The sequence below is a fragment of the Solenopsis invicta genome, chromosome 8 (assembly GCF_016802725.1).
Source record: "Solenopsis invicta isolate M01_SB chromosome 8, UNIL_Sinv_3.0, whole genome shotgun sequence".
NCBI lineage: Eukaryota > Metazoa > Arthropoda > Insecta > Hymenoptera > Formicidae > Solenopsis > Solenopsis invicta.
In genome coordinates this window covers 16696341-16932837 of record NC_052671.1, presented here as the reverse complement: position 1 = coordinate 16932837, position 236497 = coordinate 16696341, and the positions used below count along the sequence as shown (strand labels likewise).

Here is a 236497-nt window from a genome sequence, read left to right as displayed (position 1 = left end):
TAGTGCCATAGTACTTCAAAATACTACTGCGCACTAGTAGTGCTTAATAGTATTTTTTTACAAGGGCTGTGCGAGCGTGTGATGCTTGCGTGCAAAGCCTTCATGCCCCGCTGCCGACCAATGGCGCGCCGTGCTGCCTACTGGTAGTCCGCGGAACTGGCCGAATTTAGACGAGCCACCGTGAACGCCAGGCGAACGCACACACGCGCTAGGCGACGGGGTATGGAGGCTGAAACCGAGACTACCACGGCGATCCTCAGAGAGGTCAGAAAGGCTCTGAGGACCTTCATAGCGCGAGCGGAAGCCGCGACTTGTAGAAGAGACCTTATCAAATTGTGAGGAAGAGGCTCCGCCCGTGGAGCGTCCAGTAACGGAAACGCTGGACTCCCAGTTTCTAAGCAGGGTAGTTGACACCCTGTTCCCCGCCAGGAGGACATACCGGAAAAAACTGGCCTTCTTCCGGATTGGAGAGAGAAACTGGGGATTTCCAACGACAAAATGGCCACGATTTTTGCCCGCATCAAGGGTCGAACTATTGTTCCTGGGTCGGACGGAATCTACGCTAAAGTTTGGGCCCGGGCGGCCTCTATCGTGGGGGAGGCACTTTGTGACGTGTTTACAAAATGCCTCCGGGAAGGAACGTTTCCTAGGAGGTGGAAGAGGGCCAAGTTGTCCTTCTCAAAAAAGAGGGCAAGCCAGCAGAGAGTCCCTCCGCATATAGGCCTTTGTGCATGCTGGATAATGCAAGATATTTGAGCGTATTATCGCAAACCGCATCATCCAGCACCTGTCCCGGGAAGGTCCTAACTTGTCCTCCGGCTAATATGGCTTCCGGGAGGCGAGATTCCCTGTGGACGCAATCCTACAGATGCGATCTTTCTCGGAGTTTATTACGGGGGGCGGGGAGGTGACGTCGGCGATACCCTTGGACATCGCCAACGCCTTTAATAGCATCCCATGGGGCAAGGTGGTAGAGGCGCTTGGTGACTACTATCTCGTGCCTTCCTACCTTGTCTCCATCATACGGGACTACTTCCAGGACAGGAAGCTGAAGTACCGGGACAAAACCGGACTCCAGTTACGGAGAGACATGGTGGCGTTCTGCAGGGCTGCGTTCAGATTCCCCACCCGAGTGCACCCAGGCACCTAAAGAGCGTTCAGATTCCTTTAGAGTGCCCCTACCGGACATTAGGTGGGTCGTTCACTTTATCACTCTGTCTATCCCGAGAGAGTGGAAAAACCACATGGGTCCTTGAGCCGGGTGAAACGGGTGGGTGACGTAAAGGTGCGTTCCAAAATGTATCGCTATAAAAATTTCTATATATTTGTGATAAAGCTCGTATATTTAAAACAAATTTAAAATAAAAAAATTAATTTAATTTAAAATATTATAGTAAATAAAAATTAAAATGTATAAATATAATAAAGAAAAACGTTAATAACCAAGTAAAGTTTAAACGTTTTGTTTATTATTCTGTTTATGTAATTACAGATTAATAAATATTAATCTTTTATTCTATTAATGTAAGGTTTCTTGGTCTACAGTCTCACAAAACCGTTATATAAATATTTATATTTGAGATTAGTATGTTAAAGATTTTTAGTATTATTAAATATTTTCTGATACTAATAAAATATACTGTTTGTTTTCTGTTCCTGAACTCCCTGAATTAGTGTGCACTTAAAGTGAAATAGATATATATTTGAAAGTTAGTAAAAACAAGAAGGAACGTTCCAGTGCAGTCTAGTGCAGGAATAGAAAACAAGCCTATACATATAATAGATGATATGCGCAATATATATCTTCATCTAATTTGTTAAAATAAAAATTTATTTTCATTGTTTAAATTGATTCGTCCTATTCTACTAACATTTAATTTTCATCTACTTTAGTTATATTGATAAAAATATTCATAGTAAAATATTTATGTATTATCTTTATCGTTTATCTTAATTTATTATGTAATTTATTCTGAATCTGAGATATTTATGTTACTATTTCTCAGCGTTATTTGCTAAACACACCCAATGTTTGAGAATGCGTTCAGATTCCATAAACCACTAGGGAGCTTTTCATTAGCTCCGCCCATTTACCCAGTCACCCAGAGATCACTCACCGGGTGGAGAATCTGAACGCAGCCCAGGGGTCATGGTGGAAGGAATAGCATGGTGTGTGCAGTTCGGCTAAACCACGCCAACTTTTGCTCTGCAAGGGCCACAGTTGACCAGACAGCCAACTGTGAAAAGTAAAATTATTTAGTGTCAGCCTGTTGGTATGCTGGATCTACCTTCTTTGTTTTACACATTTTGTTAGTTTCTCTTTTCATCCTTGTATAGTACATATATTTCCATGCTTGATATACATACGTCAGAAGGAAGGTGTGATTTGCATGTAAGTAATATTTTTTAATATTTTACAATTGAACAAGTTTGTTGTTATATCAAAATTAAATATTAAATTGGAAAGACTTAATAATAAGACAAGCAAATACAGTTATTTTTGTTCAGTTAAATTCTGAGCGTCCTCATTATTGTATAGATTTTTAGCAATAAAAAGTAAATAGATAAAAATTAAATAAGTAAATAAATAAATAAAAAATAAAAAAACAATAAAATTAAACCTAAAAAACATATAAAAATATAATAATACGGATACTCTTGTAGTTATTAAAAAAAATATATATATATATTAACAATAGACGCCATAAAGCAAATATGGATGGAGCGCGTGTATAGCAATATAGATATTTTTAGTTTATTTCTGAAAAATGTGTCTTCGAACTATAACTTCACCATACATGTTTGAATTTGTTGTTAAATATGCTATAAGTTTTGATATAAAGTAAATTTTAAATTTTTCAGAAATTTAGAAGAGAAGGAGAATTTCGAGAAAAATAAAATTTAAAAAAATCTAAACAAAGTGTTATAAAATACATAGAAAAAACTTTTATTTGAAACTTTTTTTTTTATTTTTTACCATTTCGACGGTATTATATACTTCAGAAATTAAAAAATCAATTTATTTCAAGAGTGTGTTTTATCCTTTTGACAATCATATGGGCCCGTTGTTATACATATAAAAATACGTGTCCCACATTTTTATCTGTATTACAACATATTAAAGGCTTGTCAATTTCTTGCACACTCTGTGTTTCCTATTTCTTTCACACGTGTTTTTACGATGAAAAGGAAATGGAGGAAACTAACCGAATGAACCGAATCTTCGGTTAAAAATTAGTGTAACACTTCATGTGCATCACTGTTCCCGATAGAAAGAGAAGCAGATACTTGAATAAGTACATGAAACAAGGACAGATGACTCGACATACCAACAGGCTGACGTTAAATAATTTTGCTTTTCACAGGTGGTTGTCTGATCAACTATAACCCACCGATAGACGAAGAGGGCAAATTTTTAGAGAGAGACACGCGCGAACTGCACACCATGTTATCCTTCTACCATGGTCTGTGCTCGGCCCCTTGTTATGAACGTCGCCTACGACGCTGTACTTCTCGAGGCCCTTCCCCCTGGCTGCCATATTGTCTGCTACGCAGATGACATGCTAGTGGTAGCCAGGGGCACTTCCTGGGGAAGAGCCGCCGCAATAAACAGCTAGGCTGTGGCGTATGCCGTTGGCGCCATCAAACGCCTGGGCCTGAGGGTGGCCCCCGATAAAACGGAAGCCGTCTTCTTTCATAACGGCTCTGTTGGGAACCCCCCTCGGGCACCATCCTGGTGGACGGAACTCAAGTCCAGATGGGAGCAACCTTTAAATACTTGGAGTTGCTTCTGGACGGTCGCTGGATCTTTGTTGAGCACTTCGACAAATTGGCCCCGCGATTGCGCAAGAGGGCGGATGCCCTCACGGGGTTGATGCTCAACCTCCGAGGTCCGAGAGACGGTACACCCAAGGACTTTGATTCTGTCCATGGGGAAATTTTTCAAACTGAAAGGTCGCTATCTTTCTACATACTTACAGTTCATGATTAACGTAACAACCAATAAGCTCTAGTTGTTTCATTAATCATGAACTGCGAGTATGTAGAAAGTGGTGACTTCTCAGTTTAGAAAATTTCCCCATGGACAGAATCAAAGTCCTTGGGTGTACAGTGCGTTGCATTAATGCCTGGGGTACCGATTTTAGGGACCACGTTTCTTTCTTGATTATTTTTATGTTCATGACTGAATGCTGCGGTGATCGTTGACAGCAGCATTTGGTCATGAACGTAAAAATAACTAAGAAAGAAACGTGGTCCTTAAAATCGGTACCCCAGGCATCAATGCAACGCACTGTACAAGACGCGCGTACACCCACGGAATTTGATTCTGTCCATGGGGAAATTTTCCAAACTGAGAAGTCACCACTTTCTACATTCTTGCAGTTCATGATTAATGTAACGACTAGAGCTTATTGGTCGTTACGTTAATCATAAACTGTAAGTATGTAGAAAGATAGCGACTTTTTAGTTTGGAAAATTTCCCCATGGACAGAATCAAATTCGGGTGACACTCTTTTATAGCGTTTTTCATTAAGAAAACTAGTGCGCACTGAATGTGCACTTGCTGCAGGTAATTGGGCGTTTCCGTTGGCACCGTCATCGCGCGAACCGAAACGTCCAATTGCCAGCGGCGAGTGCACACTCAGTGCGCACTAGTTTTCCCAATGAAAAATGCTATTAGACACAGCACAATTGGACACCAACCAATCATCTTGACTTATCTAACCAAACCAACGGAAAAACTCTAGGCATCGGCCGCTGTGAGTGGTGGTGTCCAATCGTGAGGTGTCCAATCGTGCGCAACCCATCAAATTCCATGGGTGTACAGTCGTGTTCATTATAGTTGCGACACTTTTTCTTCGATGATTTTTGGAATGTAGCCTTGCTCATCGAGCAGCGAACGTAATTGGTTGGATCCACAAGTAAGAACCAATCATGTTCTCAGCTCTTGTTATAGTTGCGTGTTCAGAGACGCATCTAAGAAAAAGTGTCGCAACTATAATGAATACGACTGTACACCCAAGGACTTTGATTCTGTCCATGGGGAAATTTTCCAATCTAAGAAGTCGCTATCTTTCTACATACTTACAGTTCATGATTAACGTAACAACTAATAAGCTCTGGTCGTTTCATTAATCATAAACTGCGAGTATGTAGAAAGTGGTGACTTCTCAGTTTGGAAAATTTCCCCATGGACAGAATCAAAGTTCTTGGGTGTACACCCACGAAATTTGATTCTGTCCATAGGAAAATTTTCTAAATTGAGAAGTCACCACTTTCTATATACTCGCAGTTTATGATTAATGTAACGACTAGAGCTTATTGGTCGTTACGTTAATCATAAACTGTAAGTATGTAGAAAGATAGCGACTTTTTAGTTTGGAAAATTTTTCCATGAACAGAATCAAATTCCGTGGGTGTACACTAGAGTCCCTAGAAGTAGAGAGTCTGGACATCTGCCCCTAAAATGTCGGTGATGAATATGTCAGTGTATGTACGTGAGCTTTATGTGTGTGTATGTTTATCATTGTGTGCACTTGAACGTGTTGTATGCTGTCATCGCATTGGCTAAAAAGGTTTAAACAGGGATTCGTATTGGTGCTGCCATTTTAGGTGCACAATCACGTGCATCCAATCGCGTGGAACCCCGAGACGTCCAGACTCTCTACTTCTAGGAACTCTAGCGTACACATACGCCGTCATATCCGGAGCTCTCTATGAAGCCTCGGTTTGGTTCAGGAAGGCACTGGCCAGCCGCCGTATATGCGCGAATCTACGCGCAATACAAGTGCGGCTAGCCAGGAGAGTTGTGCGCGCGTTTTGCACCGCTCCCAGCGAGGCAACTCTGGTCCTGGCGAGACTACCTCTGCGGAGTTGACGGCCGATGCCCAGGCATAGTGCTATGCCAGGGCAAAGGCAAAAGCCATCCGCCTAGAGGGGGGAATGACTCTCAGAGTTGCCTTGCTACTAAAGGCCACTTGCACCAACGCCGATTAACTTAATCGTTGATTAGTCTATCGGAATTGACCAATCGTATTTGTCGTTAAGTAAAAACGACAAATGCGATTGGTCAATTCCGATAGACTAATCAACGATTAAGTTAATTGGCGTTGGTGAAAGTGACCCTAAGGGTAAAAGCGCGCCGGCGGGCCATGGACGCTTGGCGATAGAGTCTCGTCAACAACCCGCCGGCGACCGGTACTCGGATCTTGGAGGCCGTCCTACTCCACCTGGATGAGTGGGTAGACCGTCCATGGGGCGGTCTGGCCTTTAGGATGACGCAAATGCTCACCAGACATGGCTGTTTCGATGAGTACCTGTGCAAGATAGACAAAGAGCCAACAGCACACTGCCATCATTGCCATGAAAAACGGGACTCCGCGCAGCATACGCTGGAACATGATGTAAGAAGAAGGGTGAAACAAGTAACCAGATGCGCAGTAGACCATATTCTAGACCAATTAGAACTGGGTCTAAATTTTGAGATTCAATATGGCTACGGCTCCGGTACTGGGACGTATTTATACTTGTATTTATACGTGAATCTGAGATAATCGCTCAATCGGAGAAATTCAAAGCTACTTAAAAAAAGAAGAACGTAAAGATAAGGTTGAGACTTTGTACATTAATGACAATTGTGATAATTGTTATTTCAAATTTTTTAAACTTGGATTAGAAAAAATTTGGAAAGTTTTAAGAATGGAGGGGGAGAAATGACGCTCCTCCTCCCGACAAAAACAAAGAAAAGTGGGAGGTAGAAGAACAAGAGGTGGAAGAAGGAGAGCTCCTTCCCCCCCCCTCCCCCCGGGCCTCCAGACCGGGAGGCCGCCACCGTCGTCGCAGAGGTAGCAACAAAACGCTGCCGCCAGCGAAGCGGTATTATGAATCCGACTAAAAAAATAAAAAATTTAAAATAGCGGACGAAATTATCAAAATCAACTAAATTTACTTAGAATTTGCTATTTAAGGGTTTTTGAGGTCACTGACTATGAATCCGATGTTAAAAATTTACATTTCAAAATGATTGATACAATATGGCAGACGAAATTATCAAAAGCGTTTGAATTTGCTTGAACTTGTTATTCAAGTGTTTTTGATGTCTCTGATTAAAAATTTAATGTCTAAAAAACAAAATTTGAAATGCCAGTTGTAATATTGCAAACTACTGTGACAAACTAATTTTTGAAGTTTCAAGCAAATTTGATTGATTTAAAAAGTTACGTCCGCCATATTGGATCTGCCATTTTGCATTTTTGACATCGGATTCGTAATCAGCGTTCTTGAAAACTCTCCCTAAATAGCAAATTTCAAGCAAATCTAGTTAATTTTGATAATTTTGTCCGCCATATTAGATCCGCCATTTTAAATTTTCAATTTTTGACGTCGAATTTCTAAGCGACCCCAAAAACTCTCAGATATCAAATTTCACAAAATTATATTCACTAGAAAAAAGAGTGACGCAATGGGTTAAACACATATATAGCGTTTTTTGCTGGGAAAACTAGTGCGCACTGAGGCTGGAGTCCCATGGATGCGGAACGTGCGCAATGCGGAATTGGCGGAACGCTCGTGATTGGTCCAATCAGTTTTACGTTCGTTCCGCCGAATTTTATCCGCAAGTTTTTACTTTATGCGCAACGCCCCTGATGTTAAATAGCGCAATGTAATTTGGAGCCGAATGATAGGTGAAATAGGTTCGCGAATAACGTTTTGTTTAGCAATAATAGGTCCAACTAATGCCAATAGTTTTTCAAATAGTTGATGTGGCATTCTAAAATAATCTAGATATTTTTCTGTGTCTTTGGCCACCATTTCCTTAACAAGATTATCACTTGCTCCTTGTTGCAATCTCCTTTCAGCGTTAAATATAGGTCGCACTCAAAATTGTCGTTTTCTTTTATTTTTTTCATTTGTAATTGCAATGTTGTATAATACATATAATTTTGAAATCTTGCGGCGTAGCTCCTGCTTTTTAAATGCACACGTACATTTATTTAAAGAGTTTATTAATAAACCAATAATTAAATGTAACTTTTCCGACTTCATAATTAATAATAATTGTTTTTTACGGAGTGTTAATTGACACGTAGTTATTCGCGGTAGTTATTCGTCAATTGTGACCGGTATATGATGGAGTTTTTCAACTTTGATGTACATGTATCTGCGATTCCGATCCGCAGAAGTTCGAATGCCTATGTCCCATGCTGCGGAAAATGCGGAAGCGTAATCTGCGCGAGCCAATAATATACACTGATTTTGATAGATACAATGGAAAGATCTATGGGAAAAATATTGCGATTGGCAGATGACAATTACGCATCCGCAAGTTCCGCTCCATGGGACATAGGGAAATATAATTCAGCGGAACGTTCTTGACGGAATATTTGTAGGACCAATCACGAGCGTTCCGCCAATTCCGCATTGCGCACGTTCCGCATCCATGGGACTCCAGCCTGAGGGTGCCGTCACATGGGGCGTAACTTGCGTAAGCGTAACTTGCCTCGACTAATGATATCGTTTTACTGGAACATCAGCTTCTGCTTAGTTACTTTACGCTTTTTACGTTATTATCGTTACGTCGAATCCAATTTCCTGCGTAAGAAACGCTGTGTACATGTAGTAATACATGTATTGGTAACACATGTATTACTTAAATAAGCAGAACAAAATTGAAAGATGAATAATGAAATCAGGGTAAATTAAGAAACAGTTTTATATCAAATTTATTATTTATAATAGCTATTCTGTAATAACATTCTGTCATATCCAACCTTCTTGCAATATGTTGATACAAAATTTTAAGGTTATAGTTGTACATTAATAGATATGTCCGTGTTGCTTGAATTTCTTGCATATAAAATGCTTTTTTTTTCTTAAATGCCTAACATATATTTATTTTGTTTTAAATATATAAATTTAAAAAAATTACAAGTAACAGGAATGTATGCTCGCACAGGTTAGATTCGCACATAGATGATTCACACATGCTAGTGTGCAGAGTATAGCCTGTTCTACAATAGCATAAACACAAGACCGTAAGGTTGTAAGGCATGGTTTTAAGAGCTCGTAAGCGAATGAAAAATTTTCATTTCTTACGTTACAACCTTACGGTCTTGTGTTTACTGCTATTGTAGAACAGGCATATCAGTTCCACATGAGACGTACTTTCCGAGACGCGTAAATTACAAAAACCAATCGTAAATTTGTTTAGCATTTCTGTTAGAGAGTACAAGAGAAACTCTAATCAGCAATTGGTTGCATTAGATACGCATTTCTTGAAATTCCGCGAAATACGCTTCATGTGAAAGAAGGCTTTTAAAATGACGTAACGTATTTTAGAAGTTACTAGAATACGCAAATTACGCTACGCAAGTTACGCTACGCAAGTTACGCCCCATGTGACGGCACCCTGAAAGAAGGCTTTTAAAATGGCGTAACGTATTTTAGAAGTTACTAGAATACGCAAATTACGCTATGCAAGTTACGCCCCATGTGACGGCACCCTCAATGCATGAAACGCGCCCTGTATAAATCTAGTAACTTTATTAGCATATTTACGTTAATGCCATCTATGCTGCGGAGATAAATGACATGTCAATCTGCGACTCCGCATTTGTTTAATGGATGGAAGTGGAAGAGGCATTTTAGAGAAACTGAGAAAAAGGCGTCTTGTAAAATGTCCCGTAAGTATTTTATTTTTATATATGTATTTCATATTTACAACAGTTTAATGCACGATTTTGTAATTATTTAAGAGACGTATTTCGATTAAATGGTTACAAAATAATACATTTAGCTTGATTTCCAGTGATAGTTTTCAATTTATGATAACCTAACCTAACCTTACGTTGAGTGCAAAATAATTTATACCTCATGTCTAATGGGGTCTCTCATTTTTTAATGCGTAACACTGTTCCAAATTCATAGTCGTTTTTCATATTTCAAGATCAATCCATCTTTATTTTATGTACTACGTTTATACCATACGCAAGACAAAGACAGATTTGAGATCTGAGAAACGTCTATCAATTTGTATCATTTTGCTTCCTGATATGTACTCATAACATATTCATGACAGTTTTTATTGTTTTTTTTTTTTACAAGATACAGCTGAAATAGCGATGCTGCAACAATTGCTGCAGCAAATGCATGAGCAAATGCAACAGCAGCAGCAGCAGCAGCAGCAAATGCAAAAGCAAATGCAGCAGCAGCAGCAGCAAATGCAGCAGCAGCAGCAGCAAATGCAGCAGCAAGAACTGCTGATCCAAAAATTACAAGAGCGGCAGCCTCGAGAGAAATCGCGAGAGGCGCGGGAGGAACTGCAAGAGTGCGAACAATCAGGACAAGGAGATCCACAATGTGCACAACAAGGGCCACAGCGCAGTACGTAATATATAAATGCAATTACATATATATATTTATAGTATTTTTATTCATAATTTTTAGAACATTCTATATATATTATTTTGTAATTTTTATTTGTAGTATTTTTATAATATCTTTTCTTGTTCCAGGAATTCGACGCGGAACGGGACGCGGTCGCAGCCGAGCGCGGTGGTACGCGCAAAGAAGCCGCACAAGAGGTGGTCTCCCACGGCAATATACTATAATACATCAGTATTATGAATAATACCGATGTATTAGAAATATTATAAATACACACGTATATTCGAAACATGTACATATATGTACATCAGTATTATGCATAATACTGATGTATAGTATTATGTAATAATTAATAAAAATAAAAATTAATAAAAAGTAATATTTTTTATTTAGGGCCCTGATAAGTTTCGGATAGGGTTTTAATACGAACTTTTACGAACAGTTCCGACATCTGTACCCGTTCTAAACCGAATCAAAGTAATCCTTTTTAATCTGTGCATCAATTTCAAGTTCTATCTGAATAAATCCGAAACAGTCTTTTTAATCTTTTTTAATCCCAGGAATCCAATTCGAATAAACCTATCCTGATAATTTTTTTAATCCAAAATCCATGAATCCAATCCAAACAAATTCGAGGCTCATCCGAACAAAGTTTTCAATTCTTAATTTTGAGTTTTTAACGGAATAAACAATCCGGTAACAATTCGAAAAGAATTTTCTTATTATATTTCTCTCTATTTTTTTTTTCTTTCCACCTGAATCCATTTTTGTCCAAAATCTGTATCTGAATCTTTCCAACACTTTCACCAGGGGGGGGGGAGTGGTTTAATTGGACTGTGTTCCAAGTTCCAAATAAGACTTTTTAAATTTTAATAAATACGATTAAGCAGTTTTACGCGTCAAAAACGTTTTTTTTTTTTTTTTTTTTTCAATTTTTGTCTCTCTTTAAGACATTATATTTGTGCAAGGCATTGTTTCTGAACAAGACAATTTGCACATGTTACAAAACAAGTTTGTAAAATATATATATATATATATACAGAGTATCAGATGAAGTTCGCTCGTGGTTTCGTGGATTGATAAAGCAAGTAAAACTGAGCAAAAAAATCCTATAAAATTTTTCAATATTTGCAATAGTTACCGAGATAAAAATTAATAAAGTCGACAAATGATCATGTGTACATTCACCCATGGAATTTGATTTTGTCCATGGGGAAATTTTCTAAACTGAAAAGTCACCATTTTCTACATACTCGCAGTTTATGATTAATGGCCTAGTTTACACCGAGCACTTGATACGCGTACTAACTCGTAACTTTTTATTAAATTATTTTACTTTCGACACCGACGAGAGAAATAGTCTCTCGTCGGTGCTTTCGACAATGCGTGTATACATGATACATATATTTAATTATCTCGATTCATATTGTACCAGCTTAATATAGTATTCTTTAAATTTATTGCCGAAATAACAATAATTTAATAAAAAATTACTAGTAAGTTCATGTATCAAGTACTCGGTGTAAACTAGGCCAATGTAACGACTGGAACTTATTGGTCGTTACGTTAATCATAAACTGTAAGTATGTAGAAAGATAGCACTATTTTACATTATTTTTTAAACAAATCTTTGAATCCGAGTAAATTTCTTTATGCCATTAAAAATTAAAACAGTGCGCGACTAACCGTAGTATCTCGTATACCGCTCGCATAGCTTAAAGCAGATGACACCGTATTTCTCCATACGATGACATTGTATCATACTGTCTCTTTCGACCGAGTGTCAAGTGAGGAAGATGCACGATCGAAGCGCGCTCCACCACCTTCTGCCCACTTCCCGATCTTTTCCGTGCTACCAAAAGCCACGTGCATGCGCGACTTCGTGTGTGTGTAGCAGCCGAGTGCCATTGCGCTGGCCAGTAGACTATGCTGCTACTCTCTCCTTATTGCACCACCCGCCGCGATTGTCAGTAGACGTATTCTGTAACACTTAACGACAGCTAGGGATATCGTTACGTGTCGTTGCGCAGCTTTTCTACTATGTATAATATGTGCGCAACGACGCTGTAACAATACCGAATTGTCGTTATGAAGTTAGAGAATAGGCCAGAATAGGCTTACAGCTTGGTAATCGACGGGCGGTCTTTGCATGCGATGGGCAGGGAAAATACGCATTTATTCAATAAATTTTACTAATTTTTACTTCAATAACTATTGCAAATAATAAAAAATAGTAAAGGACTTTTCTTCTCAGTATGACTTGCTCAATTAACCCACGAGAGCATAAGTATTAGTTTTCTGATACTCTGTATATTTATACATAAGATATATTTTTCTATATTTTTCTTACTCATTACTTCTTAAATTGCGCGTATCTGTCATGCGTTGTTCATGCATGTATGTATGTATACACACATTTGTAATGAAAAAAGATACATTTTCGTATTTAGATATTGTATTAAAAAATTTCATTTTCATAAGAAAACGAGAGAACGAGCAGCTCAGAACGACGATCTAGCACCGCTCGCCGCTCGCGAGTACCCATTGCTACTTCTCCCTCCTTGCCGCGCTGCTCGCAGGCCGCAACTACTGCTGCTTTTCCCTCCTCACCGCACAGCGCCGTGCCTACAGCCGCGGCTGCCTACGTCTCGGCGACTGACGGGCGGTCCTTACGCGCGGTGATACGCGCTTATTTGCAGACTTTATTAATTTTTTTTTCGTTAACTATGGCAAATATTAAAAAATGGTAAAGGACTTTTCTGCTCAGTTTTACTTGATCTATCAATCCACGAAACCACGGGCGGTAGTTACCTGACACCCTGTATATTATGTTCTTGCATAAACAATTTTTTACCTAGTACATACGTGTATTTATTCATTTATTTCATATCATAATATGTTTATTTATTTAACTCATATTTGATATAATAAATGATATTTATTTGATATATTAGCTTTACTAATATATTAATTTAATTAACATGTTTAATACATTTGCTTCCTTAAATAGTGTATATTTGTTTTATTTTATAGATATTAAATTTGCTTATATTTTATACGAAAAATATTTTGTACGAAAAAAATGTAATAAAATGCGGTTACCTGCCTATCGACAGCGAGACTCGCTGAGCGAGATAATTAATCAAGATGGTCCGAAACGCTGAGCGCGAACAGTGTGTGTTATGGCTTTTATCCCCACCAATTGACTACCGCTTGACTACATAAGCAGAAAAAAAATATTTAAAAAATGTTTTTAAAATTATTTAAAAAACTTTTAAAATAATTTTAAAATCATTAAAAAATTTTTTTTCCTAATTATTTTAACATTTAAAAAACGTTTTCTGTAAACTTTGAAAACGTTTCTTTACCGTTTAATAAATATGTTCTTTAAATCCTTAAAAAATGTTTTTATAACATTTAAAAAACATTTTTTATAATTTAAAATAAACATTTTTTTTTTTAATAAAAAAAAGGATCATACTCATTATTTTAATGTTTTTGAAAACGTTTTTAAAAACATTAAAATAATGGGTATAATCTCTTTTTTTTCATTAAAAAAATGTTTATTTTACATTATAAAAAATGTTTTTAAATGTTATAAAAACATTTTTTAAGGATTTGAAGAAAATATTGATTAAACGGTAAAGAAACGTTTTTCAAGGTTTAGAAAAAATGTTTTTGAAACGTTAAAATAATTAAGAAAAAAGTTTTTTTAATGTTTTTAAAATCATTTTAGAAATGTTGTCAGAAACGTTTTTAAAAAGGTTAAAAAAATGGGTGTAGTCTTCTTTTTTTCATTAAAAGAACATTTATTTTAACGTTAAAAAAATGTTTTCTAAATCAAAGATTTTTTTTCTCTGTGAAATTAGATATTAATGGTAGTTTGGATATGAATCGACGCTAAGTGTGCGGTAGTAAATTAATGAATTAAGAAATCGAGTGAGCTTTCAATCGGTTTACTATTTAATGTTCAGTTCAATTTCAAGATGCCCGAGTTACAAGATTTGATGTGTTAAGGCTAAAGAATACTTGGCGAGAGAGAGTGTTTCTTCTCTCGCCCGCTTTATATAAGCTCCGAATGACCGTTTGGTTCGCAAATTTGAAGCTGTTTATTATTTCTCTTGTTTGCGGATCTTTTCTACTTTGTATATCCTTCTGCCGTGTTGCTTGCTATCTAAGCAGCTTTATTTTAACTGACGAATACGTTATTTATTTTCCTGAATAATATTATTTTCGAATTTTTGGTTGGACATGTGGCGAACGGTCGCCACAGGATCCCCTTGCCAGTGAGTCACGTGAGTCACGAAATTACATTTCTTCATCGCGGTCGAGCTAAGAGTCACAAAATTCTAAATACTAATTAATGCTATATAACATACGACAAATAAATAATAAATAACAAATAACAACTCTTACTAATAGCGTTTTTCATTGGGAAAACTAGTGCGCACTGAATGTGCACTTGCTGCAGGTAATTGGGCGTTTCCGTTGGCACCGTCATCGCGCGAACCGAAACGTCCAATTGCCAGCGGCGAGTGCACACTCAGTGCGCACTAGTTTTCCCAATTAAAAACGCTATAATATTTACATTAATTTACTAGCTCGATGCGCGTCCAAAGAAAATACGTCAGAAGTGAAATTGAAATGAATTAAAGCTACACAGAAACCGATTATGTTGTTAAATGAAACTAAAAAAAATTATCTATTATATATGTACTACTGATTATTCATACTAATCGCGTCTCGGGTCTTTTTACAATCCATCTATGAATATCTGACATTTCGTCATATAACACAGAGAATATCCGGTTGACTTTTTTATTGTCAACTTAGGCCTGCCTGGAATATGTCCGGAAATCGTACTCTCCTCCCGGATCTGGTTACTCTAGCTGATTGCTCACGCGGGACCGGCGTGTCGTCTTCCGCGTTCGGAATGCTCCTCGTGTACTCGTCTCGTCTCGGCTTCATGACGGTAGAATTCGGCGTGCCGTCGCTCTGTTTGTCTCTTGCAAGAATGTACGCAGGTTTTAACCTATCGATGGAGAGTATTACCTCTTTGTCGTGCACCCGCACGACGAAAGTTTTCTCTCCTCGCCAGATAATGGTGTATGGCTCGTCATATGGCGCTTGGAGCATTTGGTCCGTCTCGTCTCACAAAAACGCACTCAGCAGTCGCCAAGTCCTTGAATACAAACGGCCGTCGTTCGCCGTGTCTGGTACCTTCCATCGGGCGTAGCTTGCCCAGGCGCTTCCCCAGTCTGCCGACGAAATCCATGGCGTCGTACGCGTTATTTGTCAGCCTTCGCTCCAGGAATTGTTCTGGAAGTCGAAGCGTCTCTCCGTACACCAGCTTGGCAGCTGTCGCTCGTAGGTCCTCTCGTCATGCTGTCCGTATCTCCAACAGGACGGTCGGCAGCACCTCAGTCCATCGGTTGTTTTCCTGGCACTTGATGGCGGCCTTGAGTTGTCTATGGAATCTTTCCACCATGCCATTTGCCTGCGGATGATAAGCAGTCGTTCTCAGATGCGATGTGCCAGTGAGCTCGCTTAGCCGTTGGAAAAGTCGAGACTCAAATTGACGGCCTTGATCTGTCGTAACTCTGAGCGCTGTTCCGAACTTGCAAATCCAATCGTGATAAAATGCTCTTGCTACCGTCTCTGCTTCCTGGTCTCTGAGCGGAAACGCCTCCGGTCAGTGTGTAAATCTGTTCACGCAGGTGAGGCAATATCTCTTGCCTTTGGACACGGGCATCACGATAATGTCCAAGTGGATATGCTCGAACCTGCCCAATGCCGCAAATTTTCCCAAGAGCGCCCTTACATGACGAGTGACTTTAGATTTTTGGCAAGGTACCCTATGATCAGAAAGTACCGGGAATTTTTTATTTAAAAGTACCGCGCATGCGGGAACCGGTTTATTTTTTTTTCTTATGTTGGTACGACCTTAAGACGCACATCTGTCAGGTTTTAGTGCCATCCGATCATTAGTGTCTGCCTGGCGTTTGTTTACATCAGTCAACTTTTTTCATTTTGCCGCATTTTACCATGAATAATTTTGTTGAACAAAGAGTTTGTTTGAAATTTTGTGTTGCGAACGAAATTTCGTGTGCCGATGCACTGAAAATGTTGCAAAAAGCATTTTGCGAATCTGCTCTATCAAAAACAAGAGCATACGAGTGGTATAAAGACTTTAAAAGTGGTCGTACAGTGGTGGAAGATTTCCTTCGTTCCGGACGTCCATCGACGTCGAACACCGATGAAAACGTGAAGAAAGTGAAAGAAATGGTGCTTGAAAATCGTCATACCAGCTTAAGAGAGATGTCTAGTGAACTTGGCATTGCATATGGAACGGCACAGCATATTGTGGTTGATGTTTTGGGTATGAGACGCGTGGCAGCCAGGGGCCGTATTCTGTAACTCTTAACGACAGCTAGGGATATTGTTACGTGTCGTCGCGCAGCTTTTCTACCATGTATAATATCTGCGCAACGACGCTGTAACGATACCGAATTGTCGCTAAGGAGTTACAGAATTCCGCTACAGGCTCGTTCCGAAGGATCTGAATTTCTTGCAAAAACACCACCGAAAGACAGTTGCTGAAGAGATGATTTCTGAAGCCCAAAGTGAGATCCAACCTTCATGAAACGGATAATTACGGGCGACGAGACATGGGTCTATGAATTTGACATGGAAACAAAGCAACAATCGTCCGAGTGGCGCTTCGAAGACAAGCCGAAACCGAAAAAACCGCGTCAAAGCCGCTCAAAAGTGAAGGTGATGTTGACTGTTTACTTCGATTGCCAAGGCGTTGTGCACTATGAGTACCTTCCACCGGGCCAGACAGTCAACAAAGAATATTATTTATCCGTTTTGAAGCGTTTGAGAGATGCTGTACGTCGCAAACGGCCGGAAATGTGGGCCGACAATTCTTGGATTTTGCATGATGATAACGCACCATCGCACCGAGCCCGAATTGTACTGAATTATTTGACCAAACATCAAGTAAATACCATCAAGCAAGCACCGTATTCACCTGATATGGCCCCGTGCGACTTTTTTTTGTTCCCCAAGTTGAAGTTGCCACTTCGTGGAAAGAGATTTCAGTCGATCGAGGAGATCAAAGAGAATGCGACGAGGGAACTAAAGGCCATCCCTTCGTCGGCCTACCAGGGATGCATGGAGGACTGGGTCAAGCGTTGGTACATGTGTGTTGTTTCAGATGGATCATATTTTGAAGGAGATAAAATAAATTTGCCTGAAATTTAACTCTATTTTGTTTTATTTAAAAACCCGGTACTTTCTGATCATAGGGTATACAAGACCGGACCTAGTTCCGACACTTTGTCCTCATTGACGGCCAGACGTAGCGCTCCGCCACGAGTCTGCTTGTCGCCTTCACTCTTGGATGAGCCAACCTGTGAATCAAATCAAACGCTACGCGACGGAAAGGTTTTGTCAAGAATGAGCGCGACGTTCCCGTTGACGTGTCACAGTATATAGCCACGCTGGCTCCCGGGATTTCCACCTTCTCCAGCTTCAAGCTCGATCCCTGTTCTAATAGTTGTCTAAGCTCCTTGTCATTTTTCTGCGACTCCGCTAAAGCCTCGTAGTCCATCGATGACTGCACTTCCTCTATCCTCGACATCGCATCAGCCACGAGATTGTCTTTACCGGACACATGCCGTTATGTCTATCGTAAATTGCTCTATGAAGTCGAGATGCCGAAACTGACGTGGCGTGCTCTTTTCTGGCTTCTGCCGAAAGGCGAAGGTCAACAGCTTGTGGTCGGTATAAACTGCAAACGTCCTCGCCTCAAGCATATGTTGGAAGTACTCGATGAAACAATAAATAGCCAATAGCTCTCTGTCAAAAACACAGACTTTTTTTTTGTTGGGCTAAGTTTTTTCGAGAAAACCTAACGACTCCCAACCGTCATTGCCACGCTGCTGCAAGGTTGCTCCGATTGTGTGTTCGGATGCGTCTGTAAACGGAGCGAGTTCGGCGTTGGTTTTTGGATGCGCGTGGCCTGAGCCAAGCTTTCTTTCGATGCCTTGAACGCTTGCTGTGCTTGTAATGTCTACGCCACCGGAGCTTTGCTTCGCACGTTCCCGTGCAAAAGGTCATTAAGAGGTGCCAAGGTCTCTGCAGCTTTTGGTATAAATCTCCTGTCGAAGTTCACTATTCCGAGGTATCTCCGCAATTCTTTTGCTGTCTTCGGCAACGGATAATCAAGAATGGCCTTGACACGCGCTGGCAACGGTCGTGTCTCTTCTTCGGACACCAAATATCCAAGGAATTCCACTTCTGCTTGGCCAAACACGCACTTTGCAGGATTAATTATTACTCCATATTCCTGCAATTGCTTAAATAAAATCTCTCTAAGGCCCAGTTTCACAACTTTGGGTTTAACCCGAGCTTAGTTGAACTACCGTCAAGTTTAACGCCACGGTTAAACTTCTATCGCGTTTCACAACCAGATTTTAACTCTAGGTTACGTAAACCTATAATCTATGCGAAGAAACTTCAACAGACTTATTTTTCTTCTAGAACAAGTAGTGTGATTGGTTGTTACCGAAGAGTAGGGAATGAGATATTACAGGTTCTACACCAAGGCAAAAAATAATGAACAAATTTAAAAGTTTTAAAGTTTTCTTCTTACATGTTTCCAAATCAGTTTGAACTAAACAATTAAATTCAATTGTTACTGTAAAAATTTACACTTTATTAAGTACATTAAACATTGGAACACTAATTAGAAAAAAATTTCTCATAAAATAAAGAACAACAGATTAAAATGAGAGACAAAATTGAGTTTTGAAAAAAATAAATAAATCTAAAAGACAGCCACTCGAAATAAAAAAAAACTGTTCTTTGGAAAAACACATATATGGTCATCGTAATTATAGTATGTAATCTATAAGTACTAATTTAATAATATTACAAAACTATTTTTACTGTTCTGTTTTATGAGAAATTTCTTCTTTGATTTCTCTTAAGACTGCAGTAACAGATTCCTTGGTTAAGCGAAATCGAGCATAAAAATCAATGTCATCAAATTCTTCAAAATATGACGGTAGTCTTCTAATTATTCTCTGGCGTCGATTTATTATTTGCACAAAATCTTCATCGTCAGATGACGATAACATATATTCTAGAGCCATATCTCGCAACATAACCTTTTTACAATTCCGTGGAGATATCAGCCATAAAGTACAATACTCGAAAGATTACTGAAAGCAGTGGCGCTGCAGTATTAAACCTCGGTTATCTACCTTAAACGCCCAAATTTCGCCGTTCAACTTTAACCGCAGTTTAACAACGTTAACCGAGGTTTAAGACAGTTGTGGGACACGATATTTACCGTAAACCAAGTTTAAAGGTTTAAACTCCGGTTAAACTAAGTTGTGAAACTGGCCCTAAGTGTTTGTGGTGTTCCTCGACCGACGACAATGCGACGAGGATGTCGTCTATATACGCGTAACAAAATTCCGTGCAAGACGCCGTCTATAAATCGTTGAAAGGTTTGCGCCGCATTCCGTAAACCAAAGGACATGTAAAAAACTTGTACATTTCGAATGGCGTTGTTATAGCGGTCTTCGGTATGTCTTCCTCCGTTACTGGGATCTGGTGGTATGCCCTGACGAGATCTACCCACCAAACACAACGTTACATGTAACGTAAATGTTAGTTGTAATTTCCCACTCAACAATATAACTGTTATATAACGAGTGTGTTATATAACAGTTACATTGTTGAGTGGGAAATTACAACTAACATTTACGTTACATATAACGTGGTTTTACTGGCTAGTATTGTAAAAACTCTCTTACCTTGCAAAGTCTGTGTGAAGTCGTGGATATGCCGCACTGGGTAACGATCCGGCACTGTCTGTGCATTAAAGCTTTGTAGTCCCCACAAGGTCGCCATTTTTCTCCTTTCTTTGGAACAAGATGTAAAGGCGCTGACCAACTACTCTTTGATAGCCTGGCAATTCCTGTTCTACCAGTTTACGGAACTCTGCTTTTGCTGTCGCCAACCGCTTCGGTGCAAGTCTTCGAGGCTTGCATACAACAGGCGGTCCTGGCGTTGTCTCGATGTAATGTTGCGTGATGTGCTTCGTCTGGCCGACGTTTCCTCCTGGCTTTGTCACATCGGAAAACCGTGCCAAACATTGATGATATGATGTCGCTGCTGCGACCGTTTTAATGCAAGGCGCATCACAGCAAATGCATCGTCCTGGCACTCTCAAATTCGTGATTTAATCTATTAATCGGGAGTTTTGCAGATCCTCGAGTAGTCCATAAAACAATAAAAAATCTGCGCCGATAATCGGTCTTGACTTGCTGATACGTCAGCAACTACGAAACTTCATGTGAATGCGCGTCGTAGTCCGAAATTCAGCATTAACGTTTTCGTTCCGTACGTATGAATAACCGTTCCATTTGCCGCCGAGAGTTCGTACGTCGATTTCCGTCCATTCTTCGAATCAGTTTTCGTAGGTAGACGCAAAGGTCCGCACCCGTGTCAATTAAAAAATTTATCCTTGTCTTAAGGTCTGTCATAAAGAGGTGGCGCGTTGATTGGTGACTCGAATCGCTCGCCGCCATCAACGATTGAATACCGCGTTCCCTGGGACGGGATCCGATAGCGCACGGTGCGATAGCTCACCAACCAATCATCTTGACTTATCTAACCCAACCAACGGAAAAACTCTAAGCATCGGCCACTATAAGTGGTGGTGGGCTATCGGTCCAGTGCGCTATCGGAATCCGCCTGTTTCTCTGCTGGCTTGACGAGCAGGGCGGCTCGCAACGACAAGCGTTCGGCCCGGATCGCCAATGGTACCAGCACAGTCCATTTGCTGGGTGATCACGGTCATGCAAACGCGGACGCAAACGGGAACGCAAACGATTTTAATACCGATTTCTCCACGCTCTCCGCTCGATTCTCTCTCGCCGATAGCCTCAATTAACTTGCGGAGAGCTGCCATTTGCTCCGCCATTTCTTGTTGCAATGACAATCTTAATTGCGCGAAACGCAACTCTCATTTAGCCTCCGCTGTCGCCGCTTCATCCGCGCGGAAACTGTTCGGCGCCGGAACTTGCGCCGTTTCCGCGATCTGCAACGCGGGCACTCGAGTAGCTTCCGCAATTGCGTCCGCCGTGTCTGCTACTCGGTCCAACGGATTTGCCGCGCCCGTAACCAAATGCGGCTGAAGATTTGTATTTGTTTTTAATTTTTTCATTTTTATTTTATTTTACATTAAGAAAACGGTTTTTTAGCATTCTAAAATAAATATCTTTTTTGTAAAGGTTTGCGACCCTGTCCCTGTCTAAACTTGTGTCATAGACGTTCGACGGATTTCTTGTACCAAGAACGATGTCCAATGTCCAAAAATACACGTCTGATGGACATCCATGTGCAATCTGGGCTCGACGCTTGTCGTTTGTTGCGTCCAGTCTAAACTAAGCTTTAAAATCTGATTGAGAGCATATTTCACACGAAATGCTTTGTAATGAAAGTAAAATCTCCTTGTGCGATTTTTAAAAAATTGTTAAAAAAGCGAAAGCAACACTATGCGAGCAAACTTAGAAAAATTTCTGAATAAAATAGTCGGTTTAAAGTGTCCAAATGCAAACATACCTTGTACGTTGTATAATCGTGAGCTAAAAGGTTGCAACACATTTTCTTCGATTGTTTTTGGAATGTAGACTTGCTCATTGAACGATGTCATTGGTTCTTACCTGTGGATCTAACCAATTAAGCATCGAATTATCTAACCATCGAAGAAAATGTGTTGCAACCTTTTAGCTCACGACTGTACAACATACGTTTTTAAAATGTTCGTATTAAATCCATGGACGTTTGGACCAAACTGAAACCAAAACTGGACGTCCATTGGATGTCGTGTGCTGTCTGGAAATGCTTTAATTTTTCTTCATGTTTTAATTTTAGTTTATAACTTAAATATTTCATGTTTTAAAATAATGGGATAAATCTTACATTGAAGAAATGTTCGTAGTATTAATAAATGACATTCTTTGATTTGAATTTTATTGATACAATGAATTTAAAAAATATTTGATAACAAAATTTATTGTATTAACAAATTTTGTTTTTAGAATACCTTTAATACCTTTAATAATGAACTCGATCATTGAGCTAATAAACAAACTTTATTAACTAACAAAATAATGCTTTAATACGTTCAATGTAATCATTTCTATAGAATTATTATAGTACACATCAGATTAATTTATTGATTCTATGAACATGTTTATTAATAGGATGAAACTTTTCCCTTGATTCATTTAAATATTACATTAAATTATGATTGTAAGCTGACATTATTTGTCATCATTTTAATATCAAAATGTTATTAAAGACATTGTTTTGTTGAAATGACGATAAATAACGCCAACTTACTACCTGGGATACATTCAAGTATATTAAATTAATTAAACAGTGATTGGTTATATTAATAAATCCAATTAAGGTTAATAAAAAAATTTTATTGTAATAATCATAATATTAGTTAAATGTTTATTATATTAATAAATTTTAAGTCAATGATCGTCATTTGTTGATACTAAGAACATTTTTTCAGTATAAATTATATATGTACATGTAAATAAAATATAATTTCAAATTTCTTAAATGTATACATTATTAGTTATTTCAGTTACGGTTAATTAAAATGACATTCATATCCGTAAATAAAAAGTATATGAAATTTCAATACTTATAATTTTTAAGTTGTTATAAACTGAAATCTTATTAACATGTACGTTAATAGTTCTTTTCCGGTTACAGAGAATTTAAATTTCATTCACCAGTGTACATAAAAAAATAATAAAATTTAAGAATATATTTTAAGAGTATGGAATGAAATATACTTTTTTCTAATATGTTGACAAAAAGAAAAACAATGATTTTTACTTTTCCATCTCTTAAGAAAGAATAAGAGATGGGAAAATTAAAAAAATAAAATACATTGCCTATTAGCATTTGGGAAAATTTTAATTTTTGTAAAAATAGTTAACTGTTCTAAACGTTTAATAATTCAAAACGATTACGTGGCCTAAGATACATACTCAAAATTATTTTAAAGAAATGACAAAATGATGTATATTAAACCGTCACTCATCAAAGAACCATGTATTGTAATAAATTTATCTAATCATATTTATATGTGTGAACTACCTTTTGGTTGTCATCAGGATGATTAATCTCAAATGTATTGTAAATTGATTTATAATAACTTAATTTATAAACTTTTAATGTGTAATTTTTGATATTTTTTTATTTCTTATTCATAAATAATTTTAAATTTATAATAGTTTCAATAAGAATATAAAAAATTATTAAGCTAGTATTAGAAGCTAACGTTAATTATTTTAAAGAAAATATTATTTACTTTTAAGAAAAAATGAACTTTCTTTTTTATATTAACCTCTCATGTGAATAAAAATTAGGAAAAGATTTAACAGATGAGCGTTTCTTGAACGGAGGGAAATGTTCAGTAAACGGCATTGGGAAAAACGTTTACTAAACGTTTGAACGTTGGGCAACAAACTCTCTATACAAAGTCTTTTCAGTGTTTATTAGCGTATTCTAAAAAGCGTTGCTTGAGCGTTGCCAAACTTTTATCAAACCTTATATACAGCGTTTAATAAAAGTTCAAAAGCGTTCTAATCCAACAGCGTTTTGTGAGCGTTCTTACAAAGTTTGAAACCGTATAAACTCTTAAAAAAACCCTCAACAAACAGTTGTGAACGCTTTATAAAGATTATTATTTTCGCCAGGGTAAGAATCGAGAAACTCCTCTTTGCACTGAGAATAGAGATCCTCCTTTAAATGTGTTGACTTTCTTTGTTTCGGCGGAATATTTTTGAAATAAACTTTTGTGATTTGCTTGGAATTTATCCCAGTTAGCCTTTAATGCTTCCATGCGACTTTGCATACTGCCGCGATTGATTTTGGCGGAGCCGAATATTCTCAAATTCTCGACCGCCTGCGCCCGCCCGCGAGATTACACCGAATAGTTGCCTTTCGCGCTCGATAACATTATCAAAATTTTCCATCTCGAGATAGTCAATTATATATGAGTTGAGGCTAGCACCAAAGTCACTGTACGCTCGATCACAGTTTAGCGCGTAGAATGCACTCGCTGAAAGGAATAACAAGAGCTCAAGTTCGAATGCCTTGTTATTGCACGAATAAAAGAGAGTCCGCGAATGTGTGGCCGTTAGGAATAACATACAACGAGAAATCACCGCAATTAATGTCAAAAAATCCGGTAGAATTAGACTGCGAATTATGCGCGAGCTTTTTCTTGCATCCGGCTCGAAGGACTATTATGTTTATGTACGTAGAATGAAAACCACGCGAGATAAACTGTGCTATCAAAAGTCGTTTTAGTGAATAATACAAAATAATATAACGAAAAAATTCCGAAAACAAGAATAACTTAAATTTAATGACCTCAAATTATGAATCCGAAGTAATACATTATTAACTAACGTGTATCTTTGTCCAAACACAGACATATTGTTATATAAATAAAAATACGATGGTAAGGCTTACTAACTATAGCATTATCGTCATCTTTTAGAGGGCGAGACACATAAGTTTTATAAGAAATTAATAACTATTAATTTTTGCGACATAATTTATAAATATTCTTCTAGCTTTTAATTAAATATTTACAATTTTATAAAATAAATGAAAAACTATGTGATTTCGTTAAAATATGAAATGTTTTCCTCCAACAAGAAATTAATTTTTATGCAGTATAATTTATATAGCACAATGGTGCAATCAACTGAAGTAATATGAAACTGTTAATCTTTTTGAAATCAATGAAGTTTCTACAAAAATGAAGAAAGATGTGAAAGAAAACAAAACAACAACAAAATTGAAACATGGCTTTATTCTAATATCAGATATATAGAAATAATGAGATATTGTGCGTAAAAGCAAAATAATATAATTTTAATATAATCATAGATTTATGATTTACGCGTAGCACGAGCCTTGATTCTGCAAACACCACTCAGGTTCCAAAGTGTCCGCGAGGATTTTTCGTTCAACGAGCCTCTCGCGATGCCTTAACATTCTCTGTTCAGCGTGATACCACTGAGAATCCGGGTCACTCCACAATCTCTCAGCCATCGCTGCCGATCTTGGCCATAATCTCGAATCGGTATTTGCACTATCCGCCTGTTCGGTCCAAAGCGTTGCTTCTCCGCCTAAAAAAAAAATTACAGAATAAGTTATCAATTAAATTGTAATTATTTAATATATTAGAGAAAAAGAGAATATTATGGCTGTTGTGAACATAATGGCTACCCCCATTATTTCCGTTGTTAGGTGACAAATTCAAATAATTGTTTACGGAATTATATGAAGGTCAGTCAAATGAAAACGAGACAGACTGTATAACGAGCATGGCGCGGACGTTGGTAAGCTTTTTCTGTGTTTATGGACGTGACCACTGTTGGGAATTACGGGAGAACGGCGCGAATGTTCACCGCTGTGTCATTTGATTGTTAGACGTGCTCGAAGTGAGGTCAGCGCGTCGTGTGTGCGTCCGACATCACTATGGAACACGGGAAAGAAGAACAGCGAAGTGTAGTGCGGTTTTTGACTGCGGAAGGGGTGCCAGGAAGTGCAATTCATGCCAAATGTCTGCTGTGTATGGCGAACACAGTATGTCACGTGCGCGTGTGTTTGCGTGGAATAAATGAATTCGAAAAAATCCTACACTTCGAGTTCTGCAGAGTTAAACAATAACATAGGATTATGTTAATACTGGTGTGTTTTTGGAGCGCGCTACGCACACGCTACACAACTTTTGATATTACATAATTTCATTTTCACATCTGTCAATGTAACAGCTGTCAAAATTCAATCAACGCGAAGACAGCTACTCTCGCAACACAAAATAAGCCAAACGAAAGAACCAATCAGTATCGCAGAAAACCGTCAACAACAAAGTTTACACAGCCTTTTTGTGAGAGCATGATTTTTCAAACAAAATTTTTGTATCGAAATATTTTTTCGATAAATCAATTATTATTCTAAACGGCAATGTTCAAAAACATTAGAGATATAATTTTATATTTGTTGTTTAAAGTTAAACAGAGATAAAACAATATTTCTTATGATATATCTATCTCTAAATCTTATAATACATCTATCTCTAAAGTCTTTAAACGCACAGAAACTTTAAATTAGGAAAATTCTAAATGATGGAAAATTTAAAAAATATAATTTTGTAACAAAATATTGTGTTTTTTTAAACTAATCCAATTTGAAAAAAGATATTTTTGGGCCAGTCATTACCACCTTTTTTTTCCACCAATTATGCAATGTGTCACATTTTTATAAATTATGTCCTAAGTAATAAATATGTCATTACTTTAAGTCTAGAATTTGTTAAACAATACTTTGATAAATATAATTGTTCCAATTTCAATATAAAATATTGATTATAAACAAAATTATCCAATAAAATGAAAATGGATGCCATATTACCCTTTTCTCCTTTAATATTATAAATTACAAAAATCCGAACCGGACCAAAATCGAAACCAAAATCGTTAATCGAATTGCAACCGTTATTTTAGTCGAACCAAAATCAAAACCGAGATCGAAATATTTTGCAGGTTAATGGACCAGGAGACCTATTCTCGAAAAATATTGCATACGAAAATACTAGGGAACTTTATAATATTTGTAACGTATACTACTCTGCCTGCACCGGACGAAACAGAGACGTGCTGTTTTGGTCACAAAGTTGCAGAAAATATGATACGTCGTTTGACGCACATCGTTGCGACGTAACTAAATAATTTAAATATTTCAATTAATTAACTGTTTGTTGAATTTTCTTTTGTATTATGACTTATATTTTAAAGATAAATAATATTTCACTTTTTAAAAATGATGTTTTTGATTTAATGTAATTAAATTTAACACGTAATTGTGAAGACGTAGAGTAATGTACAGTTGAGAAATAACTATCGCGATATCCGGTTATCTGGTAAAAATCACTATCCAATGCATCTCTCATAATTATTTCCTTAACCATGCTATTATAGTCACAAATACTTTTTTCTCTGAGTAGTATACAAAACCGTCACTAGATGGCTGTTATGACGTTCTATTTCTCGTAAGAAAGGAAACACGTAAATAGTATAAAATGTTTTAATTTACTATATGATTAAAACTATCCTTTTTAAACTTCCAATATTTGAAACCATATAAACATAATAGATGTAACTATACATAAAAGATAGAATATTATAATACAGAATTACTATAATTTATAGTTCGCACCGAAAACCACTATAAATTACAGCTGAATTATGGTAACTGCAATCATTCTCTTTTCTCAGTGTAAAACTATTATACATTTTATCTAGCAAGTATTTTATGTACATAATGCAGTAAAAACCAATCTTAATTTTTCAAAATTGGTCGATAATTTTCAGGTCACAATTAGTGCATAAGTCACAAAATACACGTCATTACAACGTCGCTGTCACCAGAAATGGGGATGTTAGTTACGTCTCAGCGACGTCTCAATTACGTTTCGAACACCAGTTGAGACGTCGCTGAGACGTAACATGCGACGAGTTAGCACGTCACAGCGACGTGCTTGTTACGTTTGGTGCAAGCAGGGTATAGTATTTTCGTATATTTTCGTATGCGATATTTTTCGAGAATAGGCCCCCAGAACTGTAACTGTACCGAAAACATTTTTCTGGTTTTTTCTGTCTGATTTTAAGTTCAAGTTTTTTTAAACGTTGTAAAATTTTAATTATGAAAAAAGTATGACTTAACCAGAATTGTACAAATTAATAATGGCGGTGTTAGCCACGCAAGTGCGTATTGAACAGCTATTCTTTGGGTTAAAATTTGTGTTATCTCTACTAAAAATGAATAATATCAATGAAGCCCTGGAGGAGCGACTACTGGTCAAAACTAATTGAATTTTTATCAACAAAGATAACACGTTTATAATCTTAAATTCATATTTTTAACGCTCCGTATATACGCATTTGATTTTAAAGAGTAATTTTTCCTCCAATTTTTGACCATAAAATAAATACTAAAGGTTGATATCTTTATAATGGTAAAACTTCATTTTTAAAACCTTAAAAATTATATTTCAATTTTTCCGACTCTTTTATAGCACCAAAAAAGTTTAAAAATTTTAATTAAACTTTTAAGACCGTAATGATATTAATCTAAGTTCTAAATAAATAGCGATATTACAAGAATTACTTTTTTTATTTATTTGCTTTTATGATAATTTGTGTAAGATTAACACTATTTTACCAAAAATTATTAAAAAAACGTTTATTGGCGACGCTGTAAATTGATAAAATGAAACAGCAGCAAAAAAGGAAAGAAATGACCTTGAAGACCCCGAGCCTCCCATTCTAATGATTTATAAATTTTTTGTACAATTTTGTATGAGTTTTGTATAATATTTAACTTATACTTGCATTATTATTTTTATACTTTATAAATTTTATAATATATAGATAATTATATACCGGAACTGTAAACGAAAAAAACCGTAACCCAATCCTTACAGTTATAAGTTCACCGTTCTTGGTAAAAAAAAAATTCAGAACCGAAACTTAAACCAAAAATTGAATGATAGACTCCGACCATAACCGTGCGTGGGGCGAAGAATCGTGCGTGCCTCCTGCAGAAAATACTGATGCTGCTCTATCTCACTTCACTGTGGATCAGGAAACCGTGACAAGCCGCGAAGACGACTGCCAGCCTCAACAAGGACTCTTGGTGTGATAACGCGCTGTGGTGAGACGAAGCACCCTTTTGTAAAGCCACCGATTTTGCTGATTATATGGGTCGCGCGCGGTAAGTGTATGCCGATGTCGCCTTTCAAGCGACCGATCTTTGTGCGATTCGCGAATATTAGTGAGTGCACGTGTCGAGTGCCGCGTATTTGTTTTCGTCGGCGCCGCCCCATCCGATCTCGTCGCGTATATTATTTACGTTTCTTCCGTTAGAGTACCCGCCGACGCCACAGCTAAGTCCCGCGTTACATTCTTGTGCATTACGTCTTATCTTGTCTCTTTGTCCTTGTCTAACGCGTGTGTATATTTTCGATCGCGTATCTTTTTTAAAATCATAGCATATCTTACGCGTAGAATGTGTGTACAAGTATTAGAGCGTGCCGCGTACGAGCGGCGTATATAGTCCGCATATCATTAGAGTTTCGAATCCTGAATCGCAGCCGTTCTGAGTAAGCTCGTATCCAGCAAACATCAAATATCCAACAACCGCGTGGCATGTTTTCCGGCCGTGCTCGTGTATGAAAAACGCAACAGTGTCTCGAAATACTGTCCCATGTAACCTGCTCGTAAATATACTCGTTATTTTCTTTGTTAAGTAATGCGTTCTCTTTAAGCTCCTCGCTCTCTTCTATCTTGTAACCCGCCCTGAACCAGCCTCTCTGCTAATTTCAGAAGCCAATAATTAAACTATAATTTTTTAATCTACTTTGGTTTTTCGTATTAAATTATAGTTTCCAGCCTATGTTTTTGTTACTACTTTAATTGTGGAGAAGGATTTTGAGATCTAAAGCCAATTAAGAGATCGGAGTGTCCAAAAATAATAGTGTATAGAGATCGGTCCAGCATCGCCTTAAGAGTGGCACACTCTCTCGTGCCTGGCGCCCAATTCCGGTAATTAATTTTGCGTGTTTGACGTGAACAATTTTGTCTGCTAATTTCTTTTTATGTAATTAGCGTTACGGGTATGTAACAAAGTTGCACCACGCTCGTGAGTGCGGTTGCAAATTACATATAAAAAATTTTATACCGGGAATTATTATTTAAACTAGCAATTTGGAAAAGAAGATCGTACTAATAAGGATTCCTATCTCTTTAGGAGACCTTTTATGCACAGTTCACATAAAAAATATACTAATAAAATTTTAACAGAAAATTTACCTAAAATAAGATGCTTCTTATTCCCGTATCCTTGCTTCTTGATCATGTCTAATGGAGAATTATCGTAGATCTTTTGCCAACCCTTATACGGCGAGCACCAATTGTTACCCTCACCTACCCAAGCTCCGAATCTACAAAGGAAAAAATAATTAATATTTTATATAAATTTAACAAAATTTAATATGTGTTTATACGGAAAAAAATTTTCTTTTAGAATTCGTCCCCATGATAATTGTAAGCAAGAATTTTATTACAATTTTAACCCTCAGGTAACACACTAGGAGTATGCTCAGGTTGTTTTACAAAAATGCTTGACATTCATAAATCGTTCGTTCCCTCTCTTCTGAATATTTTGAATATATTCAACTTTTCAATTTTTGCACCTATTTAGTTTTTTTCTTAATCTTCTGACGTATTGATTAAAAAAAAATTGTTTAAATTCTATGCATTAGGTACTGAAATATACGCAATTGAAAATGGTCGGGTGACGTACACTCATGTGTGGCAAAATATCGAATTCAACATATATGTGTCAGCTAAAAGTTAATAAAATTGAATCAAAATTTACAAAAAATTTTACTACATTTTATTAAAATTATATTAAATTTTAAAATCACATAAAAAATTTTTTTTGAGTATTAAAAATCCTAACAACGTACTTAATTTTAATTGCTATAAAACTTTTATAGAGCGTTATATCATAATTATAATATAACAAAGTATGTGAAAATAATCCTTTTTACAACTTTAACTGTAAAAGACCCTGCCGTAATTTTTATGAAAATGCGATTCCGGTTAAATTGGCTGAAATTTTGATATGACGTAGGTTTTGACTCACTGACCAAAAGACTCAATGGTCATCAGTTCAAATAATCAATAGTTTGAAATTACAAAAATGTGAATAAAAAGATTCTCAAGAGGATGAAACACATCTCAAGTACCTACTATCATATCATCCGATATCATATCGCCTGACGATGCTAATCAATTTTAGATATTTGAGCCACCATAACTCCAAAACTATTGATTATTTAGCCTGGTGATCTAACAGACTTTTAATCAAAATAAGTCAAAACCACAGTATATCAAAATTTCAGCCAATTTAACCGCATTTCTATTAATAAGAAAAAATTCTTTCTGTGTACAATATATTTAATAACCAAAGATTATTAATATTAATTTTTTTCTATAGATATAGTTAAATACTCAATATGCATTACGGTTTGTAGTTAAAATAGATAAATACGCAGCAATATAATTCATATTTTCTCACCCACAGTCAAGATACAAAGCATCGTAATTCGAGAAAATCATCTTGAAGTCATTTCGCAACAATCTGCCAATAGTTTCATCATTGCCAAGTGTCCAAATCTGAATGATATATTTTGCAGGATCCAAATGTTTAATGTTCTCCTCGCTCGTCAGTCCACTGGTCCATAGGACAACAGGAATATCTTTGTTATTATTAGCAATTTTCAGCTTCTCCAAAGCTTTCTCTTGGAAATAGTCCCACAATAGATAAAAGCTGCTTTCGCTAAGATCCCATCCTTTCTTCAGCATCCAATCAGTGATGATTTTTTGTGATCTCCAGCAGTTGACGTTTACTTCGTCACCGCCCATATGGAAGATATCTGGCTGTTGAAAATCTTCTATCATGTCTTTATAAATTCCCTCAAGGACTTCGTACACCCTGTCGCTAGTAGGATTCAATTGGCCGCATGGCGGTTCTACGCAATAGTCCTTCCAAGGTTCAGCTTTGAAACAAACTGTCGCATTGGCACCAACCTATTCATTAACATATAGGTAATAGTGTAAATTAAAGCAACCATAGTGAAAAATTTTTACCGAAAAATTTATCAAAATCTTATTGAAAATTTAAAGAACAATTTTCACAGAAAATTTTAGTTCAATTTCATAGAATTTCAAATATATTTAATAATTTGACTAAAGACTATTTTTAGCAAAGATGTCAGAAAAATTTCAGTAAATTTTCAAAGATAGGGTCACTGCACCAGTCAATGAACAAATAAAAAATTGAACTAGTCAATGAATATATAAATAAAGTTTTAATATAATTACATTTTTAAATAAAAAATAATATTTTAATAAAATGTTTATAAAAATTAGATCATAAAAAATACAATTAATTTATTATTTCAAAGTCTTATTATATTAATACTTTCCTAAACATAGTCATTTACTGGTGACTGTTTAGCGGTTGGTGCAATGACCCTATTTTAGCAAATTTTCAGAGAAAGATTTTAGTAAATCGAGAGAGAAGTCTAATAATGCGAGTCAAACGCTGCTGTTAGTGCGTATAAAAAATTCGTGTTTATTAGTCTTTTATTTAAAAACTTTTGAACGTTTTGATCCGAGTTTGGGTCATTCTCAGCAATAATTTACAGTAATCACAGCCTTCCCCGCGTGTTCTGATGTGCTGTTTTCAGCCGTCACTAATGGGTAATCCGAGTGATTTTCATGTGAAGCGAGACAAGGGTTTACAAAAGCACGCAAGATTACTTAATAATGTGGATTAGAAAACTTGTCACTAATTTATAATATACAATTATTTCAGATTTTCTTCGAATTAGAGCGTTATAACAGTATTACTTGTTAATATCGTGGTTAAAGCTGTAATGTCACATGTCTTATTTTGTGACACTTATTTGTGTATAAAATCTACGAAAGATCATTAATTTATGTTTCTTTATAAATAAAAGTGCTTTTCATGATCCCCTTGCTATTCTACAAACGCATCCTTTTTTCCCTTTTTAATAAATTGTAAATTTTATATACCCGATAAACTTAAATATGCTTAATAGAATTTTCAACAAAGCGATTCAACCCAGGAGGAAGTTGATGTTATTTTGTTATCATTTTGACGTCAAAATGTCGTCAGAGACTTTATATTGACATTAAACATGACGACAAATAACGTCAGCTGCTACCATGAAAAAACCTTAAACAACATTTGTAGACATTATACCTTTTAACTTTAATAAATGATTGTTAATGTAAATACAGATGTTAACTGCCAAACAAATTGTTTTAAGATATGCGAATAATTAAAAAGAATTAATACAGTTAATTAGAAAGATGCAATGAAACAGTTGGACAAATCTGTTAAATTCTCATTTTTGCACTTATATTGCATATGTATATTTTTATTATTCTTATATTATACACATATTAAGAGAAACATCTTTTATGGACTCATCAAATAAATTGAATAACGTTCCTTTTTGATTAACTGAATAAACTCTGCTAAAACAATTTTAATAAAATTTTGATGAAATTTTGATAAGCTTGAGATTTTATTCAGTTTAATGAAATTTTAATAAATATATCATACAATAGAATTTTAATTATATTTTGCTAAATTTTTTTCTACATTTAATAAAAAACAGAAATTTTAATTAAAATTTAATACAAATGTAATTAAATTTCAACAAAAAGTGATTAATAGGAAAAAAGTTGGTATTATGGACCGTTGGTATTATGATCACACATATTATTTCCATTATTAAGTGAATTTCATTAATTATCATACTTGTGGAATCATTTATCTAGTAGCCTATCGTTATAATTTTTGTTATTTTTGTTATTTAACATCAACGTCAGTTTTTCAACATTTATTCGATGTCAAATCAAGTTATATGTTTCTTTATGTTTCTGATTGAGATATTAATATACTCTCTTTTTATAGTAACAAACATGAGTCTTTTGAAATAATTTTCAATACAAAAAAAATCATACATCAGGTCATGTTTATTCCCTTAAAGAAAAAAGCTATAAGAATGCGAGAAATTACTGGTATATTATTAAAAAACTGTAATTTTTTAATAATATACCAACAATTTTTTTATATTCTTGTAGTATTTTTCCTTAAGGTTATTTGTCATAAATACTTGATGATAACGTAGAAATTATTACTCACCCATTGCCAACCTTCGCCAACGTGCGCAGGTGCATCAAACTCTGGTAGCACTCTGACACCGCGAACCAAGGCATAATCAATGATTTCCTTGATCATTTCAGAAGTATAGATCTTAGTTGGCGTGTAGCTACCGTATTTGACGAAATCGGGCCATGTCTTACTGACGTAGGGGAAGCTCTGGGAATCGGTGATATGCCAGTGGAACGTATTCAATTTGGACATAGCCATACCATCGATTGTCCGCAAAATCGTCTCTTTGTCAACATAGTTTCTGCTAGTGTCCAAAAGGATTCCACGATAGGGATACTTTGGTCCATCTACGATATATATTTCGTTGGGTATTTGAATTTGATTGCGCAAATCGTCAAAGACGATTAATTGACTGAGAGTTTCCAATGCATATCGAGCTCCGAAATATGTTTTTGCCGTGATATAGGCTTCCAGCTGAAAATTATTTTAATACATTTAATAAACTGTGAATATAAGTATTATATTAGAAAAAAATTACTACGCTTACATGTCACCATTAATCGAATTTAATAACATCGGTAGTAGTTATAAAATGACCAATTACAAGTATTTCTTTGAAAAATGGAATGACTGTAATTGGCCAGTCTCATAACTACAAATCCCAATCAGTAGACAACGTTTCTTTAAACGTTTTTTAAATATTTATTCTTTATTATAACGTTTTTTTTAAATATTTAAAAAACATTTAAAAAATTTTGTTTCCTGATTGGAATGTTACTAAACCCGATCAATGTAACGTGTAAACTGTAAACGTATAGTAAATATTTCATTTATCTTTTTATGGATGTTAATTTTTTTCAATATTACTTAGATTTTTGTATTATTTGCGGTTTATCTTATATCACCAAAAAGAGTACAAGAGGGAGATAGAAACAATCTAAAATGCAAAATTGATTACACTTTAGTGTAATAAAAAAAGATATTTAAATATTTATACAATTGTAAGCTGTGGCTAAGTTTTTGTTTTTTTCCGATAGCTATCGCAGTAACTTTACAGCTAAATTAGCTACGGCAGCATTTTAACTTTGTTATTAGTTATTACAGCGATACAGTTAAAACAGCTATTGCTGATCGAATTTAAAATTTTTTTTATTAACTATCACAGTGCTTTTGCAATTAAAGATCCAACAAAGTAACTAGCATTTATTGCCAAATAACTGTATAATTAAGACCCCAGATAGCAATGTATTCCTAACACAAAAAAAGACTCTACAAATTTTTGGTTGTAATCACGTTGCTATAATGGAGACGCTAATCCTTTCGTATGTATAAAACAACTTGAAGAGAATAGGAAGGAAACTGTTTCCCAAGCAACTGAAGGACAAGCGTATGAAAGTTATTAAATATAAAATTTCCAATAACTTCCGTGGCCCAAATTTTTATGTAAGACCATTAGGGTCACATTAGGACCATAATGATCTCATATAGTCACAGTTTCCATATAGGTTCCATGTAAATTCCATGTTGGTCCCCTATGTAGGTCCTATATGGCACCTGGGTCATTTTTCTATGGGAATTTGCGGCAGGATTATTATAAAGTCGCATACGTGATTTGCGTTGCCGAAAATATCGTAAGCAAAATCGGAAGCCGCTTAATAAAGATGATAATTCAGCAACGCGTTTTTATCAAATTGATAACAACATGCGGAAAACTTGCTATCTGGAACTAGCAGGATGTAATACCAACCACATTTTCACTGTCACGAATGTAGCTAGACTGTGTTATTTGAAATTGCAGTTCAGGTATGGTAGAATAGGTGTAGAATATGAAAAGATTTGAAAAAAATAGAGAAAGAAAATATATGCTTCTCGACACATTGGTGTGATATTATGATAAATATAAAATAGAAATGAAATTGAAGACAGAAAGAGAATGTAAAAAAAATACAGAAAAGGTATGTATGTGAGAAAAACAAAGGAGGAATGAAAGCATGGGAATTTGTAAGAAGAAAAAAAGAAAACGTGAGTAAAAATATATGAAAAAGAGATAAGAACAAATTAAAAAAAAGGATTTTAAAAGATGGAGAGGAAGAAATTGTTTGAGAAAAAAAGGAATTAATTTGGAAAGAAAGAAAAAGAGAAAATAAGAGATTAAGAAATAAAGTATAAAAGAAAAAAAAAGAAAAAAAGATTAAACAGTAGGTATGTCAAATGATATGAAAGTATTAAAAGAAAACAATATACATGTATATAAAAAAAAGAAGAAGGAATAAAATATAAAAAAATGTACATATATGTCTCATCAATGTCCCTTCCCTCATACAACTTTTATCTGGAACATTTTTTTCTAAAATGCTTTCTTTTTAATATAATCCATTGTTTCCAGGATATCTTGTATGGTACAAAATCTGAATGTAATATTTTCATATCACGTAAAGTTTTAACATTTTTATCTTAATAACACATGACCACCGGATTAAGATCATGTGATATATTATTAATAAAGCACGATATAATTTAACAATGAAACATGATACTTAAAAGTACATATTTATACATATATGTACTTTTCCTAAATATTGTATATGAATCACAAAACAAATTCGTTTTTATATTTATATTACTAACGGCGATTATAAAATGTGGACGTAAGTTTTACAAAATAATGAAATTATAATAAATTGAAGCTTAGACAGCAAATAACACAATATTTATATATCTTATTATCTTTAATAAATTTTGAGATAAAAGAAATTCTTATTTTTTTAATATTGACTCATGTATAAAATTTCTATGTATCTAAAAAGATATTGAAATACTACGAATAAATTTCAGTTAGGGTTTATAAACCCTAGCCAGTTTAACGAAAATCTATGTAAATTTATTCAGGTCTTACTTCTTGTGTTTTTTTAGCTTTCTTTGTTATAACTTACCTGTCCATCGACCGCAGTTATTTGGAGAGTGTAGCTCTCGTCTGTTTCCAAGGTCAACTTGGCATTACTGAGATTGAATCCTTCCTTAAAGCGTATCACTAACCCGGTTCCGCCAGTTTTTAAAGATACGGGACCACCGAGCTTGTTAGCATTTTTTTTTATACGATTGATATTTCTTTGAAGAAGATTTCCTACCAGCGTCTGAGTGGAAATTTCGGCGAGCTCAATATTGTCAGGATTAAGCTGCACTACGGTCCTACCGATGGACATATGTCCTGTCGGTTTTGGCCATAGAGTACCACCTTGGCCGCAGGACAATTGGCATACACTAAGAGCAGTCGGATTGGTGTCCTGTTCCGTGATTAATACCTTCTTGCACAAGCCGCCATCGCACTTATAGTGCCAAGGAGAACTTTTAAAAAAAGAGATTGAACATTTTTATATGTCTTGAGAAAATCTTGATTTAATCCTAGCCATATCTTAATTTTAAGTATATGTAAAATTAATTATCAAATTTAAAAAATATATAATTAAAGTAGAATTCAATAAAGCTTTTATACATAAAGAATAGAAGGGGATGGTGGAATATCATTTTGTTTTCTTATAATAACTTAATAGATATAAATGTGACAATTCTTATCCCAGTAAACAAGAATGGACTCAAAATATTAAAAAAAAAAAAATGAATAGAAATGGATTCAAAAAATCAAGAACTTGGATTCGGCCATGACCAAATGAATCTATTTTTATCAAATTAAAAATTAAGAATTCCTTGAATCTGTTTTAATCCCTGAAGAGAGATTGAAATTATGGGATTTTTATTTTTTTCCATCCAAAAAAGTTATATGAGTCATATAATCCATTTTAATCCATAAAACGGAATTGAAATAAAATGATTTTTATTTTTTTAATCTGAAAGGAGTTTTTGTAGGTCATCCAATCCATTTTAATTCATGACATAGGATTGAAATGACTTAATTGCTGTCTTTTAATCCAAAATGTACTCAAATGAATTAAAATGGATTACAAATTTTCAATCCATTTTCATTTACTGAGATGGACACAAATTTATTAGCCATAGAGTTCTACCAGTCGTTCCATAAATAGAATTTCGTCGGACGCACATAATTTACTCAAGAAGATAAAAGTATATGCAATGTTTACGAGATAAGAGAGAGGTCATGGCATACTGTCAACTAATGTCATAAAATTCTTTTATTATAAAAAATAATAAATTAATAATCTTTCGTAGATATTACACATTAATAAGCATATATTTTTATTTAAAAAAAATTTTTTTTAATAATTTTTTAAAATTATCTTTTAAAATAATTTGTTTGCTGCACTAGTAAATATTATACGTACCATAAAAAGTTTTAAAATTGCTAATTAAACCCGCGCTGACTCTCACTAGCCTGTTTTAGCTGTTTATTGTGTGTTAAATCTTGAGAGTTTTTTAATAGTTTGTTCTTATTTTAATATTCATTGTATTATACTGATTTGTCTTCAACACTCTTTCGCGTAATACGCGATTAGCGATGCGCATGAGACAAACCCGTTCCAGCGCGGAAAAATCGAGCGCATGAACAAGTATGTATAGCGTGTATATAAAAGGAGTTCATTATTATTTTTCAAAAATGGTACATCGGAAAGACACTTTATTATATATGGTTAGATTTGTATAAAAATATGCTTTAATTCTGTCATTAAAATTTTAAAAAACAAATGTGAAGTAGTAGGAAAAGTATAAAAAAATAATAAAAATTTTTTTTTAATTACTGTTGTAAAATACTTTCGAGCCATTCAACTTTCATTCCAAACATTTTTTTCTATCTCTTGTAGTTTCGACGATAATTGCTTGGAAAGAATAAAACCGATTTTTTTCAAAAGGGTGTTTTACCCCCTACACCTGAAAGCGGGCACAAACAAAAAATATTTTTGTGTTACGGATGAATTCCTCTGTGTACAAAATTTCAGAATTTTTCAAATTTTCAGGTTGATGAACGTTCCTTGTTATGTAGTTACATTATTTGTATAACTATTCTTTGGTGGACAAATTAATTGATAGTATACAAAATAGATTCAACGCTGTAATGAAAGCTCGTGATGGTTTGAATAATTCTAATAATATTAAATATTTTTATATTACAATAGTCTTTTTATTGATTTAAATTTTCGTATATACATACTTTTTCTCGCTTCTGTATATATTATTTTCAATTTTATTAGATTAAAATTTCTCATTATTTTTTAATAATTAATTATTATTATCTACCTTTGCATAATTACAATTTTTTGATGAGTATAAGAATATTTTTATAAATATAATAACTAATATTATTTTTATAAAAGAGACAAGAAAGCAATTATATAAAATATATAAACTCATTAAATTTTTCTATTGGTATGATTAATTAGCTAATATTGATTAATCGTTAACATGAAAAATATTGGATAATTTAATATATGTATACAATTACTGTTTATAAACTAGAAAAAGTGCATTAATTATACTTTCAATATTTACATCAAATAAGTAAATATTTAATACGTAGATATTACTTGTTTAAAATGAATATTATTGATTTGATAACAAGTTATTTAAACACTATTAATAACATTTAAATCAAATAATCTTTTCTCTCTCAGTATAGAATCAATAGAATTAGTATTAGAACATGTATACACAGAGACTATAGCACGTAATTATAGGATATGTTCAAATTATAGGATATAATTTGTTACTTTAATTCTTTAGTCCAATATCATTGGTATTCCTCAATTCATAACCGAGAAACAAAAATCGTATATAGTGATGTGTAAGCATTTAAATCCCGTTGTGAGAGATTTTAATGTAGGTCTTTGAACCGCTAAATGTATGAGAGATTCTAATGTAGGTCTTTAAACCGCTAAGTACAAATCGCTAAAACGTTAAGATCAATCACACATACGTTCTCATTCGGTATTCGTAAAACCGGTATCTGCAAAAAAGTTGTAATATAACATAGTGCAAACATGATTTTGCATATAATTAACTCGTGAAGAACAACTAATGTAAATATAATAATATGCAAGTTTTTTTCTTTATTTTTAAAGACGACATAAATTAACTGTGCGATTGTTAAATTATGATAGAATCCTGAAGTTAAAACCTAGGATTCAATCTAGAATCATACTTCAAAAAATAAATATCGTGTTTTTATATATACAAATACAAAAAAGAAGCATTTTGTCGTATCTGCAATTCTAATAAGGAAAAAGTATTTCCATGAAGGAACGGAAAGTTAGTTTACATTATAAATTTATAATGTGTACATGATTTAACAGAAGACAAAGTAATTCTTATCGATAGGAAAAAAACAGCAGATTATATCTCATTACACTTCACCGTTAGGACGATACCGTCGTGAAAAGACTTTTAAATAGACGTTCACGATACTGCTGTATTGAAACCCGACAAATGTGATAACAGTAACAATTGAATGATTTTACAAATATCTTTGAACTTTGGGGGGAAGACGTCGGTACGATCGATGCGGTCTATTTCTCAATGAATCTACTCACTTGTTGCTTTCACCGTGTACCAGGTATAAATTACCTTTCTATTTAAAACTAACATTCACGCGGCCGGATAGCGATTCAGCGATCTTTTACTTGACTGCTTGAAAAGCAAACGATGTATGCGCTGATTTTCCAGCATATGAAGGAATAAATATCGAAACGACTAAAGAATACACAATAGGATAAGAGCACTTTTGGTACCAAAGATAGAAAAAAACCGACCAGTAATTTTGGTGAAGGATCGAGCAAAACACTTAATACGTAAGTACTTGTGCGAACTAAATTAGTACTTTAAGTACTTTACATAATAGTTTTAATTTAAATATATAAATATTTTAATAAAGAAAATTTAGTTAAAAACTGTTTTTTCCTAGTGTACCCAAATTTAAATTTACCGAAATTATATCGGTTTTGATCCAGCATCGTTTCTAGCTAGGACCAAAACGTGAAAGTGATCTTTACATATTTCTTCGCAAAAATAATAAAAAGATAATCGATGTAAGCTACATTTTCCCTGATTTCACAATATCAAACAGTGAATTCGATAAAATTAAAATAGGATAAATCTTTTGATGTAGTACTCACGTGTATTCCTCAGCTCGATTGGCGCTATATTGGAGCGCGAGAACAACGATCAGTAGCGCGAACATGCCGCTTAAATAAATCACCAGGGCTACTGGCTGTCGAACGCTCGATTGTCGTCCGCAGAATGATTTTATCCTTCTCCCAAAGGTTGCATTCATACTGTTTGCGAAGTAGAGGGGAAAAAGTCGAGTGGGGTGAAACGAAGTCTTTAATATGCAAAAAATAGCATGTGTGTGGAACGCAAATTATTTCATTGTATTACAGTGGGTTTTATTATATAAAAAAATTATATATATATATATATATAAACATAAAAATTACGATTTAATAAGTTAACATAATATTTTTCGAAAATAATTTTTCATGAAATTAATTTAACATGAGTTAATCTTAACATAACTTTTAACGTAAATTAATTTTTTTTAATTAACTTTTTTCAAATTTTTCCACCAGAATTGCGATTTGTTTATGTTTATTTTGGAAACGTTTGGAGCATTTTGTCAACATTTTATTAAAATTTTATGAAAAATTCATTAGTTTTAGTAAAACTTCATTCATTTGTTGTTATATACGAAATATCTGCGAATTTTTAGTACAATTTCATTAAAAGTTTATTACAATTTCAATGAAGTTTCCTGATTTATAGTATATGTATATTAATAATTTTTGTTTAAATTTTTTTCATTAATTTTTCTTGAATCGTTATTGAAACGTCGTCTGTTTCATTATACACAGAAAATAATCTTTTCAACCAAACGTAATTACAATTTCATCAAATTTAATGAACTATTAAGTTTATCGAAATTTCATAAAAATTTTATTAAAACGTTTTATATAAAATTTTATTCAAATATATCCATCTTAAAAATATTGCATCTAGCAAAACTTGATTTCATAATCTGAAACACAACATTGATTTTTCTCCAACTTATATAATAATCCCCTCAAGCACAATGTTTCGTATTTTTACGCATCAACATTATTATCTATGCATCTAAAATCAAATCCCTCTTCTTTTATCTTATTAAATTATTGCATACTATTCACTTGTAATATAATACATGTAACACGTGATATATTGATTATTAAAAATAAATGTCAAATATTCACTCAGCTGTTCGTCATTGACAAAATATTTGTGAGAGACAAATGTATTACCACGATAATTCTTGTACATCTTGAAATTACGCGAATGCAATGTATATAGCTGCAGTTGTTTAACATTCTTAATACATTTTTAGTCTTATTACAATCGTCACTAAGATTAGTTAAAACACTGTCTGTTTTGTGACTAACCATGAAAGTCGCGCACTCGATATCGGTAGATAAAAATTATCGTATCTTGATATACAACGAAGATTTTCCTGATTATGCCCCTCCACTTTCTTTCAAAATTTAGTAATTAGTTTCTAAGTGGTTCTAATATTTCCTAATTTTATTTTTACATATTAATATTGATTGATCTATTTATAACATTTTTGCAAAGTAATTGTAGCAGTCTTTTAAATTCATCATTAACATGTTGATTGTAAAATAATTTCATGTGCACAATGTAAACGTAATATGCAAGTGTTTTAATACAAACAATAGCAGGACGTTATTCAAAAAAATTTACACAAGTGTTGATTTAATTAAAGCAGGTTAGGTGAAAAATACAAAATATAAAATTTTAATACTTTTGTAAATTTAATTTTTAGAAAATTGCATAATTGACACTTATAATACTGTATATACAAGGAAATAATAGTGTTATACACAGGTAGTATATTCTTTAATCGTAGAATGCTATCGTAATTAATATTTATTTATTATATAAATTTAATGATATTTAAAATATTTATAATCTAGACCTGTAAACAAATCTAATTGGATAAAAATAAATAAAAAAAACATAATCAAATTCAATTTACGGATTGTACATCAAATTTATGTACGATAACGTTCTAAGTTTAAAAATTTTTAAGTTATCAAAACAATAAATTATGCATGCGGTATCGTTCGTAAAGACACATTTGTTTGTCAAAATTTGGTCCTTAAAACTAGAACATCCTTATTCATCTCCACGAATCGCTCTGTATTTGGCAAGTTCGTTTGGAAAAACTCGATTCAGCTCCACCAACATGTTTGCTTTGAATTTCCTGTAAGCATCAATTTTTCCTTTCACTTGTTCATTCTTGGTCAAAGCTTTCTCTATGCAGTCTTTGGTATATAATTGTGGATTTCTTCCTTGGTCGATGTAACTGAAATAAGTATTTTTGTGATAATAATTTTGTTAGTAGATGATAATCAACACATATTAATTACAACATTGATGTTTAAAGACTTACTCAAACACTTCCAATGGCACATGGACATCTTGTACCTGAGATTTCAACTTGTCAATTTCTTGCAAGCCATTGACTAAGCCTTGACTATAAAGAAAAAGTCTGTCAATTTCCTAGATATATTTTTAATATTATAATTTTATAACTCGGGCGATATTAATTATTATTATTATTAAGTACCCAAGCATAAGTTATAAAGTTTATTAATTTTTTTTTTTTTTTTGATAAATTAAAATACTCACACAAATAAGTTTTAACAGCACTGTTTATTCAAAATAATTTCTATTTTTTTCAACAACTTTCTGCTGACATTTTAACAGTAAAGAAAAGTATTTTAAATAGATTGTTGCAACTTATTTTTACAAGTGTATTAATTTATCAAAAAAGTCTGAACTTATGCATAGATCTAATACAATCTATGATAATTATTCCAATTTATGATTATTGTTGTCTTAAGCACATAATGGCAGTTGATATTTTGTAGTTTCTTAAATATATAATAAATACTCTTTTTATCATTATTTAAGTAAAAATTTCCATATACACACGATAAAAGTAACAAGCTCGAAAACTGATTATTTAAACATAATGAAAGAAATAAAATTTATAAGGTATTGAACCTATTAATGCCAATCAATGTCCTGAATACTGCCTCCTCCTCCTCCCAATTCTCGATTAATGCTGTAAGCAATATTGCCTTTCTATTTACTGCTATGTATTATACTTATGTTTATATGGTCATAAATTAATATTAAAACATTTTGAATACATAGGAGAGAATGGGGCAAATCAGACCTATTTGCAGTTTTTGCTCTCTATAGGGCACAAACAAAATTGTAAAATTGAAGGTATCATTGGAAAGATAATTTAATTTCCTTTATTTGTTCTTCAGACTACTTTAACGTATTTTTCACTTGTGTTAAACTATAATGAAAAATGCAAAAACGTTTTTTCTAGTCCAATTTGGAACCAATAGTTCCCAATCGGACCACTCCTTGGTCTAAATCAGACCACTACTTGGTCCCCAAATCAGACACTTCTATTTTTACCGACTTTTAGATAGAATTCTTAAAATAGAAAAAAGATAACGATAACAACTTTACAATTAATGCATTATTTCTCAACTGTATTTATTACTGCCAATCAATATCCTAAATACAATCCCCAATTATTGTTGCATTTTGCTAATATTATCTTCCTATTTACCACTCTTGTGCCCAATACTGCCACACATTTACTTATATTTATATAATAGGCTTAGTTTAACATTAAACATTTTTAATACACAACATTCTTAACACATGTTCCCAACATTCTCTACAATTGAAAAAAGCAGCAGTAATTGGGACAGTGGCTACATAAATATGAGATCTTGGTAAAGTGAGTTATAATTTATATTAATTAAAGAAAACTATAAAAAAACTATATTGTGCTTCCAAAGAACATTGCATTTTCCACAATAAAATCATGGAATAGGTAATTAAAAGTCTCTATTAAGAAGGTATATATAATTAGATGTGGCTAAGCTCTGCAAATGCTTTGTGGAGAAATAGAAAGAAATAAAGAAGTCATGTTTATTCCATTCTAAAGATTATATTTTTCTTTGTACAAATATATATCTTTTTGATATTAAAATTTTATTTAAAAAATAATATAAAATGGCGATGCAATTCAAATTATTTTTAAAATACATAACCACTGTATCTTGAAGATGGCTCACATGTAACTGATTAACTTGTAATTTTACACACTTTTAAATAACATTAAAAACTAGTGCTTGACAAAGGATTTTTTTAATGTTTAGTTTTTATCGCCAAAGAAATGTATAGTGAAAAATCGCTATGTTGACTTTGACTAACTCATTTTGTCCTTAATGTTTCGAAATGGTTATGACAAACACAACCATGTCTCAACTTTATAAAACTTGTGTTATATGATATGCTTTCTGATATGATATGTGTGAGCGACAATAGTTTTTAAAACACAGGTATTAAAACATAGTTTAGAAAAACGTAAATAGCAACGTCAATTCGTATTACCTTTTTAAATAAAAGTTACATGTGAAAAAGAAACAAGTCTACAATAAAATAAACACGACTTGTCTATTCTTTTCCTTCTTTCCATGAAAACTTAATGCATCTAAGTGCATATGCTCTCTTGATCTCTTTAATTATTATCAAATTTTAGAAAATGTGCTTCTAAGTACACATAACAAATCATTATTGCTCAATTGTACACAAGTAACTACTGTAAAGTACAAAGTGCATCAACGAATCACACGCTACTACAAGGTTAATTTATAAATGCAACGTCTTTAAGTTTGAATATGCAAACATATCCATATTGCACAAATACTCACATCTTCTGATTCAATACATTTTGCCCTTGGGGTTGAAAGTCGCTCACTATAATGCGTATTTGTCGCACGTTCTCGATAAAGAGTTCTAATTGAGCTTCCAAATTCTCTAAGGCGGACGCCATTTTTGTTTACAATCACTTTTCAGCTTTCGGCATTCTCGTTCTCAACCGTAGACAAGGAACATACAGATGCGCGATCGCTTACTGAGAACCTAAATAGCAATAATAGAAATTAAAGACGATTCATATCTTTACATCCAGCTAATCACAGAGAAATAAATAGCAATTCAAAGAGCATGCGTAGATAATTACAAAATTATCAATTTCCTACTTACCGACATCAAAAAACCGATTTAATAAATAAGAAATGTGACTAAACGACGATTTTCCTTCTCAAAATATATTCTATACATAAAAATATATAAATTTACAAAATTACAAGAAAATAGAAGTTGAAGGCGTTATATTGCATATTTATCTTATTTTGTACCCAGCTATCCGTAGATCTGTTTTTTTTTAACTGAACTGACTGCATATAAGAAGTTCATCTTTTTTGTGAAGGGAATAAACTATAAACTAGTGCAACCAGTTCAACTAAAAAAAAAAAAACCAGGTTTTGTCTTCTAAGCTCTGTGGGAAAGGTAGAGAACATGAAAATTGCAATGGCCGTTTAGAACACGTCGAGCTGACGCAAGCTGACGTGTCGCGGTGTCTTCTTGCATTTGAAGAATTTATCTGAAGTGAAAGATGATTACGTTTAAGCGCGACAAGAAGGAAGAGGAAGACGGTAATAATGAATTAATATTTCTATTGTTTTTAATGCGAGCAAGCTCACGAGTGAAAATTAGAAGTCAGACAGGTTATTGGGTACTCTTTGACATTTATAAGTAAACACATTTTTACAAAAATAATAAGTATTGACAAATATGGCTCAAGATTATGAGATTATATATTTTGTAATAATTTCTCGGGAGTACACATTTTCAAATTACACACATAAATCTAATTAGAATTCAGCACTAATGTTACTGACATACGTCTTTCCTGAGCAAGGTGGCGGGAACCCGTTCCAAAACTTGGAAAAGACCACGGTTCTTCAAGAAGCGCGTACGTTCAACAACACACCGGTAAATCCAAGAAAATGCGCCCACATTCTCACCAAGATCCTGTACCTGCTCAATCAGGGCGAGCAACTGGGCACGACGGAAGCTACGGAGGCTTTCTTCGCTATGACCAAGTTGTTTCAGTCGCGCGACGTTATCTTAAGGCGGTTGGTGTATCTGGGCATCAAGGAACTGAGTTCTTTAGCTGAGGATGTAATTATTGTTACATCCAGTCTTACAAAGGACATGACAGGAAAGGAAGATTTGTACAGGGCTGCTGCCATCCGAGCACTCTGCACGATCACCGATGGCAGCATGTTGGCGGCCATCGAGCGTTACATGAAGCAGGCCATAGTCGATCGCTCACCAGCCGTATCTAGTGCTGCTCTCGTTTCCTCCTTGCATTTGACAAGCGTGTCCAGCGATGTCGCAAGAAGATGGGCAAATGAAGCACAGGAAGCATTAAATTCCAACAATGTGATGGTCCAATATCATGCCCTAGGAGTTTTGTATCAGGCGCGTAAGGCGGATAAACACGCGGTAATCAAGCTAGTTGCCAAACTCATGAAGACAAGCCCGAAAAGCCCTTATGCGGCATGTATGCTGATCAGAATGGCGTACAAATTGTTGGACGAAGTAGATGAAGGCGAGGAGTTGATAGGATTCATCGAGTCTTGTCTACGTCACAAGTCCGAGATGGTGGTATATGAAGCGGCACATGCCTTGGTCAACCTCGGGCGAAGTGGGGCCAGGGAAATCGGACCTGCGATCAGTGTTTTACAACTGTTCTGTGGTTCGCCGAAACCAGCACTACGGTTTGCTGCAGTCAGGACCCTCAACAAGGTTGCGATGTCTCATCCAGCGGCGGTCACAGCTTGCAATCTGGATTTAGAGAATTTGATTACAGATTCAAATAGATCAATTGCCACTCTGGCAATAACCACCCTTTTGAAAACTGGAGCAGAGAGTTCCGTTGATCGTCTGATGAAACAGATCGCCACCTTTGTGTCAGAGATTTCGGACGAATTTAAGGTCGTGGTGGTCCAAGCCATCAGGTAAACTTTATTTTGTGAATTATTGAATAATTTATTTCATTATTTTGTGTGTAAAAGATTCTCCAGCTTAAAGAAATGAATGGAAATTGTTTAATTTTTATTCATATAAATAATAATAATGAATGGAGATTGCTAGTTTCATTTATATCTTGTAACAATATAAGATATAAAACAATATTAATAATTAATAAGTATCTTTTTTATTTAATATCTGTCAAATTTACTTTTATACAAAAATAGTATGATAAACTTCATCTTTTTTATTTCCAAAATATTCTTTAAACTTTATTCCTTTTTATGAATATAATTTTAAACAATTTTTGTTTTATTTACAATCAAATTACTGAAAACTTTCCTATAAGATACAATATTCTCTATTTTAGAAGATATATTTTAAGTTTGAAGAAAATTATGATAACAAAATTTAAAAATATAATATATTAGTCAAATAATGATTCTTAAAATTGCATCATGTTATATTATTCATCATGTTATGTTATGTGAAAAAAGTCAAGAAACTCTTTACGATGTAAGGTTGCCAAAAAAGTTATTTACATACCGCGATATTTTATACTTTATGTGGAAATATATCAGAATAAAGTATAAAATATTTTATAAATTGATAACTCTAATAATTTTATACGTTGAATAATTTATTTGTTTCCCTAACGTTAACGTGTGTATTTTCTTCTAAAATCTCTTTTTCTTCCTTAGAGCTCTGTGTCAAAAGTTTCCTCGCAAGCATGCGGTTTTGATGAATTTCCTCTCTGCTATGTTGAGAGACGAAGGCGGGCTTGAGTACAAAGCGGCGATCGCCGACACTATAATAGCCGTGATGGAAGGAAACGCGGAGGCCAAGGAAGCGGGACTTGCGCATCTCTGCGAATTTATCGAGGATTGCGAACATATCTCCCTTGCTGTTCGTATTTTACATTTACTTGGCCAGGAGGGACCCACATCTAAACAACCGTCGAGATACATCCGCTTCATCTACAATCGCGTTATCCTAGAGAGTGCTAGCGTGCGAGCAGCAGCCGTTACCGCATTGGCACGTTTCGCTGCCGCCTGTCCACCCTTGCTTCCAAACGTGTTGGTGCTGCTGTCACGTTGTCAATTGGATTCAGACGATGAGGTCCGCGACCGTGCAGCTTATTATTGCACTATTTTGCAACAGCAAAACGATCCGACTATATTGCCTTTGGTGCAGCCACCTTTGCTGTCGGTACCGACACTGGAAAGGGCCTTACGAAATTACATGCAGACACCCATGGAAGAATCGTTCGACATTTCTCAGGTATCGTATTCTCTTGGAGTTTCTAAAAAATCGCAAAGGCGAAACAATTATTTACCACACACATGGATCGTGAAGCATCTTGCGAATAAAAGAAGGAAAGCAAAAAAATATTAATAATATTTTCCTAGTGAATTTAACTCGAAAATTTTGGGGAAAAAATGTTTTTTTTTTGCTATATTTTTCCAGATTTTTTCCTTTTAATTGTAAAATGATGATATTCAGTGTTATACTTGGATAACTTCAAATTATCTAGCTAAAGATTAAATTAATTACATGTAAATATATTTTAAGTAAGATACTTTTAAAACTATCTGGATAAAAGATAAAATTATATATTACTTTATTTAAATAATTTAAAAATAATATTGCTGTTAGAGAAAAACAAGGATATAAAATATACTCATATCTCAGATTCGTTATAAAATATATTATGAAAATATATTTATAAAATGTATTTTAAAATATATTTACAAAGTATATTCGCATTTAAATCTTTCCTTCTTAAAAAGAGTTCTTCAAATAATTTAATCTGATCTTTATTTGCATATTGATTTAAATGAAGAGCAAAAAATATTTTTTGCTCTTTTTATTTGGATCAATATGCAAATAAATCGAAGTTAAAAAATAGAGAAGGAATATATAATTTACATTATAATGACTGATAAAATTTTATGTAAAAAAATTTCGAATTTTCAGATTTGGGGTGCAATTTTTATATTGCACAACTGTTTTCTATGCAATCTGTTCACTTGGAAAAATTCTGTTAGAATACATGGTAATTGGAGGTTGATGCTAAGGACAACACTTTTTTTTCATTTTCATTATTGTTTACATTAATTTAAATAATTTTAAAAAGATAACATTTCTTTTATTTAATATAAAGATAGAGATAATATATATTCTAATATATGTATATAAATCTAGATAATAATAAAAACCGCCATATCTACATCTAGATGATTATCTAGATGATTTTATTTAAATAACAGCCATCACTTAATTTATTGTCATATTTATTGTTCTTTATAGATATCTCTAATGGTTTTCTTTATATTTAAGAGCTCTAATAGATAAATTCATTAATAAGTTAGCTATAATTATCAATGTTTTTTTGTAATTTTTGAAAAAATAGAAAAATTTAGGTTGCTTCCATCCTATTTTTTCAAGAAATTAGGAACAGTAATTCTTCATTATCACAGTCATTTTCTTTTTTTAATTTTTTAGAAAAAAATGGAAAAAAACTTGTTTTTTTTAGTTTATTTTTCTAGAAAATTAAACGAATACTATACTCTTCTCTATTTTTAATAATTTTTATTTATATTCTAAGAATGTATAGCGGTTGTAATACAAAAGATCACACTAGTTTATTGCAATTTGAAAAAAAATTGGCGAAAAGTAAGAGCAGAGGTAGCGAAATATGGGAATTGGAATAAGTTTGTACTGTATAAACTAGTGTTCTTTAATATTCTTAGTAATTGGAGGCTTACACATATTTCTTTTTCGGAAAATTTCTGATCAATTTGAAACATAGAAATTTATTTATGTTATTGAATTACAGATACCTCCAGCTCAAACGGTAGAGGAACCGGCTCAAGTGGAGGTGCACACCACTATCAAGCAACCTCGTTTGACCAGAGAAGAAAGCTTTATGGAGAAATTATCGCAGATCCCACATTTAGCCGTGATCATTCGAGACACGTCACTCCTCAAATCTTCACCTGTGTTTGAATTAACAGAATCCGAAACAGAATACAATGTCAAGTGCATCAAACACACATTTCCTGAGTATCTCATTTTGCAGTTTGACTGTGTGAACACACTCTCTGATCAGCTTCTCGAAGATGTGGTAGTGGCCGTTGAGCCTTCCGAAGGGTATAAATATATTTATCGGTTATATATGGTGTTTCGCAATAGATTTGACAAAATTTAAAGGATTCCAGATGTTAAAATGAAAAAAAAATCAAATTTATCAAAATTGCTTAAGGTTTTTTAAATTATATTTGACACGTAAATATTTTTACGCGAATATCCAGAATTATAAAATCAAGAATAACAAATTTCTGTGAAGATTGTTTTTTTCTTACAATGTTTAAATAATTACGTGTTTTAGGCACTTCACGTAAATATTTAGACATTTTTGCAATTTTATTATTTTTGCAATTTTATTAGTTTTATTTGATAATTTAAAATTCTAGAATCACTCCCTAATTTCTCCCACCTACTGCCGTATACTATTTATGTTATTCCTCATATTTTTCTCACATTGTAGTAAACTGTTTATCTTTTTAGTTACTCCATTGTGTGTGTGGTACCATGTCCGCGATTACCTTACAATGAGCCAGGAACCACCTACACAGTATTAAAATATCCAGAAGATGTACACGCAAGTGTCGCCACTATTCCCACGACGCTCCGATTTATGGCAAGGGATTGCGATCCAACGACGGGAATACCAGATGCGGAACAAGGATATCATGACGAATATATGGTAAAAGATCAGTTTGTAATAATGAAAAACTTATATAAATATTTGTGTGAATGATGCATTGACGTAAAATTAATATTTTCTAAAATTTTTGAGATAATACATTTGTTTATAAATATTTATTCATATTATCGAAGTTATTATTCACAAAATTAATGTTATTATGTTTATACATAACGATTTTTTAGTTGGAAGATTTGGAAGTAACTCTAGCCGATCAAGTACGTGGCGTTGGTAATAGAGGCATGGACTTTAATACCGCTTGGGATACATATGCTGCGAAGGGATTTATCAAGTTGGAAGAGACATTTGCCTTGGGAGCATCAGTGACATCTTTAGAAGGAGCGATTCAAAGTCTTACAGGATTTTTAGGCTTAGAAGCTATGGAACGCAGTAATAAAGTACAGAGTGGAGCGGCTGCTCACAATCTACTCCTGAGTGGCGTTTTCCGAGGAGGAAAGGAAGTATTAGCACGTGCTAGATTAGCATTGAGTGGAACACAAGTTACGATGCAGCTGTCTGTTCTCTGTCAAGATCCAGACGTCGCTGATTTAATAGTCTCGTCCGTAGGATAAATATCAAAATAACAAAGTAAGAATTATAAGTTATGTCGCAATATCTCTTAAGAAGAAATATATTCGTTGATCACTGTAAAATAATTTTTATAATATAGGATTACTATTATATATATAAATATTACAGAAATTATGAAAGAATACTGCTTGTATGTCTTTAATACATCATGTGACTTTTCCTTAATATATCATGTTAATAAAGCACATGACTTCCTTAAATGCATTACAATATCATTGAACAACCTTTTAATATTTCAAAAACGAACGCGCAATAATGATATTGTGATATTACAGTTTTGGTCAAATTTGATATTATCATTTAGAGCTCGTCACTGATACAACTGAGAAGATAATATTTCTATATGCAAAATTTATTTTTTCGCTAACATTTGTTCTAGCAGATTTAAACGATTAATATATAAAGCAAACAGGAAAACTGACAACAATTATATTAGACCTCTCTTTCACACATACATATATATATATATATTCCTTTCTGCAATTACAAATTTGTTCGTGCATTTGTACGAGAATTATAAAAGTGTTAAATAGTGTATAAATATATTATCAGATATTTACAGAGTATTTTCATGCACGATGCGATTGCCGTACTTATCACTTGATTATCTGCGAATGTGAAAATTCAATACTGTAAAAAAGTAATCTCACATTTAAAGATGATGAACTCTGGCGAATGTCTTATTATCTTTAATTGCGTTTACATAGCCCGATTTACGCCGAAATTATAACATTGATGTTATAAAATTTGCCAATCACAGTCATGCCACTCTTTAAAAAGAATACTTATAATTGACCAGTTTTATATTAACGATATTATAATTTCAGCATAAATCGGGCTTTGTAAACGTAGTCTTTGATATCAAACGAAATGAATATTTTCTTTCAGACATCCGTCAAATTAGATGACACTATAAGGATAAATTTCCTTTGGTAGTAAATTATTTCGCATGTACGTCAATCGCGATAAGTAAATACTTAAAAAATCTATCATTACATCAGTTCTTTGTACGTTTTATACAATCAATTTGACATATGATCCACTGATCTTATTGATTGTTAAAATGCTCTTAAAGCTGCAAATTACATTGCACTTTATTTTAAGGGGAGATAGTAGTTTTGAAAGAGTTAAAAATAAATTCAGAAAATTAAAAAAATGTAACGAAATAAAAGGTTCTCCTTATTAACCCTTCATTTATATACAAGTGCGAATTTGCATTTTTTATAGCTGCTATTTTTTCAATGCAGCGTTTCAATTTAGTGGATTTTTTTATTAATACAATGATAATTTTCGACATTATACTACTAGAGCAAGATTATTCAACACTTTTTTTTCTTCAAGTTGAAAAAAACATCAAATTAGCTTTATTGTAAATGGAATTATAAACCGCCAAAGTGCATAACGCGAATTCGAACCCTACATGCTACGTAAAGGTCGCGGAAGATGTATATAAGCGAAAGATAAACAATTAAATTTAATAAATAAAATAGTTTTATCTATATTTAAAAAATTATTTATACCAATTTATTATAAACAATAGTTATCCGTGTGAATCATGATTATTAAAACACACTTTATCATGATCATTGTTACACAGAATGTTCTGAAAGCATTTTTGCTTTCAACAAAATGCTCATTCTCAAAGCAAAATGCTTTGAAAATCTTAAAAATGTTATTTATTTTTAAATAAATAATTCTAGCAAAAAAAATATGATTTTTGTCTAAAATTTATATATAGCTTTTATTAACTTTTGTCAATAAAAAATAGAAATTTTTATTAAAAATTAAATTATAAAGAATAAAATTAAGTAATAAAAAGAATGTAAAAAATCGAGTTTTTTTTTAAGTTTAAAACGTACTATCTTCCCTTAAATGCATTAAATAAGTTAGACTAGCTATTTGCGCGATTGACAATGTTATATAAAATAAGGTGGAAATAATAGTTGCTTAAAGATTACTGTAAGCTGCTTCTTATCAGGTCTTGATGTATCATATTAAATATTAGTCGTTAGTATATATATATGTATTCGTAATCTGTTCCCGCCTTGAAAACATTCTAAAAGACGCACTTATTCGTTTTACTGGAATAGTACATACATAAATTCGCGCGATTTTTAATTTCAAAAAGACAATTTCTTATGTTTAGTCGACATTAACGTATTGACCTGTAACTGTAGCGGTTTGATGATACCTTCTTCTACTTGAAAAATCTTCGTTCTCTTCATTCAGTTGAGCCGAACACGTTTCAACACCTGGATGCACCGGAGTTACTACTATCTGCTCGTAATCATAAACTTTTCTCCTATAACGATAAAATACAAATTATATTCTAAAGAAAAATTTTGTATCGTAATTTTTTAAAAACATTCTTCTCTAACTAGATATAATCAATTTTTTTTTTTAAATTAATTATTTAATACTTTTAATCTTATATTGTGCAATTTTTTCTATTTTTGTTGAATTTTATTACATGAATGATTTTGAAGTTGCAAATTTGAAATCAAAATTTATAAAAATATGTAAATATGTAATTAAAATCATACATTTCTCTTGATAGTCACTTTGGTAGTCATATTAGATTTGTCATTAAAAATTTTTCAATTATAAATGCAGATATCAGTGATTTCTCAAAAACATTCAAGAGATTTCAAGACATTATCATTTTCATTTTAGCATGAATTTCTTTGATTGCGAGTATATTAATTTGTCCATCTCATATATGGGACACTATACAACAAAGATTTATAATTTTTAAATGTATAAAGATAATTGCGCGATAATAAATAATGAAATTTACCCCATAATTCGAAGTAATGCAATCCGAAACCATTTGAAAAATTGGAATTCTGCTGAAATTCCAGGTTTTACAGCAGGATTAGCGTGGCCAACATAACTCCAGACGAGAAATACAACGACGATATTTGCGATTGCATATCCCCAGTGTACGAGAAACATTATAAGCAATTTTACAAGACACTGCAATGTAAACATACATGCTTAATATTAATTTTTAATGCATTCAGGAACGGATTTTTTATCTTTTAACATGAAAAAAATGATATTGTATTTCGTAAAAAGTACAGCTCTTCGAATTAATAAATACTTACGCCTAACAGCGAAAACCATCTATTGCATAAAGGACTGTACCAATTTCCTAACTTATTATGTATATGAACTTTTCGCTCTGATGTACTGGAAACACTGGCATTGTCCTCGATGCTCGGCGACGAATCCACATACACATTGTTGTCAGAAATACTGTTGTTTCTCTACATATAAATGTTAATAAACATTAAATTATAATACAAAATCTTCAAATTGTACACGGAAAGAATTTTCTCTTAGAATTAACTCTCAAAATCATGCTAGTTATGAGGCAACATGGTTTCCGAAGAATTTTATTCTCTTTTCAGTAACAGTTTATTAAGTTCCACGACTAGCATGATTTTAAGAGTAAATTCTAATTGTAAAACCGATATTCGTAAATAATTTTCAACCTTTGATTGAAAGAAAAGAATAAATGAATAAATCTGTAATTTATTATGTTTTCAAAGATTGAAAATTATTTACAACTACGAATATTGACCCAAAAGAAAATTCTCTCAGTATATGTTTTGATGCATATGTCTCACCATAAGATTTTTATGCCTTATTCTTTCGGGGAACAGACTGTCTAAATCATTGTCCGTGTCAGTTATGGAGTTGTTTCTACTTGCGGAACCATAATTGCGATCAAATGTTGGAGATTGTGTACGAAACCGTTGTTCACGCGTATGCCGAAGATCAAACGTCTGCGCAAGAGCAAAATATGCATAATCTAAACAGGCGTATGTCAACAGGAATGGCATCGTCACGATTGGTGCGAGTGTATTAATTTGTCCGGTAATGATAAAAGTCAATGTTACTACAGCAACAACCAGCATGGCATATATAGGTACTTTATTTGGTCCCCTCTGAAAACAAAATAATTATTGCTAATAAATCGTAATGATCAAGGTTAAATAGTAATTAGTTTAAAAGTTAATAATAAAGTTAAAAAATTAATAACTTTTAACTAAGTTCATGTTAATAATTTAAGTTTTAATTTTAACTAATTATTTTTGAAAGACGGATTTTACTTCATTAAAATTTTTTATTAAGTTAAAATTTGAATGTAGAAGAAAATAATTATAAAAAATGCATTAACACATAAAAAACAATATTTATTATTTCATATAAACTTAATTTACAAATAAAATATTAATTTGTTTGATCTATATTATAATTGTTTTGAGTAAACTATCTTTAAAAACTTACAATTTTTTAATTTAAAATCAATATTTTAAAAAATTAACTTTAACTTAAGTTAATCTTAATTTAATTGTTAGTTTTTTGTTCATGTAACTTTTAATGTAATTAATTATTTTATAAGCCACTTTTTTTAACTTAATTTAGTTAAAAAAAATACACTAGGCAACAAAATTATCGCAACACTCATTTATATCAAAATTTTGCACAACTTCAAATAATCATAACTTCGTTAAAAATTATCGTATTGGAAAGACTTTTTTCTCATTCTAAAGCTTAAAATCTCTACTTTAAGATGCATTTGATCAATTTTGAATTTCTGCTTTCCTCCTTCCGAGGGTTCTTTAAAAGTAAGGACGTGTTTTGTTTCCAAACATTTGCATAGTTTAACGCACTCCACGGGGTAGGATAAATTTTTTTCGCAAATGTCACGCTGGCCATCGTAAAATTTGGAGTTTTCCCTGCAAATTGAAAAAAATCAGGCTTGTACGATTTTTTTCGAGGAGTTAGGATGTATCAAAGTTATGTATGCATTTTTATCAATTACCGCCAGCATTACCCGGATTTCGATTTGTCTTATTGATGATGAGGCGATCTTCTCTAGCTGACGTTATTCGCCTTCGATCTTGTCCTCTTCTTCAATGAAATTCGCCTGTTTCTTGATGACAAGCCCAAACTCGAGAGATAGAGGATCGATGAACACCTATTCTCCTTGCAACATAACTTTAATCCTTCCAAAGAGCAATGATTCGCGCACATTGAATTTCGTTCAAACTAGGCATTGTTACTTTATCGTTTGCTTCTTGAATGATACAGTAAAGAATAAGTTTACGCTTATATAGAGTTTAAGTGTTCACAGTTTTTGCATGATTCAGATAAACGCTGTGAAATGTAACGATTTACATTGATTCCCATAAAAACAGTAAACACTAAAACTCTATATAAGCGTTAACTTATTCTTTACTGTATCACTCAAGAAGCAAACGATAAAATCATAACAATGCCTAGTTTGAACGAAATTCAATGTGTGCAAATCATTGCTCTTTGGAAGGATTGAATCAAAGTTATGTTGCAAGGAGAATAGGTGTACATCGATCCTCTATCTCTTGAGTTTGGGCTCATTATCAAGAAATAGATGGATTTTGTCGAAGAAGAGGACAAGGTCAAAGACGAATAACGGCAGCTAGAGAAGATCGCCTCATCATCAATGAGACAAATCAAAATCCGGGTAATGCTGGCGGTAACCGACAAAAATGCATACATAACTTTGATACATCCTAACTCCTCGAAAAAAAAAAAAATCATACAAACCTGATTTTTTTTTCAATTTGCAAGGAAAACTCCAAATCTTACGATGGCCAGCGTGACATTTGCGAAAAAAATTCCTACCCCGTGGAGTGCGTTAAACTATGCAAATGTTTGGAAACAAAACACGTCCTTACTTTTAAAAAAACAGCGGAAGGAGGAAAACAGAAATTCAAAATTGACCAAATGCACCTTAAAATAAAGACTTTAAGCTTTAAAATAAGAAAAAAGTCTTTCAAATATGATAATTTTTAACGAAGTTGTGATTTTTTGAAGTTGTGCAAAATTTTGATATAAATGAGTGTTGCAATAATTTTGTTGCCTAGTGTATATTAATTTACCCAATTCTTACAGTATGAAAACGGGACTTTATGACATTAAAACAATGATAAATTTTCTTAATCTTTCCAAGCTGACGATGCAGCGATGGCTCTATTGTTAATTATAATAAATCGTAAATTATTGTTATTAAAATAAATTTAGTATTCATTCTTTTTTATATAAATTGTCATCATGATTCCTCGAAATTAGTTTTTTAATCAACAGAAACTCAGTTAAAAAGCGTTTAATAAAATTAATTTATTAGTCCCACAGACTTAGCGTAATGATGTTGCATAAAGTTTGACATCAGCTCTAAACAGTTGAGTAAAAAATAAAACAAATCCAATACTTTCTCTTTTTCTCTTCGTTTTTTTGTTATACAGAGTGTATCTTAAAAAGCGTCCACTAATTATATATAAAGACATACATACGTCGGTGAACTGCGGTAGTGCGAAGTTGTACAGGCAACTAACAAGCGGCGAGCCGGGCGAGCGCTCACGCACACTACCAGGTGCTTGGTTCAACGACGTATGTCTTTTTAAGGGGTTATCTCTAGTTAGAAAAGTCGAAAAAATCGATTTTTAGGTTTTTGCATATTCTAAAAGTATGCCATCTCAAAAATGTTTTCTGAAAGTTTCATATTAATCAAACGAAAATTGACAAAGTTATGCGAGTTTGAACGTAGGGACCGCTCCGAGAGCGGGTAGCGCGCGGCAGCAAGCAGCGCGCAGCAGCTGCGCGCTCAAGATCGGTCCTTTCTATTGTTCTGCCTGGGTTTATACTCACAATAAACAGGTTACTACACGTCTAGACGAGTTTCTGCTTGTATTCAAACGGCCAACGAGCTCAGTTTGGCAGTTGACTTTAAGCTGAGCAGATCAACTTACTTCGATTTTGCTGTAATTTTCGCGTGTTTTTCACGATGAATCCGAATGAAAAACTCGGACGAAATAAAAGAGAACTGCTAGGAGGAACGCGCAAATCAAGGTCAAAGAAGAGGAAACAATCTTTCAACCCTAAGACAGCGGAGACGAACGAAGCAAGTTTTAGTGCATCTAAAAAAAAATCGAGATGCAAAAAAAAATCGTGGTGCCGCAAGATAATTCTATAGAATATAGAATTATCAATTTTATTTCTGTATTTTCGGCTATCGCAATGCTTGTGAAGTGCAAAAAATGCAATAGTGACATAAAGTTTCAGACAGCCAGTACTCGGGGACTAGGATTTAAAATTGCTGTTTTATGTGATCAGTGTCCGCCACAGGAAATTCCTTCGTGCGCTTTTATAAATCACTCTTACGAAATTAATAGACGTTTTATATTTACGATGAGAGTTCTTGGTTTGGGACTAAAAGGTGCTCAAAAGTTTTGTGGACTCATGGACATGCCGAAGTTTTTCTATTACACCACCTATCATTATCAAGCACATTCATTCGTGCGTCAAAACTGTTCGTGATGTGCTTTTTGAAAACGCTGTTAAAGAAGAAATGGAGCAAACCGTTGGACAAGATAATATAAAACTAACTGTTTCAAGGGACGGAACGTGGAAAAAGCGAGGTTTCACATCTCTGTTTGGTGTCTCTTCTATAATTGGTTATCATAGCGGTAAAGTGCTCGATGTCGTGGTAAAAAGTGCTTATGGTAAAATGCGTATGGTAAAGTGCGAATTTTGGGGTAAAAAACAAGATACTTTTGAATATGAAGAATGGCTCGAAAATCATAAAGCTGAATGCAGGGCGAATCACGTGGAATCAGCCGGTAAAATGGAGGTCGAGGCGATTGTTGAAATGTTCAAGCGTTCCGAAACTCTGCACGGTGTCAAGTACGAGAACTACATCGGAGACGGTGATTCAAAAACATACTCCAGTATTTTAAATGCCGCGCCTTATGAAGACATTACTGTAAATAAAAAAGAATGCATCGGTCACGTCCAAAAAAGAATGGGCACGCGATTACGTGAGTGTAAAAAGAAAAATAAAGGGCTCGGCGGTAAAGGCAAACTAACCGGTAAAATGATCGATAAGTTAACGGTTTGCTATGGTCTAGCTATACGTAGAAATTATGACTCAGCAGAGAATATGAAAACAGCTATTTGGGCTACACATAATCACTACAGTTCAACAAACGAAAATCCGAAACATGACCTCTGCCCAGCGGGAGCGGAATCGTGGTGCGAATGGCAGCGCGCGTACGCAGAGTTACCAAGCAATCAGAAGCAAAAAATAAAAAGTTTTATACACACCTACGACGCTTTGCCGACTGATGTTTTAACGGCTATCGAGCCAATTTACAAGGACTTGAGTAAACAAGAGTTATTAGATCGATGTGTTGGTGCGTACGCAAAATAACAACGAAAGTTATAATCAACTGATTTGGAAAATCAGTCCAAAAATTCTTCCAGGCGGCTTAATACCAATCGAAATAGCTGCATATGTGTCAGCTTGTGTTTTTAATGAAGGCTCAAAAGCTTTGTTACAAATAATGCAAGCGATGGGAGTTTCTACTGGCCCAAATGCCCATGCATTCGTGGCAGACGAAGACGAGGGACGCGTCGCTATTGCCGAGCGCTGCGCACAAGAAAATACACAAGAGGCCAGAAAGCATCGTAGACAGAAGAAAATTGATGCTTTGGAGGTGGCTTCGGCAGCAGAAGGCTTACTTTATGGGCCTGGAATCGATGATTCTGTGTAAGTTAAAAAAATTAAATTTATACTCTACTGATAACTAGACCGCAAACTTTAAACGCGTTTTTCTCGAAATTACATTTTTCTAAAAAATCCCGTGCGGTGTCCACAATATCTCGAGAACCGTTAAAGCAATCGACCTAAACCTTTTTCGTACTTATTCTGTGTATCTAGGGCTTGTTCGTGAACGAAGGGTTTTTTTTTAATGAAAACTTTTTTTTTTATTGAAGAAAAACGAAAAATTAAGAGCCCGAAAAATTACGTTTTTCGTTAAAACGGCCGCCATTTTGTCAAAAATTATTTTTTCAAAAATTCCTTCGTTCACGAACAAGATATATTCATCTAACAGAATCTTTTTGGTTTTTTGATTTCAGATAATCCAGATTCGAGCAGCAGTGGACACCGCAAAACCAGTTTTTTGAAAGGGCCTTCAGGAGGATGGCCGTATCTTTTTTAATTATTATTTTTTATTTAAAAAATTATGTTACATTCATAAAAATATATTCTCTCACATAGACCAACCCAATTTTAAACAAGTCTTATAGTTAACGCAAAAAAAATTCTCAAAAATCACCTATTTTTCGGCTTCCTGACTAGGGATAACCCCTTAAAGGACGACGTTGATTAGATTAGCTTTACTTAATAATTACTGCTTTATTAAGCATTATAGAAAAAAATGGTTCAGGACTTTTCGACTCAGTTTTTAGCAAGGAATAACACTATATAATTAGTACACGCTTTTTAAGATACACCCTGTATAGTATATTTAGAAACTAAATTTAAAAAAAATCAAAATAATTACCCCTCTTTGCAAGCAGCTCATTCCTGGAATAACATTTTGACTAGCGATAGATTGGAGAACACGAGGTGTGCCGTACATGGCACCCAAACAGCTGCTAAACGACGATACGTAGAGACCAGCGAGTAGCAATACCGAGATCGCCGATACCGTTGACGCTATTGTAAAGTTGGTAAGCAAAGCATTTCTGACGCAAGTTGCCGCAAGAGTCAATGAAAAGCATAGATACAAAAATGTTCTGTAACAATTGTTTCAAGTTTTAATATAAAGATCGAAAAGTTTGCGAAGCCAATTTATTTACGATTCATCTTACCCAGTTCCTAATGCCGCTAAAGTACCATTAGGAATGTCGCTAGACGGATGTCTCAAATCTCCACTCATGTTAATTCCAGCTAAAACACCGGTTACTGTTGGAAAAAACACACCAAAGACAGTGAACCAGCTGTACCCATCTTGATAATCGGGCAAGGTGTTGTTTTTCAAATTTCCTGAGAGCCAGCCTTCAAAGCCAGAATCTAAAAGTATAAATGTTAAATTTAATCGCGCATCTATACTCATGTATAAACAGAGTGTTTAATACCCAAATTTCGTACAGAATTCCTTGAAAATTCCCGAATTTTTCAAGAGTTATATCTAAAAGTTTAAAATCCAAGACTAGAAAATTTTTTAATGCATCTTTGGAAATAAAGTGATTTTATTAAACGCTCTTTTTAATGTTTCTTAATCATACAATTAAAAACAACAGCTACTTGAGTTTTGAGTATTAAATTTAAGAGAGTAAAAAGAAATAATATGAATTATTTATATTGTTGAAACACTAGATCATATTATTGAGTTATATGATTCATATTGAAAAGAAAAAATGGATCATGATTACGATTTGTCCGCAATGCATAGAGCATACTAGCTCACCGGAAGTACAGAATTCGAAAGATAATTAAACGCAACATCAATTTAGAAGGATTGTTTTTTTTTGTTGATTTTTTAATCCTTTGGGCTTCAACAGCATATATATGTCCCATCAAGTTTTCCAAGATACCGCATGCAATTTCCATTTTACATCAATAAAAAATTGTCGAAAATAGTTATCAAAAGAAGAAAAAAACTGGGTCCCACAAAATTAATAAAAATTCAGAAGTCATACGAGAATATATGTAAATGCACGTAGATGTGTGCTATATAATAAATTATTGATCGATTGTCGATTTTGCTTTATCATATAAAAAAATAATCAAGAACAATTTTGTCAGAGAGATAGAAATCAAGTTTAAAAGTAAATTCCAAAAGTGTTCCTAAATATAAAAAAAAAATACCATGAAAATCCATGGTTTTTAAGAGTAAAAAAAAAAAATTCCTTGAAAATTCTAGATTTTTCTAAGCAGCAAACATCCAAAGACTCACAAAGATATTCTGCACAATTTTCTCTTAGTAGAATATGCAATTTTATAACACAATTTACTATATCATCTTACCAATATTAGTATGAGTAAAACTTCCAACCATGAAGTCAACTCCAGCAAGGAGCAGGATTAAAAGGAGGATAAATTGCAATTTAACAACCCACTTAACACCTGCTACGTTAATTACGGATAATAGTACAACGGCTGCGCAGGCGAAGCCGCGTTGTGCCCATGCCGAATCCAAACCTACAAGACCAGCCATTGATTCTCCAAAACCTAAAACGTTCAGAGCACAACCCACCGCCTGAAATAAAATCCACAAACCGATTCTTGGAATCGCTGATAAAACGGAAGGATAAGTTTGCTTGTTTTTACCTGCCCGAAACAGTAAAGTAATCCAATGGAGCCACCGAATCTGGAACCTAGTACGTGTGATAACAGGAAGTACACTCCGCCGCTCTCAACTCTACACCGTTCGCATATGCCAACAGCTGACAGTACAGTCACCAATGCAATACACACTGAAATCATTAAAGTACATAAAAATCTTCGCCAATGTCTGTATCTTTTTGATAACATTGATTTATTTAAACAATAACCTTTACTATGACTGGATATTGTATCAACACATTTAAATTGAGAAAATGGCTAACTCGTTGAAAATGCATCTTAGTGCTCGATAATAATTTCCTAGGTGAATTTATATACGAATTGCGCGCGTAGCAATATGGCATGTTTGTCGGATTTTAAAAGCTGGTGAGTAGAGCCAGAAATGTAATATCTCGAAATTAAATTAAAATTTAATAATTTTTTTATACTATCAAGCATCTCTGTGATTCTTCTCTATCCTGAAAATTTTATTTAAGGATTTACTTAAGGATATATCACACGTATTTTCAAAATAATGAAAAAAATGACAAATTGTTCTATATTGAATTTAAATACAAAAAATTTGATGACGATTTTATACCTAAATCAAAAATTATTTTAATAAAAAATAGAAATGCATTCTAATGGAAACGTGATTATGAAATAATGACAAAAATCTAAATTTTTTTTATTTTTATAAATATTTGAAATATTCAATATGATATGTGTAAAGTTTCATTGTGATGAAAAGATTAATTGTTCGATAAATAAATGATATGAAATATCAGAGTGTTTACATAAATTTTGTAAAAAAAACTTCCCTGAGAATTTACAAATTTTCCAGGCACTTTAATCAAAATTCCAAATAAAATTAGAGAATTGTTTAATGCAGCATCAAAATAAATTTATTTTATTATATTTTTTAATGTTTCTTCTACAATCATAAAAAAACCATTCAAGTTTTAAATATTAAATATGAGAAAATGCTAAAAATGAATAATATAAACTAAATATGGCATGTAACGATCTATTTGCAATACACAGATCCAGTTTACTGAAAGCACAGTATTTACATAACAAATGATTAAACACGTAATGTCAATTGAGAACGATGTAATGTTACTAATATTTTTTTAAGAACTCACTAATCAAACAAGAATGTACATGAATGGAGTGTACCATATTTATTGCTAATTGATTTTGTATTACCAAGAAAAATGATCAAAGAATTATATCGAAAAAAGGAAAATAAAATTTAAAAAATTTTCCTGAGTATCAATAAAATCCCATAAAAATTCAAGATTTTCAAAAGTAAGAAATTAATTCCCTAAAAATTCTACATTTTCTTAGTTTTTCAAGTAGCAAACACCCTGGATATTGTGAAAAAATTTTTTACCATACCTATTTGTTAATAGTAATGAATGTATATGCCTGATCATATTACCTGTACAAAAGATGATCAATACTGCGTTCAAAACACCTGCTTGACCAACTATCCAGCCAGACCTCAGAAATACAATTACACCGAATATGTTAATAAGGCAAGATGTGAAAACTCCATCCCAGGTTCCAAACAACACAGGCTGGGAAATGAAGAAGTTTGACTTCCACCAGGGATCTGAACTCTAAGGACATAAAAGACAACTTGTGACATTGTAATGCTATATAATGAGCAGTGTTGCTTTATAACCAGGGTTGGTCGCTCATATATCAGATATAAATAATTTATATTATGTGTATATGAATTATATAAGACTGTGTTTGAAAATACCATTCAAGTGCCTTTATGTATCACTTTATCTTTAACATTCAATAAACAATAAAAATAAAAAAATCCATAGAGCACTTGAATGATGTTTCCAAACGCAGTCTAAATTATGTTTTACATATGTGTAAACAATAGACCTACGGATCAGATTATTCAGATTTCATCTGAAATAATAAAAATTATATTCTATTCTTTAATTTTTATTATATTTTTATTTTATCAATAATAAAGTTAGATATATCAATAAATTTATAATTTAACAATTTTTTTACTGTATTGTGTTATCCAATGCAGTATAACACGTCTTCTGATTTTCTTAGAATTTTATAAATTTATGTATCAATAAATTTATAATTAAAAAATTTTTTTTTGTATTGTGTTAGCCAATGCAGTATAACACTTCTTCTCTGATTTTCTTATAATTTTATAAATTTGTGTATTTTTATGCATAAGACATATTCTAAAAAGAAAAATTGTCATTTAAATACTACTGTTTTCGATTTCAAAGATTTTTGTAATTAAAAATCAGTAATTAAACAAATAATAATTATACACATTTATATCAATTTATAATTTACACTGCTTGCAATATCTACATAAAAGAGATTCATATAAATATAATGTAAGCAATCCATAAATTTAATTTTGAAATGTACAACCTTGTTTACAGTACATATCACATATTTCTTACATATTCCTGCGCGAACAATTCGTTCACACCGGCCTGATACATTTCCGGGTCGAGAACATTATCATCTCTGTTATCCCTTTTCGCAGTTTCTTGGGCCTCCGGATCACGCAAACCGTATCTAGCCCAGTCGACGTCCCTGTGCACCCGAACATCGCCGTTGGGAAGTCGACTGTCTTCGTTCGATTCCATGTTTTCTCCGTGCAAGCTAAATCAATATCAGTTTCCGCTCGTTGATATCAGCCTCATTCACATGACGATCCTTACAAGGCTTCCCTACATTCGCATAATAATGCCATACTTGTCACTGTCAGTCTGAAAATCTTACGGTACTTTCAGCTGGCGATGACGACGCGTACAGGTTAGAATATGAGAGCTACAAGATAATAGAATATCTTTACCGTTGCACAATAAACACAACGAATACCTTGCGCGAAATAGCTATTTCTTTATCTTTTCAAAGCGCTAAGTCCACATTTTTTCGCGATATTTATCACTCACTGGTGACGTATTATCGAACGAGAAGAATCGCCATCTTGATTAATCTTGATGTTTCTGACGCATTCTACGCCACCAATGAGATACTATCGTACTATTTACCTGGTAAAATAATTTAAACGGACTTAAGATAATTCAGGAAAGTGATGTTACCGGCTCGACTTGAATATTAGAACATTTTAATTTTTAATATTATATATTTTCATTTTATCAATACTAAAATTAGATATAGTAAGAATTTTCTTAGCTAATTACTTTTTTTATCACTATGTCTAATCTATAATTTATCACATCCAATTTATAATTTACATCGTCTACATGAAACAAGATTTGGATAAACATAACATAAACAATACGTAAATAATCCATATAGACATAATCTTGAAATTTACAACTTTGAATATTAGTATATTTTAATAATAAAAATAAAATATTACAAAAAAAGCCTTTTCTCTATTACTAGTATCATTAATACGTGTGTGTGTGTGTGTGTGTGTGTGTGCGTATGTGTGTGCGCGCGCGTGTGTATAGCGTGCGCGTATCATATACACACACATTAATATACATATAATTCTTTATTAATAATGATCCTTTTAATCTATTTCCCTTTACTTAATTTGCATTATACATATACATACAACATTCACACAGTCTCTTATTAAAGATAAAAGTGTCTTCAAAGAAACTGCACATTAAAGTATACATTTATTTCTATTAATTGAGATTGTAAACAAGTTATATTCACGGAAATGTATTAATCTAAAAACACATTTATTCGCTGCAGTTACTTTTTGAATTATGGTAAAAAATTTGAAACTGTCTCGGTATTTGTAAGATCAGTGCTGCTAAGAGAAGATATTATTCACACTTCACTTGAAACCGTTAATCTCGCAAAGACGTTCTCCAATGTCATTCATCCACATACTGCCAAAGCGTTTATAAACCAGTCTTTGATATAATATGATGATAATTTCACGACAACTTTCTATCTCTTCCACCAGTTAGTTATATCTCTATTTATTTACATATAAGTTATTTAAGCTCCTCGCCTCCATTTCTCCCCGTTACTAAACTTTGTCATTTCTCGACCGCTGACACCACAGGTACCAATTCCCACGCGACCATTCACGTTCTCTGGTGTCGCAAAGATGCTCTTCTTTATGACACCTTTCTTCGAAGACTGCACAGAACAAAAACATTTGTAATAAAGATGTGCTTTAAATACATGTTATTTTAATAAAACGTACCTTATTAGTAAATGCTAGCCATTTGTTCTTTTCTAATTCGCGTTCCTCCTCCAATTCCTTGAATCGTTGTAATTTCCTTTGTTTCTTCTTTTTAAGATATTCCCTTTGCTTGTTTGGATCCGAACCTGCAACTGCAGCTGCTTGCATTTTCCTGTAAATGAATAAATCTATCTCATCTAGCTAAATAAATAAATTTATATATGTATATGCAGAATAATAATAGAAAAAATATATTAATCCCTATTCTTAGCGTATAATGATAAAAATATAGAATCAATAATGTTTTTTTTATATTGTTATGTTTTTTTATACTACTACTTTTTACTTGATTCTAAATATTAATGTTTTGATGCATATATCAATTACTTATAATCCATTTATAAAAATTGGCACATTTACATTTACACACACACACGCACGCACGCACGCACGCACGCACGCACGCACGCACGCACGCACGCACGCACGCACGCACGCACGCACGCACGCACGCACGCACGCACGCACGCACGCACGCACGCACGCACGCACGCACGCACGCACGCACGCACGCACGCACGCACGCACGCACGCACGCACGCACGCACGCACGCACGCACGCACGCACGCACGCACGCACGCACGCACGCACGCACGCACGCACGCACGCACGCACGCACGCACGCACGCACGCACGCACGCACGCACGCACGCACGCACGCACGCACGCACGCACGCACACACACACACACACACACACATATATAAAATGTGTGTGTGTGTGTGTAAATGTAAATGTGTGTGTGTGTGTGTGTGTGTGTGTGTGTGTGTGTGTGTGTGTGTGTGTGTGTGTGTAATTGTATATGATATTATTATATACAGGGTGTCCTGTAATGCTTCATAAATATTTCAGTGAGCGAAAGAGGATGAAATTTTGAACTAAAAGTTTCTTTGTCAATTTTGGCTCAGATCATTATTTACCGACTTATTAACGGTTAAAGTTGATCAATCAGATTGCGCTCAGCCAAAGCGCCCAGAAGCGTAGCAATTTATTTTTACTCATTTACCTATTTATTTGATTATTCACCTACCTATTTATTGATTTATTTATTTATTAATATAAAGAATTAGAATAACATTTTAATCGGGAGAATGTTTACAATAAGCGAGGAGCCTCACGGCACGCTACGCTTCTGGGCGCTTTGGCTGAGCGGGTTCTGATTTAATCAACTTTAACCGTTAATAAGTCGGTAAATAATGCTCTGAGCCAAAATTGGCAAAGGAACTTTTAGTTCAAAATTTCATCCTCTTTCGCTCCCTGAAATATTTATGAAGCATTACGGTACACCCTGTATAGAATATAATTTAAGGGTTCCTACAAAAACCAAATTCATTTTTTTAATCTGAATTATAGCACCAAATCATTCTCTATTAATAACATTATATTGTAAACAATTTTGTTCCGATAAGAATCAAACAAAAAAATAGAAAATATAAATATAAATAAGTATAAATATAAAATTTCCATAAGAATCAAGCAAATCCAGTTTTTTTATTTTTGTTTTTTAATGATCTTCAAAATATTAATCAAAACCTAAATAATCACAATTTTAATCAAAGCCTAAAAAAAACTTTGTTCTCATACCTTATTACATATCAGAAAAAAAATTTATTGTATTTACATAATGTATAGTTTAAAGATAATTTGTTTTCTAAAAATTTAACTTTTTGGACTTGCTAGATTTTTGTAAGGAATCCTTTAAGTATAATTCTTTAATTCTTTTGCACATATAATTATACTATTAGTTTTCAAAGATGTGATACCAGAGAATCGGGTTTTTCTTATTACCTTTTCCTGGAGCCCAACGATGCACACGGATCGCGTGACATCAAAGAACAAATGAACAATAACGAGCATATTTCAGACGTAATACCGTACCATGACGTCAATTCAGAAAATATGAGACAGAAGAAGGAAAAAATAAATGATTAGTAAATCGTCGTCTTACATCTTTTACATTTCTCATAATGACAGACACGTGCAAAATCATAATATTTTACAATGGTTCACAATGATCACAAACATCGTTATTGTAGACATCAGATTAGATTAAAAGTGACTTACTTTGATTTCTGATCCGCCCAATCTGATGCTGGCCTCTTAGCAACAGATTTCAACTGACTGAGCATAGTTACATCAGTATTTTTGTACTCATTGAATGTTACATTTACTATTCCATCTTCACTTATCGCGTCTATAGTTGCTTCATAATACCTGCAAAATTTTGCAAAATATAATATTAGAAAGTTACATCATTGAGATATTTCATATTAAACCAATTATCATATCTTTTTAAATAAATCATTTTCAATGGCTTGCTTTTTAAATAATTGAGCCATAATTAATATTTTATTTACTCTTCCTTTTTTGCCTGTTTAATGTTTTTTTTAATAGTCAACATTAAATAAAGTTTTTGGTAGTAAAAATTAAAATTTTCTTAAAATAAAGTCCGATGTTAACTATAAAATAAATTTTGAAAATAAAGCAAATTAATAATCTTGCTAAAATCCTTTTTGATTGACCATTGGAGTTTCTTAAATAAAAATAATTTTTCAATAATCTTTCCAAAAATCTTTTTACCATAGGAGCATGATTTACCAACGTACGATACGTATTTCTAACATATATTAGAAATTACAAATGCGTGCTCCTATGGTAAAAAGTGGGAACGTTCATTAATAATCACCCTGTATATAGGTTCTAGCAATATAAGCTCAAATAAAGCTTGCAAAATCTTTTATAAATCGCCGCAATAAATAACAGACTTATTCTTTTATTACTGCATTGGACTGTATTAAAACTTTCTATGATACTTTGGCCAAACTTCAAATATAGAATGTCTCAAAATTGGCGAAACAAAATGTAGTAAAAAAATTCTTAAAAAATTAAAAAAGTTATTTGTAAATTTTTATCTTATTTATTTCAGGCATATAAAAGTTAAAAATTACTATTTACAGATTATGTTTAGATGATCATATATTCAAGATTCGCGCGTACAGTATTAAGAGACCAGTGCAGCAGGATTTTGCAATTTTTAATAATGAGTATCAGTATCGTTTTAATGTCATTAAGTGGATATTATATATGATAAAAAAAGCCGCGCAAAGATAATGTAATCATACTGTTGTTAAAAGTTACAGAATTCTTACTGTAATAGATCAGCTTTAAAATTTTAATATCCAGATTGATAAAAATCATGTTTCTTTTTAAAAGAACAAAGTGCAGTAGAGTCTCTTTAACTTTGACCCTATGGGGTAATAAAAGCGAAATGCCAAAGTTGTAGAATAGTCACCATGTACTTTGTGCGAGCAAAGTACATAGTGATTGGTAAATTTGTGCTGTGGTAAAGATATTCTGTAAAAGGAAAGGAAACAATATTAGTGTTTGTGAAAGTATGTGTGAAGGAATACAAAAATTATAGAGGACCAAAATTAAGAAAATTCTATTCTATTGTTTTTTGTTCAAAACATATTTTAAATAAAAGTACATATTTTAAACACATAAAAATATAAAATAAATATATAATCTACAAATTTTTTATATAATTATGATAATTATATAATTAATAATTATTTCTAAATTTTATTTCATTTCTGTGTTTTAAAAAAATATAAAGAAGTGATCATATATTATATAATCAATGGCTGTATTTAGAAGAAAAAAAGTTTTATATCTATGGTTTTAAAATTTTTCATTTTTAATAAAAATAAATATAAATTTAATGTAATTAAATATTCTGTATACTCTGGTATATAAAGAATATATTATTTAATTCCTAAAAAATTTTATTTGAATATTAAAATCTAAATAATAGAATCAAAAATATAATTATTGTTTACATCTTCGTACGTTTTGAATATTTTTATAAGACTTATATTTAATAAATAACTTTCTCATAATTTTTATTGAAATAAATAGAAATAAATATTATACATAATTAAAAATAAGTATACAAATATTATTTCTCTAAAATCTATATTAAATTTTTTTCTTATAAAAAATATGCTTTAACATTTGTTTCATAATATAAATTTATAAATATAAACATAACAATCTCACTTAGATCTTAAACAAAAACTAATATTTGAAATAAAAATTTTCAGATAACTCTTACTTGATTTTTCGAAAGCTTTTTTGTATTTAAATTCACAAAGAACCAACCAATTTCTATTGGTTTTGATCCTCAATGAAACTGATTGAAATTGCAGTATGTTATAGTTACTAAAATCTCAGGATTTATTAAAAACAAAAACTGATTTAGAATATTACTAAAATAGTAATAAAATATATTTCAAATATAGCAAAAAATGAGTTATTTTTAAGCTTTGTATCCATGAAGACTTTAGATGAGTGAGTTAAAACTATAACATACTACAGTTTCAGCCAATTTCACTAAAGACCAAAAGAAAGGGGTTTTTTTAGGACAGTTTGTATATCTATTTCATTTTAAGTATAATAAATATGTACAGTGCGGTGCATTAATTCAAAGAGCCTAGTAGATGGCTGACTTATCGATGCCACAGTCTAGCATATATTGTATAATGTTAGATTGTGGTGTTAATAAGTCAGCCATCTACTAGGCTCTTTGAATTATTGCACTGCACTGTACCAGTTCGTCTACAAAGAACAGATCTTGTGATTTATCTATTGCAATAATCTAACCAAAAAACTTGTTCTTTTTTCATATTCCAGGACTAAACTTGCATGATTCATCTTTCCTCTTTTTTTCATATTAATGAGAAAAAGAGAAAAGATAAATGCAAGAAATTTAGTCTTGAGATATAAAAAAGAACCAATCTTGAGATTCAATATAGTTGTGAACAATATGTCCAAATGATACTCACTTGCCATCCTCGCTCCAAGGTGCCATACACTGATCGCCGACTTTCCACTTATTGGCCAGAACTGCAAGCAAAATAGGATCTTTAGCATCCATGCCATTGGCTTGTCTTTTTTCCTGTTGTTGTGACTTAATTAAATCATGTGTCAGCTTTATTACTTCCTTCAGATCGAATTTCAGCTTTATCAACTCCTCATTATTCGGATCTGTCGTGAGAGCCGCTTCCACCTGAAATTTATAAAAGCATGTAAGAAGCCCGCCGTGGAGACATAGGTGGGTAAATGAGACCTTTGTGTCCAATCGATCGTGTCACGCGAGGTTAAGAGAGGAAAAACAAGGCTCACCTGCTGAAGTTGCAGCTTGTAATTCTGTAAATCATCCATGATGCCCGGCTTAGAAATGGCTTCTTCAAAACCACAACGCGAGAACTCAGCCTCCTCTTTTTGCTTGACTCAGAATTATCACGAAAATTAAGTGTTACCTCGTAAACACTCGCAATAACTTAACTGAACTTAACTCCAAGTTGACAAGAGCAAGCTCAGCTCAGCTTGGCTCAGCTTCAGCCAACCAAAGCAGTGCTGCCAATGTACCTCGTTGCTGACTTCCTCACTTTTAGCAACGTATGACAAAGGAGAAATTCAGAGAAAATCGGCAAAGGTCGGTTAACAAGAATAAAAAAAGAAAACCGATTATCTACCAAAAAAATTCAGATTTACTGATCAGAAATGTCTAGAACGTATTGACACTGAAAATGCTGAAAAGTATATATATGTTGGAGCATGAGATGCGAACAAACCTAGAGCGTCATTGAAGCAACCAATCGGTTCATTTCAGCAACCAATTTTCTCTTTTCGGAATAACGCTGATTGGTTGCTTCAATGACAGACTATTCCGCAGTTCTTTCCGCACCGTGTGATTTCACCCTAATGATACTTTAATGGGATCGTAAATACGAAAGTCATAAATGGTTATATGTTCTGTGTAAAGATCTAGGCCTCTCTTCCAGCATCCAGCTCTCTGTCCAATATATTTCAACGAAGTATGCTATTAGCGCGCAAATGCGTCTGTTATTATGTAATGCTATTGAAAACGCAAAGTCTCAATAACAAACTAAACAAGAATTCCACGGTGTAAATACATTGTAATTTGTGTGCTATCCTAGGGTTAGGAAGTTTCAATCATGGCATATCCGGTAATTCTGAATAAATTGTAACAATTACATTTGCACGCAGTAACCAGACAATGCACGCTTTATCATTTTGCTTCAATTTATTATAAATATTTCTGAATCACCCGATGCGCGCACATTAAATCAATTACTCCGATTCACGGACAAAAATTGACATTTGATTTAATTATACAGCTTGTTCCGACTGTTTGCGATTTTTTTTAATTGTATTTGTTTTATCTATTGCTTCAAGAGCGCAATGTTTGGCTCTACCGACCCAGAATCGGAGATAAATCCAGAAGTACAACGATGGTTTACCATGGTGGATAAGGACAGAAGTGGACATATAACGGCTTCAGAATTACAGTTAGCATTAGCCAATGGTCAGGGCGGCACCTTTTCTGATACAGCATGTAAATTAATGATTGGTACGTTTGCACATTTTGTATATTTTTGTATATTTACTTGACAAATGAAAGAGAGAACAGTATATCGAGTCTAAATCCTTTGGAGTTGATGGTGGGCCTATTACACTTACAGTTAATTATAAATCTTGAATTATTGTTATTATAAAATAAACTCAAGGCTGTATGTGTTACAATGTATTACATTACATCTTAAGATATTACCAAAAATTTGGGAATTTTACAGATTGTTCTATTAATACATATTACATTACATCTTAAGATATTACCAAAAATTTGGGAATTTTATAGATTGTTCTATTAATACATTAGAATGTTTGTGTTAACTTTGAACATAATTCTCTTATTAGATTGAAAGTTATTTTTGTTTACTTTTTATTCTCAAAATTGTATTTGTATTACTACAAATTTGATGAGGAAGTAGTAAATTAAATCAATTTTTTATGTATATTAATAAAACTATAATAAATATTTATGCAATGGTTTATTTGAACCCACTTACTCATTTAAAAGTTATTTACCTAAAACTTTAATAAAATTAGGATCAAGTAAGATAGAATTGTTAAAATTATGTTTGTAGTACTTACAAATTTGATATGAAAGTATTATTATAAATTACATGTAATTTTTTACATATATTAATAAAACTTCAATAAATATTCATACAAACTTTATATTGATCTATTTACATGATTATTTATACTTCATTAGCTATTATAAATCATATTATTCACTATGTATTTTGTTCTTTGCAGCTGATTTCAGAAAAAAAAGAATATGTAAGATTTTTAATTCTAAGAAGTCTTAATTCTAAGAAGTCTTAATTCTAAGAAGTTTTTAAATTTTAATAACTTTTAGCTGGTATTTAGAGATTGGATATTATAAATAATTTTTCTATTAGCATTTGTATTCCAGAATTGTATATCTTTATTTTTTCAATACCAGTATTCTAAAAATCTTTAAGAAAGATTGGTATTGGACGTTTTACTGATATATCTAATTTTTCGGTAATATTCATATAATAACCATTATATAACGATATATTTTTTATATTTATTGAATATAAAAACTTTTGCACAAATAATTTTTAATTCAAGCCATGTTGAGTGATAATTTGCAAATGTTATTTGTAAATGCATAGGTATAACACATAAAGCATACTTTATAATTAACAAAAGTCATAAATGATAAGAGTCGTCTAATCTCATATTTATCTAAATTAGTCTTTTTAAATGATATTTTGATATCTTTTTACATCATTTTGGCATGGAAAAAATATCAATGAATTTAGTATGTTAATGTTTTTCTAATGTTGTTAAAAAATTTATTTATAATGAAAAAATTTTGCTGATATTTTATTTCTATATATTTATATATTTTATTAGATTTTTGTAATTTTTAAAAGATATACATTAAGAATGTCTTATAAATCAAATCGTTTAATAATAATATAAGGTATAATATTAATTTAATGCCTAAAAAGTATATTGTATAATTATATACATATTATATGTATACCGGTATTTATATCATTGATTTTTATTTCAGTTTTATATAATTACTGATTTTTTAAAATTAATTTTAATGCTGATATTGTATAGTCAAAACATTTTCAATATTTATTTGTTTTTATATAGCTTATGTCATATTGGTTCTTTGAAACCAATATGACATAAGCTATTTAATTAGTGCCCTTAGTTTATAAATTAAATAGATCTCACAAACTCAGCATTAGTAACTGTGTGTTATAAATTGTAATGTTTTTTTCTGAAGGACTAAACTCTCTTCTTTGTAAAAACACCTAAATAATAATAATAATTTGATCTTCTCAACAGGTATGTTTGACAAAGAAAAGAATGGCACCATAAATGTAACAGAATTCCAAGCTCTTTACAATTACATAAATTCTTGGCTCGGCGTATTTCGTGGCTTCGACCACGACAATTCGGGTAGTATACAAGAGAATGAATTAAGCGCGGCTTTAACACAAATGGGGTACAGGCTTAGTCCAGAATTCATTCAATTCCTCATAAAGAAGAGTGATCTTCGTGGTCATCAATCCATCACTGTCGACCAATTTATAGTATTGTGTGTTCAAATACAGAGGTTTACAGGTAACTGTTCAAAGTTATTTATATAGAAAGAATAAAAAAGTTTTATAATAGTGTCGTTTATTGATCTGTTCAAAGATGTTTAACCTTTTTAGTTTACATGACATTTATAGACATTATGCAGGAAATGTCTTCAATGTAGATGACATCTATAAAATTTATCTACACTAGGTGGAGTTAAATGATTTTTTACAAATATTGTTTAAAATGTTCGAAAATTTAATGATTTTCTAGTTTTTAAGATTGATGATTTTGAATTTGTGATCAGAATTTTAAAATTTACTAATATGAATTTAAAATAACGAGACATAACTACTTTTCCCACAATCGTAACTGCAAATACTACAGCTACTCTATTTCTTCAGCAGCAGCGATGGAAGCAAAATGTTATAATTTATAATCATACTGCTGAAATACTTTGAAATGCTTGATTGATTGCGTTCTGCGAATGCTTCAAAGCATTTGTAGTGAGACTTTATCCGTATCCTGTATTAATTACTTTTTTCAAACGTAAATTTAGGATAAAGTTTATCTATTTTAAACCTGTGTATACTTATTCTCTTAATACAGCTAAAAAAAATTAACTGCAATTGATTTATAAAATATTTTGTGATTTTTATAACCGTTTTTCTGAATTTGTATTAATAAACTTTAAAATTTTATAAAATATATACATATACATATATATATATATATATATATATATATATATATATATATATGTATGTATGTATGTATGTATGTATGTATGTATGCATATAAATCAATATATAAAAATGTCTTATACATTTTAAACTCACTTTTGTATTTTGAAGTTTCTGAAAGGGTTAACTGAACATCTATACATGCATAATTTAATATTATAATATTTGTCATAATTTAAACATGTTTGTTTATTAACATATGTTGTGTTACAGAAGCATTTAGGACAAGAGATAAAGATCAAACGGGCACAATCACTATTGGATTTGAAGATTTTCTGGGGGTAGCTCTCAGTTGCAGTATATAACGTCTTCGTATTTTAATATTGTTAATATATTATTTTTTAATGATAGAAAATAATGTAAAATGTAAGTTGTTTTTGTACATGTAGGTACTTGGGCATATAAAAGATCTGTTTATATTTAGAAATTTTAGGGGAAAGGGAAATAAGATAAAGTAGGTAAGAGATGAATTGTTAATGTTTCTAAATTAATAGGAACGGGTCAATACTTTAATTCATTAGAGAATTTAGATAATAATAAATAATCGTAGTTTGATTTCAATCTGTTCACAAAAATGGATAAAACAATAAGAAATGTGTTTAAGCTGCATCTATATGTAATTTTTTAGTGTTTATAAATATTTTCATTTTCTTTATAAAATCATATTATAAAAGCATACAATAACATGTTAATATTTTTCATTTTTTAATATTATTTTTATATTTAATAAATAAATACGACGACTGTGGATAGTTTTTTTTTTTTTTATTTTAACAGCATTTTAATTACATGTAACACAATTTTAATCGTAATATATATCGTAATTTTAATAATTTTATTTTTACAAATTACATAACATATTATTTGTTCCATTTACATTTTATTTTACTACCACTAATAAAATTAAAACAATATTAAGTTTATTATAATAAATTTTTTATTTGTAAGTATATATTTAACTTTACTTGACTGTCATTTTATTTGTATATGGAAGTGAGATGAAATGGAATGTTTTTAAAAAATTTTAAAAAGTGCTAATTTATTCAACAACTTTTACAGATGACAAGCTTTTTAATAAATCTAAAAAAAAGATTATTTTTGAAAAAAGAAAAAAATTATCACAGAAATTAGGAAAAAAGTTGACAAACATCTTATCTCCTTTTCCCTCATATATTTCTTTCACTATTGAGTAAGTTTAGTAAGCTTTATATATACTGAATTACAACGACATTCTTAACGTAAGATAAGTTTGTTAATAAATATAAGAAGCGCTAAAATTATGCTTTCTACCAATTCCGTTATGTATAGTACCTCAAATGACAATGTTTATTTTACATTCATACACATTGTTGACAATACTTGACAAAGTGTTGCAATAAAAATGAATATCACTTGACAATGTGTAATGCAAGATACATTGAACAACACAGCCTATGACTTTGTATATTTAATGTATCATATATGATAAAAGAGAAATGACTGGTGTATATTTTTTTAATTTAAGTAATTATCCATTGTATTATCTATTGTCTGTGACATGTATTTAGTATTATTTCTGTCACTACATAAAGAGTTACTTATTCATAAGATTTATAAATTTATTTTTTTTACAAACTTTTTAAGTGCATGAAATAAATAAGAATTTTTTTATACAGATACTTTGAGACTACTATAGACGCTTCAAATTTACAAGACTACAAAATTATATTACTTCATATAAAACAAGCTCGCGAAAGAATTCAAGAATTTGAACGATTACAAAAAGCACGACATCTTCTGAATGCTATTTCATTAATGAATGATTTACTTGCTGATGGGTCTGAGATAGAAATACTATCGCTTGCTGGAATAATCGTGAAGAGATTAAATAAATTAGGCGTGACAAATATAACGATAGATAAAGAAAACGGTATGTATTCGACATACATTAGTTTTTCTTTTGTATGATATACATGTATTTTCCTTTTAGAATTATGTATTACATTATGTTGCAGAATATTGGTACAAAAATACAAGATTATCAGCTTTGAGACTTACACATAGCGGCATTTATCATTGTTGCACATTTTGCTCTAGTGGTGGAAAAAAGGAAATTACTTGTGGCTGTAGAGGCACCATGCCTGGTAAGAATTTTACAAGTTAAATTTTTAAATAAAATATACATTGAACCAATAAAATAAAAAAATTAATCCATAAAAGCAATATCTGCAATACTAATAGTATAATGTAAAACATTTAAAATACATAAAAAAACAATTTTTAATAATTGTTACTTAAAATTTAGAAATAAATAAAGATTGAGATAAACATAAGAAAAAAATTTTTGTAAAGGTGGATATAAAGGTTGTGGTCATGGACATATTGGACATCCAGGCTTTAACCACTGGTCTTGCTGTGGATCCATATTACGTAATGGTCGTTGTTTAATTATACGAAAAACCACGCATCAACTTATATTATGAATTTTAATAAATTAATAAATATATCTTCTGTGTATAAATATAATTTCAATATTCCACTTAAAAAAATGAAGACATTATTTAGACTTTGTATCTTTAAAAGGAATGAAAATATTATTTCAAGAAATTGAGTATATTTATATGTGTTTAATTAGTTGAAATATATTTGTAATTTTTGAAATAATTAGAGATTAAAAATTTCCACATTCTCATTAAAAGTTAAATAAAATTTTATGTCGAACAAAAATAATAATCTCATATACAATATTTAAGTCTTATTCTGCAACAGCTTATCTGATAATCAAAATTTATAGCTTTAAAATCATCAGAAATGCAGAAATACTTAATAAAATATAACGCTGGTTATTGAGCATCTCTATACGAGAAAAACGAAAAAGTAAGAATAGAAAAAATATGAAATTTATAACATTATGCTTTATACTTACCTTGATTTTATCGCTTTATTTAGATGAAAAGTATCGCACAATATATATAAAAAAACATGAAAAAAAATATTTTATACATGCCATGTATACATACATATAAGTTAATATGCATATATGTATAAATTAAATTATATTTATATGTGCATATTTTTTATGTATAATTTTTTAAAATATATTTACACATACATCAGGATATATACATCAAATCAGGTGCACTTTTCATTTATCATTTATTAATTACAAATGTTTGCAATATATTTAACTAAACTTAGACATAACACGTTTGAAATCATCAGTCGCAATATAACTCGTTCTTGCTTAATATTACATTAATAAAATATATTCAAATTGTACAATAATTTTAATAATTCTAGTCAGTCTATGCATCAAAGTTTTGGAATGTATATTTTGGTAATGCGTACCTCAAATGACAACTTTTCTTTTACTCTTTCCTTATTAATCACATGACAATTGTATCACAATAGGATGTGCTACTAAGAATTTTGTTTTTGCACAGTTTTATACATCGAAATGCATTTTTATTATATAATTAAAATTAACAAATTCTTAAACATTATATAGCAAGTTTTATTACGCATTTGCGTAATGTAATTTATATAATTTCCCGTTTTATAATATAATGCTATAGTTGGATACATACCTGCAAATCTTGGCTATATTGTGTGTTTCTTCAAGATCGTTAGTTGAAAATACATCATGGTTATATTGAATCAATAAATTATTTAGATATACTCTGGCTTTCTGCAACATCATTTCTAAATATGTACCAGCTCTTTTTCCCACTCCAATTGCATCTTCGCTAGCATGACCTCTATGTTGCATACTCCACATACATTCTTTGCATGTTACCTGAAAATTTTGTATTGTTTATTTATAAGTTAGATGATGTAAGTCATTAAATATAATAAATTACAAAAGAATTCATACGACCTCAATTGAAAATATCAATAATTTGAAGTTGATTGCATTTCCTTTGCATCCTTGTACATTTAAATTTAACACATTAAAAAATATCGTGCACGTAAAGTGTTAGGAGGAGCAGATAGAAAAAAATTTAAGGAGTAATTTTAGATGATGAAACAAAAATCAAAAATAACAATTGCAATTAAAGCTTCGTTTTTTAATAAGTGTTTTTATAATCACATGCTTTAGACACATTCTATGTGAATATTTAAATATTTAGAAGTACAAAATTAAAAATAAGAAAAGTTTAATGGATGCTTTGTTTTTTAAATGTAAATTTCATATACTTGGGTACTTTTTACGTATTTAAATATTTGTAATTAAAAAACAAAATCTTATTTGCAATTTTGCCATTCTTAATTATCGTTTCATTTTAACATCTAAAATTATTCTTTAAATTTTTTTTTATTTGCTGCCGAACACTATGTAGAAAGAAGAAATTTTCGTGAACCTGCTGACACGCAATACAATAAAATCTTAAAGCATGCGTCGGATGTATTTGGCATAAAATCGTTCGTCGTACTTTAGTAGCCTCCCACAGTGGCCTCATTAAATGTTTAATTGTTCTCACTTCTGTAATATTTTGTTGTTCATGTTGCCTGCCGCACTCCGAGCAAAAATTACGCAAACACGTTGAACATTGTATGAGTGCCTTAAAAGAATATGTACAGAAGAATCTATAAAATATTTCTGCTTTGCAATAAAATAAAATTCCAAAAGAAAGCATAGTAATATTTAGATCTTTACCGGAACTTCGCTTGTGCAGGTGTCGCAAAGTACTCTATTGACCAGTTTACGTCGCACTGTGTCCATGACCGAACGATGTTGCAAAGGATAGTGTGGCGGCGGTATGGCAGAATTAGCATTTGGCAAATGTGAGTCGCATAATGGACACGTTTCATAAATGTCGGGTTCTGCGTAAACTCGATTATTGTTATGTATTTCGCTCTTCGAAGGCACATTCGGAACTGCAAATATATATACAATTTTATCAATTTGTTTTAACTATAAATCCAAAGTACGATTAAGATATTCTCCTTTTCCTTTTCTATCTACCATTTTTGTATCCCTTTTTAAGATTTTTTTCAAAAAAAATATATATAAAAGTTGTAAATTTGTAACTTGATGTATTTTTCTTGATACTTGATATTTAAATACTCAATACAAATTCATTAGATTTTGGGCTATTAGTTAAATGTATACATATTAAAAGTAATATTGGTTCAATGTTATGATTTAAAAGATAGAAATTATTAGAGGTAAAAAGTTAAACAAATTTTTAATATACACAAATGTACTTCTTTTACAACCACCTTTTGTAAAATTGATTTTTGCAAAATTGGCAAAGTTTTTGAAAAAAAATCGTTTTTATTTTTTCTTTCGAGATATTCTTATTAGAAAAATCGAAATTTGCAATTGTTATTCAATTGCAGATCGGACGACAAGAAAAAATGTTACGAATATTTCCTAAAAATTTTAAGTCGAATTGAAACGAATGGGAACGTCCCATTTGGCCATGTTGTAAATGACCACCGCCATTTACAGCCCAACTTTTCTTTCTTGGAAAACAGCTAATCTGAATATTTTATATTAAATTAGTCAATTAGCGACGTGACAATCGAATATCAGCAGACCAGATTACCAAGTTGTGGTAATAATTTTGAAAAATGTTTCTGAGACCATTTAAAAGTTTACAAATAGTTTATATGTTAAAAACTTTAAATCTTTTACCTTTAATTTCTCAAGGCTTTAACTGTTTAAAGCCTCTAAAAAATATAAAAAAAAATTAATTTTTTGAAACTAAAAAGCGGAGATACCTTAAAAACAGTTACATTACTATCATTAAAAATATTGAATTGCGTTTTTCTTTGTTAAAATCAAACTTTTCCTCTCACTCACGTTTGCTCATTAATTCGTAAACGCAAGCTAAACATATAGGATGTAAGCAAGGAAGGAGTCTCGGTTCTTCCATTCTCTGCCCACATCTGGGACATTGGAAGTCCGCATTGTACGGTAATCTGTATAAAGAATGTATCGTTTCTCTCGGGTCTTCAACTTCGTTACCCATTTTGCTGCGAATGAAAACGGGGGAAGGCTGGGATGGAAAGACATTCGAATTGGACCAAAAAACACGCCTTTTTCGGGAATCTTCATTACTGAAAAAAATCGGAGTCATTTATATATATTGTGAAAATCACAACAATCTTAAAAATTCTATTCAAAGTCAATTATGTGATCAATGTTTCATAAAGTGAATATAATGAGTTATAATTTTAATTTGATTGAAAAAAATTATTTAAGATTTAAATAGTTTAAATGTAATAACAAGCGATGTTGCCATGTTTTCACCAGTGACGTCATATTAAAAAAAAATTGTAATTGTATAATTCATGAGTATGTCATAGTCTTACATAAAAAAATGATACAAATTTAATTTTTTAATTTCAAAATATTTTTTGTAAACTCCATTTTTTAAATGAATATAGTTCTTAAAATTCTTATATTTTGTTTATGATTAAGTTATTTAAATTTAAAAAAAATTTTTTTTTCTAATCAAGCAAAACAGGAACTATGAAAGATGAAAGTATTATCATGTTTTACTAGCAGAAAAACACAAATTAATATGTTCGTAAAGCTCAACAATAATAATTAATAAATGTTTGATATATAGCTACATATTTAATAGCTTCATATGTTAATTTTAATATTTTTCAGAAAAATTAACATTTTTTGTATATGAGAATCAAATTCAATAGTTCAAAAATTACAAAAAATTGCAACTGTAGTGTTGTTTTTACTTGCTACTTCAGAATATGGTTAAAATCATTTTACGCATATTTATTCATTGTCTTTATGCAAAGAAAATTATATGGCCGAGAAATTTAAAAAAAAATTCAGAAATATCTATACATTATACATCTATAAATTAATTATAAACTTATTCTCAAAAGGTGACCAAGTTCTTATGTTATGTGAAAAGATTAAAGAATTTCCTTAAGTGAATCTAAAGATATCGCTCACCGTTTGTTCGTAGATGCTACTGTTATTGGTTCGACGTGAATGAAATTTTCAGTATTTACACCTTTGTTCTTACATTCGACCAAATTTGCATAAATATGATCGCAGCTTCCGAGCTCACTGTTCACTGCAGTCTCGCGACCGCAACAACTTTTTGAAGAACGTTTTGCTGAACAATTTACGAAATCCATTGCCCGCTGAAAATGTGTACGTTATAACAAGAATGTGACACATATAATTTTCTTTGATCAATATCAAAATTGCAATATCTCACCGAGAAATTAAGATACAATTAACGGAAGATACGAAAGAATGAGTCAATGAGCCGCATGAAGTTCTCCTACTACTTAAAACTCGTTCTCGAACAGCGCAGCCGGTTAAAAATAACTTTAAAACATTGGCTATGAGCCAAACGTAAGCCAAGAAACTTGCCTTGAAACACAAAATCTTAGCTACTGGTCGTGAATTTATAGATATCTTTCTAATATTTAGATTGTCAATTCTTAATGAAATGTGGAAAAATCTTTTATTCTTCACAAACATTTTTCTAATGCAGAAAATAGATAAAAAACGCTTAATTTATGCAATAATTTATTGAAAAACTTTCTTTCAATAATAAATTGCTATAATAATAAATTCTAAAAAAATAGGATTTTTTAAAAAGTTTGGGGAACAAAAATTATACTATGTAAACAAAAATGAAAGCAACTTACGCATCAACTTTAAAAAATAATTATCTCTATTGAAATAAAGTAGGTATGTGCGGGGAATTAATAATAAAATATGTATGGATATCAAATTTTATTTAGTATCCATAGAGTGTAAAAATAAGATCGACACTGTATATATTAAAGAGTAAGCGATACATATAAACGACATACAGACTTGATGATACAGTGCTTACTACATATTAATTTTTAATTTAAGTAATTTCTAAGGCCATAATAATACTTAGACAAGCTCTCAAATAGATTGACGTGACGCCGCATTTAATCGTGTCAACGATTGCTGATACAATTAAGATCACGTAATAGGTACAGAATAGAATTGATTAATAATACTTAAGACGAATTAAGTAACGTGACGTAGAATGTGACGTTGTATTAATGTCGCATATCTATAAACAGTACTTAAAGTCTATTTTTTTGAAACATTGTTATCAATACCGATTTTGGAGACGATTGTTTTTAGGTACATAAGTAAACTTATATACACCTTCCTGACTAGCATTTCAAGTTTGGCCAAATTTACATGAATAGCTGTGCGCTATTTATCCTTGCACTGTTACTATTGCATTTCTGAAATGTAAAATTTAGATAAGAAATACCTTGATTGCCTTATTTTAAGGGATTATAGGACCTTAGCAAATAATGTATTTTACAACATCATGTAAAATTTTTATTTAAAGAACTAGATAAAGAAATGTGTATTTCTGCTTTGAAATTTATTTAAACAAATGTAAAATTAGTATAAATATAAAAATAATAATATTCTAAATAAATATATGCATATACCACACGTAGCCACGATTCAGTTTCAATAAATTTAGCTGAAAAGAAAAAATATAGTAGTTTTTTTCTCTACTGTCATTTTAGGATCACAAAAAGAATTTTGAAAATTGCATTTTTCTAAAAAAATTTTTTTGTAACAACTTAAAATAAGTAAAAATCAGAAAGTCTCCGTGATCCGTGATGTTAAATGTTATTAAAAATATTACTTTAAAATTTTAAATTGATCGGATAAACCATGAGTTATCATGGTAACCATTTTAAAGAATGCTTTGAAAAATTGTGTTTAAAGTTTAACAACACTTTTGAATATAATTGTATTTTATTTTTTTTAACAAATATACATATAAAATAGAATTATTGGGTGTACGACTTAGTTCGACCCGTTTTCAAAAGATGGTTCTAGGTGCTATAAATGATTGAACGGCGACAGCTGATTTTTGCTGTATCATGAAGTGTCAACATCTGTCAAATATTGTTTACAAGCCTTTGAGTTTTGCACAAGTTTAATTTTTACTGCGTTGAAAATGTCGAGTTTTGTTCCAAATAAACACCATTTGCAGGAAGTTTTTCTCTGTTTCAATTGGAAGAAAAGTGCAGCTGAAGCGCATCGAATACTTGTGGAAGTGTATGGTGAATCTGCACCATCGGATAAATCTTGCAGAGAATGGTTTTGACGATTTAAAAGTGGTGATTTTAGTGTTGAAGACAAAGAGCGTTCGAGTCAACCGAAAAAGTTTGAAGATGAAGAATTAGAAACATTATTCGATCAAGATTCGTGTCAAACGCAAGAAGAACTCGCAAAAATATTGGAAGTTACTCAACAAGCTATTTCGAAACGACTCAAAACCGCGGGATACATCCAAAAGCAAGGAAATTGGGTCAAATACGAATTGAAACCGAGAGATATCGGATGACGATTTTGCATGTCCGAAATGTTGCTTGAACGGTACAAAAAGAAGTCTTTTCTGCATCGAATCATTAGCGGGGACGAAAAATGGATTCACTACGACAATCCAAAACACAAAAAATCGTATGTAAAGCTCGGCCAACCGGGAACATCAACGCCGAAGCCGAATATCCATGGTGCCAAAGTAATGCTCTGTATTTGGTGAGATCAGAAGGGTGTGATCCACTATGAGCTGCTAAAATCTGGTCAAATCATCACGGGAGACTTCTACAGGCAACAATTGGTCTGTTTAAAGCGGGCTATAGCTGAAAAACGTCCAGAATATGCGACCAGACATGAATCCATAATCTTTCACCATGACAACGCTCGGCCTCATGTTGCTGTTCCGATTAAAAACTATTTGGAAAATAGTGGATGAGAAGTTTTGGCTCATCCGCCTTATAGCCCAGACCTTGTCCCTTCTGACTACCATTTGTTTCAATCGATGCAGAACGCTTTGACTGGAATACGTTTCACTTCAGAACAAGGTATCAAAAATTGACTCGATTCGTTCTTGGCTTCAAAAGATGAACGCTTCTTCCGCGACGGAATCCATAAATTGCCAGAAAGATGAGAAAAAGTAGTGACTAGCGATGGACAATACTTTGAGTAAGGTATTAATTCATTTTATCGTTCAAATAAATGCGTTTTTCAAGTAAAAAAACGGACCGAATTAAGTTGTACACCCAATACATTATATATTTCTTTAAACAAAAATTTTACATGATAAAAAAATATCCTATTTTTCCGATTTGTTAGGATCCTATAACACCTTATTATAACATAAATTTCGAATTTATTGCACTTGTTACCTCATGTCTTCACTCGAGAACCAACTTTGATAAATCCATTCCGAGATTTACCATTTCTTACATGATTACTTATATGACTGCCGCTTTTACTCTTACGATGCTCAAACAGAACATCGTCAGAATCGGTGTCAGATTCCGATAATACCATCTTGTTGTGAGTTGAAACTGTGAAAGGAAGATTATTACAATTTATTACAATAATTATAATAAATTCATAATATATTCAAACATTTTACAAATATTAAAATTTTATGGTTCTTATATTCTTTCATCTGAATTAATATTATTAAGAAAGAAACCTCTACTGTGTAGACAATATTGCACAATGATAATGACAAACAATTCAAGATATTTGATTATCACTGTCATTTGAGATTAGAAGCTGAATAATAAAAGAATTACATACATGCACTGCTATCATCTTCTGGTTCTGGTTGCAGTAAAGAATAACGCGGTGGTTTTTTCTTAGATCGAAGTAAACGCCTTCTACCGGAGCATATCCTTTGACACAAGCAAACAAGACCCCAAATAAATCCAACCCAACATATAACTAATGACAGCAATGCTATTATCACATACAGGATACTCCAATCTGCAAAAGAGATTTATTAAAATGTTGTAACATTGAGTGAAATAGAGTTATAAATGAGAAATGTATGAAAATAATTTGAAAAATATAACGCATGTATGTATTGGAACAATAATAAATGATATATAACGTAATCAACCTGGGAAACGTGCGTGAATTTAACAAACATTAATAAGCGTGTCTCAGTCATTTGAACTGAAATTTATAATATTTACGCACATATGTATATGTATGATAACCAAGTAATAATCAATAAGAAAACTTTCCAATAATTTAAAGAAACAAAAGTTAGTAAAAATAATTTTATTACGCTTTTTCTTTTTTCTTTTTCTTTTTTCTTTTTACTTCTTGTAACTTGTTATTTTTATTAAACTTACTAATTTTACTATACAAATGTACTATATGTACGTGTGTGTAAATTTAATAAAACATGTTAGTATATTTTTAATTACAGATTCTATTTGCTAAAATAGAATATCATTTTTAATTTATTAATAACAATGCAGAAACAAAAAAATTATTTTTGAAATATATTTTAAAAATTTATATATATTATGTTCCTTTAAATTATTAGAATGCTTTTTTATTAATTATTACTTCTTTGTAATACATATACAAATAAAATAAAAGTTTCTGTTCTTTCTCTCTCGGACTTGATGCATATTTAAATTCTTTCTATCATTTCCTACAAAATACTCATCCATAATTGTATATTTTTTCTAATATGTTAAATTAAGAAATACGCAATATTTATATTACAATTGCGGAGAAGATAAAAGATAAGTGAATACGTTAAAGCCATTTAGACCAATCGTTATAAATATATCAACTTTCACATAAGAATAAGTGTATCTACACAATGCATTTCTCTATGCTACATACGAAGAAACATTAAATAAAATTTATATAAAAATATATATATAACAAATATATATAAAAAAAATATATATAACAAATTGAGATAAAAAAATAAAATAAAAAATAAAAAAGTGCAGCAAAATAACCAAAGTACATTGCCAGATTAACACGTAATGGTCACAGAGAGTCCAAAAGACCCCACGCGTCCTTCTTCTAACTTTAAGGGTAGACAGACCATTCGAACAACCTTCTATGAAACTAATTTTTATCTGAAAGTATATTCTCTTAAGGCTCCTGACTCCTCAGCCGAGAACTCCGTGTTGACGGTAGCGACATTTCGTCGCGGACAAAATTAGAACTAATACACGTGAAACGTGACAGATTGACGATGAAATGTTATCGTGCATGTCATTTTGTTATTATGTGTTTCATTGTAAAAACATGACTTGGCTCGTATTTACCAAATTCGTAAAAATGGACCGCGAGTAAAGTTTCTTTGAATTTTATACATAAAAGTACATTTTTCACTCCTTTTAATAGCTATCCGTGTGTTTTCCTGTCTGAATAGACGTCACTTTACGTGCTTTTTACGACTATTTACTGACTGCTAGGCGAAAAAAGGATAGTCGTGACCGATATTTAGAAGTGTTTTAAAGCCATCTGATTAGTCTGTTTTATCCAAATTGGCATTATTTAGAAATGGCACGTCGGACAAAATTATGTGCCCATGTGTTTTCCTGTTTCAATTGCTTCAATTTACATGCTTTTTACAACTATTTACTGATTGTTAGGCGGAAAAAGGATAGTCGTGACCGATATTTAGAAGTGTTTTAAAGTCATCTGCTTAGTTTGTTTTATCCAAATTGGCTTTATTTACAAATGGCATGTCGGACAAAATTACGTGTCATTTCACGCAATTTCTCGCTTCTGACGTCACGACTTCAATATGGCCGCGGCGAGTACTCAGGAGCCTTAAGAATATACTCCTAAATTTTTGTTGAATTATTTCAAAAATTAAAAATTTTATGAATATTTTTGTAAAAAAGTCAAATTTTGCAGTTTTTTCTATTTGAATTTTTTTCACTATGTTAAATTCTAATTTATAAAAAATTATTAAATGATAAAGAATAGACCTCAAAGTATGTCCAGTAAAATTTTTGCGAAATATTAAAAAAGCTGGCAAATGGACGCGTGTTTTTGTGCAGGGGGGGGGGTCTAGTGGACCCTATGTGACCATGTTATTATTTGGAAGTGTGACTATTACGTTAAATAGAAAGGACAATAAAAGTAGGATTTTAGTACATTATAATAATTTTATGAGATTTTATATACATTTACTAGCTCTCCAAATAGCGCGCTGTAACTTTCAATCTTGAAACAGAGTTTTTAAACTGAAATGAATTAGAACTGAATTAAAGCTCCTGTTATTGTCGCGCCCATATTGAAATTGTCATAAGCAAGAAATCGCACCGATTATATGTAAAAATTTCTTGTGTGCCATTTGGAATTAAAGAGAATTTGAATAAATAAAATAAATAAGATTGCTTTAAAACACTTGTAAAAATAGACTTCAACTCTCCTTTTTTCGCTTAACAGTCAATAAATAATCGTAAAAAGCACGTAAAGTCTATTCAAGCAAGAAAACACATGAACAGCTGTTGAAAGAAGTGAAAAATGTGCTTTTAAATATAAAATTCAAAGATAACTTTACTTGCGGTCCATTGTTACGAATTTGATAAATACAAAACAAATCACATTTTTACAATGAAGCTCATAATAACAAAATGATATACAAGATAAAATTTCATCATCAATACGATACTTTTCACACTTATTCTATTTTTTTCCGCAATACTACATCGCCACCGTCAACGCGGACGGTGGTCGACTACTCAGGAATCTTAGAAACTGTTTCAAGACTGAAAGTAATGGTGCGCAATTTGAAGAACTAGAAAATATACATAAAATCACATAATAAGTATTATAAAGCACTAAGATCCTGATCGTTTCTTGGCCCTTCTCTTCATTAATTTTATTGGGAGACTGGAAATTTTGTAACACAAGAGAAAAATTAATTTAACATACCGCAGTTAGAGTCGCCATTACCAAAATATTTTTGTAATAAATTTTGCATCCAAAATGCTTCGCATAAGCATTGTCTCGTCTCTTGATCACATACACCATGACCTAGAATGAAATGTTAAATCTTTTAAATCTTATGAATAGAAACTTACAAATAAATAAAAATTTACTTAATATTTATTTTCTTATACATTTAGTTTGTACACACAATTTTTATGTCAATTTTTACGAAAGTACTTTACATTTCATTTTAATATTTATATTTTTAATATTACATACCTGAACTTCTCAACAGGAAATGGCATTAGGCAAAGATGTGTGATGAGTCCACTCTTGTTTAATTTGTATATGGCGGAACTAGAGCAGGTATTAAGGAACAGGGGGATAGAAGAGATAGTAATAGGAGAAACTAGGATATGGGAGTTAGCGTATGCGGACGACATAGTGTTAATAGCGAAAAATATTACACACCTGAACAATTATTTTGGCATACAACGGTATCTATATTAGCAACTGACAGCTGCAAGAGACCGGAATCTTGTAGTAACTTTTCTTTTAGTCTTTTAACTATTTCTGGACCAGGCAATGTTGTTTTTCCTCCTTTTTTTTCCACATAAAATATCAAAACAGCCTTTCCAGTATGTGGTTCTGCTCTGAAACTTCTCACGATGATCGAAGCTTCATCTCGCAATAACATTTGCAGTTTCACTACCAAAGAATTTTTTTGTGATACAGTTAACATGCTAGCCCCAATATTTAGTGTTAATTCCACCAAATGCAATAATTGTGGATCTGTGAAATAGAAAGAAACATTTTAATTTTTTTAAATCACGTTATAAAATGATATACTTTTTTCGGTACTAACCGGGTTTTACAATTACTGATACCGTATCTTCACTGCTCAGACCTTGATCATCCGTTACTTTCAATCGAAAAACGTAACGACCAGGAATTATATCTGTTAGCTGTTAAAAATATAACGTAAACATATTTAATATACATATGGTATATAATGTTATATAAACAAAGAATACAAACACAGAAAAGTTTCCAAATCAAAAATTTAAAAAATTATTACTTTGATAATACAAAGAATATTCTAATATTTAATAAATCTTTTTTCTGTACAAATTCACCCTAAAATAAAATCAATTGCTGAAAATTGATCCATTTTTGTTCAAATATTTTTATAATTTTTTAAATACTTGATATGTTTTCTAATTTATAAATCGTTAAAAAAAATATAAATTTTCTCTATAAAATTCAATTCTATTTTCTTTTATTGTTGGTAAATAATAAAACAAAAAATAAACCCATTTTCACAAATTAATTTTATCTTTTTCATAGAGTAAATTCAAGCAGTAAAAAAAAAAAAATAATTTATTACATGTAAAGATATTTTCTATGTATTGCCAAAGTTTTACAATTTTTGAAATTTTTGAATTGGGGACTTTTCCTTGTAATAACATTTTAACTTTACCATTAAAACTGGTGATTTATCTGTATTTTGAACTATAGTACCAATCGCAAGACTAGATTGATCTCTGGTCCAGAGCCATTGTCCTATCCTTAAATCATCACTTGATTGTGAACCATTAATGATTAAAGCGCTAATCGGCGCCGTTACAACTTGATCTCCACCGGCATTCGCTTTTGGAGGCGCATTTTTATCTAAGGAATAAATTATTTTTGTAATATACATTGCAATATGCGATTTAAGAGAATACTTACTTTGTGTTACCTTCACGTTGACTGTATCCGAATTCGCGTTCCCATTATCATCAACAACAGTCAATTTAAATGAATAATCACCTTTAGTCAATTTTGTAATATTTGTAATGGATTCGTTAACTGTAGCAAATTCCGCTTTATTAGGTCCGCTGTAACAGGAATGATATATGATAAATTCAAGGAACATGGCATTTACTGCGGGAAGTAATTTAACTGGATACATTGTACCTTACTTGCTCCCAATGATACAAGACAATCTTTATGTCATCCTTACTTCTCGTCCCGTTTAGAACAGCACGAGTTGTAGGTAATGCTATGCTTATATCGTCACCAGCATCGGCTGCAACAAAATTAATCAATTGAGATTACATAGGAAGTAATACACTTTAAGGCTCTTGACTCCTTAGCCGAAAACTCCGCGTTAACGGTAGAGACATTCCGTCGCGGACAAAATTAGAACCAATACATGTGAAACGTGACAGATTGACGATGAGATGTTGTCGTGCATGTCATTTTGTTATTATGTATTTCATTGTGTAAATATGACTTGTCTCGTATTTACCAAATTCGTAAAAATGAACCGCGAGTAAAGGTTCCTTGTATTTTATACATAAAAATATATTTTTCACTCCTTTCAATAGCTATCTGTGTGTTTTCCTGTCTGAATAAGCGTCACTTTACGTGCTTTTTACGACTATTTACTGACTGCTAGGCGAAAAAAGGATAGTTGTGACCGATATTTAGAAGTGTTTTAAAGTCACCTACTTAGTCTGTTTTATCCAAATTGGCTTTATTTACAAATGGCATGTTTGACAAAATTACGTGTCATTTCACGCAATTTCTCGCTTCTGACGTCACGATTTCAATATGGCCGCGGCGAGTACTCAGGAGCCTTAAACTGTTACTGTTTTTACTTGTCGCCTTTGTTTAAAAATTTTTTAAAGATAGTAAATATATATTTTTTAAATTACTTACTAATTATTTATTATTGTTTAAAGATTTTCTATTTTTACTTTATAAAAAATATAAATAATAATAGATTCTTCTGATCTTTGCGCGGTTTATCGGTGACTATGATATTGAATCTCCTATTATGGACTAAAATTAAAAACTAAAATATCATTTTAATCAGAACATTTGTGATTATTAGGACTAGAATTATCTTAATAATATACTTAAATAACAAAAATTGTTGTACCGGTCAAAAGCAGTTGTAAGTGCTCAATAATTTTCTAGATAAATTTATAAACACTTACAAGATTCTCCAAGCTGTGCGTCGCAGATATGTCGGACTTAAAAAACAGCTTTTAAGAAGAATCCAAAAATATAATATCATGAAAATTTAATTACTACTTAATTGAATAATTTTGATGCTTACACGTATTCCCTTTTATTTCAATTTTTTTACAGTTTTCGGGATAAGGAGGAATCGTAGAGATACGTATAAGCATCATAATTATTAAATTGATTAATAATTTATTTTTCATGATATTACGTTACGCTGTGTTTTAAATCCAGCAAATATGTAGTGAGTAGTTTGAGAAATTTTATAAATGTTTATAAATTCACCTAGAAAATTATTGAGCATTAAGAAGATGCTACAGTGACCGAAGAACTTCCTCGACGGCGGCACTGCAGATTATTTTTCGAGGGAGACTAGGCTATCGCTCTTTGTCTAACGCATGGATCTGTCTTTGTTTTTCGATTATTTCGCCATCTGCGAAAAGACCTATTAACTACAGTTGGGCTGTGCTCGCCAACGTTTGCGCTAAGCAAAATTTATACACGTACAGCTGTTTACCTATTAAACTTTTTTGTTAGGTTTTTGATTAGAATGACACACAGTCAGTGTTTGTTAGAGTTTTCTGAAGTCCAGGCTCATTTCATACATACAAGCTACAAAACGTCAGTAAATGACAAAAGTTAATCTTGGTTGACAGATCCACGATACGAAAATATATAAATTTTTAACTTTTTGTTCGATTTTCTCGTAAAATTTACCAGGTCGTACTTTGTTTTGGTGCATACTCTTATTCTACAAAAGGATTTTGTGATCTGTAGAGTCAATTAAAAAATTAATGAACACTGTAATGTGTCGATAATTCTCGTCAATATAGCATCCTCTTAAGAACTTCTTTCAATTAGTATAGCCATTTTTGTTATTTAAATGTATTGATACACTTTCCGGTGGTATTAGGATTTCGTTTATATTATCTTGATAACTTATTTTTTTATATTTTTGAGGAGTCCAAAAATAAAAATAAAAATAGAAAAACTTGTTTGAAAAAAATCAACTTTTATTTATTTATTAAACAAGATGACAAATTCTAATTCTGATAATAGTCGCTAATGTTCTAATTAAAACATTTAAATTTTTAGAGTTTAAATTGTTAGAGAATCTCAAAGATCCAGAATTTTAATTGCAGTCAATAAATCATACAGAATTCAAATTGATCTATTATTATTCATATTTTTTATAAAAAAAAAAATAATCTTCAAGCATAAATAATGAATAATAAATACAAAGTAATTTTAAAAATTACCCATTTACTCCCCCAAAAATTTCTAAAAATCTCTTAAAAAATTAGTTTGATAAAGTAGAAAATATTCAGCGTTAAAAAAAATTTAAAAAAGTTCGATATATTGGTGACAAAATTTACCTTTTGGTGGTTTATTCGTTGGAGGTTTTACAAATACATGTACTTCCGACGTGGAAGATTGCTCAGAATCGTCTGTTACTTTAAGTACAAACGTGTACATTCCTTCCTCTAAGTTTGATAATTGTAAGTAAGGTGTTCTTGTATTCTGCATATCCACTGCTTTATTCTGGTCAGATGGACTCTTTGTCCATTCCCAATTGGCTATTCCTCGATCGTCGGTACTTAAGTTACCGTTAAGCGTTAATGTATTTAGAGGTAGATAAATGATAACATCCTGTCCTGCATTTGCACTTGGGGGATAATCGGTCACTTTAAGGACAGTTATATTGGCACTTGTCGAATTTGTAACATGATTTGAATCTTCAACTGTTAATCTGCAAACAAAGAATATTCTGAGAACATTTCGAGACGAAAATCTTAATATCAAAATATCGAGAGTACAGTAGTTTTTAACCCTTAAACATATTATAGAGTCTGAGAGACTCCATCTGAAATTTCGAACGCACGCTATGTGAAGACAGAATAAGATAGAAGATTCGAACTAGGGGGGGGGGGGAGTTTGAAATCTCCCCTTTCGATTGATATGATTAATTAACTTTATTGGTCAACTAGAGTTCGAATGGCACAGCAAGGCAGCAAAGTTTTGTTAGGGTCTATGAGACCCATATTGTGTGTGAGTGTAACTCACTCTCTCTCTCTCTCTCTTGTGAGTAATTATACAAAACTCTTATATCAACAAAATGGAATAAAATACGTTTGAATAGGTCCGTTTGCGTATGCTACTCACATATACGGTCTAAAGATAGAATACTATTTAGTGCTGTAGAAAAGGGGGCTTCTGCGCGGGATATCCGAAGTATATCATGAAACACATCAATTTTCAATTTTAGACGCCTTAAGTTAATCAAAAATACCTCATATCTGCCTTGTTACATAATAATACTTCTTAAAAAGAAAAACAATGCCATAATTTTGATTAAAGTATGACTCTTTAGCTTTTAAAACGCCGCATTGTAAAGTTAAAAGTTTTTTGTTGCAAAAATATAATTTTTTTTTTTAAATGCTTTGGACAATTTTTTTTTATTTTTGCTTAATGGTTTTTCCTTTATACTTACTTTGCAATAAATCGTTTTTCGGTAATGCCGATTATGTATTCACATTTCTGAGATTCTAAACTTTCATTTAAAAAAAATTGTTGAAAAATATTAATTGGAATCAAAATTATAGCTTCTCAAAGTTGAGTTCGGTCAACCATACCGGAAAACGTGTTAACGTAATTTTCCAGTACGTTTAGGGGTTAAATAAAAAGGGTTTAAAGTTGGCAAATCAAACTATCTGAAAATCGTGCGCTTAGGTATGGCAGATTGCACAGTAGTGTAAATTTTCCTAAATATGATACTCTTTTTTCATATTGATTTTGCATATATCTTGGTACAGTATGCCATCCCTAAGTGCACGAATAAGTCTGCTATTAACGAGTGTCACACAAGTTTTAAGACATCTTGTAAAATACATATATAATTGATATAAATAGAATTTATATGGAAATTGTTCAATATTTGTACCTAAAGAGCGTACAAAGAAATACAAACTTCTCGAGTCTCTGTACATACATAAATATCGTATAGATATCTCTCTACTTACGATGGAGTTACTTACTGAAACTTTGATTGTAAATCGAATAACAGCATAATATTAAATGCACAAACACTATCATATTCATAGCATTTGAACGATACATCGTGTTATTTCATATAACATGATATTTATACAAAATAATTATTGTATTATTCAAAACAATTATCAACAGCGATTTAGAAAATGACAAAATAATTTTTTTTAAGATTATAATTCTTAAAATATTAACTTCAACAAGTGATAAAATATTTTTTCTTAAAAAACACACTCTTAGTATTTAGTATTAGTAATAAACTTAATTACTGATTAAAGAATTTTTTATCAATGTCATTATAAATCTACTTCATTTTTAATTGATAGCACGGCGGTCATAAATCCGAAAATTTGTAAACTGAGATAGTCATAAGTAGAGAGATACATCAGTTGTATAATTTTATTCGTGGCAATATAAAACAGAATACTAACTTGAATGTATAATTGCCGGCAATAAGATTATCTAATTGAAGTGTGGGTGTATCCACAAGGTTAGGCTGATATCCAATTGGACCTTGTTGCAATTCCCAGTGATAAGAGATGACACGATCATCATCCTTGCTATTCGAGCCATCTAAGACCGCGCCCGTATTCGGTAGCTTTACTATTTGCGAGGCGGGAGTAATTATGGCAATTGGTGCTTGGTTGATACGTTTCGCTAAAATAAAAATTCAGATGAAAAAGAACTGATAAAAAGAAAAAAAAAAATGTTTTTAAAGCACTTACGAGGCAAAACGCTGACATTGGCGTAAGCTTCTCCGTAAGCGTTCGGACTGCTTACAGCTACTTTAAATGTGTACAGGCCTTCTGACAAATTACTCAATTTAACAGTAACACGATTCTGATCTGTCATTGTTCCAGTGTGTCCCTCTGGTTGACTGAGCAAACTCCAAGCGTAATTGTAATGCTGATTGCCCCGTTCAGCGGGCACAGTATAGGCGGATAATGTGGCTTCATTTTCTGGTAATCTCACCTCCTTAGAAACTGCCGAGACTAACAGTTGTTTCATAGTCGGCTTAATCGACGTACTAATATCTTTCATAGTTGGAACTTTTGCTTGTTGCGTTACACCGAGCTCAGCGTCTATTTCATCTATCATTATACATGTGCCTACGACAACAGATACAAATCATTAAAAATGTAATCAATTTCAAATCCATTACTTATTTTTCTAAATTACAGAATACGGTACTAAAGAAAATTCTTAAATAATAAAATTTTTAAATATATACAGAATTTGAAAATACAGTGAGTGTAAAATGTATTCATATAAGAAACATTATTTTAAAAAAATTTATTTTAAAAAAATAAACATTAGCAATTTATTAATAACGGCCATAACAAATTGTACATTCCTCAATACTATTTTATCTAAAAAGATATAATAATTAAATTATCTTATTGTAATAATAAACAAAACAATGATGAATAACAAATACTTTTTATACTTACTCTATTTACATATTTATTCAGTCAGTTTGCAAAAACAAATCAGCAAAAATCATTATACATACCAGCAATGTTTCGCTTGAAACCTAAAGGACACTGACAAATTCCAACATCGGGATTCCCATGTTTTACACAAATTTCGTTATCTAGGCAACCTGATTGATCTATACAATTAATTCTGCTTGCTTCATTAAACAGTACTTGATCTTGCTCCGTGCCATCTGTACTTAGTGTTCTAAACATACACAATGCAATAAAAAGAAATCATTTTGTTATTATTCGTTACTTGAAATAGAAAAATTGATTATACACAGAGTTGGGTAAGTTAATATTTTTTTTTAAATTAAATTAAAAGTAAGGACTTATAAAATAAATTTAGTTCAAAATTGTATGAATAAAACCTAAACCGATTATAAATTGTGTTAAAATCAAATTAAGTAGTCAAATTAAAAGTTAATTATAAAAAACTTTATTTACATATTAAATTAGTGTTGTAATTTAAATTAGATTACTATAAAACAATTATAATATAGATCAAATATAGTATTTTATTTGTAAATCAAGTTTATACAAAATAGTTCTCTCTCTCTTTCTATATATATGTATATGAGTAAATTTTTAACTTGAAAAGAAGTTACTAAATCAAAGTTTATGAACTCATATTCTCAAGTAAATTAAAAATATGGACTTATGTATTTTAAAAATAACTAGTTAAAGTTATAAATTTACTTATTTAAAACTAACAAAGTAAAATTAAAAGTTATTCACTATTAACTTTATTATTTAAATAATAAGAAAATATATACTGACAATGTAAAACACAACTAATTAAAAAATTGCCTTATACGATTATTAAAATTGCGCGTCGAATAATATTTCGGTCTTGAAACACAATGGTAATATCAATTTTAAATTGATAATGATTTGAAATTTATTTGGCGTGCAGTTTGATGAGCTTGAAAATGTATTTAAAATTACACAAAAAATATCAGTAAAATATCAATGATAAAGGCGATTTATGAATCAATTGTATTATTTAATTTATTATTTAAATTAGTCACTATCCAACTCTACATAAATAATGCTAGATATGTTTATTTAAATTTCGAATAAAACTCACCCAACATTATTATCATTGACTTGATCCAAGAAATCGCTCCACACTTTGTTACTTTCCACAGGTCTGATCAGTACCATACTCGGTGGATTATCATTCGCCAATTCGGGTCTGTATAATGGCACGCATACTATGGAATTCTCACATTCCACATGATAACATGTATTATTGTGCATAAATGCTACGTTACACAAGGATTTCTTGCAACAGGCCATAACGCAGTCTTGTATGTTGGACAAGCGAATTTGTTGCGTGTAAGTTCCGCCAGTCAAATTTCCACGAGGCAAATAACTTGTGAACACTCGTGGATATAGGTCGGGACATAGCAATTGCACGTTCCACCTGGCATAATCGCCGATGCAGCTTTCGAATAGTAATAAGTATAATCCCAAACGATATACTCCAATCATGTTAGCTGTGCAACGGAAATTTAAAGTAAGTTATGGACGTCTTCTTATTTTAGCTTAAAGACATTAATGATACATTAAAGCATTTTAGAAAATATATATCTTATACAGCATCGATTGCTGCGGAAAATTTTCACAAAAGTTTTAATCTTCCAAATTTCATGTGTAACACTTCTAAAAGGATTCTGCAAAATATATAATATTTTGTAACGTAAATCTTGTTATATGGATTGTTACAAATAGAAATGTTTCTACAACCTATCGTAGAAAATTTTCAATTTTTCAAATTTTAAAATTCAAAAACTGGACCAAATTTTATGTCTGTTAAGTTAGCACCCCCACCACAAAAAACCGAAACGCCACCTATGCCAAAATTAAGTGCTTTTTATGTGCTAATTATGTACCCAATTTGAAATTTTTGTGCTCGAGCGGTTTAGCAGGAAAATGAGATTGAAGGTGGGGGTGCCAGCTTAACGTTAAGCCAGCACCCACTCATATAAATAATTAATAAAATAAAAAAATAAATACACTAGAATTAAGTTCTTTTTATGTGCTTTTCAACGATATATAAATAAATGTTCGTGCTCAATCTCTTCGACCAGAAAATCGTCTCGAAAGTACGAATACTTATTAACGGTACAAGAGTAAACTACCAGAAAGAAAGCAATTCTGAAATTGATTATAGACTTAAAATATTCTGCTATTTATGTGCTTTCGAAATATGCAAAACGAGATTTTTGTGCTCAACCCCTTGATCGAAAAACCGATCTTAAAGTGAGCACCCCACCGTTCAGGTACAAGAGTAAACTACCAGAAAGAAAGCAATTCTGAAATTGATTATAGACTTAAAATATTCTGCTATTTATGTGCTTTCGAAATATGCAAAACGAGATTTTTGTGCTCAACCCCTTGATCGAAAAACCGACTCTGAAGTGAGCACCCCATTGTTCTGGTACAAGAGTAAAGTACCAGAAAGAAAGCAATTATGAAATTGATTAGAAGCCCAAATTATTTTCCTATTTATGTTATACATAACTATAAGAATATCTTGGGCCTATGATCAATTTAACATGTGCGTTTATACTAGTACTTTACTCTTGTACCGAAAAGGTGAAGTGCTCACTTCAGGGTCGGTTTTTTAATCAAGGGGTTAAGCACAAATATCTCGATGTAGATATTTCGAAAGCACATAAATAGTAGAATAACTTGGGCCTATAATGAATTTCATAATTGCTTTCTTTCTGGTAGATTACTCTTGTACCTGAACGGTGGGATGCTCACTTCAGGGTCGGTTTTTCGATCAAGGGGTTGAGCACAAAAATCTCGATGTAGATATTTCAAAAGCACATAAATAGGAGAATAACTTGGGCCTATAATGAATTTCATAATTGTTTTTTTTTTGGTACTCTACTCTTGTACCTGAATGGTGGGGTGCTCACTTCAGGGTCGGTTTTTCGATCAAGGGGTTGAGCACAAAAATCTCGTCTTACATATTTCGAAAGCACATAAATAGCAGAATATTTTAAGCCTATAATCAATTTTGTAATTGCTTTCTTTCTGGTAGTTTACTCTTGTACCTGAACGGTGGGGTGCTCACTTCAGGGTCGGTTTTTCGATCAAGGGGTTGAGCACAAATATCTGATCTTGCATATTTTGAAAGCACATAAACAGGACAATATTTTAAGCCTATAATCAGTTTCAGAATTGCTTTTCTGGTACTTTACTCTTGTACCGTTAATGTGTATTTGTACTTCCGGGACAATTTTCTGGAAGAGATTGAGTACGAACATTTATTTATATATCGATGGAAAGCACATAAAAAGCACTTAATTCTACTGTATTTATTTTTTTATTTTATTAATTATTTATATGAGTGGGTGCTGGCTTAACGTTAAGCTGGCACCCCCACCTTCAATCTTATTTTCCTGCTAAACCGCTTGAGCACAAAAATTTCAAATAGGGTACATAATTAGCACATAAAAAGCACTTAATTTTGGCATAGGTGGCGTTTCGTTCATTTTTTGTGATGGAGGTGCTAACTTAACAGACATAATGAAATTTGTTTCCTTTTCTCACAATATTTGATAATATTCCTAAAAACAATAAATTTGTTGCCAAACATTGGTTTATAACACAATAATAATCACTCAATCTAATCATGTTTCTTTTTGTCATAAAAAACTGTTAAATTTTAATTAGCACTATTAAAATACTCATTTTTCTTTTTCGGGTCATATTGACCCAAACGTAACGTACGCAACAACTAAAAATTTTAGAAAAAGAAACATTTTTTTAAACTTTCTTAATCACAGTACAGTTTTTAAGATATAAAACAAAATTATGAAAGGCTAAACCGCTCACTTATCACATAAAAATGTTACAGAGAAACAAAAATTATATCGGGTCAAATAGATCCGAACAGACCAGCAGGGTTAATACTTGTAATCCTCTCAATGTAATTTTAAGTATTATATCTAAACTTGAAATTACTTCAGAAATAATATTTAAATTTAGTCAGAGAATGACAATCATTAATATTTCAGAAAGATTTCAGAATTTTTTAGTAACCTTTAATTTTTTCAGCAATTTTTCTGCACAGTGCAAGAAATCGCGAACATTTTGCTATTCCAGAGCCATCTAAGAAATGTTGCACACATATTTCACAACTTTTATAAAATGTTTAATTTTTACAGTTGAAATATTTCTGAGACATTTTTAAAAAATTCCAGAATTGTATGGAATAATTATATAATATAAAGCAGTCATGAAATTAATTGTCAAGATTTTAGAATTTATTTTATATTATAAATTCGCCAAATAATATAATTTTTCAGGAAAAACTCGACTAGAAAAATCTTTGTTAATGATGTATTTCAATCAAAAATATTCCTATACAGAGTCGGCGGAAAACCTATTGGGGGTATACCGTATTTACTACCTGGTATTTTTCTGGGTGGTGAATCTAACACCCGAGATTTTCAAACAATTTGATTTGATTATTTTGATGAGAATGCTTCAAGTTAACTTGAAGAACAGTGCTTTGCACATTTATCTTGCACATTTACTCCAAATCGGCCATCTTGATATCAAAAAAGTTATGGATAATTTTATTTCCAAAAATTCGAAGCGAACTGCTGTTTTTGCTTTATCAAAAAATAAATCTTAACTCTTATTGCGTTCAAATGTTCATTTATATATCGTTTGTAAATTGAAGTTATTTTGTAAATAAAAGTTATCAAACCTACAATTGAATCTGTAAGTTGCTCTTATCCATAAACACATCATCCTATAATTAAAAAAAAACTTTTTCTTCTTATCACTTTCACAGATTCTATCCCCTCCCCCCGGAATAAATCTGTTTCGCCGGCTCTGTTCCTATAAACGCGTAATATTATTTAATATTAAGTAATATTCTAGGCACAATCTTAGGATATATTATATATTAAATAATACTAAATAATATTCTTCAATATTAATGTAAATGTTTTCTTATTAAAGTAAAAATTTACATAAAAAATAGAGTATAACATTATTAGTAATTTTATAATATATTTCAAAAAATGTTTATTTTTTCAAATCTCAAAATTACTTACATAAATATTTTTATAATATTCTCTGAATATTAAAGTAATACACCAAGAATATTATGTAAAGAGAGAGTGGACATATAACATTAACATAATATTTTTATGATATTAAAAAATATTAAATAGAGAAAAGGCAGGGGTCATGAGATACGTGTGAGGTGGTGAGATACCATGATATCTTGTATAGTTCATCTATGAGCAAATATTAAAATTACTTCATTACAGTCTATTTAGACATTGTAGGACAATTATATGTCACTAATGTTACTGCGTTTTTATAACAGCTATACTTCAATTTTGCAATTAACAGTGACTACATATATTCTCTGCATAGTCTACATAATTTTGTTCAATATTAACATTTTAACTTTATAGCTTGAAGATCTTGAATGTGGTTTTTAAATAGAATCACTGCACCAGTCACTGAACAATCACCCCCTGTAAATAACTATGTTTAGAAAAGTATTAAAATAATAAGACTTTAAAATAATAAATTGCAAATTAATTGTATTTTTTATGATCTAATTTTTATAAAACATTTTTTAAAATATCATTTTTTATTTAAAAATGTAATTATATTAACATTTTATTTATATGTTCATTGACTAGTTCAATTTTTTATTTGTTCATTGACTGATGCAGTGACCCTAATGCAATTGAATTTAATATGTACCATAATGTGTATATGAATTTGACATAGAACTCATACTTTTTGAGCTGATTTTGTTAACAGATCAGACACTTTTAAATCTTTTGATCAAGTATGCTTTTGATAGAAGTAAACTACTAACAAGGATTTTCTCACTTTCAATTAAGTTTTTCCTAAAAAATTTATAATTTGGCGATTTTGTAACATAAAATAAACTCTCAGTAGTCTGTGCTCACACAATTTTATCCTTGATTTTATCATATATGCAGATAGTTTCAGTTTCATCATATTACAGGGTTGGGTATTTATGCATAAAATACAACTAATTATATTACATGTATATCTACAATGTAAACTATACAATATTACGTTTTATAGATCATTTATGCAAATAATAATCTATGAAAAAAATTCAAATTTTATCAGAAATAATATAATAATGTTCCATTTTTCAACTTTTAATATTATGTATATATATCTCTATTTTATCAAAACTAAAGTCAGATATATTAACTCGTATAACTTAATTCCTTTTCCTGTAGCTATCCAATTTATAATAATTTACATTGCTTGTACTGTCTACATGAAAAAGATTCATATAAACATAATGTAAACATAAACAGTACATAAATAACCCATGTAGACATGTAATCTTGAAATGAATGCACATTATACAACTTAAAAATGTTTAAAAAAGAAACATACAATTCTACAATATATTATTTTTTATAATAGATTACAAAATACATAGATATAAATAAGAGATTTATTTAATGTATCATCTGAAACTGGCAAAGTGTGATACGTACATACATACAGAGAACACAGGCATCATGTTGAGAAAATACCAATAAAGCTTTCAATAAAATAGGATTTGTACCTGAATCTCAACGCAGACCAGAGAGAGAGAGAGAGAGTAAACGGTACAATCGTCCAAACGAATGTGAAGCAGAATGATCGTCAGCTAGGTTACTCTACAACGACACATGTATCACCTTCTGCGTTTCTTCGCTGTTGCAAACCCCTTGCGATTCGTCGACGATTATTCGCCCGGCGAGCCTTACTTTAAAGCAGCCTACAGACTTACACGGCTTATCATATATTAGCAACATGTTATTATCAAACGACCTAGACCATATGGGTGATTATCATATTTCCTGTCGCGCTCTGTGCCGGAATAACGATCACGCATAAATACCGACGACCGACGACAAACAATACGGTTGTACGGGTGCTGACGGGTGCAGTGTCACGTATAAAAAAATAGGAAGCTGTCAACCACCATGATAATTGTTACCGTTCTATTTCACTGCCATCTTTATAGGTAATCTAGGACTACTAATGCTGGAGTCGCGCTGTCTTACCGACCAAATTGATCGACGGCCGGTATTCATATGTCGGTTCCGCGCGCACGCGCGCGCGCGGATATTCTTTTACCCAAAAATTCGCATTGCGAACAATTTATCGATAGGTCGTACTTTTCGCCGGCAATCGCGCGATGACGCCACCGACCTGTTTTTCTCCGACGATATACAGCCGGTGCCAGCAATCTTACCGGCGCGATACGACGTTTTTTAACTCGCGCAGGTTACACGAAAGAGAGAATAAGAAAAAAAAAAAAACAGCCGAATGTCTCGCGATGAGCGACGGGTAAGATACAAAAACGAAAATGTCGAGTGTCGGTCGGTGAGGTCCCTCACCGTGTCAACACAGTGCGTGCGAATGCGCGCGCGCGCTCACACCTCGCGGCGTCTTCCTCCCCACTCCCGCATCCTCGCGCTCTCTTTCTCCACTCTCCTCCCTTCCACCCCGTCTTCCCACTCCCTTTCTCTCCTCTCCCGACGAGAGATGGCCAAGACCGTACCGTTAACTCACGCGTCTCTCCTACTATCCATTGATGCCTCCGCCGTCGCGTAACTCGTGCGTGCTCCCCTATACGTGCATCCCGCCGCATCGCGCGCGTACAAGGACGCGCGTCCTCGCCTGCTGCGTGCCGCGAGTCTGGGACGGGACGAGGCGCGCCGCGTCGCGCAGACCGGCCGCAGGACTGTCAAACGCCGGAAGGTTAGGTGAGTAGTGGAATTTTTCATGCGTGCGCGCGCGAGTCGTTCGCTGGCTTGGCTGGCTCGACCTGGCGATTTGGCCTGCCTCGGCCTCGGCCGTGTGGTCCAGCTCCGTTTCCCACCGCTCCTCTTCCCTCCGCTCCACTCCGCTCCGCTCCGCTCCGGCGGCGATCTGGAGAGAAAACAGCGTCCGACCGCTCGCCTTTGTTCACGCGTTCTCTTCGCGCGGCAGGTGTCGTGTTTACGCGCCCCCCGAGGCTGCCTCGTTTAAGTTTAAAGCCGGCTCCTAGGATTTACCGGACGGTTGTCCGCAGTTGTCCGACGGCGCGTCTCACACGTTTCCCCTTGTCGCGTTGCCCGAGCATCCTCGTGCTCCGCGGCGCTCGTCGGCGAACCTGACCGACGCGAAGCGACGCGAAGCGACGCGACGCGACGCGAGTAGTCGGTGAGTAATTAAACAAACAATCTCCCGAGAGCGAAGGTGACGTTCCGAGGAGTTGCCGCCTGTGCCGACCCGTGTGCGTCGCGTTTGTTATTTCCGTCAGCTGTTCGTGCGTGTGTCGGCAAAGGGAAAAAGGAACGCGTCCTTTCACTGCTCCGCGCGGATTCATGTCTGTCCCGTGGAGCGCGTCCCGCGCGCCTAATGAAGACCTCGAGAGGAGATTTGGAGAAGTTAAATCTCCGCTTTTCTCCCCGCTTGCCTCGCCTCCTCCTACATCTGCTATCGCGACAACGGAGCCGCTTGAGCGCGATAAAAACGCGATAAAAGCGCGATAGCTCATGAAATTCCTAAATTCAAGCCTATCTAACTGGATAGATTTCTTTCAATGTCGCGTTCTTGATCCACGCAATCTTTGATCTCAGCCGTAGCGGCGGACTTTAAGCGCGATGTTGGAGATCGGAGCCTCGTGTTCGAATTTATTGAAGGATTTCTGGTTTGAAGCTTTCGAGTTCCACGTAGAGACGCGCGATTTTGCGATTTATCACTGGCACTGCGATTCTTTTTCTCTTTGAACCACGACGCGGTATGCAATTGAATTTTTAATAGCAACATTGCGTGCCATTTAAAATGCCACGAACGAGAATGAGCAGTTGAATAGATTGGAATGGAAATAAAATTTGTCGTCATTTTGACGTCAAAATAACGTCTCTGACGATATTCAGCTTGCTACCTGGGATTATGCAAATTCTTTGTGCGGTGGCGAGATCACGAAAGAGATTTGTCAAGACTGAGCAAAAAATATCTCGCTGTTCAAGGAACGAGTGTAGCTTCCGAAAGTTTTTAACAAGGGAAAAGTAATTGCAGAATAGCGTATGCGTTTAACGAAGCAACACGTAGCTGGAATTAACCTTTCTTATGCATCTTTTGTTCCGCCGAGTAAATTTTAATTATAAAGTAATTTTATGTATTTATAATATATTTAGTATATAAATTATAATTAATATTCAGTATAAAAAATCAAAGTTTTACGAATAATTTTTCTATGACTCTATATATGTATGTTCATGCTATTTATTTCTTTTCAAAGTAATTTTTAAAATTTGCACTTTATTATAGACTTTAATTATTTTTATAAATTGCATAAAATTTAAAAGTACGTATAATTTAAATTGACGTTTGTAATATAAAATGATACGTGATTTAAAATCCCGTTTATGACAAAATTATGCGTGATTCAAAACACAAGTTAAAAATCACAATGAGATAAATATTACATTCACTGCGATTTTTAAGATAAATCGATGAACAATTTTGTAAATTGCACACTTTTAGCTTCATGATTACTTCGAAAAAATGAAAGCAATTCTTTTAAGTAGACTCTCTAACCTGCACTGACAATTAGTAAAAGGTGTTTGGTATTTGTAACTATAATTGCATGGTATAATAATTATGGTTCGGAGCTCTATTTTTATAGTTACTATTGCTATAATTTAATAATAATTTTATATTCATAGTTTTACCAACTGTAAAAAAATTCAAATATTAATATAGTAAAATATCAAGATATGGTATACATATGATAAAATAAATATTTCTATGTAGTAAATACAATCACAATTATAGTAAATATAATTATTTTTTTATTCGCTTACTATTTGTATTGCTAAAACAACAATAAATGTGCAATTGACGCCAAAAATGACTATGGATTATAGTTAAATTATAACAATTGCAATTATTTTTTTTTTCTGGGTTAGGGAACGAAATGGGTTCGATCTGTTAATACCTGATGAAACAAGTGTTCCTTCCAAATGGATTCAAGCTTGGATTAAATATATTTCGAATTTCTTTCTAGAATTTTATTTCTAATAAAAAAAATGTATACTAATAATTTTGTTCTCACATGGAGAGAATTTTTAGAATTTATCCTCAACATCATGATAATCATAAAATAACGTAGACTTTGAAGAATTTTATAATTTTAGTTAGTTTTATAATTTTAATTATTTTATAATTTTATTATAATTTTAATAAGATTTAATAAACATTGAATAAATTTTACTAAAATAAATATTTTGCTTTTTATATAACTATTTTATAAAACTATTTTATTATAAAATTTTATTTATAAAAATTTTTCAAAATTTTATACAGTTACTAAAATTCTATAAAATTTAACCCGAATTTTTTATATTATAAAAAAGTTTGATTAAATTTTATTTTAAAATTATAATAAAATTCTTCAAAGTTTATGTTACCTCATTTTGATTTTTTGAAAGAAAGAAAAAAAAATTCTATGAGAAAATGTATAGAGTTTTGAGTTACTAAAAAATTCAATTCTTCACAACAGAAATTACTTCCAAGTACAATTTAACTCCTCCAAATCAATCTAAAATTCGAAAATATTTGAGATCGATTACCTTACAAGTATAATGTGCAAAATATTACTTTTCATGAATATTACTCGAATCTTTAAAAAGAGGAAACTTGATTATTGGATTTGACTCGGATCTTTAAGTATGTACTTACATTGAACTTGATCCCATTTCTAGTCATCTCGCTCGCACATTGAACGCGAAAACACTCCCAAAAACATATCTGGAACTTGAGATCTGTTTTGTTCGTTTCCTTTTCCGTTCTCTCTCGTTCGCGAGATCGTTACTCTCTTGTTCGTAATGCATCGCGGCGTACGCGCGAGGCTCGACGGAAACCAGCGTGCGTTCGCTCGTAGATCAATTTAATCCATCTCGAAACGGTACGAAAGAACCGGGATAATTGGCGGGCAATTTACGAAGCATATTATCTGACTAGATTTGTTTCCATACAGCAAAATATAATTTTTTTTACGTGTAACATCAGATTGTCCGACGATAGCCGTGATTCGATACGAATATCCATGAAAATTGAAATTTCAGTGTAATAATAAACTAAGATGTTAGAAGCTTTGATAAAGTAGTTATATAAAAAAATTTTCTGCAATTTTTTGGCTAATTTTATTTTGATGTTTGATATTTAGACAGTTTGGTATTCTGCGATCATAAAATATCTTGATTTGTTTTATCTTTTCATTCATTATTCTTTTTTAGCCCCTCTTTTAGTTCTATCTTTTTTAGTACCTAGTATGTTTACTACTGAAAAAACCGGGAAAACCCGGAATTTTCGGGAATCTAACTTTTTATCCTTGAAAATCAGATTTTTATGGGATTTTTTATTGATAGGGAGAAATGTTTGGAATTGTATTTTTAATTTGATTACTGTTTTTGAGAAACTTATTTCATTTTTTCTTAATAATGCAAAATCGATTAGTAATAAAAATGGCATATACATATATCTACATTCTCGTGCGAATTGCAGTTTATAAAAAATTGTTTACAATGAAAGATAATGTATTGTTTTTAATTGATGTTGGGTATTCTGTGCTTTCAGTGAATTGAATATATATATGTTGTAAGCAAATATTTATATGATACATACATATAAGTATTTAGTTTATATTATTTCTTTTAAATATTTTTTCAAAATTTTACATTTTTAATATTTGAAACTTAAATGGCTTTTTTTTGTGATTATATGATTGAAAAATATTAAAATATATAATAAAATACATTTGTTTCCAAATTAAAAAATTTTCTATTCTTATCTGAAATTTTAAATAAAGTTTCTGGAAAATTGGAAAATTCTCAAAATTTTTTTATAAAATTTGATTAAATATCTTTGTCTCTAGAAAAGATACGAATTAAAAGCGAAGTATCTCGATATTTTTGATCCTACGATTGATGCTTTGTTATTTTGATTTTTTATTTAATTACATACTTTCGTTTTGCGCAATTAACGTAATCAGCGACGTCTCTTATTGGCATATTTATTTTTTCTCTCTTATTGTATGTAAAATTTAATTGGCACAGAGGCAGAATCCTACGTGACAGATTTTTTAAAAATCCGACGAAGAGTTTTTATTTTTACATACTTCAATAATTAAATCTCGGATTAAAAAATAAAATCGACCGTTAAATGGGCGTTTTTGTCATATTAATATTTAAAATAATATTAAAAAAATTTGTGCTAGTTACGTCACATAATCTTCCTATTATTTTTATAATTTTATGTTTTTTCATACGTTGTATTCGTTGATAGAATTCTATTAACATATACAAGCTTAATAATGCACTGGAAAATAGATAACGTATGAAAATTTAATTAGAAAATTCATAATAATAATAATTTATAAGAACGGGAATATTCTACAATAACAAAGCATTCTGTTTAGCAAGAGTATCACTTTTTCAAACAGAAGCATGTATTGTGAATAATTGCAAATTGTTTTTGACGGCGGTATGATGCACGATGTTATTTCGGGATTTTGAACTGCAAACAATTTTAAAGAATATAGAAAAAATGCAATTTTACTTTTTACGCATGTATTTCATAGAGATTTGTATAACAGATGTATGAATCGATTTGTGCCTAAATCTTCTAAAAGTTTAAGGATACTTTTTTGATACAAATACAATTTTGCTAATAAAATTTTTTAGGTTTAATTAATAAATATTGAATAACATTTTTATTTGAAAAATAATTCTAAATGAAGAAACAAGATTCTAATTCAAATAATGCAGTAAAATCTTGTTACTTAATTGCGCTTTAGAAGATTTAGATTCCGAAAAAAATAATAAAACATTATGGAGTGAATTATTCTTTGGAAACAATTTTTTCTGTGCAATATTTCTCGACCAGTTACTAATTTTTAATAAGATATTAAGTAATTGACTTAAGTCAATTATTAATACATTTAAATTGAGAAAATGGTTAACCGGTCGAAAGCGGATTTTAGTGCTCAATAATAATTTATTTCATGATTTTATGTACATTTACAAGTTCCCTCAAACTGTGCACCGCATGAGATCAATTTAATAATTTTTTATGCTTACGATTATCTCTACGATTTTTCTCTATTTTGAAAATTATCTGTAAAGAAGTTATCAATTATTAAGAAACAAATTATTAAATTATGTTTATAATTATTGTTAAATTTGATTAAAATTAGTCGAAAATCAATCGAGATACTGAGTTTTTTTTTATTTATTTGTATCTTTTTAATGTGCCAAAATTTCTTTTTTATAGAAGCGTGATGCAATAATTATTTACCTCTCAATACTTTATTAAATTATATAATATTTTGATATATATTATATTTTTGATAAAAATGATTGTCACGTGCGACTGTTATTAAATATTTTAATGATATTAAGAAGCTATACGTTTTTTTACGAATTGCAATGAAATGAATAAATATATCTAAATCTTTTAAGATTATATTTTCCGGGAAGATTAAAAAGCACATTTAATTTTATTACATGACATAAAAAAATTCAAAATGTACATGAAAGTGAGCTTAGATCTCGATTCTAAACGAAAGTGTTTAAGTTGTATGAGGTCTATTTGATCATGGAGATAGCTTACAATGGGAACCAAAGGAGTATTTAATCTCTATGTAAATAAGAGCGATCCCACGTGGCCTGTTAACTTTCCACGTTTTCCTGTTACAGCAATTAGTCTGTAATTATGTGATTATCATTGTAGAATGTGATCGACGTTTCGAAGGCATTCCCTGTAAATCTTTTTCACGTCGAATTTTTTTCTTATTTGAGCTGCATTTTAATTTAAGATATACTAATAAAATATAGTCGAAAATTGAAAGAAATTGAAGATCGAAAATACTTTACTAATTTACTTCTAAATTTATTGGGGAAGATATTTCTCAGAATAATTCCTCAATTTAATCTATCAATTGAGATTTTTTAATGTCTTTTTTCCAACACCATATTAAGTTAGCAAGATCAAATTAGCAAAATCAAATCGGATCTATTGAAACATTCAGTATTTCTTTTGTACTAAATTGTACAATTAAAGATAACATTGTACTATGTTATTTTGGAAAAAAACTATAATATTAGTAGTTAATATTAAGCTGTTAAAACTACTTTAAAAGAAAAACGAGAGTGAAAATTAACAGAACCAATTTATACCTAACCTAATTTATATTGATTTTGAAAGTAAGTTAATATTTTATATTTCTTTTTATTAAAATGAGAATTTTATTAGCTGCAACATATAAAATAGCCTCTTTTTCGTATATACCCGTAATACTTACTATGCGATGAATAATAAAAGAGAATTAACTGTTATTTTACTGATAATATTACTAATTATTGATAATATAACAAATACTTTATTAATCTAAAGTCCTTAAGAGATATAGATTGCGTAAGTAAATACTAATAAAATTGTTTTAAGAATTGAGAAGAAGAGTCATCAATACTGGCACCACTTTGTTTTTGAATAATCTCCTCTATAAGGAAGAAATCACCTATAAATTTAATTGATAAACTAAATAATAAAATGTTTTTATGTATTAAAAGACAAAAGTTAATAAAATTAAAAAGCTAGACATGAACCGTTTCTTATTTATATATTTTTGGCACCTTATTAGTGTACACGTGAATCTATCGCATCTGATGCTATTTTTGCATCTACCTTAAGATGATATTAAAGAAAATATGAAAAAATTCATGAGACTTCTGCGAACATCGTAATTGAAGTTTTCGTAATTATTGTTTAGTTTCACCGAGAATTGTACTAATTTACGCTGCACAGCAATCTTTATATGTTTTAAACTTTACTACAAGAAAAATAGGAAAAAGAAAAATATAAACGAAACAGTTTTAGGAAGCAACCTACCAAGAATATATTTATTGTTATTTAATCTATGCAATTTGCAAAAGAAAATTGTTCAAATTTTTTTTCGTTTTACAAAAAATCGTTTTTAATAGATTTTATGTAGAAAAAGCCATGAACGTATGAACTATGGGTTATTTTATTTTTTTTTAATTATCCAAGCATGTCATGTTTTTATCACTATTAATACAGTGCAATGTTTAGTTTCCGAGAAATAAGGGGATGGCAGCTTTAAAAAGTCTATGTCAGCGTATTGACGATTTTTCTCTAATACAAAATATTAATTTACTTTTAATAGTATAAATCAGTATAAATTCTGTTCGTATCCTTATTTTTTCTTTTTATTTTAAAGTGATCCTGCCTGCTTAATATATCAAACTAGCAGCCACAGTTTTTTTTTTTTTATGGTATGTCATACAAATTTATCTTTAATGATAAATTTATCTTTGATGTCAAATTAGTACAAGTTCAACTTTGTCGATTTTTAGTCATGTTTTTTTTGTGTTTTGAAATAGTTCTGCTAGCTTAATATAAAAATATTTTGATATTTTTTTTTTTAATAACACGTAGCACAACATTTGTTTTAATGATACAATTTAGTACAAAATAAGTATTAAATGTTCCAGACTCGATTTGATTTTGTTAACTTAATAATTGATGCAAAGTTTTGCGATTAAATACAGGCCGCATTTTTATAATATTCATATCTAGAATATATTTTTTATCTGGAATATGTCGTAAAATAGATTATCATGGAAAAGAAGGTCTTTTCCATGATAGTCTATTTTATGACATATTTCAGATAAAAAATATATTCTAGATGTGAATATTACAAAAATGCAGCCTGTATTTAATCGCAAAACTTTGCATCAATTACACTTGCACAGTTAATTTTATTGCAGCAGTTTCATAATTACATCGCGGAACAGCTGCGTCGACCGAATTATCGCGAAATAAAGCCGAGTTATATATGTATATAACCGGTATGAAATTTGTAATGTCGTCACCGACTTGCCTGCCCGAGGAGCTTCGACTATGCTCTCCAGATTGATCCTCCGATATACTCGGTGTGGTAATATCTCGTGATAGCATATCTCGTTTTACAGTTTATCGGTGGGATTTACTATCGCGACGCTAGCTCTCCTTACGCGTATATGCTTTCATGTATGCGAACGCGATAACAATAGCTCGACGAAGCTTTATTCACTATCGACATCGTTACGACATTAATATAAGAACGATTATGTCTTTTCCGTATACTCCGCGTGCGATTTTAAAACTGCTACCTTTTACTACGATGTTTATTCCTTTATTTCTTAACAGTGAAAAGGTTTGTCAGTTGGGATTAAATCACCTGTCACCATAGGAGCGAACTCTCTGGAGCTCCGAATATTAATCGTGCACGAATCTCTTTAACGAAGTCGTGGCTTATTAATCGATCGACGCTAATGGCTCTCCTTACGCCGTGACTTCGTCGTTGACACGTTGTCCTCGAACTTCATATTTATAGAACAGTTCCGTAAAGAGATGTTACGAGGTGGCAAGCTGTGCCTTTGATAAGATGATAAGATAATTTATGTGTAAATATCGAGAAAACGGCGCGGTCTTTACGCTTGGTTACACTAAAAAGGTGCAAAGCTGTTGGAAATATGTTAATTGGATGTGCTATGAATAATACAGTCGTTCGTGAGTACGAGGAAAATTGTGCGTCATTGGTATTCACTTCTCGTTCTGCTCAATGATTGTTGTGTTACGGAAATGAGACATAAGTTCGCCTTCTCATTTTTCCTGTGTTAACCGATCTGAATATACGATGAAAATAATTTTGTTAGAATTTACACGTTAAGGTTTTCCAGCCTTTTTTTTTAACACAATGTAAGAACTTTATCAAATTATGAAAATAAATTTATGATTAATATATAGGCAGTCCTAAATTTTTCCAAATTTTTTGACAATATAATTTTCTTTAAAAGTTTTCTAAAGTGACATAGAATTTTACGAGAAAAACGGTTTAAGTAATTTAATTATTGCAAACATTAATGATTATAAGATTAGCGCAAATAAAATATAAAAATTGAAAAAAACTATACTTGTAAGAAAGAATAGAATATTAAAAATATTTCAGAATTAAAAAAATGAAGTGCCAGCAAACTAATTTTGTGTGAGAAATATTCACAAGTTATACAATTCTCTTGAAATATGACGTATATTAGTGACAATCTTTAACGATTACTATAAATAATTTTTACGATGTTTTCCACATCAATATTTACGAGTTTTTATCAGTAAGGAAATTATTTTTAAATAACAAATTATTATTTTGCTGAAATTGTATTTGTTATTTATTATTTTGAAGATGACAATGTCAAAAGTTTCTATATTAAAAGATAAGTCACGTAACTCCCCGTCACTTTTTTTTTTTTAATCTGGAAAACCTTAAAATATCGACACATTAATCTTACTTAAGTAACTGCTAATATAATCCCCATAAATAAAATTATTATTATTATTATTATTCAAGAATATTTACTAGCTCATAATATTTACAAGTGTAACGAAAAAGTAGAACATGCTCAATAAAAAAATTAAAATGTTTAAGATGTAAAAGTTAATATAATTGATTTTCAACTTTAGCACGTTATAAATATGAAAAAGAATAGATGTACGTTTCGGGCTCACTTACTCATCTTCGGCATCAAAGATATTTATATAAGTTATAGTCAGACAATAAAATAATTACACTAATATTACTCATATGCGTAACGAAGGTTCGAGAATGTCGAATGCCTTGTTCATTATATCGACTACTAAAAGAATTATTATTTTACTATGGTCAAGTCGCTTACGTAAACGCTGAATTTTTGATAAATAACATAAATTTCTTGTCGACTTCAGTAACATCTTTAGTAACGAAAAAAAACAGTGATAAGATACGCAGCATTAATTAAGCAGTTGTATTTTTTTTTCTTATTAGCCTAACATGATAACTTCTTTGATAGTTGATCGCAACGGTTTACATCAAATACAGTATCGGAATGGTAGAACAGTTAACATTTATTATAATTATTAATATTGTTATATTTGACGTTGTAATGGTCGTTTGTTGGCAAATGCACTCATAACAGTAAAGAAAAATAAATAGAAAAATAATTAACCAAATGTCAGCACTTTAATCGCTATTAAAGCTCTCAATCTCAATGATTTGGAACTCGAACGAACATGTTTCCTCGATGAGACACAAAAAACGATTGTTATTATTATTGTTTCATTATGCGATGCAAGACACAACGCTATTGTAAATCAACTCACGTGCAACGTTTGCTGAGAAATCTTTTACGTGCTCCTCTCGTTAAACTTTGAGACTCGATAGTCTTCAACATAGTTTGTCAGCAACAACAATCGGTAATTCCATTTAGTAATTTACACTGCTGTAAATTCAATCTACTTGTGTGCAATATTAACGTACATAACTTATAATAATTGATTTATTGCTGTGTAACGATTTTGCAATAATTTACAGGTGAAAATATCGCGCAAAAATATTGCGACATACAAACAATTTACGTTTCCGATGACGAAAAGCTGAAATTCGCGTAATACTTGTGACATACTTGAGCGTGCGTCAAAACTATACGCGTATAAGTGCGAAATGCGCATGTAGAGAAAGCCGTGTTCTCCTGAAAATATCCTACTTAAGTAACTTAAGCAAACCATATCGAACTGTAGAAGACTCTCAAGTGACCCTTCCGACCTGTATATTTGTAAACTTGTAAATACGCTTACCGATAAGCAGGTTAATCTGCGATTGTTTAGATGCCTAGTGTCAACGAATAATGTAAATAATGAGATCAAGAATACACGTTGCGTCGCTTCTCTCTCGCTCTCTTTCTCTCGTAATAGTCTTTACATTGCATAGGTGTATTACTATTTTATATAATAATTTATAAATAATTAGATACGCTTTATATTATTTACACTTTAATTTCCGTGCTTTTTGATTCCTGTTCATTACATTATATTTATATTTATGATATCCGAGGAAACATGTGCCAACAAATGTGTTTTACGCATATTAGAGTTGTTTATATTTCAAAGATTTCGCATTATTCCAATTACTTCATCCATTTTAATTATGCTTTTGTATAATTTATATTAATTTATAATTATACATGGGCCGAATAATCTTTCGAGAAATATATTAAGCGAACGAATAAATGTCCTGCGTACTATGCGCATGCAACTACGAGGACTTGAATCTATTACTCTAACGGAATTAAAATCGTAATAAATCGGCCGTTAGTAATTAAATTTATTGTTCGAGCGATATTACTTGTCAGTTTGTTCACGATAGTCTATTTTGATGTTTCTCTCACCTATATTTTCCGTTATCCGCTGTATTGTGCAAACCTTGCGAATTCTTTTGCCTCGCTATCTCTGGACATATAAAAACCATCGTTTATCGGATAACCACCATTCCTTACAAATTGGATGAGTTTAAACTATCAGAACGGCTAGACCTGCTCGCCAAGCGATTGAACATGAATGGTTGAAGTCATTGGTAAGAACTAATAATATTCAATCGCTCGGCGAGCAAAGCTAGCCGCTTTGCTGGCTTGAATTTGCCCATTGTATTGTGTACGCGTAACGTTAAATCATCTTGTAAGATGATTTAACGTTACGCGTACTATCTTGTTCCATTATATAAGTGAATAGCATCGACAAAACAATAATATATGTTTGTACATGGTAAATGGTGACGTGTACTTATTACACGTATTGTTTATCGTAAGTACCGACGATCATTAGAAGAGTACGGTTTGTAGATAATGCTTTTTAAAAGGTGAGCTAAGTCATATCAGCTTTATTTAGCGGCACACATCGTTCATATTTAATGGTAATTGAATTACGTCTTAACACTCGCAATTGTCTCTAGAAATGAAAAAAACGTGTATTTTTAAAATTCGGAGTAAAAAACCGAATAAAACTAGTTTTTTACTGTAACCAAAATGTATTTTTACCAAAATACTAAAAAAGAAACATAGAATTTATTTTTCTTGATACTTATTTTTCTTGATTTTCATTGTTAATACATTTTATATACGTTTGGTATGTTAGTTCGATATTATTTAATATTTCTCTGTCCCTAATGATTAAATAAACAAAAGAGATTTGTTTGTTTAAATAACATGAGTTTTGAATTCATTTCCTGCTCCTTATTGACAATGATCCAAGTATCTATGGCTACTGTCATGTAGTCATTGTACTACATTTGGAGACGAAAAAAGGTACAAAAGTATGTGATTAACCACAAATTTTTTGAGACCTGTACCCAAAGTATCGAAATGTCCCCGAAGTATGCGTTGGCCCAAGCAAATGTCTTTATTAAATGCTTTGGACGTTATATATGTATGCATATTCATATATTTACTCATATACGATATATGTATTGTATATGAGTATAAAAACTTTTCAAGGCCAAAGTAACAAATTGTTTTTTATCGAGTCTTAAAGTTTCAAAATTTTTTCTAGTCATTCTCATTTTTGATTGTTACATAAAACGTACATAAAAATTTTACGTATGGCAGTCAGGGTTGGCATGGTTTAAATCAAATGGTTTAAACCACGATTTAAACCACGGTTTAAATCACGTGATTTTTTTAAATTAAAACCATGGTTTTTCATTATTTTGGTTTTTTTTAAATTGCATTTTTAAATATATAAAACTTTCTGGAGAAGTTCTGCGCCCAAAATGAGTGAAATGTGTGAAGTCCTTATTTTTATAATAATAATTTTAAATTTAATAAAGAAACTTTTTTATTACATGAATTATTGATAAAAATACAATTACACAAAATTTTATATTATTTATGTATTACCTAATATTATATTAATATGTAAATATTATATTAATTACATAAAAATTATATAATTTTATTAATTAATGAGTATTTAATAATTTATACAGAAAAACGAGCTTACTAGCTTTTTCAGTTCCTAGCTGGTTTCGAAGTTTCGACTGCACAAAACCAAATGTCGAGAAAACTCTTTCTATGCCGGCTGAGGACGCAGTAGTGCAAAGAAGTTGTAAAATAATATGCATTTGATTATTAGATAAGTATTCTTTCATTTTTTGTACAGTGGACCACCATTCAACAGAATTTAGCTGGTCAACCATGCTGTCTAATATTAGAGATCCGCAGAACGGATCTGATTGCAATTGAAATTTTACAAGTTTTGGCAAAAGTAGTTGTCCCTCTGTTCTGAAATTCTCTGCTAGAAAGTTCAGTGCTATTTCTTTCTCTTCGATAGAAAGAACGATCGGCGGAGATTTATTTAGTGCATATTTGGGTGTTATTATGTAAGCTGCAAAGTGGACTGGTGTTAAGGCTTTTTTATAACGTTTGCGAAAAAGCTTTCGTTTTTCGGAACAGAGAACATCTAATTTTTCTTCTAATTGTTTCCATATTACAACTGCATCAGCAAGATGACAAGTATTGGATTGTATCTCATCTAATGCAATTGAAATTGGCTTTAATATCGTTAGTAAATCTTCAGCATTTCGTTTAATCGCAATGTTAGAAATAATTGCACGTATTTCATGATCAATATTTTCTTTGAAATTTTCACATATATCTAAGAGTGTAATCCAGTTTTGTACATAGCGTTCACACATTGTATTCCATCTGACTTCTTGTGGCATCACAAGATTGCTGGTTTTAGCTTCGTTAAATTTGGCTCTAGCAAAATGATTATTTCGAAAATATTTCGTTACTTTTATAATATGACCTGTTACTGATGATATTTCTAGATCATGAGCTAGCAAATTTAACATATGGGCTGAGCATCCATAAGTAATAATACATCTGTCATTAGATGCATTTTCCATGACTAATCGCTCAATGTTTCTACGCATAATGCTCATATTGGCGGCATTATCCGTTACTACACTGCCAATTAGGCATTTAAAAGTGTCTTCAATTTTATTTACTGTATCCATCAGTAGCGACGTTAAATATTCACCATCATGTTGATGACCGGATGTATCTATAGTATCAACTAAATATACTTCTCCTTCAAAAGTTGTGACGGATGCACATATAATTGGTTCGTTGTGGACGTTAGACCAACCATCGATTGCTAAACATACTACTTTTCCTGCTAATAATTTAATTGCTTTCTGTGATTCATTTTTATAAACTGTTTCGAGCAAATCGTTAGCTATTAATTTCCTATCTGGAGGTTTATATCCTGGGCGTAAGGATTCACATAATGCCTTAAATTCTTTGTGTTCTACGCATCTAAATGCACTGTTTGTCGCAAATATGTATCGAGCTACTTGAATATCTAGTTTTTGTTTTTCATATGTTGTTGTTTTATAAAAAAATTTTGAAAAGTCAGGTTTAGATTTTTTTGTTACGATATGCGACGGTGAAGTAGCCCGTTTAGTGGGAAGAGACGATGTTGATGGGTCACAAACTGGAGATGACGATATTGTTTCATCTATAGAGAATAAATAATGAAACATCGATCAATGTATCCGATTCTGATTGTTTCAATTAAAATAAATTTATTTAAAATAATGACAGCTATTATTTTAAATTTTTAATTTAAATTTAATAAAAAATATAAAGATTTGAAGTAAATAATACGCTAAATGCCAAATTAATTTTTTGAATTAGGAATTACTTAAGATTACTTATTACTTGTCAGAAAGAACACATTAGCAACAATATATATTCTATATCGTTGCTAATGTGTCTCTTCTGATGTGCATTTTTTAAAGTAAACTTCAACATTATTGATTTTATCGAAAGAATAAAGTTTTTATACATAAAATATCAATTATCTCGGAATGTTGGTTTTGGCATTTAGCATATTATATATATAAACTTTTCAAGTCTTCATATAAAGTCTGTCTTTCGAAATTTCACAGAAGAATATAGAAATGTTCAACAATGACAGTAAAAAAATATCAGATTATTGATTAACGTACCTTTTAAATTAGCATCATCATTTTGGTAATCTTCTGATTTGCACTGCTCAAAATGAGATTTCATACGTGCCACCAAACCGCGAATATCTTTGCCACATTTTTTACAAAGAGCTCTAAGGCATTTCTCTCCTTTCTTTTCAATAAACTGATCCCATATTTTATCTTTTTTACGACCAGTCATTATTTTAAATCGTCTAGCAAAATAGTGTTAACCTTTCTTGCAGCACAAGACGTCTTCAATAAGACATCGCAATCAAACAAATAAATTGCGATTTTCGCGCGTTCAATTGTCTTATAGAGTCGCGACATCTACACGACTGAACGAGGCTTTTGACAATTTGATATTAAAACCGCGAAAATTTAAAAATTGAAAAATATTTTCAGCTTTCACAAAAAGTCTTCTTCAATCTCTTTTTGTTATTTGAAAAAAAATGAAAGTCACCCAAACTAAGAGTAAAAAAACATCTTAATATTATATAATAAAAACTGATACACAAACTTCTTATTTGTAATTAAAATTACAATTTACAAATAATAAATTTTTATTAGTTTCTACTATTTAATGGTTGAATCTATTTTATTTAAAATAATGTACAATATCGTTTCATTCCATTTTGTTTCAATGTCGAAAAGATAAAAGATAAAAAATAAAATAAATCATTAAAAAGCAGACAGATGCAGGGATCTCTTACAGTCCAAATGAAAACATATGTACATATATAATTTTAGAATATTGTTAATTGTGTGTAACAAAAACATTTGTTTATGTTTTAAAATTTTAATATAAATATTAAAATAGCTTTAATATTAAATATTAAAAGAGTTAAATATTATATTACATATTGTAATTATAATTAAAATTGCATTAACATATAAAACAAATTTTAAATAAAAAAAACCCAAAACCAGGTTTAAATAAAAAAAATCTGGTTTAAACCAAAAAAACCTGGTTTTTTGGTTTTTTTTAAAAAACCAGGTTTTTATCCAACCCTGATGGCAGTAATAATCATAAATTTAGTTATTAGCACATTACTGAACATATATTGTCTAATACTTGTTGATCTACATATATTAATTGTTATTAATGTTATTTGAGATTTTCCATTACATTTGTTTGGTTCATCTGATAACTATCTAGTTTAACAAGTTCTATTATAGCAATTAAAGAATATTATAACTAGTGTTCTTAATTTTCCAGAAAAATAAAATAGAGGAAAGAAACTAGTTTTTTTTTTGTTTTTTTCCAAGCGGAAATAAACGCCTATGATAACGACGTATTAGTGTTTTTACATTTTTTATAAAAATAAAGTTAAGGAAAAAACCCTAGTTTCTTTTCATATTTTTTTCTGGAAAATATGGAGAAATATATGTGATAATGACAATGAACTTTATTAATAAATTATTATATTAGTGTTCTTAAATGTGAATTTACGTCAATGATTTTAAGAAATCTTAAAATCATTGACGTAAATTACAATATAGGTGTCATTATTTTAAAAGAAAAAAAAATTCTGGAAAAATACGTTGAGGAAAAAAACAGAAAAAATACTTTTACGCAAAGAAAGCACGTTTTTTGCGACATTTTGGGACAGTTGGTAACATGGCCGTAAATGGGCAATCTTTGGGGTGGGGGATATTGCCGTCCGTGGACGTGTAAAATCAATATTCTCGTACGGTTTGCATGCGCAACCGTGCTTTTGTCAAAAAACTGTGAACGTTTCGTAGCGCATGCGCTGAGCATAGGGTCGAATGCATGAGCGAAGGTAGTATACTGGTCTCTCATAACCTATAATTGGTACAGGCAGTGACAGGAAAATGCGCTTGTTCTTTGTCGAATGTCGCAAAAAACATACTTCTTTTGCATAAAATACCATATGCAACATGAGCGCGTTCTCGACTTTGGACGCTGTTTTCAGCATTCGGCTGCGCTACGCGCGCTTCGCAGCTACGCCTCGTACTGGAAACATTGTTCTCAGTCGAGAACGGCAAAGCTCGGCCCCATGTTGCATAATGTACTATTTTTTAAAGTTTCCAAGAATTTGTTCAGTCTGAGAACACTAATTATGGATAAAGAAAATATTTTAAAGGAAAACATGACTGTTGTTTGAACATTCAGTGACACTTCCGTCGAATATTGTCGCGTTTCTCATAAGTATAGTGTCTAAATCATATATAATTTTTCATAATTGATTATGATTGTTTTAATAATATGTACCTGAACCGAATCGGAACTAATAATTATTCCAAAACCTTCTCTTTATAACTTTCTCACGACCCAAATCATACCATAATTCTACATAGTTTATAACACTCTATATTATAATCAGATAATCAGAATCATAACCGGATAAAATTATTTTTGATTTACGTTGTTTTTCGATTCTCAAGGATATTTTGGATATAATACGAGCTTAAATCTATCGAATTTTAAAAACTGGAAGAAATCTGTTCTTCTTTTCCTAATCAATGACAAAAAAATTTTGATTACAAATATTTGAATTTGGTGCTGAAATTAGCGACAGAGAAGAAAACAATGAAAAATGAAATAGTTTTTCAATCAATAAGGGATCCGAAATGTGCTTTAATTCAGCATTAACACTCAAACGTAATAATTTAACAATTTATAAAATTTAAAAAGTTTTGATAATACTTTGATATATGACATATACATCTTTAGTCTATAATTTAGTATTTTTATTATTATATTTTGTGTAACTATACAATTTTCTTTATAAGATTATAAGATTTAACAAACGCGGGCTTTTCATGAGCCTCTATAAAGGTCATTTTTTAGCATAAGATACTGGTTAACACATTACAATATAATGAATTATTTCATTTTTGTTTAACATTGTCGAATAACAAGGATGAAATTATTTACTGACACTGCATTGACTGTCTGTTATTAAAAAACTATTGTTATTACGGAATTATATATTAGAATATTATGAGAGAATATATAAGAGCTGGCAGGAGAGATTATGGAGACATCTGTCTGAGACGAATTCTAAAAGATTACGACTAAAATACTGCAAAAATTACAACAGAATTGCGATATTTGTAATTAAAAAAATTGTTTGCTGTTTCCTAAAAGACGAATTTTTGGAAAAAATTTATTTTCTCTCTCTCTCTATCTCACTCGATCTGCATTATAACGTAGCTGCAGATAATTTTATTAATTTTTAAACATTCGGTTCTTTTAAAAGTTTCATAGCTTCGTAAAACATGAGTCAACAAAATACTCTTGGCAAAAATTGTTTTTACGAGACACGGTATGTTTGAACATAATTACATTTGCATCGCAAATAAAGAGCAGATAATATCATTTATTACAATATTTTTAAAAGTAAAATTACACAATTTGATTCTTCAGAAGCTTTGAAGTAAATAAGCTAAATGTTTGCGAGCAAAATATTTTTTCTACAAGACAAAATATGCTGGAGTATAAATATACCTTCTGCTACAGACATACTTTTTTTTCAAGAAGTATTTGAAATTGTTAAATAAAATAAAAGTTGTTATTTAAAATGAATTTATTTTGTCCTTTTTGAAATAGTTCCTATTTTTTGTAACGCACATGTGTCAACATTTGATCCATTCTTTAAAACACTTTTTGTAAACTGATAAGATAAGAATACGACCTTCAGTTCCTTCAGCGAATTTTCTTTTACAGCCTCTGTCGATTCAAAACGCTTTCCACAAAGTGGTAATTTGAGTTTTGGGAAAAAGTTGTACGGGATTTCATCAATGATTAACGGGAGTAACATAATTTTTCACTAAGTGTATTATTGATATAAATTATTATTTTTATTATACAAAATGATAAATATTTCATAATTTTGTTAAATGTTTTATTCATTTTATAAATCTGTACATTTTCGTATTTTCATTACTTATATTATACGTACACCGAATATTATAATCAATTGGCAACATGTTACATGTCAATCAGCAAAGCGGAAGTCGGAAGTTAGCCACACAGCAGGAGCGAAACTGAAATGGCACTGTTCGCCCGCGAAACTTTAAACCGACATAACTTGTGTGACTTGTAAAATAATTTTGATATATCATACATCATTGTACTCATTAGAAAAAACGCTACAACTTTTATCATATAGAAATATTCACTTTATCATGCAAAAGTTATGCATGTTTCTCCGTTCTTTAATATAGGTCATTTCTTTAAGTAACCACTGTGCCCACAATAAAGTTTAGCTCAAGCCATTTAATTTTTTTTTATATTTATTGGATATATTTCTGTTAGTTTAGATAAAAGGAGGCGGCCACTTATACGGGGACATCCTAGTATAAACTAGATTATGAAATCTTGAAAAAATTTGATAATCTTAAACAGACATAATTTACATGAAGAAACAAAATTTTTTTATGTTAAATTATGTTTGTTTAAGATTGTAAATTCTTTCGGGAAGATTCTTGCTTATATTGAAACAATGAATTGTTGATTCAATGCTAATTTTTTTTTAGTGAATGTTTATATATTCGTATACATACATACATAGATTTATTTAATCATATACCATACATATGTGTTGCTACAATCCTTTGTTTTAATCCAATAGAAAGACTAATCATAATTGGAAGAAAATCGTAATATTATATAAATGATTTCTTTATTAGTTAAAAAACTGAAACTGGAACAGTTATTCCATTTTTCATTAAACATAACCGTAATGGAATCGAATATTCTTTTGACCTGAATCCCCGATTCAACATTAAATTACCTCTGTAAAGTTGGCACCCCATTATTGAAAAAAAATGAAATTTTTGTTACAGTTCTTAATGCACCCTAAAGAGTTCTGCAGTTTCTTCACAAAATTAATAATAATTCCAGCGAAATAAGCAAAAAAATCCAATTGTAAAGATTTGGGGTGCTAACTTCTAAAAATGCGATAAGAAAAATTGCGATATTTTCTCCAATATTGATTTTAGCGAAAAAAGTCCTAATAACTTTTGATAGAACTCTTGGGGGGTGCTATTCAGAACTGCCGACAGAAATATCAGAATAAAAAATTTTTCATTTCTCGGGTGACAGAAATTTTTTTGAAAAATTTTGGCAGTTTCGTCGACAGTTCTGGATAGCATCCCAAGAGTTCTGTCAAAAGTTGTTAAGACTTTTGCCGTTAAAATTAATATTGAAGAAGTTACCGCGATTTTTCGTACACTGGCTCGAAAAATTTTTAACACCTGTGGAAAAATATTTTTTTGATAGTTCCGGCAGTTCTGTCGGGAGTTCTGAGTAGCACTTTGAGAGTTCTATCAAAAATTATTAGGAAGTTTTGCGGTAAAATCAATATCGAAGAAGTTATCGCCATTTTACGTAGTAAAATATTGTTTTGATAGTTTCGGTATTTCTGCCGAGAGTTCTGGATAACTCTGTAAGAGTTCTAATGAAAATTCTTAATACTCAAAGCTGTAAAGTGAATAGCAAGAAAGTTATTGCGATTTTTTGAATCACGATTGAAATATTTCTAACAGCTAACGGGTGAAAAATTTTTGAATGTTTTGACAGTTCTGTCGATAGTTCTGAGTAGTACCTTGAGAGTTCTATGAAAAGTTCTTATCACTTTTCGCGTTAAAACCAACCATGTGAAGGATATTGTGATATTTTGTAACGAAAAATGTCTAACTTAACTGTAAAAACTTTTTTTGTAAAATTATTGTTATATTTTAAAATATATTCCAATTAGTTCTAGGGTTCATTAAAGTAAATGTAATTCCGATGAATTAAGTTAAAAGACCAATTTTCAAAATTTGAGGTTCTAGCTTCCAGAAACGTGATACGTTAAATCGTGATAACTTCTTCAATATTGATTTTAACGGCAAAAGTCTTAACAACTTTGGACAGAACTCTTGGGGTGCTATCCAGAACTATCGACGAAACTGCCAAAATTTTTTCAAAAAAATTTCTGTCACCCGTGGAATGAAAAATTTTTTATGTTCTGGGTTCTGTCGGCAGTTCTGAATAGCACCCCAAGAATTCTATCAAAAGTTATTAGGACTTTTTTCGCTAAAATCAATATTGGAGAAGATATCGCAATTTTTTTTATCGCAGTTTTGGAAGTTAGCACCCTAAATCTTAAAAATTGGATTTTTTTGTTTATTTTGCCGGAACTATTGTTAATTTTGTGAAGAAACTCCAGAACTCTTTGGGGTGCATTAAGAACTGTAACAAAAATTTCATTTTTTTAAAAATGGGGTGCCAACTTCACAAAAATCATTAAATTTAGTTTGTCGCATTTTAATAGAGGAGGTATTATGAACCAATCATGTTGATATAACGATAAGCACCCGTGTTATTTTTGTTATTAGGTGAATTGCTAGTAATTACTTATGGAATCATTTATTTAGTACCATTATGTGGCGCTAATGAGCTAATACATAATAGCTGACAATTGTTATAAGGCATTTTTATTTTTGAGCGTTTCGAAATTTTTTCAAAATATTATATATTTTAACATTTAATTACACATACTTGATTGTTTTTTTTTTTTTTTTTTTTTTTTTTTTTTTTTTGAGCGCATTATCACAAATGTATATTATACAGTAGAGTGTTTTTCTTGTTATTCAGCTATACATTTCCACAGTTGTTTAAAATTATTCAATAGCATAACATTTTGTAAATGTATGCACAGAAGCGTGCTGGCAATATAGACCATATCGAGATTTTCATATCGAAATATTTCTTCGATAAATCGATTATCATTTTAGATACGTTTAAAAACATTAGAGATATTATTTGGTCTTTGTTGTTTATCGAACAAAATGTACTCGTGTGCACCCACGCCCGATTCACGTGATACGTATAATATATTCAAGTAGAACAAATCACAATAACGTCAAGATAACATTAAAGTGAATCGCGATTAATTAAAATGTGACTTTTAATAATTATTTTGCAGTTAATTTGATGTCGTGATGACTTTTTGCTTGAGATAGATTTGTAGCGGCTACAATAGAAAAATTAAATCTGTATCTTGATGCTAAAAGGGCCAATGTCTAAAATTGTCAAATTAGAGTTATATACATTAATGAACTCTAAATGAGAGCCACTATTATTGTAACGTATATAATTCCAATTTGGCAATTTTGGACATTGGCCCTTTTAGCACCAAGGTATTGATATGTAAATGTATAAATTTTGCAATATTGTTTGTTGTATAACTAAAAGTCTAAAATTTGTTATTTAAAAACTTTTGATAGTTTTGTCTGTGACCTATCTTGTAATTGAAGTAAATCAGCGTTTATCTTAAAAGTTTGCAGTTACATTGTAGATCTTACTAACAATTTCTCTTAACAAAATATATAATTTTATAACAAAAAACTAATTTTTAAAATTTATTTTTGTGACAGCTCGTATTATCACCTCTGTTTATCTTTCACTTATTTTGCAGTGTCGTCACATTTTTATAAATCACGTCCTAAGTAATAAATATTACATAATTTTGAATATAGAATCAATTAAACAACACTTTGACGAATATAACAGAATAAGTTCAAGTTTCAATATAAAATATCGATGATTAACAAAGTTATTAAGTAAAATGTAAATAGGTGCCCATAATAAATTATCTTCTCTTCTATTGATTAGAATTTCCGGATGTTCCGCAGTTAAAAAGCAGTTCTGTTCGTCAATAAACGTCACGATCGTCATCTTTGACCCGGACACATCGAAGCAAAGGTCGCTTTAATTAGGGTCGATAAAGCAAATCGCATTGTTGGTGCTTACGATCCTACCACCCTGTCCCATCCTATCGATCATTTTACGTTGACCGCAATTCTGCCGATTCTTTTCGCACACTCTTCAAAGTTTCACGGATCGATATGTTCGTTAATTAATTATTTATTAGTCATTCGTTACTTATTACGGAACGAAATGCTGTTTCTGCTAACGTGATCGTCGAACTCTGAATAATATATGCGTATCGTACACGTAGATCACGTAACACCGATACATTTAATGGCTGATTGAAACTTAATGAGGAACCCACGCCGGAAGATTGCCCGGTAGCGTATTACGCGAAGCCCTGGAGGGCGAAGCGATGTAATTTTTCTCCAAGAAATTATCTGACCAACATCGCGTTTATTCTATTTCTCTTTTATTACTCATTTTCGCCCTGATACCGTTTTCATTAGATACAACAGCTAAACTCGTCTCAACGTTGAGAAGATTCAAAATTCTGTTTCTGATAATTAAACTTGCAAAAATTTTGAGAGAGAGAGAGAGAGAGAGAGAGAGAGAGAGAGAACTCCAAGAACTCCAGGTTTCCAAGATTGCTCGAAACTTCACGGCGAGCTTTATACGTTTGCATTAACGATGCACCGCTTAGAGAAACTTTTAACCCAATTTATATTGTCGCATCTAATTTCTAATCTAGTTATCCAATTATCCACGAGCGCTTTTATGCAAACTCAGTGTCCTCCTCCTCTGTCAGTTCTTAAAATACATTTTCAGTTAGCGTGAAATAATGCTATCTCGTTACATTATGCATCTATCTCTCTTTCGGTTCGTAACAGCGTTATGCAATATAAAAGATTACACGCACAATACATATCGGCTTATCTGAAAAAACGCTCTATACGCTGTCGTGTGACTAACTAAATTGATAACGGGGCGAGTGGCACAGTTCTGCGTTACACCGCTGGGAAATGTAAACACGTGAGTTATTCTGTGTAAATCTAATCTAATTACGGCACATCCGGACGATACGTACACCGCGCGCGCGCGCGCGGAATGTAGCGTACGTGTCGTAGGTATATCGTTAGCAATTTGAAATTTCCATACGAACTCGTTACGGGAATCTCGGATTCCGCCGCGGGGTCCGCAATCAGGCCGCGGTGCGGAAATTATTTTCTGTTTGGCTCAATCTCTCACGAAGGCCGCTCACGTGACGAGGGTGCTAATTACGTGCGAGCCTAACCCGCGATGTAATATCGATTTCGCAGTTCGGATATTGTTAACGAGAAACTTATTTTGCAGGTAACTTACCATGGCGACGAAGCGATCGCGTGTGTGTAGATCATTGCAATTTGCACTTTTCTCATTCGCGTCATGGTGTATGATTTTATGTCGTCGACGCGCCGTTCTTCGTCCTTGATTTTCAAAGATACTAGACTAGCAATTTGCTGTTTTTTTCCTTCATATTTTACTTGTTTTTATCATGTTTTTTGTCAAGTCGTAATTTCATGATTTATATTTTTAGTCGTTAACTGTTAGATGATTAATTATGATAAGATAATTATAGTTATATCACAGACTGTATTTTCTATCGAAAAAAAACCGAGAAAAAAACTTAAAAGGTTCAGAACATTTATTTTTATTTTTGAAAATTATGGATTTTTATATATGCGATTTTATTAATACTCCGATAAATTTTTTAAATTTTACCTTTAAACTTAAATCCTATCTTCTGTTTCTGACAAAATTGTTTCTGTGGTTATTTTTTCCTGAAAATGCAAAATCAATTAGCAATTAATACACATCCGTACATATATTCTTGTGGATTCGTGATTTTTTTATAAAAAAAGTTATGACAAAATACATTGTTCTGAATTGTCGTTGTGTATTTAATCATCTTTCGAATTCTATACTTTCGGTGAATGTATGTATTCATGCATTGCAGATCGTTACGTGTCATATTTAGTTCATATTATTTCTTTTTAGTATTTTCTCATATTCAAAACTTAAATGACTTTGCTTTGTGATTGTATGATTAAAGAATATCAAAAAATATAATAAAATTGCGCGAAATTTAAAAATCTCAAAATTTTTTTCTTATAATTTTCTTTTACAAAATTGAGTAAACGTCCTAGTAGCTCGAAAAGATATAATCGTTATTATAATATATAGTTTGTTATTATAATATATAGTATATATTATTATATGTTGTAATTATAAGATAATGGTAGATATGTTGCTGTTAAATCAATTAATAATGGAATCACTTTTTAACATATTTCTTATATGTTTCTAAATATATTTATGCATTATTTATTAATTGAAAAGTAAGAGAACTTTATATTTTCATATCTTTTCGAGCTACTTGCAAATCATGTTGAGGAATAACGTCAAACTGAAGTATTTAAGTGTGAAGTATTGTTTCTATTTTGTAAACGTTTAGCATTTTGCCTTTGTCAGTTTCTTTCAACATAGCTTTTTGTACATGCGTGCTAAATGAATTACACCGGACATGCAGTAGCGTGTACGTAACTACGCTTTTAGATTTATCGTCATTGATGTACCGCAGTCATCGTCGAATTACAGTTTACGAGGCTTCGTAGCGACTACGTATCGCGGTGTTTTATCAACGAAAATGCATACGCGCATAATATTTTGCTTTGTCATGATCTCATCGCGTATATCAATCTCTAAGATCGAGATGACATATAAATGCATTAACGTGTGTACATGATAGTCTACTTCCTGGCAATGGATATTAAGAATGGATTATTTTATTACATCCGGTGAACTATTCTTTAAGCACTACGAGCTCTTTTCTGCGAAAATAATGTCAAAACGGCTCTCGAGTTAAATTTACAGTATGAGAAAATAAAAATGGATAATGGATTTGCCGCTCTCATTCTTTTTATAATACTGTCGTGCATTTATAAATCGCAATTATTTTAAGATTACGTCGACAATTTTCTACAACAAACACTGATTCGAGCCACTTAATCGCGGCTCTTTAAATAGTATCTTTAACTGTGAATAAATAATAATGCTGATACAGAAAAAGGAGATTTTATAAAAAATTGCGAAAGCTAATGGCTCAACTCATCTACTCAATTAAGATTTTTGCTGTGTAATTCATGTGGTTGTTTCGTGCTTTTTAAAATAGCTCTTGACAGAAGCATTACAATTTATTGCAGGCTTTAGCCGGTTCGATAAAACACTGGATAAGATGCTTTTCGAGTAAACATTTATTTCTGTTTGATATCAAGGTTATCATTTTTTCTCTTGGTCCGACTAATTGTTATTGCCATCGTAAATATGTACTCGCATGTCCAATGATATAAAAAGTTAACTGTAAATAGATATGAAAGACGAAATGTAGCGGCGATAATTATTATTATTATTTAAACGAGATATCTTTTAGTGACTTCTAAATAATAACAACATTATTGTCATGTACAAAAAGATACATAAAGTAACTCCGATATTTATGCCGCGCGAGGATTTGCAGAAGTTAGAAAAATGTAGAAAGAATGAGAAAGAGGGTAATTTATACGAATCATTCTGTATCTTTATACGTCGTATTAATACTGCGTTGTGATTTCAGTTTTTCTACTGTTAATGTAAACGAAACTATGACGGAGTTGAATCAATTTTTGTCAATATAATAAATATATGGATTGTTCGACGAGTTTCGAGCCTAACAATGAAACGCATATTTTTGAGCAAAATCGGTTTTATTTTTCAATACAGTTCATTTTAGCTCGATACACTTGTTCCATCTCTTTTATAGTCCGTTCATTCCGCCGGTAGAATAGGTTTGGTCAAGTCCTGCAAAATACTCGTTTACGCACGGCGGCAAAACACTTCATCATTGGTCGCAAATTTTTTTCCTCCTAGCTATTTTTTCACGTCCGGAAACAAAAAAGTTCGTAGAGAACTAGGTCAGACGAATACGGAGGATGGTAAACCAATTCGTAGTGTGACTGCGTTTTTTTGGTAAAATCAGTCAGCAAACGCGCAGTCAGCTTTCTCATACCCAAATCTTCATGCAATATTTTGAACACACGTTCAGAGATATGCATGTGGAATCTGCTGTCTTTTTGACCTTCAGTTTTCATCCAGCGCGATTTGATGCACTTTATCGACCATTTCTTCAGTTGTAGTTTTTGAATGACCCGGATGCTCATCATCATCAAGCAGAATCCTACTCGATTTTGATTTCCGTTGAAATTTTTCTTTTTAGATTCAAGTATTCAATCACGGAACGATTTTTTCCATCGTTGAGATATGTACTACCACGCGTACTATAACTATCAAAATAAAACTAAACGTTGCACATGACTGAAACTGTGCGAGCTTTTACATCTTACCACAGTTTCCAACCAGTATAACGTCATCTTCATGAGCAGGCTCGAAACTTATCAAACAACTCACGTATCACAATCATCTATCGCAACTTAAAATGATTATACGTTAAATAATGACAAATGATTGTAGGGGATGTAAAAGATTTAACGATTATGATACATAAGTGTAGAGGAATAGTAAAAGATGGAATTAAATGTAGAGGTTCTTAACTCTTGTTGTTTTTTTTCAATCTGGTGTCGTACATTTCGTCTATTTGGGATTTACGGCACTTTAGCGCGGGATTAATGCCGCAATACAGACGCTCTGTGATTGGAAGGCAGTACTTGCGCTTGTGCAGAGTACACAAAGTGCACTCTACTGCTATCTGCACGTATTAACCTTTTCGATATTATATTATTATTTTTATTTCGTGTATATATATTTTTCGTTATTCTCTAATAAACTTTGTAAATACATTTTACAAAGTTATTGCATTATTTTACGTTTTATTTATAAGCATTATTTGTAAATTATCCATTCGCCGTATGTGATTGGTCGTATATTCTATGTTTTTAAGATATGTAGTAAAAATAAAAGGGTTTTTGAAGATTTTTTTTTAAATATAAGAACATAAATAAGTTTTTATTGATAAGGTTCATTTTCCTTACATAGTAAATAATAACTAGATAAATTAAAGTTTTTGATAGACACGTATAATGGAGTTACCCTACTGTAAATATTACTTATTTCAAGTATTTCATATAAATTCATATATTCGCAAATTTATTTTAAGTTTATCAAATTTTTTGAAAATATTCTGACTCCTAGTAAGTTTAATTTTCAATTAAAAATAGTACCTAAATTAAAATAAAAATGCGATTTATTTATTATTTTGACTTTTGTTCAATAAAATTTTATAACAAATTAAATAGAAGATGGGCCAGGTAAAATCGATCATAGTAAAATCTTAATGCTGAAATATTATTTCATATGTAACATTTACATACAGCTTCCAATTCATTCGAACTACGTTGCTTTTGGTTTCAAACACAACTCTTGAAAATGAACTAAAACAGTATTATCACATAATTAAATTAAAAATTAATTTCAATAATAATACCGCTGCTAACTCGCATCACTAAATCACCCAGAAAAAAGTAAAAAAATTCAAATTTTATAATATTCTTCGAAAGAGTTCTTTCTCTTTCTTTATATTATTTTTGAATATTATATATATATATACATGACGAGTTTTTCTAAAATTTATGATATGAGTATACTTTAAAACTATTATCAAGAAAATATTCTCCGTTAAATATAGTCGTAACTAATATTTTTCTTAGCAGTAATTCTTTTTCGTTGTAATAGAATTGATATTTTTCTATGTGCAATTGTAGTTGATAGAAATTGAAAAAAAGTTCTTACTCGCGCATTCGAACTAAAAGTGCGAAATCTTACATTTGCAATTGAATCAAATTAATGTATCGGCCTTCGTGTTAAGCACAACTTCATCGATAATAATACTTGCTGTTTAATATTCATGCAGTCGACATAATGATAAATCGTCATTGCGGCTACGCCGGTGCACGCTTGAAAATGCATATTGAATGCACAGCTATTTATTTACATATTCATCTATTTTACAGAATAGAGTTCTATGTAAAATGGTATGTTTTGAAACGCTTTCCTAGCGAAAACGCGCATAAATTCCGCGAAATGTCGTGCGCCCATTACGCGAAGTATCATTTACTTTATAGCAATGCGCATTGTTTATTCAAACGGAAACTGTAATCTAACGGTGCTGCTCGTTTGTATGTCCGCTCTTGCTCTCTTAAACTAATGACCGACTGGGAAAAATATGCCGTTAACTATTCCCCTTCTTAAGATCTATAAAATGTAATTACTTCTGAAATTGGGTCTTTCTATTCATTGCCTGTAACTACAACTTACGTACCGTTTTTATATACTGACATTAACTTGTGCTACATTTCGGCACATTCTAAATTTAAAATCTATATATATATATATATATATATATATATATATACGTATATTTCTACACAGAATTTTTTCTTAGAATTTACCCTTACAATCATGGTAATCATAGAACAACATGGACTTTAAAGAATTCTACTAAAATTTTCATTATAATTATAGCAAAAGTGCAAATTTTAATATAATTTTAGTAACATTTTGCTAAAATTATTATAAAAGTCCTCGATGTTATAGTTCTACGATTACCGTGTTTTCAAGAATAAAGTTTAGGAGAAAATTCTCTTCATGTATGACGCTTTCTTTCTTACATTTAAACAATTACAGACGCATTTAATCATAGAGATCATCGAAAAATAGAAAAGTCGAGATATTGCATCTTTTGAAAATTGCGTTTTGTCTATGAAAAGTCTCTTTCTCGAGGATTTTACGTGTTGTCATTTTGTTCAGACAAGACGGAAAGAAAAACAGTACGTACTTTCGAAAAATTGCTTCATCGCTTTTCTTTCATCTTGTCTTCCGTTTACACATGTTTCGGGAAAAGGATGTATGTTCAGGCACTTTATTTTTTTTTGTATGACTTCTTATTCTACCATTCTAATATTAAAAATTATCTGGAATCTTTCAAGAAGGCAGAGTGAAATAATATTCCAAAATTTTTAGAATATTTCTTAGTATAACGCGCAGTGTCTCTTTCTTAAGTCCAAAATTAAATCTCTTTTAGAACTTCTTTTCCTTCTCATCTCTTTGATTAAAATTATTTCGTACTTTTATGCGTCTTAATTCAAGCGCAGTTTCTTAACAGTTTCTTAACATTTTCCAAAACTGCGCTAGAAATTCCTTTCACCTTTGGTTTACAAATTTACATAGAAAATTTACTCGGCCGCCTATCTCTTCTTTCTTTTTTCCTCCATTTCCTCGATAACAATCTCAACACTTTACACCGTTCAGAACGACGTTCTTTCACAGACGCTTTTGCGAGATCGCCCACAGCTTAGTCACCTTATCGATTATAAAATTTTTCCTTGATATCCGTAACAACGTTTCACCTAGGAGCCTGGAAGTTTTCATGATTGAAGATTCGCGATCGAAGTAAATCTGCGTTTATCCGCTGTTTAAACATAGCCGTCAGCTTCTAATTTTAGGGCGGCTTCGTAGGAAGGTAAACCCTGATCGTCCCTCGGGATATTCTCCCGCTTGTTGATCCTATTGGCTTCCGACTCGGTGGGCAAGTTGCTTATCGGGGGCGAGATAATACTGCCGGGATCGTCAGATTCGTCCTTCTTGTCGATCGGCGAGGGCAGTGCCCGAGGGTCGAAGATGAGGCTTTCGTAGGCCGGCGGCGGGCCCGAGGTCACGGGCGGAACAGACGTAGGCACTCCCTCTTCCTGATGGGCCTGAGATGTCGATCTCTCGATGCACTGTTGAAGAGAAACGGAATCGTCAAAAATATAACTGCTAGGGTAAAATATTAGAAACGGGAAACAAATATATCAAAATATATAATTCGTCAATAGCCTATTTGTATTATACTTAAGGATATATAATATTATACCCATTTTAACGTAAATTAATGAAAAAATATATGAAAAAGATTACAGATTATTTTATATTGCATTTAAAAGTAATAAAGAAAATTTGCCAAAATTTATCTGAAGAAGTATTATTCTAAGTAGAAATGTGTTCTAAATGTGCAAAATCTGAACTTTTTTGTATAATACAAGTACTTTAAATGTTCAAGATAATTTGTGCAAAAATTTAATGCGATTCTGAGCTTAGTTACTCTAGATTGTAAATAAATAAATAAATTTTATTTATTTACAGAACTACAATCTCCGTATCTCAATAAAATTTTGCATAAATTATCTTAAATACTTAAAATATTTATACAAAAAATTGATATTTTGTCATTATTTTTTAAATTTTAGTGTAATATAATAAAAGAGGAATAGCAAGTAACTAAATTATAAAAACGTTTAATAAAAATAGAATGTTATAAACACAACTTTGATATATATATATATATATATATATATATATATATATATATGAAGTATAAATATTGATACATTTGTAAAAAGCGGTGTAATATATTCTTTAGCAAAGATGATTTTATCTTTCATGCTTTTTATACCTGTATCTTTTTTTGTCTTAATAGTAATAACAGATGTAGATCTATCATTAATCTTTAATGCATGACTTTTTATTCATTTTTTATGTCTATTGGTGATATTCCGCTCTATTTCTCGTTTCTTTTGTTCTCGTATTACACCATGTCTATGTTCGAGACGATCTCTGTACATCTGAAGTGCGAAATATGCACGTTGTCGCATTGCGGCGCACAATTCCAGCCGATGTTCTCGCGCTCGTGCCTTTACGTGTAACATGAAGGCGTGGTTTCCATGAGATATGCGAATTTTTATTTAATTGCGGGCGTAACCACAAAGGTGGGCGACTGCGGGAGGTTGCGTAAAAGGTCGGTGGGTGGAAATAAACGACTGGCGGTGCGTACATTGCGTCGAGTAGGTATGATTTAAGAGTAGTTTCATATAATGTTTCGCTGATGTCTTAGATCCGGCGAAAAATATTTTCAGTAAATAGTTTCGGTAAACGCAAGATATTTTGAAGATATTTCGCTAGATGTCACTGTGAAGATTTTTAATATCGAAAATAAGAAATGTTCAATTTTTGGACGAAATGTCAAACGTATAATAAGTGGGTAACAAATTATCTCTTCAGAATTCGAATATTCATAAATTTCGAATCGAAAATTTATATAATTGGATTTACAATTTTTGTTTGGTAGAATCATGAATTGTTTTTAAATCAGTTGATATAAAGTTATTATTAAAATAAAATAAAAAAACTAAAAGTTTACATATGTATTCAGTGAGTGTGAAAAGCGTTCGTACAGAAGATATTTTTTAAAGCTTTATTTTTATAAAGCAAGTATTAACTAGAAATTTATTAATAATGAGCATAATAGATGGTATATATGTATATTTATCGTTAATAAATTGTTAATGGATGTTTACTTCCTAAAAATGAGGTTTTAAAAAAATATTTGCTTATTTTCTATTTAATTTGTTGTATTAAAAAATATCTTTTGTACTTTTTACATTCACTATACATACATACATACATACATACATACATACATACATACATACACACACACACACACACACATATATATATATATATATATATATACACAATATATGTGTGTGTGTGTGTATAATATATAAAAAATTATTTTAAACATATTTTATATTTAATCTGCTTTCTTCGACAATTTTAGCAGATTTTACAGTAGAACAGAGCTAATTCAAGTTATAGAAAATTAATATGCATTTTTTATGATATACGTCTGCCGAGAAAGTTGGCACGTTAAAAGTAATGTATTCGACAGAGATAATTCTGACGATATCTGATGATTGGAATGATCAAAGATTTTCGCTTACATGCGTGTCCATGGTGAAGACTTCCAGACTGTGAATGTCCGGCTCGGCCCTCCAGTACTGCGAGTACTCCTGTGGTCGATGCTTCCGGACGTTTTTGTGACAGCAGTAGCATATGAGCACCACCATCATGATCACACCGCTGATCATGGCGCTAAAAGCGAACCAATATAGATGATGTTTAGACGGTGCTTTTTGTGCTGGGAAGTGCCCGTATGCCCGAGGAAAAAAAAAGCGTGGCTGTCATAAAGGGCGGGCGGTGTGATGGAAAAGTGAGCGTGCGATTTTCCTTCTGGAGGGAGCAGAAATTTTTAAACGCGGCGTATAAAACAGTCACTTTTAACATGCTGCTTCATTTCAATGGATAATTATTTATATGGCAATTTAAAAAAACTGCATCTTAAAAAAATATAGATGTATTCTTATATTTTGACAGGTGTTTGATTCGAAAGATAATATTATTTTTCGTTTCACTTGTTTCTTCGAAGACTTTTACTGCGACAGATAATTTAAAAATAATTTAAAAAACAAGTATCTTTTTGTCGCTCTACGCGATGCGTAATAATTACCAATGTAATTACGATAACTACTTAATTTGCATTTATTTGCATTATTTAATTTGCATTTGTCATCTTTACATTGTAAATTGTTAATAAGATGACTTAACCCTCTCGTGCCTAATTTTTTTCTAGGAATAATTAATAAAATTATTAATTTATATCTTACTAAGAGTTTTTAGTCGCTGAGTATAAATCAGTAATCCAAATTTTAAAATTTGAAATGACGGATCCATTATATCCAATATAGCGGATAAAATTTCACTCTGAAATCCAACAGAATTTAATATTTTTATCTGTCATATTGAATTTCGAAAGTTCAATTATACATTCATAATCAGTGACCCCGAAAATCCTTGAAGTATGAGTTTATTCAAATCCAAGAAAATTTTACATTTTGGTCTGCCATATTAGATCCGCTACTTAGATTTTGAAAGTAAATACCAATTTTCTTATAAATAGTTTTTACATTGACCTTCAAAATAAACAAAAAACAAACTCGTTAATTTTTGTAGAAAATATTTTTCTCTTTTACTTTATTTTACGAATTTTTTATGCAGATCAAGAAGATAATTTCCTAGAATTTTTGTGGCAGATATGAATTGTTGAAAGTTTGGCACATATATGTGCTATCATGCAGGGAAGGGTTAACCCGTAATGGTTACACTTCCAAATAATAACATAATGGTCATACGGGGTCAATCAGTCGCCATTTGTTAACTTTTTGATATTTCGTCGCAAAAATTTTACTGGACATACCTTGAGGTCTGTTCTTTATCATCCAATAATTTTTTTGTTTTATTAGAATTTAACATAATGAAAAAATTCAAATAAGAACAACTGCAAAATTACAAAAATATTCATAAAATTTGTAATTTTTGAGATAATTCAATAAAAATTTAGGGGTGTATTCTCAACATAGTATACTTTCAGGTAAATTTAACAAAATAAAAAGATTCACATAAAAAAAACTGCAAACTTTAACTTTTTTTACAAAAATATTCAAAAAATTTTTAATTTTTGAAGTAATTTAACAAAAATTTAAGGGTGTATTCTCAAGATTATATACTTTCAGATAAAAATTAGTTTCATAAAAGGTTGTTCGATTTTGAATGGTCTGTGTATCCTTAAAGTTAGCGTGGGGTCCTTTGGACCCCGAGTGACCATTACGGGTTAAGATAAAAATTCATTATTCACGGATGTAACAGTAGTGCTTTAAATTTTTTGGCATTTCTATAATTGAAGTTCTTCGACTAATTCAATCTTTGGCGGAACATTGCTATCGAACTTCTTGAAAGTTTTGTAATTTTTGGGTAAAGTAGTTCGTAATAATTGATTAAGGACTCTCGAAATTTTAACGACAATTGAATTAGAACTAGGCCAATGAGAGTTAACGCGGGTAAAGAGTGTGCGAACACATGTATTGATGTGTAATCGTTTATTCATTTCTCTTAACAAACGAACGTTTCGACTCACTTTGGAGTCCTCCTCAACGTATCAATAATAATAAAAGTCGAATGAAGTTCATATTAATTTATATTGTATCATTTATTTATATATAAAGTATAAATTTCACATTAACATTTTTGAGTTAAATATTTTTATAAGAACTATTATGGGATCTGTGTGAAAAAGAAAAGTTTCACATTTCAACACGAGCAACGTTCTTTTATTCGAAAACTAAAGTGACGGTTTCAATTACGGGCCAAGTTCTAATTATGCAAAATTTAAATTTTGCAAAATTAAATACAGACATACACACTGTATTAATAAAATAACAGAATTTTTTTCCGTTAAAAAATTTTTTTTGTAATTATTGCAATATGAAAGCATTTTCTCCTTGAAATTATTTCTACGCTATTCCTTGACATTATTCACTCTTAGTAGCCGTGTTAACTTCATGTACATATATATTACTGTACATACTAAACATACAATTATATACAATAATTTCTTTTTATATTGTATTTACTGCTTATACATTAACAATTTTTTTAACTGCTTAATTGTTAAATTTACACGAATTGATGAAAATTATTTTAACCTTAAATGACGTATAATTGAAACCGCCTTACCAAGTTTTCTCAATTAGTTCTGTCTCAAAAATTGAATCTCTCATGTTGTCTCGCGGAACAACCTATACATTTTCAACAATTGGCTATCCAAACAATTGAGCGATTTCGTTATGTCTTGTATACATACATACATGCAACAGTCTATGTTTGACGTACAGACTACAATCCGTTGAAGGATTGAGGGATCAAAACGTGTGTGCGAGGGATGACGACGCGTCTTCTCAAAGGGCGTCGGGATTAGGTGTGTTCGCCGTGAGATATCTTCCGTTTATATTTTGCGAGCCGTGCTGTCAGAGTGTCTGTCCGGCCGGCACGGTTGTTACTCACCCGCCAAGAAGGATGTTAACATTGCCGTGCAGATCCGCGTCGAAACGGCCGCCGCTCTTGCTGGTCGACGAGGAGCCGTTATACTCCGGCGAGGCGCTACTCGCATCCCCGTAAGCATTGCTGCCGTTATGATGAGCCTTCTGCATCGCGGTCATCACCGCTAACTTCTGCATTGTCCTCGTCATCCTGTCCTCGTCGTCCTGGCAGTCGATGTCGATCCTAATTGCGTCTCTTCCTAATTTAGGCAAATAGCATCGAAATGCGGCTAATTAGCACCGCTAGAATTATTCTTCTTCTTTCTCTCCTCTTTAGAGCTGCAATTATCGCCTCGATCGCCTCGTTAGGTTTACCAGAGGGCTTTCGTGGCTTGAGATCAATAATACAAGTAGTTACGCGGCGCACTATCGATTGTTATTGCCTGCGAAGGTCGAAAGAATCTCGATCATCCGATCGCTGCTCTGAGATCGCTGATCGTTGATCGTCTTGAAAAGGAATCAACTGTTTCCGGTGGCACCTCCCATTGAAAAAGGTTATCGGATACATGCCTCTCTCCTTTTCCCCCCGAGCACGATCGATTTCATATTACGACCGGTTAGATCGCTCGGGGGGATCCTCGTGGCCGAATCGGACCTCAGACCTGAAATTATCGAGATTTTTACGAAATGTACTGGATATTTATTATCAACTTTCTTAACATCTCATGTATTATATTATTTTTTGGATCGCGTATGAGATTTTGTGTGAGCTTCAATTGTATGAAAATTGCTGTACAGGTACTTTGATGATGTTATAGTTGACTTTGTTATTTCTCCAAATCAAAAAGAACACCAAAAATTCTTATAAATTCAATGAAAATGGAGTAATATTTGCATTTTTCGTCTATTTTGAAGTCGGCCATATTGGATTTGTAATGTTGAATTTAAAATTTTTGACTTAAGATGTCGCTTCTGTAATCTCAACGACGTCGTTATGGTATCGTTAAGGTTATAAAATCGACCCCTAAAAATAAAAAAAAAAACTTTCAAACATCAAGTGAAAATCGAATTAATAGTTTTTGAAATATAATAAGAGCAACGAAATATATCGTTGTTCTTATTATCAGTCAGCTAAGAGTTAATATGTGTCAGCTAATCATTTTATCGACAAATTCCAAATTGACACAAAAAATGTTTTTGTCGACCAATATCATTGAGAAGACTTACAAGCTAATTCTAGTATTTACACCGTGGAAGGATTTATGCTGCAAAAATCAGGAAAAATAGGAGTGAGGATAATTTACACCCAATCACTTTGTTATGTGTCTTTATACCATATTAGTATCGTGATTTCAGTTTTTATTATTCATATTAATGAAACCATAGTTAGTTGAATTTATTTGTCAACGTAGTAAGTAGCACAATTATGTATTTTGTTACCTATGTAAAATACCTATTGTAGGTAGGTGTAAAAGGCTTAATAGTTATTTCGCTTAAGTGTAGAAGGGATAATAAAGAATGGAGTATGTACAGCAGAATAGAAGTGCTTAGCTCTTGTATTCTTTGTTCAGTTTGATGTCTTGTGCATCTCATCTGGTTGGCATATACGGCGCTTTTAGCACACAAGATTAATGGCACAGTACAGACGCTCTATGATTGAGAGGCAACATATGCGTCTGCACAAAGCATACAAAGTGCACTTTACTATCTGCATATTAATCTCTTCAGTATTGCATTATTATTTTGTATATATTTACCATTTTTATTCCCTAAACGTATTTTATAAGTTATTATGTCATTTTACATATTATTTATAAGTATTATTTGTAAATCATTCTACGTGCCGCACATAAATCCTACTCCTAGAAAATATAGTAAAATGCAAAAATTTTTGTTAAGTTTTTTTCAAATATAAAAAAATAAATATTTCTTATTTCTAATGTTTTTATAGTAGTAGACAAGTATGTGAGTTTTATCAGTTTAATTCATTTTTCTTAAATATAATAAATAATGCTTGATAAATTAAGTTAAGCGGCGCGTATACATATATCTTGTTATCTTGTAGGGATGGGTGTTTACAAGTAATAAATATTCTACATTACGTGTATGTAATGTAAACAATAATTAATCTATGGATCGTAGAAGATTCAGATTTTGTCAGAAATTTAGGGAACGTTATCATTTTTTCTATTTTAACATACATTTTAATTTTATATATACTAAAGTCAGATATATTAAGAATCTTATAACTCAATTACTTTTCTCTGTATTGTGTTATTCAATTTATAATTTACGTTATTTGTATTGTTTACATGGAAAAGATGTTAACATAAAACGTAGAGAAGAAAGAAATATTATGCTGTGGACATTACGGCTACCCCTATTATCTTCGTTATTAGGTGACGACTTCTAACGATTGCTGGAATTATTCGTTTAGTAGTCCGTCGTTTTTTTTAGTGCCAAGATAGTATGCCAATACACAATAGCTGACAATATTGTTATAAGGTATTTTTATTTTTGAGCACTTTGAAACTTTTTCGAGGTACAGTTTAACACTTAATTACATATACTTCCTCATTATTTTTATACTTGAGCATATTATCATACGAATGTATATACACTCGAGTGTTTTTTGTTATTTAACTTTTTATTCGAGCACATTTTTAGTTATGCAAAGTTTAACAATACAATAACATGGATAATTTGTTAATATATGGCTTTCTAAGCGAAATTTTTATATCGAAATGTTTGTTCAATAAATCGATTGTCACTCGGCTGCGTTCAAAAACATTACAGATATTTTATCTTTGACGTTTAATGTTAAACAAGAAGAAATGATATTTCTAATAATATTTCTAACGTTTTTGAACGGATAAAATTTTTAAATCAGGAAAGTTTTAAACGATAGAAAGTTAAAAATATAGGTATAATTTTGTAACAAAATACAGTGTGTGTTTTAAATTAAACCAATTTTTAAAATTATTTTTAAGTTAGCCATATTACCACCACTTTTTTTCACAATGCAATGCGTCACATTTTTATAAATCACATCCTAAGTAATAAATATTTTATTACTTTGCGTCTAGAATCTGTTAAACAACACTTTGACGAATATAATCGTTCAAGTTTCAATATGAAATATTGATTATTGTCAATATAACAGAAAGTAACACGGCGAATGCGAGTCGGGCGCGGTAAACGGTGCGCAATGAATGTTAATCTCAAATGAATTGTATGATTAGCCACGAGCCAGTTACGCTGAAGATGGCTCGAAGCAAGACCCCAAACGTCCGGATTTAATAATAAACTTATGCGATCATACAATTCATTTGAGATTAACATTCATTGCGCACCGCTTACCGCGCCCGACTCGCATTCGCCGTGTTACTTTCTGTTATATTGACATTTACACGAGTCTCAATTCTTATATTTAATTGATTATTGCTTATTGAGTTTGAGTTGATATTGATTATTGAATTTTTTCAACAAAATTGTTCAATAACATAAAAATGGGTGTCATGTATTATCCCTTTCTTCTTTATACAATTCGTAAATAATTTATGTAGACGTAACTTTGAAATTTACAACATAATCCTAACTTATTATATGATCCAAGTAAATATAATATTAAGACACATATTAATAGCAGTATATAATATTGTCGAATGAAAATATTTTGAACGATTTTGTACAACAAAGTTCAATTTATGAAAAGCACTTTACCGTGTTGCCATCTCCAAGTGCACAAAATTCTAATCTTGTCACTTGTGTGATATTTAAACTCTTCCAATTTGAGAACCAATATAGCCTTAATTGACATTTTTCCATCAGAAGTTTTGTTAATTTTAAAAGGTGTAGTACGAGTCATTAAAATGTTACAATGAATTCGTGATTAAAATATTTATCATCAGTTTAGGGACACTGCATATAGAAAGAAGAGTCTTACGTTGTATTTTTCTTTATATATGGCAGTATTATAATTGGATGCGTGGCAGAAAGGGTAATTATAAACCGACATTTAATTAGCAGAAAAGAAGCAGCAAATTCGACGTTGGAATAACGCTGATAGACATCGCAACCGTGTTACTCGCCCGTATTGTTGTCTCCGCCTAGCGGTACGCTTCAACCGTTAAACGGAGACACTTTCGCATCGCGCTTCCGTTACAACTGATAAAATCCCGCGGATCGCGTCGCGCCACATCGCCGACAGTGTGATTCCGTTCAGCGAGACGCCTTTTTATTACGGAGTCGAGTCGCGCTCACGTCGCAACGCGATTCGCGCGGAATTCCGACACTCCGAATTGAATTTCTCATTGTACAATACTCACGTAGAGCCGGTGCTCCCTCCCGACCGACCGCTCGGCTTCACGGACACCCGTCGTCGGCGGGTTTGCTCGCGCGTGAGATGCGCGTGTCATTGTCGCTGCGGGCTCCAGCAGGTCGGATCTCGCCTGATCGCTATCGGAACACGTTCCGCCGCTATCTGATCGTGAGATCTGTAAACAAACGGTACTTGATTGTGGATCTTTTTTTTACTAATTGATGACTACCCGCGTCGCGTTTCCCGAAGGAATATATAGAAGAGAGTTGCTTGATGCGTATCGGTCGCTTCAATCGTACCACTCATTGTCAGAGAAAAATTTTTAGTGACGGCTATGAGTTTTACACGTAGAATCAATGTAACGTAGTTCGATGAATCATTTTATCCGGTATTTACGCCGCACGGAAATTTATGCTTCAAAAAATCAGGAAAAAATAGAAGTGGAGCTAACTTGCTTGTAACCTCTTACATGCGCCTTTATGTTATATTAGTATAGTGTTGTAATTTTATTTAGTTCTTTTATTCTTAATGTCAAGAAAACTATTGTGAGTTGAATCAATTTGTTATTGTTACGAGTTATGCAGCAACGGGGTAACCACTGGCTAAAATGTTGTCCCACAGATATGATCTGATTACATCTGTTACATGATTTTATTTGATTTCATTTGATTACACAATAATTTTTCCGTGATTGCGTATGTAATTATCAGATTTTCTGTGATTGAAAATGATTTTATTTGACTAGAAGCATCATTATTTGCTAATTGCTTTCAAATAAAATTAAATTGAGGGCTAACCACTCAGAAAATAGATGTATTCAAGATTTTATTAGGATTCATTATGATTGATAAAAGGTTTTTCTAATAAAAGGATCATAAAAATTTTTAATAACCTTTTTTTTAAAGACAACATGAAAAACTGATTACAAAATTGGTATGGTGATACTGAAGTTATCCTATAGTTATTGTAACTAAAATTTCACTTATAATAAGCATAAAATAGTTCGACTAGCATGGCAACAATATTTGTTTATTTTATTATCAGCTTATGGTGAAGTAGCATCTCAACTATAAGTATATGGTTATATAGACTTTACTACAAGTAAGTTATGACAATTACATATTTCCAGTTTATGTACGACCGATTAAGTATACGACCGGAATAATTATCAATATGAATGTTAAATAGTAGTGCTTAGCTAAATGCTAGGAAACGAAGAATACCAAGGTCGAAGCTCAGTCGATGATTTTTTTGTTACATTTGTACCATTTTTCTATAGTTTATCCAATTATTTTACGGTTAATACTGCATTTTTTTTAGTTCATATAACTTATTGTTTTTATTACAACTTTGTAACACATAGTTGGGGTGCTGTTTGTTCACTTTATAGTCGATACGATTTTTTCTCTGATTGTGAGTGTACTTTATCAATATTTTTGCTTAATATAATATTTATTGTTAGTGGTAAAAGTATGAAGTAAGTGAGATATGAGTAATATGGGCCAAAATGTAACAGATTATCTCTTGTTCTGCGGATGTTAGTAACGTTTAAAAAAAAAAAGTAAAAACGTTTAAAAATAAACTGCTAATTTTTGTCGAATTGATATAGCTGATAATTATGTAATCATGCAATTTTGTTGTACAATTTCCAACGTAAGCTAGCGTATAAGTTAGTACTATATACAATAAGAAGTAACTTGAGTGAAACGCATTCGACAAATTTCCTCTATCCTAGGACACTGTGCATATTATCTCAAATTAAATATCGAAATAATTTATCTTCGTTGTTTATCTTTGCCTTTACGACATTTATGGATTGAGAAAATAATTTATTACAGTTTGTTTAGCTGCGGTGAATACGCCTGATATGAGCCGCTTCGTATTTTCCGTTGCTAATTGAGTTATCAACTTTGACACGATCTATCATTTTCTCAGCGGCTACATTAAGTGTTTACTTATAGGAATTTTGAACTCGTTGAGTAAACTTTACAAATTTCAGAGCAAGAACGTCTGCACACGCAAGACTGTTTCTATTTGGTAGAAACATATTCCGGAATTGATAAAACAACATAAATAATATCTACCGATGCGACTTCTCATCGGTGCTGTTTATATTTGCTTATTTCATAGCGATGATTGAAAAAGTAAATATTGCCGGGAATATTCCAAGGAGAATATTCCCGGGAATCCTTCCGCTCTCGAGGCGACGATCGATACTAATTTTGAGCCGTCCGGTACGGCTAGTTAATTTCAAGGATAATCTACTTGGTGTTAATTTATTAGATCGCGGCTAAAAGTCGATGTTTTATGTCAACATGCGCACGCAATGATGACAAGAAAATTTTAAATATTATCTAAGATGATAATAATAATAATAGCAAAACAATAACTTTAATGAAATGCAGTAAAAATAAAAGAAAAATTATACAGTTATAGAAAAGTTACGTTGCAAAATGCGAAATTGAAATTACACAGTCAGATGTTGAAAAATCTGCAAAATGCCGCAGATGTTTGCCAAAAGGAATTCTTTACGAATACGCGAATTCGAATTATTATTTTATAATTATGTAATTTTATTCTCTAATTGTTTCACGATACAATTTAAATATTAGTATTTCAGTTATTACATTAGCAAGACCTTAAATACAGTACGAGAACATAATACTGGTAACAAGTTTTCGTACTGTTCGCTTCGAGGGCTTGTGCCTGAATATCGATTCGCCAACATTGTAACGTGAACTTTAAAACTTGCTGATTCCTTGCGTCTATCGCCGTAAAGCGTGAAACCGCTGGTAAAGTCGGTAAACGCATTCCGGTTTATTTCTCTCTGGTCAACGCGCGGGAACTTTCGGTACTTTTTTTTTTTTTTTTTTTGTTTACGCGCTGAGAGGGAAAAAACTGTACGAGGGTAGCTGGAAAATTTGTAACTTTTTCTCTGTCCCGCGCCTTCGTGTTAGCCCGATACGTACTTCTTTCTTTTTTCCTTTCTTCTTCGTTCCTAGCGGTATCCGCGTTTTTGCCTAGCGCGTTAATGAAGCTGCAACCGGACGTGGTAATGCACCAAGTAAACTTGCGTAAAAAGATTTACCACCTCGCGAGTATCTCTTAATAAAGTTCAATTGCGATTTCGTTCGCTTGGTTAACTTTTACTAAGGATGTTACATAAAGATCATAATTCGCTTATTTAGCCTTTTATTAAAATGGTTTACGTTTATTTAACCTGTTACATTTTACATTACTTTTTGTTTAAGCCAGTTAGTTTAGAATTAACCTAATAAAATAAGTACGAAATATCTCCATGAAATAAGCGCATAATAACGTCGAGTAAAACATGGGAAACGGATTTGATTCTGTACGTTCTTATTAGATTAATTTATAATATGAAATTTATATCATAATTATTTGATAACTTGATGTTAAATTAGTTATAGTAAACATGTTTTTTTTTTAAATAAGTGTTGTTTCAAATAAATGCTAAATCGTAGAAAATACGAAAAAATGTATCAAGTTAGAACTTATTCTATTTCAAAAGAAATATGTTATGAAGGACACACATTTCTTTTATATGGAGATGATATTTTATATTGAGATTTAAAAGAATTATATAAATTTTTCCCATAATGTGATTTCTTTATTTATTTTGTATAAAATTAATTATTAAAGTAGAGTTATTGAAAAATCATTAGTTACGAGATATTTTATATTTTATTGTATTACGTAGCATATTTTGACATAAAGTATAAAATATCTTACAAACTATTTATTATTTAGCAACTGTATCTTAATATCTTTATTTACAAGAGGAATCAATTAATGTAAAGTAGTTTTTCAAAAAGATTATGCAACTTGCAATATGTAATAATATATAATAGTGAAGAGTTGCTGAATGTGTGTATTGGACTTCTACAGAGTAACTCTTCAATTTTACATTTTTACTTAATATGCAACATTTACATTTTTACTTAACAGACAACATTTCTTGAGAAAAATAAAAAGTAAATAAAAAATGAGTAATATTTAACAAGTTTTATCTCTTTTTTGTGCGTGTTATCAGTATTTTAGAAGATCAGATACATCTGATGTAAATTTTTCAGTAATTCAAACAATAGTTGATAATAATGCAATTATACAATTTTATTTTGATTTGTTATATTTTTATTTCAAGAGAAGATTTGGTGTAGAATATTTTTTATTGTAAATATTTAAGCATATTTACGGTATTGTAAAAATTATTGTAAATTAAATTGATATTCTTATAAACTCTGTCAAGTTTCCTAATTCGTACCACCACTAATTTTACTATAATAAATGACACTAGTGAATTTAAGATTGTTAATAATAAAACTAATAATTAATATAAATAAAAATATATCAATTACAAAAATTAATTTAAGTTAATTTTGTTTCGGTTACCTTACTTTTTTGCTATTGTTATTTATTTATTGAATATTTGATACATGTACATCATATGTACATCAAATGTGTATGAAGCAGCGTAAATGTACATATATCATATTTAAATAATTAATTATTGAATATTTGGCTGTTTTTTCGATAAATTATTAATAAAATATTAAGTTAACGTGTGATTCCTGATTTTTAATTACTTTAATTCATAAATTCGATTTTTTTGAGTATACGATTTAAGAGATTATAGGTACGTTTTAGGCGACCGATTTTCTAAATAACATCTTTCGCATGTTACAGAAAATCTTACAACAAATTAATTTATTATTACTGAAAGATTTACATGTATTATAATAATAGATATCTAAAACGTTAAGCTACAATTTTAACTTTAAATTAAATTAAATGCAAAATGTTAAACATTAAATGCAAAATGTTAATTCAGCTCATTATTTTGTGCATAAAAGTATTAAGGTACTGTGAAAAAAAAGATAAATAGTTAACGAGATATTTTATATTTAAATATACCAGAATAAAATATAAAATATTTTATAAACTATTAATTTTTTTTGTATTTTAATAATTTCATATACAAAGTAATTAGAGGAATCATATTACGTAAAAAAAGAAATTATATACTTACATTTAGAAAAAAAAGGTTACCTTAAAATCTCAAACACCTCTAGAAAAAATATATATCCATCATAAAATATCTCCTTCACAACAATCAGTTTTTTGTAACATTTTTTCGTATCCCTTGTGATTTAACAATTTTTTTAAACCGCACTTTTGAAGACACCCTATATTAGATGATTAATATTGAATGAAAATAATATATTTCGAATTTGAATGTATTGAAAAACAAATTTAAAATATTAAAATTTAAAGATTTAATTGTATATGAATAATATCAACTTTTATTGAAAAAATATTGAAACTTTATCATTTTTGTATGTAATATTAAGTATTTTTAATTTGTTATATATAATAATTAGGTTAATAGCAAGTTATTAATTGCGTAATAAAAATCAGTTTATATCAGAGTGAAAAGACATAAAGCCGAATTTGCTTCGACGTAGTTTATTTTAGTTGATAATGAATACAGTCCATACAGTGTTAAACGACATAGTACAAAACGCATGCCTTTGTGCGTTTTATACTATGGACTAATCAATAACTTTATTTAAATTATTAAACTTATGGCAGTGCAGGGCATGGGTAGAAAACGATGTAACTCGCAGAATCGTTAACAGCTTGTATCGAATTTTTGACTGTGTCTAAATTGACACTGAAAATGTGTATGAAGCAGCACAAATGTACATATATCATATATTTAAATGAGATTGCTGTTCGGTAACTTTGTCTTTCGAAACTATAATGGGAATATATGTCGCCTGTTGCAGATTCGCGCAAATGAAGGACGTTAGATGAGGAAGTTTGCGAGACTGTCTGAATTGCAGGTAAGTCTATAACGCAAAGTCTGAATAATCTCTCGGGTGCAACGTATTATTTAGTTGCCTCCTGAGATTTTATTTCTCTGTGTGTGGACGATTTGTAACACGAAAATTTAATAGACACGAAGTATTCAAATGATAGTATCTCCAATCTATTTTCATAATTTCATTTCTCGTGAGTTACTTTTTCAAGTTTTAAATGACGCACGTTAGAGTTGTAATTTTTAATATAATTTTAATCGTGTATTATAAAATTTGTATTATAAAATCATAATGGCAATTACCTGTAACCACATTAATTTTTCAATGCTCATTCATGCTCACTTAATCGGGTAGAAAATTTCCACTTGGACACGCGATTTTTGCCCGAAGCTAATTTATGCATCGTTAAAAGAGTATTCAATTACATTTATCAGCTCGATATTGTCCCATGTATCGACTTAATCAAGTGTTATGGCATGACCCATCTTCTGCTTCATTCGAATCTAGAGTTACCAAGTATCCAGCTGCACGTTTAATTCAATCAACCATCCATTCATCTGGTTCATAATTATCTCAGGAGGCCACAACATCACGCGTTATACCATTCAATGTTAATTTTATTTAGATTTAATCATTGTATAACAACTTAAAATAGTGTTTTGTCATGGTCGTGTAAATGTTTCCGAGTAATCACTTTCCACAGATTTCATTCATAAAAATCTGTTACAAATCAGATGCTTTTTGAAAAAAACTTCGACACACTTAATTTTTTTTATAAAACCGTCCGACGTTCAATTATTCACGCTGCGATCAATATTGCAGAATTGGCACAATTAATGTTTACATCCGTACGGCAGTTAAGCTGTTGATAGTTGTGATAGTGAGCGGTGATAGTTGTGAGAGCTATTTATAATCCGTATATAAGTTTTTTAATTTTCTCCGCTTTCTAGTCAGTGTCAACGTTGTACATATGAGAACATCTCAATCGCTCGCTCGCTAATTGACGACCTTGGCTCACATCAGCTACGCTGGGCAACGTAGAAGCGTGATATATTCTCACGGCATAGTTAAGCCGTGCTTTGTCGTATTATGACATACGTGCAGCTGCCGATTAAACCTTTCAAAGGAATTAATAATTACTCAAGGTCGTCGAAATTCCTCAATATTGATCATAGCGTTCTTACCGTATGCGTACCTAATTTGTCATTATTTATGACAATGGCACTTTTAAGTTTTCATTTTTTTTTTATTTTTGCTCAATATAGTCTTCTCTTGTAAAACGTTTTGCACAGGTAACCTTGTTATTACAGTAAATACGCAGAAGAGAATTTCCTGTCAGAACTTATCCTCTCAAAATCTTGGTAGTTATGGAACAACATAAACTTTGAAAATTTTTAGTAAATACTTTTAGTAAAATTTAATAAAATTTGATTAAATTTTACTAAAATTATGGTAAAGTTTTCTGAAGTTCATGTTGTTCCACCACTACCATTTTGAGAAGAGAAATTCTAAGAGGAAATTCTCTACGTGCAAGTAGAAAAAGAGTAATAATTATCGTTTAAAAATTGTTGTATACATATCGCTAAGCACCGTATCATTACATACTATATATTGTGCAATACGATAAATAAGATTTTAGATGTAATTTTCCAAGATATGTCGAGGCATCTGCCAAGTACTCGTATTAATCGTGGAATACTCGTAACGCATCCGTGCGTCTGATCCACTTCTTCTCAGGTCGAGTCGCTCGCGTTAATGCATTCTTGTTACATTTACAGACGGACTTTCGACAATTTCCCGAATTCGTTAATATCATTCAAATCTTACGGCTTTGATTTTTTCAACACGTCAGAAAGATGTCATGATGTTTCACAAAGTTAATAATTAGATTAGTAGATTAATTTACGTCAACCGATGCTTCTACTTATATTTATTTCGTCACAAAGCATAATTCGCCCGGTGTTAAAGAGATATTCTGTACTACACGAAAAAGCTTACCTATTTCTGTGAATTTTTTTTAAAGAAAAATGCTATACATACGCTGAGATAAAAATGTTTGGTATTTTTGACTACAATTGCATGATAAAATAATTATGATTCGGAGTTCCATTTCTGTAGTTCTTATTGCAACAGTGTTAGTAATTATAACCTTATGTTTATAAATAATACTATCAATTATGAACAAATTTTACTATAAATTGTGATAATTTCAAATATTAATATAGTAAAACATCAACACGTACGGGTGGTAAAAGTAAAATAAAATTTTTTATATAAATAAATGCAATTACAATTACAGTAAAGATAACTTTTTTTTAACATTCACTTACTATTTATGTAATAATATTAACTAAACATTATCATTTGCTTAGTTAAAACTGGGGATGGGCGATATGGGCGATAATATCGATATTTTTCCACTGTACGGCTAATTCCTACTAGACACGAAAGTAGCGCCATTGAATCGGGTGGGTAGCGATACAGTAGAAATATCGATATTTTCTATTGTACCGCTCATCTCTAATTAAAAGAACTACAGTAGACAGTTGGCACTGTGAATGACTATAAATTATAGTTCAATATAGTTCAATTATAATAATTACAAACTTTTTTCTCTTAATGTATTTTTCTACGCCTTTACATATCCACTTGTACATGTTTAGTAAATATTTACAAATTTCAGTATAGTTAAATATTTATTAGTTTTTGTGTTACGTAAATTTAAAGATAAATATATTTTTCAAGTCGACTGGCACGATTTCTCGGAAACTACTGAATTCGACTTCAACTTTTGCGTATATATGTAAAATGTATGTCTTTATTGCATGAATTAGGATTATTGCGATATCTATAAATCAATTATTTTTTTATAGAAATTTAATCAATCTTGTGAAAAAAATGGAAACTTGTTTTTTTTTTTTTTTAAATTGTGCTCCATTTTAGTAATTTGCATTGTCTTCTTGTTTATCTTAGTTCGTGTGATAAATAGACATGTATTTTACATATTTTATTATACATATTACTAAACGTGTACTAGTAGATGTGCAACAGCATAGAAGAATATGTGGAGCAGTTTTTTTTTTTTATTCTTACAAATAGCTTTTATTTCGCGTTGTAAACTGGGTTACCTTTTAAAAGGCGTCTAAATCTCGCGATTAAACAGAGAAGGACGTTTTTACAAATCACTCGTGATTTCTGTCAATTATTCATCCTTTCGAAGAGAACGATACCAACCGTATAATCGGAGTGTTTTCTGCCAAATAGAGCCTTTGTCTCTCACGGGCCGCTTTGCTCCTTGGCCCGACGACATTTAGCGTTAGCCAGACTAAAGCCACAACTGCACAAGTCTCTACTTTCGCAACTATTCCGAAGGCCGGCTTCGGAGCTCTCGAATTATTCACCGGAATACTGCTATGCGCCTACGAGAACGCGGATTTTGTGCACGGCAAGAGACGCTCGCACACTCGCTCGCGCGCGCGACGGCGTCTACTTCCAATTCCGCCGAATTATTCCGCAATACCCTCGCGTTATTGCGGCCGTTGATGCTCCGTGTGCGCTCGTGTGTCGATTACTCGTTTTGCTCGCGAGCATGTCGCGACGTGACAGTTGTCACCGCGACGCCCCGTCGCATACTTTTGCAACACGCCGCGCCGTTCTATACCTGGTGGGATCGATGTCAGCGGTAGCTAAAACATCTAGAACACGCCCGATATTACATACATAATACCAGCGTTCAGTGTCGTCATCTAAACTTCGCTTTACATTATAGTCGAATTATAGGACGTGATAATCCAGAAATGGAGGTGGGGGGAATGTAAGCCACATAACTTCGTTAATTAACATCAGTTTGTTTCTCTCGCACGACGGTCGCACCTGGTCGCACCGCTTGGCGTCGATATCAGCGTTCGATCTTTAATTACTTTAACAGAATCCAATTATTTTTAAATATTGCTTCACTTTCAGCTTAATTGATAAGTCTATTTTGTTTTGCGACTTTTATCGAGTAGCCAAGCACTAAAGATCCAAATCCAAGGTTGAAACGTATGTGTATTATCATATACTTTTATATTGCGTCTTAACCTATTTATATTTCTGCGTCTTATTGTAAGTTGTAATATTGATACAATTATCTTGACTCGCGATCATAATCTGTGTTTGGTTCATACAGGCATTCTTACTCTCCTTTCATTAATTCATAGAGTCACATCATCCATTTATTGTTAAATAAATTCTTTGCAATCTTTTGCAGTGAGGGGAGGGGGGTGTTATAGATACTTGTGTGTTCGCATCATTTGAATTGATTATCAACGTATTGTTATATTATTATTCTGGTTTAATTTAAAACTGCGTTTTAAGAGAGAAAGTAACGGTGCGCAATTCGAAAATGTAGGGTAGACCGGGGCTATTTGAAATACTTCTTTTTTTTAATCTCCTGAGTCCTGTCATGATTCATAAAAAAAATATGGAGGACAGTTTAAAAGGTTGAATCTTACCTTTTATAATGCCGTTATAAATAAAACACGGTACTTGTTTTGAACTACATATGAAAATGTCGAACAGTGCGAAGTGTTTCGAATAGCCCCGAGCCCTGGGGAAATTTGAAATAAGTCCGGGGTTATTCGAAAATTTGTGTTTTAAAAGCGACGAATGTAAAGAAAACTGTTTTAAAGATTTGATTCTATTAAGAAAAGGATATATAGTATTATTAAGAAAAGTTGCGTACAATAAAGAAAGAAACAAATACACAATAGAGAATTTTATTTTAGCGTTTTCGGTACAAGTCAGGGACTATTCGTATCTCGTGTAATTTCTGAGTATTAAATTGTGTATTTTGGTACATATATAGAACGCGAATATGAAAGAAAGAAAATCGAACGATTATTTGACGTTCGGTGTTTTGAATAGCCCTGGCGTGAACTCTGTGCATTATTGCGTATAGTCTACAAAAATAGACATCACACAACAAAAAGTAGATGCAAATTGTTTCAAATACATTCAATTGACACGTTACGTTCAAAATTCTCGAAAAGGATTGTATTTTTCTTACTTAATCGAAGAAATGTTGACTGTCAGAAATTACTTCGATTGTCGCAAAACACATTTTTCATGTGTTGCCACGACTTCAATATGGCGCCGTTGCCAACGAAATTTTGTTAACAGCGTCGTTACATTAGGACGCGGTTACAGTATTTAAAGTAAATGTTTAACACGTACCCATACAAAGATATTTCCATGTACATAGCTCAATAACCCGGTCAAATTGCCCCGGTTTCCCTTATATAAAATCACAAATGAAATATTCTTTGAGCACTAAGCACTGTTTCGAACCATTGTTATCAGCTTATTCTTAATTTTAATTGTGTTAGACACTCATATTAAACGCTATTACTCTTCTATGCATCATAAAATAAGATTGATAAAGACAATCATAATTATTATTAAGAAGAAAGTTGGAACATTTTATTCTCAAATGAAGAAAACTTAAATTCAGAATTAAATCATCTTAGTATTAGACTAAAATGATTTTAATTTTGTCTTAATTTTCTCAGACGTATTTAGATTAAATAATGAAACTTTGCAAATTTCATAATGATTTAACAATGGATTGATCTGAAGAAAAATTTGAAGAATTCTTTTAAAATATTATAAAGATTCACAAGGGAGCTCGCCTTCGTAGATAATAAAGAATACTTCGTCCTAAAGCGTAAATGCTCTTAAGGACTTACTTTACGTGTAGGCTGTTGAGCTTTCCATGCACTCAGATAAAAATTCATAATGATGGCAACTGCAAAAATAACAACTATACAAGTTTTATGTAGAATTAATGTATAAAGTTCAATAAACTATTTTACAGTTATTACAATTAAAATTTTAATTGTAACTATACAATATTTGTGTAACTATTAGTTTATAGTGAAATAGTATTGCAACTATAATATAGTTATGCAGACTTTATTGCAAGCAAGTTATGACAATTCAACATATTTCTAGTTTACAGTCTGCGAGCGATTAATTAGCACAACTTTAAGTTAATTTAATCGACCAGTTAAATGTCAATCATGATTGGTTATTTCTACTTAATGATAAATAAATTAATGGTCAATTCTACTTAATGATAAATACAATTGATCAATTCCAATAGAAAAATCAGCCGATTAAGCTAACTGAAAGTTGTAAAATTAATTCTTATTGTAAGCATACGATGGGAATAATTTTGACAGCAATAGTTCAAGGTCCTAAGTACTAGGAATGAGAACGAGGGATTCCGAGTTTGAATCTTATTTTAATTTTTCCGTCATCTACATTTACATTAATATTTTTCTATAATTTATTCAACAATTGTACTACAAATGGTTAATACTGTATTTTTTTAATTCATATATAACTTATAAAACTTATTGTTCATATAAAACTTATTGTTTTTACAACTTTATAATACATAGTTGAACTATTTGTTAATAAATGTATAGTTGCTGATATGATTTTTTCTCTAAGTACATGAATGCGTTAATTATATCGCATCGCAAGCGAATCTTACGAGAGAGCACTTGTCCACTATCGGTGATATCTCGAATTGCATAACAATTAATCAACATGTGTTTATGACATTGAGCAAATTTTTATTCTAAATGTAAGAATATATTGTAAATTGAAATGTATACGAAGTGTGTTGGAAAAATAATGAGACTGATTTTTTTGTAACCATGAATTTTTTTTTTACACATCAAGGTCCCCTTCGAAATAGTTTCCTTGGGCTGTAGCGACGGAGGTGTTGTTTCCAGTCTTCGTAGCAGTTCCGGGCGAAGTCAGAGGGATTGAGATCCGGCGAATAGGGAGGCTGAGGAACCACAGGAACGCTATTTCTTGTCAAATATTTATTGCCGTGTGACAGGGCATTGTCGTGGTACAGCATCCAAGTGTTGGTACACACGTGTTGGTCGCACACGTGCCAACCTTTTCCTGGCTCTTTCAAGGACTTCCCGATAAAAAGACTTTTTTTTATTCCCTCGGCTCAAAAACTATTTAAAAGGGCATCACTTTCGTACTTTGGATAATATACAGAAGAGCGTAAGGTACGAGCTGAAAGGTATTCCAGCAGAAGCCTTCCAGAACTGTTACGAAGACTGGAAACAACGCCTCCGTCGCTGTATAACTGCCCAAGGGAACTATTTTGAAGGGAACTACCTTGATGTGTAAATAAAATAAAATTCATGATTACAAAAAAATCAGTCTCATTACTTTTCTAACATATCTCGTATATATATGTATATCCTCAAAAAGGATATCTAATAACAAGATCAAAAATATTCTTGATTTGCCCTTTATCTTATTACAGCTTTATGCAGTATAAAAGTAAAGCAATATTAAGATGAGGTCTATAATTCTCTCCAGAATTTAATAAAATTAATTTATTATTATGTATATTATATATATTAATTTATTATTATATTATATATATATATATATATATATATATATATATCATATGCTATATATTTTTTTTGTTTGTTTTGTTTTCGTTTAATCTTTCTAACTTATTCAATTTAGCAAATTGAGAATAAATTACAACGAAACACAAGAACTGTATAAATATTTTGTACAACGCGGACTATTTAATTATCGCACTAATTAACGTTATGTCGGCGAACTTTTCAACAACGCAAGTACAATGTAAAGAGTTTCGCATAAAAGCTAGATTTGCAGAAAGATTAACTGAATTGCGCTTTCCTTGCAAATGCAGTTTAATAAATTTCTTAAAAGCTCACACGAAAAGTTTCACGGGAAGGAAGCGCTGAGTGTAAAGGGGGTTGAGCAAGGCTGTCGTTGTTCCAACTTGAGAACCTCCGTTAATTCGCTCGATTTTATAGCCACTAGACTTCGTTGAGTGTAAACGCGCCGCGAGAGCTTGTTTTCGACGTTTGAAGCATCTTTTCACACACGTTTATTTATAAGAGGTACCAAGAGTATCCGATCTGAATTTTTTAAGATCTAGGGAATGTCGCTCATCCGAAAAGTATCTCCCGGTAGATTTCATTTATTTCGTCAGTTCTTGAAGTTTTCATCGCCGCGCCCCACAAGGACAATGAAAGGGCGAGAGATGTGAATAAACGAGGGCTGTAGATAACTGTGGGGAACCGCGTGTTCACGCTGCCTTGCAGTTTGCTAATTGGAGTTGTCATATTGCTGGTGTTCCAATTAGTTCCCGTCATCGTTGTAGGTACGTAACGAAAATTATGCGCGCCCAGTTAACTCGTATAAATTTTGACCTCGTAACATTGTTGCGAATTTAACTGGCGAAATCAATGGCGAATAACTTCGATACGTTTCACCGGAATGCGGCGGAATTGCGCTTACCTTGGAATACGTGATCAAATTCATCGGACTTAGCGGTATCTCTCGATTCTCGGCATGAAAAATTTAAAAGTTTCACGGACCTCTCGGTTTCCGCACGCGAGCATGAAATCCATCGTGCGTTTTACGCCGCTGTTTCTCAATGTGCAATAATATTCGAGGCGTAGAGATCGTCCAGCTATAATTGCTTCGCCGCTTTTAATTAACGCTCTTAATTAAAGCGATTAGTCGCGAGAGATGGATCAGATTACTTTGAATTAATTTAGCACGAGCACTTTCCGAGTTAATTTAAGTCTTTGTTATCACAGCACATCATACTCGCGTTATCGAAACATTTCTTCGCTGGTACTCGACGTCTCATTGATTGATAAAGATTTATTAAGTAAACAAAATCGTACCTTTCAATCTTCGAAGATTATAATATCATTGCTCATTGCTATCACCAACGTTCACTGAGAACCAAGTGTTTGGGTGCTTGTCACTACAATTACATTGTAAAATAATTATGATTAGGAGCTCTGTTCTTATAATTGTTGCCTATAATGTTCAGTAACAACTCCTTACGTTTTCAGTTGTATCAACTAAGAAGAAATTTTACTATAAATTATGGCAATTATTAATACAAATATTAATGTAACAAAATATTGAGATGTGGATGGTAAAAATTGACATTTTTATATAGTAAATGCAATCACAATTATAGTTAACATGAATTTTTTCAACATTCGCCAACCATTTATCTAATAATAGTAATAATAATAATAACTAATAGCTGTAATTTGCATGATTAAAACAACTATAATTATATTGTTACCGAAAATGATTAAATAAATATCATTAAATTATAATAATTGCAGCCATTTTTTTTCTCTCTTCAAATACAATCAAATTAATTTTCTTTATCGATACATTGTTTCAAATTGGAGATAAGCAAAAATAAATTAGAGTTAAGAATTCAAGAAATAAATGTACACACACACACACACACACACACACACACGAACACACACACACACACGCGCGCGCGCACATACGCGCACACACGAACGAACACACACACACACATACACACACGCACGCACGCGCGCACACACAGACACACACACACACACACACACACACACACACACACATTTATCGTATACTATAAAAAAGCTGTGTGCCATAAATGTTTTATCACTCAACATCACGATTAAAAGTTTGTCTCCTGCGATTAATTAGATGTAGTAACGAAGCTCGAATTTTGCACTCCCAAGTGAGATCGTACCTCAAAAAAAAAAAAAAAAAAAATTTGTTGGCGACCTGATATCGAGCGTTTTGTGTGATTGCGCGTGTATCGACTAAAAGACGCGTGGAAGGCACGTGTAACGACGTACGTATAACGCCGTATATAGCCTATGTGATCTATATATAGAGCCTCAGGTGCCTTCGCCTGGGTGTGGGTTCGCTCCTTCGGCCACGCAAAACCACGTCGGCTTTTTTTTCCTCATTTCTCGTATCGAACGCTCTCTCGGCTCGATGCTCGCCGACTCGCGACCCAGCCGAAGTCGATCGTCACGGGATAATGCATTCTCCAGGAACAAACGCTTGCGAGAGCGGAAAGGGCTCTAAATGGCATCGTGCCGGCTATAGTGGTATTGCAATTCAGGGCCCCGAGATAAATATCGATCCGAGATTACAAAGTGCAACGCGAAGGTCAAGCGGCAAGTTGAAATTCAACTACAAACGCTATGTCGGATTACCATACGTCGCTGCAAATACTTATCGAAGGAGATTCGTGGATCGAAAATGCGCCAACGCGAAAATTGCTTTTATAATCGAGTAAAACTGAATAACAAGATTCGTCTTTTCTACTTTCCAAGATTTAATCGAGAGAAAAGTATTTCTTTTGCATACGCATTTGAATGTCGAATTTTGTCTGAATAATTTTTACTTATATCTTTTCTTAGAAAAGATGTTGATTTTTTTCTTTTCATAATTCTATTCTTGTAAAACTATAAAGATGAAAATAAACGCGCGAAACAAATTGGAGTCATTATAAAAGTCGTTTAATAATGTTTAATGAGAGTTCGTTGTGATGCTCTTTTAATGTTCGTTCTTTTACGAATATTATCTCTGGAATTAACATCGTATTTTATTTTAGATTATTGATATAAATAGATATATAAGAGTTTTATGTATAAATGTCAAATATAATCATTGTTTCTCCTGAAGCAACTTAGTTTTGCTGTTACATAAGCTTCCCATGAAATTGATGAGAGCGCTCAATTGATTTTGGAACAATGTTGCAGACATATATACTGTACCATTATTATCTCATTTTGTCATTATTCAGTAAATAAAATGTCACATTTGTGGATACTCGTTTGCGCTCATTTTAAGCTACTAACAATAAGTATAAATAGTGTGAATAGTTTCAAGTTAATTACACTTTTTTCCGTTTCATTTATTTATATTTGCGCACAGAAAAATATCAACTAAGAAAAATTATTCAATACGCTTTTTTTTTAAAGTTATCTTGAACAAAGAATCTTCTTGATAGTAATCTTAAAATATATTCATCACAAATGTCAGAAAAATTCATTATTGTATACTTACTTAGAAACAGAATTTATAATTCTTTCCAAGAATATTATAAAATTTCACAGAGAAAATAATAAGTCATAATATATAAATCGAATTTTTGTTTTACTCTTAACTTAATGCTTCTGATTGAAACATTACTAGGATTCAGAATGCATTTTGAATAAATTTGATGCTTATGATGATCTTATGATAGATTTGCGGATATTGGAACTTGCGAAATATTTGAATCAAATATTTATTTAACTTCCAGTAATGTGCAGTATGTATTTTTCTTTGTGTTGAAACAATTATTTGCTTTAATTACTTTATAGCATCTTCTCCATATTTCGTAGTATGTCACACTCATAGAGAAAAGTGGTTGCAATTACGATAATTAAACTATAATTCCTAGTCATTTTGATGCCAACTATATTTATACTTGTTTTAATCTTGAAAATTGAAAATAATAATAATTATCATAATTTACGGCAACATTTTTTTATAAAATAATAATCATAATCATAATTTATAGTTTAATTTTGTCATAGTTGGTAGAACTGTAAACAGTTATTACTAACATTATAACAGTAATAACTATAAAAATGCAGTCGCTAACCATAATTAATTATTTTGCAATGTACTTGTAGTCTCAAATTTCAAACTTTTCTCGCAGTGAAGAAACATTGACTCGCTTACCATTATTCGTGATAAAGACGACAGTGAATGACACTGTATCTTCAATTGCTCTAGATATTTATTACAATAAATTACTTCAGCCCTTTGCCATCTATTGCTAATAACGTTTTACGGTGATTAAACCCAACACGTGTTATTGAGCGGAGTAAGGTAACGGCGCCAGTTGCGTTTTCGTGTCTGCGATCGCGATATCGAATGTCATCCAGATAACTCGTAACGATCGGGCGAAATTTTATAGCGCGAAAATTAGCACCGTCGCGTCGTGACCGGGAATGCGGCGGCATTTATTAATGCCGCGGTTGCTGAGGATCCTTGAAGCGCGATGACTCGTCGCGAAGCGTGCGGCAGCATATCATTTTGTAATCTAACTACCGCGATTATTGTTGACGGTCGGCGTATATTGCGCTCGTGAAGAAATAATTTAAGCTTCTTTGCTGGCGGAAGCGGAGTGACGCGGGACGCCCCGTCGTATACCTATGTCGTACGTTCGGTCGACTTGACCATTGCCGTGCGATGTTATGTTCGTGATAACAGCAGTAGATAATAATTGTTTATCGTCAATATGGCGAGGAATAAAGTGAGGTGTGCATATGCTTCGCCAGAGTATTCGCCAGTGACTTTTATCCGTTCGCGCGATTAACGCGACCGATAGCCGCTCACGCACTTTCGTAAGAATCGTTAGCGAGACGATCTAACTCCAGTTGTTGCTACTGTGGCTGTGTTTCAAAATTCACTGCCACGCGTTACAAAATTTATAGTTTACGTTACGCGCACTATAGATTTTCAGTGACTGACAATGAATTTTGAAACACGGCTTACATCGATCGTTGCCGGTGATCTTGTTAGCAAGCGATGGATCAAGATGGGGGACGTGCGTGAGAATTTATTTACGTTCCGTTGAAGCGTAATTAAATGAAACAAGTGGTGATCTACAGTGTTGTCCTCCCTCCGAATATATTAATAGCGGTGCGCCCGACCCTTGTGGCTTTTACATAGGATGCTCAGGGTAACAATGAAACGCGACCGCTCGACATTATCTGAATATTCTCCGATTTCGTTACCTAGTCACATCGCCTGTGTTTTAAAGCTAGATATCTCTTCGCTTACAAAACGCTTTTATCAATCCTAATCACGCGCGCTGTTTAATATTCCGTGTACTTTTGTTTACGGTTGTTCAACATGCGTATGTTTTAACATACGCACATTGAGAGAAAAATATATAATGATACCAACTATAAAAGGCATTATGGTGACAACAATAAGAGGGCATTATGGTTTCAATTATAAACAACTATGATAGTTTCGTGTATAGAATTAACGTACATAGTTGAATAAATTATTTTATAGTTATTACAATGAAAGCTTTAATTGCAATAATTAGAAAAAATAGTTGCTATCTATCGAAATTTGTATAGTTTCATTTTTTTCAGACTTTCCTGTTATGTTAACAAAAAAAAAATCGATTAAACGAATATTGAGAGAAAAATTGCTACAACTACCAAAATTTAACTATAATTCATGGTAAATTTCGGTTGTACATTTATGGTTGTTTGTTTCTCGCAACCAAGAAATTATAGCTGTTTATAGTTATTATTACTACATAAATAAAAGTAAACGAATGTTTAAGAAATAGCCATAATTCATTATAATTGTGATTGCGTTACATAAAAACGCTTACTCTAAATCTCGTAGAGTGAAAAATCGCTCGAAAAATTGCACAGGCTTAATTTTCCCTTTTTTAAAGTGGCGTTTCACTCCACGAGATTTAGAGAGTACTTTTACCATCCGTATCTTGATATTTTACTATATTAATATTTAAAATTATCATAATTCATAGTAAAGTTTCTTTATAGTTGGTAGAACTATAAACAAAACTTCTTATTATCTACTGACATCGCAGTAGTAATGACTTCAAAAATGGAGCTCTTAACCGTAAGTATTTCACCAAGCAATTGTAATTACGAATATCAAACATTTTTCTCTCAGTGTCAGTGTACCATGTTTTGATCTGATAATCGAATCGAAAACGAAGCTATAAAATACGTAACAATTAAACATATGTTACACATTACATATTGTGCTTCATCAATTCATTTGTCCACTAATGAAGCCGACGGACAATATTGCTAATTAAAAAGCGCGGTGTGAAATCGTTTTGAGTCATTTTCAGATAATCAGTTAAAATTATATCTCGAGTTTGAAATGAGTTTATTAATTCTTTCGAGCTTCTCGACAGATACATCCGCCACGCGAACGTCAGCCGCACCGCGCCCTTCAATTTCATTTGATACCTCGTTGACACCGTGACAGGTGTCAATTCGCCAAGTGAGAGACCGACCTTTTTCTCAGTGTTCAACAACGGGGTCTGGCTGGCCCGGTCGATCGCGTGCTCGCCCGCCGAACACCTGTGATACCGTTTTTCCTGGCGATCGATGACAGTCCTGGCCGGTGTCGGCCTGTCCGTCCGCTCGGCCGTCCAGAGACCACCGCGACGGCGACGGTGGACGACGTCCGCACGGGGAGGTCACGCGTCAACGACGGTCCCGTTCTTCGCGTCGGACGCGAATCTCCCCGGTCCGTCCTTAGTACCGTTTCGCCGGAGACTATCGGCGGCGGCGGCGGCGGTCATGGCACGCGCGTTGCTTGGCTACGCCACGCGATTCGCGGCCAGGCACGGCATTTAGGTATAGTTCACGTGTGCTCGAGGCACGAGCAGCAACGACGCCGCCACCGCCGCGCCGTCGCTCCCACCATCCTCGTCGACTTCGTTGTCCCTGTCGCGTCATATATTCTCCCTCGACCCACCCTCTCTCGACTCATAACCCACCCTCATTGCCTTCTCCTTCGCCACCACCCTCGCCGTTCGCAGAGAAAGAGACAGAGAGAGAGAGAGAGAGAGAGAGAGAGATGGAAAGAGGGCTCTACACCACTTATGTACTGGTGCGGCGATAATGTTGCACCACCCGCTCGTCTAATCGCACGAGGGTGCATTTCGGCCAGCTGATTGCCGCGCAACGTGGTTCGGTGCGACGTGGCGTGGCGTGGCGTGGTGTGGTGTGGTGCCGGATCGCCAGTCTCTCGCTGCAGTCCGATGACGCCACATAGGTATCACGACGGTATAGTATTTTATCTGGGCAAAGTGTCGTGTGCGCGATGTTCGATCGGATCTCTGCGGAATTGGCTTCTCGATGTGGAAATTGATGGGTCCGTGTGTACGCGTCGGCGGTATGTGTCGTTTAAGTTCTTTGCGTCGTCGATCAAACCCCTCCCCCCTCCCTCCTGTTTACGCGAAGCAAAGTCCGTAACGTGAGAAGAAATCGAATTGCAGAAAATTAAAATTGCGTTTCTGCTGATGCGGCTCTTCAACCACTGTAACTACTGCTCAGCTGAAATGTAGAATTAAATGTTACGTGTCATTTTGAGAGAAATATCATTGGCATTGTTTTACGAGCTACCGAGGTGATTGTTAATACAATTTTTATTTATTTTTTTATTATATTTTAAGTAAAGGACATTCCAAAGATTTTTCCACTGTATCTTACTTTTTTTTTTTAATGCTTTGTAGTTGGTACCTGCGCGATATTTTGATTCTTATTTTGCTTAATATCGCGGCCACTTTCAATCTTCAGCTTGTTACTTGGTGTTTAATTGTTTATCACACAAACTATATTTGGGACAATAAAAGTTAACAATAAATTTAGAGGAGTACGTAGCACGGTATACATGTACATCAGTCTATGTTTCTTTTATGCTACAAACTATGTATTTGATCAACTTCTCTCAACGATCTTAGATTATCGAATACGTATAATTGAAAATGCCGCTGCCTGCAATCGATTTTTTCGGGTTACGTACTGTTCTATTTCGCTTAGCCGCCTTAGCTTCGTGCATGAATGTCATTAGAGTTGCCTAAATGCAAAACACGTCGGGTATGCACGAGGAATGAAAAATAGCGGCGCACGAAAATGTTGCGGTTGGTCGGTCGGCGCTGTTTTACCCACAACTGCCATAACTCGACGTTAGGGTCTTGATTACAATGGAATAAATTAGCATGGGATATTATGATTCATTTTCGAGGCGACCGGATCGAAACCCAAAGTGCCTATTCTCAGAGTTAAGCGCCGAGAGGTGCCAAGTGTTGTTTGCGTAGTAATCAGAACGCACGCTCCGTCTAGACTGCGGAACATTTCGAGAGGCAAACGAGCTAAGCTTAGATCTCGCCTAGGCGTCCAAAGTGTATTTTTGGGCAATTCGACAGGTGGCCCTTAGACTCGCTGCAATAAGTAGCGACACGCCGTTCCTCTTTACGAGAGTGAGGTTGAGATAAACGCCCGGTCATCTAAAAAAAAAAAACAGTGTCCTCAATTGATTATTTTTTTAAATATTGGTCCGTGCACTTTAAGGAGAAACATACCAACGATTGATTCTTTTATTAATCAGTATTGGTTATTTATTAAATTACGTATATTTAATTTGTTGTACAAGGTGACGGTTCCAATTATGAGTCATAAGTTAAAATTGATTTTTATTAATGGAAATTTAATGATCAAATGTTTGAAAAGATTGTTAATGTGAATGTAAACAGTAAATATTACCAATTAAAAAAGAATTGTTATATATGTTCAATAAATCTACTATTGCAAATTTTGGAAGAAAATATTTAAAAACGTTTAAAAATATTTATATATGTGCATAAGTTTCAACTGTAGATCAGCACTAGAAACGTTCATTAATGCACGTTATTTTTAATTCTCTTTCGGATCTGGTAGGGTATGTGTATATATATATATATATATATATATATGTCACAGTCCTTCAAAAATTTTTGTCTTTCTCAAAAATAAAGATAGCAACTTTTTTTCATTTTAAAGATAAAGATAAGACTTTTTATAAAATCAATTCTTGTAAGTTTCATTCCTTAATGTGCATACTTAGATTGTCAATTACTTGTGTAAAATGGGATAAAAGTGAAAAATACATATAGTTCTTTAAAACTTCTTATTTTCCACAAAAATTAAACGCTAGCAAATTTTTTCTGGGTTTATTTTAAAAGTTAACATAAAAACTAAAAAATCATTTCTTAATTTTAAAATAATATATTTAATATGGCGGACTAAAGTACTGAATTCGATATTTATTTAAGTTGATGTACACTGTTTCAAAAGTGGAGATCAATCGCTTGGAAGATGATTGGATACTCAAAAGAAAAAGGTACGTACAAACATTTGAAAATTCGTTGTTGTCGAATTAGCTCCATTTTATATTAAAATTTGAAATTAATTTGCCTTAGAATTTTTTTTTTGTTAAATTGAAAGAAAAGTTGAATGAGTTTTGTAACATAATTACAATAAAATGATTATGTTATGAAATTCATAAAAATCATTTATTTTTTCAATTTTGATAAAAAAATTTGAAAGCAAATTTTTAATTTTAATAAAAATGGTGATAACTGGAAAAACGCATTTCTGGATCAATTTCTTCAGATCGATTTCTTTTGTTGTTTTTGAATCTTCAATGACCTCTCGTGTGATTGACCTCTACTTTTGAATCACGCTGTATATAGGTTTTTAATTGTTGATGACAAATCCGCAGTAAAAATTCAAAAATTTAAAATGAACCAAAAATTTGGTCAAATTTTGTTGAAAATTTGAGTGAAATTATTTATTTGATTCGTCATTTTAAATTTTGAAATTTTAACTATACACTGAGAAAAAAAATTGGTTAAAAAACTAAAATATTTAGTCCGATACGCACAACTAAAAATTGGGTTGATTCAACAATTATTTAGTTGCACGAAAAAAGATATCGTTTATTTATATTAATCATTCCAATTTTTTAACTAAGAATTAATTAAATCAACTCAATGTTTAGTCGTGCGTATCGGACTAAATATTTTAGTTTTTCAACCAATTTTTTTTCTCAGTGTAGATTTATAATCAGCGATCCTAAATAAGTGACCTTTAGTAAGACGTAAATTAAATGCTAATTCCTAGAAAAATCAGGCACGAAAGAGTTAATGTGATTGCGTGTTCCGTGTGTTAAGTACAATCTACTATAAGAGTGCAGACATTATAGAAGAAATAAGGCATAGAGAATAAGAAACAGTTCATTATGTTAAACAAGAAAGACATGTCAAACATTCCCTATTCAATATATTGAACCGTTCCTTATTTCTTATTTCTTCTATTGTGACTGCATCCTACGATATCATAACGTCAAGGAATTCTTAAAGAGATCGTATTTGGAGAGGCCATTAGTCCAGGCCTATAACAGGAGTAGCTATGTAGTAAGTCGTAAAAAATTGATCATCTTTAGTCGACTGTTCTTTTAATCATTCGACTGTGTGGACAATTTCATAAGGCTTAAATTATGATTATTACACCTATTGTGGTTCGAAACTAAAAAATATAGCTTTTTAGCTAGTCTCCAAAATAGCTTTCCTTAAATATCACTGCAATTGAGAAAGTGATTTCTTGTTACAATAATTATATAAAAATTAAGAAGTGCAAATAGTTTTTTTCTGGAATTTTATAGTATATTTACATACCTGTAAAACATTTAATTTTGCAAATTCGACCCATAATTAGGACTCGTAATTAGGACCGTTTGCATGTTGTATTGTTACATACATACTTATTGTAAAAGTTTTAAATATCGTTTGCAAACAACAATTAAATTCTGCTAATGGCGGATTCATCTATGATTCGGTCTCTCGCCGTAATGCCGCGAAATATTTCGCATTTTACGTGATTTTCCCTCGCCGTATTTACATTGGCGATAAACCGAACTGCATCTGTCGGATGCATCTTGACAGATCGGATCGCGAGGGATGAAGATTTTCTCGGTTTTCCGACGGAAGTGTTATGTAATATCGTACAGGCGACGTCTGGCAAAAGTCCATAAATCCTCGTGAGATCATGAAGCGGAAGAGCAGGCGCTTTTACGCGCGTGCATTTACGTTCGAAAACACTTTCGCCGCGGTTTCTCCTCGTTCCCCGTTGGCCCGATGAAAGGAAGAAGGACGGAGGAGCAACGTGTTTCCCTTGTGCCGGGAGAATCGCCGGAAGTACGTGGGAAACGTTTCCTTTCGGTCGCCCGCTGTCTAATCTCGAAATATATACGTGCCGTGTCTTTACGCAGACGTGCCTTTCACGTAAATCACGTTCTTATCTCTCGCGTGTCACTATTTAGGGATCCCGCGGTAGAAACGCACATCTTGTTGCGCGTTTAGTTAATGTGCGATCGTCTTATCTCTCCGTGTCACAATCAAAGGAAGCGTCAAAAGATAAAATGTAAAAGACGATCTCTGAATGGAGGTGAGAACGCGTGCCTGTGACTTATATTTAATGTCGGCAACTTTGCTACCGCGTCAAACCTTTTTGACCCAGTTGCGACTTCGAGTGATTTAGGAGCGTTAAAGGTGAAGGTAATGGCTCTTTTGTTTATTACTTATATTCACCAGTTTATTAAAATTTAGAATAAAAGTGATAAATTATCTCCAGATGCGAGAAACATTCATCGTTACTATCGTCCCGATTGACACGACTCGTACAGCACAGAAAATTGCAGAAACATTGCAGAAATATTTCTTTGCAATATTGCAAAAGCATTACGAAATGTTGCAGCAACGGTAAAATGTCCATTTTCAGAGCTATTGTAATGTAATTTTGCATCAATGTTACGATAAAATGTATATTTAATAATATGTAATCGTATATCATGATAATTAAGATGTTTTTAATTTGAACGAACAATTGGTGAAATATGTATACAAGAGAGTATCAAAAATTAATAGGTATAATTATATAAAATAATTATACATATAAGTAAATTTGCCATACACTATTAATATCGTATTATATAAAATATATACTATTATACATGTTAATACATTATTAATATCGCAATTGCAGTTGAATGCAAATTTACATATGTATAATTATTTTCTTAATTTTTCGCATTTATATACATCCTACAAATTGTTCGTGATTGAGATATAATTAAATTATATTTTGGTTTGAAAGATTTCTTTAATTACGGAAATTGTTAATACCAAATATTTTCAAAAATAGCTCTGCTTGTGTCTAATCACAGTAGAGATTCGTGCTTAAATGCAATACAAAACTTCTATGAAATTGTTTAAAAGCTTAATAAATTAGAAAATTTGCACACAAATATTTATACATAAAATCTTTGCAGTTTATTTTCACAATAATTTAAAATAGTACTACAATATTACTAATTCTTTGTTTATTATTAGATTCCTTCTGCGAACACGACAGAGTCATTCATGTTAGAATTAATTTTCAGTACTTTTACAAAGAAATTTTTAAGTGATTCTTACGCACGTTTTAACATCTTGAAAAAATATTTGTAAATTGTTAATTTAAAAAATAATCATATATAAATGTTATAACTAATTAATAGCTGACAAGAGATCAAAGAAATGTATGTTTTTACACAAAAATTTATAACTTTGAAACAAAATGACTTAAGGAAAAATACTTTCATGCCTCAAAGTTGACATTTCAACTGCATAGTTTAAGTGTTGGCTTTTGAAAAAGTTGAATGATTCAAACTTGAAAATGACATTTTTTAATATAAATTGAAAGTATATTGCATTTTTACATATTTTTATTCTTTTTTTTAGGTTTGAATTGTTTTGAAAAATGATACATATATTATCTAGTTATTTTTTAATGTTTGGAACAACATTGAATATACAAATGTTAAAAAATAAAAATTTTAAATGACGAATTTAATATTACGAATTTGAATAAAATATTAAATTGTAATGGAATTGAATCATGGGCGTAATTGGTTGTTTATTTGCGGATTTTGTTTATTTTAAGTAAATGTAAAGAAATTGTTGATTTTTTTTCCTCTGTAAATATCAATCAATAGCATTTCTATATTAATAGTTATTTTTCCAATTATTGAAACAAAAAGTTTAAAAATTACGCATGTTTATACATTGTGTATAAGTATCAACAGAAATTTATATCACTTATATATGAGTAATTGCCGTACAAAAATAATACTCGCATCAAATTTATTATGATTAGTCAAATTTATTATAACAAACTGAGAAGCTCGTTTATGTCAAGAACAAATTAATATGGATAAAAGGCCAAAATAACGAACTATATTATCTGATAGACCTTGAAAATTTATTACAATATAATAATGTTTGCAAAACTTAAAGCGCGGAACATGTTTCGATCTTACTTGATCCTTTTCAAACCTAATAACTGTCTGATAAAATTCAAATTTATTATAACAAACCGACAAGCTCGTTTATGTCAAAAACAAATTAATATGAATAAAAGATCAAAATAACGAACAATATCATTTGATAGATTTTGAAAATTTATTACAATATAATAATGTTCGCAAAACTTAAAGCATGGAACATGTTCCAATCTTACTTGATCCTTTCCAAACCTCATAACTGTCTGATAAAATTTGAAACATGTTTCAGTAATAAATTTTCAAGATCTTTCACATGATATTGTTTGTTATTTTGACCTTTTATTCATATTAATTTGTTTTTGACATAAACGAGCTTGTCAGTTTGTTATAATAAATTTGAATTTTATCAGACAGTTATTAGGTTGTTTTATACGCTGGCCTTAAAAGGCATGATCATAATAGACAAGATTATTATTGTTGTTGGAATTTAAATTTTGTCAGACAGTTATTACATTTGAAAAGGATCAAGATCGAAACATGTTCCGTACTTTAACTTTTGCGAATATTATTATATTGTAATAAATCTTCAAGATCTATCAGATAATATTGCTCGTTATTTAGCCTTTTATTCATATTAATCAAATTTATTATGTTAAATCTATTTTATTAGTCTGATAACTTTTCAATCTTATTACATAAATATCACAGGCACACAAAAAAACAAAAGTGTCATGTCCGAGAAACTACACCTATGTATCCCTATGTATTTTGGCACTCTCAAACCGAATATAACCTCAGAATTGCTTCATCAGGTCAGGATCTTTTTTACACTCAAAAAAATGCCAAATATTCCTTACACTATTTAGCCTGGTAAAAAAAATTCTGATCTGATGGAGCAATTCTGGTTGTGCATAGCTACACACATAAAAAAAAGTGCCATGTCCGAGAGATTAAACCTTTGTATTCCTATGTATTTTGAGGCTCTGAAACCGAATATAACCTCAGAATTACTCCATCAGATCAATATTTTATTTTACTTATAAAATTGCTAAACGTTCCTTAAAATTACACATTATTTAACCCGGTAAAAAAAGAATCTTGACTTGATGGAGCAATTCTGAAGTCATATTCAGTTTCAGGACGTCAAAACACATAAGGATACATAGGTGTAGTCTCTCGGACATGATACTTTTGTTTTTTTTTGTGTGCCTGTGTATTTTTTTATATTTTATTATTGTATTTATATCACAATATTTTTCAGTTAAAGTTTAAATAATGTCCATTAAAACAACCCCTTGTTGAATTAAATAACTGAATATTTATTATACTAAAAATATAATTTTTTAAAGACTTTCATACATATATGAATGTCTCTTTAAAGAATTATTAGTCCCGAATAAGTTGAATAGTGCATTTTATTATGAACATAGTGTTATAAAAACTTAACACTAATTATTAGAAGCATTTTTTAATATTGTTTAAAACATGTATGATGTCAAGCGTTTGATGTTGATTTTCTTAAATTTGAACTTAAAATTATCACAGTTTAATTTTTTTTTATATTTTTGAAATCCCTTTAATATAAACGAGTATTAGTTGAAAAAATTAACGTTAATTGAAATTAAAGAAAAAAATAAAAATTTACAAGTATAAAAGAAATATTTTTTTTCAATATTTTTGAAATCTCTTCAATATAAACGAGAATTAGGTGAAAAAATTAAAGGTAATTGAAAATAAAGAAAAAAATAAAAATGTACTCAAATATAAAAGAAGTATGAAAGAAATAAATGATAGGATCACGTGTATGCGCCAAGGTAGTTTTCCTTGTTCAAGGTTTGTTCGAACTGAAACCGACAATGTACCAGATCTACTCTTTAGATGCCAAACTTTTAAGAAGGGGATAAAGACCATTGTTCATTCTGGTACTCGTAGTATTTAAATGGGTCCATGAGCGTATTCAAGCGAAGCAAGGAGAGCCGCTTGTTCTCTTTTCCTTTTTTTTTTAGCAAGGAGAAAGAATTAAATTATGAAAATGATTTTTACAGCGAAAAGTTAAATGCTCCTTGACTAATGCCAATGCAACGCTTTATTCCCTAGGAGGGATCAAATAAATTAAAGAAGAACTTAAAATATTGAACTAGTACAAGTGTTAAAAGAAGTTGAAACTTTCTTTCTAGCAACTAAATATGCCTTGGATATTTCCTTAGCTCAATTATGCACAACGAAGGCCATTGAAAGGTCTTTCAGTACGTTGAAAACTTGATTGTTGTTAACAATGTCAGAAAATCATCTCAATGGACTATGTATACTCATTGTATGTAGAAAAATTGTGCTCGTGATGAAAAAGATGCTTGAAAAAGTATTAAGAAAGTTCACTGAAGATCCTTGAAAACTTTAATATAAACTTTAATATAAGTATCTTATATAATAGAGCGTGCAGATAAATCTTGGTTCTTACTCTGACTAAAATTCTGAATATGTCCATGAGTAGGTCATTCCCATCTATTGTGTTGACAGATGTAGGAAGAGAGTTAAAATCATATTTATGTTTTAACGTTTCTATAGCAACACTACAATATGCAAAATTGCAGTGTTGCTGCAATGTAGCTGCAAGATCTTGTATCATATGGAAATTCTTTCTATTTCCAATCAATGTTTGCTGTTATCTAGATAATTTTATATAAATAATCATTTAGATAAAGAAATAGCTTCATTATTATTCTTATTTTTATCTAGATTATTATATATATATTATCTTTATCTTTATCTTAAATAAAAAAAATGTCTTTCAAATTATCTAAGATAATGTGAATAACAACGGAAATGAAGTATTGCCTCAACCTTCAAGTTACCATTTAGCCTAATAGGAGAATTTTTCAAAGTAATAACAGAATTCCGTTCCGAAATTCACTGTACTGAAAATCTATAATAATGTAGAGATTGCACAGATCCATAGTAGTTAGTGCAATATAAAAATTGCTCCAAAACATATAAATTCAAAAACTTCAATTTCTTGTAAAAAAAAAAACTACAAGAAATTTTGTTAATCAATACATAATGTAAGTTATATTCCTTCTATTTTTTCAACCTTGATTTTTATTTATGTATCTTAATTAATTCAAATCCAAAGAAGAATACTTTTTGTTACATTCTCTGAAGAACTTTTAAGAAATAAAAATTTAGAAATAAAAATACGAAACAACATATTGTTTTCATATTCTAAATTATTTTTCTTAATAACAATATTATCTAAAAATTATCTAAATAAAACTGTATATAATTTTATCCTTCTAAATAAATCCTTAAAATTAAATCATCTTTATCTTATCTATGATATATTTACATGTAATGTATCTTATCTTTATCGAGATAATTTTAAATTAGAAACACAACACTGCAGCCATTCGCATGATTGTTCATTTGATTGCAGACTCGTCAGAATGGTGGGTAACATGCCCAGCGGATGGATGAGGAGGATCCTCCTCTTCCTCGTCCTAATGACTAGTGTCCTGCTGATCGCCATGTATGCCCACGCTCCGCCACTTGCATCGCTTCAGCCCTTCGCGACGCGACGGTAAGTAATTTTTTATTACAGTGTGTTCATATAGTTCAGCGAGTAAAACACGATCTTTTGACATTTCGTTGAGTAAAACAAACTCGAAATTGTACACGCGTTGCTCAATATCCTTAAAATAATGAGCGGTTTCTTTGGATTCTGTTCCATCTTAATATTTTACTCTAAATACATTCCAATTTTTTTCGAGAAGAAAGAAATCCTAAGAGTTAGAGAATTGTATGGCAGGTCGCGTGAAATTCAAAATCACCTGTTCTCCTTTTTTTTAAAATTTCTATATTTCTGTGTTTTCTGTTAATACACAGCTAACGCAGATTTGTTTGCCCGCTCTGTGTATTAATTCAGCGCTTCTTCTGATGATTTTCTTACACTGCATGTTTTTTGTTTTTTATTTCGAATTTATTTTGCACTCGCAACGCGATGAACAAAGAAGACTAGAGGACTTGCAGCGCGGCTTGGTTAATTACCTGGTGGGTAATGAAACCACAATCGGACCCGGGGAACGGCTCTACGAGTATCTGGAAGGGCCTAGGTAACGGATAGCCCCCGACCGGGGGTTGGAATCTTATGCTAGACGAAATATACCGCGTACTTCTTTCATACCCTTCACTCGAACTCCCGCATTGATCTGATTCTTTTTGTTCACGTATGCCTGGTCGCGGGAAAAAGCATTTTCGAACAACCCTCTCTATTTTCACGATGTTGCAACGTATCGAACGGCACTATACAAAAATTCGCTTTGAATTGTTACGCGAAAAAAAAAACGAAATAAAAATTTAAAGTTCTACAGAAATAAAAGCCTGTGTTCTCTCTCTTTCTCTCGAGCTGTAAATTTTACAGAGGAGTGAAAACCATGTTTGCATTTTAGAGAGAGTAATTCAAATCGTCAATTTTGTAAAATCTGTAGCGATATCGATGAATCATATGTTAGGGAAGTTCTCCAGTTTTTTCACATAATATCAGAATTTGAAAGCAAATTTTGAGAATAAGTTTATGATTGACATATTTCTGAATTTTTAAAAATTTTTTGTAGTTTGCAGTAAACAACTTTTTAAAATAACATTGAGTCTTATGAGAAGGAGAGTTTCGAAGTAACTTAATTGCTAACAAAATGTAAGGATTTGGTAAACTATATTTATAAGAGTGGAGTTTAAAAGACATTTTAGAATTAGGAAAATAAAATTTCACATATCCACATATTATTTTCGTGTATGAGTATGAAATGTTCACGATTGAAATAATTCTTTTTATAATTAAATATCGTCATGCTGATTAACGAAAGTAGCATTATCGCAGAATTAAATTATTATAAACAATTTTTTTCATTTTTTTCTATGTCAGTATTTATCAAAATTATAAGTAAAATATTTTTAAATAACAAGTTTCTGTTATTTTTTAGCCATTAGTTATTATTTTGAAAAATGGCAATGTCAAAAGCTTTTTTGTTAAGAGATATACATGAATGAAAATCACTCTTCTTTTTTTAAGCTGGCCTTCTTAACCCTTTATGGTCACACCTTTTGAAAGTTCCGTAATGGTCACATTGAGAGCAAAATAACTCCAGCTCATTTAACCAGGATTGCCGTATTCACAGTTTTTGTTCTTTAAAGTAAAAAGTTACTAAACATATTTTAAACATTATATTGGAGAAATACAGCAGTTTTGCAAAAATGTTAATCATATTAAAAAATATCATAGTAACATATTAAAAAATATCGCAAAAGTAAAAGTTTTTGATAATTTTTTATTCAAAAGAATCATAACTTTTTTAATTTGTAATTGTTTTATAAAAATTTATAATTATATTCTACGGATATGACACTCCACAAAAAATAGTGCAATACTTTGCGTGCCAAAAAAGATATTTAGTAAAAAAAAATGAAATTATTGTATAAAAGAGCATTTATTTAGTACAGAAATATTATACTAATTCTTACTTGAATTATCACTGTAATTATGAAATAATATATAAACAATAGAAAAATTAAATTTGACTTTATTAGACTTTTTTGGGGTCCAATGGGTGAGGCTTCTAAAATTCTATAACTCTATAACTATAGCATCGGTAAACTAAAATCTCGAGCTGTTTAGATTTACTTCCGATAAATGAATTTATCGTGTTCGATGATATCCTTTTTTCTTTTCTTTTTGGAATCAGTGCTGTCTGATACCGCAATGGATCTCCCAATTGAAGACCTACTCGGGCGTGACCTGCAATATGTCGGGGCTACTTCGATAAACGAATTCCCTTTGATAAACGAATGTTCTGAATTCTGCGTGGGAACTCCCGTGCACTTCCTCGGTTCGAGCACTCCCTCACTCTCTCTCTCTCTCTCTCCCTCTTTCACCTTCCTCTCTCGCGACGTCGTACCTTCATTCTGACGTTCGCTCGTTTAATCCATTCGTTCGAGCACGCCCCTCATACTAAACGCACGCCCGCGCCCGCTATTGTTACGCACCATTGTCTTCCGTGTTGCGCGGATTGTACGGTTGCTGCATTTGCGTCCTAACCCGCTTCGCGTAAAGACTTTCCTGGCCGATTTTCCTGGCCTTTCGTGAATAGGACTCTCCTTTGCCTTCGGAGGCAAGGTAGGCTCGGTTGCCATTTCGGGAGAAGAAATTTTTTTTTTTTTGTTTTCGAGAAAACCCAACACGAATCACTTTAATTTGCAACATGCGAATATCTATCTTCCAATACCAATCTTTCCATCGAATTTCATGGGGCCAATTTTTGTCGCTTTCTATCGAGGCATTCTCGTTCATTCTTCTACTTCAAACAAAACGTTATTCCGTTCCATAATTAGCCACTATTTTCTTGGATGCTTTTCTTCGTTCGGCAAACATCGCTTACCTTTTCTTCCCTCGCTTTTCTAATTCGAACGATGCCGACGATATCGCTTTTTGCACTTTCATTCCTCTTGCCGTTGTAATGAGCAGCTTTTCATTTGCCAAAGGTACGATTTTATCAGCTTGACCGACATAAGGAATGAGTTGCGGAAGGTAGATCTGATCTTTTTTTGCTACCAAAATGGGACAACTGTTGTAGTTTGCTTTTTTGATTTATGAAGGTGCTTGTTGGTGTATTATTAGAGTTATTCCGAATCTATTAATAAAATGGTTGTTTTAATTCATTGAATAATTAATGATTCTTTTGTTCATCTACATTATTAATGTAAAACATATTTATTTTTAATGCACATGAAATAATCCACAAAAATAATAATTAATTTTTTGTGAGATTTTTCTGCAGTTAATAATTTATATTAATTACATTGATATTGTATGTAGGTATATATAATTATGATGTTGTTATATGTAAGCCAATTTGAATTTCCTTTTGTCGCTATTGTTTTTTGTGTTTAAATGTTGCACAAATCACTTTATTATTAAAATAACTATTTAATTATTAAATATGAAACAATTTGATAGATGTTTTCACACACACACACACACACACACACACACACACACACACACACACACACACACACACACACACACACACACACACACACACACACACACACACACACACACACGCACGCACACATATATAGGGTGATTTATAAGAAGTGATGTTATAAGAAGTGATGAATTATTAACAAAATATTTGAAGACATGTGAAAAAATGTTTCGTACGAAGGTAGAAATAATACAGTAAAAACAATTGCTTTATCGATGAAGGTGTTAGAGACAAGCTAAGCAGCTTTAGTTTTTTAAGAAGTTATACAATTTCTTTGTTTACATGAATTTTCTAATTATTCTGCATTAAAAGGTATTAAAATAGAGTTGTCTAAAACTCGAGATTTACTGCATATTTTATTCTGACATAAAATTTAAAATATAATATTTCCATATAAAATGAAAAATTTTTCGTAAAATATTAATTTTTTGATAATTGTATCTTGATACTTTTATGTACAGAATAATAAGATGAATCAATGAGTGCAAAGAAAACATGTAGCTACTTTTGAAAAGAGCTATGTAATGCATAATTTCTTGAAAAGCAACAATGTGTTTTCTTTATTCCAATTGATTTATCTTAAATTACATCGATTGAATTACATTAATTACTTTATACGAATTACTCTATAGAATTATCCTATATGTATACATATTACTGCAATATTTTTATATAAATATAAAAATGTTTGAAAAGAAAACTATGTTAACCGCGATATATTAAATTCCTCAAACGTTATTTCGATCCCGCAAAATGAAATTTTGAGATAAAGTCGCATGTTGTCTTTTTGAATGTACCTATCATTTTTAACATTTTCCACATGTTCCACGATTGCAAGACAGATGTCTAGTGCAAACTGGCTCGCCTGAAGGAGGAAGATGATCGCAATCTGTGACATGACAAAAATTGGATATACCATATACGTATTTGAGAATTTATTTCTTTCTTTTTAAAGGAAAGATTTGTCGAATTTTTGATCAAAAGAATCATTGATTTAATTACCAGATTAGAGAATTTTTCTCCAAACGTAGATTTTGTTATTATCACGGGGAACTTTTTGGGCGAAAAATCTTAGGAGAATCTGTAAGGAAAAAAATATTTGTACTTATACTATATTTTTTTATATATTTTTATCTTCTTAAAAAATTCCCGCGATAATAACAAAACTTGAATTTGAAGGAAAATTCCGCAAATTCCTGGCAGCTGTACCTCAGTCATATCACAGATTATCAAATTAAAGCATTCTGTACATTACGTAAAGGATCACGACTACGGATCGAAGGCATAAACTGAATTTTCACTCGATCGCAGGACATTTCAAAGTCCGTGGTCCTGGGCGTGTGTGGCGAATCGATGCGAGAGGCGAGCGGTAAGGTCCTCGAGGACTTCCTTGGCGACCTGCACCGCGCATTGCGGAGGGAACACTCGACTGCTGTGGCCCAGACCGACCGAGAACGTCATCCTCGGCGATGACAATGTCATCCTGCATCTTCAGCAGATCGAGTTTGTTACCGTAAATACGAGCGATCAAGAGACGAAAGATCTGCTGGAGCATGCGAAGGATGTCTTTATCGGTAAATATTGAAACGCACCAGGAAAAGAGAATGCCGCCAAAACATTTATCTAACACGTTAGAAACATTTCACAACAGCTCCTTTTCATTGAGATTATTCATCGTAGAAAATGCAGGACAAGGCAAATTTTCCTAATTTTCTCTTCACGAGGTACTCTCAAGTAATAACGTTTATTGTGCCTTTTCTAATTAATAATGCTTGCCTCACATTAAATGTGACGTATATGTGGTGTGTTTCATTTTATCTTTTTCATTAATATATCTAGAAAAATATGGAAGAATGAAGTAAAGTCTTATACAAAAGTTGTATATAATTTGAAAATGGATAAATGATCACTTTTGGAAAAATTTGATCTTTAAGGTCATATAAAAATTATGGCTATTTTTTAAAATAAAATTATATGATTTTTTATTAGATAATATGTATGTGTGTGATTCCTCTTATTATCCTGAATATAAAAATATTCAAATAAATTTATCGATCAATCAATATATTTTCTAGATATTTTTTACTTATTTGTATATTTTTACATAAAATTTAAAATATTTTGTAAATTATTAGTTTTACACAGTAGATACTTAATTGTACTTAAATACTTTTATACAAAATAATCAAATGAATCAATTAGTTTAAAGAAAACACATCGTTGCTTTTCAAAAAAAATTATACAATTTGCATTATGCAGTTACTTTTTTTTAAGCAATAACGTGTATTTTATATCAATTAATCTATTTTGTTATTTTGTAAATAAAAATATTAAATTATAAAAAAGTAATAAGTTTGCAAAATATATATTTTATAGCAAAATTTACAAAAATAAAATATAAAATATTTTCCAAATTAATTTCTCTTTAAATCTATCTTAATACTTTTATATGCAGAGCAAATAGAGGAATCGCATTATATAATACAAATAATTCCATTTTTAAAAATGGCAATAACTTTCATAGGATCTTAATAATCGACGTTTTTCGAGAATTAATTTGATTTTACCATTATTTATCCCCCTTCAGACTATACATCTTTTTGTATGGCTCGTTCTTCCATATTTTTGGAGATATATCGATTTGAAAGTTAAAAGGGGATATCCTGTATATCAAAGTCATCCGTATCGCATGCACGATTACGTAATTTACATATTAAGGGGGTTTTCTACTAAATTGTTGACTTTTTAAGAAGTTTTTAGGTTATTTTTTGGAAAGATATTTTTCCATAAATTACTTTTGTTCTTTTATTATTGTTAGAAGACAGATTTCTTATTTTTTTTAAATATAAGTAATAATAATAATAGATTTATTTGACTTCTCTACGGTTCATTGATCATAATTTTGATTCGCCCGCAAAATTAAATACTCAAATGTTTTAATCAGAATATTTGCGGTTATCATCGGAAACAATTTTTTCATTAAATGGCACTAGTTTAAAAAAAAATTCGATTTTTCTTTTTTCTTTTAACGTTTTAGTGCCCGGAAAAAATATAATAGAACTGACAAGAGTTATCAAGATAATTATTGTAATTTCAATGATAATTGCAAATATTGCGATTAAAATGATGTTTAAATTAATTTCAGTGGGAGATCCGGAATCGTGATTACTGATAAATCGTGCAGAGGTTAAATGGATTTTTATTATTAATTACATTAGTTTACCAAAAATACTTTTTTTAATCATTTTGAACTAGGAAAGATATTTCTTATAGATTTTTGGAAGTTGAAAACAATTTCGAAAGTCAATGTTTAGCAGCATGTCAGGTTCGGAAATAATTGGCGTTAATGAGCAAAAAATTAATTGTTTTACGATGTTTGAATTTTTTTGTAATAAAGATTAACATTATTTTTAAATTCTGATTAGAAGTTATGAATGTATTCATGTTCATCCCCTTAAAATGCATTTTTTGGTCAGGATATTTTACTATTTAATTATATGTTATGGAAGAGATAAGTTCAGTTTTGCTAAAATACATCAAATTTTTTGCCTATGATTTGTATCGATTTGTGACGATTAAATTATAATTTTTTACTTATGATTATCGATACACATACACAGTGTTATAATAGATTCTGTTAAATATAACACACACATTTAATATATGGCAGAGTGGGTAAATCGAACCTTGTTCCAAATAGAACTTTTTAAATTTAAATGAATACAATTAAACAGATTTGTGTGCCATTTATAATGTAAAGTCCTTATAAGACACCGAACATGTGACAGCAATGTGACAGTTCTCTGTCACAACATTTATAGAATAGACGAGAATGTGTATTTTCAGTTATTGTGCGAAAATTTGTTAAAAATGGAAAATTGTTATTTAAAAGGTGTTAATTGATTTAAGATAATTAAAGAGTGTAGAATTCAAAAATATCAAGTGTTTTGTAATCACTTTTGCGGATTATTGTAAAATTTGTTCCAATGTTCAAAAGGACCTTTACATCAGAATTGTAACCTGATTGTAGCACTAGTGATCGATCGACCAGATCTGGTCCTAAAAATGTTGAATTAGTAAAATATTATGAATTATCAGACTCGGAATAATTAAATTTTATTGATTTTGACTTTAATTATAAACTGTCGCCAATTTCTTTTATAAATAAAATTTTTATTTTTGACTTTTAAATTGCTCGTTTTTACTTAATACTAAAGAAAAATACACTAAAAACTTTGAAAATTCTGTCTAAAAATTGACAAAAATAAGAGTATCAGATTTGGAACAGGTGATGGTCCAATTTGGAACCGGTAGTACCGGAATGCATATCTCCTCATAGAATCTAGCTCCTCAGTCATAAGTATATATAACTTTATTATCATAGCTGAAAAATTTGCACTATTTTAAAAACTGTATTTAAGTTCTTCATAACTTTGATATTTTTTAAAAAGTAAGATATAAAAATTAAAAAAATACATTTTTATATTGGAATATATTCTTGACATTCCATATATTTTGATCAAAATTTTGTGATAATGTTAATGGTAATAATCTTTTTTGCAAAAAAATTTAAACAGCAAAAACAAATATTTTTTGCATAAATCTTAATTATTTTGGAAACCTTATTTATTGAAAAAAGTTTATTTTCGGTATCGTTTTTAGCATCAAATATCTATAAGAAACGTTTTGTCTGGTTCAAAATAATTCCGGCTAAAAACTAGTATTAGTTTTTATTTATAATTAAAATAGTAAATTAATCTTTAAACAATAATAATTCAAGGACAAAGTAATGTTGTAAAATATTTCTTTACTTTCCTCAAAAACATATTCCTAAAAAAACTTCCTAGCACCCTGAACGCAGCACTTGAAGTCACACCTTAAAATCAGACATAATGTATTAAAATCACAACTTTTATTTATTGCATTTACATACAGAATAAGGAATTACATAAATTCCGAACATCCTAAACAATTCACTTTACTTCACGTAATTAAGTTGAGGAAGAAATCGCTGCTTCCTCTAATGTGAGATGTCCCTTTAATCTCAGGGAACATCAGGAGTCTGGTCAAGGTGCTGAACGCCAAGAGTCGATCCGGTATCGATTCGTTCATCGTGTACCTGAGCGCTGGCAACGCGCGGGGCATCATCTTGACTCTGGACACCGACGAGTCGTATAAGTTGGAGCTCGCACAGAGGGGGAAAATTTTAGAAGCCAGAATCACGGCGAGAAGCTACTTTGGGGTGCGGCATGGTCTCGAAACTCTCAGCCAGCTGATCTGGTGGGACGAGGCTGCCGGCAAGCAGGGTGCTCTTCGCGTCCTCACACAAGCCTCTATCGAGGACAAACCCGTGTTCTCTTATCGCGGCCTTCTCGTTGACACCGGCAGACAGTTCTTCTCGGTCGAGGAACTGAAGAGAGTTATCGACGGCATGGCAGCCACGAAGCTCAACACGTTGCACTGGCACCTTACTGACTCTCAGAGTTTTCCGTTCGACTCGGCGCAGTTTCCGGAGATGGCGAGATGGGGCGCTTACAGTGGCGATCACATTTACACACCTGATGATGTGAAGGATCTGGCTGATTACGCTAGGATACGCGGCGTCAGGATCGTTGTCGAGATCGATTCTCCAGCCCATGCCGGCGCTGGATGGCAATGGGGTGAGTTTTATAGAAGATTTTAAATCTCCTATTGTGATGTAAGTTTATCAATAAATGGACATATTACTCTCTAAATTTGAATCAGTGAAATCTTACTGGTTTACAATGCTAGACTTACTAATAACTGTGATCAACCACTGATTATTCAATCTTTCAATGATTCTGCTTAAGAGGGGGGTACTTTCACTAATCGGAATCAGTGTATTATCACTGATCTCACTGATTAAAATTAGTGTATTATCATTGAAAGACAGGTCATATGTCATTGATTGATGTAATTATAAGTATACCACTGAAATCAAGCTGTTCATTGTTTTTCAGTGAATAATATACTGAATCCGATTTAGAGAGTAGGAAGACCGAAAGTAATGTCGTTTTTTTTATAAATAATGTAAGTATTATAGTATGTAGTTTTATTAATATAATTTATTGTATTATCTCGATAATATAATTGCTATCATTTTCTGTGATAATTATCTATTTATTTATTAATTTTCTGATCTCTTGAAAATAATGTAATTACATATTGCAAATTGTATTGCAATTGTATTTTTTAAAAGCTATGTGTGTTCTTTACATCATTTGATTGATCTCATTGGTTTGTGCATAAAAATATTAAGGTATAACTATAAAAAATTAATAGATCAGAGATTGCATTTTAGGGCAAAATAAGAATAAAGTATAAGATATCTCCTAAATTATTGAATTTTCGATAACTTTATCTTTAAGTCTCGATGGTCGAACTAGCTAAGATACCCGCCCGGAGATTTGGGGGAGTCAGGTTCAAACCCTTATCGAGATAATATTTTTCGCAGTAAATTCTTTATAGTTTCTCGGAATAAAAAGGGGGATCGTAGAGATGCATGTAAGCATAAAAATTATTAAATTGATTAGCAATTTAATTTTGTGATATTACATTCGAGGTTCTTCTTGAAAGCTATTTCAAGTCCGATAAATATGCAATACGCAGTTTGGGAAATCTTGTAAATGTTTATAAATTCATCTAACAAAATTATTGAGCTGTAAGAACTGCTTTCGACCGAAATTGCCATTTTTATTATTTAAATACTTTATTATTTTTAATACTTTTATACGCAGACTAGAGAAATTAGACTAAATAAGGAAATAGAAAAATATTAATAATAATTATATAAAGAAAATTATATAAAGAAAATTATATAAAGAAAACCAAACAATTCCATTAAAAAAAATGGCGATAATCTTTATATTTTTTTGGCGCCATTCATCTAGAAAAAACGTGATCAAAATACATCCCCCTCGAAACTGTTCCACTTTCATCTGAAACATTTTATTTGTGTCATTAATAATTTCAGAGAAAGTTGGCTGAATTGATTAAAATGGTCTACCCTGGATATACTGTTTATATTATTAAAACGACATTATTTTTCGATTTCTCTAATATATAAATATTATATAGTTCTTTTTTATAGATATCGATTTTTGCAATATTAATCCTCTGTGGTCTTTGTTTCTTTTTCATTGTTTTCTTAGTCCAACTGTGTGTCTCATAATATTTTTAAAAGGGTTTCTGGACTCTGAAAAATCCGAAAAAATTTGGGTACACTCTCTTCCAACATCTCAGAATGTAATTTCACAATTGTTTGATCTGAAACGTTTTTCATATTTTTTGTACGTATCTGAATTTGAAATAGAACAACAAAATTTGTCTGTTACGCTAAAAAATTCACAACTTTTTTTATACGTGCATAAAAAATCTTTTTAGCTTAAATAGTTTATGATTAATATTTATGAGAAAAAATAGTGTAATGGTGTTTTTTTAAAAAATATTATTTAATAACATGACAATCACAAAAGGTTTATATCTAAATATAGGAAAAAGGATAATAGAGGAATGTTGTCAATATTAGCATATGTAGACCTTCTAAAGCGACATCCTTTTATTTCTCGTAAATTAAACATTGCATTGTATTAACCTTAGCTCCTCACGCATGGGTACAATGCAATTTTTTACATTGATATAACTTTTTTATAATATGATTTGAAGACTATGAGGTTCAAAGAAACTTTAACTATTCAAAATATTCATTTTTTGCGAATTTTTGCAACAAAAATCTTTTAAAAAATTGTAATTACTTGAGAATAAGATATTTTTGATTCGAGTCTCATTTATTGTCTTTATAAGACTCTGAGGTATCGATTTCATATATTATGATCTAAAAAATATGCTTTCTGTTAGAGATATAATAGTGTATCAAAGTTACTGTAGTGTGGGGAATCACTTAAAATTCACTCACTGAGTTTCGTCTTTCGTTTATAAATTTATTTTTTGAGAAGTAACAAAGGTTCAATCCACTCGCATGATAATCAATGTTCACGTGTGACGTGATATTTTGTATGTGCGTGAGATGACACGCTTCGTCGCGACAAACGCCTCAGGGAAGCAGCGGCCCTGAGTCTAAAGAGACGACGCCTAGGGGTAGCTGTCCCGAGTCGCGAACTCGCTTAGATATTCTTAGTCGAGGAAGATCGGACCGTTCGGACACTGCTAGGCTCGGACTTGACACGTTCGAGCGATTTCTGTTGCGCGTTTCGTAATCTGATGGAATCGATCCCTCATCCTTTGGTACGCCGTTCTTATAACTTCTGATTCCCGACCCTTCGTCCTGATTGGCACTCAGGTCGGGTAGGCGTACGTCCAGGATAACAAATCGAAACCGACCAGTTTTTAGTTTGACGAATGAGCTGTGAACAACTAAGACAACGATCGCCGCACCTAGGATGACGAACGCGACAATAGCCGTTCCCGGGTCATCGTTTTATGGTTTAAGAGTCCGACGCCGCGGCGTCGGACCCTTTATCGCCTTTCAAGGAATGCATGTGTACAAACATTCGGCAATTGTCCGAAACTCGCCCGTTATCTCCTCGGCTATGAATTATATCGTTCGTTTTTTAGAAAGTGAAATATATAATATGATTCATAGCTATGAATGGTCATTTTGACATTATCGAACTGTGTAAGTGTGGGTCGTGCACGACATTGGTGTGTGTGTGTGTACATAACAGTTACAAGATTTCACAAAACCACAGGTGAGGAGGAAGATAATAAAAAACAAGTGTGAAGAGTTAGGATTAATACTGATAAAAACAATTTGCTCAGATAATTAAAAAAATAATAGTTTTATGGCTTCTTTAAATATTAAATCTGTTAACGATTTTCTAAAAAGAGAAAATAAAATTTGCACCATTTTTTTGCAAATTGCATAGTTTAAATAATAGTGAGTATATCATTGATAATATTAGATCATTTTACATGTTTGTAGCTTTTTAAAACTATTTTGTTTATAAAAACTGTTTTCCTTTGTTTTATTTTTTTTTATAGAGCGATTTAAAATCAGCGTAAAGCAAATAATAATTACGAAATCTTTAATTACAATATTGGCAAATGTTTAATGAATTTTTTCACATTGTCTTTAATATCTTAAGATGAGAAAAATAGCATTGAACGTAACAGATCCACGTGTGCACTAATAAGGTACTAAAAAACCATATAGAAAAGATGATTCAATTCTAGCTTTTTAATTTTATAAACTTTGATATTTAATACTTGAAAATATATTTTATTATTTAGTATATCAATTTATTTTTATACGTGGATTATTTAGTTACATCTCAACTATAATACTCCACTACGGGACCTACGTGTTTAAATTCTGTCTTAAATACTATTTACTGTATCAGTTTTGGGACTTATTTTCTCAGATGATCTTTTTGAGTTATTTTGTAAAAAATTAATTATTATAACATACGAACATTAATTATTATTATAAAATACGAAACAGTATTATAAAAATCGCTATACAATCGGTAGAAGATATTTTCTAGTTTGTACTTATGTTCTTAAAATTTTACTTTTAACTTTTGTTTAAAATATTAAAAAACAAAGTAATATGTTGGTATTTGTGACATTCTTTTATAAAATCGAAAAAAATTGTTTTTTTAACAAAAAAAATTGTATTTTATTGTAAAATTGCTTACTTAAAAAGTCTATCACATTTCTAAAGGTAAATAATCGGAAGTGTTGGTTAAATTTTCATCGGCATCTTTCTCGTTATTTTGCTTATTTTTGACCTCACTTTCTCAAGTTTTTCAAGCAAAACGAGTCACAATAACGAGAAAATAACATTAAAGTGGACCGTGATTGATCGAAAAGTGATTTTTATAAATTTATTTTGCAGTCATTTTGATGTTGTGATGACTTTTTGTTCTGCTTGAGTTTATGTCCAAAATTTTAGCATAAAATAAATCTTGCGATTGCTCGTGTAGAGAAGACCGAATTTCTTGTACAGACTGTTCTGTTATCTCAAATATAGATCTGTTCTGAATTCCTATATTTATTATAATGAACATAATTTTTTACTTACATTATGTATCGAAATAAAGGCTAAAAATAGCAGAGACTATAAAATAAAGACTAAAAAATGGTTTAACCGGATCGCTGATGATGGGACACGCTTTATTTTTACCTATCGCTGTACAAAACACGGCTGGCGAAATGCGGCGTCAGATTAACTGATAAATTTTCACTATCAACGATTTTTTTAGAGAGCAGAGACGATTCCTTTCGCGGATGCGTTCTACTTAATGCTCACAACGCTTCTGGAATCATTTCCTTGTTATTTATCAAATACTTAACAAGAATAGATGATGCTTATAAATTCTGTGAGCATCAAAATGAACGCAGCTCGTGTACCGTCTAACGAATAATTCAAATTTGAAAATTCGTCTGATTTTATCTTCGGATCCCCGATTAAATCGCAGAGTGTTAATTCTTGTTGATATAATTAGATTAGTATTTTCACGATATTTTTATGATAATCAGGTGCGGAACATGGTTTCGGTGAGCTGGCTTTGTGTGTGGATCAGCAGCCGTGGTCTTCGTACTGTGGCGAGCCAAACTGTGGCCAGCTAAACCCTATAAATGAACACTCGTATCGGATACTCGAAGGCTTATATCGGGAACTGTTGGATCTCACTGAAGTGCGCGATTTGGTGCATCTAGGCGGCGATGAAGTTAATCTCGAATGTTGGGCGCAATACAGCAATATCACCTTGGCCATGCAGGCGCAGAACATGACGGATCATCATGCGCTTTGGGCGGAATTCGAGACAAAGATGTTGCAGCGACTGATTCGGGCGAATCACGACAAGGTGCCGAAAGCGGTTATCTTATGGAGCTCGCCATTAACCAAGAGGCCTTACATCATGATGCACTTCGATCCGAAAATCCATGTGATTCAATCTTGGGGCGGTAGCAACTGGCCGGAAACGCCGGATCTATTGGAGGACGGCTTCCGGGTGATCCTGTCGCATGTGGATGCTTGGTACCTAGACTGCGGCTTTGGCAGATGGCGAGAGAGCGGTGAGGCCGCATGCGGCGAATACCGCACCTGGCAGACTGTCTACAATCACCGTCCATGGAAAGACTATCCGCCGCAACAGTTACCTTTAGTGCTTGGCGGTGAGGCGGCAATCTGGAGCGAGCAGACCGGACAATCGTCCCTGGGACCTCGACTATGGCCCAGGGCGTCAGCACTCGCTGAACGATTATGGTAAATAATCATATAGCCAATATTTGCCGTTATCTATAATATAAAATTATTTAGATAATCGTCTAGATAAAGCTCCTCGTTTTTAGATCATAATATATATTATCTTCATTTTTATTTTAGATAAAAAAGTATTATCTTTTTCAAATTAATGTAACAATGAGATAATGAAGTATTAGTTTCAACCTCCAAGTTATAATTTATCTCAACAGGAAAATAATAACAAAAATTATCTAGATAAAACCATAATTTTATCTTTCATCTAGATAAAAAGAATTAAATTTTTTGTATCTTATTTATGATACGTTCACATAATAAAATATATTTATATTTATATTATCTTTATCTAATTTTAAGTTATCTGAACGCAACACTGTACACAGCACAAATAAAGTGATTTTTTTCTAAAGAATCTAGAAATCTCACAAGAAAATTTGTTCCAGGAGTGATCTACCAACGAACAGTTATTCTACGGACGAGAACGTTTACACCAGACTAGCCGCACACATCGAAGTGCTGAACAGCAGAGGCATCAAGACAGAGTCTATGTGGCCGCACTGGTGTTCTCAGAATCCCGGAAAATGTCTCTGACCGATCGTTAGAGATTTGCTACTTATTCACCAGTCGTTTCACGAGTACTGTACTTGCGGCATTGATATACATGCAAAAACGGGACTCCACACGAAGCGGCGACGTCAGCCGCAAGTCCTGTCGGTGATCGAAATCGATCTCATTCGCGCAACGGCAACACATATTCGTGATCCATGGGACCTTTCGATGATGCACATCCTGCCGACAAAACTGACAATCGTTCCTGCTCGATAAATCACTCGACAGCTCTCCCGCTCGCGAGAGACGAAATTTTCAAAGCGTTCGGTGAACAACATCGATATAGCGAATAACCATGAAGCTCTCTCTACGTATGTAATGTATACGCAAACACACGATAAAGCTGCGAAATTCCGCAAACGACAGCGGATAAGTCGTAACTTTATAACCAACACGCGTTAACTTGACATAGATGAACGCGTGGTTAGATAACGTAGGACGAATAAATCTCTTGTGAAGAGATTTGAAAGAAAGCCTCATACAAGCTTAGTTTTATAAGCGTCTACTTAACGAATCGAATGATTGTAATCAGATGGAACCGCGAAAATTTTATGTGATGTTTATGTGATTATTATGCATAGGATCACTCAAAGTCTAAATTGTATGTCGATCATGAATATCGGAGATCTTTTAATTTTTTTTCGTTGTTTAGAAAATATCGCCGTTTCAAAAGTAAGTTCAATGTTGGCGAAAAAAGAATATATGGTGTTTGTGAATTATTGTAACAAAATTAATATCTGTTTATCACGTTATCCGTTAAGCTGCTTTTCGATCTCGATCTTTTTATCAAAGTACAAAAAATTTGTATTCGAGTTTTTCAGAGATTCTTTTCAGCGCGATACTTGCTTTTCAACAAATGTCATGTCTCTTTTTTTATCGTTTCGACGACGCTAGAATTGTGAACGGTACTCTGTTATATATTAATCGTTTAATCACATTATATTGCATGATGATGCATGATTGAGACAAATTGGGACAATTGCGCTCTAATATTGAGAGATGACGAGGCACTATCTTGTTGATCGAGGCTCAGTTAGAGTCCTAACGAGAAGGAGCAACCAACAAATGAGAAAGAAGGTACGACGACACATATGCGGTATCGCAATACGCAGGAAACTTATCGTGTTATCTCTCGGATTCAAGATGAATCCAGGATACTAAGGCTGTCACGTAGACTAGCTTTATCACTGGAACGCCTCAGCCAGAGGCAATTTTGTAGCGCGTAATTTAGCTTTTTAATGATTGAGATTACATTACTGAAAGTATAAGTAACATAACGAAAAAAGCATGTATGAATGTGTAATTTTTATGTTACGACGTGAATGTCGATCGGTCGAGAAAAAAAGAAAATATGTTTGCGATTGGTCTATTATCGCGTATGATGAAAATGCTTGATATTGGAAAGCTTAAGATTTCGCTGATTCGTCAGCACGCTAATAGAACTTTCTATACTTATCGTCAATGTAAAGATGCTCAGGGCAGAGTGACATAATTGACGGATACTTCTTACACGCGCGTAAAATGAAAAATACGTCCGAGGCTTTTTTGGCTACTCATCTAATGCTTAAACAATACTAAGAACTTTATCGAGCAAAAATTACATTTAATGCTATTGCTTTATCGAGCGGTTGTTAATTTATAAACATAATCATATTGAAATAAAAATAATATTGTACGCAGTGCCGCATTAACTTGTTTGGGTTAAAATATTTTAAGCTTTTTGTAAGATGTAATCTGGGTAAGATTTTTTTCAGAAATTATATTAGATTAGAAATTCTTATATATAAAATTGTTATTATTTATATTTTACAACCCTAATTTTTTATCACAATCATCAAAATTTTATACATTTCATGATTTTAAAAGTTGATTTTCCATGAGTTTGCTTAAAAAAAATCATTTATATCTAATTTCTTAGGTATACAATTTTTGTTAATGTTTTCTAATTTCTTAAAAATTTTTTTTATTACTCAACTAAAAAAATTTTATTGTACAATTTACTATCTTGAATTATAAGCCCATTCAAATACTATTTATTAATACGACACTGATTGTACAATACTTGTTTGTATAAATTGTATAAAATAAATAAGAAATATTTTAATTTTGTTTCGAAAAATAAGAGAAATACATTGTAAATTATATTATTTTATTTTTGGTCTGATAATGAAATTACCGATTTCAATATCGCGTTGTGATTTCTAATCAAGCCTCATGCTTGAAAAATGATTGTATGACATTTGTATCGACACGACGAAAAATTTGACTGATAGAACCTACACAAAGAAACTCGCCCAATTATAGTAATTCCAAGAGGCACGCAATTATTTAAGCAACACGATTAAACATGAGTAAGAGGCGACCCGCACGTGAAAATTCGCCCCTTTAATCCCTGTATAATCCGTGGCCTATGAATATTAAGAAAACATGCGAGTAATCCTTGAAAAATTTGTACATACTTTATAATGATGTAGGGAGCAATTTATAATATATATAGATAGGTATGTAGATAGAGGCAAATAGCTAAGGTAATTATCTGAATCGATAGACAGTTATATTTAGGCGAATAAGTAGACAAAGGAAAATAAGCGAACCGCTCACAAGGAACGATGAGGGGGGAGGGGGGGCGTCGGGCGAAGAATATAATGTAAGAGAATTTTAAAAGAAAAGATGTTGGAATATCTGTACTTACCGAAACTTATCGATATGGCTGTAAGAGGAGTTAATTCTTTCATGCGTTTCTAGATCTTACAGAAATATAATACTGGCAGGGATGGGAAGTAACTCGTTACTTGTAATGAAGTTACAGTTAGAACTACTTTTTTTGTAACTGTAACTTAACTTCGTTATTTTTTTTCCATCTGTAACTATAACTTTACTTATATTATTTGTGTAAATAGTAACTAAATTAATAGTTATTTTTATAGTTATTTTACATATTTCAAACTCATTTGTCAATTTAGATTGCATTTACAAACATCACCAGAGTGGTGTCATGTATCATTTTATCATTATTTAACAATTGGTAAACAACAAAAATAAAATGATATATGTATATGAGGGTACTTAGCTGATGTTTTTAAATGCAGCTTTAACGTGATTGGTTAGATTTTAGAACAGAGTTCATATAGCTTTTATGTGTACATGCATATAAGTAATTAATAAGACATGTCACATGCATCTCATACAATTAAAGATACTTTACGTGAATGCTCTTCAGCAAATGACACAAATAGACATAGGAATAATTTTATGTTTGTTTCTTACTAAATTTCAAGCAATAGCGTCCTTAAACTTGACACCACGTTGTAATATAAATAAAATAATTGAGTGATGTTAGAAATGTAAAAGTCTAGTATTTAAATTATTAATGCTTTAAAATATTACAAGAAAAACAGAAAAGTAACTTCTTGTTATTTTTTGAATAACTATAACTATAACGAGTTATTTTTTAAATTCAGTAATTTGTAACTGTAACTAGTTATTTTTGTGAAGAAAAAAATTGTAACTAGATATTTTTACAAAGTTACAACTTTCCCAACCCTGAATACTGGCAGTAGTATTTGCTAGTAATCATTACTTATTTTTAATGTTAAATGTACTAACCATTATGTACTTTAATACTCAAAATAAGTAATAATTACTGACCAATTTAATATTGCTAATATTACATTTCTATAAGAGGTTACGAGATGTAAGATCGTCACACAGAGTCGTGCAACACACACATACTGCACTAGAAGGGCCTCAAATGCTAAGTGGTCCTGAAATTTCGAATAAGATATAACTATTTATTTTTGTTTATATCCAAATTAATTTCTATCTGAATTATATTTAAAATTGATAAAATAATATTTTAAATTTAATAAAATCTTTATTGTCATACTTAACTTTTATAATAGATAATCTGATAATGATTGCCTGATAATTTAACCCTATAACATTTTCTGCAATTGTATATGTTAGCAAAAGATTATGTTAATAGAAAAGCTAAAATGGGAAACATACTTTGTTATTATTAATTCTATTAGCACACTTCCATCAATATGCAACAATCTCTGTCGGCAAAATATACAGCAGAGTGGCAGCTAATAGTAATTATGTATCGAACATATTGAAAGCAAGTTGATGACAAATGCCAAGTAGTTAAGTTTAATGAAAGGCGTATGTTCTTAAAAATTAACCATTTATTTACGAAGAATCTTTCTAAATTCATGAACATGTAAAGGATTATTTTTATTTTTGCTGTTGCAAATAGTATTTGTAAACATCTTATAAAAATGTAACCGCATTTAATGATTAAAATACAAGAGAGATTGGCAACCAACAGTAAATAAATCTATCGAACGTACGGATGACAGGCAAATCCGTGTTCATTAAAGTCGCTCATTCGCTAATAGTACCGCTGATAGCTTGATGCGATGCAGTTTACTTTTGCAGTTTACTAAGTAAAGAATACAATGAAATAAAAGACGCGGTAATATGAAATTTTTCATTTATATATTTCAATGAAATGACTTTGAAGGCGAGTATTTAAAATTGAGTTTGAAGACAAAAATAAATGAGATGCATTTTGATAGTACAATTTTTAATTCTATAAAAATTATTATATAAAGAGTTTGATATTGATCTGTTTTCAGTTTTGGACACAGATTTGGTTTAAACTTAACACTACTTTGTTAGCGTATCTCTGTTAGCATATAGCCGTTAGAGTAAATCTAATCGAAATCTGATTTGCATTTGTTATGAATTTGTAAATGCTTTATGAGATAAACGATCTGCTCCAAGTTTGTTGCCAAACTATCGTTGCATTGTTATTGTGTCACAACTAAAATGTTTGCTAGGAAGCAATTATTGATTATATATATTGTTATAATAGCATTATATAAATATTCTTGTGCACTGAGTAATAAGAAAAGAATCAGATAGATAAAAATAGATAAAGAAAAGATAGAGAGCAGAGATACATTCTTTATTACTTTTCAGTTTTTAATCCTTTAGCTAGAAGAGCGTATGACCTGAAATATTAATCACTCATTTACGAAGAGTATGTTTCTAAATTCATGAACAGATAAGTTTAACCCTTTTGTACTAGAGTCTTGAAAGTTTTCTGTACGGCCCTGGCGGTATTAAAGATACCGAATATCCACATCTTAAATTATGATGTCACATATCTCAAAAAATATTCAAATAATAAAATTTAGTTTGAGAGAGGAAGAGAAAGAAAAAGATATATCTTTTGATTTAATTAGAACAGAGAGAGTATTTAATATTAAAGATTAATAATCTAAGTACCTAATATTTAAACATTAACTGCTGTTGCTGTTTAATTAATTTTTCTATTATTTTCGTGATAATACATATATTTTTATGACATCATAGTTTAGGATAGCTGATATAAGTATCAAAAATTGTTAAGATTGCAGATGCGCACACGAATTACTCCTCCGGTTATTTCATACGTCTTAATCTCGGAAATAATGAAACAAGGATCGATAGGTAGGGATAAATGTTACGTAATGATAACATTTTATTGATTATCGTTGATAAGAATTTTACGACGATTAGGACGGTGATATTTACGGTACGTATACTTATGCGACTTTCTTCGGTCCGCAACGATGAATGTATATAAATAAAATATAATTGTGTGAATGTGTGTATGTGTGTGTGTGTGTGTGTGTGTGTGTGTGTGTGTGTGTGTGTGTGTGTGTGTGTGTGTTTGTGCTTGTGTGTATATGTTTCAACGGTTCTCCGAATTGATTCGAGAAAAATATACTCTGTTATGACGTGTCTCTTACACGGATTTAACATAAAATGAATTTTGAATACATTATGCCATTTGCTTTATTCCCCATAAAGACTTTCCTATTTCCTTATTAAATATGCACATTGAATAAAATGTTTGTCACCATGAACTTTGCTAGAAAGAAAAATTTCAGCAACAAATTTTCTTTATACATTTATACATACATGTCATATATATGGGTGTCTTGCAACTATCAAGCAATATTTTAACAGCGTATTCCAGAGGTAAAGTGAAGCAAAAATTCTAATACAAAAATGTCGAGGCTACAGTAGTTTTTGAATTATAACCGATCAAAGATAATAAGTAATGTGGCGTAGAATTCGCACGCTCAAACCCGTAATTGTACAGCATATTCATCGGTTTGTCATTTATCATTAATTTCACATAATATTGATTTTTATTACACAGCTGATTTCTAAGAACGTTACTAATTATTACTGTTAGAATTATTAAGATTTATCATTTCACAATTGCGAAATAAGGATTTTTATGTTTCTGACATAAAAAGTAATTATAAAAAATAATTATTATTAAGTATTGATAGTTATTAATTTAATGATTATTCAAATACTTTATTAATTACTCCAATCATTTTATTTTTTTTAAATTACGTTATATCAGACTGACAAAATTAAAACATGAAACTAGAAGGTCTATATTAATTACAGCGGTTCTTGATGCTGAATAATAACAATGGCCGACACCATTTTTTTAAAGAAAACGAAGTCGTTTCTGATAGATTTTGATGCGTTGATTACGAATCTGGCCGCAGAAATGTCGTATCACGTCAAGTTTTTGAGATATTTTAATTTAAAAGTGCAAAAAATGAGGTTTTTGACCATTTTCCGCAACTTATAAAATGTCTAACAATTTTTTTTAGCATCTAGCTTGATGTCACATTAAAGTGTGATTTTTACCCTTTCCAACGCATATTTGATTGCTATAATTCGATTTTTTTCACCGAAATAAAACAAATTGAACTTTTTTTTTTTTTTTTTTTGAAATTTTGATCCGTCATATTAGATCGGCCATTTTAAATTTTGAAAATCTTCAGATTTGTAATTAACGATCCGAAAAATCCTTGAATACAAATTTTCAAAACAATCGGTTTGATACAAATAAATGTGACACAAAAGATAAAAAAACAAAAAATTTCCATTTGCTCTATTTCAGCGAAAAAAAATTGGATCATAGCAATCAAATATGCGTTGGAAAGGGTAAGAATCAATTTAATGTGACATTTAGCTGAATACTGAAAAAAAATTGTTAGACATTTTATAAGTCGTGGAAAATGGTTTAAATGGTCAAAAACCTCATTTTTGCACTTTTAAGTTAAAATATCTCAAAAACTTGACGTGATACGACATTTCTGCGGCCAGATTTGTAATCAGCGCATCAAAATCTACCAAAAACGACTTCATTTTCTTTAAGGCCAAAATGGTGTCGACCATTGTTATTATTCAGCATCAAGAATACGTGATACGACATTTTTGCGGCCACGGGGCCTATTCTCGAAAAATATCGCATACGAAAATATACGAAAATACTATAGTATACGTTACATATATTACAGAGTTCCCTAGTATTTTCGTATGCGATATTTTTCGAGAATAGGCTCCCAGATTTATAATCAGTGCATCAAAATCTATCAGAAACAGTTTTGTTTACTTTAAAGTAAAAAAAATGTTTGTCGACCAGTGTTACGAATCTGAAGACAGATTTTCAAATTTCAAAATGGCCGATCGAATGTGACGGATTAAAATCCCGAAATTTCTTCAATTTTTACGAATATCATTTCATTTTTACGAACATTTATATGTATGTATGTATACGTGTATATGTATATGTATGTGTATATGGAAGAACATTCATATGTATGTATGCATACGTGTATATGGTATGTATGTGTACTCGCATCGGCAGAAATGGTATCCTTCGGCGCTGATACTCGGTTACCACACACACGCAAATATAATTTTATTCGCGTATATTTTGAATTTATTATAGTTGAGTTTTCTTAACTTTAATCCTATGGGACGATAAGAGCAGAATGCCAAAGTTATAGAATACCCTCACCATAGCACAAGCCCACCAATCACTTGCGCAAGCAAAGTACACGGTGATTGGTAGATTCGTACTGTGGTGAGGGTATTCTGTAAAAGCAAGGGGTATGATAATAGTGTTTGTGAAGTACGTGTAAAGGAATGCAAAGATTATGTGGGCCAAAGTTAAAAAGGTTCTACTGTACTAACAAAAGAATCGTAATTCTATTTACATTACACTGGTCGACAAAAATTAAACATTTTTTTAGCTTTAAAGTAAACAAAGTTGTTTCTGATAAATTTTGATGCGGTGATTACAAATCTGGCCGCAAAAATGTCGTATCACGTTAAATTTTTGAAATATTTTAATTTAAAAGTGCAAAAAATGAAGTTTTTGACCATTTATACCATTTTCCATGACTTATAAAATGTCTAACAATTTTTTTTTTAGTATTTAGCTAAATGTCACATTAAAATGTGATTCTTACCCTTTGCAACGCATATTTGATTGCTATGATCCGATTTTTTTTTTGCTGAAATAGAGCAAATGGAAATTTTATGTTTTTTTATCTTTTGTGTCACATTTATTTGTATCGAACCGATTGTTTTTAAAATTTGTATTCGAGTTTTTTGGGTCGTTGATTACGAATCTGCAGATTTTCAAAATTTAAAATGGCCGATCTAATATGACAGATCAAAATTTCAAAAAAAAGAAAACAAAATTCAATTTGTTTTATTTTGGCGAAAAAAATCGAATCAGAGCAATCAAATATGCGTTGGAAAGAGTAAGAATTACACTTTAATGTGACATCAAACTAGATGCTAAAAAAAATTGTTAGATATTTTCCCAAGTAGCACACGTACGAGGTGTGTTCAAAAAGTATCGCGAATTTTGAATTTTCGCGGGTTACGTATATTCGAATTTCGATCTTTTTGTGGCGTTATGTTGGTACTCATGTCTCTCACTTATGCCGACAAGCTCGGCCATTTTGAATGTTCACTTAATTGTTGACAGCTGCTTTGCTTGCACGTGTTTTGGATCGTCTTCGATTTTTACCTATTCAAAAAAATGGATCAAAGAACCTGTATCAAATTTTGTGTGAAAAACGAAATTAAGTGCGCGGATGCATTCCGAATGTTGACTGTGGCATACGGAGAAGCTACCTTGGACCGAAGCAACGTTTATCGGTGGTACAAAATGTTCTCAGAAGGCCGAGAAGATGTGAACGACGAAGAGCGTGCCGGACGCCCGAGCACTTCAACAACAGACGAAAAAATTAATGAAGTGGAGAAAATGGTATTGGCCAATCGTCGAATCACCGTTAGAGAAGTTGCTGAGGACCTAAACATATCGATTGGCTCGTGCCATTCGATTTTTATCAATGATTTGGGCATGAGACGGGTCGCCGCGAAATTCGTACCAAAATTGCTCAATTGCGACCAAAAACAGCATCGCATGAACATTGCTAATGAGATGTTGGACTCTGTCCGCGACGACCCAAATTTGCTCCAGAGGGTCATAACTGGTGACGAATCGTGGGTTTATGGTTATGACGTGGAAACCAAATCTCAATCATCTCAATGGAAGCTGCCGCACGAACCAAGACCGAAAAAAGCGCGCCAAGTTCGGTCGAATGTGAAAGTTTTGCTGACAGTTTTCTTCGATTGCAGGGGCGTGGTGCATCATGAGTTCTTGCCACAGGGTAGAACGGTCAATAAGGAATATTACCAGCAAGTTATGTGCAATTTGCGCGAAGCAATCCGCCAGAAACGCTCGGAAGAACAAAAATTTTGTGGAAGAACAAAAATTGGCTTTTGCACCACGATAACGCCCCTGCTCACACATCGTTGCTTGTGCGCGACTTTTTGGCCAAAAACAACACACTAATGATGCCGCAGCCACCGTATTCCCCAGATCTGGCCCCCTGTGACTTTTTCTTATTCCCTAAACTGAAGAGGCCCATGAAAGGACGACGTTACGCTACGCTTGACGAGATAAAGACGGCATCGAAGCAGTGTTGCTAGATGGGTCGCTTTTTTCGCGCATGCGCAATGGTCGAGGCAGTTGATACAGTGCCGGGTAGTGACACACTTAGGCGGGAAATGTTGGCGGGCTCCTGGCGCTGCTGGTGTAAAGGTTAGTAGTTAGTTACGTTTCAAAACATTTTTTTTGAGGAAAATTTTACTCGAAATAATGTAGTATACGTTACATATACTGTATATTCCGAGTAAAATTTTCCTCTGAAAGAATGTTTTGAAAATAACCTTAATGTAAGGTGCATGAGATGCATGAGTTGCATGAATTGCATGACTTATGCATGTTTTTTTAAAATAAAGGAAGCTTATAAAATTTATTATTTAAAAAGCATAATTTTATTTTTTGCATGAATATTGAATGAGGAGCTGATTTTATTTTGCATGAATAATTATTTTAATCATTTATAATCCCTACATTATTATTTTTATTTTTGTATATAATTTATTTAATATATATTATATATATAATTTATTTTTATTTGTAAAATATGGATCCAAAAGGAGCCATTAAAAAAAGTAGGGAATTTCAACATGCATGGTTAGATGAAAAAGATTTTAAAGGATGGTTGGCTCCTCATCCAACTGAAAATAAAGCTTTTTGTATTTTATGTAATACGACCATCAGATGTGCTAAAACAGATTTAGTACGCCATTCACAAAGAGCCAAACATATAGAAAGAGTAAAGTGTCAAAGCCTCGATAATATTAATAGTGACAGCAGTAGTAGTGATTTAAAACATAAAGATAAAGTCAAATGCGCAGAAATAAAATTATCAGCATTTTACGCTGAACATAATATCGCATTTTATACCGCGGACCATTTAATACCTTTAATCAAAAATATTTGTATAGATTCAAAAATTGCTCACGATCTTTCACTGGCTCGATCTAAATGTACCAAAATTGTCAAAGAAGTAATAGCAAAACGGGAAACAGAAAAATTAATAAGTATTTTAAAAACAAATAAATTTTCAATTTTAGTTGATGAGAGTACTGATATCACAGATACTAAAGTTATGTGTGTTCTTACAAGATATGTCTCTCCTTTAGATAAAAAAGTTAAAACTCAATTATTAGATTTATTACTTTTAGATGCTACAAATTGTTCGGCTAAAAAAATTTTTGAAATTTTTAAAAAAATGTTGGAAGATAAAGATATACCGATCACAAATATTATTGGAATGGCAAGCGACAACGCGTCTGTTATGATCGGATCTCATAATTCTTTTGCATCACATTTAAAATCAGAAGTACCGGGTTTAGTTTTATTAAAATGCATCTGCCATTCTTCCGCGATTATTGCTAGTAAAGCTTGCGAACAATTACCAGAGTCGTGTGAAAATTTAATTAGAAGCATTTCTACTTATATTTCGGGCAGTGCAAAAAGATCTGCAATTTTATGTGAATTCCAAGACTTTTTTGAAGTAGAAAAAAATAAAATTTTAAAATTGTCAAATACTAGATGGTTAGTTTTGCATAAATGTGTTATTCGACTTCTTGATAATTGGGAAGTCTTAAAAAGTTATTTTATTTTAGCTGTCACAGAAGATAAATTACAATCCGCAGAAATAATTTTAACATGTTTAAATAATAGTTCAATTAAAGCCTATCTTTTATTTTTAAAATATTCTTTAAATTTTTTTAATAGTTTTAACGCTCTTTTTCAATCGCGAATAGTTTTGATTCACAAATTATTTTTAAGCAGTCAGCAATTAATTCGGCAAATAGGTCAAAATTTTATTATTCCCGAGGCTTTAGTACACATCGCTACTTTAAATGTAGACGATAAAAATATCATCAAACACCTGAATGATATATATGTGGGGCCCGAATGTGAAAATCTTTTGGCAACTCTGTCTTTAGAATGCGCACAAGAAATTAAATTAAAATGTTTAAATTTTTATATAACAGCTATTAAAGAAATGTTGAAACGGTTACCATACAACGATACATTTTTTGAATTATTAACTTTTTTAGATCCTCAAATTGCATTATATGATGAAGGCAGAAATAAAGTTAAAGATTTAACTGATATTGCTGTGCGCATAGGGCAAATTGATATTACAAAATTAGCATTTGAATGGAGAATTCTGCCATCCATGTTTAACGAGATAGAAAAAAAAGAATTAGCTTCATTAGAAATCGAAGAAATGTGGAAAAAAATATTAGAATTTAAAGATTTTAGTGATAATAGATTATTTTTAACTTTAAAGTCATTAGTCGAAGTAGTATTGTCTTTTCCACATTCAAATGCCGAAGCTGAACGAATTTTTTCAATAGTTTCGGATATAAAAAGTAAAAAAAGGAATCGATTATCTCATGATACAGTTTCCGCAATTTGTATTGTACGTTCGAGTTTTCAAACTCAAGGTATTAATTGTTTAAATTTTGAAGTAGATTCTAGACATTTGGAATTACACAATGCCCAAAATTTATATACAGAGTAATGCCATTTTACATCTGACGGTACTTATCTGATGGTATTTTGTAACTTTGTTTTTTTTCAATTTTTTTATTTGCATGTTTTTATTTTGTTTCTTATTAATATGCTGGCTTCCTTTATGCTAATCTCTATTATTGTTATTAATTATAATTTATATATTTTTTCAGCATGTATTTTATCACGTATATGTATTACACTTTTATTTTATGTTCTAGTCTAGCGTGACCAAAGAGAGTACAAATTTGTTTTATTTTTAATTATATTTTATTGATATATAATTTAAATGCAGCAATGCATAAATATATATTTATTGTTTAGCGATTGTTAATTATTTTATATGTTATTTATTATTTCTTTTTAATATTTATGGAATATTAATTTTATACAAAAGCAATTAAAGTATTATTTTTTTTATTTTGTAAAGAAATGTATAATTTTTGAATACTGGTAAGGTTTTTTGGTAGTTTTTCCTTACCCTTGCAACAAATGTTGGTATTCTTCATGATTCTACCAAATAAATTATTTTATTTTGAATTTTTAACAAATTTTGTATTATCCTTTTCTTTTACCTTCTATTTTGTATTATTAATTTATTTTGCGCATCAATGATTTAATTTTTTTATAAGTATATTCGCACACGTGCATTTAATCTAGTAATTTATTAATATTTTTTCATTTTCAAAAAGTTTTTATCGTTGTTAAAATATGGGCTCTAATAGTACCCTTTTTCTAACGATTATGGTACTTTACTGAGGTTGCGTTTTATGCGCATGTGCGAAAAAAGCGACCCATCTAGCAACACTGCATCGAAGGAGGAGCTGAACAAGATAAAAAAAAATGATTTTTTGAAGTGCTTCGAAGATTGGAAAAACCGTTGGCACAAGTGTATAATATCTCATGGGGATTACTTTGAAGGGGACAAAATAGATATTCATGAATAAATAAATAATTTTTGAAAAAACACAAAATTCGCGATACTTTTTGAACACACCTCGTATGTACGTTTCAAAAACGTTTTATAAACGTTTTTCCGAAACATCTTATTACCGATTTTTAGAAACGTTTCTCATACGTTAAAATGTCCACTCAGTTAGACGTTAACTGAAACGTTTCTTTTCCGATAAAATAACATTATAGAAACATTTTTTACGAATAAAGAAATTTTAAAATTTCTCCTTTTTTAAAATTTTTAATTAATTATCACAAACAGTTTTCTTAATGTTAAATAAAATAGAAATGTTATTTAAAGTAAAGAAAATCGGGAATCTTTCTTAAAAAAAAAATTTTTTTTTTGTAATTTTCAAGCAGCCACTCATTCAAGTTGTAATCTCGCCCAACGTTGCTTGACCTGTAAGACTGCTGCAAATTGATCTGTGAACACTTTGTGTTAACACGTGTATATCGAGGCAATATATGTTATTGAAAAGACAAAACATAATTAAAGCATATTATTTATATAAACATATATAAAATTATACTTTTTTACGATTATGACTTGAATGAGTGACCGCTTGAAAATTTCCGGAAAAAAATTTTGAGAAAGATTCTCGACTTTTTTTACTTTAAAAAACATTTCTATTTTATTTAATGTTTAAAAAACTGTTTTTTACAATATTAAAATAATTATTTATAAATAAATTTTTTATAATATCATATATGTTTATACATGGGCATATAGAAACAAATTTCCTACATGATCATATATGATGATTTATGGACAAATACTACTTCATATCAAATTATGCTTGACAATATAATAAGAATTATATAATTTTTTTACACAATATCATATTGGTTTTAAATACGTTTTTTGAACGTATCCATAATTTCCTAATCGTAAAGAATTTTTGAGAAACGTTTAAACAGAAACGTTTTTAAAATCATAGTTTAAGAAACGTATTCGTTACGTTTCTACAATTATGAAGAAACATAAAAAATACGTTTCTTAAACTATGGTTTCAAAAACGTTTCTGTTTAAACGTTTTTTAATGTTTTTTTTACGGTTATAAAACTATGGATACATTTTAAAAACGTATTTGAAATCATTATGTGCTACGTGGGTTATAAGTCGTGGATAATAGCCAAAAACCTCATTTTTTGCACTTTTAAGTAAGAATATCTCAAAAACTTGACGTGATACGACATTTCTGCGTCCAGATTCGTAATCGGCGCATCAAAATCTATCAGAAACGACTTCGTTTTCTTTATGGCCAAAAAAATATTAAATTTTTGTCGACTAGTGTAATTTTTAAGTTTTTAATTTTTACAATTTTTAACTCAAACTACGCGCCGACTATTAGTCGGACTTGTCTTAAATATTATTTAATGTTATTAATACTTACTTATTTAAAGTTATATTCTAAGTTATATTCTAGTTAATATAATATAATAGTAAATTATTTAAGTTAAGGTTATATTAAACAATATTTCTGAAATATTAATTTAAATATATGTACTTTTCGTAAAATAAAATAAAGTTTACGTACAAAATAGATTAAGTAAAATTTCAAACACTAAAAGAAAAATTTAAATGTGCCATTTATTATTAATAATTTTATAATTAAAAGAAAGGTTTATTACTTCTAATCCCACTACTACATGAATATTTTTATAATACTCCGCAAGTATTGAAGTAAGTCCCGATGAGAACAGGTACATACGAGGAATCCATGATCTTTTCACGTGGATCATTCAAGTGGAATCTACATAACCAATCGAGTGAATGGTCCACTCAAAAACGGTACTAGAATCATCAAAATCTAATCGATGTTTTGAATTCTTTTATGATTTTCTTCGAAATATCCGTATAAATATTATATTATTACACCATATAATTCCAACCATACAGCACAGAAAATTGCAACAACATTCCAGCAATGTTGCAGTGTTGCAAATTGCAATGCAATATTACGGAGATATTGCAGAAACATAAATTAACAATATGCCTGCAATATCTCAGCGATATGACATTAATATTCCAGTACACATTGCAATATTGTTGTATAATTTTGTTTTTGGTTTGTTTGACTGACACAATCACAAAGGATTGACGAGATTGGTTTGATTGTATAAAAAACACTTTATTTGTGACCGTCTCGTTTGAACGTTGGTTGTAATCTGGTGTACAGTGCGTTGCATTGATGCCTGGGCTATCGATTTTAAAAACCATGTTTCTTTCTTAGTTATTTTTACGTTTATGGCCAAATGCTGCCGTCAACGATCACCGCAGCATTCAGTCATGAACATAAAAATAATCAAGAAAGAAACGTGGTCCCTAAAATTGGAACCCCAGGCATCAATGCAACGCACTGTATGTACAAGGGTGTGTTCCGAATCGCGAATAAAGTGCATAGACTGCATATGAGTAATACGGAGAGCATTGAAATTGTTCCGTTTTGTCGATGCGCACAATGCGAGTCTCCACATGCATTAAATTGAAACGATTCTTATGCGCCTCAATGCACGTTACATGAAATGGATGCCGCAGATATTGCAGCGAAAGATTTTACAATGGAAATAATGCCAATAATTTCTTTAATAATAAAAAATAACAACCCATACAGCACAGAGAGATTGCAGGAACATTGCAGAATGATTTCATTGAAACATTGTAATATTGCATTTTGATTGTGAAACATTGCTGCAACATTGCTGGAAGATTGCAGCAACATTAAGATGTCCGCTTTTTGAAATATTGCATTGAAACATCCCATTTTTCCAAAATATTTACATAAATACCCAGCAAACACAGAAAATAATAGTTATATAACTTGTGTGTGTCACGTTATATAACGAATTTTTACATTCTAGCAATATTGTAGTTATGTAAAATTGAATTGTTGATGTTACAACACAATAACTTATAACAGTCATATAACTGCCGTTTATCAGGTTTATACAAACATTTTATTTTAATAATATAACTGTTATAAAACTGAATTATTAATACGACTCCTCCCTGCCGAAAATGTACGGTTAAAACCGATTAAAACGGAATTCTTTTTAATTGATTTTAATCTGTTTTAATCGATCCAATCCACGAGCGGATTAAAAAGTAATCGGTTTTAATTATATACAAATCGTAATTGATTTTAATATCGCTTTCGTGAATTATTTAAGTGTAATGCATAATATAAAAATTTTTTAAAAATTTAATTTATTTGCATTAAGACTCCTAAATACTCTCAGCGACCACGTTTCAAAATCCTCGCTACATTAGTAGCGAGAAATGATATGCTGAAACGCTGAAAATTCTTGCGTGCTATTTTTTAAATAAAAAGCTATTTTGATAAAATTAACATTGTACATCATTTTTACTAATTTGTAAAATTGTTTGGAAACTATTTTTTTCTTGACGGTTGTCAAGAATTATTAATTGCCAAAAAAAAACATAGCTTTTGGACAATTTTACAAATTTGTTAACGTGATTTATAGTGTTGTCATCAAAATATCTATTTAAAAATGGTACATAAGAATTGTTAGCGTCTCAACGTGTCACATCGCATTAAAATTTGATTTAATTATAATTTATAAAATTCTGTAATTTCGAATTGAAATGGATTTAACAAGTGAGTTCTGGCGCCACCACTAGGTGGCCACGCCGTGGGAGATTTTCTCGTGAGTCGAGTGCGGCCACATGCGTTATATCTAGGCGCCATGGCAACCGACTCCCCAGCTCATACTTCAGTGAGACTTTTAGGAGCTGCTTATTGTAACCTCGAGGCAAATACTCGTTCTCACTTTTTTCAAACATGATGTGTGCGTGTGTGTGCGCGTGTGCGCGTGTGTGTGTAAGGCTGTTCCACATAAAATTTTATATTTTTATGTGTAAATAACAATTTGTATTGTTATTTAATTTTGTACATAAATGAAATGTTTAATTCAAATTTAATCTTTTTTTAATCCTTTTTAACGTAAAGGATACAAGAAATATTTTTTGTAAGTTAAACATTTACTACATTTACATTAATGTATTTTGTTTTAATAAATCTATCTGGGTTTCGATTGGGTTCTTATTTTCGATCGGTTTTAATATTATATTTTCGGTGCAGAAATCCCGATCGATTCGGATTACTTTTTTTTTATCGGTTTTGATCGTACATTTTTGGCAGGGCTGTATAACAAATATGATATAACTGTTATGTAACTGTTATTTTTCTTATGAGTGGGAAATTACAACTAACATGGACATTACATGTAACGCGCATGTTATATTGCGTGTTACTTTCAATTTTATTTTATTAACATTGCCGTTATGTAACTGTGTTTGCTGGGTATTATTACATCATATAATTTCAATAAACAAAACAATATTTGTGTAACATTTTAAAAACATTTTTCGCAAAAAAAAAATTTTGGGTATATTTTTTCGGAAATTTCCAAGCGGTCCACCCATCCAAGTCGCGACTCTGGTGAACGTTGCTTGACCTCCGTGATCGCTGCGAACTGATTCCTCATGATGACCTGTGAACACTTGTTGCTGATATGTGTATATAACTGGTAGTTCAGGTCAATATACGTTATCGAAAAAATGAAATATGTATAATTAAAGCACAATATTTATATAAACAAATATAAAATTATAGTTTTTTTTACTAACTTTGCAAATGCAGAATAGCATCTGGAATAATTTTTCTGTTATTTGTTTAAATAAGATGCAATTAGAAAATATATATCAATATAATACAATAATTAAATTAAATATAAAAAAATTTTTATTAAAAAAACAATTAAAAAATATTGTTTGTTCATTGGGCTGTAGATCGAGGTTTCTTCATATATGGACCTATTTCATCTATTGATATAAATATTTATGTTTCTTAACAATACTATGATGCACACAGCACCACTGGACCGCATGCTTTTTTCTAGACGTCTTAGAGTCAACATTTGAAGGATGTCTGCAGACGTCTATGCAAAATTGATTTGCAGTCAACTTTGAAAGCCTGACTTGGATGAGTCGACTTACAGTCGATATATGGACGGTTGTATTCTTAGGGAATGTAGAGATTCAGCGGAAAATTTAGTAACGTCGCCCGACCTTAGTTTGCTAAATGCGGATGAATAATTATGGATGAGTTAAATTAATATATTATTATACGCGAATATTCTGCTTTGGCTCTTTATTGCCACTACTTTATTAAAAAATTATGATATTGCAATGTTTCCGGAATATTACTGGCATATGCCATGCGATGTTGCAGGCATATTGTTAATTTATGTTTCTGCAATATCTCCGTAATATTGCATTGCAATCTGCAACATTGCAACGTTGCTGCAATGTTGCTGGAATTTTCTGTGCTGTATGGGAATATTGAGAGTGATACAATTTTTGTGTTTTTCAAGCAGGCATGTTATGTATTTAAAATAGAGAATTAAAAACAAAAACGCCTTCTTTAAAAGCACAAAAATTATGTAATTTATTCTAATTTAACCTAACCAGGCTATTTGCGTAGTCAGCTACTATTTTTCTAAAATTGCTATTTGCCTGCGACATATATAACTGATAGATTAGGTGAATATTATTGAAAAGATGAACCATGTATAATTAAACCATATTATTTATAAAAATATATATAAAATTATAATAAATATATATAATATTATATTTCTTTGATTTTTATAAATGCGGAGTATTTGGAAGATAAGTCACAACCATATTGGATTGACGATGACTAGACCATTAATTCATTAGAAAGATGCGCTTTTTATTGTTATTAGAAAAATGCGCTTTTTGTTGTTAAATATTTTCTCTTTTTTACTATTATCCCAGATAACCAAGCTAGATTCAACACATTGGGCAAATTAATGCATTGCATTGTATTGTTGTGAATTTGCAGGCAATTTGCTGGCTACAAAATTTAACGTAAAACTGAGTCAGCAACAAGAGAGCAAAAACACATCAGTTAATGAAATATTAAGAGCAAACGTTTATTAATAATAACATATCATGTTGACAACAAACTGTCGGCGCGTCATGAGCTTGCATTTGTATAGTATTTGAGTAGAATATTTGATGAATATTGTTAAAGATTCTAAATTGTAGCTTATTATCAACAATTTGGTTACATGACAATATTCGGTCCTTCCGTGTGTAAGACCCCACGTGAACAAGTGAGTGCTGGAGCCACCGCTAGGTTGGACTCATTTCTCGTGTCAAATGCGGCCACAAGCGTTATATATAGGCGCCACCGCGGCCGACTCCCCACTTCATACTAAGGTTCATACTTCAGTAAGTTTTTAAGAACTACATGTTGTAACATCGAAACGAAAACTTGCTCTTTTACTGTTAAAACATGACGTGTGTATGAAACGCTATTCCACATAAAATTTTAAATTTTTGGTGCAGAAATTCCCGATCGATTCGGATTACTTTTTTTTTTAATTGGTTTTAATCGCACATTTTTGGGAGGAAAGCATGTTGTGACTGTATTAATATTCTAGTAAAAGAATTTTGCAAATATTGCAGCAGATATGTACAAATTTCTTATAAGAATTTGACTGCAGAATCTTTCAGAAGAAGTGAGTATAACGATGAAGCAGATCATAACGTCTTGTTGGCAGAATCTTTCAAGAATCTGCTGCAAAATTTACTGCATTTTTGCAGAAAATTATTACTAGGGTAGTAATCAAATTGCCGATAACAAAATTTCACGTGTAGATATCATGTATGATGATGACTTGCTGACAACAAAATGTCATCTGATTACGGTCATTTGGCTATCAGGGATATTGCTGATGATGATTCCAAAGAGAGTCAGAACGTTCGAATGTAAGAACCGTTAATACGATTAAGAAATATATAGACCTTGCGCAACAATTAATTACCGCGCTTAACTCTCACTTGTCTTTATTGATTATTAGTTAAATCTTAAGAGTCGTTACACAGTTGTTTATAATTAAATTAAATATAAAAAAATTTTTATTAAAAAAACATGTAAAAAATTTTTAAAAAATATTGTCTTTTCATTAAAATGTAGATCGATGTTTCCTCATTCATAGATCTATTTCGTCTATCGATAATATTTATGTTTCTCAACAGTACTGTGTTCAAGAAAGAAATCTTGGACTTCACAAAAGCAAAATGAAGAAATTACTCACGTGAATTCTATGTTGCTATCTCCTATTTTTATTTCCTTTAAATTAAATCAATAATTCTACGTGAATTGTATAGTGCACGCACTAAATGCTTTCCAATACTATTTTAGTATTGCGTGTTACCTTCTAAGTCGTTTTCACGTTTGTGGCTATACATGAGCGTGAAGCTGGCAGCCAGACCTAGCAGCCAGCCAGGGACGAATAGGGTGCCGGGGCCCCGTAAATAAAAAGTGATTAGAATTACAAAAAAAACAATTGTTAGCCAATGTTACGCTCAAAGTAATAACAGATATGCCATTATTTCAAAGACAAACCATTGTATTAGTAATAAAATAAAATAAACTAATTATTTAACAGTTAGATATGATAACAGTAAATACCAAAGACAAACGCATACCCGTAGAGAGTCGAAAAAAATCACAGACACATCTCTCAATGAGCATAAAACGACGGAGTAGCGACCGAAGCGATGACGGCCCTTATTGTTTATTAAAAAAATTAATTAACAATTTCACTCAAGTAGCAGCCAAGGCGTACGCATATCCGTAGAGAGTTGAAAAAAATCACAGACACATCTCTCAATGAGCATAAAACGACGGAGTAGCGACCGAAGCGATGACGGCCCTTATTGTTTATTTAAAAAATTAATTAAAAATTTCACTCAAGTAGCAGCCAAGGCGTACGCATATCCGTAGAGAGTCGAAAAAAATCACAGACACATCTCTCAATGAGCATAAAACGACGGAGTAGCGACCGAAGCGATGACGGCCCTTATTGTTTATTTAAAAAATTAATTAACAATTTCACTCAAGTAGCAGCCAAGGCGTACGCATATCCGTAGAGAGTTGAAAAAAATCACAGACACATCTCTCAATGAGCATAAAACGACGGAGTAGCGACCGAAGCGATGACGGCCCTTATTGTTTATTTAAAAAATTAATTAACAATTTCACTCAAGTAGCAGCCAAGGCGTACGCATATCCGTAGAGAGTCGAAAAAAATCACAGACACATCTCTCAATGAGCATAAAACGACGGAGTAGCGACCGAAGCGATGACGGCCCTTATTGTTTATTTAAAAAATTAATTAACAATTTCACTGAATAGCAGCCAAAGACGTACGCATATCCGTAGAGAGTTGAAAAAAATCACAGACACATCTCTCAATGAGCATAAAACGACGGAGTAGCGACCGAAGCGATGACGGCCCTTATTGTTTATTTAAAAAATTAATTAACAATTTCACTCAAGTAGCAGCCAAGGCGTACGCATATCCGTAGAGAGTCGAAAAAAATCACAGACACATCTCTCAATGAGCATAAAACGACGGAGTAGCGACCGAAGCGATGACGGCCCTTATTGTTTATTTAAAAAATTAATTAACAATTTCACTGAATAGCAGCCAAAGACGTACGCATATCCGTAGAGAGTTGAAAAAAATCACAGACACATCTCTCAATGAGCATAAAACGACGGAGTAGCGACCGAAGCGATGACGGCCCTTATTGTTTATTTAAAAATTGTTAATTTTTTCTCATTGAGAGATGTGTCTGTGATTTTTTTCGACTCTCTACGGATATGCGTACGCCTTGGCTGCTACTTGAGTGAAATTGTTAATTAATTTTTTAAATAAACAATAAGGGCCGTCATCGCTTCGGTCGCTACTCCGTCGTTTTATGCTCATTGAGAGATGTGTCTGTGATTTTTTTCAACTCTCTACGGATATGCGTACGTCTTTGGCTGCTATTCAGTGAAATTGTTAATTAATTTTTTAAATAAACAATAAGGGCCGTCATCGCTTCGGTCGCTACTCCGTCGTTTTATGCTCATTGAGAGATGTGTCTGTGATTTTTTTCAACTCTCTACGGATATGCGTACGCCTTGGCTGCTACTTGAGTGAAATTGTTAATTAATTTTTTTAATAAACAATAAGGGCCGTCATCGCTTCGGTCGCTACTCCGTCGTTTTATGCTCATTGAGAGATGTGTCTGTGATTTTTTTCGACTCTCTACGGATATGCGTACGCCTTGGCTGCTACTTGAGTGAAATTGTTAATTAATTTTTTAAATAAACAATAAGGGCCGTCATCGCTTCGGTCGCTACTCCGTCGTTTTATGCTCATTGAGAGATGTGTCTGTGATTTTTTTCAACTCTCTACGGATATGCGTACGTCTTTGGCTGCTATTCAGTGAAATTGTTAATTAATTTTTTAAATAAACAATAAGGGCCGTCATCGCTTCGATCGCTACTCCGTCGTTTTATGCTCATTGAGAGATGTGTCTGTGATTTTTTTCAACTCTCTACGGATATGCGTACGTCTTTGGCTGCTATTCAGTGAAATTGTTAATTAATTTTTTAAATAAACAATAAGGGCCGTCATCGCTTCGGTCGCTACTCCGTCGTTTTATGCTCATTGAGAGATGTGTCTGTGATTTTTTTCGACTCTCTACGGATATGCGTACGCCTTGGCTGCTACTTGAGTGAAATTGTTAATTAATTTTTTAAATAAACAATAAGGGCCGTCATCGCTTCGGTCGCTACTCCGTCGTTTTATGCTCATTGAGAGATGTGTCTGTGATTTTTTTCAACTCTCTACGGATATGCGTACGCCTTGGCTGCTACTTGAGTGAAATTGTTAATTAATTTTTTAAATAAACAATAAGGGCCGTCATCTCTTCGGTCGCTACTCCGTCGTTTTATGCTCATTGAGAGATGTGTCTGTGATTTTTTTCGACTCTCTACGGATATGCGTACGCCTTGGCTGCTACTTGAGTGAAATTTTTAATTAATTTTTTAAATAAACAATAAGGGCCGTCATCGCTTCGGTCGCTACTCCGTCGTTTTATGCTCATTGAGAGATGTGTCTGTGATTTTTTTCAACTCTCTACGGATATGCGTACGCCTTGGCTGCTACTTGAGTGAAATTGTTAATTAATTTTTTTAATAAACAATAAGGGCCGTCATCGCTTCGGTCGCTACTCCGTCGTTTTATGCTCATTGAGAGATGTGTCTGTGATTTTTTTCGACTCTCTACGGGTATGCGTTTGTCTTTGGTATTTACTGTTATCATATCTAACTGTTAAATAATTAGTTTATTTTATTTTATTACTAATACAATGGTTTGTCTTTGAAATAATGGCATATCTGTTATTACTTTGAGCGTAACATTGGCTAACAATTGTTTTTTTTGTAATTCTAATCACTTTTTATTTACAGGGCCCCGGCACCCTATTCGTCCCTGGCTGGCTGCTAGGTCTGGCTGCCAGCTTCACGCTCATTGGCTATACGTATGGACTGGATTGGCCGTAAGTTCTCTACGGTCATGAACGTGAAGATAAACGCGGTGACCCATCAGTGAACGTGGCGTCACCATATTGGAAGGCATTTAGTGCTCGCACTGTACAGGATAAGTCGACGTAAATTTATTCTCATGAAATCCACATTGCTGTTACCTATCTTAATCTCCGTCAAATTTCATCAGTAATTCTACGTGGATGAAATGTATTAAAATCTATATGGAAGTGTCCACGTAGAATTTATATGGATATCAAGTCGATGAAATCCTATCTATGAATTATTTTAAATAATACACGAGGAATCCACATACCTATTCTCATCGGAATGCACATCAAGAATGTGATGTAAAGTAAACATACAACATTAACAGAATATTTCTATGATATTAAAAAATATTAAATGATATTTTTAGAATATGTAGTAAGATTATTTGTAGTAAGATTATTTTAATAATATTTAAATAATATTCTACGATTAATAATTCTATTAATGCTCGTGTTTTTGCAACACAAAATATAAAGAAAAGAACAGCCAATTTATGAGCAAATTAATTAATCCTTTAAATTACATAAATATTAACTGATAAACGTACGTGTTATCAACCATCCTAGGACAACAGTTACAATGTACAGAGCTATTTTTTATATGTTACTTTAACACTTAAACACACAAGTCTGAGAGGCACCATATAAAGTTTCGAACGTTTGCTGTATGAAAACGGAATGAGATAAGAGGTTCGGACCATGGGATAAAAAGAGTTTGAGTTCTTCTCTTTTGATTGATACGATTGATCAATTTTTTTTTCAACTAAAATTTGAACGGCACGGCAGCAAAGGTTTGGGAAATTAACATTGTGTGTGAGTAAAACTTTTTTGTGAGTAATCTTATATAAAATAACCAAACAAAATACGTTCGAACAGGTCCGTTCACGTATGTTACTTGCAAATACTCTGTATAAAATACTATGTAGTGCTGTGAAAAGAAGGTCTTCTGCGCAAGGTTCGAAATATTCCAAGCAGAACAGGGAGTCATCACGACGTCAAAATGATGTCAAAGTAACTGCAAAATAATCATTAAAAGTCACTTTTCGATCAATATGTTTCACTTTGATATTATTTTGACTTGTTACTCTGCTTGGGATATCATAAAGCACTTCAATTTTTAATTTTAGATACCTTGAATTAATCAAAAATATCTCATATTTGTCTTGTTACATAAACATATTTTTTTTAATTGAAATGATAATGACATAATTTTTTTTTAAGGTATGACTTTTTAGCTTTAAAACGCTGTATTATAAAGTCCTTAAAAGTTTTTTGTTGCGAAGATATAATTTTTTAAAGGAAAAATAGATTTTTGAACAATTCTTCATTTTTGTTTAATGGTTTTTCTTTTATAATTTCACAATAAATTATTTTTTGTTAATATCGTTTGTGCAGTCACATTTCTAAAATTCTGAACTTTTATTTGAAGAAAAATAGTTAAAAAATGTTGATTGGAACCAAGTTAGCTTTTCAAAGTTAGACAAGTCTTTAAAACCCAAAAATATGTTTACGTATTTTACGATATCGGTGTGTTTAAGGATTATTATTTATGGAATGTTATATAAAATGTTCAAAAATAAATAATTATATAAAATGTTCAAAAATAAATAATTCTTAAACCAACATAAACTCTAAATAACTTTCCTAAAATATGTATTATATATTAAGTTATTCATTAGAACAATTAGCAAAGTGTTCGATTACTAATTAAAAAATATGTGCAGCAAATGTTTAATTCCATTATCTTTCCAAATAATTTCAAGTTTTATAAAATAGACTTAAAATTACTAAAATGACAAACGGGATCATAGTAAAACAGAAAAAACTTGGAGTATCCGTGTCTCTTTATATTACGCCTTATATATTTAATACAACCCGAGCACACAAAGTTCTTTTGTTTCATTATGTTTATCATTTTAATTACTTTAACCCTTAAACACACCGATCCTGTAAAATATGTAAACACATTTTCAGGTCTGGGAGACTTTTTCAAGTTTGAGAAGCTATAACTATGGTTCTAATCAATATTTTTCATCAATTTTTTTTACATAAAAGTTTAGAATCTCAGAAATAAAACTGCAAAAACGGCACTGGCCAAAAATGATTTATTGTAAAGTTATAAAAAAAACCATTAGACAAAAATAAAAGTTTGTTTAAAAATCAACTTTTCCTTTAAAAAATCATATCTTCATAACAAAAAACTTTTAAACTTTTAAAATACGGTTTTTAAAGCTAAAAAGTCATACTTCCAAAAAAATTATGGCATTGCCATTCATTTTAAAAAGTATAATTATTTAACAAAAAGAATATGAGATATTTTTGGGTACCTAAAAATTTACTTTTTTAAACAAAATCATATCTTTACAACAAAAAACTTTTAAGGACTTTACATTTCACCGTTTTAAAGCAAAAAGATCATACTTTTAGAAAAATTATGTCATTATCATACCTATTAAAAAATATATTTGGTAAACTTTTGGAAAAGCGTCTTCCTCGCATATGAATAAAAATATTCAATACTTCCCAGATAGCACAAAATATTTATAAAATATTTACGAAATATTTATAATATTTATTTTAATATTTTATAAACATTTATCAAAACATTTAATAAATGTTTTTATGGCCGTAGATTAGACTGATCATAAATATTTATCATAAATGTTTCAAAAATATTTATGATTTATGATAATTATTTTGAAAATGTTTGAAATATCCGCATAAATATTATATTACACCATATAATCCCAATGAATAAAACAATATTTCTATATTTTAAAAAACAATTTTCGCAAAAAAATTTCATTCTTAGGAATTTTTTTCAGAAATTCCGAAGCGGAATCCAAGTTGCAACCAATATTTTAGAAAATATTTTAACAATATTTTTGATAAAGATTTTTATAATTTTTTTCCGTCATATGTATATAAAATATGTATAAAATATTTCTATAATATTTATAAAAAATATTTATGATAAATATTTATTAATATTTATCATAAATATTGTGCTATTTGGGTTATGTATTTTTGCATACAAATATGAAACTTAAAAATGACGGTCGAAACCGGAAATATCGCAAAATTGCAAAAACTCTGAAAAACTCTAATTTTTACAGTGTATCTCTAAAAATATTGTTATTTAGAAATAAGTTTTAGACAAAAAATGAAGAACTTAAAAAACTCTACAAAACAGGTTATACACATTATTTACATAAACTTTTTTATTTTGTCGGTATGTAAAAAAATGATTTTTAACACATTTAATACGTTGACATTCACACCATACACGCACGCACGCACGGGAGGGTGGGGATGTAAGGGAAGGTCCACCCCACCCCCCTGTCCAAGTGAGCGGAATGAGGTCTACAGATGTCTTTTTCTTCTTTTTATTGAATTGGGATCCGTCCCCAGTGAATTAGTGGAGCAGGAATTTGGCCATTAAACCAAGTTAATTTTCGGATGCAGAGAAGTATGTATAGTAAATTAAAACTTGTAGAGAGTAGTCAATGACTGCAACGGTGATGAAGTTGAGATTATAATAGCGGACTAAACCGGAGCTCTGCACACAAGAGCGCTCCAAATGGCTCCAAAGCCATGCAGACTCAAAGTCACTAGATTAAATAAAGTACCGCAATCATAGAACTTATAAACATGGAAGGGGAATAGCGTATATTTTCTATAGTTAAAACTGTGTCCGACACATACTATACAACATGACTTTGGTTTGCTATGCGCACGCGCTAAATCGTTGACGCGCGCATAGCTCATAACCCGTATATATATGTATATAAGCGCTTTAAATATTATCTCTGAAAGTATAAGAAAAAGATTTTAATTTTTATCATAAAAATGTGTAGGAAATATTACTCTCTCTCTCTCTCTCTCTCTCTCTCTCTCTCTCTCTCTCTCTCTCAAATGTGTATTATAATACTTGTAATGTTTGTTTTACTCTGTAACATAAATATTCCTTGAAGTATGTTTCTATAATTAATAAAATTAACATTACAAATTATACATGTATTTTGTCAGTATGATTGGAATTTGGATACAATAACACACATTTATGAAAATATTTGAAATATACATATATATATATATATATTTTAGATCAACATTTTGTTGACAAATACATATATATTATATAGTGAAACTATAGAGATGAATAAAAAACAATATTTTATATTGAATAAAGAACATTTTAAACTTAAAAGTACAAACTTAAAGTACAAAACTATTAAAATAATAACAATTATAAAATATATAATTATTATAAAATATATAATAATAAAATGTGATATAGGATATGATATAATGATATATGATATATGATATTATATTTTTCAATGTAGATGTAGTATTAGCTGCTGTCGGAGAATCTTCAATCAATGTAGATCTAGTATTAGCTGCTGTCGGAGAATCTTCAATCAATGTAAATATAGTATTAGCTGCTGTCGGAGAATTGGATGCATCAGCTTCTACAATGGACACAACTTCACCCAAATTGTGTTTTTTTATTGGTGGCAGACACTTGTTGTCTGTTGTATTTGATCTGAAATTGTACATAGCTAAACTGAATGCTTATATATGTATATTATATCACAATATTTTTAATTTTTGTGTACTTGTGACACCCTCAATAATGACAAAGTTAGGCACACAAAAAATTAAATTATTTTTATTAAAATCTCCAAAACGTACTTTTTCCTTTTCTGTGTCTTTATAGATGGTATTGCTCCAGGATTTGTAATTAAACAATTTAATTTTTTCTTTAAATCTTCTTCCTTAAAATGATTGGAACATAGGAAGGTAGCGGTATTAAGATCCTGCTCCTTGATTCCACAGAAGGATAGCCATTTTTCTCGATCTTGCTTATTTTTCGGAAACCTGTAAATATATTATATAAGCATTTTAATTTTTAATGCCAAAACTATTCAATTTTACAGTAAATTAATATGTATGTATTCTAAAACATACATAACCTATACAAAAATAATTTTCTTACCGGTGATATGAAACGGTTTTGTTTCGATTGCCGCACAGCAGACAATACACTCCCATTTTTCTTTTTCTAATTTGTTTTTCTATCAGGCACAGCACAAATTAGCACAGGCAAAAACTGACGCTTGATTTTGTCGCTAAACTTTAATATAACCTGACTCGATTTATATCAACGTACATACACAACCAAAATGTACAATATATGTACATAACACAATCTCACTCCGACCGCGCATGCGCATTTCGAGGAAAAGTAATGAAAAGAGACAGAACTATATATTGTTGTCTCGCTTCTTGGACACAGTCGCGTCTTCCTATTCCCCTTCCATGTTTATAAGTTCTATGACCGCAATTCATAAGACTCAATCATGAAGTAGGAGAATAGGAGGCTAAACTCAGCACTTCAATTACGTTCTCGTTTCGTGTTCTCTATTGGGAGGATAATCGCTGAAAAGAATAACTTCTTACGGATGAGCGCCATTTATAATAGTTACCCTAACTTGATTTTTCATGTATTTTCATAGAGTTCAGTGTTTCTACCCAAATAATTGAAATATTTATTTATTTGTAAACCAAAAAATCAAGCAAAAAATGAAATTAATAAACAAACAAATAAAAATTATAAAAAACAAAAAACGTAATTTCTAAATGTTTTGTTTTTTAAGTTTATGTTGTTACTCAAGTTTATGTTGTTACATAAGTTTATGTTAATTTATGCATCTGTTAATGTATATGATGGTGATAAATAAAAAGGAAATGAACATAGAAACGGATATTTAATGAACTACTAAGTTTATATTCTCTTATAATAAAAATGTACAATCATTTAAAAAAGGTTGAATAGATATATCAAATAAACTTTTATCGTACAACATTAAGTAATTATAATGACTTCAAGTTACTTCGATACAAATTGAAATATAAATCTCAGACCTTATATTAAACTATTTGATATCAGAGTAAATAAACAAATAGTCTTCAAAAATCAAAATTGATTATTGGTTTTCTTTAATGACTCGGTCAATTTCCTTTTACTTGTCAAATTTAATTATCGATGTAAAATCCTTAATTTCCTTAATTTCCTTGGATGCACACTTATTTCATCCTTAAAATATATATACAATTACATAAAGTATAAATATATATACCATAAATATATATACAGTTAAAAAGAGTATAAATTAAACAGTATCTAATGTTTTCAAAATTTCATTTAAATTATTAATACTCGATACTTTAATATATCTTGAAAAGGGCATAATCTCATCATCGATATAAATATTAATATGTAAATTTGGAAAGACAGCAATTCTTTTTCTAATGCTAAAATCACTTTCAACTTTCGTAAAACCAAAGAATTTGTCGTTTTTAGTCAAAAATCCCCAATCCGAAGAAGGCAGCTCTACTAAATTCAAGTTCTGTTGCAAATATTTAAATTTAATTTCATCTGATGCATGATATATTTCCGTGAAATTTCTTTCCGTTATATCCCTAAAATGTAAGTTTTCGTATTAATTACTAATCAAATATACTATTTCATAATTATTATGTAATTTTTCATAATATAACCTCTCTGTCGCTTGTTTGACGCAACTTCTATTTTCCAGTTTCGATTATTGGACTCATTGTCAGCTTGTAACACGATGTACACAATTAGTTCTCAATTAATATTACTTTGTTGTTAAAAATGTTGCAATAAAAATGATATTTTTCAACATTTTCTTTCAAAATCGGAGTAACAACTGGCATCTTGTATATGATCTCGTGTATGTGATGTATGCGTGATCGTGAATTCATCACATTTTGAATGTGTGAGAGGCTTTTAAAGATGGCGACCATCGGTAAGAAGTCATTCCGTTTAGCGTACTTCCTCCCAATAAGGTACATAAATCAAGAACACTTTTGCTTCGCGCGCGCTATCGAGTTTGGTCTCCTATTCTCCTACTCCATGGACTCAATGTATAAGGATTTGGAGCCAAAATGGCGTCGGAAAGTGTAAAGAGTGCACACTTTCATAATGTATGTATCTACATATTAAGTGCGATTATTTACCATGGGACACCGAGATGCATTAGATCTGTTGTGTTAGTGTTGTACACCCAAGGACTTTGATTCTGTCTATGGGAAAATTTTCCAAACTGAGAAGTCACCACTTTCTACATACTCACAGTTTATGATTAATGAAACGACTAAAACTTATTAGTCGTTACAGTAATCATGAACTGTAAGTATGTAAAAAGATAGCGACTTCTCAGTTTGGAAAATTTCCCCATGGATAGAATCAAAGTCCTTGAGTGTACTCTGAGAAATAAAACAATATTAAATGTTTAAAAACATGCCTAATTTCAAATAAATTAAAACCTTTAGACTTTATTGAAATGTTTTTAAATAATTGTCGTTTAAATAAATGTTTAAATAAATGTGCCATCATGCCACAATATTGTTTTTAAACTTATCAAATCATTTATTATAGCACCCATCCATTTTACCTTAAAAAAAAATATTAATATCAACGCATATAGAATACGCATATATAATATTAACGCATATTGAACACATACAGTAGTAAAAGCGTTGCAATAAAATCATATGTGAATAAGAACCATTGTAAATAAAATTAATTTATATAATTTATGATTTTCTTTCTTATTTAAATACATTTATACACATATGCATGTTTTAAATGTGCCGCATGTTGGAGCCAAAATGGTGGAATGATTGCGGTACTTTATGAATCGTAATAACTTTAATGCAGACTAGAGTCCTATATAAAGAGAGAAGTGACATTGATGTCCGAAGCTCTGATTGGTAATCTAATTGATACTTGATTGGCTAAGCGAGCAGCCATATTGTGACCACAGCTGTTTTCAGAATGATACGAATGGTGTTTGATGACGTTAAAGCGGTCCCAAAATGGTGGTGGAGGACTCAATTGGATACTGAATTGGATACTGTTGTGGTGGGGGTTTGATGTCGCTTCTCTCTTTATATAGGACTCTAATGCAGACTGAGAACTAAGCGCCCTCCCCTCAAATAGCGTCGAGGATGCAAACTCGCGCACGAGGCGGGAGGATTCAAATATTAAGTTTGCACGATTTGAAATATGAAAGTACGAGGCGACACAATTTAGTGATAGGATAACTAAGGATGGGAAAAATGTTAATTTGAAATAAAGGATAGTTATTTTTGAAATATTGTCTGAGCTTGGTGGATTTAGGAGTAGTAAGTAGACAATAAAAAATGATGTGATTGGCGTCTTGCCGACCCTCCCCGCAGAGGCAATTTGGTGAATCATACATGCTTTTTTCTGAATAAACTGTATTTTAAATTGTAGTGATTGCTTCTGAGCCGGTTAATAATCACTATTTCTTCTCTGCTAAGAGGTTTACGATGAAACCAAGGTCGTTTGTAAAGAGTATGCTGCTATAAAGTAGCATGTTGGTTGCCGTTAATAAGTGCCGCTTTTTCCAGGTATGCTCTAAATTTGTTGGTTGTTGAGCAGTTTGCTTGAGCAAAATAATCCGCATAAGGAATGCGAAACGAAGGAACGAATCCTTGACGAGAGGCCACCTTGGCGGCCTTGTCCGCACTTTCATTTCCTGGAATTTCCTTGGCGCCGGCACCCAGCAGAGAGTCAAGTTGAAATTTGCTTTGTTTAGAAGAAAGAGCTTGTATTTAAGCCTGTATACGATGTGATTATCAGCCTTGTGATTGTTTTGCGAGATGACTTGAAGCATACTTAAAGAGTCGGTAAAAATGACAAAGTTAGTCCAATGAAGTTCTTCGATGATTCTTATAGCCTTGAGTAACGCTCAGGCTTCGGCGGAAAAGATAGATGTCTCAGCAAGGAGTTTGTGTTTTATTGCTTTGTTTAAGTGAGGAATGAAGACGCTGGCCCCAACGGTCCCAGAATATTCGGATTTTGAGCCATTTGTGTAGAGGTGGGTGTGATCTTTGAAGGATTTGTCAATCATGTGCAGAAGACTTTGGTTGACAAGATCATTGAAAGCGTCCTTGTCAAGCTTTGTAAGAGAGTTGTTGATACGTGGGGTGAAGGTGTAGGCAGGTTAAGAGTACTGGAATTTAGGAGGAATTGTGCTGCGACATATTTTCTTCTCATCGCCAGAGGCCTGAATATAAATTCCAAAGATGGGAAATTTTTTAATAAGCTTAACTTTATTCTGAACTGAGACTACTGCGCCTCTGAGAGACATAAGGAAGGAAATGGTAGGATTACTTTTATTAGAAAGAGTTTTATATATGTATTTAAAGGAAATATGAGAGATTCTAATTTCTAAGGAAGGTTCTTTAAATTCATAAAGCATTATGTTAATAGGGGTAGAGATTCTGTAACCGAGTGCAACCCTGATACATCTAAAAAGTAATCTTTTACGTTTCAAGAAGTCAGATAAATTATTGCAAAATTGAAAAATCTGACCACCATACTCGATGGAGCTTTTAAAGGTAGCACGGAAAATTTGCAAGAGTAAGCGAGAATGAGCGCCCCACCAAATACCAGAAAGGGATGAGATAACATCCACCAATTTTCTGTCCTTGCCTATTAGGTATTTTAAATGTACATCTCCTTTAAGATTTTCGTCAAATTAGACACCCAAAAAGCAAGTACTAGGGACTCTAGAAACGAGAGCATATATGAATAAAGATGTCCGGGGAGCATTGCATATTGTGCAAAGAGCGGCGTTTCCAAGAGAAGATCAGAAGTTGTGATTTCTCAGGGGATAGAACCAGACTTTTTTTCTTGAGGAAAATGGAAACACGATCCAAATTGTGTTGAAGGAGACCAAGAGCACTGCTGACATTTTCAGCAGATACGAACAGGGCAATGTCGTCTGCATACTGTAAAATCTGGCCATTTTTGGTTAAATGATTACCGATGTGTCTTAGATATATGTTGAAGAGGGTAGGACTTAATGTGGAACCTGAGAGATGCCCTTACATGAGAAGAAGGTACCTCTAAGCTCACCGTTGATAATGAAAAAGAGTTTTCTTTCTATAATGAGGTTGGCAATGAATTTACAAAAATTGGGAGGCAATCCCATATCCACCAGATCTCGAACCAATATAGAGAGAACAACGTTGTTAAATGCTCCCTCAATATTCAAAAACATGCAGGTCACAGTCTCACCCTTAATGAAAGCAGAATGTATGAAGCTGGAGAGAAAAACAAGATTGTCAATACAGGACCTGTTTGACCTGAACCGGCTTGAAAGTCCGAGACAGAACAATTGTTCTTGATGACCCATCTGAGTTTGTAATAAAATATTTTTTCTAAAATTTTGAGAAAGTTTGACAAAAGGGAAATAGGTCTTACTACGCCTAGAGGCTTGGGGATAAGAACGACAAGTGATTGAGACCATTGTTCAGGGAACCTTCTGATGATGGCATTATATAAGTCTGCCAGAGTTGAGAGAAAACAGTCAGAAAGTGATTTTATGATATTGTTACGTCCAGCCTTACGGAAAAGGTAAGGAGGATAGGCTACCTGGAGTATGAACAAGGCGTGGAGGGACGTAACAAATGCTTTATCTCGTGGCCGTACAGATCGGACGTACGGCACGAGGGCGAACGCACTGATATGGCTCAGAAATATGGGTCAGCGTGCCGTAACACGTTTTAACGCCTATTCTTGAGCCGTACGATCGTTGGTCTTGATTAGAGTCAAAGAACTTAATTCCTTTAACTCGGGATTGGACCTTGTGTGATCTTTTTTTGTGTTAGGAGTAAAGTGGAGCAAGATTTATTAATTAACAATTATTAATTAACAATTGAACGCTTGAGGTTTTTGTTAAACTAAGTTAACATTTATTTCTGCTGGTTTGATACATCAAATAGATGATGGTTTATTTTTGATTAAATTGCTTATTTAAAATAAAAATAATAATAAAATTATTTAATTTATACAATAAAGACAACCCTTAGACATAATGTGTTATTTTGGGAAATTGACAGAACACATGATCTTTTTATAAATATCTAAAATTATTTATTTAACACATAAAAAGGTAACTTTACTAACATTAGCATAATTAATTGCTACAATTCAAAGTTAACATAATTGATTGATATTGTTTTTTGGTATTAACGTTGTTAGGCATTAATTCTATTAATATTACTTTTGATGATTTGAGAGGAGGTGAGTTTAATTCGATTCCTATAAGTTTATTTAATCTGATTATGATTTACATTTGAGGGAAATCATTCATCGGAAAGAAAGGTAATTATTTCTTCCAGGAATTTCACACCTGAGGTGGAATTTGTGGGGGAAGACAAATAATTTTTTCTAGGAATTCCACGCTAGACGTAGAATTCGCACAGAAACGGATGAAGGAGATTTTCTCTAAGAACTCTACGCTGGACGTGGAGTTAGAGGGGGGAGGGTCAACGAAATCTGGAGGGGTAGGAGAATATGATGGGCTTGAAACGGAGGACAAAGAAAAGTCGGGGTAAATCCTGTAGGTTAACTGGGACGATATGGAATGAGTGGGAGAAGGAGGTAAAAAATTAACCGGAAATTCCTCTTCTTCTTGAGGAGAAGGAGAGGATGGATCTTTGCGGATAGGTGCCCATTGAGCAATCTGTCGTGGCTCCAAGGGGTCCGGCCTGCTCTTTTCGCGACAAAGGCGATTCGTGGGGTGGTCGAATTCTCCGTGATTGTCCACTGACAATCAACGCGTAAGTTAGTTAAAAGAAAAAGAAAAAGGAAAATATTGATGACTTACTTTTTTTGTAATATGAAAGCTTTTCAGGGGTGTTTTGCATCTGTGGTGGCTGGAGGGGCCTCGCAAGTCTTGGAGGTAGCTTGAGGTAAAACTTTGAGTCCGAAACCTTGACGCCGCGCACTGCTTCGAATTTTATTTTAAAAGTTGAAAAGACTCTGGATCGATTAAGAGACGAAAACGTTGGAGAACTCGAAAAACTTGTAAAATTTGTAAGTCTCGTAGAACTCGAGGAAAGACTGATGATTGATTATTGCTGATTGATCATTCATAGCGAGAAAGTTGGACATTTTATAGGACTCAAAAAGGCGTGGGATCGGGTAGAATAAAAGCTTGATTGGTGTGAGATTTGGAATAGTTATAAACTTTATCTTATTTTTTAAGAATTTTGACTTGTCGTTGGCTAGTTTGCCAACAGCCCTTCTCAATCATCTTTTCAGACGATGTATCATTGGTTAATCCTTTATCTTTTCTCGAGTTTTCTCGATTCTAAGAGGGGCTAATTATTGAGTCGCCTAATCGCTTGAAAGATTCTCTATCAATTTTGTTTAAATTTATAATCCGTATCCTCTTACCGTTAACTTGCTGAGGATTAGCTACTGTGAGCAATCCGTGATGAGTCATGCTCATGAACAAACAGATCTAGATCCCTTATAATTTGTAATTTGATAATTTTTGTACGACGTCCAGACTTATCTTTATCTCGGTTTAGATAAAGTTAAATTTTCTCTTCCGGATCCTGGCTTTATACGTTCTTACAAGACAAATATTGCTTTTGATTTTGTCAGGTGAACAAACAAGCCAGGGTTATAAATTATGATTTCAAAATTTCTTCTTCGTCATTCTGATTTAAATTTATCTTTCTCAAATAATTTCTTCCGATCCTGGTTCTGTCCGTTCTCACGAATTGTAGCGTCAGATTGAGTAATTTGTTCCAAATTCTGTTAGTACATGATTCTTTCTGTATTTGTATGTTATCTTTTAGATCGTATATTTACTAATTGTATTTTCTGTCGGAACAAATTTCGTCAGGTTTTTTTTATGATAACGCGAGTGATACTGGCTATCGGCAAAAAGGGAAATTGTGGAGTCCCCCTGGACGTAACATATAAATACTGTGCTTTAATTATTTTGTTTTTTTAATAACGTATATTGATCTGATTTACCAGTAATATATACATATCAACATAAAATGTTCACAGGTCATCAAGAGGGATCAGTTCGCAGCGCTCACGGAGGTCAAGTAACATTCACCGGAGTCGCGACTTGGATGGGCGACCGCTTGGAAATTTCCAAAAAAATATTCCCGAGATTTTTTTTGCAAAAAATATTTTTTAAAATGTTATACAAATGTTTTGTTCATTGGAATTATGTGGTGTAATAATATTTATGTAAATATTTTGGAAAAATTCATAACATTGCTATGTTGCTGGGATGTTTTAATGCAATATTTCAAAAAGCGGACATCTTAACGTTGTTTCAATTTTTCAGCAATGTTGCAGCAATATTTTGCAATCAAAATACAATATTTTAATGTTTCAATGAAATCATTCTGCAATGTTCCTGCAATCTTTCTGTGCTGTATGGGTTATATATGTACAATCATGAAAACATTTATTAATAGTAATAATAATAATAATAATATTTTGTTTATTTTTGTAGATAGACAAATTCTGAGAATTGGGGGAAAAAATTCGGGGTAGTTTACTCAAAACATAATGCGATGGTTAATTTTCGATAGATTTGCATCATAATTGGTCGAGACAACGAAAAATAATAAAGTTTAAAAACTTTAAATTATGCACATTGATTATCGGTGCATATAATATATAGCAATCTTTGAAATTTTTAGAGATAGAAAAGTTTCAATAGTTAGTGCGCAAATCACAATTGTAATGTTATTTAAAATAACATTTCCGAGAAAAAAAATAAAAAACGACACTGTATTTGATTAGCTAATTCAACTCGACTTTGAGTTAATGATTTATTCTTTTTAGTGGCATTTTTTGCAGTTTATTGACTCCTTTAAAGCTAAAAAGAACAAACAATAGATTTGGAAGGAAATCAGCAAATCAAATACACTATGTACATATTTTTTTTTCCTTACAAGTACATGTAACAGTACATTAATGAAGACAATATAATATTGTTATGCTCGCTTTTCGGCTGAGCTTGAGAAGCTGGCCGAAAGAACATCGATTAGACAGAAGAAGCGCGGTCAGCTTTTGTTCTGTTTTCGGAACGCGGAGCTGTCAAGCGATATTTAAATAATTCTGCTACGAATTAATTGTACATAGTCATTTGATTAAAGTCATTATTCTTTTTTATGAAAGAGTGTCTAATCATTTCGTGTTGTGCGTTTCTTCTCTTCGCGAGTGTTTCGTATGCTCGTCTCGTCGAGTACAACATTTTGGAGACTCCGATTTAGGACCACGAAAGACCATGAACATTTCAAGAGATTTAACGGCAGCGACTCCTGCAAGAGCGGAGGGACGTCCTCTTCGAAAAAGAATGCGTGTTCGTACACCTGCTAAATCTCGACTCTCCACCGAAACATTGTTGAAAGATTAAATGACGTAATTTATCGTATACAGAAATTGCCTAGGCATAAAAGTAAAGTGGCACATTTAGATAGGTTAGCTTCGTTTCAAGAGAGATAAATTTTCTTTAGGAAAAATACTCTGAGCTTAGTTAAATTTTTTATCTTATAAAATTGTCTTCTCGCATGTATTTCTTTTTTTCTTTAAGGTAAGAAAGTCCTGTTCAGACGATTGCTGGGAACCATTTTTTTTTTTTTGGACGTTTGAAAATACGCTGAGATTATAAAGACAAGTCTTCTGGTTATTTAAATGAAAAGAAGACTGCCTTGCCCCAGGTTTTTCTGAGCCGTGGTTTTCCCCGTGGGACTAAGGACAAATGCCAAGGCAGGAGCTTGGTAAGTCTTTCGAGACGTTGACTCCACGGTAGATACCCCCACCTTGCTCGAAGTTTTTTTGAAGAAAGAAGATTCCTCAGAAGAATTCTTCAGAGAGGATTTCTCTGAAGAGGTTGTTCTTTGAGAGAGGAGGATTTTTTCTGTAATCAAGAATTCCAGGATGTCGTTTGGATTCAAAAAAGTGTCGCTCAGAATCTTGTAGCAGCCGCTCAAGAAAGAGAGCAGTAACACTCATTGTCAGATGGGTCCTAGAGACGACAGGTCTGGAGATATGAAAAGACTGTGCTTGTCGGGATGACAAGTTTTAAAAAGGGGGGGAGGGGCAGTGTTATACCCGCTTTTCGCCTGAGCTTAAGAAGTTAGCCGAAGGAACATTGATTAAACAGAAGAAGCGCGGCCGGCTTTTGTTCTGTTTTTGGGACGCGGAGCTGTCAAGCAATATTTAAATAATTCCGCTACAAATTAATTGTACATAGTCATTTGATTAAAGTCAGTGTTTCTTTTTATAAAAGAGTGTCTAATCATTTCGTGTAGTGCGTTCATTCTTCCCTTTGCGAGTGTTTTGTGTGCTTGTCTCGTCGAGTACAACAATATAATAATTATCTCTCCTACTCTATTTATATCAATGATACTTTTGATATACTTTTGTCATTGTCATAAACTATTATGGTTATTACTAATAAAATGTAAGGCACAAATTTACTAAATAATACTAAAAATAGATAGGTACAAAGACAAAATATATTTTTTTATGCAGAGTTAAATTGATGATTCATTTTTTGTACAGTTGGTAGTATATGTATATGGTCAAGATTGATGAAATTGGAGAAAAATTCATTTTTCACACATTTTTTCTACATTTTATCGATCCTGACCATACTATCTCTTTCATTTTTTTTACATTTTCCATTGATAGAACTAAGAACATGTAGTAAATTCAAAGTTATATTTATTTTTTACTTTTATTGAACATATAAATCTTTTACTTTCATCTCTAGTTTAGTTCTGGTTTTTGTGCTCTTCTAAGCTAATACTAGATATACGCAAAGCTATCATCGATACAATTTTGTATCAAATTTTGTATCAAATAATACATTTAAATGCCCACATTTTATTTTTTCTATATAGTACACGACTTATTTGCATATTTCAATTATAGAATATTTTAAAGTATTATGTCTTTTAATATTGTTTTTACAATAAATATACATTCTTTTAGAAACGATCGCTGCAAATACTTTCAACACCATAAACAATATTGGATAAGTAATGAAAGTGTGGCTACAACATGCTAGTGATCGAGTAAAACAAAAAGAAAAATAATATTTTAATATAAGATGTACACGCGTACGCACGCGCGCACCTTACTTTGTACTAGCAAAACAGGCGCGTGCTATTCGCGCGATACACGGCTTTTGATATTATAAATTACAAATTTATTCAATACACACATAATTCTTGATAACTGTCAAAATGCAATCTCTATGATGACAGTAGCCCATAAAGTAAGCACAGCGTGAGAGCCAATCAGCATTACAGAAAAACGTCAACACTAAACTTCGACTATCGATTTAACATGGACTTTTTCAAATACTAGAACAACACAAGCGCGCGCTAAGCGCGCGCCATTTATTTAATTTCATGTTTACATATAACTAAATATAAATAATAAGAATTTCAAAAATTATACATTCATGATTAAGAATAATACAGTTTACGATGACAAATAACAGATCATGTTCTTGATGACAGATTATGAATAAATAAAAATAGAATATGATTTGATTTATTATTACCCTATCAATAGACAATGTTTTTTAAATGTTATATATATATATATATATATATATATATTCTTCATTATAATGTCTTTTAAATATTTAAAAAATATTGTTTCCTGATAGAATAAATGTCTCTAAAATTATCATTAATAGTAGTATACGTTAATATCACATTCTTGTAATTGATACCCATATGTACAACTCTTTTATGTTTTTTATATAACCAAAATCTACACAAAATTTAAAATTTAAACATGTTATAATTATTTAGTTTATAATTATTTAATATACAATAACGTTTATACTTAGCACGTGATATGATTGCATTTTTGTATTAAAAACAAATATTATACACAAGTCATCAACTTCCAAGCACACGAGATTATCATATCTCAATAACTTTTGAATCGATCAAGTTCTAAATACTCTCAAACGATGGGTAAAGTTTTGTAATGAAAATGTTTTTATATTTTCTATCCGTGTTCTATGGACAGAGATATCACAATGAAAAGTTCACTTTTGAAATTTTATTTTCTGAGATATACGTGGTTGTAACGGTACGCGGTTTCGGTCGGTTCGGTGCGGTGCGGGAGCGGGAACTTCGGGATCGGATCGGATAAGGCTCTTCGGTTGGTCAGGTGTCCGTAATGACTATACCCAATGTTTTATGTAGCAAAAGATAGTGAATGATTTATTAAAAATAACAATTGCAAAAGAGTTGACAGAATGAACATGGAAGAAAAGAAAAGAGCTGACGAAATAGAGAGATATCAAAATAAAAAGATAATGATAGAGCTAATAACATGGAGATCGCAAAGAGATACCGATAGAGATAACAATATGGCTGGTACTCGGATTACCAGTTACGCGGCGGAGTACCTGTAACGGTCTTTTTACGCGGTTTATATCTAATGCTAGAACTATCTATTTACAAGTTTTCGGCTAGACTAGTGAGTTATGCGGGCTGCTTGCCCGTACGGTCGGGGAGTCGCGGGGCGCGGCAGGATTGGCTAACGCGGTCGTGTTGGCGGGTGCGCAAATGCGGGTCGTTGCCGACGCGGTCGCCGCCGCGATTCGCCCGAGCGTGCCCCGTGCAAGTGGGGCGCTCGATCGACAGGTTGCTTGTGCCCTGCCGATGAATGGGTTACGAAATTTGTCGGTTCGACGGTAAAGGTATTCGAGGACGACGGTGATTGGTCGAGAATGCTCGGCCGGTGATGATGACGAGAATGCTCGTCGAGGGTATCTGAGACGACGGGTCGAGAGTACTCGGCAGAGGATAGCGACGGGAATGCCCGTCGAGGATATCGGAGTGCGACGAAAATGCTCGTCTTTAAGGAGCGATCGAGAATGCTCGGTCTTGTGGACGGGTCGGATAGTCGGACGGATCTGACTTGTGCGTTCCCACTGCCGGCTTATATATCCGAACGCGCGGCTGAACAAGCCAATCCGCGCACTCGGTCGGTTGAGCCGGAATGGGAGCGTTACGGAACGCCATGGTCGGCGCGCGTGTCGCCGCGTGGTTGCACGGCGAAGTTCGGTTGTGCGTGCACGTGGTCCTCGGCTGCACTCGGCGTTCGGTGACAATCGGTGTTCGGTGGACGGAACCATTCGATCATGGTGGCTCGTGTTGAGCGGACGTGTTCCTCTGCGACATAGTTGTTGTGCGAGCATTTTCGATCTTCTTCGAGGCTTCTGTGACTACTCAGTTTCCTGAGCCGTTGCCCTCTGCTTGGGCTTTATTTGTCTGCGTACAGTGATCTCGAAGTTACTTCTGTACACAAGTAACAATGAATAATAATCCCCCTGCCTCTTTGGCAGGGGGCGGCGGTACGGGTGCATATAACGGCGATTCCCGCCGTTTGCACCCTGAGGTACCTGTTCGTCCCCCCGACCCTTCTTCCTTTCCCCCCCTCCCTCCTAGCCCTTCCATTCTCACACCTTCCAAGTTTGGCGTTCCGGCCGACCAATTTAATGAATTTGAGTCGACATTAAACAGCAACAATAACCTCAACTCTGAAACATTTGACAACACAAAACAATTTCAGGCGAACACCCCTTCATCTCAAGACGTTATCTCATCCATTGTTAACAAGAACCTTGACGACCATGCTAACCAAGGACATTCCGCATCATTCATCGGCACTTCAGTTAATAATACAATAATCACCGCCTCAGAGTACACCAATGATTCAATGGAAATCGAACCGTCTAAAAATATCCGTAAAAGAACTTCAGAGGACTTACCGGCACAACCCCAAACGACTAAGGTGAGCAAATCCAACAATACCAGAACAAATTCTGTCAAGAAAAACAGCTCGTCTACAGACGGTGCACATCCCAGCTCAACTCTGAATCATACTCAATCGTCCACACCCACGCTGGCTAACAATGAAGAAAATTCGACCCGCTACCCCTCTCCCTCTTCGGATGGCTCTAGCTCTTCCCCTTACAAATATTCTCACAAAGACAACCCTCCTTATACGGTATATGTCTACAGTACTGACAATTCTAAGTTAGAATCCACGCACCCTCTCCATATCAGCAGCATAATTTCCAATATTGTAACCAAAGATATCCTTGAAATTAAAAATATAGGTCGAGGTAAGGTTATGGTGGAGTTTAGTTCAGCCTGTTCCGCTAACAACTTAGTCTCATCTCAGACACTAAACGCACATGGCTTACGTGCTTTTATCCCCACGTTCCGAACCATGCGCACAGGTATTATTAGAAACATCCCTCCTAGTATTAGCATAGAAGCTATCACTAAGTCAATTGAAGCTCATCCCTCACAAATTATTGAAGTCAAAAGATTGCAAAAAAGAGCCACTGTTGATGGCACCACCAAACTTGTTCCTTCTTCTCTAATTACTGTCAAATTCAAGGGCCAAATTCTTCCTAAATTTGTTTACATTTTCAAAACCAGACAAGAGGTCAATCCCTTCATCCCCAATCCCCGTACTTGTTACAACTGTTATAGAGTCGGGCATATCAAACCAGTTTGCAGGGGAACCGAAAGGTGCCCAAACTGCGGCTCTAATAAACACAAAGAAGAAGAATACTGCCCCATGGCAGACAAACCCCCGTCTTGCATAAATTGCAAAGGCAACCACGTTGCCACCTCTCCCGACTGTCCTATCTTCTTCAGACACAAACAAATCCTCTCTCTAGCAGCAACTGAAAACATCCCTCTATTTGAGGCGAGAAAAATTATTCGTTCTAACCCTTCGACCAGTGTTACCTTTTCTCGCTCCTCTGACCTTCCCAGCGACCCTAGAGCGGACTATAAAAATTTTCCTCGTCTAAACAACAAGCAATCCGAAAATCCCTACAGTTATCATTCCCAAAATAACGCCCTCCCGTTGTCTTTCTATGGCAACAATAAATATGAAGCCTTAAATAACGTAAATTCCTATGGCTCCTTCGAGCCGTCTCGACACTCTTCCTCGAACTCTTATGCAAATATTGTATCTAACCAAAAACACACTCGCTCGAATTTCAATGAATACCCTCCTTCTCATCTTTCCACAAGCAACAACGGCTATAATCAAGGCCGTGGCGGCTCTTCGCTACCACGCGGTCCCGCCCAGACCAGACAACATACAGACTCTCACAAAGAATTCCTCCTTTATCCAAATGGTCGTTCCTCTTTTCCTTCTAGGAATGGTGTTATGTTCGAACAACATGACACTAATCCGACCTCCTCTCGCAAAAGTCCTTTTAACTCTGTAGACTTATCAGATAATTCTGCTAACCTCAATAACTTCATGGAAAATCTAAGCAAATTTTTTATAAATGATCTCTTACCTTTATTACTCAAAAAAGATTTTACAGCAATTATTGACGCCTCACTTAACTTTCTGTCTGCTCATATCAACACAAATAATATTATCTGCTTAATAAAAAACCTTTTCAACTGCAAATTTAATGATACCGATACTTCTAATACTGATGACCCCTCAAATCAATATTTGGAAAGTTTGCCAATTTCCCAATCAAATAGGAATAGCCCAGGCCGTTCATCACCTAATTTAACCCTTCCTAAACTTGTTAACACCAATCTTTCCTCTTAAATTTAGCAACTTTTCTTAATTTAAATTCTATTTACTCATATTACTAACCATCCACTCTAATACACCCCTGATTATCCCAATTCAACAAGACTATGAATTCCAACTCCTCCTCCATCTCTTCTCACACAAATAATTCTCGCAATACCTCAAATAAAACATTTAACATATTACAATGGAACTGCCAAGGCCTCCGCAGTAAAATCCCCACTTTACAAATTGTAGCTTGTAATTACGAAATTATTTGCATCCAAGAATCCATTTTATATGAAAACAATTCCTTCCACTTGAAAGGTTTCCAAATCATAAGAAAAGACATCGACACTCATAACAAACGAGGATTGTGCACACTCGTGCGCAAAGACATCTCATATTCCATCGTCAATCTCGAACATATCGCGGATCCTTCTATTGAAATTCTTGGTATTAAAATTCACCTCAACAACACCCAATGCCTTATTGTCAATTTGTATC

General features: G+C 32.1%; 15 protein-coding genes and 1 long non-coding RNA gene across 31 annotated transcripts; 7 read left to right on the top strand and 9 right to left on the bottom strand.

Annotated features, from left to right (window-relative positions):
• Nucleotides 1-9514: 9514 nt before the first annotated feature.
• On the top strand, nucleotides 9515-10759 carry LOC105202318 (ras-interacting protein RIP3). Its single transcript, XM_011170768.3, has 3 exons — nucleotides 9515-9683; nucleotides 10105-10383; nucleotides 10515-10759. Exons 1-3 carry the CDS (start codon nucleotides 9587-9589, stop codon nucleotides 10628-10630), a joined length of 492 nt encoding a protein of 163 aa, XP_011169070.2. The 5' UTR covers nucleotides 9515-9586; the 3' UTR covers nucleotides 10631-10759.
• A 5007-nt stretch (nucleotides 10760-15766) lies between these two features.
• On the bottom strand, nucleotides 15767-18031 carry LOC120358487. The gene is made up of 3 exons (XM_039452891.1): nucleotides 17802-18031; nucleotides 16123-16241; nucleotides 15767-16056 (listed from the first exon to the last, which is right to left on the bottom strand). The coding sequence occupies exons 1-3, from the start codon at nucleotides 18029-18031 to the stop codon at nucleotides 15767-15769; spliced, it is 639 nt and encodes a 212-aa protein (XP_039308825.1).
• Nucleotides 18032-25299: 7268 nt separating this feature from the next.
• Nucleotides 25300-41542, bottom strand: LOC105204372 (chitooligosaccharidolytic beta-N-acetylglucosaminidase). Its single transcript, XM_011173432.3, has 6 exons — nucleotides 41370-41542; nucleotides 37224-37635; nucleotides 34321-34764; nucleotides 31657-32168; nucleotides 30384-30514; nucleotides 25300-25637 (listed from the first exon to the last, which is right to left on the bottom strand). Exons 1-6 carry the CDS (start codon nucleotides 41525-41527, stop codon nucleotides 25405-25407), a joined length of 1890 nt encoding a protein of 629 aa, XP_011171734.2. The 5' UTR covers nucleotides 41528-41542; the 3' UTR covers nucleotides 25300-25404.
• Nucleotides 41543-43059: 1517 nt separating this feature from the next.
• On the bottom strand, nucleotides 43060-46298 carry LOC105204373 (mediator of RNA polymerase II transcription subunit 10). The gene is made up of 3 exons (XM_011173433.3): nucleotides 46053-46298; nucleotides 43697-43780; nucleotides 43060-43609 (listed from the first exon to the last, which is right to left on the bottom strand). Exons 1-3 carry the CDS (start codon nucleotides 46172-46174, stop codon nucleotides 43420-43422), a joined length of 396 nt encoding a protein of 131 aa, XP_011171735.1. The 5' UTR covers nucleotides 46175-46298; the 3' UTR covers nucleotides 43060-43419.
• Nucleotides 46299-46684: 386 nt separating this feature from the next.
• LOC105204374 (coatomer subunit gamma) lies at nucleotides 46685-52782 on the top strand. Its single transcript, XM_011173434.2, has 6 exons — nucleotides 46685-46838; nucleotides 47105-48209; nucleotides 48924-49503; nucleotides 51062-51375; nucleotides 51793-51991; nucleotides 52177-52782. Exons 1-6 carry the CDS (start codon nucleotides 46799-46801, stop codon nucleotides 52561-52563), a joined length of 2625 nt encoding a protein of 874 aa, XP_011171736.1. The 5' UTR covers nucleotides 46685-46798; the 3' UTR covers nucleotides 52564-52782.
• Nucleotides 52783-54550: 1768 nt separating this feature from the next.
• LOC105204375 (solute carrier family 12 member 8) lies at nucleotides 54551-66774 on the bottom strand. 2 transcript variants are annotated; one of them, XM_039452822.1, is made up of 11 exons: nucleotides 66604-66774; nucleotides 66206-66517; nucleotides 65191-65371; nucleotides 63753-63898; nucleotides 63450-63681; nucleotides 62291-62492; nucleotides 61981-62215; nucleotides 56215-56535; nucleotides 55690-55851; nucleotides 55380-55558; nucleotides 54684-54884 (listed from the first exon to the last, which is right to left on the bottom strand). In XM_039452822.1, exons 2-11 carry the CDS (start codon nucleotides 66392-66394, stop codon nucleotides 54725-54727), a joined length of 2007 nt encoding a protein of 668 aa, XP_039308756.1. In that variant the 5' UTR covers nucleotides 66395-66517; nucleotides 66604-66774; the 3' UTR covers nucleotides 54684-54724. The 2 variants fall into 2 exon arrangements, with proteins under 2 accessions (XP_011171737.1, XP_039308756.1); XM_011173435.3 differs by having other exon boundaries at nucleotides 54551-54884; nucleotides 66206-66774.
• Nucleotides 59566-61622, top strand: LOC113005069. The gene is made up of 2 exons (XM_026140038.2): nucleotides 59566-61181; nucleotides 61553-61622. Exon 1 carries the CDS (start codon nucleotides 59982-59984, stop codon nucleotides 60840-60842), a length of 861 nt encoding a protein of 286 aa, XP_025995823.2. The 5' UTR covers nucleotides 59566-59981; the 3' UTR covers nucleotides 60843-61181; nucleotides 61553-61622.
• A 310-nt stretch (nucleotides 66775-67084) lies between the features above and the next one.
• On the bottom strand, nucleotides 67085-73602 carry LOC105204376 (survival of motor neuron-related-splicing factor 30). Of its 2 annotated transcripts, XM_011173436.3 has the most exons (6): nucleotides 73172-73602; nucleotides 72832-73055; nucleotides 70052-70201; nucleotides 69776-69781; nucleotides 67948-68098; nucleotides 67085-67880 (listed from the first exon to the last, which is right to left on the bottom strand). In XM_011173436.3, exons 1-6 carry the CDS (start codon nucleotides 73208-73210, stop codon nucleotides 67737-67739), a joined length of 714 nt encoding a protein of 237 aa, XP_011171738.1. In that variant the 5' UTR covers nucleotides 73211-73602; the 3' UTR covers nucleotides 67085-67736. The 2 variants fall into 2 exon arrangements, with proteins under 2 accessions (XP_011171738.1, XP_011171739.1); XM_011173437.3 differs by lacking the exon at nucleotides 69776-69781 and having other exon boundaries at nucleotides 73172-73601.
• Nucleotides 73603-73722: 120 nt separating this feature from the next.
• On the top strand, nucleotides 73723-77844 carry LOC105204378 (peflin). Of its 2 annotated transcripts, XM_026140039.2 has the most exons (5): nucleotides 73747-73866; nucleotides 73990-74019; nucleotides 74249-74423; nucleotides 76256-76534; nucleotides 77449-77844. In XM_026140039.2, exons 2-5 carry the CDS (start codon nucleotides 74008-74010, stop codon nucleotides 77538-77540), a joined length of 558 nt encoding a protein of 185 aa, XP_025995824.1. In that variant the 5' UTR covers nucleotides 73747-73866; nucleotides 73990-74007; the 3' UTR covers nucleotides 77541-77844. The 2 variants fall into 2 exon arrangements, with proteins under 2 accessions (XP_025995825.1, XP_025995824.1); XM_026140040.2 differs by lacking the exon at nucleotides 73990-74019 and having other exon boundaries at nucleotides 73723-73866.
• On the top strand, nucleotides 77564-79735 carry LOC105204382. Of its 3 annotated transcripts, none has more exons than XM_039452827.1 (4): nucleotides 77564-77601; nucleotides 78891-79144; nucleotides 79230-79358; nucleotides 79567-79735. In XM_039452827.1, the coding sequence occupies exons 2-4, from the start codon at nucleotides 79030-79032 to the stop codon at nucleotides 79695-79697; spliced, it is 375 nt and encodes a 124-aa protein (XP_039308761.1). In that variant the 5' UTR covers nucleotides 77564-77601; nucleotides 78891-79029; the 3' UTR covers nucleotides 79698-79735. The 3 variants fall into 3 exon arrangements, with proteins under 3 accessions (XP_039308761.1, XP_039308759.1, XP_039308760.1); XM_039452825.1 differs by lacking the exon at nucleotides 77564-77601 and adding an exon at nucleotides 78196-78738 and having other exon boundaries at nucleotides 79567-79725; XM_039452826.1 differs by lacking the exon at nucleotides 77564-77601 and adding an exon at nucleotides 78218-78424 and having other exon boundaries at nucleotides 79567-79725.
• A 618-nt stretch (nucleotides 79736-80353) lies between these two features.
• Nucleotides 80354-84592, bottom strand: LOC105204379 (tripartite motif-containing protein 45). The gene is made up of 6 exons (XM_011173443.3): nucleotides 84417-84592; nucleotides 84146-84339; nucleotides 83024-83280; nucleotides 81872-82092; nucleotides 81576-81776; nucleotides 80354-81010 (listed from the first exon to the last, which is right to left on the bottom strand). The coding sequence occupies exons 2-6, from the start codon at nucleotides 84331-84333 to the stop codon at nucleotides 80771-80773; spliced, it is 1107 nt and encodes a 368-aa protein (XP_011171745.1). The 5' UTR covers nucleotides 84334-84339; nucleotides 84417-84592; the 3' UTR covers nucleotides 80354-80770.
• Nucleotides 84593-84930: 338 nt separating this feature from the next.
• On the bottom strand, nucleotides 84931-105493 carry LOC105204383 (dyslexia-associated protein KIAA0319). 2 transcript variants are annotated; one of them, XM_026140041.2, is made up of 15 exons: nucleotides 105092-105493; nucleotides 99572-99983; nucleotides 98517-98686; nucleotides 97729-98112; nucleotides 97435-97660; nucleotides 95332-95705; nucleotides 92900-93011; nucleotides 92672-92820; nucleotides 92421-92611; nucleotides 91806-91905; nucleotides 91412-91732; nucleotides 90944-91045; nucleotides 87818-88003; nucleotides 87412-87576; nucleotides 84931-85440 (listed from the first exon to the last, which is right to left on the bottom strand). In XM_026140041.2, exons 2-14 carry the CDS (start codon nucleotides 99976-99978, stop codon nucleotides 87413-87415), a joined length of 2886 nt encoding a protein of 961 aa, XP_025995826.2. In that variant the 5' UTR covers nucleotides 99979-99983; nucleotides 105092-105493; the 3' UTR covers nucleotides 84931-85440; nucleotide 87412. The 2 variants fall into 2 exon arrangements, with proteins under 2 accessions (XP_025995826.2, XP_039308750.1); XM_039452816.1 differs by lacking the exon at nucleotides 105092-105493 and adding an exon at nucleotides 105021-105040.
• A 568-nt stretch (nucleotides 105494-106061) lies between these two features.
• On the top strand, nucleotides 106062-197570 carry LOC105204381 (probable beta-hexosaminidase fdl). Of its 7 annotated transcripts, XM_011173448.3 has the most exons (8): nucleotides 106062-106280; nucleotides 152003-152059; nucleotides 176271-176414; nucleotides 176845-176946; nucleotides 181189-181451; nucleotides 184926-185537; nucleotides 190399-191128; nucleotides 191569-197570. In XM_011173448.3, exons 3-8 carry the CDS (start codon nucleotides 176281-176283, stop codon nucleotides 191714-191716), a joined length of 1989 nt encoding a protein of 662 aa, XP_011171750.1. In that variant the 5' UTR covers nucleotides 106062-106280; nucleotides 152003-152059; nucleotides 176271-176280; the 3' UTR covers nucleotides 191717-197570. The 7 variants fall into 7 exon arrangements, with proteins under 7 accessions (XP_011171750.1, XP_011171752.1, XP_039308755.1 ...); XM_011173450.3 differs by lacking the exon at nucleotides 176845-176946 and having other exon boundaries at nucleotides 106063-106280; XM_039452821.1 differs by lacking the exon at nucleotides 106062-106280 and having other exon boundaries at nucleotides 149864-152059.
• Nucleotides 134094-166233, bottom strand: LOC105204380. Of its 4 annotated transcripts, none has more exons than XM_011173445.3 (5): nucleotides 165987-166233; nucleotides 146200-146367; nucleotides 141897-142533; nucleotides 138941-139091; nucleotides 134094-136897 (listed from the first exon to the last, which is right to left on the bottom strand). In XM_011173445.3, the coding sequence occupies exons 3-5, from the start codon at nucleotides 142079-142081 to the stop codon at nucleotides 136592-136594; spliced, it is 642 nt and encodes a 213-aa protein (XP_011171747.1). In that variant the 5' UTR covers nucleotides 142082-142533; nucleotides 146200-146367; nucleotides 165987-166233; the 3' UTR covers nucleotides 134094-136591. The 4 variants fall into 4 exon arrangements, with proteins under 4 accessions (XP_011171747.1, XP_011171749.1, XP_011171748.1 ...); XM_011173447.3 differs by having other exon boundaries at nucleotides 138941-139079; XM_011173446.3 differs by lacking the exon at nucleotides 165987-166233 and adding an exon at nucleotides 155270-157829 and having other exon boundaries at nucleotides 136592-136897.
• On the top strand, nucleotides 169467-174604 carry LOC120358469. Its single transcript, XR_005575414.1, has 2 exons — nucleotides 169467-171074; nucleotides 171151-174604. It is a non-coding gene; the product is annotated as an uncharacterized LOC120358469 (long non-coding RNA).
• A 22222-nt stretch (nucleotides 197571-219792) lies between the features above and the next one.
• LOC120356846 (THAP domain-containing protein 8-like) lies at nucleotides 219793-221066 on the bottom strand (the record flags this gene model as incomplete). Its single annotated transcript, XM_039452890.1, has 3 exons — nucleotides 220505-221066; nucleotides 220201-220386; nucleotides 219793-220051 (listed from the first exon to the last, which is right to left on the bottom strand). Coding segments are annotated over exons 1-3 (501 nt in total), but the record flags the coding sequence as incomplete, so codon positions are not given.
• Nucleotides 221067-236497: the final 15431 nt, after the last annotated feature.

Coding starts and splice junctions, on each gene's coding strand:
- LOC105202318 (XM_011170768.3), top strand. CDS start 9,587: ATGACATGTCAATCTGCGACTCCGCATTTGTTTAATGGATGGAAGTGG. Junction 9,684..10,104: donor GGCGTCTTGTAAAATGTCCC/GTAAGTATTTTA, acceptor TTTTTTTACAAG/ATACAGCTGAAATAGCGATG. Junction 10,384..10,514: donor ACAACAAGGGCCACAGCGCA/GTACGTAATATA, acceptor TTCTTGTTCCAG/GAATTCGACGCGGAACGGGA.
- LOC120358487 (XM_039452891.1), bottom strand. CDS start 18,031: ATGTCGAGGATAGAGGAAGTGCAGTCATCGATGGACTACGAGGCTTTA. Junction 16,242..17,801: donor GCGTTTGATTTGATTCACAG/GTTGGCTCATCC, acceptor TTCTGATCATAG/GGTACCTTGCCAAAAATCTA. Junction 16,057..16,122: donor CGTGATGCCCGTGTCCAAAG/GCAAGAGATATT, acceptor TTCCGCTCAGAG/ACCAGGAAGCAGAGACGGTA.
- LOC105204372 (XM_011173432.3), bottom strand. CDS start 41,527: ATGAATGCAACCTTTGGGAGAAGGATAAAATCATTCTGCGGACGACAA. Junction 37,636..41,369: donor AATCGAGCTGAGGAATACAC/GTGAGTACTACA, acceptor TTTTTTTAAAAG/TTCTCCTTGGCACTATAAGT. Junction 25,638..30,383: donor TAAGAAGCATCTTATTTTAG/GTAAATTTTCTG, acceptor TTTTTTTTTTAG/GCGGAGAAGCAACGCTTTGG.
- LOC105204373 (XM_011173433.3), bottom strand. CDS start 46,174: ATGGCGTCCGCCTTAGAGAATTTGGAAGCTCAATTAGAACTCTTTATC. Junction 43,781..46,052: donor AATGTATTGAATCAGAAGAT/GTGAGTATTTGT, acceptor TTTTCTTTATAG/TCAAGGCTTAGTCAATGGCT. Junction 43,610..43,696: donor GTGCCATTGGAAGTGTTTGA/GTAAGTCTTTAA, acceptor TACTTATTTCAG/TTACATCGACCAAGGAAGAA.
- LOC105204374 (XM_011173434.2), top strand. CDS start 46,799: ATGATTACGTTTAAGCGCGACAAGAAGGAAGAGGAAGACG. Junction 46,839..47,104: donor CAAGAAGGAAGAGGAAGACG/GTAATAATGAAT, acceptor TTCCTGAGCAAG/GTGGCGGGAACCCGTTCCAA. Junction 51,376..51,792: donor GCCGTTGAGCCTTCCGAAGG/GTATAAATATAT, acceptor TTATCTTTTTAG/TTACTCCATTGTGTGTGTGG.
- LOC113005069 (XM_026140038.2), top strand. CDS start 59,982: ATGGAGCAAACCGTTGGACAAGATAATATAAAACTAACTGTTTCAAGG.
- LOC105204375 (XM_011173435.3), bottom strand. CDS start 66,394: ATGGAATCGAACGAAGACAGTCGACTTCCCAACGGCGATGTTCGGGTG. Junction 55,852..56,214: donor TAAGGCATAAAAATCTTATG/GTGAGACATATG, acceptor ATTTATATGTAG/AGAAACAACAGTATTTCTGA. Junction 55,559..55,689: donor GATGGTTTTCGCTGTTAGGC/GTAAGTATTTAT, acceptor TTTACATTGCAG/TGTCTTGTAAAATTGCTTAT.
- LOC105204376 (XM_011173436.3), bottom strand. CDS start 73,210: ATGGATGATTTACAGAATTACAAGCTGCAACTTCAGCAG. Junction 70,202..72,831: donor CCTTGGAGCGAGGATGGCAA/GTGAGTATCATT, acceptor AAAATTTTGCAG/GTATTATGAAGCAACTATAG. Junction 67,881..67,947: donor GGCTAGCATTTACTAATAAG/GTACGTTTTATT, acceptor TGTTCTGTGCAG/TCTTCGAAGAAAGGTGTCAT.
- LOC105204378 (XM_026140039.2), top strand. Junction 74,424..76,255: donor AGCATGTAAATTAATGATTG/GTACGTTTGCAC, acceptor TCTTCTCAACAG/GTATGTTTGACAAAGAAAAG. Junction 76,535..77,448: donor TCAAATACAGAGGTTTACAG/GTAACTGTTCAA, acceptor GTTGTGTTACAG/AAGCATTTAGGACAAGAGAT.
- LOC105204382 (XM_039452827.1), top strand. CDS start 79,030: ATGAATGATTTACTTGCTGATGGGTCTGAGATAGAAATACTATCGCTT. Junction 79,145..79,229: donor AACGATAGATAAAGAAAACG/GTATGTATTCGA, acceptor ATTATGTTGCAG/AATATTGGTACAAAAATACA. Junction 79,359..79,566: donor CTGTAGAGGCACCATGCCTG/GTAAGAATTTTA, acceptor ATTTTTGTAAAG/GTGGATATAAAGGTTGTGGT.
- LOC105204379 (XM_011173443.3), bottom strand. CDS start 84,333: ATGGATTTCGTAAATTGTTCAGCAAAACGTTCTTCAAAAAGTTGTTGC. Junction 82,093..83,023: donor TTACGAATTAATGAGCAAAC/GTGAGTGAGAGG, acceptor ATATATTTGCAG/TTCCGAATGTGCCTTCGAAG. Junction 81,777..81,871: donor CCTGCACAAGCGAAGTTCCG/GTAAAGATCTAA, acceptor TATTCTTTTAAG/GCACTCATACAATGTTCAAC.
- LOC105204383 (XM_026140041.2), bottom strand. CDS start 99,978: ATGATTGGAGTATATCGTTTGGGATTATACTTATTACTATTCGAAAGC. Junction 98,113..98,516: donor TTTCAAGCGAAACATTGCTG/GTATGTATAATG, acceptor CTGTTGTCGTAG/GCACATGTATAATGATAGAT. Junction 88,004..90,943: donor TAATGGCGACTCTAACTGCG/GTATGTTAAATT, acceptor TCTCTTTTGCAG/ATTGGAGTATCCTGTATGTG.
- LOC105204380 (XM_011173445.3), bottom strand. CDS start 142,081: ATGACGAGGACAATGCAGAAGTTAGCGGTGATGACCGCGATGCAGAAG. Junction 139,092..141,896: donor GTTAACATCCTTCTTGGCGG/GTGAGTAACAAC, acceptor GTTCGCTTTTAG/CGCCATGATCAGCGGTGTGA. Junction 136,898..138,940: donor TCTTCACCATGGACACGCAT/GTAAGCGAAAAT, acceptor TCTCTTCAACAG/TGCATCGAGAGATCGACATC.
- LOC105204381 (XM_039452817.1), top strand. CDS start 166,740: ATGACGCCACATAGGTATCACGACGGTATAGTATTTTATCTGGGCAAA. Junction 181,452..184,925: donor TGCGAAGGATGTCTTTATCG/GTAAATATTGAA, acceptor CTTTAATCTCAG/GGAACATCAGGAGTCTGGTC. Junction 185,538..190,398: donor CGGCGCTGGATGGCAATGGG/GTGAGTTTTATA, acceptor TATGATAATCAG/GTGCGGAACATGGTTTCGGT.